Here is a 288,358-nt window from a genome sequence, read left to right as displayed (position 1 = left end):
GCTTAAATTTGCCCTGGCAGAGCTTGAGCCCGTGCCCCCTTGTCCTATTGCTGACTGTCTGAACAAATCTACCCTGTTAGTGACATAGATCTTCAAAGAAAAAATTCAAAGATGAGAACATTCTTAAAGCTATTTAACTCAGGAAGATGTCCCATCTATAAACACAACAACTGGTAGTAAAACTTAAGGGCAGATACACTGCATTCAGCAACTAGTAATCACAATGGTAATATTACAGGCAATTGCCATCTTAATACTGTTATGGTCCCTTTAAATATTAACAAACTCAATAGGGAGGGAGAGGGAAGGAGACACCTCTGGTCAAGGTGCTGGGTTACACCGCACATGCAGCACTGACAAAAGACATGGGAGCTCAGTGTCATTACCACAGAGCTCGTACCACTTTACCAATTGAGCCAGACTTTTAAGTATGCCAGCTTTTTATTAGAGCACCACTAACACTAGTTAAAAAACTGTGTATACACGGCCATCAGTTCAAAAGCAAATAGTGCATGGAGGTGTGATGCGAGGCAGGGTGATCCCGACGAGCAACTTCTTTAGAGAAGGGTCAGCCCTGTGGCAGTGTCTCCGCAGGAGTGGGAGATGTGCTGCGCCCACCCTGCAAAGGTATATTTGCATATCAGCTGAATTCTTCAGGTGTATGATCCTCTTAGGTATTCTTTAAAATGTTTAGTACAGAGAAAAGTTGTTACAGCTCTGGCAATCCCCAGGGATTTCTAGACTTTTATTACCATAAATGATTAGTATCTCTTGAACTTTATGGTGCTGTATCTTGTCTTATTTGCAAATCAATTCTGATCAGCAGGTATATTACCTATGTTTGCTTGAAGTATGGTTGCCATTTATGTGTATTTAAAATTAAAAATTATTATAGGGAAAGTTTTCTGACTGTTGCCTTAAGCGTGGAAAGACACTATGATAATTGCAATAATATCTTGACCAAGAAGAAAAGGTCAAAACTGCTTCTTGGATAAGAAAGGATTAATGATCCTGGAAGGATGAGTTTGCATTTGAGTAAATCACTAGAAATCATTATGCAAGGGTATAACTATACAAAAAGAACAAAGTGGTAATGCCTTTCCTGCTATGGTTTTCAGCCTAAAATTATCTCCTTTAAATGGAATCTGACATAGAGTATATTTTGAACATACACCAAACCTAAACTTTACCTCTTGCATCTTGCAAGCATGTAGAGTTTGTCAGCAAGGTACAAAGGAGAAAGAAAAATAAGATATTTTGAAATTAAGTCTTGATGTAAGCAGATCAAGGATAGTTAAGGGTAGTTTCCCTGCTCTTTTTTTAACCACTTTTTCCCCTACTGACATTGGCATGCAAAATGTTTTCAGGATAAGTAATTAAGAGACAAATTCAATGCTTTGGTGTGACATTCTTAAAGTTGAATGTAGGAACACTTTCCAAACAGTAACTATATAATTATTCTGAAGGAGTGTAAAAGGCAACAAGATAACACTCACCTTAGAGTCAGGGGCAAATGAGAGGCCACACCCGTAAGATGGGCTATGTGAGAAAGTACCTTTTCATCAGCTTTGGCCAGGAAAGTTTCTTAATAGAAAATAAAATGTTAAGTGCATGAATGCTAAAGGAATCTACAAAAAAAAAAAAAAAGTTGTTAGTACATTTTAGGCTTTTAAAAATAATTCAGTTTCTGTGATTATAAGAGCTAAATTAGGCAACATCAGTTTATTTCTAATGCATTTTTCTGATTTCAGTTTTAATCTTTATTCATGAAATATATTTTATATACCCCTGTGTCCTTGTATGCATATGCATATAGTCAGGAACATTAATGCATGTTATTTCTAACAAAAAGGCCAAATGTATATTTCACAAGTACATAGCAGTATGGAAATCCTCTTGAAGAATTTTTTCTACTAGAAATTAATTCTCTAGTTGCAAAAGATTCTAGAAACGTGATAGCACAACTGTAGTTTATTGCCTTCATTTTCTTCTCTCAAAAGCACATTTTTAACTCATGTTCTGTTTCTTTTGAAATACTCAACTACCTGAACAAAACAAAAAAAACCACAGTAGCCTTTGGATAAAAGTGACAAAATCACATTTTGATTGAAGAGTACAGCACTTAACTCATTATTAAATAGAAGATTTGATCTCCTTCTGTCTCTAATGTAATCCTGTTAGTCAGAGGAAAGTTAAAACTCTACTGATGAATTCATGTAGCTCTTAAAAATAGATAAGTTGCCTAGTAAAATATCATGCAGTAAAATTATCTTTAATATATTTTTAGTTTCAATAAATAGTGTCTCACTCAAGTTAGAAAAACAAGAGAACAAGTGGAAATAATTCCAAGGAAATGAAGAACAAAATTTTGCAAAAAAACTCAACCAAACAAAAAAGTCTGAGATTAGCATTTGGCAACAATTTTTAATTATATACTTGGTTTTGTGAATACAGCAGTGCATCAGCTGACTCTCAGTTAACTATTTTCCAAAAAGGAATTTCTACACCCAGATTAGTTTTCAAAATGTCCTGGACAATTCATGCAGTGAGCTGTGAGTCCTCACAAAGCTATTCATATTCAGAGTCAGTGCATTAAATGTCTAAATTATCTTATCTGGAAACAAGAACAGGTGTTAAGTAGAGGAGGCTTTCAATTTCATTTGCCTGTGGCTGACTTTATTGCCTTCCAAGACCTTAAAGGAGTTGTTAGATTAGCTCAGAATTCATATAGATTTATGGGGCTTTGTGTGATGAACTGAATGTTATTAATGTCTTAAACATTGTCAAAATCATAGAGTCAAACTGCAAGAAAACAACTGCCTGCTGTGACCACCAAAGCACCCTCCTTCCTCCTAATGCCTCCTGACTGGAATTTGGACGGTGACTGGGGACTTGAGATAGGACTATTGTCTAATCACCTCAGGTCTGAGCAGAAGTAAAGAAGACTCAGGGAAGAATGTGTCTGTGTTAAGAAACTGCCCCACCTGAGCTCAATGGGTAGCAGGGGTGTAGAGTTTTGGGGGTGTGATGGTGAAATGTCTCCTCGCCAAACCAAAGGAATAACCCCACTCCCTGTTGTGAAGGCCATGTACACATAGGACATTCACATAAGAGGCAGCTGAGAAGGGGTCATAAACCATCAAAGACACCCAAACTGCCAGCCTGACTCATTCCTGAGGCCTTCTATTACCAGAAGACTGCATGTGATCCAGGTGAGACATGAAATCCACAGTCTGTTACAAGAGACTGCAAAGCTTCCCCCTCCAAGCAGAGGTGCTGGCCATCTCCTGAACGTATATTAATCCATTGGACTCAATGTATTTTGGGATACCCTCACCACCAAGAAGATCAGAAGACAGAACTGGACAAATGGTATTCACCAGGTTCCACAGTGGTGATATATTTTCTATTTTAATCTGTCTCTGCTACTCACTTCCTTCTCCCCCTCCTTTTCCCATTTCTTTCTATCTCTCTTTCTCTGTCTCACATTTACCATTAAATAAAACCCATATTATTGACTTTGGCATCTGGTCTCATTTGCACATTCATTTGGGCAGAGGCATTTCTAATAATTTAATAACCAGATCATAACATTTTGTTGCCTAAAATTTAAGAAATAATTTTCTGGACAAGATTAGTATAGAAAGGTACCCAAACCAGATCTTTAATAAGACATCTTAGGTACACAAAAATGGCATATGCCTTCCCTCCCCCATCAAGTTTTACAAACTTACAGTATCATCTAATTATATTATCTAACTGTTACCTCATAGGGATATACCCAGGCTGAAAATTGTCCATTCCCCAGGTCCTCCCACAGTCACACCTCCCAGACTTGAGTTGGTGGTCCCAAGATGACATATTTTCATCTTCCTCAATATCTTCTGTCCTGCTTGGAATCATTGCAAGGATTCTGGGTCTTCTGAACAGTTTAGAGTCTCTTATAGCAAGTAATATGCCTGTTGTGCTTTATTCTAAGAACATTTTATACAGATAAAATATGCTTTACCTTGCTACAATCTTTGTCCACTGGAATTCATGACCAGGAACATTAAACAACTTTTCAGGACTCTAATACAAAGGTACTTAACTAAAGTGCTACTAAGAGTGCTAACAGAGTTATACTTAAAATCTATATAACCTAGATTTTAAGGCATCAGCTTGTTGTATACCTGTTCTTCCACAGGAAAACAGAAAGTCTATGTTTTCTTTTAAAGATTTTGAGGAATGGCAGTTTTGCAGAACTAGCTGGCCATTCTCAAACACACATTTCTTTATGTTAGAATGTTAAAAAAGTCTGTAATTTCCTAGGAGAACACCTAATGATCAGACTTCAGGTAATCGTCTCAAAGCTGTGCCACTGTGCAGAAATAATTTAAGACTCATCAGACTGTAACATTCTAGCTCAGTGAGTAGACCACTTACCTGAGGGAGGAACAGACTCAAATTTGGATTTCTTCCCCAAGCTGGTTTGTGCAGTTGCCAAATAAACATTCAGGAAAAGACTGGAATGTACTTGTTCAAAGGATGAAAAGCTAAGACTCTTACAATGGGGCCAAGAAGCCACTGCTAGACTAAAGCAGGCTAGCTAAGGTCCCTGCTGCTAAGGCATCCAGGCTGGGGAGATGGCAGCTGTTGATCTGTACTGTCTACGACTGAGAAAAGAGTGAATCTAGGTTTCCTACTCCATTACTTTACCAGGCACTGAAGTGAGCCTGAGAGGCCTGTAGCTTCGAGTGTTCTCCTTCTTTCCGTTCTCGAGAATTGAGACAATGTTTGCCAGAGGTTTGAGAGAGGTTTTGCAATGACATCAGCCAGCTCTATGAGGATTCTGGGATGAATCTCATCAGGGCCCATAGATTTGTAGGGATCCAGCTGTAGCAGCACGTCCTGTATAATTTCAGAGTTGGCTGGGAGTTGATCATTCTCACAGTCATGGTCCTCCAGCTCAGGGCACTGAGACCCCCTTGGTCTAATATCCATGCTGAAGACAAAGAAAGTGTTAAATACCTCTGCCTTGTCTCTGTCCCTGTTTGTAAGGTCTTATGATGGGCTGCCTTTTGCCATTAATGTTATTTCTGCACTGCCTTTTGCCATTAATGTTTTAAAAAAAAAAAACTTTTTATTTTCCCTCACATTTCTGCCCAACTTTAACTCCTGCTGAGTTTTGTCTGCACAAATTTTCTCCCTACAGCAGCAAGCAGCATTCTTCCCACCTGACCTTGTTTCCACTGGGCATACACGTTCCTTTTTCACCTTATTTCCAAGAGAGGATCTCTACTCAGCCAAAATGGCCTTCTGCTTTGCAGGCTTGACTTCTGACATTTAGGAATTGCCTGCTCCTGTGCCTTTATGAGGTGATGTTTGAAAAGTGACCAGCATTGATGGACCCCAGCACCTGCAAAAGGATTTTTCCAAGGGACCTTACTCACTAATTCCCCGAGCAGTTGGAATTCTGCTCTCCTCATGTCCAGAACTGAGGTTTTTCTGGCATTTTTCCTCTGTCAACAGAGTCTTTAAACTTAATCACCTTATGGTTTCTGTGGCCAAGACCAGTGAGAAACAGTACTAGTGATCTGCTAATAAATAGAAGATATCTTAGGGAAATACATCAAAATGGCCTTAAGATACAGATATCCCAGCACTTTTGTAACTGGAATATGGGAGCTGCCTTTCCTGGTGCTGACTTCTTGCAGAACCAGTTGAGAAATAATGGTCGGCTGGAAAAGTAACATTAACACTTTCTTTTAATTGTACCAGCACTACCCGTGAAAAAAGGCTGTCAGACAAAGGCTTTTAAATAAATAATCCTAGCAGCATTAACATTTGCATAGGTTAAATATTAATTGGATAAATAAAAACTAGAAAAGCATGCTACAGTACCAGCTCAAAAGTGAAGAATGTACACAAGTTTTTCAGACTTTCAATTTAAATTTTTTTTTCCACTTTATTGTATCTCCAGAAACATCAGCAGATCACTAGGGAACTGAATATCACCAAGGTCACTTGATCAGTTTAATTAATATTTGTTAGTATTCTCCTACTATCCTTTTATCACTCAATAGTGCTATCATAGATATTGAGATACTTGATACACAGGTAATGTGATTTTGAAAATTCTCGCATGTTTTAGTATATTGAGTGTTCCTATGAATCAAATAATTTAATGTGATCTGTAAGCTTAATGTGAATGCAAACCACAGTGTCCTGGCTTGTTTCTAATCAGCATTAGAGATGTGCCAAACTGTCAACAGATCATGAACAATATGAACACTACAGTTCTTCACACCCCTTTGAGTTCATATCAATCATTTGAAAACAACATTTTTTTTCCGGAATGAGCTGTCACTATCAATTTGAATAGTAGCTGTTCAACTGGAATTTGTCCAATTTTTCAGCAAGCCATTTGGTACATTGTATCATACTGCAAACAACTTGCAAAAGTAGATTCTTTTAATGATGTTTGTAGTAAAGTGTATCTAAGCATTTCAAGCTTCCTTTGCTAGGTAAGACTAAGCTTTAATCTGTAAAATCTAAAGATTATTTAAAGAATGGAGACTTCTGAGACTTTATCTAGTATAGTATGATGCATAGAACTTTAGACATTTTTCACTATATAGTTTTGATAAAAGTAACAAGGTAATAATCAACTAAGTACTCTGTGAAATGGTACGCATTTTTCTATCTAGTGCAAGACATAGTCTGTGTATTATAAATCAGTTTAGCAGATACTTATACTACTTCCCCTGAAGGAGAAAACCTCATAAAGTAATTACTGATCATTAAACTTCTATATTTTTGCATATATTGTATATATGAGAAAGTTAGATATGTTTTAATCAATTTAACACAAAATGGGACTTTTTTCTGCTTTTTGCTTAATGTCAGAGGCTTTTTCCTGTTTTAATTTTCCTGACGTTAGTGTATGGTAACAGTTACTGGCTGGTAACACAATTTGGGAAGAGTAAAAATATTTATCCTTGAAATATGTAAAGACAGATAATTTAATATATTTAGGAAAGAATATCAACAAAAATTATTAAATGAAGGCATTTTCTTGCAAAAATTGCATCACTTCCTTTTTCTATTTCCTAGAAAACAAGCTCCTAAATTTTACTAACAAAAGGTTTTCTTGACTTCTGTGACATTTCTGACATACCATAGAAATAAGTTGTAAGCATCACAATTTTTTCCTTCATTCTTAGCTGTGAAACAGGGATTTGGACAATATAACAAACCTTTTTAGGCTTTTTATCTGAACTAATTTAGTTTGTTGTTTTTTTTTTTCAGCTAACTAATCTAGTAGGCTCTGAGGACCTTGAATATATTTTAAGGACACGAAAACTTATGACTGGTTATTCTGTCGATACCTCATGAATATCTCAGCTAACTTCCAATTAGTTGATTTGATCTTTTTAACCAAATCTATTTCATCATAATTTGAGGAAAAATCAGCATTAATTATTATACCTTTTTCTATTATTCCTTTTAGAAAAGGAAGAGGGAATAGGGAAGGGAAGATATCCATTTGCCTACTAAAACTTCAATGAACTACAAAACCTGGTAGTATATTGCTTGATAATAGAAACTTACAAAAATTGGGTTATACTTGGGTACCATCTTTCAATAAGCAATCTAAGGTTTGATTATGCAGTACTTGTAAATGCCAATCTCTGATTTACCCTATAAGTGCAGCGTGAAACATAGAACTGAGCTTGAATTTTTATTGTGCCTATACCAATATTTAATTTTCTAGTCATATTGACCATATGTCAAGGTTTACTGTGCAGTTAATATGTTTATCTTTGAGTACACATAAAGGATGAATACATGAGAAATTATCCCATTAGAAACTTCTCCTAAACAGAACTATGAAGCACCAAGAGCTATTGAAATACAAACATAACCCCTATTGTTAATGCATTTCAGCAAGCTGTAATCCAGTTTTATCTGGTTTTGAAATTAGGAACTTCAAAAGAAATGTAGAAAAAAAGGTATGTGATAAAACACACTAATTAATTAGGCCTTCAAAAATAAGGATCATTAAGTGTATACATAATAAAGTACATTTTCTCCTCCCAGCTCTGTTCTCTTTGCTTATGAAAATGTCTTAATATATTCATGCCCATTTATTATTGATTTAATAGCATTTTGATATTTTTTCAATAAATATTATAGTGATTGCTGAGTGTGACACCTGAAGGCAAACCCCCCCTTGCATTCCAGCTATTAGACGTGATTTGTATATCATCTGTTATTGATTTACTGTTCCATGTAGATAGTGTAATAGTGGATTTGAAATCTAGCAACCATTACGAAATTTATTAGTGTCAAGAGTGTACAGTAAGTAATAGGAAACAGCTTAGTCAGATAAAAGAAATACAGTCTGCATTTCTTCAAGAAATGAAAATTCCTGTAACTGCTCTTAAGACAGTAGTGAATCATGAGAGTCAGTAAGGTCATACAAGATAGCACCATCTCAAATAGCTGAAGGGACATATGAATAATATAAAGCAAAAAATATCTGTGCTTGTTGTAGTGCCTGAATTTAAACATGAAGTGAATTTATAGGAAACTCTGCATACCTGTGACAAAAAACTGATAGCTATTTAAAATACTCTGAAACAAAGAGCATGTTGGCAAAAGCATCAGGGCAATTTAAGGTGAAACTGAGCCATTTAAGTACTCAAACAGGAAAACACTGACACTTTATTGAAGGTTGATGGCAAACCATTGAAATTTTCCACTGCTAGTCTGCATTTTTTTCCAAATAGTTCTGGGGATATTTTTGTGTGCCCTTCGGGTACTGGCAGCCTCTCAGAAGAGACATAAATAGGAAAATCCTAGGGTCAGAGATGTTTATCAGGGGATGCCTTATAGCATTTGAAAAAATAGAATTACCATGACCCAGCTTCTGTCCTGGTTCTTTCTTATGGGAAAATCCCTTTGTAGTAAAGTCATACACTCACACCTGTGTGGGGAAACTGTGACAGTCTTGCCTGATTGTTTCACTTCTGCCTTTTGTAATTCTGATGATGAGGCTAAATAACACTTTATTTTGAGAAATTAAATATTACAGTGAATTACTTGCTATAAATACTAATATTAATCTGACTCTTACACTCCTTGTGCAGAATTCCTTCTGAAATAATGGAAATCATTGTTCAGAATTGCACTCCAGAGGAGTATCTAAGAATTTCACAATGCCTCTGTAAGTCAGAATGGATCCTGGGAGTAAAAGTTAGTTGATCAGATTCCAAGGGAATATTTTGCTATCATATTTGGATGGTTTATCATTGTATGAGGGATGTGCCAGGTTGTTAATTTGAAGTATTTTAACACAGCTGATAGTCTTTAAAATAATACTGTTTTTTTCAGGGTTAAAAAGATATCTTTGTAAAATAAGAGACTAGATTTAAAAAAAAAAAAGCACTCTCTTTAGATTCTCTCTGTAGAATTACTAATTCTTTGTCTGCTGTTTTAAAGTAATTTATGAACTTGAACTCTGAATCACTGAGCATAACTGTATTTCTATAAAAGCCTGAGTCAGTGATCAACCGGAAAAGATCACTGTGAAATTTAAAGGAGTCCTTTGGGCCAAAGGATCTCTTCATGTGGTGGTAACTGACTCTGTTCATAGACCATTTCCATACCACAGTGATTAAACCTGCAAGCAGTATAGTTCTAATCTTAGAATAAAGAAATTAATCAATGGTACTAGAAAACAAGAGGACGGTGAGCTAACATACTTTCTACAGCTTCATAGAAAAGGGATAACAGGCTAAAAATACTGATAGATTGGTACTAATAGGACATAGCATACTTGGGTGTGTTATTCAGGTTTTATTGTATCCCTGAAATGTATGAGATTATCTTCAAATATACATGTGAACTTTTTTCTTAATGCTGATCAACAGCCCTCACACCTTAATTTTGGTGAGACTCTGCCTCAATAGTGCAAAAGTTTATAGACCTAGGTTGCAATTACTAGATTCAAGAAAGTTTTTGCTTTCAGTGCAGACACAGATTATGTCAAATACAATAATTTAGTATAATCAGATACCGTAGTGTAATAGGTGTTTTAAATATCATATTCACATAACAGTCCCCTCTTTTTCTTTCACACACTATTAAAAGCAATGTCTGATTACCTCATGTCTTTTTAATTCTTGTAACGCTGGCTTTCAACATTCTTTGTCTCAGGTTTTGTGGTTGCTTTTTCTTTTTTATTTTTCTTTTTAAGATTACTCATTTTCTTAACTCATTGACAGTTCTATTCCTACATATATGCCTGAATCAGTATTTTACATAATTATAGAAGACATGGTTTGGCCTGTTCTTGTCAGTCATCTAATTTTGCTGACTGTTTTCATCAACATTTCTGAACTGCTAATGATTTCTGCTCTAATCATGCCATGTTGACTCTTTCCAAACACTACAAAGAAGTGTCCAATTGTTCTCTCTGTGGCTCTTCTGCTGATGCTGATGTACTCTTGTTTTCTAAATTTCAATGTTATTTTTCAGATGCACCTACCTGTTTGCTCTTGCCTGGCCATTTTTTTCCCCCATTTGGCTTGGTATTTTCTATTTGTTCACCTGTTGTCTGCCTGTAGATGCAGTGCTGAAAGCCCAGATTTTAGCCTCAGATGATGAGACACAATTCCAACTACATGGCCCTGTAGTTTAATAGATAACAGAAATTAAATCTCCCTATCAGGGATTCTCATATTAATCAAAGAATGGTCATGAGCAGCTGTCTTTACCGGAGAAAGATAAACGACACAGCATCAACTGGTGGAAAATCTTTGCTGCTTTTGCTTAAAGTGGCACTAAAAATGTGTTGCATTTATTAAGTGGAATTTATAAAAGCATTTCATATATAAAAAGGAAAAGATAAATCTTTGTGCTACAAGACAGCTGATGAACACCCTGGAGGTGTTTAGTAACTTTCTGAATTGTGATATACACAGACTGGATTGAGAACTTGACATGAGTTGGAGAGTTACATTTTGATAAAAACAGCTCAACTATTAAAAATTGTCTTATGCTCAGAATCTGCAATTTACACAAATACAATAAATATTCATAATTCCACATTAAAACAAAAATACAGTATGACAGTTCCTTGCCCATGTTCACTGTTATATCTTGTATCTTGTGCAGTTTATATTTCATAATAAATTCCTGATATGCTGCAGGGCTACCAACACTGTCTTTAATGTAACATTTCTCTTTGAAGGACTGAAACCAAATAGTATCTCCAGGGCATCATAAATCTTAGGTATCACTCGGAATATGGAAACTATAAAAAGTATAAAACAATATTTAAGCTTCAGAGTAGACTAATTTACAATATAAAATTGGGATGTTATGGCAGTATATACATGGGTAGATAAGAGTAAAGATTCTCCAATTTACAAAACCTTCCCAGAAAGAGAAAGCAGGAAACACTTGAACCCCAGGGATACTACATGATAGAGCAGTGTCCAAAAAGCTGAAATGACCCATAAGGATTCATTCCACTTTCTAAGGTGCAAGCCCACACAAGCATAAATTGCTTCTGTTCAATTACTCCACTTAAAAGGCTAATGAAGAATATAAACAACATTTATTATGTGTTGAACTGCAGTGTGCTATGATTTTCAGAGATCAGAGGTAATTTTGTTAAAAATATATCTATCAGGCCCTTTTTCAGAATTACATTGGATTAGATTGTGTCCACAGATTACAGACATCATGGGGATAAATTTAAGCCATTAAAGCACAGCAGGAGTATTTTAAGACATTTTCTGTAAGGCTTCTGAACAACTTCAGTGTTTAAGGAGCTCTAGGAAAGTCAAGAAAAATAAAGGAAAACACGTCTTCAGATTGCTCAGGTTCTCCAAGTTCTGTCATGTTCTTTTTCAGAGACACTCCAGGGTTTTCAGCAGACAGCAAAAGCAGACAGGCTCACAATCATCTTTTTGATAAGAAATATGATTTTGTTTGTTGGAGGTATTAGTATATGACTTAGCACTGGGAATACTTCTAATAATAGTGTGTGAAAAAGCATGTGTGAGATGGGGAAGGTGTAATCATCATCATGGCTAGGCTTCATGAATGAAGATTTGGGAAGGGCACTAGCCATGCTTGCTGCAAGCGTGCTGGTGGCTAAAAAGGCCGATGTGGGATAGGCAAGTACGGTTGCAAAAGGCACAGTGGAAAGTCTCATTAGGTGATATTGGTGAGGAACAGTTCTTTCTGCATTGATGGGGAAGGTATAGCCTCTTGTGAAACACCATGACAAACCCCTCATATCTGGCCTCATTTTGTACTGCTACATTGCTTTTCTAAATTTTTAACACTGTAAAACAAACAAAACCTTGAAGAACTGAGGTGGCTTTATTTATGTTAACCATCTCTGGGTTTAAAAGTTTCATTAATAAAGTAGTATGCACAAGTCCAGTATTCAAGCCTGTCCAAAGATAATAGGAAGCCCTTGGCCAATATTATTTCAATCATTTTCTTTCTACCACACTGAATTACTTATTTGAATTGAAAAAAGCATTGAGAGTTCTAAAAGGTTCCAATAAATTGTCTTCAGGCCATATGGAAAGGTACTATTGATTCTATGTTCTAAATATTGTGAAGGGGAGAAACTCAAAGATTTTCCTTGACAATAAAAATTAAAGTGGTAATATTCTGTTTGTTTAAAGGCAAAAATTACCTCTGAAGTAATATAGAAAGGTATATTACCTCAGTGAAAATTTTTACTTTTTTTTTCCAATAAACTAAAGCAATGAACAAATGCAATGGCATCAACGAAACAGTGAAAATTAGAAATGGCTCAGCTGGGTTGGATGCTGGTTTTTTTAGATGAAACAAAATTTTTGAGACTACAGTTTTAAAATCAAACATATTTATTAGTCTTTAACTATAGGTTAAAAAGAAAAAAAAACAAAAACAACAACCCAACCCAACAAAACAGACAACAAACTGAATAAAGTGAAGAATGCAAAGGAAACAGCAACAGCTTTTGAGAAGTTATTTTTTACTCAAATGATTCAATTTGGGTTGGAATGTTACCCATATGATCTGCAGGGTGTCTGTAAGAAACAGAGCAACAGCTGACTAGGAGATGGCATCTGTAGCTCAGGGAAAGGCTTGGCAAGAAAACAAGCACACAGACAAACAGGTTAAAAAATGCTAAATGGTAATAAAACCGCAGTCTTCTGTGAAGCATAGGGGTAGTTTAATTTCTTAATTTTAATTTCTGCTTTTAAGTAAAGACTGCTAGATATAAAAAGATCCAAACTGTTATTTCCACAGAAAAATAAAATTGTAACATGTTTTCTGCAAACACTTCACAAGTTTTACTTTATGCCTGTGTAGAGTAAGTGCATCAATCAGAAACACACTTCCATAGCTACAAAACACTGACAAATCTGAATATTTAAATTGCAATGACAGTGGCACCAGATCATTGTGGATGTGTAAAAGAGAGGTGGGAAGGAAGGCCAAGTAAAATCAGGTAAATGGAGAAATGCAGCATTCATTATTCCTTCTTCAATTGTTAAAATCAGTGTCATGTAGGTAATTCCAAGATGACCCAAGGTCCTCTGATAAGAACACAGTATTTTTCAAATATCCTGAAAACTTGACATTAAAAAACCCAACAACAAAATCAAGAAACAAAAACTCTAGTAAACATCCCAGCACTGGCAAAAATTTAAAGGTGGTCATAAATCAGTGGCTGAGAAATGGCATTCTCTCATTTCTTTGAAGTTCAGCAATTTTAACCATGGAGGGTAGATAGCTGTCTTTACCCATTGCAGCAGCAATGCACTGAACAGAAGGTGAAGAGAGCATGCATTTGTTATAAAAGTCAGGCAGAAGTAAATTGCAATAGCAGCAGCATGATATAATGAAAGTTCTCACAAAGTCCTATGTATGGTGTGTATCTCACCTAAGTTCAGCCATGAACTTATGATGGGGGAGGGAGGAAGCACTTATTCAATCCACATATCAGAGACATCTATAGTGGCATTGTATTGAAATCTCTGGAGAGACCTATTGTTCTATAGTAATAAGAACAATTTTGTAGATTAAATAGGTAGTATTTTTTACTAGAATTCATAATACAATCAGTTTCTCTACTAATAAAAAATGGTCTGATTCTTAAAATATTATTTAGTTGCCTGCAGTATTATATAAACAATATAAACACAAATGGATACAGTACTGACAAAGCAGCACAGAGACCTTACTATGTTCACTGAGGGCATAAATGGATACACCTTTTATATACTTATTTTGCTTCTGATGAGTTGTAATGATAAGTACAAATACAAGAAAGACAATGTTTATGATCCAAGAGCAAGTGCATATCTGCATGATCCATGAGTGTGAAAACTTGGACAGAACCTAAAAAGAAAGGCTAATTGCATGATAAATGCAATGCTTCTACAAAACAAAAGGATTAAAAGACAAAGCTATTGTGTCAATAAATTGATGTAATACTGGCCAGTGCTGACAAATTGCTGTGTTTTATTGCCAACCAGCATCTGAGCACTGCACAGCCCCTTGATCACCTCCCTCTGGTGGAACAGGGGACAGAATGGGATTAGACAGAGCAAAGGCCATGCACACAAGCAAAACAAACCAGAATTTATTCAGCCCTTCTTTTCAGCTGGGTGGTGTTCAGTCATTCCCAGGAAAGCCAGGATTCATCACACATAACAGTTACCAGGAAAGGCAAACACCATCACTGTGGACAACCCTGATTTCTTCTTCTTTCTCTCAGTTTTACATGCTGAGCATGATGTCATCTGGCATATCACTTTCATCAGTTGAGTCAGATGCCCTGACTGTGTCCTCTCCCCTGTGCATCCCCAGCCTCCTTACTGGTGTGGTGGAGTAAGGAGCAGAAAAGTCCTGGACGCTGTATAAACACTGATCATTGCAAACAAAACCATCCCTAAATTACTAACACTAATTCTAGCACAAATTCAAAACACTGCCCCATACTAGCTACTATGAAGAAACTTAACTCTACCCCAGCTGAAAGCAGTACATGAGTGTGTGAGACTCTGGGTTATTATATTGGCTCAGAACAACTCAGGTATGTGCGTGTGTGAGGGGAGGGACAGGTCGAATTGCATGAGTTGAGATCATGCCTTGTCCCATATGTCAGCCTTTCAAGACTCACTGGGTGACCCTGGAGCAGCTGTCAGTCACAGACAGCCCAGGAGCACAGCCTATAGTACAATCTGGGGCCCCCAAACCAGTCTTGGATAGGCTGGCACAGTGAGAGCACTGCCCCTGTGAGAGTGGGGAGTGGGCCAGAAATTCTGCCTGGGAGGGGTGGCTTCAGGAGACTAGAGCAGATTAAACTAAATGCATGTGATCTCCACATGTCTGAACACAGTTTCTAGGCTCCTGTAGCTGGACCTACACTGGATGTGGGAATGGTAGCTATATCTCCCTTTTATCTCACTTTCCTTTTTTCTAATTTCCTTTCTTAATATTTTGGATAAAACTTGGAGTCTTACAGAATGTAGAGTAACTGGTTAAAGAAATGCTCTTTGTAGATACATGAAAAATGTTGCACATAACAAGTTTCTTATCAACATGGAAACTTAAACACTTAATGAGGCAAATGATATCCTGGCTAGACTATCTGAGTAAATATGTAAATAATTAATTCATAAGACTATATTACAGTTTTTTAACAAAAAACTATTACTTTATTCTTCAACTTGGACCAATAAAGCACCTAAAATTTGTAACCGACAGAAAATACTGAGAATAATGACAGGAAGTAAAACTTTCCTAAGTTCAGTGAGAGTTTTCAATGTGTCAAATTATGCTTAACATAGCATAGCAAGCTCCCAGTCCCCTGTTTGCTGGTGGTATGACAATCAAATAAATTAAGAAGGCTAGGAAAGCATAACCTGTGCATACAGCAATGGTTTAACTGTATGTGATGAATGACTGTGGAAAAATGTTGGTGATGGCACTAAAAATAAAGATTCCAGCTAATTTAATTCAGGAAGTTTGTAGGGGAAAAAAAGAAAAAGGCTGTAGGCTTCTAGCAGCTCCATTATAATCTTGTCCATGAAAGCATGTATTCATATTACTGGAAAAATGGAAACAAAAGCTGATGGCTGCCACATAAGTCATTCAAATCTTACAAAAAGAAATTATAAAAAAATGTTTCTTAGGAGAAAAATACAGAAGACATGTATAAACTATTATTTTCCTTCTAGCCTTCAGTTTCCAAACAAAAGCTAAATGTAAATGGCAAGCATACTAGGAAATCCCATCACCTGTGGTTTTAGGGGATTTTTACATTATTTCTATGTGTTTGGTTTTTCTGTATTAGAATCATCTCTTTATATTACCATCTTCTCATGAAAGAGTAAAGACTGCAGAATAGTTCTTTGGCATTTTGACCCACACTATAGTTATTTTTATACTTATAGTGGTATTCTGTCACTGTCATAACTAAGTCTTGTGTAGTAAGGAAGCTGTATTATCTTTATTTTAAAAACAAATAAGCAAACCAAAATTCAAAGATGGTGATTTACTTGAAGTTATGAACATTTGAATAAATTAATACAGCTGAGAGTTCAATAATCTATATGCAGAAATATATTCATATGTGTAATCCATCAAAGAATTTTAAACAACAAAATGCATTAATAAAATTCATGAGTGCTTGTTGACAATTTGCAACTACACTCAAAGGCCAAATTTAAAGATACATTGTTTTCAATGAATAATTCAATATATTCTCATTGTAAGCTTCTTAAGTGCTGCTTTATATTATGAACAGATTACTGCTTTGCAACAATTTTTATTTCATTTCTTATTTTTAGCTGCCTGTAAATACAAATTAATCAGTTTCATTTTGCAAAGCAGTCAGAAAGACAAAAGCAAGTAAGTTCCTATTTGTCACAAGATATTTATGAAAAAATTGGGAGTTTTTATCCAGTGTCTAATAAAATTTATTCCTTTGGGACAATAATTTACTCAACTGTTTTTATATTAAATATAAATTAATATTTGAGATATTTTTGGGAGATTAAATAAGAAAAAAGAAAAGCTCCTTTATGTTATTGGTATACATGAAAGAAGACTAGCCTGCTGAATTGTTTAATTACAGTTTCTTAGTTAGTTTGGTTTTGGTTTTCAGTTTTTGCTTTCTCATTTATGGAACAGTCCCATAAATTGTATTCTGTAATTGCTACATACATAACAATGAAATTAGAATGCTCAGTGTTCAAATGGAGGTAAGAAAACTGAAAACCACAAACTAACACAGAGAAATTACAAAATTTAATGTAAAAGAGCACACATTGTATCTAATTCATTTTAAATTTCACATTATAACTTTTAGTATCATATTCCTTAGCTTCTTGATAAGTCAGTATAATTTTACTCATTCCATTTGAAGAAGAAAAGATCCAAAGCAAATTATACATGAATTCATTCTCATTCTCTACTGCCCCTCTTGTAAAATTCTGCAGTTACAGAGAAATTATCATGTTTCCATAACATATTAAACAATTTACTGCAAAGTTTTTTGTGAAGTATGCATGGTGGGCATTCATTGGGGTTTTTTTCTCATTTAATTTAGTAAGAAAGGTGGGATGTGGTTTTAAACTAGAAAAAGTACCCCAAGCTCAAACATTCCTCAGTGTCTCAACCTATGATAGTGTCAGCTATCTCCATCCATAACAAAAACTACAGTAACATATATCACCTCTGATCAGAAAACTATTTAGGGATACTGTTTTGTGTTTTAGTTAATTTCTTAATTGGATGGCCAAATGTTTTCTGGAATGGAGGAGCTACTGAACAAAAGCCAAGAATTATCTTGTCATTATGCATGCGACTTTATAGACATTCCCCAGTGTAAGTCAGACTGCAGAAAAAAAAGCAAATTGGAATAGGATAAGCTGCAGAGGTGCAAAATAGATGCAGTTTCTCCTCTAAAAGGAAGATGCTCAATGTTAAAACCAATGAGTGAATATTCAAAAAAGCATAGGAGAGTAAGAAAACAAAACTGTTCAATGAGAAAGAATGTTTGTGGCCTTAGAAATGAAAACACTGTATTGGCAGTACTGTAAATCATGAGTCAGATGACTAGAACTGCTAGACATAACAACAGCACTGTGACAGTTGAGACACAACTCCATAGGCAAACTAAATGTGAACCGTTTTATTAACAATGAAAATCGTGCTTATAGGCCCGAAGGGAGGGGTGGTTACATGGCCGTGGATGCATGCTATCCTAGCCAATAGGTTTAAAGTCCACCTCCTGGGCGTGCACAGTTGGGTATCCTTTTCCTCTGCTTTTGCATAAACTACAACTCCCAGCAAGCCCCATGGTGTCCATCTTTCAAGGGGTTACCCAGTCCCTACACAGCACCAAAAGACTGTAGGATTGTTTCAAAGAAAGGTTCAAGTTTTATACAAAGACAATCTGACAAAAGTAACAGACCAAGGGAGCGCTAAATCAGTTAGGTTGAAACAAATCTTCTTGCAAGTCACAGACTAAGCACCAATAGCCCACTGGAAGATAAAAATATGAAGAAAACAGAAGTTCATCTCTATGGTTTTCAATCTGCTAGCCAATGGACTGATGTTAGTGTTAGGAAAGTTATATGTAGGAATAAAAGATAGCCAGCTCTAACATGAAAAAAAATCAAATTACATGACTTAAATGTTATCTCAGTACTAAGACAGGAGACGTGCAGTGCTGGTAAGTTTCCTGTTTCAGGAGAAGGGGAGACATTTGCAAGTAGAATTGTCAATAAAATTTTTTGAACAACATGTAGAAAATACCAGTTCTGATGTTGAGTTTTCAAAAATTACCACCATATCTACAAGAGAAAGGAAGCATCTGGAACTTCATAAATAAGATATACACTCTCAATGAAGCCTTTAATGGAAACCAGCTAGCACATAAAAAAATAAAAAAAACATTGAAGAAAACTACAAAAGTATTTTCAGATAACTAGGAGAGTACTTGCAGGAAGGGGGGAACAATCTACATCAACAAAATAGAGCATATATAAACACAGGAAAATGACATAATCGAGCAGAAAGACATGGGCAGCCATACTAACTTTGGAAGGATGAAATGTGGTAAACTACAAAGACATACTAGAGTGAATAAGGCAGGTCTTTAATCTGATAAAATTCTTTTGCACTGCCAGGAAAGGGTCAAAATCCAGTCCTAAACAACTAGAATAGTAATGTCTACTGGAACAGAATCTCTGCTGGCATTTTCAATGGGCTCTGTGCTACCCACTCGTTTAATGGCTATGTCTGAAGCACCACATTCTCAGTGGAGTCTCAAGAAGCAATGATTAGAGATTTCTAAAACTAGAGCAGCTTCAGGGGTTCTCCTGCTTTGTCCAGGAATGGCAGACTCTTTGTTAGCTTGGAGAACCTAGAAAGTTGTGTTATTTGTGCTGAACTACCTTTGCTGAATATATTTCAACAAGACTCAAAGATTATGACCTGTAATTTTTCATGATCATGAGATTTCTCAGGACATTGCAGAGCATGTTGTAAGGAATGAATAAAGTGCAGGGGGAAATTTAATTGTTTATGTTCTGTTCTCAAAGGCCATATATATTCATTAATATTTGAAATATATTAATTCAATGAACAAATGATTGCAAGATGTCAAAGAATTAATTTTAAATAATAATAAAAAACCCGAACAAGTGATAGATATACATAGCATTTCAATAATCTTTGAAAACTTAAACTGGAAAACTAGCTGCTCTCTTTCACTAGATATTCCTAATAATGCCTGTTTCATAAAGTATATGTCTTCTGTCTCATAGACTGTCTTTTGTAGCTATGGGCGAGACACCTCTCCAAGCTCATAGGAAGCAATGACATGCTCAATGTGTTTCTCTTTAATTCAGCTGATTCCACAGTCAGGAACTCACACGAATCTTAGATGCTAAAGAAGTTGGAGTAGCTGCTATTCTACCTCTTCTGAAGTACAGAAGATGAACTGAATTCAACTGTGACAATGTCAGGTCTGCTTGTTCACTGGGCTAGTTCTGTGTCAAAGTCAAGGATTATCTGATAGTGAAACAACCAAATAATCAGAGAAGTTGTCTTAAATTTCTAATCATTAAAAAATATCATTTAGGAAGTGAAAATGAAGAAATATGTTTGACTTTAAGCCTAGTGACATATCAAATTATGCAAAGAATTTCATTTATGTCCAACACAGATTTGTTTGTGTGCATTTATCATGCAAAAATATCTAAACATACAAGGTGAGAAAAATAGTGTATGATTTCAATTAAAACAGAACATTTTCAAGGAAATTACTATGTTTTCATTTTATAATAGTACAGTACTTATACAATTTCTTTTTGAAGCTCTAAATATACTTCTGGAAATACTGATGGGAAAAAAACAGATATTTTAAAAAATATAGATAAGTAATCAATCAATTCAATCTGGAAATATTCACAAATAATATATTTCTTTTATATGAGAATGTATAATATATTTATATATAAGTATTATATATAATACTTTGTCCTAGTTCAGCAGCTGGGACAAGTTTATCACTGTGTGTGTGTGTGATCAAAGCTATGTATTCCACACCCCCTATTCATTTCCCAAGAACAATGGACCATTTGCAGCAGCTGCCCAGGGCACACCTGACCACTCAGGTTGTGAGCTGGGTGTGAAAGACACCTCTAAGATAAGAGCTGTGATAACCCCCCTCCAGGGAGTCGTTAGCACCTTCACACCCAGCCTGAGGGAGCGTGCCTGCTAATGGGCCATCAACGGATCCAAAATACCCCATGACTCACAAGCGCTAGATCACCCACTGTGTGACTCCCCACCCTGGGGGAGGTACTGGGTGCTCCCACCTGGACCTGTGGGTACATATTTTGAGGTAAAAAGACCTCGGGGGTCACTTGTTGAATTGAGAGGAGGACCAAAACCTCAACAGGAGGAGACCACCACTTTCAGCCAGGCTGCAACCACCATTTTCAGCCAGGCTGCAACCACCACTCTCCACCAGACTGCAACTGTCAGCTGCACCAACAGGTTTTCCACTTTGGACTTTTACTTTGGACTTGAGGGAACCACATAGGGTTCAGCACAAGGGCTAACAAACCTCTTTGTGCTTGTGCCCCAGGGTGCTGGGTTATATTTCTGGGGTTTTGTTGGGTAAAGCCAATTTTTCTCTTTGTGCCATTGCATTTATTGTGATATTGTTATTAAATTCTAACTCTGATTTATAATCTCTTCTGTGTTGTGTTCATTTCTCCTGATGGTTTGCCTTTAAACCAACACATATTTATAAGCAAAACTTTTCATACAAGTTTAACTTATCTAATTATATTGATTGAAATAGTTTGAAATATAGCAAAGTGTAAGATGGCACCATGTTTTGACTTCTTCCTTGTTTTCATTGCTTCAGCATATGCTGTCCCTGCAATTAGATCCTAAACTAGTTCTAGTAACTTGCCAAAGGGTAAAGACTTATCTCACATTGTCTTGGAGACAATCTTGTACATGCTTATGAGAGTTTTATATATTCAGCGTATAAATAGCTATATGTTAATAGTTAAAATGGCCAAACATGAAGCACCTGACCAACAGAACTTCTTGCTGCAGTGCAATATATTTTGGTTTGGAATGTGACTTTTTACCTCTCTAGGACTTTTTTCCCTGGATAAGTAGCATCTGTTAAATCTGAATTTTGCTCATAGTCCCTACAGAATAGAAAATAACAATTAAGCATATGTCAAAAAGCTGGGAGGGGGGGGAAGTGAAATGGTACAGTAAGACTTGATTATAGGGCATACAGACACTTAAGAGATGGAGTGTATATTAAACCTTCAAGACAGCCAAAATGAGTTGTAATAGCCAAGCTGAGATGAATAGTTATAGAAACAGAATAAATTTAGAAAGGAAAAGGAAGAGAGAACACCAGAGTAACATATTTTAAACTGGAGAGAAAGAGATTTTTAAAAAGATGGTAAAGGTGATTTTGAGATTCACATTAATAAGCATAAATAAGTGAGAATAGTTTCAGATCTGGAAATGGAGGTGATACTAACAATGTAGCTGCAGATGGCCTACATATGACAGTTCCTTTACAAGATCCTTTCTCACTGAATTGCCTTGACAGCCATCTATCACTGAATCAGACTTAGGTGACAGGAATTGAATAGATTTTCAGAACATACCTCATTCTTTCAAAAAACCACAGGGCTGATGCTGCTCTATATAAATTGTCCATTTATAGCTGCCAATAAGTTAAATGCCCCTTCAACCAGTAACAATTATGGACCTCTCTAGTGGACACTGTGTGTGTACTTTGATGTTTACAGCACAGTTTGGCACAATATTTCTGTGTAAGGCAGTGAAAGTTGTTTGAATGTCTTGGATGACAACCAAATGTAAGTGAGCCAGTTAATATGTATCCCTTTGTGTCTTCTCACAGGCAGTGGCTAACAGAGATTTGCTGTATTTCTCTGATTGTTTTAAGCATCCAACTTCCACATAGGTCTCATAAATGAAAATAGACATGTCTGCCATGAAATGAACAGGCCAACTGCTGACCATCCTACGTGCATTAACAGTGCAATTTCAGCAGTGGATGGTGATAGGAATCTGCTCTGACAGGGTGTGCCTTATCTTAGAAAGGATTGCACCTCCAATTCAGCTTTGATCTTAGCCTGTTGTTGACTGACTGCCTTAAGGCTGACATTTTTTGATAGTTCTGCCGTGAGCATCAAGACCCTGCTTCCTTAATGACAAGTTCTCCCATTCCTCTGTTAAAAGCTCCTTGAAGTCTCCTGCTATACTAAAACCACATACATGAGCTTGACACCCATTGTGGGATGAAGGAGGTAATGGAGGACAGTTCTTCTCAAAGTCTGGTAGAGAATGTCCTATATAGATGAGGTGTTTTCCTTGAGGATGGTAAATGGGTAATTGTGATGGGGTCAGTGCCAAAACACAAACTGCTCAGCATGCACTATGAATAAAACAATATAAATAAAATGGAGTGCTTTAGCCCAAGTGCCTTTCACTGAAGCATCCTTTGATCTTTCAGGAGATGGATGTCCCTTTGTTTCTGCCCCCCACCCTGTGCTTCTTCAGTGTCCTGATAATTAGTTCTTCAGTAGTTACTTGTATTTTTTTCTCATATTTTCCTACCTTCTGTCCTTATCTTAGACCCTTTAAACTCTTCTATTCCTAAAATCTGGTTCTTCCCATATTCCTTTAGATGAGACATTCAGCTTCCTGATGTATCCCTTTAGCTCCTGTTGTTCAGCTAGACACATTTCATACATGTGGGCTTTACTCTTCACTTTTCTCTACAACAGGGACTAAGAAATCATCACTATTCTTCCTAAAAACATTAGAAAGTCAAAAGTGTCTTTCTCTGAACTACATTTATTTTTGTTCCACCAGTTATTGGAGGAGATGGTGACCTACTGACTTAGAGAAGGCTGCATGCAGTTTTGATTTGAAATAGGTTGCAAGAACATAGCATAAGAATAAAGAATTTAATCTGAAATGAATAAGAACTCATCGAATATGCAGGTATCAGAAAGACTGAACAAACCTGGTTTGTAAAATCAAGATTTATAAAAGTATCTACTTTTATGTCTCTGTCTTTCTAAGCCAGCAAATATATTTCTACTGCTTAGTACCTTGCATATTCATTCACACCCGTAAATGGAGTAGGCAAAATAATACAAAATATTATTTCACATCCATTTTGCATCATACACATGCAAATGGTTACCCAGTGTCATTAAAATATTTGCATATGGACATCTGCATGTTGCACAAAGATGTATTTACTTACAAACTGACAAAAAACTGCTAAAGACAAAACATTAGCATAAAGAAAGTGCTTTCATACCATATACTGAAGAGACAACAAAATGGGCATTTCCATAATTTTCTGAATAGAATATGTTCTTGGGATACTGATGCAATCCATGCAATTAGCACAATTTTAAGGCATGTCAAAGTTATTCCAAGATTGTTAGCAGAGTTAATAAGAACCTGGAAATACTATATTAATGAGTAAGGATCAATAATTAAGATGAAACCAGCACTTAATTGATCATAGACCACTCTCTTCTATTAAACAATAAAACCAATTAGTTTAATTTGATTAGTGAGAGAGTGCTGAAGAGAAACTATCCTGTTGGATATTTTGACTTTAGTACTGCATCTACTCAAAGGTCACACTGCTCTCAATCTGCGCACAATCCTTATACAATGTTGTGCACTGTGAAAATATATTTCAAATTCTCTATAGCAATTAATAAAAAGAGATCTTGCTCAATATTTCAAATCTAGTAACTTAAGCATAATTATACCCTTCTTTAAGCAAGGATGTTACCTCCCTCTTAGGAAGGTGCTTGGGTTCCTTAAGAGTCTTTAGCCAGTATATCTATCACTAAGAATTATCCTCATAATGATGTTCCTAACTGCATAGATTCATTATTTAATAATGTAGATATTTTTTATGATGAAAATGATGTGGACATGACTAATAAATTATTCAGCATCCTAAGTATATTGTCATTGTCACTAGGTGTGAGTTAAAATTTTTAAATGAGCCTGCTAGCATTTTTGACAGATAATGCATATGTTCTGTAAACTTTTTGCCTACTTTACTTGTTTTACCAATTCACTAGTTTCTGTTACCAAGATTCCTCATAGAATTGAAGAAACATTTAATAGCAGCTGTAATATTTGGCTAATTCCTTAATTACATTCTATTGATTTAAAAGAAGAACAACCAAAAAATATAATTCAGTAATCAAGAACTAGAAGCTAGAAAGTCTTCAAAGGGGACAGCAAAAAAACAAACAAACAAACAAAAACAACCAAAAATCCCCACCAACAAGTTTAATTGAAATTTTTCCCTAAAGAATTTTACCCATAAATGTTATTCTTTATGTTAGAGACTATCCGTTATATTGTATTTCCTGTATTTACTTACTTTTGCAATGAGAAAGAAATCACTTTTGTATTTATTGAGAGTAGTGAGATTAAAACCAATAAAGGACAAAGAGATTTGGCCTCATTGTCCTACTTCTACCAGTGGAACATAATCAAAGCTGAGATTTACAGTAAGACTGCTGGATCAGCTGCACTACACTTTTGGTTGTTCTTGCTGGTCTACTGCTATGTCAATATTGTCTTTGTGCACTGTATCTGAGAGAAACCTGAGGCAGACCTATCTCATTTGCCAACACTCCCTAGTGTAAACTGGCTGCCTGAAAATTTTATAAAAAGTAGACTTGAGGTTATTCTGTGTCCCAGCTGACTTGCCTTTGTCCCTGAGGCATAATTACTATGTCTTGAAGTTACTTAGAACAAAGAGCCAGCAGCAACAGTAAGGCAGTATGAGAAGTTCCACAGAAATGCTTTCAGGGTGACATCCCAGATATACGTAGAGAAGTATGGGGCACCCTATGAGGAGTTATGAAGGTGCTGGAGAGGTGAAAGATTTTCTGGGATTTTGGAGGATTGGAGGACCGAAATTCTCCCTCTTGGAATAGCAAAAATTGATGCTGGCAATATGTAGATGGCCCTCCCATCCACTGGACCAGTTTCCTCTTGGAGGGAAGAAATCCCATTGGAGATTGTGAGAGAACTAATATTCATACAGTGTGCACAAGGAAACTGCAGCCTTGACCAAAACTAGGAATGATTTATTGACAGTATTGACACCTCCACAGATGGAACTGTGAATTTCTGAAAGAGGAAAAAAAAGGGGAAGAGGAATAAGGAAGTAGTGGAAAAAACACTTGAGGAACCAATAAGATCACTGAAGGAAAGGGACAGTAACTTTACGAATGGTGTAATTGTCTTTTTTCTTGCCTATTTCACCGCCTATTTTTTGCCTGTGTTATTACAAAATATGTGTCCATGACTTGAAAAATGGCCAACTATGTGACATGGAGATTCCTATGTAACACATTTATCATTCTGCTACTGTGACAGCTGTAGGAGTGCCTGTTCATTAGTATTTAAATCAGTTCATAAATATTTCACTCTTAAGCCTGCTTTAAATAAGCCTTACATCTGGTCACTGTAATGCTGTAGTTTAACGTCTGTTGAAAGCCTTAATTCTAGCCTGGTACAATGCTATTGTATAGTCATGCAGTTTCATAAGGGCACTTATACAATAAAACAGGATTTAATGGAGCACTTTTATCTTTTTGCAATTTTTAGTTTCAGCTGACCATAGCAAGTAAAGCTAAAGGTTGTATAATATTGCACATCTCCCTCTGGCAGAATGACTTGTTCACATAGAAAAGTTCTCCATTTTAGGAAAAGGATGCTATATTCTGAAAAGTCTTGGTGAAGATTTTCCCTAAGAAATGGGAATGTATACCAAGCATTCCTCTCATTTTTTTCCAGTTTCCCCTCTTTCATTTATTTTTTAATGTTTTAAATTATATAGCTGTGAAGGTGTCAGGATTATGTAATGCCATTTTCAAAACAATATGAGTCTTAAAGACAAGCAGATACAAAGGATATTTTAAGTTAGTACAGAAATTTAGAAAATGAATATATAGTTTTCCTTATATTTCCACATTATTTTGTGTTAACCACCATTAGAACCTGTTCCACTCAAATACCCCAATCTCCATAATTTTCTCATTGTGTATGAACTTTGGGAAAATAATTAATTGGAGGACTCTGAATTTGTCAAATGAGGATTAGGAAAAGAGAATAGCAGAAATGTCGCCATTTTTCATTAGCACTCATATATATGCAACCAGTTACTACAAAAGAGCATAGTAGGAAAAAAACCCAGTGTATAGAAAGGTCAGCAGCCATTTCACTTTACAAAGGACAAATGTGCCTGCAGAAAGTTGTCAGGTATTTGACTTTTAGTTCTGTCTGTTATCACACAGTATCGTATCCCCACTTCAGTGTTTCTCTCTGGGCAATTCAGACCTGTTTGTTTTTTGTGTAACATGACATATAAAGCAAGACACTAATGTAAATTTAGTTCAATAGTAATAAGACTTTGTATTTAAATAAGGTCTTTCATGAAAGAATCTTAGGTCATTTTGAAACATTAATTCAGTAGACTCTGATATTTTTGCAAATGGGAAAGGAAAACAAAGCACAAAAAGGGTCAACCTGCCCACCAATGAATACAGTTTGTTTTCTCTGACAAAGTCCATCCAAAAATTAAATGTCTGATATAAGATCAGAGCCTAGAATTCTTCTATAATCAAGACAGGGAAAGAAATATTTTCAGCAATGGGTTCTGCCATCTATGTATTAGGTAGTTATTCTCTGGTGGATCTTCCTTCAACACTTATTGCTGAAGCTATAGATACCTTTAAGGTGGACAAAATAAAGTGATATGAATCTTTTCTTCAGTAACTATATGGCAAATTTTTAAGATCTTTATTTCCATTTTTTTTCTCCAACTACTAAAAAAAACCATTTAGCTTAACATGTTGTTTGTCTAGGCTTTTCACTGTCTGCCTCTACTGCACTATTACCCTAATTAGTAAAATGTAATGCTATAAGTCAGCACCAGGTATTTATAAATGGCTTCTGAAATAGTTGGAAAAGATTTCAAGTTGCTGGGAGTCATCTTCTGGTAAAATATTTTGAAATGATTCCATGTTACTATAGACCAGGTTTGTACAGTCTGACTTTTCAAAACTGATATATAACCAATCTGCTGAAATCTTCTCTAAACTTATACTAAGTACAGGACATGAATTCCAGGGAAATTCTGGCTAAGAATATTAATGTTGAGTTACTTTTAAAATGCTAGACTGAGAATGGTAAAAAGGATAATGTAGCTGAAAATATGCAGAACCATGAAAATCTAGTGTTTCCTACTTGTGAAACTACCCTTGTTGAAACACAAGGTCTCTTGTGATTTTTCTTACTTTCAAATAAACTCAACATGCCAAAGTTATAATTGTCCTTTCCAGTATAATTCTATTTTGCTTGTATAATAGCATAGTTTTGGTGCATTAACTTCCCAGCTGAATGGCTGTATTTTGGTTGTTTAATTGCCACTTGCTCCATGGTTTAGTAGATAAACTCAGCAGCTGTTGTTTTGTGTTGGCCGTGGTTTGGAGAATCTATGGATACTTCAGCTCTTATTTTAAAGCCAAAACATTTTGCCCCAGCTGCAGTATGAAAGTGAGCTGGCAAAATTTCTCTTCAAGCAAATATATCCAACTCATCCAAACTCTTCTTCCAATATGTTTGAGACTAGATGCTGAAACAGCAGGAACACATGATGAATAAGAGACAAGGATGAAATAAACTATGAGTAATACTGATTTTCTTAAAGTTGTTCAGAAAGCTACACTTTCTATCAAGACTTTGGCTATTTTTGATGTCTCGACTGGATCTATTCTATTGAGAGTGAATTCTCATATTAGACCTGTCTTGACAGATATCAGGAAAATACTTTTTATGTAAAGTAATTTTTAAAATTGAAAATAAACCCCTGAAAGAAGCACAATAGCTCCAGAAATCATGAGAGGAAATGTGCCTTTACTCCAGTTAGATGTGAACTTACAAGTATTTAAGGATGGCCTAGTATGCAGAGTGATAAACATTACATAAGTAGTCCTCTGCATCAAAGACATTTGTCACCTTTTCTGAAAACTACAGATATAGACAAGTTACATGAGGTGTGTAGTATTTCCAAATGTGTTATATGGCAAGCTTTTGGCTACCAGAATGCACTTCAGTTCCACAGTCAGTAGGTTCTAAAATATTTGACAAAACTGAAACTATTATTTTTTTACATAAGGTCCAGAATCTTACAAGGGATGTCCAGATTTTGAAAGTTGTTTCATTACAGACTGAGTAAAGATCCACTATCTGCTTGCTGAGGTGTTCCAGTGAAACATAAATAGAGGAATCTTACCATTACTTAGGACTCATGATGGATTTCTTTGTGCCCTGAAATACAGCCTTTACAAAATAAAAACTGACTGCCAGATTTACAAATTCGTATGGGGTTTCTGCTGAGTTACGGAATCATAACCTGAGATGTACATATGTACATTAAGATTTGGGTAGTAAGCAGCTTGAGCTCCTATAAAAATATTTTGGTAAGAGTAGAGGGCTTCAGAATAAGAGCTGACTATACACTTGATACATCCTTTGAAGTACACCTAAGGAGTCTTGAAAGGAACACTTTAGCCTTGTGTAAATTCCTATGACTCTAAATGAGTTTGAGGTTGGATCTTGAAAATACAGAAGGATGAAATATGTAGGGAAGTGGCAGCTGCATCTAGTGAGCTCTAGACCCACCTCTGCTGCTTGGCACAGATTAACCTTTGAGCTTGTCTCTCATACTCTGAACACTTTAATTTTGCCCATACTTCTGAACAAACCAGGCCCAGATGGTAAAACTACAGTTTCAATTAGAGCTGTGGCCTATCTCCAAAATTTGCATAGATAGAAAACACATTAGAATGCAGGTTAGTAAAATATACTCTTAAACCAAGGAACTGATAGGTGATCTGAGGTACTTCAGAACTTTATTATGTGCTGTTACATAAAGTTCCAGCATAAGTTTCAATGTTGTTTTGGGAATAAAAGCGTAAAAGGATTAATACAAACCTGAAGTACATTCAAATTCATAGCACAAAACTATTTAAGAACAGACTGCAAAGAATTTACATGAAGATGATGGATGTCAGAATAAAAAAGTATATCCAGTTTATTGCTTGAAAAACTGACTAAAAAAGAATCTCTGCATGAAACTGTAGCGACAAATCAAATGTTTTATTGTTTTGGAAAGGCATAAATTCCAACATTTGAGGTTCAGGACCTTAGAGATGGCATCTGTTACAGCTCTGCTGCCAAATGTGTAATACAAGTCCCCAAGTTCAAGTGAGAGCTGTACAGAAATAATGTTGATTTTTTTTCTTTATGAGGGACAGATTAGAGTAGCAATATTTCTTTTGATAAAGAAATGAGCAAAAGTATGTCCCAGAAATACAGTTCTGAACAGAAGGAAAGAATCAAGAAAGAAAAATGGAAAATAGTTAAACAAAAAGAAAGCATTCTAATAAAAATGCAGCTTTTTATGACTAGTTGCATGACTGAACTTCATTCAGGCTGCATATGTGTTTTAATACTGTTAAAACATAGAATGAAGTTTTCCCTACAGATCAAGAACACAGATATAAGTAACATTTTTATTGTGAGATATAATTCCAGAAAATGATGCCTGTATCTTGCCTTTAATGATTCCCAAGTATATGATTCTATTAAGATTTCTTTTGTTTACAAAATCATTAAATAAGCTTCTAGGTTGTTATTTGCCAAGAGGTTGTTTAACAGTGAATTCTCACTACCGACAGGTTTTTAATCTTCCCATGTAGTTGTACTACATGAAAAAAATTTCATCTGTTATATGTTTCATTCCTCACAGAAAAAAAAAGTATTATTCAGATTATAGACTTTATAGTCTGAAGCAATTAATTTGTCTGTTATGTGAAATGTCACATATATGCAGTGAAAATCTGGCCTCACTGAACTTAACAGGGATCATTTCTATTGGCCTTCAGTGCCAAGATTTTGTCTACAGTCATCAGTAAAGATGTCAGTATTTACTAACAGTTCTAAGACCTCTTATTCATTTATTTATAATGATAAATAACTTAATTACCTTTGATGACTGCAAAAAGTTTTGAGAAATGCTAACATTTTATTAGTGACTCCTACACTGATCATGTTAGAATGCTACATACATTGATTCTTCACTTAAATGTTTTATCCTTCTCAGCAATGATTGGGACAAGCTTCTGGTTGTGTTTTAATTTGGCATTTCAATTAAATTATTGACAATGGATACTTATAATGGATACTGAATAGTTTTAATGCCTGAAAAAGAATTTTTTTATTTTTACATTTTTCTTTGGTTATTACAAATTTTTCTGCTACACAGTAACATTTTTCTGCAATCATTTTTGAAACACTTGTGAATGGTTTGAAAAACAGTAGATGACATGCATTGACCTGACAATAGTTCAAATACTTTAATTATAAATATACATTATTATGTCATATTGAAATGACTAATCACATTGAAAAATGTTGATTAACTATCCCACATGAATTTTCCACTGTCATATTCTCACAAGGTGACATCTACAAATGCAGGCCTGAAAATCTGATGAGGGAAGTGGCTTGTAAGTGGAACCTCTAGCATCAAATAGTCACCCAGAACAAATCTGTGTGAAGATGTTTTGACTTTCTGTATCCTAATAAGACTTAGACTGTGCCATTTTACCTTCTTAAACCTTTTTTTTTGCATTCTTTTGAGTGGAGCACCTCATAAGTTCTTCCAAACTTAGGAAATGCAATATCTATTCCCACTAGTGCCCTGGAAAGCTTCCACCCACAAAAAAGAAGTAGCAAACATTTCTGTTTCAGGAAAAAGAATAAGCACACAATTAACCCTTGACATGGTTATGGTACTGTCAATTATGTGTTTACATCACTAAACTCAAGAACCTGATAAAGAATCTTCCTGTACAAATGTTTTAGAGTATAAAACACAGTTTGATGATCTAATCTTTACTAATGTTTTCATTGTATCATAGGATACCTTAACAGTCATTGTACTTTAAGATATTAATATTCAGTGGAGACACTTTTTAAAAAAATCTCAACTATTTTACCAATTTTGCAAAGACAGAAATAGCGAGTGCACTTTTTCTCACAAATAAATCCAAATTAATAAAGACGAGATTATAGCTTTAAACATCATATCCTAGTCTGTGTGTATTGTGCAAAACCTCTATTGATTAAATTAGCAACGTTTTGTGTAAATATAAGCAATTTAAAGAAAAAATATGTTATATTTAGTGAACTTGAAATTTTGTTCAAACCTAGTTAGTTGTATTATTGGCTTGAGATGTCAATGTTCATATCTTTGGTAGAGAAAAATTATTCTAATCCTCATAAAATCCATTTGGTCATTTACCAGATTAAAAAAAAAATCATCCAAACACCATAATAGGTAACATAAGATTGAAAGCTAAATTAAAAGAAGTAAGTTTCTATAGCTTACTAAAGCTATTTATAATAAAACCATATCTTTAATATAAATTCAGGTGGGAAGTAAAAGCTCAAGATCAGGAGAAAGTGAATGAAGAAGAAAAGAAAAACACGGATCAGGGTTATAGATGTTCTGTCCTGGACATTGATGAAACAGTCATTGCAGACAGAGATGGCATCCTGTGAAGAGATGAATAGCTGCTGCTGCTGCGACTTTACTGAAGGTGCTTTGAAATGGAAATATTAACAGGCTTGAATGTCCTGACCAAGCAAGGTTGTATGCAGAAATCAGAGCTCTACTTGGCAAATGATAAGAAAAATTGCAATCAAAGCTGAGTGGCAGAGGTGCAACATGCATTTCCACAAAAGAATTAGAATTAGGCAGTATGGCAAGGAACTAGAAATGAATTTGTTCAAAGGCACAGACGAATTGTCTTTGTTAGAAAGAGTTCAAACCTAATCTTCACTAGCACAGTAGTGCACATGAAAGGTATGTACTGACATAATCAAATTTGGATTTACACCAGCATCTGCAGTGGCAATATTTGGGCCAGCCTGCTTTCATTTGAAGAATATACTATAAAACTGGAGGAAAACTTTTTCATAGTACAGAGAAATGAATAGGGAAGTAGCAAAGGAGAGTGCTGATAAAATTCTCTAAGATAGTTGTATGATGCAATCATGGCATCTCTAGGGCTTACATTTCTTGGACAGCTTTTCCAAATGTGCAGTGTCAGGGGTCTGTATCAGATAAGCTATCAATTATATTGAGGTTCTGGGAATGAAAGAATCTCTAGGGGACTACAGAGCTTGCTTTGGAGTTGTGATGTCCCAAAAGCCCATCCTTGAGCTATAGAGATGGAAACCTGGTTGCCACATTTTCTTGCCTGTTCAAGCAGATGCTGTCAAAAATGAGAAATATGGGGTTCAATGAAGTGGTGTTTTACAGTGAAACCCTGCCTACAGTGCTAAAGCTCTGTTCAAACCTGAAAAACATTTATTAATCTTCTTCAGGCATTAAATAGCTGAAAGCACTGCAGACTCTGTTTTGGAAAAAACAAAACAAAACAAAATAAACAACCCTGAATTACAGCAAGGCACGTGTGGGGAAAATTAAAGCATCAGTACTTTTGGGGAAATCCTGTGGAACTGCAAATTGTGAATAGACTAAAGTTGAGGTGAAGATTGGGGACCAGGTATAACATGAGCAACCATGGGGAACATACTAAAAAAAGGTGAAGAAGAGATTTAGGCCAGATGGAGACTGAGTTTTTCCTAATAGGAAATGGATCTGTGAACAGAAAAAAAAAAATTTTTTTTATTCGTCCTTTGAGGAAGCTGCCAGGTTTTGAATGTTTTACTCCACATGGCCCCAAATTTTGGCTAATGATTCTATTCAGAATATAGAACAATACAGCATGCTCATTCTGTGGCAATTTTGTCAAAACATCTTTTAACGGAAACATTTAAAAAAGTATTCAGTGTAAATGCTGATGAAACAGATGTCACTTTGCTGGTATAGTATGTTTATAGTAAGGTTATGTCCTGAGCAGGTTTGTAATATTTCCTTTTTCAATTAAAATCCCTTTTGTTTAAAAAAAAAGAAATCTACTAGGTCTCAGTGCCCTATAATTCTTGTTTACAATTAATTTGAAATAGTGATTGCTTTGGAATTTCTTCTTTTTTAACAAAGTGCTAATATTGTGTCACTGACGTGCGGAATATGGAGACATACCACTATTCTGCAGTTTCCAGAGCAAATTTGAACCCTTTGAGAAATGCGAAATGAATCTTAAGAGAGTCAAAGAAATTCAGTCAAAGCTTTTGATTTCTTCCTTCCCCTTTTTCCTCTCTGTTTCCTTTTCCAATACCTCTGAAAGTTTGAGCTTCTTTAGCGGTTCAAAAGACACAATATTGGAAAGTTGTCTACCACCTTTTCAACAACTTCCCTTTTACTTGCAAAGCAAGCCAGGGTGTGCAAGGGTGGCCTATCAGGGTGGCTGCCTATTCCTTGTCTTTGTGGTGGTGTTAAGAACTGAGTTGTCCAAGCTAGGCCAGGGCAGATAAACAGGCCTAGGGCAGATGGGAGGCATCTGGGGGAATGGCACCACTCTGAGTCCATCCTGACAAAACAGAGAATGAGCAAGGACAGAGAGGAAGTCCTTGCTAAAAACCAGAGTTCATAAGTTTGCTTGGAGGGGTGTGTCTGGGTCCCATAAGGATCTGGGAAAAGTGTTTACCCTAAATTAGAGTTCTCTGTGTGTGTGTGTATGTCTGTGTATGTGTGTTTGTGTATGGGTTGCTTTTCTCTTTTTCGGATGGGGAAGGCAGAAGGGGATGTCATTAATTTATTATCTTCAAGTTTATGAGTTAGTTATGTAGACATTTAAAGTATCTAATGATTTCAGGGTGGCCAGAGAAAGGACAACTGGGTGCTATAATGCATTAGCAGAAAAAGTATTTTTTTCTTTCTCACCAAAAGCAAATGCAGGTGATGTTTCTGATAACTCAGTGAAGATATAGCTCTTTGGCAGAGAAAAATGCCAACATACATAAAGCTTCATAGATTTATCTGATGTATATCTATGCAAAATAGAGATAAATGTTAACATTTAGAAGGGTTGTGATAGCTTTTAATACAAAAAACTATTTTGTAAGTTTTTATGCTTTAAATTTTAAAATATTTCTGCTTAAAGGTAACTCTTTCAAATACTGACAAAACAGATACATAAAATTGAAGAAAGGAGCGTGTGGAGTGTAACAGAGGTAGGTAACAGACCTCGGGTATTTGCAGGGATCTTTGCTCTTACTCTTACGCCTTACAGCTACTTCTGTGTCTTCCCCAAATTTCTGTCCACTGTGTTTGTCTTCAAACTACAAAATCCCTTTTACCAGTCCAAAAATATGATGATGTGGAACAAATAAATTCAGTTCATTGTAGGTTTCTGAGGCATGCCATCCCTCCTCCCAATATAAAACAAGCAAGTAATTTTGTGCTATGCTTCTTAAAAAATGCAGACTAACAAGGTTTTGTACTGTAGCAATGAAATCTGAAATATTGTTTATTTTACAGTGTAATATATGAAAATATTGCTTAAAATTTTACTTTGATAACAAGAGTGTTAACAGTTGTATGGCCTCCTTTAGCACATGCTACTTTGACACCTTGATCATGACACAAAGAAAGAAGACAGCTTTGGTCACCCTAGTTTTATTGAGATTTATTTAGTTCATATAAAGATGTTTTCTGTAGCTTTTTGCCTTGAATTCTTCATGTGAAGAAAAATTTCATTGATTTCTTGTTTACAGCCTGCAGATCTGATCCCATTCTCAATAATCACTGTTCATGTTTGCAAGTTTGATAAAATTCTCCAGTGGTTGAACCCGCAGTCTGTGCAGCTGCACCAAAGAAGGAAGCAGCCGATATTCAGAAAGATTGTTTTGTAAAAATGATGACATTTCAATGACTATGTCTAACCTGTGGGATACAGACATGCTCTCTAGTCCTGGGTCTGTGATTTATTTCCTTATATATTTTAGACTGACCTCCTGCCCTGCATTCTTTTGCACTTTTCTCACTACGGAAAAAATCTGTGTGTTCCTCAAGGAAAGGAGGAAAAATGTATTCCAGTCCTGTGTTTGACCTGAATGATCAAAGGACCAGCATTATGGAGTGTTCTGCAAGACATTTTTTTTGAAAATTCATGGGATCTTATAATGTTCTTCCCTTTTATCCCTAAATATTTGGTATAGATGATGCAAATGACATTGGCACTTATTTGATAACTATACATTTATGTATATCTATACATCAGCATGTACATCAGCACTATTTGATTATCATGTGATTCACTTCATTGTCATTTCAACCTTAAACAAAGGAAAAGAGTTTTTCTAGTTATTACACATACTGGTAGGGAAAATAAAAGCTGGTATGTCACTTGCCTTTTTGTATGTTTTATTTTTCTGTCAGCTTTTCAGCAATAGACCAAAGATTGAAGATAAGATCATAGATACCAGTGTTTTTAACACAATTTGGAAACTCACATCAATGAAAATCAGCTGTAAGTTCAGATGCATTTGAGATACTGAGGCAAACAGCATCACAAGAATATTACCAGTTGTCTCTGACAGTTAATCTGGGAGAACAAACTATAAAAGCCTGAGACAGCCAGTTCCCAAAGTGATAGCAACCACTCCTGCACTAGAGAAGCCCCTTCAATTTACTCACCACTGTTTCCAATTACAAACTTCTTACCATCATTCTGCCTCAATACAGGGCAACAAATTGCAGCATGCATCATGTCATCCAAATCAATTATATCTGCTTCCACGCTGAATGGTTTGGGGTTTTTTTGTTTGTTTGTTTTGTTGGTTTTGGTTTGGTTGTTTGTTTTTTTTTCAGAGCAATGAACTTTGTTCTTTAACCTTTTAGGTATCTCTAAATCGCATGTGGGCTCTCAGAGCTGTTCCACTACAGTAGCACTTGAGTAACTGTTGTGATGAGCTCCTTTGGCACTTGTGTGAGCATTTTCCATTGCTATAAACTGAGCAAATGTACTGCTCCCAACAGCTATACAAAACAACAAATTTGCAAAAATTTATCTTCTGTTTTGGAAGACAAGGGTTTGTATGATGCATAGAAATCTAAACTAAACATCAGAGATCATGGAGTTGCAGCTGAATCAAAAAAAACACTGTGATCTACCAGTGAAAAAGCTATGAAAATTTTTATCCAAATTTTTCAGAGGGAGGAAAGTGGATACACAACCTGTTTACAGGCAAAGCATGAAGTTGTTGGTATGAAAATGGAGATGTAATGATCAGTAATAATTTGATAGACTACAACTTCTTTACATGGGAAAGTTTCAGTCAATAGAACATGCCAAAGGAATCCTAGTTTTACTCCTTTTAGAAGCTGATATTTTGACATACGTGATTTACTCATGTTAATTTGTCAATAACAATTCCTGAAGGGTCTGAACACTGTATTGGATTTATTTACTGGTATCAGGCAAGTGCTTCATCACTCAGGTGTGGGATATAAGAAATTTCATTAGAAACTATTTGGAAAGATTCTTACATATAAAATTAGGAAAGCCATGTGCACCTAACTAGATAGTCTGGAAAGCTGTTTACATTCCAGGCCAGATAGAGTAGCTATTTAAGTTAGTAAAAAGTTTCTCAGCATGATTAATTAGTAAATTGCTATTGTCATATCGTTACTGGTATATTATGTCTGCACAGTGCCAAAGTATCCAAATACCAGGAACTTGTGTTTTATAGCAACTCCAGATGACACTGATGGATGTAAATGCCTTTTTAAATGATATTATGCATCACACTCGAATGTGCTCTTAAAGTTCCTTTAATAAACATAGTCCCTTACAGCATTGACATAACATCTCTGCTGGTTCTTAACCATAATGAAAGGAAAAATGACAATGTGCCAAAATAATATGTCACTGCCAAGTTAAACCTCACAGTAACAACTAGGTACACTAGAATTTTTAAAATAAGTACTGCAGGTCCTTTTAGTTTCTTTCTGTGTAGTCATCTCATAATTTTTGTCTGGCAGGTAGGGATGTTTCTTTTTTTGCCCATGTGTCATTTTCTGTTTCATACCTCTTGTATGTATTTACTTCTCTACAAAATTTAACTCCTTCCTTCCTTCCTTCCTTCCTTCCTTCCTTCCTTCCTTCCTTCCTTCCTTCCTTCCTTCCTTCCTTCCTTCCTTCCTTCCTTCCTTCCTTCCTTCCTTCCTTCCTTCCTTCCTTCCTTCCTTCCTTCCTTCCTTCCTTCCTTCCTTCCTTCCTTCCTTCCTTCCTTCCTTCCTTCCTTCCTTCCTTCCTTCCTTCCTTCCTTCCTTCCTTCCTTCCTTCCTTCCTTCCCTCCTTCCCTCCTTCCCTCCTTCCCTCCTTCCCTCCTTCCCTCCTTCCCTCCTTCCCTCCTTCCCTCCTTCCATCCTTTGGTTTTCATGAGCAAACTAATACTGTGTCCTTACAATTGTTCACCTTCACATATGGGTTCTCATCAAAGATTTTCAGTACTGCTGTAGTGTTCTACAACTGCAGTTTAGAATAAATTCCTATTGTTTCATAGAATGTGTATCCTTAAATTACGTAAATGTTAGGCTTTTCAGGTCAGTTTGCAAAGGTACAAATATGTTTCATCTTTTGATATGTAGAGTCAGAATGCAAGGAAATAGGAAAAGCTAGTGGTGTAATTAATTTTTAATATGGTAGTTTGTAATTTCAAGTCCAGTTAATGTATTTAAATTTGTTACTTTTTTTTTTTTATAATATCAGCTGTGTTGCTAGGCTTAGTCTCCATACAATTACAGCATGTTTGCCAACAAAATTGGGAATTAGCACCTCAGCTGAGATACCAAAATATATCCATCCATCCTGACAGTTGAAAAATTCAAGGTAGTAGACAGAAAAAGAACAAATTAGAAGAAAATAATAAAGGTTGGAAAAATCAGGTTAGTGCTGACTAATAACTCATGGCAGCAGATCAAAATGAAATACTGTAGCTACAAAGAAGGGGTGATGTTTCTACAGCTATTTATGTTCTAGTCCATCTGTACTTCAGACGATAGAAGTCTGGATGCCAGCATCTTAACTCATATAATATTGTGCCTTTCTGTATCACTTTGCTTTTTTATGCTTCTTTCAGATCATCTGAACTCTACCAAGGTAGTATTTCCTCCACTGTGCTTTCTACTCAAAATCCTGCACCATAAATAAAGGTTTACACTACTAAGACTCACACTGCATTATTAATGCTTGTATCACGTCAGCTTAATGTTCAAGATATACATTCTAGAAAGAATGACAGTTTAAGGATAAGAAAAATTATTGAAAATACCAAATTATTCAGGATAATTAAACCTAAAATTGATTGGAAAGAGTTGTAGAATAAACTGATAATACTAAGTGGCAAATGGCAGACATAGACTAATGTACTTGGATCAAGGCAAGATGTTGTCAATCAAAGGTTTGATAGCTTGAGTCCTTTTGGATGTCTGAAGACAGGCATTCAAAGATGGAGTTTTCAAATAATCACTTTTGTTGGGAGTTTTTTACTGGCTTTGTTTGTCTGTTGATTTTTTCTGGGGGGGATGTTGCTTTTATTTCTTTCATCTGGTCTGCAAATCTGCTGCCTTCATCTGTAAAAGAAAATCTTGTATTTGACAGGCTTCTCTTAGGCAAAAATGTAGGGGATCAATCATTAAAGAAAATTTTAGTATATTAAATAAGGATAATTTTTTTTAAAAAGTTACATTATTAGCATTATTTTGTAATAATACTGGGGGTTTTTAGATATAACACTGTAGTTTTAAAACATCAGTTAACTAAAATTCTCTTCATCTACTGGTTTAGTCATACGAGTCCTAAAGTCTTGCAGTTTAAGACAATGCAGAAAAAGATCTGCAGATCCACAAACCATGTTCACAATTAATTTTGCTGCCCTCAATATTTTGCTGCTCTAGTTGGCAACCTATTCTGCTTTTATGGCAGAGTCAGCCCTGTTTGCATGCTTATGACCTGTCTATTATTAGTCCATTTCCTTAAGGAAAATAGTAACTTGTTTGAAATTAATCTTTAAACCAGCTGACCAAAAGCTGCAATATTTGCATTCTTGCAAATCTGATACACAAAGGCACATTAATTCTACTTTTTTACCAGCTGGCCAGATTTTTTGCTCTTGTTTTCTTTTTCTATAAGTGCACATTCTAATTGTATTCTTTGCTTAGCTTTCCTATTTATTATACAGGTTAATAAATATGTTCTTTGGGAGGCTAGGGAAAATGCATTTCAAAAGAATGGGCATTTTTTTTTCTTTTATTCTTCAGCAATTATTTTTCATAAATCACTTTCTTGATGCATAGATGATAAAAACTTTTAATCCTTCAGAAAACTGCTTCTCTGACTCCTCTGACTGACATTCATTATGGTGTGCTGAAACTCTTCTGTTTCATAAGTGATAACTCAAAAGACAGCAACATTTTTTTCATTCTTATCCACAACCTTGAAACTTTTTACTGATAAGGTACTTTAAATATATCCTTTAATCTGGCCTTTCTCTCCTGTAAATAATACACCAAATAATAAAAAGTGTTCAGGACAATCATATTTTATTAGTATACCTACTGCAAAGATACTGTGCAAAATATCTTTATATTTCAATATTTCTCTTAACTCTCACTCTTATTGTACTTTTTCTTATGCTTTGGGTATGAAACTGATTTTGTATGGATTGGTTTGTGAATCCACCTAGGACCCCACTGAAGTAGGAAAGAAATTTTAATAAATAAAGCTTTTTTAAAAAAAGATTATAGGTAGAATTCAGAGTGAGATTTCTTGTTTGGGCTAATAGCCATCAGAATAATGACTTTTTAAAGAATGAAAAAGTTAATATCAATTTTCTATCTTCTGCAACATTATACTTGAGGATTAGATAAAAAGAATTAAATGTAGACAATGACATAATCTATAACAAACTAGAGAAAATTTATTTGTGGCAAATTCTTCTGAAGTACTGGGCATAAAAGTAAAATATTAAAAAGGTAGCCACAAATGATATGTATAGTTCTTGTCCAAACCCCCTCAATCTTCTGAGATTTCTGCATTTCAGAATAGAGTATTTCCAAACAGCCTCTGAGGTCCCAAGTCCAAGGACTGAACAGAAATTTTCCTGACTCTGTTAAACACATAGAGCTAGGAAACGAATATTTAGGGAAGGTTTCCTGTTCAGATTCCATGGTAAATACCTTCCTGTTGATGTTTGGCCAAAGACATGACCCTGCCTTGTGGCAGAGGCTTCATTTTCATTCACTTCATGGATTTATTTTAGTTATTTGGTGTGACAGCTAGAGGCTGTGTTTTCAGAGAGAATATGGTTTAATCTGATCTCCAACAACATAAGAGGATCTAGTATCCTTTTTTTATGGAATTGTGTTGTATGTACAGGGTTTTATGGATGCTTTAGATGTGTTCTGTGTAGAAGATATTCAATTGTTTCTTGTCACTGTGGTATTTCCATTCACTCTCACTCTCTTGTTTGAGCTGCATTATCCAAATATTCTTTAAAAACAAGGTAAAAACTACTCACTTAAAGAAACATCTTCTGTGCACCTAATTTTTTTGGTCATTTGTTCATCAGAAAGTAGCAGAAAGAGCAGGTGGAAAAGTAAGAGTGAGTGACAGCTTCCAAGATTTTCTTTGATACGAAGATAATTGTTACAAGTAGAACTCTAGGAACTCTTGCATTTGTTTTAGTTTCTTACGTGCTGTACTTGTTACCTGATTTATCTTCAAGAATAAAAAAATACTCATCTCTATTGCTGCCAAATTTTTCTGCTTAAGTCCTTGGCACATTAGACCTCCCTAAAATAAATTCTACCTCTGCCCAGATTTCTATGACTGCCTCAACATCTAGATTTACTGTGTTGCCAGTAGAAATATGGGTGGTTACTCTTAAAAGAAAACAAAGCATTAAATGTTATTTTTAAAATCAGTATGTGTTGCTGTTATTTCCCAAACAATATTAAAAACTGAAGGTACTTTGTCCATAGTCTTAATGATGACAACATTCTTTCACCAATATTTATCCAATAACTATCACATTAAACATACAATCCAAGTGTATGACACCTACAAAATGTAAAGAAGTGAACCCATTTTTTGCCTCTTCCAGAAAGGAATGGAAAACATTTCTCTTTTACTTACTCTGAAAACGTTCAAACACTTAGTCTGGCCTTAAGTGTCTATATTTTTAGTAACCCACCTTTGATATCCATCTTGTGCTATGGATGCACGCGAAAAAGATTTCTCTGAGAAAGGACTCAGAATTGTCACTGTCCAAGAAAATTTAGAGTATATAAAAAAAAAGTGATGATCAGGCTAGATTTATCTTTGGACACCTGTATAGTCTGTAAATACAAGATATTTATTTCTTTTGATAATTTTGGGCTATTCTGGAAAGCATAAATAAGAATTTTAGACACCATAGCATTATGACTGTAGCCTAGCACCTGGATGGTAAATCAGAGAAGTCTGATACGTGTGTGTTTCAGTACCAAATCTCATGCAGTGATGGTGTTTCATAAGTCTAAAAGGAAAGCCTTCTCTTTCTTTCCTGGGTGTTTCACATTTTGATTTTTTTTTTTTTCAAAACTTGCAAGAGGCTGTGTGCTTGTTTTTTATAGAATTTGACAGTGAACACTAGAAATAGCTTAAAAATAATTTACTGCAAACTCATTGCTGTACCAGTCACTGAAATAACAAGGTTGTCATTAACCTTAAGAATCAATGATATTTTGCAAATATAGAGCTGAAGAAAATATTCACAATATGTTCTTCTTCTTTAACTTTTTTCCTAAATTTGATCACTCACTCACTCCATACTCATGCACTTCTGGATACACATTTCATCTCTGTTTAAGAAAAAATATGGTTAAATTGCTTGTTAAAATATTAGTCTGTAACTTGATTAGTTACCAGGAATAGTTACTTTATGACTAATGTGAGGAAAAAGCAGTAGAGGATCATGATCAATGGTTATGTTAACCACGAACAGAGAAAAATTATTCATGGTTGCAAGCTAAACCAGATTAATTTATCTTTCTTTTTTTTTTTTTTTTTTTAATGAGGCAGTCAAAGTTTACAGCAGAATATCCAAAATGTCTGAGGTGATGACAAGGAAAGCATGAAGCAGGCAAAGCCATCAGGTTAAATCAGATCGCCAGAAGGAAAAGCAGAAGAGCTGGGAGTGTTGTGTTTGCAAGGATGCTAGTGTTGAGGAGCCTAGAAGTGCAGCAATGTACACTACTTGACTTTCAGAAGCCAAAGTAATGATGAATTCTGGGAAACTTGGGGAAGAAAATCCAAATGGAGAAATGCAAGACCGAAAATGCAGTATTAGAGTAGTATTTGAATAGCATCTGGGAATACAAATGAAACTAAGCATGAAAGGTGTGTGAAAAGGCAGTTTGAGCTGAATTAAATGCAAACACTAGTCACAGAATAAAGAACATCTAGTTTTACATTTTAGTCATTCTTTTAAATTGTAATCCTTAGTAGAAAAGAATATGAACACCTATTTGCCTGGAATTAGGAAAAAAACATATGTAACTATTTGACAATAATACAAAACTAGTTTGAATTCTTAGATCCCTATGCAGAGTTTTAACAAGAGCAATGAAAATGAATGAGCAAAATTATAAATCACAACTTCCTTTCCTCCCCAAGAGTACTTTTGGACCAAGAAGAAATAAGCTGGGCTGCTATCACTCTAACATCTACTACCATACTTCAGAATATTATTTTCATCATTAAAAACTTCAAAAGTCTTCAGAATGTCTTTAACATGAGAGCAGCAGAAAGAAGTATTAACATGGGTGACAATTTGTTCTCCTGTGATTCTGAAGAGAACTCAATTTTAAAAAATCAAAATAAATTTCAAATGCAGAAAAAATTTTAGTTTGATCTCTTCTTCTCTACTTCCATGTCACTTTAATTTAATTATGTATTTTATATAACCTTTTCCTCTTCCTCTACTATTTTTGTGCTTTTTAATCTGATGATTACTTAGGTCAATATGAGTCTGATAACTTCTGTGCTTATTTGAAATCAAATCAGATTAATTTATGTACCTGTACTTACTTCTAGCCAAGATAAAAGTGTTTTTAAAAAGTAGCTGTTTATCAGCTGCTGATGGCAATAGTTCTGCACCTTTGGGGAGAATTTCACAGAGTTTACTCTGAACCCGACCTCGTATAATCTTGCACAAAAAGTTGGATACAAATTAAGGATGCTCACAATATTAGCAGGAGAAAAAAAATCAACAACAAATATAAATTGGCATACCTTCAGCACCTTTAGTGAAGCTATGTATTCATACTAGAGGTCTGACCCAGAGCTGTAGCATGGTTATGTACCTATCACTGTGGTGTCATGAACTACCTCTCCTTTCTCATGAGAGCTGTTCCACTGAAAAAAATTAATAGTCTCATGAAAAAGAAAATCTAGTTGTTACTTCTATCATGAATTCGCAGGAAGTTTTTGTGATACACAAGAGTTTTATTTATTGTGTAAAATATAAATGTATGCAGTCTGTGCATTTTATAGCAAATTACCAGATAAAGTTTGTTTGTATTACTGAGAATCATTCTGATGCCTCTTTGCTGAAGCTTTTAAACAGCTTGCCTATACTTAAGGGTTGGACTCGATGATCTTGGAGGTCTTTTCCAACCCAATCGATTCTATGATTCTATGATTCTCCTTAATAGAAGTTACAAAGCCACTCCAATATAAAAGAGTGTGCACCAAAGAAGTGAAAGTGTCAGCACTGCTAATTTTACATTGGAACTGAAATTCATAGGCAAGCCTTTGTATCATACAAATGAAACAAGTAAAACACACACATACATACACACACACAAATCCGACAAAATAAATGAGTGGCTTCTAAAAAATTTGCTGAATAATTGCCTTATGGTCTTCACATGTGTATTGGTAATAATGTAAAAAAACATAGAAATCTCTGAATGAAGCTCACTATATAATACAGAATGGTCATTGATTGAAGACTACCGGGAAACACAGCCCTCAAAATGGAGACATTAATTATATCTGCCCACATCTAACAGATATAAAGATCTGATAACCAAAAAAAGAAACAGATTAATTTCATTATGCTACTGCTTCTAGTGTCCAACTTCTTGTAACAAATATATAAACAAGTGGATAGCACTCTTTATGAGACTGGGGAAGGTGGAGAACACATAAGTGATTCTTCAACAACATGAAAAAGTTGGGCCCTGAGTGGAGTCAAGACCCACTGGGGCCAGGCCACCACATCAGCCCTGATATCTGGAGCAGTAGGCCTGTCTGGAGAGAGGGTCCCAGCCCCAATCTCCTGTCTGAGCTGGTGTCAAATGGCAGGGACTTTGTTCCTTGCAGAAGTGTGGTCTGTATGTCACAGATTAGAAATTGCAGAATAGCAATTGCAGTCACCCACCGATCACACCTTGTTTAGTGGGTGGATTTGAGATAATATGTCCCTGACTGATGTGGCTCTGTTCTTGTATACACCCAACACAATTCCCCTGAAAAAAAGAAGAAATGTGAAATACTGATGCTGTGTCCATGTTAATCAGCTATACCTGCACTATTTCCACATAAATTTTCAAACAAAAAACACTTGCTTTTCGTTTTGCTGATGTGGCAACATGCATTGCAAACAATTTGGGATAAAAATATTGTTAGTAAGGAGCCACGATAGTCATTGCCTCTCTTTGTCACTAGGTTTTAGGTCCCCTGCTTTTCAGAACACCCAGTAGATACGAGTTGAGTTTGATCTTACTTACTAGCTTCCTGATCTTACTTTTCAGATTTCTTCATATTGTTGAGTGATTTGTTTCCAGTTGGAGCAAAAAATTCTCTTTTGTCCACAGTTGTCATAAATGTCTTGCTGGCATTCATTTTTTATGTTGGTGACATGTAGCAATATTTATTCTACATTCTGATATTTTTATTTGTCTCCTAACTTCTTCACACTCCCTTTCAAATCTGAAGTTTATTGAACTTTTGCTCACTGTACATCATATTCCAGAGAGGGTAGATGACAATTTTGTAAGGTTGAGCATGGAGACTGGCACTATAAGGCTGTGTGGGGTGGTAGGCAAACATAATTTTCTTGTGAATGCATTGCATATCCAGAGTTGTCATGTAAGAATGTTTCTTTTCCTGTTCTTTATATGAAAAGGATCTGACATCAGTTTTCTTTTAGTATTTTTGAAACAAAGAAGTATTGTTTTCAAAAAATTCTGAAACTAAATTATCAGAGATAGTTTGAGTTAGCGGTATCTAGAATCACCTGCAGATGAGAACATATGAAGATGGCTAATGCTCAGCATATATATTCAGAGAGAGAGAAAAAAAGTGAAGGCTCTGTTTATGCCTCTTGAGTGATAAGCCAAATCCAGATATTTAAGAAATAACTACTAACTTTATGCACTGGGCTTTTGTTATTTGTTTTCCATCTGACCAAATCACTTCATGACTAGTGATGCAATATTGCTCTGAGGAATACAAAAGAAAATGGAGAGAGAGAGATTGGATGTGTAAGAAGATCTTTGAGAGAGAAAGAAAACTGTGATCATATTGCAATTAGCTTCTTTCACACAACACCTAAATGGATATAAGCAATATGGAAGAAAAAAAAACAAAGAAAAAGGAAACAAAAGTCATCTTCTCAAGTGTAGCTTTCAATAAAACTTATCAAAAATGAAAAGACACTTTTAAGATCAGAACTCTTGTCAGTCTCAACTAGGTTTCAAGTCCCCTGGAGACTCCATGCTTGTCAAGGTCTGCATTTTTAGGCCTGGATCCTGCAAGCATATGGATGTTCACACTCACATGACTATTACTGTGATACTCAGTGAATACTATGGATGATTCTTTATGAAAATTACGTAGTGAAATAATTTTCACACCTTCAAATCATTTTATATAACTTCCGTTTTTGTTCTGCCTCAGTCAGAGTCACGGTTAGGTACCAAGAGTATTAAAACTTGTGTATGATTTCCTATGTGACGGTAGCTTTTTGCAGGGTAGGTATATAGCTTGTGGTTGCTGGAGAATCTCTGAGCTTTCTTGATGCTAGGATGTTAAGGTTAATGAAAACACTGAATATTTGAATGTGTGCTTAGAATCTTGTGTATTTTCCTGAGTCTTTTATTTTTGTGATGAAGGGGAATCTCAGTTTGTGGAATAGGTAGTAATAGGAGAAATCCAAAGGCTCTTAGATCAGTGACAGCTGAAAGAGGGTTGAAGTCTATAACAGAGCAGTTTAGTTTTTGGATGTCCCTAACAGAGAAAGAGTGTGGAGGTGCTCTCCAGGTGGTTGCAGGGTACACTGGGATGCTCATCTCTCAGTGTGTGGAAAGTACTTGAGCTCTTTATAGGCTGATGTGAGTCAGGCAAGTGAGAAGGAAGTGAAAGCCAACTTTGGGACAGCCCTCTGCACTCAGTATCTCTGGTCCTTTGCTCATTTCTCTTATATTGGCTTCTGGTCTCCATTAAGTCATAAATTCTGCCTTCCTGTTGAGGATTTATTAAAAACACATTGAGAAAAAATTAAGTTTTCTTGGCCAGCAGACAGAAAGTGGCTTTATACTCTAAAAGGCCAAAATTAAAATGAAATTCCTTCTTCTTCCCATATTTTTCCTGGCTATGTAGTAGAATACATGGATAGAGAAGGAAGATGCAGTTTGGTAGATGGCTTTATGAATTATTAATATTTTTATCTAAGCACATTCATGATTCTGTTTCTGGAGTGATGCTTAAGTACTACTCAAGCTGGAGCTATCTTTATATTGACTAATGTAATGGGGCCTTCAGACCAGTTTTACTTGTAGACGCTAATATAATACAAATAATAAATATTGCTGCTAATATTCCACACTGCAGCACAAGAGTCATATAATTACATATATAAATTCCCGTTCAAGTGTACAGATTTGAAAGGTATGTTCGACAAGTGATACAACCATTGAATTTTAAGAATATAAAAGAGATGTTAAGCTACTAAAATCTGAAGTGCTACACAACTATAAAATCATTTAAATTCAGATGAATTTTTTTGACAGCATTTGGCTCTGGAGCACAATACATCTTGCAACTCATAAAGGAAACTGGAATAGGCTGGAAAAGAGATGATTTTCTATGTTTAGGTATAAGAAATAAAAGAATTTGATAGTAAAATGTTTACATAGTTTCGACAAAATATCCTGTAATACAGTTTGTGTTCACAAGTCACATGAGAGCAGTGGACGGTGAAGCCAGGAGGTGGCAGAACATGGCACTGCACAGGGACACAGTGGGAGGAAAACAAAAACAGAAGACGGGGTAAAGCTAGAAAAAGTGAGAATGGGTTCCAGTTTTTCATATTTGGCTTCCCACATCAAGTTTGTCTACTGGTATGTGATACTAGATACAAAGGATGTGGTAGAAATAAGGAGAGAAGCAGAGGTGTGAAAGCTTTGTTATAGAAGGGAGTGCAGGAGAGAAAGTCTGGAGAGATGGTACTTCTCTTAAACTTGACATGACTTTGAAAGGAAAAAAAAGAAAGTTTTTTTGGTATTCAGACCCTAAAGTCAAATGACATGGAAGTAATTGTAGATCTTCTTGGATCAAAAATTATTTCCTTTGTTGAGAAAATGTTCAACAAAACCTATGTAAGATGTTTCTATTTAAAATTTCATAAAGAGGTGGTTTTCTTATATACCTTAAATGTGTTTATCATAGAAAACTGTGTCCTTGATTGTGGGAGTTCATCTGCCACTACAGCGTAAGGTGATAGAAAATTGTCATGAGCTTACTCATATTTTTAATGTGTTTCTTCTATCAATTGGAAATGCAGTGAAAGGTAATGAAGTCAGGATGGTGGAAGTTTGTAAACAGAATCAGAGGTTATACTGTTCCAGGTGTTTCAAGTGCCACTCATGCCTGAGAGAGAAAGAAAGCCCCAGCCATTTGAAGCTGGGGACTGTTAGGTTTCACTGATTCTTTAATATCCCTTTTTAAATAAAGCAGATATGTTACTCTAGGTCATACTGAAAATTAGAGTCCAAGCCATGAAACAAAGAACATGTCTTTGTCTTGACACAGGAGGGTACATTTAAAATCCATTTCTCTGGATCCTGATCCAGCAGCCAGGGCCTGAGGAAAGACACTGGAGAGCCAGCAACTTGGGAATCATCAGGCTACCCTGGGGCCAGCATCCCTCTTTCTCAGACCTCTCCCTGTCAGTGCAGAGCTGGGCCTTAGGAGGAAGAAGAGAGACAGAAAAGGAGTTTCTTTTATGTACTGGACTAAGAGAAAAAATAAAATTATTTTTAGATTGAGGAAATACCTCTTGGTTTTTCTGCCTTCAATGTTTAAGGTAGCAAAACTCTTTTTACTCTTTGTTTGAATATAACTTCATCAAAGACATATTTTACTAACAGAATCAATTTTCCTAGCTAAGACAATCCATTAGATCAAAAATACTTAGTTTCTTGGGACAGGAAGCGATGAAACTGGTATTAGCAGTGAGATACATTTTTCCAGCCAAGCAGATTGTGTGTTCATACTGCTGTCGAATCAATATGCAATAAATAATGGAGATACGCATAGATATAAAAATAGCCAAGAGGAATTGATATAGAACCAAAAGGAATTAAAACAAGACTTAAAACTGAGCCTGGAGACTCCACAAAAATGAATTAAAGCAACATCTGGAAAATTCCCAAAAAGAATTGACAATGAACTATTATTAGAAATGATATCTTTGTCTGAGTACAAACTCAAAACTACAGAACTCTGTCTAGTTTGATAAAATGGAGGTAAGACAGGAACTGACTGCCTGACATCAACAGATTTTCCAGGAGCAGAGAAGGGAAACTTGTATAATTAACACAATGGGCACTCAGAGTGCTGGGTAGTTAAAAAATAGCCTTGAGAAGGAAATTATAGGGACTGTAGAAGACAACTGTCTGGTTGAAGGATTGGGGCAGATGAGGTGGTGACTGAGGCAGGGTGTTTGCATGTTTTCCATCTTGTTTTTATTCATATAAAGGCCTGGAGGGGAGAGGTTTGATTGGCTCAGCACAGATAATACAACTCTCATCCCCTGTATCTGCAGGAAAGCTCCCTGGGAAGCTTATTTGGCATAGTTCAACATCCTAGTCCAAATGAATGGTTGGGGAGATGAACAGATGAACACCATATGGTCGGAGGCATGGAGCAGTTGTGAGAGGCACTGTTTGGTCTGAACCCGTAGGCACATTTCTGTGTTATCGGCTGTCTGTCTTGTCTGCCCCCTTCATAAATTCCTTGTAAACACAGTTCTTAAATGTATTTGAATGATTTTGGCTAGTTAGAGAAGTAACTAACACCCTTAAAATATTGGCTATTTGAATTGTTTGCATATAGGGCATTGCAGCCTAGCAGCTGGGCTCCAGTCAAAATTTATGGTCCTGATCCTAAGCCCCATGAAACACCTTTTCTGCCTGCTGTAGTGCCCACTTTTCCTTCTCTTTATCAATTATGAGATCAGAGCAGGTGTAGAGTCTCACTCTACGTTGTTGAACATGGTTAAACATTTCTTCAAGCTACAATTGTCTCTCTGCACAGGTGCTGTGCAAATGCTTAATGCCCAAAGCTAATGTAAATGCTCTGCTTTTCCTTCAGCAGTGTGCTGTAGTTTACGGCATCAATCCTAAAGAGAATAAGAAATTTCTTCCCTGAAAAATTATGTTTCTTTAACCAGTGCTCAGAATGCTTCTGACATCTTTAATTGACCCCAGGATGATGAATGAGGTCATCTTGCTTAAGTTTATGTTACTTTATACTATGTTACTGCACTTCAATAACCACACTTAAAAGAGAATCTCATTTTCATAATAGAAAAAATGAAATGGCCTTCTGATACAGTTTGCACCATTTCAAGTCACCCTGTTCTTTCTGCTGTTTATTGAACTGCATTAGCATCACCTCCAGAGGAAGCAGGTCACCCTTCCTTTATATGCAGGTACAAAGTGGTGAAGTAAAAGGGTGGGTGAAGCAAAATTAAAAATTGCAATCAGTTTAAGTGCTGCTCTTAGAGCATTCTAGTCAAAACTGAAAACTGAAAGGAAGAAATAAGGGGGAGGATAAGAGAGCAGTTCCATTTAAATGATAAGTTTTTATTTAAATTTTAGTGCTGAAGAAAAAGATAAAGAAACTAGGATATCACTAGTGTGAAATTTTCTTATCCAATATACATTTTATTTAGAAATGGTCATATGTAAGTAGTCTATATGATTGAAATACAGGCTGATTTTTTTTCTTCCAGAAATATTAAATCTTCCTCCCTAAATGGAAAATATTAATTCATGAAATTGTGATTCTTTTCAACAGGGAATTTATCTATGATAAAAAAGGGCAAGATTATGTTCTATATGTTGTTTTTCCTATAAAATGACAATAATACTAAGAAAGATGACTAATGAGATCCTTGCATCCTTCCTTATGAATATGCTTCTTTTGAGAGGTCCTCCTCCTTCAAAGATACCATTGCTTTTAAAGTCCACATTTGAAAAAAAAGAAGAAGAAGAATAAAAGCCCTTTCAACTATATAGATTATAATTTTCCAAGACTCTGCTGGCTGTGTGAATGCACCTCAAGATATAACTTCATTACAAGAGTGAATATGTTTGTAAAAACCATTATGAAGGCATTATTTCTTGCAATGAGATTAATTTTCTTCTTTCTCCTATAATATATATTTATTTTTTTCTTAATTGTTCATTGCAGTGCCTCTAATCTATTTAAATCTATGAAAATGTTTGCTTAGAACAATATTTTTCTGTTCCAATATATGACATGTTATTTATACTTGGGAGTAATGTGTGAGATTTTTTTCTTTCAGAGAAAGTGTGTATAACAGTGATGGATTCATGTGACAAGAGCCGTATACGAATGAAGACCACAGGCTATGGATCCAGACAAGATAACACATTCAGTCTACAAGAAGCAGACAAATATGTATATTTACACATCTGCATTAGCATAGCAGATTTTTATCATTAAGATGTCTCTAGAACTTCACTTTCTTTCTTCTCTCCTTGTCTCTTCTCTCTGACAGTAAACATTACAGCCTGTTCTGTGAGACATAGATATGCATTGAGATTTGATAAAAGCATTTACACCACAAAGTCCTCCAAAAAGCTGGACTTAAAATGATTAGAAGGTTAGTCCCTTTCAGGAGGAAAGAAAATTTATATAGAGCTCTTTTTTTTTTTAAGAGTATACAAAAGACTGATTAGATTCTGAATTGACTACAAGAAGCACAATCTGAGACCTGATTGGTAGTCATGTTGCCACATGAGATTGATAATCAAGTATTTGCATATGCTATGGAAAAGTATGAAAGAAAAAATGAAAGGGCCCTTCAAAGAGGAAGAAAACACAGTGTATAGTGAGAAAAATAAAACTTCTACTTAAGTTCATATATTGGTTGATTTAAATATTCAGCTGCAGGATTGTATCATGCACACAAAAACAACAGTGGTTGTATACAGCCAGCCTGCTTGTTCATGCTGAATGAAATACATAAGTGAAACATGCTAAATATATTATGATCTTGACTGTATTTCTAATATATTTATATTTTGGACAGATATTTAATATTAGGAAAAATGTAAAGCTGCACTCATTCTTTCTTGGTACAAATTCCGCTTTGATTAGAATCATAAAATATCCTGAATCAGAAGGGACCCACGAGGATCATTAAGTCCAATTCCTGGCTTTGCACAGAAAAACACTGTCATGTGAAAAGGAAGGTGGAGTTTGGCCTGACCTCTAGAGAGGGGAGATCTTCTCAACCCTTAGTAATTTTTTTTGTCTATCAGTACCCCACGGAAGATGAAACCCTTATGTCTGACCAGTCTTTCGTTATCCCATTAGAGGGACCCTTCACCAAACACATTCACAAGATTGGAGGGTTATTTGACTGCCCTTTTTTGGGGGGACTAGGCCAACAGCAGGAAGACCCCTTAGTGGGCCTTCCCAAAGTGCTATCTGCCACCAGCAACTGCTAGCACCTGTAAAGGACTCACTCTTACAGTTTATGGAATAACAATCTTTAATAATACAAATTGTGACAGGTTAATAAAGTTCGAGGGACATCAGTGATAGTGTCTGACTGCAAACACATATTTAAAGCATGTACTGTACTACAAACCTAACAAAAAGACAAGCTCTAATACTATTAACACTATTTAGCTTGCATAGAATATGTTTCTTAGCCAATAAGCATCCCTATAGGGGGTGAAAGAGAGATTCAGCCCATTGACTGATGCCAGGCGTTTTAGTGGAGTCTTCCTCCAATGTCCCCTTATTCTTAACTTTTATACTATCTCTTTTGGTTTAGGTGGAGCTTGAGTGACTTTAGTCATAAGTACTTAGTAGGGTAGTCATCCTGGGCATCTCTCTCCCTTGGTTGACAGACAATGTATGGTCTTTGAACTACAAAGTATCAACTCATTCACATCCCTACAGGGATGTCTATGCAGGGAGACAGTGGCATCTTCATGTTATTCCCCTCTCCATTCCATCCTCTGTAGCAGGTGCTTATCATTGTTTAGGGAACCTCTGTGGAGCATGTTGACCATGTTCCATTCATGGAGCAGCAGCTGCATTTTACCCTGTAATTCTTAGCTTCTAAATTTTCACTTTTCTGTTCTTCCACAAACTCCAAAATTCACACCATGTGCCTGACAGCATTGTCGAAAAGCTCCTTGAACTCTCAAAAATTTGATGCTATGACATCTTCCCTGGGGGGGGCCTGTTCCAGCACTCAACCACCCTCTGGATGAAGAACCATTTCCTAATATCCAGCCTGAACCTTACCTGACACAGCTTCATGCCATTCCCTCAGGTTTTATAGGTGGTCAACAAAGAGAAGAGATTGATGCCTGCCCTTCCACTTCTCTTCATAAGGAAGATGTAGATCATGATGAGGTCTCCCCTCAGTCTCCTCTTCCCCAGACTGAACAGACCAAGTAACTTTAGCCACTCCACACACGGCTTCCCCTCTAGACCCCTTCCTATCTTCATAACCCGGTTTTGGACACTTTCTAGTAGCTTTACATCCTTATATTATGGTGCCCAAAACTGCACACAATATTTGAGGTGAGGCAGCACCATTGCAGAGCAGAGCTGGCCAATCCTCTCCCTTGACCAGCTGGTAATGCTTTGCCTGGTGAACCCTAAGACATGGTTGGCCCTTTTGGATGCCAGGGCACACTGTGGATTTATTTTGAACTTGCCATTGACCTGCACCTACAGAGCCCTTTCCATGGGGTTGCACTCCAGACTGATTCCCCAGCTGTGCGATTCTGAGAGAGTAGTTTGCTCTTGAAGGTCATATCTCAGGCATGTTTTTGTAGGAATTTCTAAGTTGGTATCCAGTTTGAGTTGTGTAAGGCAATAATTTACTTAAGTCTTTTGAAAATAAAGAAAAAAGTGTCTACATTACTCCATAATTTTCTTGTAACTGTTGGTTTGATACAATGATAAAAAAAATAAAGTTTGGTCCCATTAAAAAATGTAAGAAATATTTTTGCTTCAGAGATTAGAAAATGCAGTATATAGTCATTTAAGATATATTCCATGATGTATGAAATTTTCAATGAAAAATTTTAACTTATGAGACCTTTTTTCAGCCTTACTCTAGCTCTCTACCTTCCACTAGTTTGTAGTAAGCCTGTGGAAGATTCGGCTTTATACATACTTAACTGACATTATAATAGACTTTCTAACTATTACTTGCACCAGTTTCTAGCCCAGGATTTTTAGGATTTCAAAGCCTAAGAAATTTAAGAGTGCAGAAAGATGACAAGGGTAAGTGGCTAGACGGAGAGTCTGTTTTCCCATACTTAAACTAGTAATATGTTTTTGGATTGTTCAAAACTTACAGTTAATTTTTCTCCCAAATTAGTTCCGTACTAGACAGACATTTACAGATGGTACACTATCACGTCAGCTGCTCATATAAGGGCCTGAGAAGGCAACATGATTCTAAGAGAGTTCTGAATAGCATACTGTTAGATACGGAAAAACATATAATAATTTCCAGGAAATGCAAGCACCAAAGCACACATGGTACTGCTTTATTATGTACATCAAGACTTTGAAGAAAAAAATCTGGGCCCCCAATGTGGGGATTTCAGGTGTTTTTTTTTTTTTGTTTTTGAATCTATTAGTAATAGCAATATATGTTGAATGAACCCCCGTGTTCTGAAACAGAATATTTTGCTTTTCCTTTCTTTGTTAGCAGTAATTGTTATTCAGACTATGTCAGCTACCACAGATTTTCCTGAATTTCTCCTAACCTGTATTTCTAACAACAGGTTGTCAAGTAGCTTCTTTGACCAACCTACTTTTTAGACCTTATACTATGAAGATTAATATTGCCTTCAACATTTTCAGCAGTACAAAAAAAACCCCTGAAGAAGTCCAATGGTAAGTATAACTGAACAAACAGAAACTGTTTTTCTCAATCTCGATCTTGAAATTCAGAGTTGATGGATTCTCTTTCTGTTCCAGCTGACATCTTCCTGATGAAGACCCTTTCATTAGAGATGCTTGCCTCTCTGTCTACCTGATCAGGATTGTATTTGCTTTCACATTCATTGCTATCTCTGTCTAACTTGGCCAGGAACTTACAGAGAATTTGTTGTCTGTATCACCCTAGTAGATTCTTGTGTTTGTCTCTCCTTATGTATTGTTTCTTTTAATTACTGCTACGCCTGAAACAGGCTGTTTATTTTCTATAAAACAGTTAAACTAAGTTTTCTCACTGCATTGTTTACAAAGCTGCTAGACAAAAACTGAGACAGGGTTAATTTTTTATCTAAAAATATCAATTTAAAAGTATTCAGGAAAATATTAGACATCTGGGTCTGATTTGAATTTGATAATTAGATTCCTAAGGTAATAAACACTTGCAAGTTTCCAGTATGGAATTAAACATACGTATGCCACACAAGTCTGAAATAACTCAAGCAAATAACCACTGCTATCAACACACTGATAATATTATTTATCCCAGTACAATCACTTTAATTACCACTTTTCATTTCAATTAAGTCAACTGTGTTATTAATTTATTTGCTACAAAAAAATTCAAATTTTATCATTGCTACATGATGCTCTGTCAAACCTCATCTTATTTTGACCCTGAGAAATTTCATCTTCTTGACTCAAAGTTAAGTTTCCAACTGATAGTTCTCTGATAGGTTTGACAGTTGTGGTAATCTAACCATACTTAAATCAGATTTTGCTTTATGGACAGTTATGAATAATTAGTAATATATAGCTTTCTTTGAAGACTGTGCCAAGAGTACAGTACATGTAGGAAGGAGAGGGTAAAATGGAATACGGAAGAAATAATTTATTCATTTTTTTCCAGTAAAATTGCTTCCTATAACTGTAAATTTAAGTTAAGTTTACAATGGATAAACAAGCTTATGGTAATGCATTTGGTGAAAAAATTTATCTTGAGGTTCTGCAATGCATGTATGACTGTCAAAATATAGCACAGTGTCTATTTGAAGGTATAACTTATTTAAGCCAAGCTTCAGAAGATCTTGTAAAAGCATGGGAATTAGCTTGCCAGAAGTTTTTTCTGGCAAATAATGTCTGTAAAATCCCTGAGCTTAGGGCATACATTCCCAAAAGGTATCCTTCCATAGAGTGTTCAGCGAAACTGACTCCCCAGGTTAATCAAACTGAAGAACCTTGGATCACCTAAAGGATTTAATAGTACTTGTGACTGTCTGATTGCAAAGGTACTATGACATATCCAAATACTACTTAATAAGGTTACTCCTACTAAAAGAACAAGAAGCAGTGTAGTTCTGTCATTAGTATATGGTTTCTTTCAGCTTATTTTTAAACTATTGTTAAATTATATGCAACGATGATGTTTATTTCTATTTTATGTTTTAATCTTAAAACACAGGCTGCTGTTTTTGTAAACTGATCTTTTCTCAACTGAAACCAAACTACTGTTTTTCTAAACAGAACTTCATAACACAGTTTTACTATTCTGCTATTTTCATCAAGTACTTGAATTAATTAAGCCATCTTCCTTTCTAGAGGTTTTAACAGATTTCTTCCCAAGTCTCTTACTATTTTGTTTCAACATAATCAAGGATAGTATAAAGGGATTTAAACTTTCTCTGGTCATTACTTCTTCAGCTTGAGGTGAAGACATTTATTTTGTTTCCAAGACTGTTTCAAGGGTTTCCTGCAACCATTGCTAGGGACATCTCATGATTCATATTAATTTGCAGAAAATCTTTTCATTTCTATTTCCATGACATATTTAAAAGGTGAATTTTCTGAAAGAAATATGCTAAACTGCATGAGGAGCTTGTGTTTTTTTGTAATAGGTGTGAGATGAGGAAGTGATATGACAGAAATATGTTCGTCAGTATATTATACTGTAGGTAAGCTAAACAGAAGTCTATTTTAGACTTTGTCAAAAAGCAAATTTATTTTCTTGTCCAACACTGATGTTACTCTAGGCATTTTACAAGCCTCTTACTAGAGGGTGACTGTTCTAAACTTTTTCACATTCAGTTTTAAGCTCAATTAAAAGTTTCCACTGATATGCTTTGGAACAGATTAGGCAGGATATTACAACAGGTATGTTAAGTGTTTGGAAGTCCAGATGTTTGAGTTGGTGAGGGAGAGGACACTGTTCAGATTCCTCAGCTGCAGGAAAGTCAGGGATTTTCTGTACAGGGAAACCATCATTCTGCTATCTATATTCAACCATGTAGACACAATGTTTCCTTATGTAAATATTTTTGGAATTTGGCATGTGACTATGCCATGCATATTAATTGGGCCCTGAATGTCAACTGCAAATGTGGATTTAGAAGCTTGGAAGTGTAAATAGTAAGTGTCGGAGGAGACCCAGGGTTTATACAGTGGCAAAAAGACTACAAGAGATGGATAGACGAGGATGCCGAAGTCCAGGAACCCGGCTCCCCGAATATGGAAGCTCTGTGAGGACTCTAGTGTTCACACCCTATATTGATGTTTCCCCAGCTTGAATCTGCAGTGTTTTTTTACATATCGTTAATTTTTTTAATGTATAAGTTAATGCCTTATGTAATTTTATTTAAAACTGATTACTTTTTCAAGCCTACAATGATTTGTAAACCCAGTTTCATCCCCAGTTTATTTCAGTTAAGGACATTGCTTAATCGTTGCTGTATTTTTTCTTGTATGTTTAAGTCTTTTCAAAGTTTTAAAGCTTTTCAAGCTCTTCGTGCCTACTCGGCATTAAAAGATAAAAAAGGAGGAGATGTCGGAGGAGACCCAGGGTTTATACAGTGGCAAAAATGCTACAAGAGATGGATAGACGAGGACGCCGAAGTCCAGGAACCCGGCTCCCCGAATATGGAAGCTCTGCGAGAGATTTATAAGGACTCTAATAAGTTCACACCCTATATTGATGCTTCCCCAGCTTGAATATTATACACCCCAATATGTCTACCCTGGTTATTTTTCCCTTAGTTGTTCCTTATCCAAGTTTCCTCTTCCCACAAAATTCTCCGGGTCGCAGCCCCCTGTCCTGGCCCGACCCAGCCATGGGGGCGGTTGCCGGCGGGGCCGCCCACGTGGCGCCGCTGGAGCCTGGGCAGGGGCTGTCCCCACCTCGAAGTACCGGAAGCCCTAAGGTAGACTTTCCTCGCCCATCTCATTCTCCCATTGGTCCTTTTGCCGCTCCTCCCCTCCCTCCTTCCCTTCGTTTGCATGTACCCAATGAACTGCATTACTCCGCCCCGTCTCCGCCCCTCTTCCCCGCCTACATCCGGGGAATTCCCATGCTCTCCTCAAAAGCTAGCGCGCCGCAATAAACTTGCCTTTTCCTCATGAACTCCTGGCAAGTGCGGGCTTGTTCCGTTCGGGACGGTTGCCGGACCGGGGGCGGGAGGAGCCGACCCTCGCTTCTAAGGGGCCTGATCCTCGGGAGCCCTGCTTGTCACTCTCCTAGCCTGGCTCCTGGAAGCGGAAACCTCTCCACTGTATCGGTGGGCTATTTTTAATCCACTGATAAGTAAGAATTATCTCAGCATTCAAGAACTGTGTATTTATATACAGGAAGTAATTTCTTTTACTAGAGATACAAATCCAGGTTAGTTTCACCACCTAGGCCGTGTTATAGAAAAGTAGAGAGCGTCCGATTTTTACTTACCACTGTTGCATGTATTTATCAATATGAACAGTTGTTGCAAGGACTTTTAACAAGAAGGGTGAAGAACAAAGAAAGGGAAAAACCGTATTTCCATTTCTTAATATGAATAATAGAAAAATCCTTCCAGAATTTAGCAACATTTTTAAAATTCTGCTTCAGAAAGTGAAATCTAAGCTTCTTTGCATGGGCTGCCCAGTAGTCTGTATGAGAAAACTGGGTTGAAAATAGGAAAAAACAAACCCCAATCAGAATTTAACATATGTTCCATTATATTTTCAGCATTTTCTCTTCTTTAGACTATGCAATTTCTTCAAGGTAAATGCATAATTTGAAAAACAGTTTAGAATAACAGAAGAGTAAGAGAAGAAGCAAACTAAATCAAAGAGATGGAGAATGTATTCCCCTCACACTCTGTAAGACTGTATGTCATTAAGGAGCCAGTGCCTCCTACCACAAGATTTTGTGTTCAGGCACTTTAGCCTTTGCCAAGCTCACCAGTCAGGTTGAAATTGCTGAGTGTCTGTAACAAAGTGAAATTATTTGGATTTTCCAGCCAAGGTGGTTTAGCCCTTTCCAAGAATGATACCAATAAAAAATTTGTTGACTGGCCCACAGTAAAAAAAAAAAAAAAAAAGGTAACAAAAACCCCCTTAAAGTAAACTCATGGTTTGAACTTGAAAATTGGCAAACTATTATTGTCACAGCAAAATCTGTCTGAACTTGTATATGAGCTGTAAGAATAAATAGAAAAGCATAGTTTACAGGAATTTGATAGAGGAATCACAGTATTCAGAGGAATTCTTTTCTTCATGCTAAGTGGGCCTCAGACTAATGCTGGAAGAGGCACCAAGCTCAATAGTGAACGCCACTGGGTATTTGCTGACTGAGGAACCTGCATAGAATTTATGACATGAGAGTATCAAGAACATGAAGGATGCAAACACTGGGGTAACTGGAAACAGGCATTGGTAAGAGACACAAGTAGATTAACAAACAAGTCTGTAGATACAAAACAATTAGGCACAAGGGAAAAGAAGTACTGAGGCTACAGAAAGTGAAACGGAGAACCCATGAACATGGAGAGCAGGGAAAATGCTGGGGCAGGGACATATAGCTCTGAAGAAAGGAGCTGAGCTTCTGCTGGTGCTGGATGCAGGATGAACATCTTGGTTGGGGACCTAGAAATGCATAAATAGGAAGTGTTGTCATAATTCAAAGAAGCAGAAGTCATCAAAGGTGGTTAAAAAGAGGCAGAGTTAATTACATTTTAATTGGGAAAATTAGAGTGAAAAAGTGTCCCTACCTGTGGCGGGGGTTGGAATTAGATATCTTTAAGGTCCCTTCCAACCCAAAACATTCTATGGTTCTATGGCTCTGTGATGATTAGAGCCTACCTTCCTTACAAGAGCAGAAGAAAACTGTTTCTGAATCCCACCTTTACTTGTCAGTTGGAGCTATTATGAAAACCATTGGCAAAACAGCTCCTTTCTTTCTATATAGGACACTGGTGAAGATAGCAGGAAACAATTACTTCTGCCTGCTCAAAGGATAGGCAAGAATGGCAAAAATTGAGTAGATCTGTATTTAGTCTCCTAATGTAGTTCAGTAGCATTTTGGCAAGAATGTAAGGAGCACAAAAATTTAAAAAGATTTGGCTGCCATTACAGAGAAATTGGATGTTTTTAATTTCTAAGAATCTATGGGTTAAGAAAAAACCTAGGCTAGAGATTACAACTGGGCTTATTATTATTATTGACTTCTGGTAGATTTTGCTGTGATAAAAGTGAAAGCTAACATCATGCAACAAAGCGATTTTTCATGTCATGTTGTTCCCATTTTCTGAGAACCCTATAGCAATGTATACATGAATGTTAAGACTCCAAGGTACAGCAGCTGCAATCTGAACATAACATAGTATCTGTACTGGAAAATCAGGTTCTAATGACTGGGCACCAAGATACATTTTTCTGGCTCTACAACTCATTGCTGAATCTGTAAAATGGACATAAAAATACTTATGTCAGGGGAGCACTGCGAACATAAATTCAATAATTTAATAATTCTTGTAACGAGTTCTAGTAATACTTTCCAATTGAAACAAAGAAGTTCCCATAGAAATTAATACATCCATCTTCTGAGTGTGAATTGACTCCATTAAATAAGGACTAGAAGTAGACACTACAAAAAGAAACAAAGATAGCATTGAATATTATTAAATAAGAGCTATCCTTCTGTGCATGAAAAGCAAGAGGAATCTTACAACATTATTATGTGATCAGGAGCCTGAAGAGTGTACAGTGATGAATAGGAGAGGTATGCATGATCATGTAAGGTTGTATATAATTCTGGCATTGCCTAACTTCCAAACACCATATTCCCAGAACACCCAAAATGCTACAGTGCAGTTTATCTGTCTTCATGTTTTATTTGATACCTAGCATAGTCTGTCTGAGTCCTAAGATACAGGCAGAGAAGACAAAATTTTAAGAAAAATCCTAATGTTTCTGTGAAGCTTTAATAAAATGTGCCTTATATCACACAGACCCTTTAAATCTTCAAATGTATACAATGTTGAAGAGTCAGAGAAGTATTTAATTTCAAATACTACAAAAATGCTGAAACTAAGGAGCAGCTTTTTACAATTGCTTTCATACCCACACTCAGTTCAGTAATAAGCAATCAGACAAGTTGATTTTTATCTGTTTTTGTTGTATGAAGTGTTAGGAGAGGTCAGGGGAAAATTATTTAGGTTCATTTTAAAGAATTGCCTTCTTTCATCTCAGCATTGTGGTTATAAATTGAATTTGTATTTCCTGTTTATACACAGCTTACTTGGAAGGTCAGGGCAGGCACATTATATTCACTAAAGCTATGCAAAAGATTGATTTTTTGTTTTTTTTGGCCCAACAGTAAATAAATACATGTAATGGTTCCAAGGAAATAAAGCGTTTGATAGTATTGTTCTTTTTTAACATTTTAAATTAAATTGGAAAAGCTATACAAGCATAATGCAGTTTCAAAATGAAGCCTTTTCCCACATTGTAATATTATAACCCCTTAAAAAAAAGATATTTTTTATTTTGATTTGGCACTGAAATTTATTTTCTGTGGAATCCTTTACAATTTTGATGGAAGTCTCTGTTTCTGTTCTGATGTAAATCTGTTTTGTGTAGCAGTTACATTTTTATAATAACTTTACATGTGACTGAGCACACTCTACCTTTGTAGTTGTACATATGACATAATTTAGTACAATTTTATTTAGATACGTTTTAATCCAAAACTCAAGCAATAAAATATTTCTATCTTTTTCAACATGGTCTATCAGTAGCCAGTTTTACTTAATTTCTTGTAAATAGAGCAAGTTCTGAGCTTCCAGGCTCAGCCTTCCCTTAAAAATATGCCATGACAAAGATCCGCTACTCTCAAAAAGTGAAATATGAGTAACTTTTTGAAATCACATAGGCCTCAAACAGCTGCCTTAATGCATATCAAATATTTGCATATTCTTTTGCTCTTATCAGAGACCAATTATGCAAAATTGCAGGGAAGAAGAAGAATTATTTTTGGAATTGAGAGGATGAGTCACATGCAGGATTTGTTAGAAACTGAACTGGGGAGCAGCTCCAAGCTACACAGATTGCAGTAGATAAAATAGTCTCCTTAAAAGGACTTACGTAGAAAAGACAAAATTATGAAAAACATGGCTTTTTTGATTCTTGGTATTTTAGCTGTATTGCCTTTAAAATTCCTTTTGGCTTAGGAAGCATATTTTCTAACTGACTGAAAAGTGTAAGCATGATGCTTTTCTTCCTCGTTCATATTTAAAAAAGTAATAAAATTCTGTCTAAAATTCGAGCAAATAACCTGCATTTTACCAATGTTGTTATCAAGGTTTATTTCTGTAGTAGTGGATAGAAATCAAAGCGTAGTTTTGTAAATATGTTTATCACTGAACTTTTGTAGATAGAAATTGGTTACAGTATAGGGATATTTTTCTTTCTTAAAATGCCATTGACAAGAAGATATAAATAATCAGTTTTATAAGCAGCAATACACTTTCAAGCCATTATGAAGCAAGGTTATTCAGCTGGCACTAAAACACTTTGAATTTCAATAATTCTAAATATCAGTGCTGATTTTAAACTAAAATCTGCATTTAACAGAATTCTTACAAAAAACAAAGAATATTTGAAATTTCTACTGAAATGGAGTAAATTATACAGATCTTCATGAAGGTTAGTTTAGAGGTGAATTGCAGAGAAAAAGGGGCTTAACAAAATAGATGAAACAAAAGCTGATTGTGAGTACATTCCCATATATCTGAATATATTTTGTCTTCTTTTGTATTTGGAAATATGATTTTCAGATTCATTTTCTATTATGTTATTTTGAAATTTCTGTGAAAACTAAAAATAGTCATATTAGTTTTACATGGCAAGAGTTTGGTAGCAATGGAGGGCTGCAGAAGTGACATGGTTGAGAAGACACCATGGACTGTCCATGCTGGACACAGCCTGTTCCAGCCAGCTCCAAAACAAGTCCATAGCAGGGAACTGCTCAGGCTGCAAGCAACACTGGTGGCACCTCTGTGGCAGCATATTTTAGAAGGGGTGAAATACAGAAGGCAGCAGCTGTGTGTGTGAGAAAGAGAAATGGTAGAGAAATGACTAAGCAGACATCAAGGTCAAAGGAAGAAGGAGGGAGAGAATGCACTCCAGGTGCTGGAGCGGAGAATCCCCTGCAGCCTGTGGAGAAGATTGTGGAGAAGCAAGTCATTCTCCTGTAGCCCATGGATGGCACCAGTGGAGCAAATATCCACACGGCAGCCTGTGGATGACCCCATGATGGAACAGGTGGATGTGTCCTGAAGGAATCTGGAGCCCATGGAGAGCCCACACTGGAGCAGGTTCTTGGCAGGACCGGTGTCTTGTAGAGGACCCACGCTGGTGCGATTTATTCCTGATGGATTGTACTCAGTGGAAAGGACTTACATTGGAGCAGTTCTTGAAGTACAGCCCAGGGGAGGGACCTCAACAGAGCAGTTTGTGAAGGTTTGTACCCCATGTGAGAGACTATATTCTGTAACAAGGGAAAATTGTAAGGAAGAAAGGGCAATTAGAGCCAGAGTGTTATGAACTCACCACAAACCATGACTCCTCATTCTGCGTAAGCTACCTGGGAAGGGAGAAGATAGAAAGAATCACAAATGAAGAAATGAAGTTGAATTTTGGAAGACAGAAGAGGTTGGGGGATGATGTTTTCATTTTTGTTTTGGACTTTTATCATCCTACTCTGTTTTTAATTTTCAATCAATTAAATTAATTTTTCCCAAAACAAGTCTATTTTGCCTCTGATAGTAACTGGCAAGTAAACACACAAGCTTTTTCAGCCTGTCCTGGTGGGGGTGGAGGGTGATGAGAGACTAGCCATCCAAGGTCAACACACCACCATATTTTAAACCCATATCTTCCTTTAAGTCATACAGCAACATTAATTGAATTTTTTTTAAAAAAGGGGGGGGAGGGGGAACAAAACAAAACAAGAAACACCTCCTCACACAAAAACCCACAAAAAGCAAAAAATAGCCAGCAAAAACTAACCAACTGAAAAGTCCATGTTGTAGGGAAGGTGACTGTGTATGAACATTTCTAGGACTTATATTTTGTTAAGAATATAGGATTCCTTTAATTGCAATTGTACAGATGTCAGCAGATACATCAGTGAGACAGGCACATTGTACAGAGTAGTGTTCACAGATGGATAAGGAGTAAGTTCAGTACACCTATGTGCTCTTTCCCATTCCCCAGATTTGGTCCTTTATTTGCACTCTGTAAATGTTAAGCAGGTGGGATTGTAAATCTGTCACAGAAGTGACTACAGCATTTACTTCTGAGGAGAAAGAGCAATGTAAAAGGCAGTAGTCAGACTCTGGAGTCCATGATCTTCATGTCATCAATATTGTATTGTACACAAGAGATTGTTCTTCTGCATGAGTTACAGATTCATCTGCAGAGTTCAGGAAATTCTCCTCTGAAAGGAAATCTTACTACTTTTCTTATGAATGACTATCAGCAACCTCAGAGAACAGAGAATTCATGACCAAATCACTTAATGCAACCGAAATGTACAATTGTGCATAAACTTCTCTGGCATGAAACTTACCAATTTTTAGTATGAGAAACTGAAAGAGAAGAACTTCTACAGATGCTACAAGAAGTAGCTCAACAACAAACTAATGTAATCAAATGCCTTGTTAGAAAGGCTCCCAGGAATAATATCACCAGCTCTCCATATTGGTAGCAAGCTATTTCCATTTCTCCTGAAGATTTGGTTCCAGGCCAAGCAGCTTCAATGTGGATCATTGCACATGAGCACAGTTGCTCAGGAAGTTCAACCAGTTCAGCCAAGGCACTGCCAGAGCAAGTTGTGCACTCTGTTGGAGGCACTGACACAGCAGGAACCTGAACAGCAAGCTGAGTGTTGTGTTCCTTCTGGTGACTTTGAATTGATTATCTGGCTTTTAAAATTGCATCCTTAGAGAAAGCTTCCATATACTATTGCTACATTAAACCCTGAGCTTAATGATTAATCGACTCCTGCCGCTGCAAACTGTTTTCAACATGAATGCATGGGAAAAAAAGCAGGCTGTATCTCTGAAGATCAGCAAAGTAACACTAAATCTGTTTAGAAGCCAGCACTGTAATTATCTGTGAAAACATACTTAAAATTAACACTAAAATGGCAAAAGTCATTACTAAACGTGAACTTTAGACTGTTACTGAAAACTGATGACACTCTATTGATGAACATTTAAAAGTTAACCTCACAAGATTTACTGCTGCAGTGGAGTAGGATACTAGAATGAAAATACTGCTGCTAATGAGTCGGACAGTGACTAATCTGTCTCTCCAGATCAAAACCTTCTTTTACCAACATGATCTAAACTGTTTGGTTTCCTTGGAAATTAAGTTAATAAAAAATTATCTGAGTAAGGATTTTGCTAGTAATTTTTATGTTGCTGCTTAGAAAATTAACTTTGATGAAAAGGTCAAAGAAACCATAGAATCTCTCTTATAAGCAGGTAAATAATTGTGATGCCTAGGAATTTAAATAGATTTTCTCATCTGTATTTATTCCAGACCATTATGCTTCAGAAGCTCTTAGGTAAGTTAAGTGGACTGATTCCACTGTGTTTTGTAGCACTGGAAAGGTTGTATAGATTTATGAAACAGTCGTCAATATGGTATAAAAAAATACCCACCACACTGTTAGTACTACTTTCAATATATGTTTTTATGTTAGATTAATTTTTCATAATTTCCATGAGTATTTCAGAAAGCCAAGGACCTTTCTGAATTTAATTGCTCATTGTAGTAATTTTAAAACAAAACTTTCTATTTGATTGACATAGGAACTGGTCTCTCAGAACTATTTTTTAGAATTTATTTATAACATGTTCAGTCTTGAGAAGGAAGAAAACCAGAAACCTTAAACTATTCTTCAAACATAAGTTAAACATGAAATATTAATTAAGATTATGGGAAGGAACTCACAAGGGTTTCCAATATCTCTCAGATTACTTCAGTGAGCTAATTGAACCCAATTCTTTGGGATATAGTATGTGCTGATTCAAAATCCGACGTGTATGTTGTGTCTCAGTCAGGAATGAATACTAATTCAGTCTTATCTAGAGACCATAAAGCCTGCTGAAAGTGATCAGCCTTTGAAAAAGAGAAGAGAATTTAAAGTTTTCCCTTTCGAAGAGAGCAATGTAGAAAGTCCTGGTCAGAGGAAACACTAAGAATGCTAAGATATCAACTGTCCATCTTGCTTCAGCATTGAAACAACTCTAAAAGGGATGAACTTTTGGCTACCGGTCAGTAATAAAAACTGTCTAGGAAAGGGAAAAATATGAACTAGGCTGTCTTTCAAGAAAGTGAAGGAAAAAAGGCAGGGTGTATTTGATTACCACATAAGCTATTTACCAACTTGTGAAAGAGACAGTGCACCAAATTAAATGAGGTTTCAAGCAAAGTTATTCATCTTCCTTCAGAAGCACTGCATTGATCACTATATTTTTGTGAACTTCTGAGCTGTATTTTAATTTGTTTATAGACATAACATGTCTGTAGGGGAGAACTGGCTTTTTTCTTGGCTTGTGATTTGTTAGATGATTTCTTGGCTATGGTTATTGCCTGTGGCACATAAAGCACCCTTGCCTTTTCTATAGAGTAATTTTTATTTTTACTTCCTTTTTTTTTTTTTTTTTTACTATTACATTAATCTCAGGATGTAGTGGAAAAAAACCACAACTGAAAATGGCAGAGATTTAAAAAATAAAAAAAAATATGGGCAGGAACATTGAGATAGTATTAGTCAGTGCTATGAAAATAAAGTGGTAGACTCTACTACAATTCAAATTCATTCAAATCAGGGACTCTGCATGCAGGTTAGTGGCCACAGATACCCACTGGCCTAGAGTGTAGGTAATTTGGATGAGGAGCCATATTCATCCAGATTTGGCCAACTTTACTACAAATCAAGAAAATCTGAACTATAGCTAACACACTACTAACACAATTGTCATTATATATGTGCCTTAGTAATAGTTATACACAAATATTTTTAAAAGACTTGGCTGAAAAGGTATAACTGACAGTTGTCCCACATTACTGCTTTAGAATACATCATAATTTCACAACAGTCATATTATATATATGGCTCTGTGCCACCCAAAATTCATAGCTTTCCAATCTGTTCTCACTCAGATTCACCAGGTATTTTGAGTATGCCTAGATTTCAATTCTTCCCTTGCATCCTGATTATGAGATCCACTGAAAAGACTGTGACATAGAAGAGATCTAAAAGCAGATGTATATTACTCTTCAGTCATTATATTGGCTAGTTCCCCAAACTGCAGGCATAGGTGTATGTTAAAACTAATGTGTCTTGGGGCAATTGCTAGTTTAAGAACCATCCTGTGGAACTGGATGGTATTAGGGCTAATGTAATTATCAGTTCCTGTATACAGTCAAGGCATCAAAGAAGCATTTTACTTTCCATTGCTTTGATTCTATTAAACAAGATATTGAAAGAATAAGAACTACAGAATAAACAGTATATGTTATGCAAAGTGGGAATTTTCACTGTCTTTTGATGGTGGGACATGAAATTGCTTTGATTGAAATTAAGCATCTCTAAGTAGAACAATTATTTACTTTCTCTATCTGCCTAGTTGTGTCTTTTCAAATTTGTCTACACATATGAAATGGCTAAAATGGCATTTTTATTTTTTCATATGTGAGTTTGTTCTTGAAGTTACAGAAGCTACACATTTTGTGTGTCTGTGTGGTCTTTTCACTGGATCATACTGCTTCTACAATGCTATAATGTTTAGGTTGTTATTTTCATTTGGTGGAAGTACAAAGCACTTGATAAATGGCATGGTCAATATGAAGTGTCAAGGAACTGCATCATGAAAGTAGAAAACTACAAGAAGTCTTCTTGCAGGAGATTATTGGAGCATCTGTGCTCCAGAGGAAGGGTAGTTAAATTTTCCATGGCACAAAGAAATAGAGACTTCAGATTCTTGGAAGCTTTAGTTCATCTTCCTTTCTTTGAACACCATTTACTAGTTTTTTGATTCTGGGTGCTTTGTAAGTACCTTAAACTTTAAAAAAATATAAGAAATTATTGACTCTGCATTTTTAGTCTCTTCTTGTATCTCAGGTCACTGTGACTACTGACAACCACGTGACTGTCCATGTCAGTGAGGTCTTTAGGTGTATTTTCTGTTACTTTTCAATATTTTGACTCTGTTGGAGCCATTGGACATTCTAGTTATCTCCCAACTTATTAATTCTTCTTATTCCATCACATTCTAGATGTGCACAAGCCAGTAACATTTTCAACAAAGGCTTCATCAGTTCTAGCTTGGAAAACATAACTTCCTTGTACCTACCATGGTTAAAGTCTCTTCCAGATACAGCTGGTTCTTTTCTTTATTTTGTATCATGTCAGATGTCATCATCCAAAGTCACCGTCTTCTCTGTGCTAATAATGAGGTCACATTCATCCATATTTTTGCTGTGATGTCCAGCCATCAAGTAAGTCACTTCAAAGTAAAAAAAAAACAAACAAAAACCAAAAAATCAAATACTGCATTTTCTCTCTTTCCATGAACTCCAGTTGAGGAACTTATTCTAAATCATTCTTCCTGCTTTTGCTTCTGTGTGTGGGCTTAAGTGTTCTGTAGGACTAATGCTTAACATGGTGGTACTTCACTCTGACAAAGACGCCCATAAAATAGCACAAGCAAAAAAAAAAAAAAAGAGGATACAGAATTATTCTCTTTTCATCTCTTCCAATGCAATTTTGTTTGAAGGAAAATGAGTCTCATACATGTTTGCCTGTGGTTCATCTCGTTTCCTTGTTGATTCTATAAAGAAATAAACATCATAGAAAAGGAGAAAGGAAAAAAAAAATCTGAACATTTCAGACACACCGCATTTTGGATGAGAAAAGAGCAAATACGTACTTAAAGGGGAGGAGGTGCCTAAGTACATTTTAATTTGAATGTATGCTTTTATTATTTTATTTTATTTTATTTTATTTTATTTTATTTTATTTTATTTTATTTTATTTTATTTTATTTTTTATTATTTTATTTTTATTTTATTTTATTTTGTTTTATTTTAATCTGTTTTATTTTATCTTATTTTTCTCCATATTTTACCAAAGGACTGTAGTCTTTTTCTCAGTGATGAATACATGGTTTAAGCTATAAAATACTCCCTGAGTGTTTAGTTTGAAATATTAAACTCTTTGTGGGATTTATAGCCTTCTACAGAGATGTCATTGAAGTATTTATAAATGTAAAAAGGAAGATAAAGCAATTTTAAATTGAGTCCCCCTACAAATTAAAAATGTTTTTATTGCTGTAATATACAGCAAAATATTATCAGACATATGGTATTGTTATGTGAACCATATGCCTTCATCATTTGCCGAGCATAAGGTAAATTTAAAATAAGCAGCATTATAAAAATATGATGGGCTTTAAGAATTTATCATTTGTACCTAAAAAACTTTTGTGTTTTTTTTTCTTTTTGTAAAGCAGATATTTGCAAAACATGTCCGACAAAACCCTCCTACCAGCTATTGCAGCTGTGTAATACTAAGAGTGCCTCTTGTCTTTTTGGCTGCTTCCATCTCCACTGGAAGTGGTTGAAATTATTTCATGTCATAACCAGGGTGTAAGGAAATATGTGTTGCTGAAAAAAACCCTGATATTCTAAAAGACAACGAATAGGGTGCATAAGTACTGTTAGATGTGACTAAAACAGGATGGAAAGCATTTTGCTGTGAGTCATGGATTTCTGTTTTGAAACATGATTGTAAAAAAAAAATGGTTAAAAATATAAAGCAATCTACTATTGCTTCACCTTTAAACTCCTCTTGAAAAAAAATTGTTCCTTTAGAAGCTGGAAGATTATAAAGAAGCCAAAAAGGGACAAGTTCTAGTCTTCCCATCTTCTCTGCCAACAGGTTACTGCTGTGACAAAAAGCCTCATTCTGTACAGGCTCAAATAATGTTGCTATCACCATGGTGCCTTATGTTAGTTTTACTGCTTCTTGTATTCCCAGTTACATGTACTGATATAAAACATCTTTTTTGTCTGTGTGTGTTTATGTTAGTTCAGCTAAGATTTTATTAGCATTTTAAATCCACCTTTCCTCACAAAATAGATAATTAATATTGTGCAAAACAGGCAAAAAAAAATCTTTATTACTTAATTACATGATGGTTTTGACATATGTCAAAAATAAGAATTTTCAGCCTCAGTGCAACAATGCACCATTTGTTACTGCTATGTTCCTTTTATTATACAGTTTTCAGGATTTTCATTCTCTTTCAGTCTATCCTTCTTTCTTTATTTGCCTTTCTGTTTTTAGATTCTGTAGCATTACTACTGTAAAAGAGAAAAGTATTGATTAATGAGGCTTGTGATTAAGAGGAAGCAATTTGTAGCAGAGTGGGAAGTTATAGCAGTACTTTGAATTATTAGCAGGCAGGGATTCTTTTGAAATAGAACTATGTGCAATTTCATGAAAAAGTGCAAAATTATTTGGGTTTTCTGCCTTGCTTTATCTTTCTGTACTTCAGTGTTTAGAAATAACATTGTACAACTAAAAGCCTCTTCTGTTTGTTGGTCAAATAAAAAAGTGGAAAAGGATGTTCTGAATTAAGATATTTTGTTTGATTTTCATTCTTCTATTAAAATCACTGAAAATTTTTCTGATTTATCTAAATTGATAGATTTCTAAATGTAATATGTGGGGGTGACAGTGTGTGTGTGTATCTCTTAAGGTCTGAGGTGATTGATGAGTACATCCTTAAGGATCAGAGAACCATCTGCAGAATGTGAGATGCCTTGTAACCAGTAGAATCTTTCCATGTATGTTAGGTCAACTGCTGACCAATAGTGTGCTAGCATGTTATATGCAGGAGTGGATAAAAGTGAAGCTGTTTTGAAAAATAAAGTCCTTTGTCTTTGATGAGCTTTTTGATCACACTGCAGCCTGAGTTGTCTCTGTCTCCTCTGACCGCTGTAAAGCTAATCTACATTACCTCAACAAAGGGTGACCCCAAGAGTATTATTGCTTTTAAATTAAAAAAAGATATTTTTTCTTCAGAATCATACATTTTCTAAATTCACAGCTCAACAAATCAGTAGGAACTCAAAACTTTTTCTCTATTACTAAACTTTTATTTATTATTTTTTATGTTAAAAAGAGGTTATTCTAAACATTGCATTTACCTGTGTGTGAGAAATCATGTGGAATGTTATTAACATGTATTTCACTCCTAGCAGTTCTCAGTTTATTCAATCCATCCTTCTTCTCTTTAAAAGAAGTACCAGGGTAATTAGAAAGATTTTAAGGCACTGGCCCGATCACTTCATGGGACAGGAGCATAGGAAGTAATTGCCTCAGTTCCTGTGCTAGCTGGGATAAATGAGGAGAGGTTTAGGAAAGCCCAGCTTACCAATAAGTGGCTTAGGGACTGGTGCTACCATCAAAATTTTGAGTTTTTTGATCATGGCGCAAACTCTGTGTTGCCCAGTCTCCTCAAACCAGATGGGCTTCATCTTTCTAGTAAGGGCAAAAGAACTGTAGCCCATAAATTGGCAGGGTTGGTTAGGAGGTCTTTAAACTAGGTTTGAAGGGGGAAAGGACTGAAACTGGGCTCCCCAGAGATAATCCTAAGGGAGTAGAGCCTGAGCTGAGAGTAAAATCAATGGGCCAGCTGAAGTGCATGTACACCAATGCACGCAGTATGGGAAACAAACAAGAGGAGCTGGAAGTCATAGTGCAGCAGGAAAACTGTGACATAGTTGCTGTCACAGAAACATGGTGGGTTGACTCACATGACTGGAGTGCTGCTATGGGGGGGGTACAAGCTCTCCAGAAAGAACAGGCAGGGTAGGAGAGGTGGAGGGGTGGCTTTATATGTTAGAGAGTCTCTTGACTCTGTTGAAGTTGAGGTCAGCAGTGACAAGGTTGAGTGCCTGTGGGCCAGAATCAGGGGGAAGGCCAAGAAGGCTGACATCCTTGTGGGTGTCTGTTACAGACTGCCCAGCCAGAATGATGAAGGAGATGAATTATTCTAAAAGCAGCTGGCAGATGTCTCAAAATCTCCAGCCCTTGTTCTTGTGGGTGACTTTAACCTGCCAGATATCTGCTGGGAGCTTCATACTGCAGAGAAGAGGCAGTCTAGGAGGTTCCTGGAGTGTATAGAGGATAATTTCCTTCATCAACAGGTAAATGACCCTACCAGGGGTAAGGCCCCACTAGACCTACTGTTTACAAACAGAGAGGGGCTGGTGGATGAAGCAGTAGTTGGAGGCCGCCTAGGGCACAGCGACCATGAAATAATAGAATTTTCAATACTCAGAGATGCAAGGAGAGCCATCATTAAAACTTCTACACTGGACTTCCGCAAGGTAGATTTTGGCCTATTCAAAAGACTAATTCAGAGAATACCCGGGGAAACAACCCTTAAAAACATGGGGGTCCAGAAGGGATGGATATGTTTCAAGCAGGAAATTTTGAGTGCACAACAACAGGCTATACCAGTGTGCCAAAAGGCCATCCAGAGGGTAAGATGGCTGTCTTGGTTAAATAGGGAGATTCTGAAATCAGGGATAAAAAGAAAGTTTACAGACTGTGAAAAAAAAAGGGTTGGCTACATATGAAGAATTTACGAAGATAGCTAGGTCATGAAGAAAAAAATCAGGGAAAGAAAAGTGCAATTTGAAGTTAATTTGGCTAATTCTGTTAGGGATAACAAAAAGTCCTTCTATAAATTAATAATAAAAGGAGGGGCAAGGAAAACCTCCATTCTCTGTTGGACTTGGAGAGAAATATAGTTAAGGAAGATGAGGAGAAGGCTGAGGTACTTAACACCTACTTTGCCTCAGTTTTTACCAGTAAGACAGGTGGCCCTCAAGACAACTGACCTTTGGGGCTGGTAGACAGAAAGAGAGAGCTGAATAACCCTCCTGTATTCCAGGAGGATACAGTTAGTGACTTACTGAGCCAGCTGGATCCTCACAAGTCTATGGAACCAGACGGGATCCATCCCAGGGTGATGAAGGAGCTGGCAAAAGAGCTTGTCAAATCACTTTCCATTGTCTTCCAACAGTCCTGGCTCTCTGGGGAGGTCCCAGATGATTGGAAGTTGGCGAATGTCACCCCAATCCACAAAAAGGGCTGCAAGGCTGACTCTGGCAACTACAGGCCTGTCAGCCTGACCTCAGTGCCTGACGGGGTTATGGAGCAGTTCATCCTGAGGGCAATCACACAGCACCTTCAGGGTGGACAAGGGATTAGACCCAGCCAGCATGGGTTTAGGAGGGGCAGGTCCTGTCTGACCAACCTGATCTCTTTCTACGATCAGGTGACCCACCTGGTGGATGAGGGGAAGGCTGTGGATGTGGTCTATCTGGACTTCAGCAAGGCCTTTGACGCTGTCTCCATAATATACTCCTGGAAAAACTGTTAGCCCATGGCTTGGACAAGTGTACCCTCTCCTGGGTTAGGAGTTGGCTGGAGGGCCGAGCCCAGACAGTGCTGGTGAACGGAGCTGCATCCAGCTGGCGGCCAGTCACCAGTGGTGTTCCCCAGGGGTCTGTATTGGGTCCAGTCCTGTTTAACATCTTTATTGATGATTTAGATGAGGGGATTGAGTCCATCATCAGCAAATTTGCTGATGACACCAAGTTGGGAGGGAGTGTCGACCTGCTGGAAGGCAGGAGGGTTCTGCAAAGGGATCTGGATAGACCTGAGAGATAGGCAGATTCCAGTGGGATGAAGTTCAATAAGGCCAAGTGCCAGGTCCTGCACTTTGGCCACAACAACCCCCTGCAGCACTACAGGCTGGGCACAGAGTGGCTGGAGAGCAATCAGGCAGAAAGGGACCTTGGGGTACTATTTGACAGGAAGCTCAACATGAGCCAACAGTGTGCCCAGGTGGCCAAGAAGGCCAATGGGATCCTGTCCTGTATCAAAAATGGCGTGGCCAGCAGGACCAGGGAAGTGATCCTTCCCCTGTACTCTGCATTGGTGAGGCCACACCTTGAGTACTGTGTTCAGTTCTGGGTCCCTCAGTTCAGGAAAGATATTGAGGTGCTGGAGTGGGTCCAGAGAAGAGCAACAAGGCTTGTGAAAGGACTCGAGTATAAGTCCTATGGGGAGAAGCTGAGGGAGCTGGGGTTGTTTAGGCTGGAGAAGAGGAGGCTCAGAGGTGACCTCATCACTGTCTAGAACTACCTGAAGGGAAGTTATAGTCAGGTGGGGGTTGGTCTCTTCTCCCAGGCACTCAGCAATAGGACAAGGGGACACGGACTCAAGATCTGCCAGAGGAAATTTAAGTTGGAGATCAGAAAAAAATTCTTTCCAGAGAGAGTAATCAGGCATTGGAATGGGCTGCCCAGAGAGGTGGTGGATTCACCATCCCTGGAGATTTTTAAACTGAGATTGGACATGGCACTGAGTGCCATGATGTAGTAAACAGACTGGAGTTGGACCAAGGGTTGGACTTGATGATCTCAGAGGTCTTTTCCAAACCAATCGATTCTATGATTCTATGATTCTATGATTCAGACTCAAAGATTCTTTCAAGTTTAGTCCATTTTCATCCTACACCAGGACTCTTTACCTGTCTATTTTTTCTGGATTTTCCTTGCTTCAGAAGTTCTCTATTCCATCAAATTCCACAGCTCCTCTTCTTATAGCATAGCTTTGTAGTTAGGTTCCACTGCAAAGTCTTTAAAAAAAAAATCTTTTCCGGGCCTTTAATAGCCCTTGATAAAGGTCCTAGTCATATATACTTTGGGGAAAACATACAAATTATGCATGAAGTGGGTGCATAGATTTCATAAAAAAAGAAAAGCATGTTGGCTGCTTTCTCCACTCCCCACTTTTCTCTATTCCCCCTTTTACATTTACTAGAGAGTAGATGTAAAGACATAGGCCTTTCTGTGGAAAAGAGAAGAAATCTATGAGAATTAAAAGACATATTCTTATCAAAATCTTACCAGATATTAGGCATTGCCTCATAGTGTGTGGGTTATTTTTTTATATTTGTATCCCTGATCTATATAAATCAAAATGTAAAGTTATCAAAAATCCAATAAAAATTACGAAGTAAACTTCTTAATCCCCATTTCTAGACATCTGGTATTAATACATGTTTATAGAAAATGGTTTGACATTTTGGCATTTTTCCATTAACACTAATAGTATTAGGAGTAACAAAAGTGTCAGTTCAAAATTCTGGGAGAAGACAGAAGTGAGAATACACTCATTCCATATGCATATGTTAAACTGCAATGTCTGTTTGCTGTTTGGTCCAGTGACAATCACAGCATTAAAACTGCACTTGTAATTGCAAGCACAACATGGTCAGGATAAATATTGATGAATTAGAATGAATTATAGGAGGAAGACAGCTTAGGTGTCACCCAGAAAGGATATACATGTAAGGATGACTTTGTGGAAAGGACATTTCAGAAAAAAGATTTGTAACTTGCTTTTCAGAACAAGTTATGAAAAAGGAACATCACTTCCTCCTTGGATGCAGGGGTAAGTGAGTGCCTACCACATCAGCAGCTTCTGCCAACAAGATCATAAAAAAAAAAATAACCTTAAAACCTTGAGCCACTCAGCTGAGTAAGACACAGGTCTTCTCTTTCACTGCAGTTTTCCAGAAAAACAGCTTAGATTAAATTTTCAAGTGAAATGCATTGCCCTGTGCGGTGTTATGGCATATTGCTTATGATCAATCATACCAGACTATGCTTCACATCAAGGTGCATATATTATCATTCTAGTCACCTCACATTAGAAAATGACATATCATGCTGGAAATTTGATTCAAAAGGAGAACCATTTTTAGCAATTACATTTCTGGGAAGTGAGCTGTGAAATCAGACTACTTTTCCTAGGTGTGGTCTAACATAAGCATAGTGTCTTTAATCCTAAAGAGCTGCAGAATTACTTGTCTGTCAGGGGACTATCTTTATCAAATGAAGGTTGGGTTTTTTTGTTTTATTTTGGTTGGTTTGTATTTTTTTTTTTTTTTTTTTGTAAGTAATATTCTTTATATTCAAGTATTTAACGAACATCTTTACCAGAAAACTATTTTCTTTGTATCACTGCTTTTTTGCATGCCCCCACTTCAGAAAATACTATTGAAAATGTTACTGCGTCAGAAGCCTAGGTAATACCTTCAATATGTTTAGATACCTTTTTGCTTCTGCAAGAACAGGAACATTGTCTTCAAGTAGCATTTACCGTCCCCTTCCTGAATTTCTAATCCCAGTGGAGCAGAATCAAACTGGACCTGGAAAAACTACAGACAAGTTTTTCTGAGGGTCTTTGGTGACAAAGCAAATAATTAAGGTTAATGGAAACAGACACCTCCACTTGTCATCTATTTTTAAATCTTGCCATTCTCTATTTCAGGTTGTCTGTACTTCTTTCCTACTCAGAAGAAACTATGTTTGATGACGTATTTAACTCAAGTAAAATAAAATAAAAAAATGAACAGGACTTACATGAACATCCATACATTAGAGAAAGAAATAGTCTTACTGTGTGTGGTTCTCACCTCAGTGGATACATGTGATGGCGGGAAACATCAGTGTATCACATCTTTAATCCCATACTTACAGAACATGGCTTCCTTCTTTTCAATATCCTGGCCTGTTAAATGCATCTTAAGCAATAAGGAGTGTTACTGCTCTGTATGTCATTGGACCTTACTGCCGATTTGTTGTTACAGGAAACAGTAATATTTTACATAATTATGCAAATTATGTGGCACAGACCCACTGGTTACAACTCTCTTGCTAAAGAATAAGATGATCTTTTTGTTTTGGTCTACCTCCTTTACCCAGATAGCAATCTTATATACTTTTACCTATCCCTCTGTTGCTTTATAGTTAAAGTTTTCTGTCATTTTCAGAAAACTAGGAAGACTTCCTCCTGACCATGTGGGTGAGACTTGCCTTGCAGATTTTAAATAATTTATGAGATCATGTGGGGAGACACTGAATTCTGCAAAATCTTTCCCAAAATACTCTAATCTGAAATAACAGGAGAGGGGAGATAAACAGTTGCTGATTTCTTGTGCTGCTGGGTGCTGCTTTCTTCTGCACCTGGAGTTGCATGTCAGACCACAAAGTACTTTCTGCATTGATAATGAAGACAACTGTTGCAAGATGCTAGAAAGACAGTTAGTTTAAATGCTGCAAACTTTATTCTTTCCAAGCAGAATATTCTAATACAATTTAAATTCAATTGTTAGATATTCTTCTGTGGTTTCAAATATGCCTATTTCTTGACTGAAAAATGTAGATGATATAGCAATAGCTAGAGTCAGATCCAAGAGAAAATGAAAATGAATAATTTAGATAAGGCAGTTGTCAATGCTGCGTTAAAAAGCGCTTGAAAAATCCCAAACCGTGTAAAATACAGGTAGATCCTTTTCACTATGATTTCCAGAAAAAGGATAGTTTTGTTTTCTGACCATGATGCACTGCCCTTTGCAGTTTTATGGCAGGTTTCATCTGATCAGTCACACTGGATTACATTGCACATCAAAGCAAATGTTATCATTCCAGTCACATCAGATTAGAAGATGACATATCATGTTGGTAATTTGAATTCAAGTTTCCTGAAGGGTAATTTTTGAGTGTGGGATTAAAATATCCATTCCAGTCAAAGGTCAATAGGTACACTTTGGATATCAAATGTGTATTTGGCACATTTCCCTTCCTCTTTACGCTGGGTTAATGAAGCCAGATGCAACTCGGATGAAGCAGTGAGAAATAAGGCAAAAAGACATACTTTTAAAATATCAGTGTCTAAACTACAGCTGAAAAATATGGGCAGCCAATGGAGATAAAAACTGAATGTTCATTGCATGAATTTATGTGTGGAATATACGTGATGACAGAGAAACAAAAATAAAGCGACTAATTCGATTGTGCAATGATCTTTAAGAATTGTGTTGCAAAGCCTGTACCTAAACTGATATGCATATGTCCATATCCTATGTATTCTTATGTCAGAACTCACCTTGCAATTTTATGGTTTTTAAACACCTGCATTTGAAATAAATATTTGGCATATTGGTAGTTAAAGGAAGGACTTGCAATTCAGAGGTGGGGAAGCCAGAACAACCTTAATTGTCCTTTGCTCTCTTTAAATCCTGGTCTGCTCTGCCATCTCGTGTCACTTAGATATCCCGAAATCTGACCTAGAAAATGTTATCATCCCTAGCCTGCTGTTTTGTCCAGAATGCCTGGCAATCTCAAATTTGTAATGGCTTATCTTGCCTCCTGCATGTTCCTTAACTCTTTTTTCCCTAAAAGTATTTAAAGATTTTATTTCTTGTTTTAAGTAGTTCTGAAAACATACTGCAAATTAATGCAAGGCTTGGAGTCATGCTAACATCATCATAAAACCCTCAGTCCTCCCTGTTCCTGTATGGGTAGCCCTGTAGTGAGGTTTCATCCACCATGCAAAGGTCTTAAGAACCCTGTTTGAAAGGTTGTCCAAGTTCCATCACTGTGGGTGTCACCATCTTCCTGTCAAATTTTCCTTGTGTCATATATGTCAGCTCCATGTCCACAATGAAAACCACTAAAAGAAACCCTTCCTTTCTTCTCCAAACTGTTTTTCTTTTAGGTCTGTGTGGTATCTGAAAAAGCAGTTGCTGGGAAATTGGAGATGTAGCACATCTGTGTAGCTGGAGGCCAAGTGGGTTGCACAAACTGACTTCTAGTTTGTTCACTGATGCTCAATGAATGCTGTTTTTGCACCTTTCAATGGGACTGTCCTGTCTCTTGGCAGTACTGCTCCTAGGCATCCAGAAGTGATAAACCTTGTCTGAAAGTAGATAGGTGGAGTTTAACTCTAAATGACAGGGGGTTTACATGAGTCTGGGTATCTAAGTTGAAAGCAATGCTTAGTTAGGATTGTATTATGACTGAGAGCCTTCAGTGTGACAAGAAGTAAAATCCCATGGAAGGCTGGCTTTGAAGATGGTGTTGACCCCCTGCTCCCCTTAGACCAAAAGAAGCAATACAGCATTTTTAATACTTTTTTCTTCTAACACTCTCATCTCATACCTATTTATATAATGTAAGAAATTATAATAAAGTCAGATGCTGCATTTTGACATAGAATCATAGAACTGCTGCTAGCAAGGCACCACCAGAAACCATCAAGCTGTCTTCTACTTAATTCACAACCATCACCAACAGCAGATCAGAGCAACACGAGTTTTCCTTAAAAAACCCTCAGTCTTAAAATAGTTTCAAAAACCTTTAAGTCTGTAGTTTCTACAAGCCACCTGACAGTGTACTGCAGCCCTATACACCATAGCTTTCTAAACTCTAGATTGCTAAGACCATTTTCCCTAGACATAGATCAGTTCTGGTTTCCTTTTTCATTTCCAATGCTCTGTTAGCATTCCTTTCATGAAAAAGATGACAAGCAAGGCAGGGAGTGTTCCTGCATAAGGGATTAGAATTTACTTCTTTCTTATTTCTTTGCAATGTCCTATGGAAAATTATAATTTCTTCAATTATTGTTTCCTTTCCGGTTCAGAGAAAGAAGCACGAATATCTTGAACATGGAACCTTTTAACTGATTTTTTTTTTTTTATCACTAGTGTGATTCAATTCAGTCCATTGGTAATATATGCTGTTTTATTAATTGGTTCTTACAACTAGCCTGCTCATTCCCATTATAATGCCTTCTTTACCTAATAAGCATTTTGATAAAGCTAACATTACTTTAATAAGATCTCTTATCACAGGACTTCAACTTTAGACTGCTCTATTTCAAAGGGAGATTTTGAATATTTTCCCATCTTTTGTTATAGCTCTATGTAGGGGTAAATAGCTCTTTTCCAGAAGATATTGCTACTGAAGAGGCAGTTATTTTTACTAAGGAGGCTTTCCTGCTTGGTACAAGGCATCTTTCCCAGAGACAGTTTTGGGATGTTTCTCTGCATGCATTCCACAGAAGGTTACTGCCTGGGTACAAGAGAGATAACACTCACAGGCGTGCTACAGGGCCTTAGCAGTCAGTGGGAGAGTTGAGAGGGGAGAAGCGATGATAAAACCAGGGGACGAAAAGAAGTCTTGCCTTTTCTCGGGCCCAGTGCTGCTCACAGCACTGCTAGATTTTTCTTTGTAAGTTTTCAGCATGCTCACCTCTGAAATACACCTTTTTGAGCACTTTCTACTGTTTGACATTTCTTGGGGGAATACTTGCATATATTTTGCTTTACACTTCAGAAGTCCAGAGTAAAGAAGATCTGATGCTACTGTAAAGATCTGGAGCATGAAGTGATGTTATGTATGACTACAAGTATTTAGAGTTTCTCAGATTCACTGGATTTTACCTACTCTTAAACATGTAAAGGTTGACATGGTGATATAGTATCTGGTATTTGCCAAAATATTACAGAGACAAAATTCTCAAAGGCTTCTTTGGTGCAAACGCTCTTCACTAGTATAGAAACCCCCTCTATGATTCCTTGTCTGATTTTGTTTTTTTCCCCATGAGATCTAACAATTTTAAGTGCTTGGAATGTTTGCAGTTCCAAGCAAATTCAAATGTTGTTTTAATCATTTTGATGCTGTTCTCACTAAAAGATTCTGTGAGATTTTCCTTTCATTGTGGATTATTCTGCGTTTTCATCAGAACACAGAGCTATTTCTGAGAACAGAGATGCAATTTGGTTTAATCACTGCATTTCTCACTATGACTGTATGCAGACTATTTTGTATTTCAGGTTCAAAAGTTTGGGGGTTTTTTTGGTGATTAGTTTTAGTTTGATGGTACTTATCCTCTGACCTATGACTATGTCATTCCTAAGGTTTGTCAGAAGCACTGCTTGGTGTCACGCAAATACTCATTGGTTTCTACATATTCTCCAAGATTCTTTCTGTGGCAATATTTACTACTCTAATCCCAGATGAAAGACAACAGGTAGTCTTCAAGCTGACATGTGATTCCTTCAGTTTCATGTTTTCAGTAAGTGGGGAAGTTTTAAAAAGAGGAACAGAAGTATACTGTATCATTTTTTCTATGTTGATATTTGTTCACTTTGTATCCATCCAAGATCATTCTGATGCAATAATTCTAATTTTTTTAATCTGAAATTATTTAAAAATTTTATTTTAAAATAATACTATGGTAGGGATTATTTATATCTATAGCATTTAATAAAATAAGATATGGACAACTTGATCAACAGTGGTCCTATATTGAACATATGTTCTCTACAAAATACATAACATAGCAAGGATTAGCTATAGATACTTAAGAAAACACTTTTTTGTTATTTTATAAATATGTCATATATCTATATCTAATTTTCTTCCTATGTGATCCTATAATGTTTTAAGTTTTTAAATTTAGGCATTGTTGGAGGACATATTCTAAGACATATTGAGACAAGTGATGAGTTCCTAACTGAGTGAAAATATGCAGTCAGAAGTACAGTTAAGCTCTTTAGGGCAGAAACTAGGTCCCTGGATATTCGTCCAAAATTTCAAAAGCCTGTGCTTTGGGGATACTAAGGTTAACACTTTTTTTTTTTTCTGAAACAGGAGCAAAACACAATTCACGGAAAACAGTTTTCCAGCTCTGATTGTCATTCAAAAACTTCCATTTGAAGTTCCTTTAGACTTTAAGAAGTCATGAAAAATGATGCCAAGAAGTGCATATTCTCTGCTTTTCCCTTGCTTTCCCAGGCAGCATATGAGAATGCAGTACAATATATGCAGCAAGATTTTTTAAATTTTTTTTACTTTTAATTGGATGTCTCCTAGGTCTTTAAGTGCTAAGACAGAGGAGTAAAACAGAGTCAATGTAAATTACACATACAAATGTAAATGCAGAAGGAAGTAGCTGTAGACACTGCATATCTGTATATTTTGTACATTTATAAAACTTTGATTTTTAAAATTCTTTAAATGAACATCATAAACTGGGAAAGAAACAGCAAAGTTTGCAGTCTTGTTGGAATCTTGCCACAAATGTACTCTGGTGAATAGTGAGAGTAAGAGTAGTAGTGAATCTCTTTTATGGTGCTGTTATCAGGACATAATGTGCTGGGTTTATGGCATACCACCACAGCCAGTACCCAAACTGCCAATGGAAATATAATTTAGGATCTGATATGAGATCTTGCAGTGGATCGGTAATTTAATTGAATCTTTCATCATTCCCATATCTAACTGTCATTACCTGATAATTGCTTATCCTAAAAGAACTAGGGGATTTTGTACATATCTGACAGAGCTCAGCATATACTCAGCACTTAGCATTTAAACAGAACACAACCTACTACATGATCGCTAAGCTGGGGGGGAAAGAACTCTTTAGCCTCTTGATCTAAGGGTGAAGTGTTTTCCTAATCTTTATTAATGTTTGTGTAAAGTCACCATAGTTTTTGTAGGATTTTATAGAGTTTCTTTTTTTATTTTTTTTTAACAGCTAAGGTAATAGATGTGGTGTTCTAATAAAACATGTCCCTTACTAAGAAGACCCAGAGAGAGGCATATATCACATTAGATGTGTTTCAGCAGGCATTCCCTTGAATCTTGCAGGAGATGTTACTGTGAGGAATATAAGAAGAGAATCTGAATAGAGACAAATAGGGACATTTTAACTCTAAACATTTTATGTTTCTCTGTTTTCACAGCAGGTGGTTTGAGAGTTCTCCTAACCACTGCTGTTATGTACTATGCAGAAGGTCAGACTAGATGATCATAATGGTCCCTTGTAGCTTTACAATCCATGAATCTATACTCCTGGGGAACTGTAAGTGCTAAGAAATCTGGTTAAAAACACTGGTTACAGAGAAAGCAATCAAAAATGATTGGGAGAAGGCACCGTCCCATCACTTTTAATAAGGGTTCAGAGTACACAGATGGGGGGACTTTGTGGTTCAAATTATAGATGGAGGTTTTTTTTCAATTAAGAAAGAAAAGTTAAGCTGGGCAATTTCAAAACAACTCATACACATTACTGACAAAGGGAGTAGTAAGGGAAGCTTTGAAAATATTGTAACAGGCAATTTGATTGTAACAGATATATTTTGAGGAATGAAAATAGAGGTAAAGAATGCCTGATTGTTAATTATTTTGCTGTCAGATTCAGAGAGAGCTAGAAAATTCCTGAAATACTAGCAAAAAACATAAACAAGCAGTAGAATTGTGAATAATCCTGAACTTATCAGATCATAAGGTTAAATTTCCAGTTGAATTAAGAAAGGAATAAATGTCAGAAGAAAAATGTGCACTCAATAGCTAGAAGATAATGAAACCATAAGGAATGAGCAGCATGAACTTGTCAGGAAAAAAGAAATGGATTTGTTGTTGATGATAGAATTTTAATTTTAGTACAAAAAAAAAAGAGAGGAAAATAGATAAAATCTATTTTTGCCCTAATCCTGTCTGAGGCACCAAAAAGCCATCAGTTCTCATTATCTGTCAAAATCTCTCTTTCAAAATTAATTAAACGTTGTTAGCGATGAGGACACTGTCACTTGGACTGAAAAGTGATGGAAGACAGATTAACAAGGGATACTGATACACAACAATGCATCAAGTTGTGGAGAAGCTGTCTGGTAGCACTGACGGGACTAGTGTCCAGAGTTTTGTTGAATGTCCTCATTAATAATTTGAAAGTGGGAGTAAACACCAATTTAATGAAATTCATATATAATACTAAATTGGCAGGTGTTGCAACTCCATTGATGGCACAAAAACAATAGGAAAGGACAAAGCAATATTAGAAACAAGGACATAAGAGCAAAATGAGATTCAATTTGGAAAAAGGCTACCTAACAGCATATGAAGAAACGTAATACAAAACATAGCTATGAAGTAGGAGAGAAACCTGGAAAGCAGCAATGGTTAAAGAGCCATGGAGGCGGTAATGGGCAGAAAATTGGGCATGAATCTATAGAGTGATATGGTATTAAGGGAGGCCGATGTGTTCTTGGGTTTTATACACGGAGGTGTCAAAGAGCAAGGAAATAATAATAATTCACAGTATTCCTGCAACTAAGCCTGGAATATTGCATTCAGTTCTGGCCACCAGTTTACTAGGAGAGTAAATGAGCAAATTTAATACATTTCAAAGTGGAACAGCAAAAGTGAACAAAAGATGAGGAACAATATTTTAGAAAGAAGAAGTGTAAAAGCAAAATGCCACTCTGCATACCTTGGCCAAATAACAGAAAAGGGTTGTGAGAACCTTGTATCTTATAAAGATTGCAAACTCCAATGGCAAAAAAAAGGATTTAGGAAGAAGCAAAATGGTATCAATAAATTTAATCAGGTGAAATTAAAAAATAAATTTGTAAAAAAGCTTGAAAACTAGACACCAGAAAACAGTTCTTGGATTTAGTGGAGCTTCTACTTTATTTTATTTAGAAGAACTGTTTTATGAATATGGACATCCAGAAAAAAAAAAAGTGTTAAAATTGTATTAATTTTGCTGTCTGGATTCTCCTAGTGAAACATCCCTTTCGGTTATTCTCTTGATTGCTGACTACAACTGAATTGCAGTATAATTGGGAGGTAAAGTGGTGCACATTGCATTGTCTGGAACATTTTATAAAGAGCTAAATAAATCAACTCTCCATGTTTTAACAATCTGTGCAAGTATTAGCTAAAATCAATAGCTGGACAGATATATGAAGGACAAAAATAACAGAATGGATGAATAGAGCACTCAGTAACCAGAAATACAGGTAGAGAAAGGCCGCACTGGCTAGAGGCTAGTGAAGGAGAAACACTGTTTCCACTCTTTCACCGTAGTGGAGAAAATAGGTGAAGAAGCACAAAACACTCTTTTGAAAAGATAATTTTAGTCCCATCTCAGAATTTGGAATTTCCAAAGAACAGCACCCCCATATACTGGCATATACCATACATTTTGGAAAAAATGTGTGCTTTATTTGCTTTTTCCTTTCTGGAAAGGCATCGTATAAATGTAAGATTTAGTAAACAAAGAACTGCTTTTTGCCATTTTTGAAACTATCCTGGAAGTTTCTATACTGGAAATACACTTTGCTATCAAATTCTAACCTGGCCTAAGAAAAGAAATTGAAAAGAAATCATTAAAAAATTAAGGATTTCATTAAAATAAAATCTTAAGGGCACCCTATTCAGGGAAATTAAATTAAAAAATCAAGACTTTTGTAGATCTATGTGCTTCTGTACTGAGCTACAGAAGAAATTTTTGAAGAGAAAGCAGGTGAATAAGGGTGAGCAAAAAAATCCTAACTCCCTGTAAAACAGAGGGAGAGATGGGATGAAATAAGACTACGTGTGGATGCAAATATGTAACATCCTGATGTCAAATAGGGCATTATTGCCTATATTTTGCTGTCTGTTATGACATCCTTTACAAGACTCTGCTTAGGAGCATCTTTCACTGATGTCTGAGACATGCCCTAGCTCTTGCTGGTATTATTACTTTTGTTTGCTAGGAAACATTGCAAGCCATTTTGAACTCTTCACTCTGCTTGTGTGTTTTGAACATCTCCTTCAATTCTCATTTCCTGGAGACTCTCATCCCCTCTGTAGCAGCCCTGCAGTTATGTTGTTGTTTGCATATATTATTTTGGGGTCAATCAAAGTGAAATCATCTAATTTCTTATTTTTTTTTTGGCTTGCTAAACTAAATTTAATGTCATTTAAAACATAACAAATTTGTATACAAGGATCATACACGAAACCAAATCAAACCTGGGATATTGACAGAAACAATTTCTTCCCTGAGTATGTGGTGATATTTATGCAGTTTGACATCACCGATGCATCTTAATTAAAATAAAATCTGTTTAGCTCTTCTTTTTTAGTGTGCTAACATGTCTAGTAACAAATCTTTCCTGGAAATATGGCATAGTCCATGGTATAGTAATTTCCACATGTGAGAAAGGTTTCTATTTTGATAAAACCACACCATGACATTTAACCTTGCACAGAAGGTTACAATGACACTAGAAGATAGTGAAAAATGGATGAGGAGCAGGATGATGACACTGTGGCATGGTATGATTTATTTTTTCCACAGTATGCTTTTCAGCTCTTCCTCTCCTATTTCTCCTGAGACTAACACATTCACCTGAAATAGATTAGTTAAGATACAGTTTTACTTATGCAAAAACAAAGGGCTAATTGTAGGGGCTGTATGACAAGTTTAAATATTATGAAGAATGTTTTAGATTGTTTAAACCTCAAATATGTTGTGAGAAAAAGACTTTTTTTAAGCAGTAGAAGAAGCTACACAGGTACTTTTAGGCACAAATGTAATGAGAGCTGGAAGGAGATGTCTCTTCTGCAGCTGAGCACAGCTGTTAGAAATGGAAGTTTTGTTTGTTCATTGGTGATAAGACCAATAAAACATAACCACAGGCACTGCAGATTGCACATGCCTGACAATGGTCAGTTGTAAAGTTGAGTCTATGATTGCCCCAGAAAGCAATAGTGCTTTTCTGCCTCTTCTCTGCAGTAGGGGTTACACAGGAAACCCATACATGGGGACACAGAATCTCCATAGCCTGCACAGTGCTTCAATCACGCAAAAATCCCCTTTCTCTGTCCTCCTTTCCCTAGAGGTCATACATAGTACTCTTCTAGAAAGACCCAGAATATGGACAACGAACTACTCAGAGTATTTGCTGCTTACTGCTCTCTTCCAGATCTTTATGAAGACACAGCAACAGTAGCCTCTGGGTTTGATTGAACATATGCCACTTCTTAAATCAATAAAACTGCAGTGTAGGGGCTGGATTTTCAGAAATCTAATACCTAACAGTAATATAAGGAAATGTAAGGGGAACTCCTTCATGCCTGAATAAATGAAGTGTGTAGACATTCAACAAAAAATGTGGCTACTAGTCAGCAGGCTAGTCTACCCAGTAGCCTGCAGTCTTACAGAAAAATTTGCTGCTATTTAAATTATAGGATCATTAAATTTTGGTAAATCTTAATTTTTATAATAGACATTCATAAGACAAGAGCAAATAAAGGTAATACACAGAGCAATTACACTGAAAATACACAAGCTTATCAACAAATTTTTAACTATTAAAAGTTCAATGCATAACAACAACATAAATTTAACTTTGCTCTTACTAGCTTTCTGTCCCATGATCTGAGGAGCATTAATACTTTTTTCTTTCTTTAAAAAAAAGTTCAGTTATTCATATTGTTAAAAAAAGTCACTGTAAAAGAGGAAAAACTTTAGTTCTTATAGCCTCAAATTATTATAACTGCACAGAACAGAGGCTTTTATCAGGATTATGTCCTCAGACTGCTGCACAATAATGTAGATTTACTTCTTTATTGAAAAGCTTATAGCATAATAGGTAGATTTGCAGAGGCACAAATTGATTTCCCATTTTGTTTCTATATGTATTTGAAATGTTGTTCCTACAAAACACTCTTGTGATTATAGAAGTGTCAAAAGTGTAGTTGTTTGTATGGCAGTGGAATGGAGAACACAGAGTGTAGGTAAGGAAAGGCTGGGGAACTATGGGTCCATAGGCACAAAGGCATGTGGAAGAATGCCACTTCAGTTATTGCATCTTCATGGTAGACTTTGTCAGGAATCATAGCATCATAGAATCAGAGAATCAATTGGTTTGGAAAAGACCTCAGAGATCATCAAGTCCAACCCTTGGTCCAACTTCAGTCTGTTTACTATATCATGGCACTCAGTGCCATGTCCAATCTCAGTTTAATCTCCAGGGATGGTGAATCCACCACTTCTCTGGGCAGACCATTCCAATGCCTGATTACTCTCTCTGTAAAAAATTTTTTTCTGATATCCAACTTAAATTTCCCCTGGCAGAGCTTGAGCCCGTGCCCCCTTGTCCTTATTGCTGACTGCCTGGGAGAAGAGACCAACCCCCACCTGGCTAGAACTTCCCTTCAGGTAGTTCTAGACAGTGATGAGGTCACCTCTGAGCCTCCCCTTCTCCAGGCTAAACAACGCCAGCTCCTCAGCCTCTTCCCATAGGACTTATACTCGAGTCCTTTCACAAGCCTTGTTGCTCTTCTCTGGACCTCTGTGCCTGGCAGGGTTATGTAACAGATCATCCTGAGTGCAATCATGCAGCACCTTCAGGATGGACAAGGGATCAGACCCAGCCAGCATGGGTTTAGGAGGGGCAGGTCCTGTCTGACCAACATGATCTCCTTTTATGATCAAGTGACCCATCTGGTGGATGAGGGGAAGGTTGTGGATGTGGTCTATCTGGACTTCAGCAAGGCCTTTGACACTGTCTCCATAATATAGTGAAGGGATGATACCAAATATCAAGTAAGGACTGATAAGAGTCCAAATCATATCTTTAGCTTTTTTGTTAAACCCCCCTGCAATACCATCCTGAGATTAACTGAAATAAACTGAGTATTCACAAAATACCTCTGCAATAAAAATATGTTTCATAGAATTTCTGTGTAACTTTGTAATAAAACCGTAAGTGGGAGAGGAAAATTTATATACACTTGGAACAGCATCTGTAATAATTTTATTACTTTATTATTTGTCAGTCACCTATGTTAAATACATAAAATTACAATCTTAAATCAAAGTTCTTTCTTTCATGCTACAAAATGTAGCTTCTATTATTCAGAGTTAAATCACAGAAGGGTGACATTTCCATGGTGGTTGTTACTAATACAACAGGTTGAAGTATTTCTTCTGGATATTTCAGCATTACATAACCATTTGCACACTAAAAGAGGATTAAATTCTTGCAAAATAAAGCCAGCAATCACATTTTTAGTATGTTCAGGAGATCTAAAGCTTTTGGCTTGCAGGACAAACTTGAGTTATTTTGTGAATTCTCAAATTCTCTTGAGTTTTCAAGTGAAATGTGAAATACTGCATGAGGTATCTTTCCAATTATATATCTTAAGAAAACTGAACACCATCAATGTTTACTGTATCAAAGCTGCTAAAATATGACCTGTTTTGACCAAAGCATTCCAACATAATGTGGGAAAAAAAGTGATATTTGGTAATATTTGAAAAGTAAATATTTTTTAACTTGATGGGAAGAAAAACTAAAAAAATAACCATCAGTAGAGAAAATTTAGAAAGCCATTTTAGGAGGAGATAAAATATGTTTTGCTTTAATTTTTTTTTCATAATCAAGTTATGTCAAGTTCCTTGCCATATTCAGAAAAAACCTCACCCCAAACCACTGTATATACTGTTAACAAATCAGGTGAAGATATGCTTTTCAAATATACACTAAAGTTAAATGTTTCATGCTTTAAAGGCACTGATCAATTAATTAAAATTAAAATCTATTAATTTTGAATAGTGTAATTACCTGAAACACTCCCTCACTGCTGATATGTACTTGCATTATCACCTTAATTCTTTCAATTCATCTTTCCACTTATAAAAGTAGAAAAATATCTGTTTCTTTTAAAGCAAAATAAAGACTCAAATAATTGGTAAAAAAATATCTGTTGGTCCTAAAAGAACAGTAGGTAAAGGGTGGTGTGTCAGTATGGTTTAGTATTTAGTACCATCCCCAACTGGGGTTTTTAATAACAAGAGAAGGAAGATGCCTGATACTGCTGATGACCAAATTTCAGTAAGTGAAGTGTAATCTACATTTTTGTGATGGGTAGAGCATTTACAAGAGAAATACTCTGATTTACTTTCATTTTCCTGCTGAGACAAAATGCAGTGGCATACTCTAAAACAAACACAGAGCTGGAACTTCATGCAAAATATTTGCCAATCTTAGATGAAAGGTGCTAAATAAATATTATGGCTATTATTACTGTCTGTGGAGAGCAGCACTACAAGACCTTTTTGGAAGGCTGACATCATGGAAAATCTTAATTTCCATAAACAATATTATGCTAAAAATTGACATAGCTTGTATAAGTTTATGGGACTATAAAATGTGATGGTTCCAGTATTAAACTGCAGTGAAAAGTAATGTAAACAACATAAAAAGTATACAGGAAAAAAATCTACCTATTAATGAACCCAAAAGTATTTAGGGAAGAAATCTATATTAAAGATTGAAGAGTCCAGCAAGAGACTAAGCACCTTACAAATGTTGCTTTTAAATCTTTCTGGAGTTAAAAACAATTTGCAAATGTTTAATTGTGATGGATTTTCACTTAGTTTAAACTAACTGTTTGTGTGTCATAACTGCATTAAATATGCACTTCAGCAAGATAAGAGTTTTCAAGGGTGTATTGAAATTTTCAGGAAGGAGAATTAGCAGGTTACAGAGATGAACTAAGAGAATTAGGAGGTGGTTGACCATGCATTTATAGTCTCTTCCTCTTGTCAAACTTCATCCCACTCACCTGTCCTATTGCTTGCTGCTGCTCACAAAATGCCCTGGATTCCATGGTTTTCCCAGAACTAGGGATCAGGGCTAAAAATGAAAAAAGTAAATAAACTTTGAGGTTTATAGTATCTTTTAATTTTTAAAGACAAACACTCTGTAAGAGTTTAATAGATTGTTCCTACCCCAGCATATTCTAGGGACATTGGTCCATTGTATCAGCCACTATCACTGGACCCTTTTCTTTACAGAACATGAATTTAAAAGAAAAATCTGTGCATCTAAAATTCAATTTGTATCCCTTGTTTCACTGTAATAATGAAAAAAAAGAAACTTTTTGATCAGCCAAAAGAGCTGTTCATAATGCTATACTCAATTTCCTGTCACTAATATTCCGTTTTCTCCATGCACCACTGAAATACACTATGGCCTTGTTTCCTTAAGCGAAAACAGATACAGAATTAGAAACATTTGAAGTGATTTAGTCATGAACCACAAACAAATAGAAGAATTCTTCTTCAGCAGTTTTCCTAAAACTCTTTTTCATTTTTGCTTGTATATTTCTAAAATAAAGTTTTTTGGACTAAAAATATTTACTATTATAGGATGAGGTCTATTTTATGCTGTAAATCAGTTGAAAAAGACAAAAACGCATCTTATTTTTAAGTGCCAAAGTATCTGCAAAGTAGACTCCCTTACTTACAAGTCCAAATGCAATGTAGCAGGCCTCCCCAAATGTTTCAAATTAGTTGACTAAAACACTTATTGTAAGACTAAAGTTAACAATACTCAATTGTAAGAGTATAAGTATAAAACTTGTCAAATCGTTCTCTTTAATTCTTGACTGATCTACTGATGAAGTATTGAAAAACTGAGAAATGGTCAGATCATACAAGTAAGAAAACTTGAGCAGAACAGTGTGGCTGTCCAGATATATAAAATGGCTTTGCTGGTAACTGAACTTGCAAGTGAATTTGTTAACAATTCATTCATATGCTGAATAGCTCTTAACAATCGCATCTACTGCAAATACAGATAAGTCTGTGCAATTTACTTGACCTTTACTGTAAACAAGATAGAAGAAACAATAAAATAGTTAGGTTTTTTATAGATCGTACTAAAATTCTTTCGACGAGAGTTTGCCATGAATTTTGGCTTTAAAACCTGGTTTCATGCCAGTAATCATGTTTTAGATCACATGACTCTGAGATTAGCAACATTTAAGTATCCCTATTCCTAAATGTTGCATTCACACAAAAAAGAAGGGAACCTTTTTTTACATATAAGTAATAATATATGATATTTATTAATATCGCTACTTTTAACTTTCAAACCATAACTTCAACAAAATAATTATAATGCTCATTGTCAAATATATTATTTTTTAATGCTTATTTATTTGAAGTACCATATTATTATCTAGGCTTGGAGACTAATTTTACATTGTTCCAAAGATTGATACAATCATTCCTGTAATTCAGACATTCTTTTAATACTGTTTTGATCTTGATATATATTAAGGAAAAAAAGTACTGGGGTATGAAAATGTCACATCCATCTTCAGGTGTTCATTAAAATTCGAAAGATGAATAAAGGTGGGAAAATTAACTGGTAAAGTAGTAGACAAATTTGGATATTAAACATATTAAAATGTCCAGTGTGTTCAATTGCTGTGATATGATGCATCATAAACAAGTAAACAAATTTAGACTTGCTTCAGAGATTATTTTTCCACTCTCCCTATATTATTTAATATTGTAGTACATGTTACAATAACTGGTAAAAAAACTAGAGAAGAGTGTGTTTACAAGTTTATAAGAGGTTAGGCTGGTGTTATTTGCTATTCTGAGCAGAACCTGAAGACTTACCAGTTGTCATGCATACTTAATGGTAGGGTAGGGTAGAACAGCTCTGCAGCATGGGCTCTCGTTTTTGGGAGCTATTTTATTTATTTCTTCTACAAGAAGGAGAGAGGGAAAATAAAAAATGTCCTTTGGGATTCCCCTTGGTGCAGAATCAAAGTCTTTTGCAGAGATTGCAAACTTACTTTTAATCCATCTTTACAGAAGACCAGGGTGGAGGATAATAAACAAGGAAATACTGAGAAGGGAAGGACTTTTTCACCAGACTTGCTCTATCTGAGCTTCTTTTGACCTGTCCACAATTTCATTTTACTTTGCTTAGTTGTAACAGCAATTTCTTTTTGACCAGGTGTCAATTTTTAATTTTTTTTACTTTTGTTCAGATGTGTTTGAAACAGCCAGTTTTATATAGATAGAAGCAACTAAAGATTGTTATAGGTAAAATGAGAAGTTTACCACACAAAGTGGTGTAGTGAAGGGATGTATTGTCTTGGAAGCCTTGAAAAGACTGAGGATATGGCGTGTTCTAATAAAGGCATTGGATGATAGGAGATGGACATAGGTATGACACTGGAGATCACTGGACTCCCTAGACCATGAAGAAAACAAAAGAACAGCAGAACCAAATGGATCTGGACATAACTGGTTCTGGGGATGAGAAAGATGATGCCGTGAGAGAGACCAAAAACAGGACTCCGAGCCAAGTTAATGTGGGATAAGATAAAAAGGTACATTCTTTAATGTCCAGGCTTAGGGCTTTTAGGAATACATGATGACATCTCTGTGTAACCCCAAACACTGATTTCCATGTTTTTTATAATATTGCCCACCCAACTTTACACATTTTTCAGTCCAGCCCCAGTACCATCCCCAGGAATCTGGTCTGGGGCGTCATTGAGATCCTCTGTCTTCAGCAGCTCCTCTTCCATGGGCTTTTGGAGTTTTTCCAGTATTCTTAGACTCAAGGTTGTTGGCTTATGTTTGGTCTTGTTCTGCAGGCCTTTCTGATAGTCTTCAGCTTTTCTACCTTGAAGAGAGCCTAAGCATCTAAAAGAATTTGAGCTACTAATCTGTGGTAGGAGTTAAGATATATAAACAATGAACTTAGGCTGCCAGAATTCTAGCACATTAAATCTACATTTGCTACAGCTACTGTGTTCCTAAAATCTATACAAATGAAAAATCAAAACCCCCTTCGGCATCAAAGAGAACAAAGAAATAGTGTCTAACATACATAAAAGACACCATATTTAGTAAAATTGATTGTAATCTGAATCTGTGTACCAGTGAAGGAAGAGTAATACCTTTGCATGCTAGCAAATATATATAAATGACCCCAAGTTGAAAGAGAAAAAAATAAGAGAATAAGTAATTAGCAAGAACATCACATTCTTCCCAGCAAAGGTCTGCAGGTGCTGACTTGTCCTAAGACCACTTCACCAGCAACTCCAGCATGAAACCACTGACCTTCCTACCCAAGGGAGAAGTGGAAGGGCGACACAAGGATAAGGGAAACTAAGTGTATGTGTTACAATTTCAATTGTATTATTGAAAATATTGCAACCTTTTCTATACATAAATAGTCTAACTGCATTATCATTCTAACTGCATTATCATTGCTGTAATAATTAGATATAGACTAGTGATCATTTCTGAAGTATGCTGTTAAGATTTCTATTATGTTAACCATAAATTGTTGGTTTTATTTTTATACTTAAGACAGACTTCCCCTCCTCATAAACAGATTCTGAGTTTAACCAAGGATCTGAGAACTCCAACATACAAGAAAAATACAGAAATTTTGAAACACATGGTGAACACACAGTTCCTTAGATAGTGGGAATATTTCTCCAAAGTGGCAACATGCAGGAAATATTACCAGAGGCATATTGTCCTACAGGTATGCAGGGAATTGAGCTGTGGGGGAAGAGGGCCTTTAGTCAGTGGATTACAATGAACCTGTGGTTACAGGGACTATATTATCTGCTGTAAACGGCTAAGAGCAGACAGCAATGTGCTATCTAAGCATGAACCCAACTAACCAAAACCTTTAGCATCTCCTACTCAGCAAAACACAAATTAGGAGAATAGCAACAATCAGTTAAGATTCTGCTTGGGGCTAGTGACACTGCATTGACTATTTGCAGACATCTCCTTTTGACAGTGAAGAAAGTATTAAGAGGTTATATGTGTAGTGCAGGGGATAATGAGTCCTCCTAGAGGTTTCCAAACAATTTTGGCTAAGCCAAGGAGACAAATTAGAACTGAAATTATGGACATTCTGACCAAACGCTAATTTAGTTATTGAAATCTAAACAATCTTCAAATTATGTGTTATGAAGAGTCCTTGCTCAATAATCTACACCAAACCTAGACATTTTTAATGTGCTTGAAGATTATTCTTTCATTCAATTTCTGTTTTGTATATTTTTGGCAATGGTGTAAAATGTTTCTTTGTATCATAACATTGTTTCCTTGAGTCTTTATATTTGCATCTGCTAATGAGACCAGGGTTAAGAAGGTTGATACATTTCACCTGCAATTTATTTTTCAAAAAACTTTACTACCAGCCAAGAAAAAGAAACAACAATTTTATCTGCTAGCTATGTGAATGTAATAGAAAATATACAATATTTTTTTCTGTGTCTGATTAAAACAGATCCAGCATTGAATGTAAAACTGTGTTTAAGTTCTTACAAAGTAGCATTCACATAAGTATTGCTGCTGATTATGAAATAGTATTGAAAGTGTTGCTATATTACTGTAATGGCATGAAAAATTAATAAATGATAACAGATTGTTACTAAGTCCAATATATACAGATAGAAGTTTCTAAAATACTGTTATCTTTGTATTTTTTCTTTTTGTTTTCTTTAGAAAACTTCTTTACAATATAAAAGCTGAAAAGCAATCTTTTTGCGGCACATGGGTGCCCCACCAACTTTTGAAAAGCCTAAATGAGGAAAGTGTACAATATTATAACAATTTTATGCATTATCTCCTTCTAAGTTAGCTTCAATTCCAGATATCATACTATTTATTACTTGTATTAATTTTATTAGATGCTGCACAATATTTAGATATAAAGAATATTTTTTCCATTGATACTTTAGTTTATATAGCATCAATGCCTTGAGGTATTTTACAGAAATTACACAACAATTTCTTATTTCTTTAAAATGTAAGTAAATTCTATTAGAACCATGACGTGGCATAATTAAACCATTTAAGATTTCAGAAAATGTTTCTTTAAATCTCAGTTCCTCAATTGTGTCACAAGTGGTCCACACACCTTATTTTTAAAAAGAGTCCAATACAAATATTAAAATGTGTGAATATCTAATTAATTGATTCTGTCTTTATTAATACAGAGATAAGCTTTGGTAGTCTATTTTATTCACTGAAGAATTACTTAATAATCTTTCTCTCTACTATACTGAAGATGTACAGACATCTAAGCACAACACACTCCATCCTTGAGCAATTTAAATTTCCTTTCCATAACCAATTTTGTCCCAAAAGTTTTCATGGTTATAAGCCTTTATCTCCAATGGAAATAATAACTTAGGGGATTGCAGACTGTTTCATCCACTATACCTTGAGATTCTAAGACCTTCAAAATGAATCCTCCACTGTTCATGATACACGTGCACATTCATGCATAGTTGAAAATGAAGAAATATGTCTCATTTCAGACAGTACATCTTGCTACATTTTGCATAATGATCATGAACATAGTACATCACATAAATGAAAGAAAATAGCTTTTAGTGCAGTGTTCTGTCACAGGAAAATAATAAATCAACAACCTATGAACTCTAGGTCCATTTGAAGCATATTTAGAGCACTCATTAACCTATAGAGGCCAGTTTGAATAGAAGCCATTTAATGAAGACACAGGGGGGATTTTTAATAATTTATTATGATGGAAGAAATGGAAACAAGCTAGAAATGGGAGAGATTGCCCAAATGATAATGAGATCCAAAAGTGGCAATACAATCATCTGAATCATGCAACCAAGGCACAGATACTAAATGGCTACTTTGGGGATGTAGTCCAACAGCAGCAATTAATGATTTCCTATGCTCAGGCAGGATCCACTTATTTTCATTTTCTGTTTGCTTTTTGACACTATTAGTTTCCTGGAAAGCCTTCTCACAAGAGAGCATAGGATTGAAATGTGTCAATTCTATAGTAGAAACAGCTGCTATAGACTAGGTGCAACTCATTATATTTAAATTGACTGAAATACCTGAAAGACAAAGGTAATATGATTTTGTGTCTTCCTACCCCAGGGTTACACAAGAAGATGCAGTGTTTCTCCTTAGTGTATTTTAGTGTGTGAAAACATCAATACATTGAATGAGTAGTGAAGGAACTCTTGTAAAGCTCCATTTGGTTTTCATTATCCTGTTACATTAAAATGCAGTTTAAAAGTCTTTGCAGACAACAGGACTCTTTCCACCACAGAGACACCCCAGACCTCTATTCACATCCATGCAGAACAGACTTAAATGTACTCTGATATTGCCTTACAGTCACGGAAGGTGGAGTGGCTAGCTCAGGCCAACGTTGCACTGAGTCAGGAGTGATGTGTCCCTCTTTTTAGCCACCCTCAAACCACTAGAAGTAGTTTCATATTGGATAAGTAGCCACAAAGTTCACTGGAGAGACTGGGTTCCTTTCAATAGTATCCACCACAATGTGTAGCCATGGCTTCATATGAAAACAAGTAATTTCAAAGGCTAAATCTCTTCTGCCCCATTCAAGTGCCCTTACCAGTAAGTGGCATTTCTCCCCATTCATGATTGTCTTAGTGAAGACATAATTTGCTTTGCTGCATGGTGATAAAACTTCCACAAAAATGCTTTTGAGTGTCTTTTATTTCTGCATCTGGAACACCCCATAGTAGCTTCCGTATCATAGTCCTCTGGAAGGTAAAGATTTGAAGTTTGTGTTCCATGTGCCCAGTGAGGCAAGTGAGTATGACTTGTCTTCTTCCTAAGTGGTGTAATCACTTTGTGACAAGATGCCACCATGACCTGCTATATTTTGGAAGAGAATAAACTCTGCTCCATTTTTGAAAGCAAAGACAAAGATGCCTTCCATTCAGAGGGTCTTTAGATCAAGGACTGGAGCTGCTTTTGATGGAGTTTTCAGTAAGGTCAGTGAAAGAAAGGATTTAAGGCAGCCCTGCATTCATCCCTTTCTCATTACTACCTATCAGTTGAACACTACAGGCACTGATTTTACGTGACAATCAGCATACATTTTCCACTGTTATTCTCTATACACATGGAAAAATCAGACATCCAGAGTGGGATCTCCAGTTCTGTTTTGAAGGATGGAAGCTCATCTTCCAGCCTCACATTACTCAGCTTTTACTAGCAGAAAAGTGAACTCACTAATAAAGTTTTAATGCATGCTGTTTTGTAGAGAATTATTAAATATGAGTAACAATGTAATTAACGTAACATATATAGTTACATTTCAGTTTTCTAACCAGCTTTCATGAAGTTTCCAAGTTTGATTTTGGACTAATAAAAAGGTAAAACAGATATTTATTGTATGTTATATTAATACCTTGTCTTGGATTCTAAAAGAAACCCCCCCGATCTTTTAATAAAACAAACAAACAAACAAACAAAACCAAGGAATAATGGCATCCACTTCCCACAAGCCAAGATGCCTTTTCAGAGAATAGGAATGCTTGCCGCTGCTTAGCTGCCTTATGCACACAGAATTATTTGGTATATTTCAAGTATCCATGTACAACCAGCAGTGGTTATGCCCATCGTGGCCTCTGATCCTAAAAATGGAACCAATTCCATACTGCTGTCATGTGGTGTGCCATTTCCATAACCTGCACCAGTCCAGACCATAAGTTGCCTTACAGTGGCCATGGTCTGTGACACCTCTGCCACTATTCCTCCATGTAGTCATTGTGAGCCAGCTCCAGATTGCCATGACTACCCACCAGCGAACAAGACAACCACTCTGCCACTCTAGGTGGACATTACTGTAAAATCAGTTTTAGTACAACATTGTCAACAATAGAGGGGATTCACTAAAAAATCCTTTTATATTACACTGCAAGCAGTTCAGAAAATCTACTTTTTTTTGTTTGTCCTGAGTACTCATGGAAAGTGACCTCTTGTCCTACTATGTTCAAACCTTTTCTGTTCTCTTAGGAAGACTAATATATGGTATTATCAAAGGGAAAGCATCAGAATGACACCATGACCTTGGATTTAGTATGCTTACTTGGTAGAAGTCTTACATTCATGTGCCTATACAAGCACAGGAATGCAGAAAAACAGAGCTAAGAAAAATACCATTATTTTAAATGAGAAATTGAAAGTATCCCAGAACATGTTAAATTTCCAGAGATTGGTACTTATTCTGGGATGTGAAAAATGCTATAAAAATTCATGTGAAGGTTTAGAACTTTTTCTAATGCTGTGATTTTTTTTTCTAATTATGGTCTATTTAGTGGAAGAATACAAATTTTTGAAGCTTTGTAAGTCTAACTGTTTCATTTGTTGCCATTGTAAATTGTCCCAAAAGGTGTTTAGTTTCATGCCAGCAGCAGTGAGGGTTACATATGATTCATACCAGTTTGGTTTTAGTTTTTGATGAAACATGTCTAGCCAGGACTCCTTTTGGAGTTACCAGTCAATCAGAGAGAGATGCTGAGGTCATGGATTTAGTGTTTGTGCCATATTCAATTTGATTAGCATTTTTCTTGCGTGTTGAAATCACTGAAACTGACATATTCAAACATTATTTTTGCTAATTGATGGAATAAATGAACCAAAGATGCTAGAAAAGATCACTGATAACATTATAGTTCAGATGTAAATTGAGTTTCTTGATAATATTCAGCATGAAAAAGTTTTAGCGCATTCTTCCATATTTTTGTGAAACATTCAGCACTACAAAGACTCTGCAGGTCTGAGAAAATCCTCTGTCTCAGTGGCTGAATATTTATCATAAAGTTGGTGATATCAGTCTCAATCCTACCATCTCTTTAAATAGTTCAGTATTTTAAGCTGTAGCCAAAAATATGCATTGCCAATAAGCTGGACTATAGTCTTGAGTATTCAAATATAAATGATTTAAAATAAGAGAATTTAAACATCCATTGAAATAGGTGCTTGAATAGCTACTAAGTGTTGTTAATCAATACAATTCATTTGGTTGTGCAAATATGTATGAAATGGTCTAGTTATCGGTGCAAAACCTTTCTCATGGGAAAAAAACTCTGAAGTAGACATTTATCGAGTCACTCTGATTAAATCCTGGCTGTAGGAAATAGTACCATATGAGCTGGAGTTTAGTCATTCAGACTGAGATGAAATCCATATTACAACTTTCCAAACAATCATCTGGATGATAATGCAAAGTATTGCCTGAAGGAAGAAGTAAAAGAACAGGAAAATGTGATGACATATGGTATTTCCATGGATATTCATGCTCTAATGAGAAGAATGGCACCTGAACTACTTTTTATTTTTTATTAATACTGCACAATGAATTGACGTGACTCCACAATCACCACAAAAAAAAAAGTATTAAAAAATGTAGGTCAGATCCTGCTAATTTTTGGAATTCAGGCCTCTCTTTTGTGTAAAAAATCTCTATGTGTAAAAAATTATCCTATAGTAGAGGTTATTGTTGGCCTTTTTCTTGGCACATAATCAGGACTGGTCTGTAAATTTAAAATCACTTCTTGTTGTTTTTTGTTTTTTTGTTTTTCTGCAGAAGAGTGAAACCATCTTCTAAGATGTTAGATGTTAAATAGATTACCTCTGCCTTTAAGTGCTAGAAGTGTCTAGATTCCTGGTTTTCATAGTATGATGAAATGTTTGAAGTGAAACCCCAAGGAAAATGTTGACTAGCTAATAAATTTCCCCTTCTTGAAAAATTCTGTGAATGTTCAAAGCCAGTGCAACCTTTCATTTTAGAAAACAACCACCTGTTGCTCTTTTGATATAAAAGATCAAAAGTAATTAGTGTGAATTTTAGAAAGGCTAGAAACCCATTAGAATATTCCTATTTTCTGTGTTCCTTTTGAGACTTCGTCATCCTCTGGAAGTGACTGTAACTGGAAGTTACAGTAGTTTCTTCAGAACAGCATTTTTAGAGCTTGAACTGCTGACTTGATTCTAGCATTTACTGAGCAAATAAAAGGTTACTACAACATGTTATTCAGGTGATACTGTCTTTCAGACTGACTTTTACATGTTTTCCTTAGAAAAGTTCCTACAACTATTTTCTTATTGCAAGCATCTGAAGATCATTAGTAAATTCTCATCTTTTAATATCAAAGTGGTTTAATGGACTACAAGAGAGACCTTCCAGATTACACTAGCATATTCTTTACATCAGTATTTAATCTTACACAAGCACAAAGAAGGGTTCCTAACTGGAATGTGTGTAGAAAACATTGTTATATCTCAGCACCTCGTGACCACTCATAACTTACACATGGTAATGTTTTAAGGCAGATTTCACTCAAGTCAACTCAGTAACACAAAGAGATGTTAGTAAGAGAGTTAGTCTAAGACACTTAAATTTTTAACTTTGACTTCACACCTCTGATTAATTAAAAAATACCCTAACAAACAATACTTGGGAAGTCAATAGGACTGTATTATGTTCTGCAATAAACTTTCCATTTATTGTTACATGAAGATGGATATGTGACAAAAAGAAACATTTAATCAGAAAATATTTTTGATAACTTTGTGTAAAGATAGTTAGATTTATTTAATGATTATCATTAATCTGTCTGTAACCCTCATAACTGAGTATTGATAATCACTTTTGTAATGCTTCTGAGAAGTATCTTAAAAACCAAGTATGTAATGACTATTCCTTTTTTTCTCTTTCCTCTCCAGCAAGATGCTACTGGTGATACTACTGGTCACTAGCCCACAAAATAAAAAAGCCAGCATACAGTTGAATTGAATACTCTCAGAGCATGAAGAAACACACTAAATTAGCTGTAGTCGCATGTCTTCATTGCTTGTATTAAAACAGCTGGGGAGAGGGAAATGGGAAAACATCATATCTCTCAATATTGAATGATTCAAAAGTCTTCGTGGTGATGCCTACGCCCTGTGAACACAGACACTTTGGAAACAGATTAATGGAGAAAGATATACAGGTTACCTTTATTAGAAGCTTCTAAGGTGCAAACCACAGAGGTCTGACCTCGTGACCAGGAATGTTACAACTTTTATACAAGATATTAACATCCAATCATCATTCTCATTTCTCTTGTTGGCCCATCCATAGGGGCCTTCAGAACTGCCCCCTTCCAGGGGCTCTTAGGTCTTCTTCTTATGTTTTGTCTTCTGTTATCTGCAGGTGGTTTCTCACAAACACCATGGCCTTGGCAAAACCTGAGAAAGCACCCAATCTTGTGGGGAAGACATTTAATAACTGCATTTAGGATTTGAGCAGCCTAGAAGAACTTATGTGATTTTAAAATCTACGAAAATACATTACATCCTTAGACATCAGTGGAGTGATCCAATTTCTTCAGCTGGTACAGGAAGAAATACGTATTAGGGGTAAGGTTGGAACCAGTTCAATGCAAGTATGTTCCATTTAAGTACAAAGGGCTATTAGAGTTACTTTGTAGAAGTGGTCTCAGTAATAAATTGTTCTAGTAAAATTATATTTTAGACTGTTACAATACTTTTGGACATCCAAAGTGGGTTGAATTTTTTTTAGTCAAAACCCAAAATATCTTCAGTCATACTTAAACCCAATTGTTCTATTTAGAATAATTTGTAAAAGACACTAAATTATCATAACTGAAACATTTTAAGCCATACCAGCTATGTTTTGGGAGAACAGAAGAACAAAAGTACACTTGCTTTTATAAAGATGCCATGAATTTGGACAGCTTTTTCTTTTAGCTAATGTTCTATCAGTAACTATATTTTTTCCTTTATGTATTAATTTTGTATAAGCAGCAAAGAGACGACTTCATTGCTGTTTACACACAAGTGTATTTTAATCCACTGAGCACTTTTATATGTAAGAAAAATGTGATCTGAGACAAAAAAACATTTCGAAACCTCACTCTAAAGAAGAAAATACTTCAGAAATTACAAGTGGGTACATTTTTCTTTATTTCAAGTGCTGTTTTTTGTCTTGAATATTATGCAAAAGGTCTGTATGTTTTGAAGGCCCTTAGTTGAAATGTACTAAAAAATAAATTTTTATATAACACTGACCTTAATGAATAAATTAAGAACTATTTCTTCTAAGTGTGTTTAATAAAATATAAAGGTTTAGTGAAAAGGCTTGCTGATTTTAGTAGTAGCATTGTCAGTATTGGAAAAAAATATACAGTTTCCTATATAGTGATTTAATTTTTTTTTCAGATGTTTTAATGATTCTTTTTGGTTTATATCTGTGTATTCATATCTATAATAATGAGTTGCCATAGATAGAAATAGGAAGTGCTATCATTTTCCATATGTTCTGAGAAATGCATGATGCTGGTCATGATGCCCACTGAACATCCAGGGATTATTAATTGTTTTATGTGATAGTCAAGATATACATGAGCTCTGAAGGAGAGATACCTATGAAAATTACACTGGAAGCTAACAAAGAGAAGAGGCAGCTGAACTGATATCTTCTATAGAGCAAGATTTCTTCTAACTTGCCTTCAAACTACCAAACTTTGATACAAACTAGTTTAAAATAATTTGCCAGCCTGCAAAGAAGTAGTAATGTTTAACGTGCTCTAATACACTGACTTTGCAGAAGAATAAATTTGAAGCAAAATTCTGCTGTGCATTGAAAAGAAATGGCAACTGATATGATCAGGTAAGATGGGACAGAACACCCAGGATGCAAGTAAATTCCAAATCCCTATTACAATCATAAAATCATAAGGCAAACTTGAGAGATTCTGTATTTTTTTACAGTATTTTGGGTTGTTAAGTAGATATTTTGATAGCCATACTCTCATCACAGACAGTCCTTTTACATCCCATTTGCTGTCATTATAGATGACATGAAGGACAAATCTTCTTACAGTTTGTAGTCTCATAAATTGCCCTATAATCTCTCTTTAGTAGGATTTATGTAATTAATCTTGCTCATAATGATGGCTATAATTAGTAGGGAAAGAAATTGAACATGACTATTTTTTTTTATAAAAGATTAGAATATGGACAATTTCAAGCACCAGAAAACCTATCCTGTTTGTGTCTCTGTATCTCTCTCTCCACACCCCAACTCCATCCAGGGTCTTAGTTTGCAGTGCTTTTGACAAAGAAACTGAGTGCTGCAAAAAGGGGCTTGGCCTTCCACGAGAGGGGGCAATGACACAGCAACAAATTCTGCTTTTTAACTGGACTAAGAAGGTTTTCTTAATTATTTCATATCCTTTTCTTCTGAAATACGGAAATAAAATTTTTGACTTTTTGCTCTATCATTTTCTTGTTAGAGATTGATTCAATCAGATGTAGCAATAGCTTTCATAAATTATAAAACTTAAGTTGCTTCAGAATTTCTTTTACTCATAGGAAAATAAGTTTATTTTCAGAAATTCTTCAGAATTTGTACTGCTGAAACTAATTCTTCAATGTTCCTAGACCCCAAAGTGCAATTACAGTCTTATATTTTAAAGTATAACTATCCCCCACATTCAGTAATTGAGATAGCTTGCACTCTGTTTTATTCAAGAAAATCTGCTTTGGACTATAGGTGTTTGCAGAACACCTCTGTATGTCTAAAGAGAAAAATGATGCTTAAATTAGTTATTCAAAAATACTTTGTAAAAATTAACTAACCAATAAAAGTCTTTAAATTTTTGACTACAGTGGAATAAACACAGCAATTTCGTGTTTGTTTCAAATGTGGCCAACAGAGCCCACAAGAATCTAAATAGTCATACACTTTTTTTATTCTGCAAAATTCAAGATTTACTTTTATCTGACTTAAACTTGGCACTCAGGAAATTAGATAAAGAGAAAAAATATATTGCTATCATTCAGTGATATAATTCCGCTTTTACATACATATATATCTAAACTACTAAGAAAATTGTTAATAACAGCATCCAAATTTTTAAAGAAATATTACATTAAAACTAGTTTCCAGTACAAATCAATTACTGTGACTAGCACTGTCAATCAAGTTATTCCATATATATGATTATTTTGACCTCACACAACTGTTATTTTCCCAAATGTGAATTGGAGCATCCAGTTATGATTCTAATTTTCCTCACTTTGTTAGTGGGTGGGAAGAGGTATAAACATACAGACAGAGACAAAGACAGACAGAGAGAAAGAGAGAGAAAGAGAGAGAGAATGAAATAAAGACAGAGACATGGGAACCACTAAAGACATTTTTATTTATACCATACAAAGTTATTTTGATTCCATTTGCTTTCATGACAGTTGGGATTAAAATTAATAAGGGTGATGGAAATCTTTGACAAGTCCTAAAATATCATATCCCTCTTAACTTCACTGTATCATCTTTAATGCAGGCATTGTGATTTGGGCTGTCTATTACCATACACTTAAATTTTGCAATCTGTTCTCACAAATCGATTTTACAGAGCTTGAGAATATGGGCAAGTTTGTATTTGTGCTATAAAGGTATTTCAGAGGGAAAAAGAATGAAAACGGTATTGTAGCTGCAAACAAATCAATTGGACTGTATTAAAACTAAACTTGTGATGTAAAAGATGAATGTAGAAACAGAAACGGGGACAGAGATTACCATGGGGTCTAGACACATACAGTGATTAATCATCACGTATATCTGGAAAAGAAAAGCACAAGAAGAAACAGTTTATTCTTCTTGGTCTAGACAGTTCAGGAAGAAAAAAGTTATATCATATCCTCCATGGGTGAAGAAAAAGATGAAATGGATATTAACTGTCCTCCATTTGCACCAAACTGAAAATCTGTCTTTCAGCCTTATTTTTTATTATTTGACAACAATACCATAACTCATATCCATCTCTTTTTCAAGTATTCATTTCAATTTTAAAGTCATATTAAAGAGTTATATTGAGTTTAATTTAGAAAAAAAAATAATTTAATTCAACAAATTTGAATACAGGAAAGAGATTCTATACAGGGCACTATTTTGTATTGTTTTTCTTTTTCCATGGATTTTGCAATTACGATCTAAAACTTATTCAGATGTAAGTATCACTGAATGCAGTTCTAATTACTGGGAACAAGACTGTTTTTGGTTATGCCGGAGAAGATAAAAGGAAAACAGTCTATTTAGATTTTTTTTCCACATGCACAGAATACTGAGGCAGCACTATAGTGCTCAAAAACGAGTTGATGAATTTTCCAGCTTTAGAGACAAATTTTGCCTTCACATAGAGGCTGATAAAACAAATGTGTTCATCGTGCCTCATGATAAATAGAACCTATTAGTATGAAAAAAATAGTTCTGCAGAAATAGCTGTGAGGATTAGGTCATAGAAATCTCTGCATATCAGCTGAGGACAATACAACATATTTGTTTAGGATTACTTGTTAATTACTAGGTTAACGGAGGGAGGGTGGTGGGGAAGATATTTACCAATTATTTTATTTCCCTTTAAATTTGGATGCTGTATAAACTCCTAAAATACTCATTTTACTCTGGTTTTGCCACAACAGGTGGAAACAGAGGCCTCACTCCTTTCTGGTGCATGGTTAATCAAACTTTCTGTACTATGCACAGTATGTGCCAACAGCATAAAGTTTTTGCAGTCTATCCCTACTGCACTTCTGTATGTGTCAAATATTTGCTCCTGAAACAAGCTTTTCCCAGTTAGATGGTTTTTGGAAGTGGACATCACCTTCAGGACTTGTGTCTGAGTTGACTGCTTAGAAAAACTGCCTTTCAGTCTGCTTTTTAACCTCAGAAAACTAAAGGAGCCATCAATGTTTTGCTGTATTTCCAGAGAGAGGGGAGTAAAGCAGTATATGCGTGGAAGTATGTTGAAGTTCATCTCATATTTGTAGGTATCTATGAGAGGTCTTCAGTGTTTTCCTTAGCTGAGTTCAGGACAGGATATTTGTAGGGGCTGGTATAGGGTTGTTGATATTTTTTTCTTATGAAAGCATAATAAAATTTTGTGATTATTTACACCATTTTTTTCACTTTCTTCCACCCTGCTCATGTAGCTTATATCCTGTTAAAGGAAAACATGATTTAAGAGTAATTTTAAAATGTCTCCAGAAATGACACAGTAATTAGAAAAAAGAAAAAAACAGTGTAAGCCAGGTAGAAAAAATAGGATGGAAGAATGAAATACCTCTGAGGACAGTTTTGTTGTACAACATTTCACCTTAAATAAATGTATGGGCCTGCTTCTGAAAATATATTACATATGTCAACGGAACAGTAATTAAACTGCTCCCTCTAAGCCTTTTTGATAGGCCATTTTCAGAATGAATGGTTAAGGCTGAAAAAGGGCACTTGGCATTTAAGAACCCTACCTTTAGGATATTATTCTCCTCACTTTCTCATGCTCACATAATTTTACTTTTTTCCTCCCATCTTAGAGCAATGCCAATATCCACTATTTTTTTTAGAGAACACCTGTAAAATACGAATTAAGTATTATGTAAATGCAATAGGTATTGACATTAAAAGATCAGTTAGTCACACGGTGAAAATGGTAAATTTTGAATTTTGTCATAACTTAATAGAAACTGACAGAAGCCACAGTCACTTATACTAGATCACTCCAAATAATTATTACCTGCTTCTACTGGTGCCATGGTGAGTAAATAATCATTAAAAAAGACAGTGTCTGACCAAGATCCATAATACATTTCTTCAAATGAGATAAATAAAATGACACCTGATGGAGTGAAGCTCTAACTCATTGCTAAGGAAAATGGTTGGTTCTAGAAACTTTTTCCAAAAAATGATGCAACATCATTAATGTTAAAAGAATTATTTTGACCAATATTACTGTTTTACATGACCTGTATCTGAGACCAAGATTCCTACATCATAGTAATGATTACACTCATAATAACATATTTTTATAAAGACAAAAATTGAATAAGTGTAAAGAATTTTTATTTCCCTTAATGCAGAAATTTCAAGAAAATAAATTGTAACACAATGAAATACATAAAATTCTGTGTTATCGCTAGGAATTATTCAAGAGCTAACAATCCAAGTGACATAAAAGTCTTTACTTTCTATTTTCTGCTACAGCATATATTTTACATTCATTCAAAGAATCACATTCTTATTGAAACAATTTTACACCTTTATGCCATCTCTTTTCTGATTTGTGTATACCACATGGTAGTTCACTTCCCTGGACCATAAATGTGTACTTCCAGACTGCCAAAATGGATACTTATGTATCATATATTTACTGCATTAAGATAATTTTTTATTCCCCTCCCCTCCCCCCCCCCCCCAGTTTTCAGAATCTCTGTTGGGAGATTACAGAGATGCAAGAATTTTTTCTGCTATGAAGGTGAAAAGAAAATCTTTATATATTTTTTAATCTCTGATTTTAACATAAGATTCTCAGGGTAACTTTTATTTTTTGTGGTAGCAATAGCTATTATATTTTCTATGTTTTAACTGTGAGAGTAACAGAATGCCAGCACTCCTGCACAGAGTCTGTCTTAGAAACTTCTGAGTTTCTTTCATTTTTCTTTTGCTTTTGGATTATTTTTCTTGAAAACTCTGTGAAGTTTAGAAAATAGAAACTGTAAATGCTGTCCATATGCAGTCCTTAAGGATACACCATAATAGAAGTTAAAGCCATCTTTATTTTTCAGTCAGAAAAACAAAGGATATCTGAAGAAAACACAGAATGTAATGACTTGGCAATTACAGGCCTGATCGGGAAAAAAAAAAACCAACAACAACAAAAACAACCCCCAAAAACCAAAACAACAGAATGAAATTACTTGTAAAAGAGAACATTTACTGGAACTCAAAGACAATGAAATTAAAATACCAGAAATACTAATAATCCATGTTTTGTTTTGTTTTTTATCCCCCCTTCTGTAAGGATACAAATGTTCTTCCAGTTGAAATCAAATAACACAGAGTTTTGATTTCCCTTTTGACAAATTGATTCATAATCATAATGTTTTAAGTGCAATAAATGGAATTTATGAGAATTTTTTTGTTACTCACAAAAAATGTGATTATAAAGGGAAAAATATAACAATTCTTAAGAAATAAATTATTTTGGTCATGAAAAGGAAGATTTTTAGAAATGCAAATGTGCACCATATGTAAAGCTATCTAGTTATATGTGTCTATTGTTATGTCTTCATACAAGTTATTAGGTTTCTTTCACTTCTTACTGTGTAAAATAATACCAGCTTCTTATAGTAAATGGATAAAAAAATAAAAAATATGCATTTGTCAATTTAAAGCTCTTTGTCTATGGTTAAGTATCTTTCTCTTAAGGTGTTCACTTGCAGTCTAGTTAAATATGCTTAAGGCAAATGCTTTAATCTTTCGTTCCATTCAAGTTAAAAGTAACATGCAATTTGATGTCTTAGTGAAATGGTGACAGACATACCTGTTTACTGAGAGTTTGCTGAGAGTTTCCATCTTTGTAAGACCAAAAATAGCTATGGCTTTAAAAGCCAATGTTTATTGCCAGACTTTGATATGGAGAGAGAGAGAAAACTGAGCTAAAATGCAGGTATCTACTGAAATCAAAATATCCTCAATGATATTTCCATGTGAGCTGGCAGACACAATTATCTGTGAAGTATTGTTAGCCATTAAGCTTGGTTTGCATTATATTAAGAAATTAAGAATGCACAGGCTATTGACCATCATTTTGGTGAAGCGAAAGGAAGCAAGTTCTGAATATGATCATATTAAATCTGCAACTTTGTAGGCACAGAATTAAACCTACATTGTGTGATCTGGGCTCAGACACATTTTTCACTGCTCCACAGATTTTTCAGAAAAGATCTGGTTTTCATCATCCCTCCTTAGTACTGCCATCCACTGGAATATGAATATGACCAATTTATATAAAAACTATTTGAGCAATAGTTATCTTTTCTTCATTTTCAAATGAAATACACTACATAGCACATCATACCTTCTAAAGTTATTAATATTTTGCTTCAGTTAAAAGTAGGAACTAAATATTGGTAAATTTTATTAATTTATTAGTAAATATTGCTAGTGAATAGACAATTACATAATTACCTAACTGAAAATGATATTCAAGTTTTCAATAACTTTAGTGAAGCCCAAATATTTAGATGCACTTTTTCTTCTAAATGATACTAACGTCAGCCTTTATTAAATGGAAATCTGCTGAATTCTGTTACAAAACCTACCTGAAATCAAGTTGATTTTAATATCTTTGTGAAAAAGTGAAGGTTCAAAGGGGTGACTTCTACAGATTCTTGTTTAGTTTCTATAAAACTATAGCAGAAAACAGTATCAAATCTTTCTTTGATGTATGTTTGCAGCCTAGCTTAAAAAAAGTTCACTGCATCTTCTGTCCAACAGCTAGATTTTAAATGTAAATATCATGTCAATTTTGTTAATATTTTAAAAATATTTACACATCTGAAACATTTCTGATCATAATGACAGGCATTAAAAGATATTTAGTCTTCCAGAATTGTGTGAGTCTATATTACTTCTATTTCCTTTTCTTTATCACAGGGGACAAAGAGGATTGGCTGATATAAATCTTTGGACTATGCAATCCTGATAATACCTTTGTTAACATTCCTGGTATAAGGTAGAGCTAATTTTCTTCATAGTTGCTGGTATGGAGTTATATTTTGTATTTGTGCTGAAAACAATGTTTACAACAGAGATGTTCTGGTACCAATGAGGAGCACTTTCACAGCGTCAAGCTCTCTTCTGCTTCTTGAACTGCCCTGCAGTGAGGGGACTGGGGTGGAGCACGAGCTATTGGGAAGGGACACAGCAGAGTTGGCTGTCCCCCACTGACTGTAGGGATAGTCCATACCATATGACATCATGATCAGTATATGAAGTGGGGGGAAAGAAGAAGGAAGCAGGGGGACAATTGGAGTGATGATGTCTGCCAAAGTCACCACTACCCATGATGGAGCCTGGTTTTCCTGGGAATGGTTCAACATCTGCCTGCCCATAGAAGTGGTGAATTAATTCCTTGTTTTGCTTTGCTTTCATGAATGGCTTTTGCTTTACCTATGGAGCTACCTTTTTTTCAGCCTATGTGTTTTCTCTCCTTTACCCTTCCAGTTCTCTCCCTGAGCCCACTGGTGAGGGAGCGAACAAATGGCTGAGTGGTGCTTAACTGCTTTCAGGGTGTAAACCATAACACCTTGTTATAACAATCTCAGAAATAAATACATAAGAAACTCAGAGAGAAGAAAGAGTCTCAATGAGACACAGCAAAGGAAGTGAGAGATACCTTCCATCTTCTTTAGCACCACAGCAGGATATAAATTCCATCAAACAAACACACATGAAAACAAAAAACCAAACCAAACAAACAAAAAAAACCACGAAAACCAAACCAACAGAAAGCAAGTATTAGAAAATGTCCTGGATGGAAAAATAGTGATGATAATACATTTGTCTTTTTCACTTTTTTGGCTTATGAACTTTAGGGCTCTGTAGACATGTGTAAGCATAGACATGTACAAAAAAGGGTAAGCAATTACTGTACAAGTCTCAAATGCCTGTCTCATCTGCAAGCCTTGTAAGGAAGTTGTTTTGCTAGTCAATATTTAGTGCTTCTTGAAACTACAGCACAAGACTGTGATTCTGGCAAAATGTTTTTAGTAAGCTTCACTACTGAGTGAAAAATTCAGTATGGATGGAAATGTTCTCAAATGTATTTGCTGCGTAAATACACTTTTTAACCTGTTTCTTTACCTCATAGCTTTTATATTGTTGAATTATCCTATCACAAATCTTTCCTATAGTCCACCTTACCAGGTAGAACTCCTTTACCTGGAGTCATCTACCACTGACTAAATGACAGAGCACCTAATAAATGAGACTGAACTATTTTTCCCTTCTCAAGGTAAAGAGATTGATGAGCACACTGAGCAGAGCTTGCTGCCATCAAAAGAGATGCATAAAAATATGAATCATTGAGAAGATTTTCTCTCTTGATCCATGCTTGTGATTAATTCTTATTAGTGTTAAGCAAAAGCAAGTTAAACTGTCTGCTCTTGTAAGTCTAATTATATATGTGGTGGGCAAAACATTATCCTTTGCCTTGGCATGCCACATACTCTGAACCACTGGTAGTCACATGATGCCTCAAGGGTAGAATTTAGCAGTTGGGATCTGGAGCGGGTGGTCATTTTATTAATTGTGTTAGATCCTCAATTTAAAGTGACAGGGCATATCTCATGATTAAAGCAATAGTATTCCCATCAAAATCAATGGGGATTTCATGAATATACCCTCACAAAGTGCTTCAAAAGTCTGCCTTTAGCTTTCCAAAGCAGGAATGGGTATGTTTATTCAAATAATGTTAATTAATAAGAAGTCAAATTACTAACTTACAATAAAATCAGTGCTAAGACTTTTGACTTTGAAGAATTGGTTGAAAGTATTTGAGGCCCAGAATATTAAAGACAAAGAGTAGAATAATGTGAATCAGGAAGAGATGATAGAGGAACAGTAAATAATGAAGAGATTGCAACTAGATAGAAAATATAAAGAACATTTAAAAGACTAATAAATGACAAAGCCAGTTCAATGCAGATCAATGTAGAACAGTGGTGACTTTGATGAGTCTTTATAACACAACAGTGCATGCATTATAAAATAGGAAGAACAAAAAGTATTCAAGAGTCAAAAGAAAACTGTCATTGATGTAAAAAAAGAAAGCTCGCAGACAAGTCTTAACACATGGATGAATGATGACTTTGAGAGAGTCCTTATGACAAAAGTCTGTTTTCCATAAAGTAGAATGTTAAAGAGTAGAAGCTAAAAAAAAATAAGAGAGGGGAAAAAAAAGATAAATTCTACATGGAGTCTAAAGTATGAAAGAACCACAGCAACGTTTTGTAGAGGTGAAAAAATTATGTAGATGAATTGTTCTTACTACATTTCTAACACTGATCTGGCTGGGACCATTACACAATAGTACTTACAGGAAGGATTGCCTTCTATTTAGCCACTGCCCAGTGATTATTTCTCAAGTGTTTATTTTTCCTGAGCAGTAAAAATGCAGTGACAACATAATAAAGTTCACACACAAAAGACAGAGATGGGGAAGAAAATAGTTATAAATATATTAAAAGGTATGAAAGAAAGAGGAGAAAATAATCAGAAAGCTAATAGGGTGAAGAGACAAAGAGATGGAAGAGAAATTGAAGCAAAATTGGTATTACCTATTAGTATAAATTCAGGAGGTGAAAAAGTTCAAAAATACATCTTTGGCACAGATTTCCTTAGCCAGCTCTTAACAAAGAGATATTTTGGGTTTACTGCAGTACATATGCTTTCTAGAACATATCCATACCATGCAGTTGAAATCAAGGACTGCTTATTTCAGTGTCTCCTAACTGACCATTGAGACAAGCCACTGTTCCTTGCTGTACAGTGATTTCTTATCCTCCCTCCCTCCTGGGCTGTTGCTCCCTTTCTTCAAGACATTTAGTGCAATAAGGAGCAAGAGCAGCCAAACTGTGCATCTAACCCATGAGACTCCTGATGCCCTTTCCATCTCATCTAGTGAATCTCCAGCTTTACACAACAACATGCAAAAACTTCAGTCAGGAATTTCCCCTTCACTTCAACCCTTCTCATCACTGTGAAGGTAAGGTATATGACTGAAGACCATGAAGATCATTGAACCCAATCTCAGTTGTTTGTTTTTTTAGTAGTTAAGCTAATGTGTAAACTGGCACTATGTAAGTGGGATTTTGGTGCCAGACTGGTGTCAGACAAGATAGAAAAGTTCAGAATACAATTTCCAGATTAACAGCTTCAGACCTTTCAGTACAGCAATTCCATATCATCCCTAGCAAAGTCAGAAACTGCTTGGCCTTAAAAAAAGTAGTGTATACAGAACTCCACCTCAAGCATTTTGAAACTTAAAATAAGATGCTAGTGTTTCTAGAAGTGCAATTTTTTGAGGCATCTAGGTAGACATATAAGTCAGGTTAATTTCTGTCATAGGCATCTCAGTTCTAAGAACATCTCATGCTAGTCTCTTGAATAATTCTAAGAAAGTCACAATGAAAGGGGCATATCTATATTATATATATACTTATATTAGGTATATTAGGTATATTATATTTGTCTTGGTTTGAGATAAGCAACTGCCAACCCCCCCAAGCACAGAGAGAAAAGCCTCCCTCCTAACACCAGGGAAAGGGAGGAAAAGAGAGGGGAAAGAAAAAAAAAACACTTCAAACTGCATTTATACTAAATCTACATATATTTTTCACAGAAAGAAAGAGACAATTAGAAGAGAGTACAAATATACACTCAAACAAGTCTACAACAACAAGTTCCCCACCTCAACTTCTGAACGAACACACAAATTCTACTGTCCTAACTACACATTACTTAAGAAGAAGCTTATTACCCAGGGAGACAAACCCAAGCAGAAAGGAGAGACCCAGAACAACACATTTTACTTTCCTGAGGTACCCTGTGAGCCAGTGGTGGGCCTGGTCCTCTCCATCCCCCCTGGGACAGCATCGTGCGTCCTCCCAAGAGGAGGGCTGAGAAGCGACTGCCTTAACCACTCCCACACTGGTTCCTGCTTCCCTGGAGATGATGTCATAATGTGGTATGGAATACAAAGTTACTGGCTAGAAGAGGTCAGCTGTTAGCTCAGCCCAGCTCAAGTCAGCTGACAGCTTCGGCCTAGTCCACACTTCAGGGCCCAAATCTAGGCCCACCTAGGTGAACCCATAACAATATTATACTATATTAGTCACACAGCTATTACAAAAATGTTTCTATTCCAGTTCATACTTTCAAACAATTTTCCTAACAGTTATGATAGACAAAAATATTGGAAATGAAAATTGGAAGTTTAACATCATTGCATGATACTGAGGCAAACATGTCTTTCTCCTACTGCAGTCTAATTCTATTTAAGAGTCAAGAAAATCACCTTACCAAACATGTGTCAACAAGACTGCACTATAGTTCCATTTTGGCAGAGATAACTTTCTGTTAAGTCAAGCAGTGGTGTTAAAAAAACCTGTGTGACTTGAGCATGTACTACCTTGGGTACTAAAGTGTTTACTAGAGGTTCTGTATGCTTAACTTACCCTGTAGTATCACTGGTGTGCTTTAGTTCCAATTTTTTAATGATACTACTACTTCTGCCAGTAATTTTTATACCAATTTTTATACTAATTATGTATTTTTCTCAAATGTCTATTTTTGAACTAATTGTGGCCTTTGAGCCCATGATAGACAGCAAGATTTGGGTAGAGAGGAGCAAAAAATGTTCCATTTGAGCAGAAAGGATAAAAAAGGTTGTTGCATTCTCATTTTGAATGCACAAACCTGTACACCACATCAAGGTGCCTATCTAATAAAAAAAGGTTTTTTATGTCCACATTGGTTTTGTTGAGTTTCTAGATTTTAAAAAAAATTTGTTTCTCATTAACTGAATTTTGCAATGCTTCTTTGAGTCAAAGGAAATAAATATTAGCACTGCTAACTGTACAGTGTAGGATCATTACTGATGCTTTACGGCCAGAATTTTCGCTTTTCTAATCTCCCTTACTAACTTGAAATTGATGAAGAACTAAGGCTTGGACCCATGCATACTACAAGGTCACCTCAAACACAGTGTAAGGCTATCTGCAGCTTGAAAATTATTTGTGAACAGTCTGCTTAGTTTGTGACTTGTGTTATTTTATAGAAAAAAAAGCCAAATATGAAAAATTATTATGTTTGTAAAGGTTTATTCTGGGGCATGTGCAGGGGTACATTTCAGAGCTTTGAGCTGGTCCAAGTCACATGATTTTTTAAAGTTAATGAGAAAGTCACAGCTAGAATGGCATGTGATAATCTGAAAATTTGCCCCTTACTGCCACTTAAGATTTTCCTGTCATATGTTATGGTCATAAATGGTTCTCAGCATGAGGTTGATTGAAAGGGGTATAGCTGCATGAAGCATAGAACTTGTCTGTTCTTCATGATCTCTGAATAATGTTATTAGCATATGCAGGATCAGCTCTGAACATAAGCAGCCTTTGTGTCCAGGGAGCCTGGAATTACATCAGTGTGAGTGAACTTAAATGTGCTTTCATAATTTGCCATCTGAAGTTATGTCCCTGAAAAGGAGCGGAACAAATATAGGGTCTTTTTTTTCTGCATTATTGTTGACTCCCCTTAAATGTGGCTCTGCTGTAATAAGTTTCGAGGCCTATGCTTTTCAGATTATTATAAGAAGTCCTCAGTGTTGAAAACCTCCAAGGAGTATATCAAACTGAATAGAACAGCATCTAGAAGACTCTACTTAGAAAGTTTTGTTGTATATGATTGTATATGATGCACGTTATTAATTTTGAACAGTTATTTTCAACACTAATAGTTATAATCTAAGTAGGGAGGACCCAGGATTCAGTCATGTGTAGGGAAAAACGGTGCAGCTGAGAAGGTTCTTGATTTTACTACCTACTTCAAAATGTGTAAGAAAACCCAAAGTCACCATTCTCCAAAATAATATTGCTATTCATGGGTTAGTTTTCTTGTTCTGCCAAACTCGTGGTAAATAGATAAAAGAACAGGTAAATTAATGAAGAAATAGTTCAAACAATTCTTTCTTGTGCCACCTAGGAAGTATCTAACAACTTTATGAACACGGAGAGGGAGTAATTTAATAAGAGAAATTCTGGGTTTGGAACTAGATAGACCTATTCCAAATTTAGCTGCAGGGATTTTCAAATGATTATTCTAGAAAATCTGATTAGTGATACTCCATATAAGAAGCAATATCCACCACTCTAGTTCTGTGAGGTCTTTTTATCTTACTGTAGTCTTGTTATTACAATTGAAATATGTAAATATTACAAGATCTGATTGGGAGGAATGTTCTCAGCATCCTGTTTAAAATTTCAATTTGAACAGTGGGGATTTGTTTTCCTGAAATCTACAGCTGCCTAAATCTGAAGCTGGCGCTGGCCCAAAATTTACTGGTGGACCCTAAGTTTGGTTTTGACATTAAAATTGGGCTTGCACCAACTGGTGAGGCACTGAAATAGGTTGTCCAGGGAGGTAGTAGAGTCATCATCCCTGAAAGTTTAAGAGGTGACTAGATCTAGTGTTGAGTGACAGAGTTTTGGGGATTAGGGATTCCAGCTACAGTGCTGCATTGATGGTTTAACTAGATAATCTTAATGCTCTCTTCCAACCTTGAAATTTCTATGATTCTATAATTTGTTGGTGTTTCAATTCAACTTTTCTTTCAAAACTTCAAAATATTCTTAAAACGCCCCCCAACATTATGGAAAATGAAGAAGTAGGTAAAGAAGTTTTTAACCTAAGTGTATAAATTTACTATTGCAATAAAAGCCACTTAGAAATCATAGCCAGTTATGTATTATCTAACTATAAGAACCAGAAATTTGCTATGAGCTGCTAAGATTATTAATATTCACTTTTAAGAAAAGTACTAAGCCTAAAATTCTAAAACACAGAGGAACTAAACTATTAGTAGAATTTTCATTTTTCTATCTAATAGAATCCTGCACCCCATAAAAAGAAATGAAAATAAATAAAAAAATAATTTTTGGGGTCCTTTTGCTAACAAATTAATGGTGTCACACCTGTAACTTACTCATCTGAGTTCCCTTCCAGAACGTTCCCTCTTTACATATATGCTACAACTTTGAGAATGTAAAAAATGGTCAAATATGTTGCACTTTTCTCTCTCAGATTCAGAGACTGTCGATATTCATCCTGAATAATATAGACCAGTGAAGAATTCTGGCCTTGGTAACTTCATTATTTTTATAGTTTCATCTAGTTGTTGTAGTACACTTGAATGAACAATGAGAAAACTGTCAGCTGAATTCTTGTAAAACAATTAAAATACCACAATCCTGCAATATAGTCTTCTATGTTCAATCTGCCTCACCAGAGATCTCAACAAAAGATAGGGTTTTTTTGCATAGACCTGTTATTCTATTTTAGTTTGTTAGGTATGACCATATTACTCAAAGCACTCCAAAAGCAGTAAGTCAGACATGTGATCCTGTCTCTTTAGGTAACTCATAGTGGGTCACACACAAGGTCACAGGTTATAATGACATTGGTCTGTCCCACATCATGAATAGTATGGGCTTTACCTTAGGTTTCCTTTCCTGTTGTAGTTCGCCTAAAGCAAATAGAAAAATACTTTTAGAATCTATGTATGATTTCAGTGACTACACATGGTGTAACTTTCTTACTTCAGAAGGAAAAGAATTTGTTTTTATTCAAAAATGCTATAATTAAAAATTAGGATGTAGTTACAAATCCAGACAGGCAATTATAAATGCACACATCAGTTTTGGTATGAAAGCTATCTTGCCAAGGTAGCCCAGGTCTGTTCTTAGATTAGCAAGTGCACTCATGGGAATATATAAATTATACTGAAATTTATCTGCTCTCACTTTTATCTACAATTTTAGCCATCGGGAAACACCCTCATACTGAAGACGAGCTAGAAGGCTGGAGATGTGCAACATAATTCTTTATAGAGTTTGCTAGCCTAGAATCTACTTGTTTCTGTGACCTCCAGTTTGCATGGAAAAGAAGTAAATGGAGCTTTCATCTCATGACACAAATAAAGTCAACACATTTCTAAACAATCAAATTAATTGTTTTCACAACTACTTACCTGAAGAAATACATTTTAGTAAATGAATTAATTTGACTAAAATCTTCTCAGAATTTACTGTTGTTAAGTGTTGTATGTGTTCCAAAGAAAATTAGAAAAGTTTTGAATATTTCACCAGGCCCAACTGAAGTTGTTACAATATACGTTCAGTTCTGATGAAATATCATATGTCAGTGTAGCTGAATATGACAGCAATTTGGCAGGGCCTCATTTACCCTTCACCTGAAGTTTATTGTGCTCGGGTAGACCTTTAAGCTGCAGACTTGACAATCTGCTTTATAAATCACTTATTTACTTCAGACCAATACTAATAACTATGATTTACCATATCCATTCTAGACAATGAAAATTTAATAAGATTTTTCAGTAGTAGATTTTAGTGAGTTTTCTTGAATACTAAATTAGAATGTCAAATTGCAGGAGATTAAAAATTTCCAAAAAAGTGCTGCTTAACCAATAAATTCAGTCTCGTTAATACTGAAGGTAATAATCCAGAGTGCTTTATTAAAATATATATATGTACCGAACTAATGAATGTAGTATTGCTGTCTATCAAATTGACTGCACCACTTCAAGAGTACTGTCCTCCTGTGTATCTCAGAAACTTATGGAGACATAATTACCATCCTGATGATGAATTTTTCTCTCACTTTCTTTTTATTCTTTTATCTATTTTTTCAACTAAAGACTTCTATTCTAAAAATTAATGCATAAATACATTAATTCTGAAACACAAATTCATTATAATGAACATTCCTGCTCTTGAATTCATATGGCTAATAACCTAACCCACAAACCTCAGATTTTTGTTCTTCCAATCTTCAAGCTTTTTTGTTTGAAACTGTTTGATCTTGGTTGTGTTATTGCATATAGAAGTGTGTTATATACAGTAGTATATAATAACCAATGCAGTAAGAGGCAAGATGAAATACTGACAAGAAGGTTCAAGTCATTTATTTATTTGTTTTTTGTCATCCATTTGTTTGACTTGAGACAAACAGAATAAAGTTTACTTTAAAACATCAGTTTATTTCAGGATGGAAATCAAATTGCATTTACTGTTCCTATTTTCATATTGACTTCAACTCAATGCAAACATGTTAAAATACATAGCGTAGTTCCCTGTGAACAAGCTGAATAATTTCATGGCCAATTTTTTTCTCTGCTGGGCTCTTTTGTATCCTTTATTTAACATGAAAACCTAAGGAAAACCTGAATGAATGTTTTCTTTCTACTTATGTTAGTGTTACTGTCTCCTGTCTGTCTTCTCATCTGTGAAATCACCAGCAAACAGATTTTCAGCTAATTTTCCTTAATACATTGAACAACCTCTCCTACTCTGCAAAGTCCATGAAATTCCCTTTTTTCAGTTGCAAGTCCTCTGTCCTCTTGTATTTTCACTCACTCCCTGTTTTATTGAATTTAGAAAAGACTTATGCCAAACCACTTTGTGGTGAAATGTGATTATCACAAGAATATTCCCTTTGGTTTTCAGGGCTTTAGTGGATATGGGACAGCTACTATCACAACTTTAATAAACTTGTCTTTGAAACTATTGAGTTATATCGTGTGAACATTCCCTTGGGTCTTCAGAGTTTTAGCAGAAATAGAAGAGATACTATCACATCTTTAATAAGCCTGCATTTGAAACTACTGAATTATCTCCTTTTCCAGGATGTAATGGTGCTTATATGTGAAAATAAATGTCTAGGTTGATGGGTTATCCTGAAGAATGGATTTAATGCATAAACTAGTCAGCATGTACTCCCTTGGGTTTAGTGTCTGATAGTTTTCCTGGCTCTATGTTTGCTAGACCAGTTTGTGTTCACTTGCTTTACTTGAAGAACTGGTGATAGGATTACACAAAGACAATTTTTAGTTTTCACACTTTGCTGGATCTGATTTAGATTTGATTTATGCTCAATAAAATTTATTGAGTCAGAGTATTTCTGTCCTTATATTTTAGCAATTCCACTGTTTCTTGTATTCAGACTAATCCATAATTTTTTTCAATTCAGTAAAATTTCTCTGATACTCAAATATCACTGTCATTTTATTTTTAACCATTTGTCTTTGCTCACAAGGTTTCTGTTCTAAAGTTACATGAATGGAGAAGAAGAGTGGGGTTTTTTTCTTGGCTCTTGTATAATCTTTTAATTTGATATGGTAAACATATCCAACCACTCTCCTTCATTACCAGGAGCCATATTCCCAAGTCATATGTTAAAGGCAAGTTCATTTAATTTTCATATTGTATTTTTATGCTCAACACCGTATTTTTATATGTCATGATACACTAATTTTTTACTTACATACTTCATTTCAAATCAACTGATCTTATACCTTACTGTTTTATTGCATTACCAGAATCTCTGGGAAGATTTTTGTTTAGTAAAAATTATCAGAGTTTCAATATAGTAAGAACTATCAAGTTAAAGATATATTTGATCAACATAAATTTAGCTACTCAATAACCATTTTATTCTCCTCTCAGACTGTTTACTACTATAAAATTATCTTATTTTCATAATACTTGTAGCTGTTTAGCACTTACATAAATGCACCCTTCTTGGCTCTCTCTCAGACTGCATAACTTTCCAGACTTCTCCCTCATACTGTGTAAGTGCTGGCATAATCACCACACTGCCAATGATTGATAGGGATTACTGTATTTTTGAAAATGCAAATTGTTCAATTTGGTGTGCTTTTTTATTTTCCAAGGTAGAAACTGCATTCATGACTAACGGATTTTGAAATGACATTTGAAAGAGTAAATTAATAAGGTAGGAATCCATACTTAACATGCACTGGTGATTAATAAAATATAAGGAAAAATAGTAGTGTTCTAAGTAGAATTAGCTCATGTGAGTTTCACACAAAGTGCTATTAATAACTGGAGATTATTATTTTGAGACCAGTACCTAGTTCTTTAGAGATGGAGCTTTTACTGTGCAGATACTGCTGTGCACTACCATGCAGATTCACTGTTGAATTATAAAAGTTATATGGACAATATAAATTCCATAGATTTTTTTTCCTCCTTCAAGAATGAGTATACAAAGCTTCTTGATCAACACAATCAAACAGAAGAATGTAAATCTAAAAAAACCAAACCCACAAAAACTTAGTCTTACTGTTTCAACATTTCTTCAAGCTGAGTATTAATGCAATTCCAAAGAACTTAAAAATAAAAAAAATAGTATGAAAAAATAATACTTCAGGCTCCAAGAATTCTGCTAATGCTGTCAATACAAAGATATATAAACATTTACTGCACATTTTTCATGGTACATACTCTATAATTTATAAATCGGAGAACATTGTAGATATAGCTGATTCAGTTTCTACTCTCTATGAAGTTCTGATCTGCAGTCCCAATCACAACAAAATTCAAAAAACACACCTACTCACATCATTCGAGGTCAATTTATACTATAGTCAAAGGTTTGAGTGCTAGTTATAACAATGCTTCAATTGAAATTACTAGATAGCCTATTTATAACAGTGGGACCAAGTGGCAGTACATACAGTAACAGTATGGCTGTTCAGGCTTCAGTGAGAAGTATCCTCACTATTTCTATAATTTTACAGATGACTTTGGAACAGTTTACAAACTAGCCAGTTCAGCTATTTCTAAATTAATTACAGCCACAAATGGAGTAAATGAATATGAATCAGTACTATACAGACAGTTAGAGAAGTGTCCTGTGTGGTATTTTGAAAGTATAATTAACAGATGTATATAGTTAGAGAGAATTATAAAATTTTTACTGTAGTCTTTGAAATGATTGATAGCCCTAGAGAAAAGTCAATACGAGAAAAATCTAGAAAACAGTGAATAGAAGAAAAGGCTTTGATTCTTTATTCCAGAGCAGATGGGTAGGAAAGATGATAAGGAAATGAATATGAAAGAAAGGACAACAACACGATAAAACAAAAGTGAGCAAAAGTTGATTAAAGGCGATGAAGACAGAACAAATAGAACTTGAAGAATCTGCACCATCCTGAAAAATGAAAAAGTCCCAGTCAGCACAGTTAACACATTTACTTTGTTGAGAAACACTGAGGAAACCAGGTCAGGGAAGGTTTTAGGCTGCCTCAGAAGCCTATGGAACTCAAACAGACGTTTCCTTTGTTCTGCATTTTGGACCTAGATCTAACAATGATGCTTAAGAACCACTTTCATCTAAAATTTGGATCAACATAAATTGTAGAGAGAAGTGCGTGCATCCTCTCTTCCCATTGATGTCCAGTTGTCCCTGCCCCTCCTCAAGACTCTTTTATGTCTTTTATGAATTTTCTGTGGTAGCGCTGATAGATTACTTTTGAACTTGTTCAACATGCCATTTGCTGTGAGATCTACAGACAAGTGTGAGAGGGAAGTAAGACTACTGACTCTTTTGGAAGTCAATATTTGTTTATACTGCCCTAAAACAACTGTCAAACTATGGGGAATTCTCATATTGAATTATTAGTTTGAATTTACTATAAAAAGTATAATTTTAAACTATGATCAAATAAATTAAAAGTTCTAGCATGCATATATAGCAGTTGTTAGAACAATATAATTATAGAAAAATTAAGGTATTTGTACAAGCAACAAAAAAGGGACATTTCTATATCCAGCACCATCTTCAGCTGAACAGTAGTGCATCCACAAAGAAAAATAGAACTTCCAGTTAACCTTCAAGCTTGTAGTCCTAAACAAAATCCATCTCATTAATTCAATCCAAATGGCAGTAGAAGTACAGTTTTCATACTGAATCCTTTATACATATATTAAAAAAAATGTGTTGTACTTAGAGTCTAAGGATGACAGAGAGAAAATGCAACATCTAGGAGGAAAGATGACATGCAATTGGAACAGTTTTCTCAGCTACATCTGTGCCCATTAAGGAACTGCACAGCAGTCTGTAAAGCCTCAGCTCTAGCAACACAGTTACCCAAATGGTTTACTTACATTTAAGGCACCAAGAGTTCCCAGACAAAACTTTTGCAGAGCCTTTAAGTTCTTTAATATCTTGAGTTCATGTAAAGAGAAAAAGCCACAGACTTTAAAGAGAAAATAAGCATTTTGGCAAAAAGATTTTACAGGACTAACAAACAACCAAGGAGAGGATTCCACAAAAGTAACCAGCACATGACAATCCCAACTTAAGTAAAATATTACCTGTTCATTTTAGGTTGCACACAAGAGATTAAAGAAAGAGTAAAGAAAGAAAGATTAAGAGAAGAAAGAAGGAATAAAGAAAGAGGCTAGAAAAAAACTTGTATGGCTACCACCGGAGGTCACATCATGGCAGGTCCCTGGAGAGAAGGCAGGACAAGATGGAGGCCCTGTGTGCCTTTATTTATGTGTTCTGGCCACTGTGGCCATCCCTCCCAGGGAGGACATTCAGCTCACTGATCACTCAATGTCCTCCAGGCAAGACAGAGAGGGGGTGCAGCCAGTCAGAGGCTCCAGGGGGTGTGGTGTGGTTGGGTACCAGGCGGCCTTTATGATTGACTGCTGTTGCTACGTGGCTTCTGTGCACTCAGCCATGTGCGTTCTGGACCACCATATTGGCTGCAGACCATGTGTCTTTTAAATTTCCATGAGACTGCAGGCCTAACCATGGCCCCTCTCCCGACACACACAGACATATTGGTTGATCCAACACAATAACCAGTAAGGTATTGTCACGTGAAAGGAAGGAGAGACAGAAATGCAAAGATTTCTATTCTTACCTGTGTTAAATAAAAGTTATTAGCTATAAACGTCCTCGAAGTAATCAAGGCTTTATGAACCCAGCACTGCCTGCTGAAATCGGGACAGAACACAGGCTGGAAAGAATTTTGACCCCCCTATGAGGACCACACTTAAGCCAAGGAAAACTTATTAACAATAAGCACCTCCATACAATCAGATCCTTCTTTTTCCCAACACTGCCTACCAAACAGGGGTAGCACACAGGTTGGAAGGGTTTCTGACCCCTGATATGAGACTACACTTAAGCCAGGGAGGAACTTATAGCTATATATGTGTCTCCAGAAAATTAGAGCCTTATATTTCCCAACACTGCCTATTGACTACGGACAGCACACAGGTTGGAAGGGTTTCTAATCTCTGCTATGAGACCACACTTAATAGCAAGAAAAGAACGTTCCCCACAACAGCTCCTGAAATAACATTTATTAACACAAGTATGTGACAGTTATTGTGGGTTTTGCATTGCCAGTGATAACATTTAGCTGCAAGATTGTTTTTAATTGATAATAAAAGACCCCAAATTAAATCACCGCAAAACACATTTTACAGAGACAAGCACACCAAACTTAAGTTTCAACACAGCAATGTATCCCATTCTCACGACAGAGAGAAACTAGCAACAAAAAACTACTAACTAGAAACACAGCCACCTAAAACACTTATCTAGACACCTTTTCAATAACATAGGACAATAAAATAGCTTGCACACCACTCTCTCTGTATCACAAAGGAAAAGGAAGGAACAGAGCTGCTTCTCATCAACACACATGTTGAAACAGAAACTGCACACTGAAAGTAGCAAAGTGAAAAGCAAGTTACTGTTGTTAGTATTAAAGTAGCAAAATACAGTTAGTAAAGAAGGTGCTTATAGAGTAAGAATCAAAGTAGCTGTAAGCATAAGATGTGAGATAGAATGTATAAAGAATAAGCTTTGTAAGAAAGTAAAGATCTAGAGTATAGAAAGCACATGGTTTCCTCCTCCCTACATTGTTCAAAGAAGTGGGAGGAGGCAGGACAAGCTACTAGCAGTTACCCCAGCAGAGATGATGGCATTTCTCTCCAGTTTTAGTTTAAACTCCACTTCTTTTTATATCTTTTTTTGTTCTTCAGGTGGTTTTGTGTGACTAAAGTCAATGCTGAGGGGTTGATATGGATGCCTGAGGGGGTGGGCTCCTTGAATAGTCATAGAAGATATCGCAAAGGAGGGCCGTGTCATTTTTTTACAACACTCCATCCTTTGTTAATCTTATCAGTTTGAAAGCTCTTGGTCTTCTGCTGGGACCATCCCTCCAGAGTGGCTGAGGCATTTCCCTCAATTCATCAAGCTTAATCAGGCCATCACCCCACAGGTATGAATCCAGTTTCTGACATAGACTACTTGCTTCCTGCCACATCCAGTGTTCACCCCCCTCCCTGGCAGGGGTCACACTGTTCTTTTCCCACCACCTTTCTCTGTCCTTCTTTGGACTCACTGCTGTGCTCTTGTACCTCGTCCCACTTACACCCTGTCCTCCCAGCACACATCTTCCCCTAAGACCAAAGAAGACTCTGTCTGCCTACCTGCTTCTAGCCAATAAAGAAAGGCAGCAAGAAAATTTGCAGACAGGATGAATAGTTAGGGTAGGGTTACTCTGATTGTACCAGAGAGCTGAGCCCATTCCAGGCATTTGAATTCCTAGAGTCTTGCGGCCAGGGTAAGAGCAGAAAGGAAAATGGCTGGTAGTGTCACAATACTTCTTATGGTTCTGACTGTATGGAAAGAAAAAACAAAACAACCTATTATTGAAATAGATTCTTGAAAGCAATCTACACTTAATGCAACTAGCAGGCAAAGCAGAATAACTGTGTTTTTCAAGGCAGTTTTCATTTTAGGGAGACTTTTGAAACAGTTAACGAGTAAAAAACCAAACAGCATAGCTAAATGTTACTCCAGGAGAACCAGAAATAAACAAAATTCTGCCTTATCATATGTAGTTTGGGTTAAAATTATAAATAAGAGAGAAAATTGCTGGGGATTTTTCTGTTCTGTTATTAAGCCAGTATTTTAATTGCAATTCCATAGAACTTGTTTCTTTTCTCTTTTATTTATTGTCAGACAAAGGAAACTTGCTACCACAAAACAACATATAAGAACCCACATTATTAGTGACTTTTTAAAATAATGCTTGGGAATATATCACTGGTTTCATATAAAATGTAACTGATGTAGAGAGACCTTTTCCTGTGTTTTCCTTAAAGTTTTAGAGTCTGTCTTAATGTATTTATTACTTAATGATTGGCATAAAGGCACTTATTTGCACAGCTGGGGTAATGCCTGTTCACAGGGAACCAGAGTGATATATTCTGCAATTGCAACTAATCTATTTTGTCTAAGTGTTTGTTCTCAGAGGCCAATGTCTGTCTGGAAAGTTCTTGTGTGTTAGAATGAACGTTATTTCTTTCAGTGGTTTCTATTTATCACTGTGCTGTGAGACACTACTGGCAATTTAGAAAAGAATAATGCCCTCCAGGTTAGAGACCAACAGCAGGAGCTGCGCCCATAAAGACAAATGTACTAAAGATTTATCTGTTTACCTATGTAATTTTTCCCTCTTTAAGATACCAAGGGAATTTTGTGCATCATTTGCTACTGATTTGTAAGAGGTTGTTGTCTAAAGTAAAGAAACATAGCACCTTAGCCTTTTCTTACCAAAAATTCTTCATCTTTTAGACAGTTTGAAGAGAACAGAAATTATTTTATAGTGAAATATATTTGCAGAGTTCTTAATGAACCTACCAAAACATATAATTACTTTAGTGATCCTGAGTACATTAATGGTTTGATTATCAGTAGAATTGGGGAGGCAAGAAAAGGGAAGCAGCTGTCATGTTTCCAGGAGCTATTCCCAAGTACTAAAGATAGGCTGTGCATTTAAAACTTCCACTTACAGAAGGTAATGATAAAATTCTAAGAATTAGTGCTGTGTTGAATTAATAAGTTAATTATAGACTCAGTTTTGGTTTTGTATACTGAGCTTGCGTATGGAATCCTCATTAAATCTAATGATAGGCCATTTTCAGCATATTTGCTAATAAACCCCACAATGATTAATGATTTTAAGAAACATTGAAATGCATTTTTAAATTTAAAAACATCAGCAATTGTAGATTTTAATTTGTGGGCACTGGCAGAAATTTTGCATGTAAAGAAACTGTTAAAAACTTACCTTACGTATAATATTTTACATCAGTAATTTTATATAGAGAGACTTCTACATGTGGGGGGCAGTATATTTACAAGCTAAAAGCAAATAGATGCTACCAGAATAATTAAAGGTATCATAGATATCTGCTTAACTGCTGGCTTAGGTATTTTTTATGGGAGACATTTTTCTGGGTGATGATTCTCAGTCTCAGATTATGATATATAGCAAAAGTGCCTGGTCAGTGCCATATGAGAAATTGCTGGTAAGCAAAATGAAATACTTATGAAGTAAACCTGAACACTTGACTTCTAGATCAGTCCTGATCAACATGTTAAGGTCTTTCTGAAAGAGATCTGGATTGTTTAAAAGTTCATAGAATGACAAAATGTGCCAAGTTGGAAGGGACCCACAAGGATCATTGAGTCCAACTCCTGGCCCTGCACAGGACCCTCCCCAAGAGTCACACCACGTGCCTGAGAGTGTTGTCCAAATGCTTCTTAAACTTTGTCAGGCTTGGTGCTGTGACCACTTCCTTGGGCAGCCTGTTCCAGTGCCCAACCACACTCAGGGTTGAGAAGCTCTTTCTAATATCTAACCTAAATGTCCCCTGACAGAACTTCCCTCAGTCCTATCACTGGTCACCACAGAGAAAAGATCAGTGTCTGCCCCTCCTCTTTCCCTCATGAGAAAGCTGCAGACTGTGATGAGGTCTCCCCTCAGTCTCCTCTTCTCCAGTCTGAATAGACTAAGTGCCCTCAGCCGCTCCTCATACAGCTTCCCCCAAAGGCCCTTCACCATGTCCGTTGCCCTCCTTAGACAGTCTCTAACAGCTGTATATCATTCTTATATTGTGGTACTAAAAACTGCACATTCAAGGTGAGGCCACCCCATGAAGAGCAGAGCAGGACAATCCCCTCCCTCGACCACCTGGCAGTGCTTTGCTTGATGCCCTCAGGACGAGGTTGCCCCTCCTGGCTGCCAAGGCCCATATTCAACTTCCCATTGACCAAGATCCCCAGGTCCCTTTCCATGGCACTGCTTTCCAGCATCTTATTCCCCAGTCTGCACGAACATCTGGGGTTGACCCATTCCAGGTGCTGAATCCAGCACTTCCCCTTGTTGAACTTCCTTTGGTTGGTAATTGCCCAGCCCTCTGATTTGTCGAAGTCTCTCTCCAGGGCCTCACTGGATTCCCAAGACCACTCAAAAATTGAGAGAGGTTTTACAATTACATCAGCCAGCTATTTCAGGATTCTGGGATTAATCCCATCAGGACCCATAGATTTGTAAGGATCCAGCTGGAGCAGCAGATCTCACAGAATTTTGGTGTCAGCTGGGAGCTGATCATTCTACAGTCATGGTCCTCCATTTTAGAGCTTTGAGACTCCCTTGGTCCATCATCCATGTTGAAGACAGAGGGAAAGACTGCGTTAAACACCTCTGCCTGGTCTCTGTCCCTGGTTGTGAGGTGATCATCCTCATCCTGTAATGGGCTGATGTTATTTCTATATTGTCTATTGCTATGAATGTATTTGAAAAAGTCTTTTTATTATTCCCCACCTTTCTGGCCACCTCTGTATTCTTCCCATGTTGTCTCCACTGGGCATACACCTTCCTTTTTTGCCTTATTTCCAAGACAAGATTCCTGTTCAGACAGGCTGGCCTTCTGCCTGGCTCATCAGTGTTTCTCTAGTGACTGAGTAAAGAATATGGGTCTGTCCCTCTTTCTAAAAGTCTTCTTCTAGAAAGGAGTTCACCCAGTTTCTCATATCCAAAAACTTGCTTAAAATAAAAAAAGAAAAAGAAAAACTATTTGAAGTAATGTTTGGAAGAGCGAAATGAATATGCTAACACAGGACAGAGTAAATGGGGAACTTTGTCAGAACATACCTAACATCAAGGTGAATGTGAAACAGCCAACTTACATCAATTGCAGAAATCTTGCCTATTCTCAGGTCTTGCACAGCAACCAAATTTAGACTGCTTCTAAAATGAGTCTGCAAATTAATTTCATGGATTGTCTCTCTGCATAAGTGAGAGGGAAATGAGAGCTTATGCCTTCAAAAGCTAGGTTCTTCTTTCTATTGCACCTTTTGCATCTATGCCATCTGATGAAAATTACCATAGTTATGCATCTGTTAATTAGTTCTGAATTTGGTCCTCAACTCATGTAACTATGATGGTCAATGGTTGCTTGATTATTTGACCCTAGTAGCTGATGTTAGAAGTGGTTTTTTTCTGATTCACAATCAAAGACCTGAACCCAATCAAATCTTCTAAACTCTGTGTGAATAACTGTATTGAGCAACAAATAACAATTGCTTTATGAAAATTAATGTTCTTTTTCATAATGTTCCCTAATGTAGAGCACTTAATATTTTTTGCAGTGCAATAACTTAATTGATTTTATATTGCTGAATTTTGTTGAATGATTTATGTTTAATTTCTTGCTGTCCAATTAACAGAATAATAGATTGCAGTTCATCAGGGATACTATGTCTTGAGTAGTTATCTCTTCTGAAGGTGAAAGTCAGTCTTCATCAAGCCATCACTTTAAACTGATTCAATCTTCAGCATTTGACATCCCAGTTGTAAGCCTCCAAACTCCCTTTACAATTTTTTGTTTTAGTCCAAGTGGTCCAAATACTCTATCAATCTTTATTTCAATTATAACATTCAAGAAAGTTAAAATACAATAGATGGCAGAGGTAGGCACATCTATTGATGAAATTAAAAACTATATCAAATCAATTTGGCTTTTGAAAGTAAAATGATGAAAGCATAAGGCGATGCAAAGGGGGCACTGCATGCTATGGCTTCCCAAAGGCTTCCTACCACCATTAAACACAACACCCACCCCCCTCCTCCTCCCCCCCCCCCCCCCCCCAAATAGTGTGAAGATAACGAACCAGGAGGCTAAACTGGTACTGCAGTGACCTACAGGAACTATAAGAGAAGAAGGGAAGATATTTTATTTTGAATGAAAAGAATTTCATGTGAGGTTTGGTGAGATAAGATTTTAGACACTATCTTCAGAATTCTGTTGGTCTTCAAATTGAAATTGCATTCCAAACTTGAATATTCTTCCAGGGAAATGATTTGAAACTGCAATTAAGGGGAAAATCTGGAAAATAAGAATATTTCAGACAAGGGAGAGAAAATAATTAAATGAAGAGTAATAGACAATGGAGAGGCCTTGGGAACTTTTCTGTGACAGTGTAATGCAACTATCATTTGCTTTAAATAATAAATAGTTCCACAAACAATGGAACTAATAGAGTTGTGTTTCCAAATGATTTGTTTCATCAAATGGCTTTTTAAATGAAGTAAACTAAGCCTGCAGCATGTTTCCTGTCCTTATTAAACACTAGAGAACTCATATGAGAAGGAAAGAAGAGAAGCAAAATGAAAGTTAGATGCTGCCTAATAAAGTTCAAACTTTGATTGAAGCTTTTTCAATAATTAAAACATTTATAACCTCTCTTTCCTATCTACACTCTTTTACAGGAGAAATGTGTGTATTCAGTAATAGTGCAGTTCATAGTCAGGTCTTTCCCTCAGTGTAGGTATCACTGTGCCTTCTTTCTTGCCCCTAGCTAACAATTTTCACAAAACTTGTAAGAGTGTAACATCTGAAAACTCTATCTTTCTGTCAGATTTGATAGAAATGGGCTAGCCAGTTCAAAAATGATGGAGTAGCAGGAACAGCCATGATTTCACAACAGCACTGGCTCATGAACATCCTGACTAGCATGAACTTTTTATAGGAAAGAAGGGGAAAATAAAATAAACAGAAATCACCTTTTGGAAAAGTTTCCCAGGTTTGTTCATTTTTTTGTTTGATTTTTTTTGTTATGAAGACTGAAAGAAAAATCTTAGTTTTGTATTGCTTAGTCCTGGTTTATAAAGCTTCCTTCTGGTGTGCTAGGCACAGAGCTTTATTTGGAATCTTTTTAGTAAAGTATTAAGTTGCATCCCCAGCCAGCCAGTTATCTGGTTCAGGTAGTTCTTCCATTCTTTCCTACTGGGTTACATTTCTATGAGTTAAAATAATTCCTGTACTGAACCCATCATGTATCAAGGCATTATTTTGACAAAAATTTCTGCACATCTCAGTGGTCAGAATTTTCTGAGTGCATCTTGTGTATATTATACTAGCCAGAAATGTTGCTCCTTGGAGGAGAGGGAGTTTCCTATTTTGAAGAAGTAGCTCTCATCACATAATATACCCCAAGAAGAAAATAAAATGTAATGTTTGAGATCAGTTCAGTTTATTCAAAAGATAGCAGATGCAGAGGTGCTTGGCAATGAAAAGAGTTTTTCTTAGAAGAGTTATGTGCTCTCAGGCAGTGAACAAAGGTAGATGTAAGTTCTTCAGCTTAACTGGGTGCAGGAGGACAGGGCACCACTGCAGCATTCTGCCAGCCAGATGATGACTGTGGAAGTGACCCCAACAAATCTGACTCCCAAAAAAAGGAAAAGGATGTGCACAAGGTCTCTCAGGGCATTTCAGTCATCATGGGCATAGATGTGTTTCTTCTTGACCTTGACCCATAACTTCATTCTCTTCCCATTTGCAAGCACCTACTCCCTTGCTTTCCTTGAGAAACCATTTTCTTTTCTGCCCTACCATTCCCTCTCTTTCCTCTCTGGAATAGAAGATTCTCCTTCTGTTGCCATAACAACAGACAGCAACTTGGCCCTGGCTGGGCACTCCTGCCCTTTTTCTTAAAAATTCAACCTCATGTAAAAGCACTTGTGTCTCATTGTCTCTGAGGAATCCCATTCTCTCTGACTTTAATAGGAGAAAGACTGACTCTGCTCTGCGTGTGGCCACTGTCCTCTCTTACACTGCCGGCAACCACTGTTTTCACACCTCAAAGAAACACAGATTTGATGTTTAATTATCCCCTACTGAGCTTCCTATGCAATGTACTCAGAAGGGCATGCCACTTTGCAAGTTCCACTGTGCAAATACGTTTATCTTTGCTATCCTGGTGCTCCTCTGTGCAATCACAGTGCTGCAGCCGCACCACCTGGGCCAGAAGGGGATTGATAGAGAAACATAGCTTTGGCTGGACAGAAGGATAAGAAAATGTGGAAAGCTGTGCCACAAAGTTATTATATCAGATAGTAGCAACAAAAACCTCCTCACATCTCAACTAAAGTAGCAACTATTTACCCCACTACAGTGCCACGTTAATCATGAATCCCAATGAATTATTGAAGAACCAATGGCCATAGGAGTCTGGTACAAAAAGACAATGTGGTGATGTAGCTCAGAATGTGTGTCTAGGAACTGAGAAATGGAAATATGAGTTTCTTGTTACCCTAACTTTAAATAAGGGTTGGATTCAAACAAAAATCATATGAAGGAAGGAGGCATGCATGAGTGATGTTGATATCTAACCGACAAAAAAAAATATGCAGACAATTATAATCCTTTATTCTCCTGGTGGAATACCCGGGTTGTTTTCAGGGATTATAGAGACTTAGAAGACAGAAGAAAATAGTTTGTTGAAGAGCCCTTTATGCCACTAAATAGAAGCAACATTTTTTTTTCATTTGTGTCCATCCTTTCTGCTGAGCATTTCACAATCATAGCCCTCTTACTCATCTAGCCAGTTCGAGTTTTTGTAAAATTAGAAATATTAATTTATAAAGCTCTGGAATCAACTGAATTGATGGAATAGCATCAGATAGTGATAGAAAAGGTAAAAATCTCAGTGATATCACAGATTAGTAGAGGACATGTTATGAAATCTTTAGAGGGTTTAGCTTGGAAACCTCAGAGTGACTTCTGTGCTACTCAGGGTTATATAAAAAGGAAAGAACCCTCAATTAAAACACTTCTGACCCCCAAAATGGATCTGACTGTCCTGCTTCATTCAGGATCAAGTCCTAAAAACAGTTAACATGAACTTCTATTGCTGATAATTATGTTTAACAGGGTTTCCTTCAGGGCTTCTCTAAATCTATCATGTCTGGTTCTCACTGAATCACCATTGACTACTCCTACTATCTCAAGGTCTCCAACTTCAGTTTTAGAAAAATGAAATGAGATTGTTGCACATATTTTACTTCACATCAGGAAAGTGAAAGTTGATTTGATATTTCAGTACATTAATAAGGGAGAACTGGTAGCAAGGGGCAGAAAAGAAGACACAAAAGCTTAGTCTCAGCAGACTCAGGTAAAATATAAATAAAACTGGATATTGATTGAATGCACAAACAAAAATCTGGGAAGAAATTGCATGGGTTCAACCAAAGCACTTTTTTTTTGTCCTCCCTAAAGCTAATAATAATAGAAACAGCAACAGTAATAGTAATGTTTCCAGTGCAAAAGGTCTTCCAAACTGCCATATTCTATGTTTATGATAAATAAAAATTTCCATTTAAAGAAAGGAGCTTTTGAAGCAGATTATAACAGCTTTCATTAAATCACAAAACAAAATTTTCTCACATCTTTTCATTTAAAAATGAACTGTGGTGATTTGTTAATCACTTGTTACCAACACTGAAAAAGGAAATTTAAAAACCTATACTTGGGCAAAATGATATAAAATGCACTGTTCTAATAGTAAGGGCAGCAAGAAAGGAGAAGCAGGGAAAAGGGTTATGAACAGCTCCAGCCTGCATTAGTAGTCTGTGTTTGATTTGAATTTTCAGTCATGGGTGACATAAATATTCCACTTGCTGTTAATATATACCGTGTCTCATGCCACACTCATCAACAGTTCACTGAACTGACTGGCCTACTACATACCTGTCAGCCATCACAATTAACTACAGTCACTGTCACAAACAATTTAGCAGATGCACATCTGTGTTCAGTCAGTCATTCCCAGCAGTGATGTGTGTATGTTTCATTTGATGAAACCAGCTCAATAACAGGGTTCTTGAAAAAGTGTTAAATACAGTGACCTGAACCAAATACAACAACATTTAATCTGTTTATGAGTGCATTGAATTTACATGCCTTCTGCTCTCTTACAGGCTTCAGTGATATACTGTAGTGCTACCATGTAGTTCCCTTTCATTACAAGCTGTCCCTTGTTTAGAAAAGAAAGGAAAAAACCAAACCAAACCAACTATAAAGAATTACCTAGAATGCAGTAAAATAAACAATAGATCTGCTAATTATTACCATTGGCATGTTAGACTTTACACGGTTGCTGAGAATGCTGAAATATACACATCTGCAAACACTAGACTGTATAGATTGTTGCTGTATTTATTGTTTGTGCTGAGTGTAAGACCTTCAGAGCTTGATTCTAGCAGGAATTAATATTTTAAATAAAGTGTGTTGGCCCATAAATTTGAACTAATCGATATGTCAAATAACTAGAAATCCATGTTCATTCAGTAGCTGGCATAAAATAGATTCTAAACTATTGCCAATATACCAATACCTGATTTGGGAAATATTTTTATTTCTCAAAAAAAGAAGGGCCTTGAAACCTTATATGATGTATTAGTAGATCACGATTCTGAGGTCACACAGATTTGAAGAGCACAGAGGGAAATAAGTCAGACCTGGAAAATGTATACATGTGTTTAAAAAGTATTTTCCTTAAAGTACCCCTAAAGAATTGTTCCTACCATAGACAATTCACTCAGAGGCTGTTCTTTTATTTTATAAGCATGCTTGACATTTCAATGCCTTTTTTATGTTATGCTGTCATATATAGCTGTGCAAAAATTGCCAAATGAAAATGTCAGTATTTCATAATTTATTTATTCAAGTAAAAGCAATTACACAAGTCACAGGACAATGAGCAGTTAGAGTCTATAAATGCCTGCCTGAAATGAAAAGCACAGTGTGATACTCAAAGAGATTACATTTACTCTTACTGAAATGTTCAAAACAGTTTTTTATAGGACAGAAACAATTGTCATCAGATTCTCTAGTTGTACTGGTCAGTAAATCAAACACACTTGATCAGCCTGTTTTGGGGCCAGACATTGCTTACCTTACTTTAAATCACATCCAGTAAAATCTGATGTTTTCTTTAGCTTCAAATATTTACTCTCCACAGTTTCAAATGCTTCACTTGTGGAAATAAAAGCTAGTGCCACATTTAACTCTTTCCAACTTTCATGAATAAAGTAAATGAGAGTTGAGAGACAGCAGAGAGGTTGCTATGTGCCATGAGCCGGGCTGATGTTAGTTCTGGGGAACTGTTTCACCAAAATTTTCTAGTCCATGGGAATACACCAATCCGACATGACTTTTCAAATATGATGGCTAGTGGCTTAGCCACTTCCTCCACCAGTTCCCACAGGACCCATGGATGCATCTCATCAGGTCCCAGGGACTTGTGTATCTCCAGGTCCCTTAGATGGTCTCAGACCTGATCTTCTCCTACTCTATGTGTTTTTTATTCTGCCAGTGCCTCCCTTTGCCCCGTGCAGTTTGAGTGGTTTGGTTGGAGCACTAGTCAGTGAAGATTGAGTTAAAAAAGTCATTGAGTACCTCATTCTTCTCTGTGTAACCAGGGCTCCCATTTCCTTCCAGGGAGCGCATACCAGACTAGTTCCCTAGCTTTCCTTTTATCACTGACATATCTACAGCAGCTCTGTTTTTGCCCTTGACATCCCTGGCCAGATTTAATTCTATCAGGGCTCTAGCTTTCCTAACTTGATCTCTGTCTGTTTAGACAATTTTGATGTATTCCTCCAAGCTGCCTGTCCTTCTTTCCAGCCTCTGTTTGAGTAGGATTTCCTTGTTCAGAAAAATGAGACATCAACAGATTTAGTAAAGATCTTGTCAGCAAGTATGTGAGGAAATGAGGTTAGTGTAGTTATTCTTCTCCTGCTGAGTACTTCTTCTTGGTTCAGACTCATCAGTGACACAGAGACTCAGCTTCCTGAGCCTGAAGTCACTGAATTGTCCAGAACAAGCATATGTATAACTAATGGTGCCACCCTGGGGCTACAGAAGTTAAGGAATAGTGATTTTTCTGTCTCGTGTAAGAGATGGGTGGATTTTGGTCTCCCAGTGAGCAAGGGCTGTGTGTATGTTGAGAAGATGAGGAGTAGGTGTGGGGGATCAGTACACAGAGGTGCCTCTCTTCCACAGAGTCTGAGTGCTCATCTGCTATAGTCTGCCTCTAATAAGGTGTACAGGTTTGATGCGTCTCCCTGAACAGACAGAAAACATGTTTCCTCCCACTGCAAAAGTGGACTTAAAGTTCACAGGTGGAAAGTTCTAATAAATAAATAAATAAATAAATAAATAAATAAATAAATAAATAAATAAATAAATAAATAAATAAATATAGGGAAAAGGTAAATAAAAGGCATTCTCATTCTTTATGAATCCAGTGAAGAGTTCTGCATAAGCTGTCTCTCAGCCTTATCTCTACTGACCTGTTAATGGAAGGAGCAATATATAAGCCTTGTTAAAGCTTTTATGGATTGCAAAGATATTTACTTCATGTTTTCATTTTCCAGATCCTCAAAAGCATTGCACATTTCCTAAGAGATTCAGTATACAAACAATTTCTTGGTTTATGGATCTTCCCTCTTAAAGCATGCAACTAGAGAATAAAAAATTCACTATGTGAAATAAATGATTGCTCATATTATTCAAATAGTATATTCCAAAAATAACAATCCCTGTTAACTAGATAACCACTTGATAGAAACACCTTAAACTCTTTATGGGAATTTTCCAACAGAAAAAGAGGTTATAACTCTTATCTCTTTGTCAACATTAGATACTGCATCAAATTTTTTTTACAAAATAGTAGGAAAAAAGTATAAAAAAAATAAATCATGGGAATACAAGCGGAGAAACAAATATAATTAATTGTATAACACCTTTTACTCTTTTTTTTTTTTTTTTTTTTTTTTTTTAATCTAGGGAGATTGTCCAAGTAGTAAATTATGATTAGGTGGAACTACCAAGCACTTCATGAATTGTTAAAAAATCCTTAGCCATCCACTAATTTGTTTATAACCTGACCTCGAGTCATGGCCTTAAAATTTATAAATTTGTCAGTCCTCTGTGCTATGTATGTAGAGAACATTACTAGGCAGTGGTACTGAGAGAGAATTTAATACAAAACAATGTGCATTTTCACCAAGTGTAGAATAGTACAAGATTTTCTGAACTCCAGCTAGTAAGTGCTGAGAGGATAGTTGCACATCTCAACCCTTTCTTCTGCTGCATTTTCCTTCCCACTCCACCCCACCTCTATTTATCACCTTAATTTGATTTAGTTCTCTCTGAATGTGATTCAAAAAAATACAGTTTCATCAAAATGGGATATTTGGTACTAAAGATTTGCCTGCTGTTAATGATCTCATTTAAAAGATGGTGCTTATGTTGGCACTATGTCGATGAAGCAGGAGTCACTGTGGTGATTTGATTTTTAAATCTTCAAAAACTCAGCATTGAATAGAAGCCTATGGAAAACCTAAGATTTTCAGTTCCTCTTTTTCTTTTCTAAATTAAGTATATGAAATTCTTTAGGAGTATCTTCAAGAAATTCAGATTAACTTAAAAACACAGAGCTTTGCAATTTTTTCCTATTTAAGTTACAACTATTACTTCAAAATTAGAACTGGTAAAAAGAAGAGAATAAAGTTACAGTTAAATTTTCTTAATTGATCACATTTAGTACAAACTGAGATATATAAAATGCAAATGCCGTCATAGATCAGGCTAAAGTTCTATGATCTGACATTCTATCTACTGTATTTATTTCTACTGCATGCCTGTATAGAATGTATATTGTTTTCACTCTTTCAGATTACTTCATTCTCTCAATGCAAATGCATATTTTCCATTGAAAAAAAAAAGTACAGCAGTATTACTGAGACATTTTCATTGTAAAATGGCACTATTTGAAAGACCCAACATAAACTGAGGACAGAATTAAAAAAAAAAAAAAAACAACAAACCAACGTTTTAGTTGCCATCCAGATGTACATAACTCCTGAGGCATCTATAACCACTAAGCCTGAGTTGCAAGATATTGAATATCACAAAGGAATTCTGCTGGTCACAACTCGCCTGCCAATAGTAAAGAGCTGTCACATCTAATACATGAGAAGTATATTTTTGTATTAGTTTAGTTTAATTTAAATTCAAAGAAGTTTGATAAAATGAGAGACATAAAATTGCCCCATCTGTTCCACAAAGGACAGGGAATATTCTGTTGATTTTACAGCGTAAATACAGCCTATGAGAATGAGTGTGGTGTCACTATTATTGAGGCCATATAATGGACAGGGCATTTCTTGGAATGGCAAACTATACTTGAATTCTGAGGTTAAGTTTGAAGATCTCAGGACTTCAGTTACACGAGACCTACAATATATATTCAAAAATTCATACAAAATAGAAATTATATTATAAATTAGAATAAGAGTTCATACCCCAACCTCTATTATTAGCATAAATCCATTTTACAGTATATTACGCTTTTAACTCATTTTGCGCAACATTCTATCAGTTTTGCGCAACATTCTATCAGATGTGATGAAAAGTAAGTATCAGAAAGGAAGGGTGTGCTATCTAGCTGCAATAGCTCTGTGAGGGTTGAAAGTTGCTGCAAAACTGCAAAGATCTATTTATTAATTAAAAGCAAAGACTGGAAGACAATTTCCTTCAACAATAACAGCACCTGGATATAATTAGAGTAATCATTATAAGATACTTTAACAAAGTAATTTATTAAAATTGAACTGTCATAAAACCCATTTTTCTAAAACAAATCAATGCAGTAAAAATAATCAAAAAGTGTTCTTGGCAGAAAGGGTTTCATTACTTGTTCTTAAAGGAAAACAAATGCCACTGCATTCATTTTGCATCCTTAAAAAAACAAAAACAAACAAACAAAGGTATGATATTTGAATGAGGAGTAACTTGAACATTTACTTGTGAAAATTATTAGGTCACCTGGTCCTTGTGAAATTTTGCTCTTATGTTCTCTCAGCTATAAAGGCTCAACATCTGAAGATTTACAAAATTAGACAGAAATAATCTAAAACCAGAAATAGTTTCAGGAAAAGAACTGTCCTTTTAAATGTTAGTATCTTTCCTCAAAAATTTCAAGAAATTTTACTTGAGGGAGATATTGACTGAGACAAGCAGGCAATTCTGACTCAATGCTTTTGTAAAAGGATGGGTCAGGAGAGGGGAAGAAATCCCTTTAAAGGTTTTTGTCAGGAGATAAGAGATCAGAACTCATTCTCAGGGCTAAATTGAGAAGAACAGTATAAATATTCAGCTCTTGAGGCACCAGGTTATAGATTATTTCCATTTCTGCACAGCTTTGCTTACTACTATTATATAAGAAACACAAATCCAATAAATTTATTGTGTGGCTATTTATACAATAGTTAGTTGATTAATTTCTAATGATACAGAGCTTTCAGTGACCCCATTTCAAACAGAAAAGAAATAAAAAAGTATTTTTAGTTTTGTATGTGGGCTCTGGACCAATTAAGAAAGACTATATCTACATATTGCTGCAATATTGTATTTATGATACATTTAGGGCAAGTATTGTATGGATAGCAGACATACAGCTAGGTCCTCACTGATATACTCCTCAATAACATTCTTATATTGTGTTCAATGTGTGTTTCTTTTGGGGTGAAGGATGTTGGATATTTTTTGGGGGTAGTTTTCGTATCAGAACATTACACTCTGAAAAATGTCTGCATATTTTTGGGGGCTTAACATATAGTTATACACTAACAAGTTCAACTTCTGCTTTTCTTGAGCAAAGTCTTCAGGGGATGTATGTTGCAGCATGAAACGATTTATTCTATTTGTGATTCTCAATCTTTCAGGAAATTTGTATTGAAAATGAACAGGGAATACCTTTTTTCTTCTTTCAGGGACACCCTAAGGAATAAAAATTTGTTACACTACCTCTTGATTTCAGTTCTGTTTCTCACTTGGTTTATCCAGTGTTTCTGACAATATTGGATGCAAATGCTTTCAAAATAAAGTTAAGCTATTGTTCTTTAGAATTCTTTGATGCATTAAAGAAAGAACAGGTTCAGGGATAGATGACAGAAGTTTAATAGAACTATATTATAGGCTAAACTGGTGGAAATAACTGTGCAAACTCTACAATTATCAAACAATTAACTTTTTGGACTCCATTGTGATCTACCCTTAGGGTAAAATAGACAAAAACACCTGTTAAATAGCATAAAATCTAATTTTACTTAACAGCCTTTATTTCTCAAATTTGCTTAGTTCTTGGGAAAATGCACAACCAGGAAAAATGTTTTATTCCCACTGTGGAATGAAGTGCCAATTTGTTCCTGTTCCATTAATCGTGTATATTGTACTTACATACAAAGTGAAATACATTTGCAGATGAACTGTATAGCTTCAGGAAGTTGTTACAGGAACTATGATGCAAAAAAAAAAAAGCTTTAGACTGTGTGTATGTATGGTCCTGGAAAGCACATTTTACTTTTATTGGAATGGATTCTAATGACTTAGGCCAATAAAACTACAATGGATTATATTAAAATCATAGAAATTATTATTTGAATGTGCTTGAGTCCTTATCAGTTCAGAAATGCCTAAAATGAATGGCAGTCTTCTGTACACAAAATGCAAAGTGTATGAAAGAGTATTTCAATTTTCTTCATAGATTTAATTTAGGTTGTAATGTACTAGAAACAAACTCTTCCAGTATGCTTGGCCCTGCTGCTTCTCTGCAAGAAGTTAAATGAACTTCCATAAGTAAATCTTAAATATCTTAGCAACTCAAATGCTGATTTCTATTAAACCTGAAGTACGTCAGCAAGCCCAAATGTTACCACTTAAAAGTAAGGTAATGTTAAGAAATGCTATGAAAAATCAGGATTTAATAATTTTTCTAGGAATTATTCTTTACTGTCCATTTCCAAATCCTAGAGAAAAGGTGAAAAAGGGACCTTTATCATTCAAAGGAAAATTAGTGGATTAAAAAGCCAGGGCTTTATATCTATTAAATCTGTACATAAAAGAAATACACATTAAAAACTTCCTATAAAAGCACAATTCTGGGTAGAATTTCCAAAAGACAAAAGAGAAGTATATAAAAAATGAGTAATTTAATATTCACCTAGTTCTTTGTCTAGAACTTGCTACTTACATGGGTATTTGATAACACTCTATTTAATCACAATACAGATGGTGTGGGCAACATGAAAATTAAGTCATAACACCTGAGCTCTAATGTATAATGCAGGGTAAGACATAACTAACAGAAGAAAACAAATCACATACAAATGACTCCCAAATCATTCATCTGTAATAACAATTAAGTTAAATTCAGGTTTTATATTTCCCCACCCACCAACAAAGCTGGCTTGAATTATTTTTCTCCTTTTTTTTTCAAAACAATTGCAATCTATATTAGTTGAATTATACTATCACATAGAAATAAACACTTATACTCCCTAATGATGACAATCATTTTGTAGAGAACAAAAGGCTTAGTTTCTTTTGCTTTTGTTATATAAAATGTATCTTTGTCTATAATAATCAGCCATTATTTCTGGCAACATCCCTGTGGCTCCCCTGCCAGATGGAAGCAAAAACAATTATGAATTTGGCATTTCTTTTAGGACAGCAGCTTCAGAGTCACTGTACAAGCAACTATTTTCATCAGTGTTATTTAGATGCTTAAGTATTACCTTTCCCAATGTTTCAAGAAATCATTTTCATCCTTTGTGATTCAAACCAAAACTGAAAGATGTTTCCATCTGAAAGTTTAAAAAGAGTTTCAGAATGCTTTATGAGATTTACCAGTGATTTCTAGTTGAGTATAGAAGAGAGTGATGGAAGAACTTCCAGGCCTGAGAAAAATTCATCTGGGTAAGGATGAGTTATACCTGAATGCCAGTCTCTCTTTCTACAGTGTGTTTTAACTAATACCAGCTTTTGTTAAGTTGCATTTTCTAGACATATGGTAAAAAGTAACAGATATAAAGGAAAAGTCATTATGAACACCCAGACCACTCCCAAAAATTTAATGGGGTGAGAATTAAAAGGAAAAAAAAGAAATAAAAAAAGAAGAAAACAAACACTAGCCCTGTAGAAAATTGTAACTACTGTCATAGTTAGCTGGCTGATTTCTTTTTGACATTACAGTAAATCCTCAGGAAGAACTATGGCATGAAAATGCAGTATGATCTCTGGTATGAAAAGAGGTAAAAATGTGATAGGTGAAAATGAGGTGCACTCTAAGAACAAATCAGACATTGCTATCTGGACTGAGGAGCTGGTACACAACAAGGTTACAGTACGGCACAAGGTTTACAGGGGTTTGGGAAAACTTCTGAGAAAAAGTTTGAAAAGCATTATGGAGAAAGGAATGATGAGATAGATTAAAATGTATGACTATTAGACAAAATTACAATGTATTTAGTCAGGAACAGCACTTTTAATGAAAGGCAGTAAATACAACAGCCATATTTAATACTGAATGGAAACGATAGTGTTTCTGGGTGAAGCTGAAAAGTAACTCAAGCGCATGCATAAGGTGAAGATGGAAGGAAGAGGACTAACAATGGCCCACAAAATTTAATGTACTATTGCCCCTGGAGACAGCATTTTATCCTGTATGAACAGCATCTACATAGACAGGTATAACACAATGTCGGAGAATTTTAAGATGTCAGGTTGTAATATAGGATACAGTGGGAGAGAAAGAGATTAAAAAAATAAATATTAAAGACAACAGTAGAGGAGCTAAATCACTTGAAGTAATCTGATCAGTGTATTGGGAGCAGGAGCTGACCTAAAGAATTATACACCCTAGTAGTATAGACAATTCTGTATGCTTATATTTATTTGGTGATCTTTCCCTTCCTGATGGCAACTGCAGTTCCATTGGCAGTTCACAGAGATTACTCTGCAGTTTCATATCTTCAAGCTTTTCCTTCTATCCAGAGGCATGAAACTTTCAGTGTTTGAGTAACTCAGGAACTTAAAAAAAGACAAGGTCGGGAAATAGGCACCTACACATCTTTACAAATCTGGCCCTTAAAAACAGAAACCCTAGTTACTTTGATTGTGCATGGCATTTTGGATTCTAAGACACATATGTATTTATGAAAGTTTGGCCCACAGGTATACAATGTGACACATATCCAAAAAAGTAATTATGCATGAGCTGTGGTCATCTACCTATTCTTTAAGATGAGAGGTTGTAAGTGAACTTTGATCCACTGTCCTTAAGCTGTAACAACACAACTGTCTGTATAAATGCCTAGATATAAATTATCTCAGACATAGCATTTACACAGGTGGCTAAATGGCCTTCATAATGGAACTTAAAACCTAAGAGCAAGGTCTGCTTCAACTTTGCAACAACTCATACACATAAATATAAAAATTCAGAATGGAGCATTTATTAAATTCTTAAGTGAAAATGGCTGAATATGAGCCAATAAAAACCATAGAGAAACTGCTCATACAAGTTAACATCTTATGCATGCTCTCATCTTGCTTAATCCTCAGCTAAAAACTGTTCACCAATTCATATTTTTACACTGGCCAGATCCTCAAATTAAAGCCTGGCTTGTTGGCAGGCACTGCATGGCTTTAAAACAGATGTTCCAAGAATTACAGAGCCAGTCTTGCATTTGTTTTTCCTCTCTCTGCTCCCCACACCCCCCCACTTTTCTCAGTCAAGTGTGTAATGCCTCAGTGACTGATGATGTTTCGACAAGGGCAAAGCTTCTCTGGGTTTCTCTGGGTTTCTCTGGGAGTTATATGCACGGAATATATCTCGACACATAACATTTACTTAAGTCCCTGGTGCAAGATATTCAGAATAGGGGAAAAAAAGAGAGCAAACCATTACTAGGTTCATCGTGTTCTGTATATGGACCTGTTCCATACCTTGTGCTGTAGGTGAAGGTTTTTGCTTTGAAACCAACATTCTGCTTTTTGCTTTAGATAGGCCCTTCACTGTAAAGAAGTATATTATTAATAAAGCCAGCAATACTATGCCAGACAGAATTAGCAACATAGTAAACCAATTTAATTTGCTTCAAAAAATAATTAAATGTCCAGATGTGTAGCCACAGTTAATTAATATAGTTGTTTTTGTTTTGGAGAAATGGCCAGAGAGTTGTTTTGGAAAATCTGGAAAGCATTTCTTAAACTTCCATTTCAAGTCTTGGCTACAACTGAGAAGCATTTATTCCTTTGTGGCAAGCAGGTTGAGAGAGGTGATTCTGCCTCTCGCCTCTGCCCTGATGAGACCCCACCTGGTGTGCTCCATCCATTTCTGGGACCCCCAACATAATACGGACATGGAACAAGTCTAGAGGAGAGCCATGAAGATGATCAGAGGAATAGAACACCTCTCACGTGAAGACAGACTGAGTGGGTTGAGATTGTTTAGTCTGGAAAAGGCCCTGGAGAGACCTTATTGCAGCCTCTCAATACTTAAAAGTGATTTACAAAAAAGATGGAAACTAACTTTTTAATAGGGCCTGTTGGCTTAGAGCAAGGGGTAATTATTTCAGGCTAAAAGAGAGAAGATAAAAGGAAGAAAGTTTCTATGATGAGGGTATTGAAACACTAGAACAGTTTGCCCAGAGAGGTGGTAGATGGCCCATGCCTAGAAATATCTAAGGTCATGTTGGCTGGGGCTCTGAGCAACCTGGTCTAGTTGAAGATCTCCCTGCTCATTGAAAAGGAGTTAGACTAAATGACCACCAAAAGTCCCTTCCAACTCAAACCACTCTATGATTCTGACCCATGGTGACTCTGAATTCCCATCATTCTCGTTTCTGGACTTTTTGTTTCTTTCAGAAAAACTCTGCATTATTAAACTCTGCACTAATATTTTCTCTGTATTATACCTTAGTCTACATTTTCTTTCCACCTTATTTTCTATCTGATTTTCACTTCTGTATCCATTTAATAGTGACTTGCTCTTCCAAGAAGTCACCAACATTCATATAAATTTTTGCTTCCTTTTCTTGTCATTCCTGATTTCTTTGGGTCCCGACAACAGTAGGTGTGTATTTAAGTTTTACAGTGTATACTAGACAGAAAAAAAAAAAATTCATAGTTAAAATACTAAATCAAAGAATATTTAGATTACCAAATATTATTTAAAAACCGTTTCCCTTTTTCAACTGCTAAAATTTTTATTGATTTTTTAAAACCAACAAAAGGTGAAAGAGAATAAAACTTTAACTCAAAAAATAATTTCAATATACTTTTAAGGATTATTAATTTTACATAGATCAACACAAATTAGCAATACTTATTTCACATCCACTACAAATCTGATATACAATAGAAAAAGGAAGTAGACTAATACTGTACAGAAAACAGTAGTATTCTCTTTTTGTGGGCATAGTTTTTAAATGGTATCCAGTAGTACAAGTCTAGCACAATAAATAAAAGTATTATCTTAAACACCGTTGTCTTTTTTTAAAAGTTCGGTAAGACTATATCTCAACAATGATGTGAATTATAAAAGTTTAGGGATTTGCCTTGGTAGATTATGTAGTTAACTTTTAATTAGGAGCTTATATACAAGTGTTCTTGCAAACTTGTACCACAGGGTGTCTAAAAAATTACAGAACCTCCACAAACATTAAAATCACTGAACACTTAGAGCAATTTTATGGAGTTTAGAAGGGACTAAAGCAAAGTATTAAAAGTAAATATTAACTAGTAGGTATCTTAGAAAAAGGAGTGAAAGAAACAAAAAAAAATCCCAAACTTTTGGGAGTGTACTTTGTAGGCATGAGAAGCAGTGTTCTAATTCTTTTTTAATAACTCAAGAGAGGATACATTTTTCTTCTAACAAAGTATTGGCTGTACACTCTCATGAATAAATTTGACACCTGGCAGCAAAAGCATCTGCTAGGATCTACTTAAGGTTTTATAAATCTATCTTGTGGTACAACTTTGCTATACCAGACTAGCATAATAAACCAAAAAACTAGACTTCTGGCATTAAAACTAATTAGTAAGTAGAGTGAGGTTTGGGAAAGAGGCCCAGATGAGGTCAGCCACATGGTAAAAGTTTCTAAATATGTAAAGGATCTAAAAAATAAGTATGCAATGTCAACAGCTGTTTCAAGTTTTAGCAAAAATACCCAAAACCCAAAACCAAAAAACCCCTCCCAATCAAATAAGCTTTATATCTTTTGAAAGGAAATAAAACTAGCAACTTTTCTCAAGTTTATCTAAAATAGCAGTCCCTGCTGAGACTCTAGTAACCACAGTGACTGCTTTAAGAATCTTCTAGCCTTTGATCTCATCTCATCCTGGACAGCAATATAGAACGCTTCGATTCAACTAATGATTACTTTTCCCCAAAAAATTTAAAGGAGCATCTCGATGTTCTTGAAATAGAATGGAGTGGAGGAAGATGCAGGAACGCGAAAGACATACTAGAACACACAAAGACTTGAATTATTAAAGAATAAAATCTGTCTTCAGAAATATGAGGGAAGAAAATACTGTATTGTTTTCACCTTCAAAATCTCCCCTGAATTGTATATCCATGTTGCCACCAGGTTCTGAAGGCAATTATTCCCTAGTACAGCCTTCCTGGCTCACCTGAGAAGGTAAAACTTTTGGCTTATGCTCAGAAGTCTCAGACATTGTTGTATATTTTGTTAATAGCAATATTCACTGTGAAATATCATAAATTAGCCTCTCATATTTTCTGAAAAAGAAAGAAGTGCCCTAGACTTATTTTCATAGGAATGGTCTGGAATTGTTCTTAGGCCAGAATTAAACTGTGATTACAGCTTATGCTGACTGATTGCTAAAATAAAAGTAAATTCAGGCCTGAGAGCAGACTCAGCAATGTACATAATTATTTAAATTTAAATCTGATGGTCAAGGTCTCAGGCTTGTTACAACGTACTGGGGAGTTTAATGTTGGAATAAAAGCCTGTTCCATAGTTGCATCTCGCATCTGCAATGATAAAACTTGAGTTGACAGCCGGAAGAGAAGCAGACTTCAAGCTCTATGGGTCAGCCACAAGAGAGAAAGGTATGCTGACACACAGAAAGCATTAGCACTTAGGGAAAAACCTATTCATTGTATAAGTACTAATATATTAAGTTAGAGTAGAAGCTCTTATACTGGTAAGCACAAGCTCTCATGAGTCATTTGTTGGAAGGAGTATGAGGAAATGTTCGACACTGCAAGAACAGTTCTGTCTGTAGCAATGAGAAAGAAGAAGAATGACTAAATAATCATCTCTAAGAACAAAGCAAAACTAAAGAAGGAATATTAACTGCATATCTTGCTCATTAATTTCCAAAATTACTGCTCCTCAAGGAGATATATTTTAGAAAGCTGTGTTCAGAAACTTCAACAATATTTTCTCCTGTGCTAATCTACAGAGATTTTATCCAAAACATGAAAAAAAAAAACCAAAAAATCAGATCAAAATCTAGAATGTATCTTTCACATCAACTTCACTATATTGGTTCAAAACAATAAATCTTTTCTCACCATATATTTATTCTCAGTCTTTCTCTCTAATCTCTACAGAAGGACTAGGATTTCAGAAGCTGATAGGAACATTAATGCCTTTAGAAATAGACTTGTAAAAAGCTTTAGTAAGGAAAAAAGAATAGAAAAATAAACAGTCCAAAATTATTTTATGTTGGCTGCAGGTATTATTAAATGAAAGATGATGGAGGGTCTTCTATTTACAACAGATTTTTTATTTTTTTTCAATAGGCACATGCATTTCTCTAGACACTGAGTTCTGGTCTTTGTTTGTTTGTTCTTTTGTTTATTTATTTTCACAGATGGTATTTATTATTGATTAGAAAGATAACATTTTTAATGACAAACAAACCAATGCAATCCTAAAGTCAACAACTGACTGAAATGAACAAGTACAGCACAATGAATATATAAATAATAATTGAAGTTCTGATATAGGGCTAGATTCTCTTGCCCTCTCAGGCTCAGGGAATGTGCAATTACATCTCCCTCAGAACAGCCTGGCAACCCCAGCAGCAGTTTCTAGAACTATTTCTAGGTAATAAGTTAATGTGAAATAAGTATGCATGCACTTTTACATATCTTTTTCTAGCTCTGCAGTACTTGATTATTTCACAGTATGTATATGTTTATATATAATAGCATAGGAGGAGTGAGACAGAAATATATTTGCGTCATAATTTTTCAGACTTCCTGTTTCCTATGTTGCCAACTCATTTAGAAATACTAATAGGACTATTGCTGGGTGTGTTACTGCTCAAAAGTGAGAAATTATTGCTAACTTTTCAGTCTGTATTTGTCAGGATAGACTTTAAATTCCAAATTATGCAAAGACTTTTCTTCAAATTATTAATTTTGGAATTGGACAAGGAAGAGAAAAACAGTGAAAGAAAAACAGTTACTACACCACTTTCAGTGTACTGAGGTAGATTTCATTAGGTTATATCAAAAAAGGAATCTGGAGTTACTCCACATATTGCCAGTAATTGCTCTCTTAGTACTGTCTCACAATGTGCTGTGCTTTGAATGTTGTGAAAAAAGCAATTGGGAGCATTGCAAGGGGAAAAAATTATGCATGTATGTATATATGTGTATAAAATTAACTGCAATATTTAAAGTGTATCCTTTAGGCAAAATACTTCAGTTAGAATATAATCCTAAAATTCTTGGTAATGGACTGAAATGCAAAAATGGGTGTCCTTAGACAAAATTCAAACTGATTTTAAGCAGAGGTTTGATTCACAAAACATTTCTTTTGCTACTCCTATGAATTTCTATGGCGCTTAAAACCCAGCCAACCAGTCAACCAACCAAACAACCAATTCAAAAAGAAAGGGGTATAGCTGGCTTTTCTGACCTCAGTCTTGCCAAAGATTTCCCAAAGTAAATGAAAAATATTAAAATGGTGTATCTACAAGTCATGTCTGCACATCTAAGCTGCCTGTTAATTCCAGTAAGTGCTTATGGCAGATCGCTTACAGCTTCCAGGTGAAACTAGTTCTAGAAACATTGATTTTGGTACCAGCAAACCTAATTTACAAGTTTTTCAATCACTATAAATAATTTTTTGAAAATCTATATCTACAATGATCAATTCAAATAGAATTCCACTTTGCTTTTTCTGGTTTTTGTTTGTTTGTTGTTTTTTTTTCCTTCCCATAATTTTGGACATGCTGCAGTATTGATTAGGGAACAAAAGCTTACTTTTGAATTGTATATAACCAATTGGCAATAGTTTATCTTTAATTCAGCAATATTATTTGATGAATCAAGAATGTTTAGAAAAGATGTAACCAAAAATCAAGAGATTTTAATGTACTGGCTTCTGATGATGTGTAGAACATTTTGGGTTACAAAGAAATACATAACTGGAATTAGTACATTGAATAAACTGTTCATTCACAGAATAATTCTGTGTTCCTACACAGATAAAGAGTAATTTCCCATTTGTAATTTTTGCTATCCATTTAGTATTTGAATGTATGATTTGTTAGTTTTCATTAGAACAAAGTACTCAAGTCAGATAAAAACTTCAGAGATGTCTTTAATAGAAGTATATTCCCCTAATGTGATGGAATATGAAACAGGATTCTCTAAATCATTTAAATAATGATTTGGTCATTTTTTGAAGTTGAAAAAAAGAAAAAAAATATGGCATTTTAAAAGCAAAAATTTAAAACATATTTTTTACATCTACACAATATATTATCCATTGAATCTACATTAATATTGTATGTGCCATAGAGGACTTAAGGTAATTTAGGGCCATTTTTTTCCATTTACTCAGTGGAAAAATCAACTCACTTTCATAACATCCAGATGATACTGAAGTTTTATTTTAAAAGGAGGTGATACTTAAGTTTTAAAATAAAAGATTTTTCTGCACTTTCAGTGGACTTTATCATCAGAAATTGAGAATGATACCAGGTAACATTTTCAACAAAGGGCTACTGCATCCTCCTAGTTGCACTGGACTGCTGAGTAAAGTAGTCCCCTACTTAAGCTTCCAGGTGATTAGGAAAAAAATGAAATAGTTCCTATAGGAGAAAATATAAGCCAAACTTAGTATTTGGAAATCTAAAGTCACGGACATTACTAATACAGCTCAGGCTTCTAGTTAAAGAGGTAACAATGACAAACTAAGAATAAAGCAATATTTTTGTCACAATAGTGTTATAACCTGAAAGAAATTGGCATACCATTTTTTGATCTTTCGCTGTGATAAAGTGCCACAGTAACTATGATATTCATATGCATCTGAACATATAATTTACTTCCTATGATGCCTGAGATTCTTTGCTCTAGAAACTGCATCTGGAAATTGTAAAGAAGTACGTACCACGCACTCTGAAAATAAAACATGAGTGGCCTGAATGTTTTCCCCTTGTGAATTGTGTTCCAATAATACTAAATTACAGCAGGAGTTTATTTCACTTTATGAAACTATATTATGCTTTCTGAAAAGATAGGATCAAACATTCAGAGTTGAAAAATGTAATTCCCAAATATATTGCCAAAGAAACTTATTGCAAAAACTCTTCTTAAAGTTGTTAATAATGTTACAGAGAGAGAAAAAAATCTTATGTTTTAGAGCTATTCTTAATGAAAATTAGTTTAACTTTGAACTTTTTGTTAATTTATTTTCAATTTGGTTATTTTAAAAACTTGCTTCGTTCACTGATTCCCCAACAGAAAATCAATTCTATTTTCTTTTTTTCTGCCATCTCACACTAGCTTGTAATTTGTTGTCATCAGGAAACAGGATTCTTTCCTTTCTAAGTCTCAAAAAAAGCATTTCATGGAAGGTAAATTAGTATTTTATCTAGCAAGTGGGAATCCTTGAAGGCTGGCCTTTCTGAGCTAGGCTAACTCACTGTTGCACAAAATTTAGTGTAACTGTTGTGACAAAATTATGACTCAACTGAAGGTTATCAATGCTTGTTTTCACATAATTGTACAGCTCAAATACAGGAAAATGTGTGGCATATCTTATTCACTTCTGCTCACTTCCTATTATTCTCAGTGTTTGATGAATAAAGTAAAACAAAGCACAAGAATATAAAACAGGACATCAGAGGGTAGCATACATTTCCATTTCTTCTTTGGACAAACTGATGTGAAGCTAATGAGCAAGCAAAACACTCATGTTTCACAAGAAGCAAGGTTAAAAAAAGATTTGGACGATGATAGTACATAGTTCCTTTTATTTTCAGCTCTATGTTTTTCTAGTGTCATCTATGTGATTTTTGACTTATCTTCCATCTGAATTGTGCAGGTTATTCCCCATAAAAAACTGATATTATAATTTACTCTCATCTCTCTATTCATTTGTAAAGTGCCTATAAAAATGGCTTCTAAATGGAAGGCTCTAAGAACAGTGTTAATAAGCAGAATAAACCATATTTCAATAAATCTTTTCTACAGGAAGATGTTTTTTGCCTCACTGTACACTGGAAAAGTCTAATTATTACTTCAGTACTTTAAAATGCTACTTTTTTAGTATGTGTTCAAAGTGTTTTTATTGTGTATCACAGTGCAACAACACCACATTATTAACCAAATAATGTTACACAAGAAATTAGAAAAATAATATGAAATCTACATTTGATTATACATACACACACATGCATGCTCTCATACCCCAATATGGACACACAATAATTTCCAGTATATTTAATATACCAAAGAGGAGCTTAGTTACTTGTAATTACCTAAAAATGATTATTTATGCATTTAGAGGAAGATATATATATATATATATATATATATATATATATATATATATATATATATATGAGAGAGAGAGAGAGAAAGAAAAAATGTCAGAATTTCATACCCAACACTGATTTTGAAAGCAAAACATTTTTCTACATATTTCTCACTTTGAATATTCCTGATTTACTACACAATATTGCATTTTGTTGTTTTGGGTTTTTTTATTGTGTACAAATGATGAAAAAATATGTTCGTATTTGAATTTTTGAAATATTTTAGTCATTAAGTTGTTATCAACTAAGTTAATGTGTTGGTTGTATATTGAGTATTTACTACAAATATAATTGGACATATTCTCCATCAGCATTATGTTGGTTGGCCAGCTGAGTCAGACAGCATGATTTCTAGAGTTGCTCTGTATGACTTTCAAGCAGCAGAGGTTTCAGAACAACTGTTTATGCTTCAAGGGTAACTGCTGTGCAGGCACAGGTGCATGTCCAAGTGTGCATTCACAGGGTGGAAACGTTCCTTTTTCAGTCATGTTTGTGGTCAAAATATGATTCATATATTACCTTTTTAAAAAGAAAAGTTATTAGAATAAGTTGTTGCTGTTTAACAAATGGTAATGTTTTAATATCTTCATAATAAGATATGTATGTAACTTTCTCAATAAACATTGAAGTACAATTCTCAGTTTTCCTTCCCTACCTACTCTGGTTATCCAAACCATGCTGTGAGCAGAGCCCTTCCCAAAATACATCCTATTACATTTTTGGGTTGTTGCTAAATTGTTAAAAGACAGAATTAAATTCTATTTTCACAAAGAGAAAGAAGTTCTTTAAATTGAAATTAAAAATCAGATATGGACACAAATATCTTCTTCACAAACCTGTGCCTTTTCCACCGAGTTTGACAATGCTTTTGGTATCATTCAGTTATTCTCCCAGGCATGAAGAAAGACACATTGTTTTCATTTAGTATGAAATTCACACCTGCAGGAAATCACAGACCTTGCAAAGCAGGATTTAAGTGGGTGGTAATTAATATATCTGGATAGGGTTAATCTCTATGTAACAGGAAATTATTTTTTAATGGATACAAAAATATGACTGTACCTACCTTGACAGTCATGGTGGGGGTTTAGGTGACCTTTATCTCAAGCTGGAATTCTGTAAATGCATTCTCATGCTAACTGCTCTGTCTCTCAGCATTGGAGAGCATTCATCCATCCAGAAAAATGCATGCATACAGCTCTTCAAGTTGATGCCGTGAATGACCCTCCCCAAAAACAGAACTCCAAGCCACAGTAGTGTAGGGTAAGATAAAAAGTAAAGGTCCTTTAATATCACAGGGCCTACAGCCCACAGGAATACATTGTGACATGCATGTGCCCCAGTTCTTGTTTCCATGACTTTTATAATAAGATCCCTCCAATCATTGCTTTACATATTTCTCAGTCCAGCCCCAGTCCCACCCCTGGTCCAACCTCTGGAATTGGGTCTGGGGTCGTCAAGACCCTCTGTCTTCATCAGCTCCTCTTCCTAGGGCACACAAAGGTCTCTTGGAGTTCATCCGGTTCTGACTTCTGGGTCACTCTGACCTGTGTTTATGTTTCGTTCTGTAGGCCTTCTGATATCCTTCAGCTCTACCTTGGAAAGGAGTCTAAACAAGATTAATTAACTAAAGGAATTTGAGCTCCCTGTTCTGGGACAGGGGTAGTGATAGAAAGGCATTAAACTGTTAGAAATATTAACCCTCTAAAAATCCACAACTACTGTGTTCCTAAAATCTACAAAATGTGAAAATCAGAGCAATAACCCCTTCGGCATCAAAGTTAAGAGGCCAGAACTGCTGAGCAAAGCTAGTGACAGTGACTGTGTATTAGGGACAGGCATTAGTGTGTAGAAGGACACAGTGAGGGCAAGCATAAGACTGAGACACTGCTCTGAGGTGCTCAAGGGCTGAAAAATATGAATTTAGGATATCTGCAGGTTATCTACAGGATTCTGCAAAGTGCTTAGTAGTGCTTTGAATGTATCTATAGGGTCTTTGAAAGCTGAATCTTGAAATAAGACTCAGGTTCAGAAAGTCAAGTGGCTTAATCTAATTCTGCTACCCTGTGTAACAAAACCTCACTATGAGCAAGTTATTGACATTATGTCGTCAACCTGGATTGGTTATAAGTACCTCACTCCTTAATAAGATAAATGGGAAGGGCAACAGGTAGGTATTTTAGAGAACTCTTTAGTACTCAAGTATTATCTTTTCTCTGAAGATTACTGAGTATGTAAACTCATAATTTTTAGTACTTTCTTTCAACACAGAACTCACATGAAATGGGGAACCAAATCTACATGACAAAAGTCATAAGAGACTGCAGTTCATAATGTTGCAGCTGATATTCTATCTTATCTTCTTTTGTGGAGGTAGCAAAATTCAGCTTTTTTGTGAGTCATCTATTCAAGATGAGAAAATGATGATTCAGCTAGACATTTCTCTCTTGCTGAAATCCTCTTTACAATTCAAGTTTTGATTTCCTGAACACAACAGAAATCAATCAATAAAGCAAAGTATTATTGTTTACTGGTCTGAGATCTTTTTAAGTAGTATGCACCTGAAAAACACTTTAGCTTCCTTTTTAGGTCACATTAAAGTTATCTTTTTGTCATTGTTAAATATGTGTGTAATGGTTTGACCCATGGCTTCCCCAGTAACCATTGTATCTAAGGAAGTTACAAGTATTCCACACGTGTCTTCCACATAGCAGTGGGGGAGTGGTTGTTCCTGCTTCCGGTCCTTGGCTGAGGAGCTGGAGGGAGGTGGTGGAGGTCTGGTCCCTCCGGTCCCTGGTGTTTCTCCTGTCCTGGGTGAGATTGTTTCATTCTTGTTCCCCTTACTTGAGGTTTTTAATTGTGGTTGTTTTGATTCATTCGGTTTCTTTGGGTTGGGTTGGTGTCTTCCCTATTTTCCAGCTAATCAATCCCCTTTTCTCCCTTCCCCTCTCCCCTGGGGGGTGGGATCCTACGTATTGTGTATACAGTGTGATTTGTAAATGTTAGTAAATATAATTTATTCTTTTTATTCAGTTCAGTTTCTCTAGAGTGCGTTTCTTTTCAGTTTTTTTTTCCTTTTCCTTTGCTGGGAAAGTTTTGGGAGGGAGAAGGGGGGCCAGTCCAGGGTTGGCAACAGTTAGGCCAAACCTGCGACATTATTGGAGGTCCCACCGAGATACTGACCTTGAATTGTTTTTAAACAGTTCTCTGAAAGCTGCACACACTAGGCTTGTAATCTTCCCATTCCTGTTTTTCAGGTTGTTTGCTTTGTGTCCTGGCATGAATTTTTAAGAAAAAATTATTACTTTTATAATTATTGTGATTTGATTTAGCACACGGTGCCACAAGCATTACTAAGGAGGGCAATGAGCCATGTCATATGGGGCAGAAAAATATTTATTTGACTTTGCTATTTAACCAGCACTTACTGATTTTATGCCTTCAGGCCAAGAAAAAGCACCTCAGTTCCTTAGGTAAGCTTGTCTTTGGGCAGAGCTGTACTCTTAGGATGGAGTTTTTAGTTTAACCATGTTCTTATCCTGTCTTAGATGAAAAGTAGTGATTACAGCTGTCAAGCTGAATGAGGTCTAATCTAAACATAGCAGGGATGAACAATGATTTGACAGCAGATAGCTCATTAACACTGATCAACATTTGTTTTTATACAAGCTGGAGCTGAGTTTATCTATGCGAGGTACTATTCTTGCATGTCCAAACTATGACACCTGAGGATTGTTAGAGCACTGATACCCATTATTTAAATTTGAGATTTGATATTTATTTCAGTGTGACAATTTTCACTTTTATTTTCTCTTTATAAATGTTTATAAATGGTATTTGTTTTCCTTTTAAAAGTTTCAGCTCATTTAACTCTAGGAAAAGAGCTAACATCTTCTGTAACAATAGAAGATAGCCTTCAAAAACTGTTTCTGTGACTGTCAGATACTTCAGCTTCCCTTCAGTATTCAGTCATTTACAAAAGCAATCTTCATTGAGTACTACATGTCCTTGAACATTAGTAGTTCAAATTATAATTTCCTTTGAAGGAAACCACTCACTTTCAATTCTGATAGCAGGTTTGACCGCTGATAAAAATTAGAAAATAAATTAAAAAAACCCAACCGGGTAAAATCATAAACAGACTAAAAATAGAAGTGCACTTAAAACAGTAAAGCAAACCACAAGTTTACTATTCTTAGTAAACAGACATCTTATTTTTTCAAGAGTACCTTAAAGAGCAGAAGCGTCAGGTCTAATAGAATAATATAAATTAATGAACCAGAGAAACTGAACCTTAACAGCTTGCTTATTCAGAGGTCTGTTGTAAACACAAAACCTTAAAGATCAACACAATCATCTATCTAAAGTGATTCCAATCACTGTAACTGGTAAATTGTATTATTCAAATTCTTAAAAAGATGTTGTGGCAATGCTACACTTTCCTATCATGTCCCACTACCCATGACACATGGCATGGGTCTCAAAACTCCATGATTCCCTATGACTCTAATGCCTTTCCTGGATTTGTTGAAACCCAGTTCCTTACTACCAGAGCTCTACTTATCCGTTTATTGCTCCTTATTTATATTCAAATTCCCTATCTCTACTCTTCCATTCTGCCTCTCCATATAACTCACTTCTATAAAGAATTTTTTCTTTTTGAAAGGGTCTATCAAGTTTCCCCCTTATGAAAGGGCCTGTGTTCAGCACTATTTTTTCTTATCTTGTCATTGCAAGCTTTTTTGATTTTTTTGTCTTATAAATACTTTACTATATCAAATTCTTTACTATATCAAATACAACTGTACTTGCCTTTTATCTGCTATCTTGCCAGTAGCTGAAAATGCCTTCAATTTCAGCATGTTTTATTGCTGTAACACAGTGTTTTCGTATTCTTGCTAATGCTTATAATGCCGCATTCTTCACTTTCCCCTCTATTGTCTCCTTCTTACCTCTTGTCTCCAATAGGGTTATTCTTTTTTGTTCTCTTGCTAAGATCCCTGCTTTCTCTCCACATTTTCAAACAGGTACTTTTCTGTTCTCTGTTATTATTTTCCTGTTATGTCTGGGAAAAGTATTCATGGTGTTTTCATTTTGACCTGTAATAGGAGGAGAGGCTGTAATAAGATAAAGGAAAGTAAGGTAATGACTAATGCCATTAACAAAGCAGCAGAAAATTCAGAGTTGTGGAATATTTGCATTCATCAGATTATTTGTACATATTATTTTCTTAGCACAAAATTAATCAATTATATGTTCCCACACTATAGGCATTGAGCCAATAGGCAGATAGATAAATTGGTCTGCTGCAGTTTGTGGGTGTTCTACTTCTTATGCTAAATAGCAAAAAATAAGAAATTGTGTGTTGAGCTTTCAGTATGCAATTTTCTTCTATTTCATACTCAGGCAATATAGCTTTCCTATATAGATACAGCAATGGTTCCTAAAATGCCATTGAAGCAAAAAACACACAGATGTCATTAAAAGGCAACCAATCCATGCAGAGCCAATAAAGTAGCAATTAGATAACTTACATCTGCATAAGTTAAAATAGGCAAGAGGAGTTAATTAGAAAATTGTACATCTGCCTGTTTTCTTAAGGAAATTACCTTAGAAGATTCTTCTTCCCTATTGCCAGAATACCTCAAGGAGAACATACATGGAGCAGAAGAAAAGAGCTAAATTAACTTGTAAGTATTTTTAAATTCCTAGAAATTTACCTGGTGACTAAGCATCCTTAAAAAAAATCTGATCAGGCTAAATCAAGCTGCTGCTCAAGGAATCCTAAATAAATGCTAAAAAGCCATCATAAAATATGTTATGTCTGCACAAAGTATTCTCTAATATACTTTGTTTTTTGACTAGAAAGACAGACAAAGAACTATACATCACTTTCCAGTGTCCCTGTTTCTTTTACAAAAGGCTAAATGCAGCTTAGTCATAAATTTATGAATGCTTTCTCCCTTTCCCTGTTCAAAAAGCAAAGGAATCTGAATTGGACTTTGAAAATTATACACTGTGGAGTTATGAAGTTTTTTTTTGGGAGGGGGCAGTTTACCAGTGCTCTTAGTAGAGCACTCTGTATTTCTTTTATTTTAAACTTAATTCTCAAATGAGGATGATCTCATGACTTTAAGTCTACGTAATTAGAGAATTCTTGGCCAAAGTTTGGCTATCTGACAAATTATGTCCTTCTTTTCTTTTTCCTCTTCCATTCTTTTGAACAGTGGTTTATCATGAATTACCTCTTGTGTGGAAAAAATATAATTTTACATAGTATGTAGTTTTAGCTTTATGTAGTACTTAGCTTTAGTTTCCTCTCACTAGACATAGAATTTATTTTCCTAAATTTTCCTAAGAAGAATTAAAGTCACATTTGGATCATGTTAATAATATATATAGAAATATCAGTTCTGACTCTTTCCTTGTATGTCTTCGCTTGAGGAAATATTTAATGTTCTTCTTGAAGAAAAATATGAAAAAAACCCCATAAATAAACTCTCCTCCCCAAAATTCAGACACACAAGCAAAAAATAATGGTAGAAATACTTTCAAGTAAGTGAATATATGATTATTTTCAGATCAAATAATATATGGATATGAAAAGGATACCAAAAGGCATCTAAATAGAATTTTGTATCTGGAAAACTATGAAGAATCAAAATGTTCAGGTGATTTTTTTCAGAGTTTTTGTCTATTCAAAGTATAGAAGCTGTTATGGGTTAACACAGTCTATGAAAACGATGACTTTGTATTTCTGTCTCCACAACTTCATTTATTGATCAAGTTGATTTATGCCTTTGCCTCTGCAATTGTCGTAAAAGATAGAAATGTGGAAAAGTTAAGAACTCCGTTTTTTACAAAGCCTTGCTAAATGCATTTTAGTTTTCCAAACCAAAATAAGTGACATTACAGATAGAATTCTAATAGTATGTGAATACCACTCATTCACTAAAATGAAGGGAAAATAATAATTAACCATTTTTTAATATATGATTATTCTCTTGGGATTTTTTAAATTTTGGTAGAATACCCTCATATTATTTATTTGTTACTTAATATTCCTTGGTTTTGGTTTCTTTTTTTTTTATTTTCTCTTTTTAATACTTTTATTTGCTTTTGATTCCTTTCCATTCTCTTTTGTCTCTTTTTTTCTTTCCTCTGCCATTTGTCTATTTCCCAGAATTATAGTGTTTTCTTTGTTATTTTTTTTCCCTCCTGAACTTCTGGCAGCCAAGAAACAATGAAAACACTGTAGTAAAAAAAACATAGAGTGATATTTTTCCTTAAATATGTTTTATATATCTAACTGTGTTGTTTGTTTTTGTCTTCCGTTCGGTCCATTTTTTCATGTCGTTTATTCAGGAATCTGAAAAAAAAAAACCAAAACAAAACAAAAACAAAGTAATAACCTTCTTTAGTCCACTGCTATCTAGTCACATGTTTAGTCTTAGACTAAAATTTCTGATTGTGGTGTTCTAATGTGGATGACAGTACTTTCTAAAAAATGTGGTTTGAGAGTCCACAATCTTATCTTTACAAAGTTAGTCAGAAAAGCTTAAAATACTTTAAAAATTTGAAAATAGATAATCTGCATATAGGATTTTTTGCTTTATTTAGCTGTTATCTGTGGTAAAATTTCTTCTTAACAGCTATTGTTTTCCATCAATTTTTATCAAAACATTTATGCTTAATTTCTTTTTTTGGCTTATGTCTACTGAAATTTATACCATAGATGAATCACAAGACACCCATCTCAAAAACCTATAACCCTAATATTGACTGGGTCATGTTTTTGATAAAGTTGTCAAAATTTCAAGCATATTTCAAACATCATCCTATGTCATAAAAGCTTTGTGAGCTGAAAATATTTAATTTCATTTTGTCCAGGTTTAATCAGCCTTTTTTTTTTCCATGTGAGCCTCTTCCAGAAAACAGAAATCTACTACTTAAAAAAGAATAAGACTTGATTATGGGAATAAAACAAACCCCCTTCTTTCTCTTCATTTAGTTCAAGCTGTGAGGACGAAACTCCATCTGTTTATTTTTAATTTTTTTCTAATGTATTCTTTTGTGTCAGGCAACACTGTTTCTGTGGAGAGGACCATCTTCTCTTTAGATGGAGCCCCTAGCCTTTGAAACAAGTCAGATTCAAAGGTATTTCCACAGAAGCCCAGACCCAGTTCCCTGATGCCACTTGCTGCCATATTACTACTTGACAGCTCGTCTCCCTGAGGGGACAGTGAATATTTTGCCAACAGCAATCCCAGCCATTGTCTCCAGACAAAAGAAAGTGAGGTCTTTGATACATACAGCATAAATTCAAATCTTTGGGATTTCTCAGGAGATAGGTACCAAAGGGGTTTGATGAAGCCCAGGTTTGGGGGGGAAAAAAGTTACCTTTAGCTTTTTGTTACAGGTACTGAATCCTTTGTTATTTATTTTATCATTAAGAGGTCAAATATTTGGCAAGTGGGAAAAAAAAAAGACAGGAGCTCTGGCTTTGTCCTGGTACAGTGGAACATGTGGTCTTGCCTTTCAAATATCTTAAACATCTGATAATATACCCTTTCTCTTCTGAAACAAAGATTTTCAAGCTTACCTTGCTTCCTAGTGTCTCCACCATATTTTATATGGTTTTGCAATAGTATTGTAACTTAAATTATTTAACTATTCTTGCATTAATTGGCAATTTTCCCTGGTTAGAATAATGTACTTAAACACTGTGTTATGTTTGTACTGAGACAAAATACAGCAAATTTTATAGTGGCAATGAAGCAAACTCAGCAGGTGTGATTATCATGATAACTACAGCCATGGGTGCTTAGAAGCACATGGCTGCATCTGGTCCATAGTTATCTCTCCAGGGGTGAGATTATTTCATGATAACCACACCGCCCTAATGGCCCATTGCTTAAGTAGTGTTCATGACCCTTATTTAGAATGTTGCCTGTACCGAACAGCCTGATTTCTCCTCTGTCCCAGCTGTCTCTATGTTTTTGTCTTTATTGTATTTCTTTGTTAATTTCTATTCATTAAAGAAGACAATTTAATATAATGCATTTTCTTTAATACCTGAATGGAAGATGAATAAAATGTGTGGTTTGGATCAAAAGAACAGTTTGTCTGGATTCTAGGTATAGCCTAACTGATTTTGTGTCGCACATCTGGTGGAACCTCAATGGAATTATTTGCTACAAAAATATCAATTCCAGAATAAGGACTTTTCCAATGCTCTGAACAAAGAATAATGATTTCTATCTTGTCACTGTACTGTTGCTAGAGAAAGTGTAAATAATGAAACAAGAGCAGGAGCAAGAGTTTCCCATCCTTCCTCACCTTAGTCATTGACAAACAGTGTGACTAGCAATTACACTAAGGATACTCTAAAATGTTGCAGAGGAAAAACTCCAGAATCCAGATAATCCAGGGCTGGGAAATACAGATATAAGTGTAATGCCACCCTTGCAATCCTATCATCCTTTGATTCCTGGTATATATCTTCAGCTGTGGCAGGGCTCTGTTAATATCTTTCTATGTCCTATGTCTCCTAATTAAATCGTACAACAGTAAACAGCGCCTAAACACTTAGCGTGTACAGAAAGAAAATAAGTACTATAGCTTGAAGGAAATATTTTTATACTTCATATAATAGATTATTTTGCCAGTTCCCTTTAAAGGTTAATGTATTTGCCAGCAATTTAGGTTGAGCACAAAGGCTTAGAAAGAGAGAAAATGACAGGAAAGTGAGTGTTACCAAGTAAAAACCAAAGGGTTTCTTCGTCTTAATGGGACTCAAGATACCACTAATCTCATCTGGTTTAGCTGATAAGGGTAGGCAAGACTGTGATATGGATTCAAAAGAAAAAAACATTTCTTTATTTGGCACATTCAACTTTCATTTTCTTTCTAGGTTTTGTTTTTTTCCCTTCATAGTAATAAAAAGCTAACATGATTACTTTTCACAAGGTAGTAATCATTCAATGGGTTAGATCAATATTTTATTTTTTAAATTGAGGGGATGCCACAAGATATTTCTTAATTAATTTCATAATTCCTAAGAGTAATTAAAAGGATTATTGTGAGAATGACTGTTGTAATTTAAATCAATTTTAGTACATAGAGTCATTTTACCACTGTATCCTCTCTCCCTAGCAACAGTGGATCAGAACATGACAGAGAAGTGAAATATGCCCACTGCATTGAGATTGGACAAGCAACAATTAGAATATGTGATTTCCTGAGTCTCACGACTTCATTGACTCTGAAAAATCCTTTCAGGCTTTTCTGTTCTAGGATTTTCATGTTTTTAAAACTTCCTGTATTTTACAAATAGGATCTAAAGCAAAAATACTTTCAAGTAAAATATAGAAACTTAGAGTCATATCATATCCTGAGCTGAAAGAGACCCACAAGGATTAATGAGTCAAGCTCCTGGCTCTGCACAGGACCCCCACAAGAATCCCATAGTTTTGCCTGAGTGTTGTTCAAATCTTTCTTGAATATTTGGCAGGCTTGGTGCCATGTCCACTTCTCTGGGGTGCCTATGCCAGTGCCTAACTGTCCTCTGGATGAAGAACCTCTTCCTAATAATTTAATCCAAATCTTTCCTAACATGGTTATGCCATTCCCTCGAGTTCTATTGCTGGTCACCAAAGGGAAGACATTAGTGCCTGCCTATATTTTGCCTCGTGAGGAAGCTTTAGGCTGAGATGAGGTCTCCCCTCAGTCTCCACTTTTCCAGGCTGAAAAAACCAAATAGCCTTAGCTGCTCCTCATGACTTCATCTCTAGACCCTTCATCATCTTCAGAACCCTCTTTTAGATGCTCTCTAACAGCAGTATATTCTTGTATTGTGGCAATCACCTTCTTAAATTGCCATGACCAAAACCACACATGGGATTCATGGTGAGGCTGCCCCAGGATGGAGCAGAGTGAGACAATTGCATCCCTTGACCAGCTGGCGGTGCTTTGCCTGATGCCCCCCAGGGTATGGTTGGCCCTCCTGGCTGCCAGGACACTGCTGACTCCCCAGAATCCCCAGGTCCCTTTGCATGGTACTACTTCCCAGAATCTCATTCCCCATTTTTTACATACATCTGAGGCTGGCACATCCCATGCACTTGCCTTTGTTAAATTTAATTCATTTGGTGATTGCCCAGCCCTCTGATTGGTTGAGGTCTCTCTGCAGGGCTTCTCTGCCTTTGAGGGACTCAATAGTTCCTCCAGGTTTAGTCTCAGTGGCAAACTTAGTATACCTTCAAGTTCTGTGTCACATTTATGGAAACATTGAAGAGCACTGGCCCGAAAATGGAGCCCTTTGGAACTAGTTGCTGGAACATGAAATTTGCATTTTCTGTTGCTTTTCTTACAAAACATTTTGCACAATGTAGTTTTGACTCAAAAATCTAGGAGGAATGGAATATATCTATGATATAGATGAAAGACACTGGACAGAAATGTCTGCTGTATTTGTTTTTTAATATTAATTTAATCAGTAATGCAAAACTCGGAAACAGAGAAGCAATGAGCTTTTAAGCAACTTACTTCTATATCTAAATTTTGGATGTACAAATCTATTCAAGAAGCAGGCAATAGCACAGCACAGTACTTTGTTTTCTCTTGTCACTTTGGGAGTCTCAGCTCAGCAGACCCTAGAGAGCTCAGTGAATAATTTAAAACTCCTTTTAAAAGCAAAAAATGTCAAAATCCAAGACTTCTCCTCTTAAAACATCTAAACAAAATTGTCTTCCCATGCAAGTCATAGTTTTGCTTCTCAGACAGCTGCTCAAGCACCTAACATAGGTCTGTGTCACAAAGTATACAAATAGAGCCTCAACTTCAGATATTCCATGTAACTTTTTGAGCATTTTCTTTAAAAAAAGTCCTGTGGAAGAAGGGAAAAACTGCATTTATCTCTTATAATTTTTTCTTCAGTTTTATTAGTAAATCATTTCCATAAAGAGCTCAAATTAGTGAGATATTAGGGAACAAAAATTGACATTTAAATAAATAAATTAATTAAGCTCCTTTATTCTCTAGCTGAATATTTAAGCAATTCTTCGTGATCAAGAGAGAATGAGGTACATCTGAAAAAAAAAATGGTCTCCCATTCATGACATGGAATGCAAAGTATAAAATGAAATTTTTCATTCTTAATTTGTAAAATAAATTGAAAAGGATTTCTCCTGCGTAACATAATAGTCTATCTATTTTACACATGCCATCTGCAAAGCATCTGCTTTTCTGGACTATATTCTGTGCAGGAAAACGTAGTCTTGTGCAGAATTTTCATTATGAGAACTGTGCCATAGGAGACGAAATGATTTTAAAAGATTATTCAAATCCTTAAAGCTAAGCTTGTTTTAATTGTTATCTTGTATTAAGTTCATGTTGTTATCAATTGTAAAATACTGGGTATCAGGGTTTTTGTCTGTCATTGAATTCACCTATGAAAACACTTTTATAACTAAAAGTAAGAATTTTACATAGGAACTGAGTTCCTTTGCGCTTTCTTTTGTAATTGCCTAAGAAATGCTAACTAATCTAGAGTTATAGTATGGAAATCAGCCAGTGTTGTCAATGGGATATGCAGCTACAAATTTTATTGTGCAAAAAAAATCCTAGGGTCAGTTTTTCAGTTCAAGATATCATTCATTCTTCTTTGTAGGTGTGTTAATGGAAATTTGCTTTCTTATGACTGAAGAAATAAACTTCTGTAGTAAATATTTTAACCTTTGAAGGAACATTAGAATAAATCTGATTATTGTATTTTCAGTCTCTCAAGTAAATCTCATGTGTTGCTTCTTTTCAAATATGGAAAAATATTCTGGTTTGAATGCAAAGAAATATTTTCAAAGAACAGAAAGCACTGAGAGCTGTGTGGGTTTTTTACATCTCATTTGGCAATACCAAATTAAACAAGGAGAAAATTATTATCTTTGCCTGTTAAGTACATAGCTGTTTCGTATCATAGCAAGTATAGTGCAATTAGACAGAAAATAAGCCATGGGAAAATAAGATGGAAAGCCACTCACAGGTCTGAAGAACTGAACCCTTTTTCTAAATATCACACAGTAAAACTTCGTAAGTAGACAAAGGGAAAACAGCTTCAATATTAATTAATATTTATTTTGAGTAGGACCATTAGGAGTCTCTCTTTTAATATCAGTCCATTGCTGAACTTTAAATAATGCTTACTGTGATTTATATTCATGATTGAAATATATAGTAATCAATTCACATACATTCTGTTATCTATTTTGTCTCACTAAATAGGTAATCTCATTAAAAAAATAAATTTCAATAACTTTGTACATTCTGTAAATTAAGAAAAAGGCTTCTTAACCAGTGGCAATAATATTACTGACAATAAAACACAGATGTTACAATGTCTTGCTTTAACTGTCTCGCATCTAATTCTAGCTGTTAAAAAAATAAAAGCCAAACACTTATTTTTAAGGTTTATATTTTTTTCTGGTGAGTCTGTGACATATTTTAAGTATATCATGCATATCAGATTGCAAAGTTTTCAATCCCTTGGTTAAAAACTAATTGAGCAGTAAGACTGCCTTCTTAAAAAGCAGATTCTCCTTCATAAGACACATTGTAAACCTATTTAAAAATGTTTATTAAAAAGAAACTAATCAAAATTTAAAACATTACACTTGTGATTTCAGGTCTATTATTTTAAGTCAGAGATGTGAAAAGAGATGATTTTAGTCCTCCCCCCCCAAAAAAAAAATGGAAAAAAGTCTTACGTTTCTTTTAAAGCAGTAACATTTTTTCTAATTTAAGTAAAATATTTAAGAAGAAAACACTGAACTCTGTGTACTATTTTAAGTTCTGCCCTGTGTAGACATTGATTGTGGAGAGAAATCCCATCACTGCACTTTCAATGGGGAATTGCCTTGGCATTAGCAATACTTACAAATAACATCTCCTTCTAAATAGTGCACGTTTTTTGTTCCTCATGTACTTGAGATGACAAACTTCATGAAATGATAGGTTATAACTGCCTGATACTCTTACTATGCAGTAATGAAACAATTTTTGTATTATAAAGCAAGACCATTTAAGCAGCCAAACAGAAAAATCCATATAAGCATAAACCCCCTATATAGTAACAAAGTAATTCATTTTTTTGACAATGGTTAAGAAACTTCTTTTACATATGTATCCAATAGTCAACAGCCTCTATGCTCAAGAATGTTGAGAAGAAGTGGTATAATTGTTCTCAATAAGACATAACCTTCTAACTATTAAAAAGAAAAATAATTTTAAAAATTGGGGCAAAAAAATTTAAGATCTGAAAAGTTTTTATATGTAATGTAGTGTTTGGATTTATTGGAACAAGCATTTCATCTCTTTTTATAACTGATCAAACTATCTAGCTATGATATGAATACTATCTACCTATCATGTTGATAGAAGATTATTATTTCACTGCAGTTAAAGTAGGAGATTGGTTATTCATGAACCAAAACATGCAGTGGAAGATCTCATGAAGGAATGGAGCCAAACAGAAAATGACAATAGTTCATTATGAACCCAGAAAACAATGAATGAGAATGTCCTCCCTCTTCCATTCACGTAGAGATAAGGGATATTTTAAAAGCCTTTGGAGCTGATCCAGTTTATTTCTCACCTAATTCTCAACCCAAGATCACCATTCCCAGATAGGTCTCCTTGTTCTAAGAAAGCAGAAGCTAAGGACAACTCTCTCCTTCCTCCTCCTGGCACCTGCCTGAATACATGGCAAGCATTCAGGTCAGCATGCCTCCAACATGTGATTTCACAGAGACAATCAAAAGAAGTGAGATGGAATTGCAAGAGGTTACTTATTAGTAGTTTTCTCTCAAGGAATGGGCTATTCAGTTAAGCACTAAAAATTTCTTTACTTAAACACTAACTCATCTAGACCACTTATTTTTGGAAAGGATGTCTAAGCCAAGCCAATTCACATTCCATTCATTTTTCACTCTCATGTCAATAACATAAATGGTTTCTTTGGAAAACTGGCTTGATTATTTGTGGATTTATTAAAATTAAGGAAATATTTTTTTTTTTCAAATTATGAAAGTAATTTACATAACCTAGCCAAAGTGGACAATCTTGTCAATGAAAACATTTTGCCCATTTGTAAATATTTAAAAGTCAGAAATACAGTAAATAGATATGTACAACTTATGGAAATATTATGTGCTGGTTTTGGCTAAGATAATTTTCTGCCTAGTAGTTTGTATGGTGCTATGCTTGGATTTGTGACCAAAATAGTGTTGACAACACTGGGATGTTTTAGCCGTTGAGAGCAGGGTTTACGCAGAGTCAAGGTGTTTTCTATTTCTCACACCGTCCCACCAGTTAGTAGTGTAGGGGTGCACAAGGAGTAGGGAAGGGACACAGCTGAGACAACTCACTCCAACCATTCCACACCATCTGTCATCATGCTCAGCAGTAACAGCTGGGGGGGAAGAAGGATGAAGAGGAGCCAGTTTCGAGTTATGTCATTTGTCTTCACAAGTAACTCTTACCTGTGATCTGTCCCTGCTTTCCTGGAAATGGCTTTGAGATACAGTAAATTAATTCCTTATTTTTCAGTGCAGGTTTTGCTTTCCCTGTGTGAGGAACTGGGTTATGTTATTGAGTCGAAACCAACTTAAATGTGTGTATGTGTGTGGGGAAGGTCCAGGCTGCATCCCACATGCCAGCCCCTGCAGCCTCATGGGGAGATGCTGGAGCAGGTGTCAATCCATAGGGCAGCTGGTACCACATCCATGCCGCACTCCCTGGAGCCCCTGACCCAGCCTCTGATTGGCTACACCACCCCTTGCTCTGGATTGGAGCCCCAGAGTGGCCACCGGGCCAGGGGGGGCACAGGGGACCACAGCAAATGAAACCAGTGGCACATGGTCTCCATGTTGCTCTCTCTCGGGACTGCGCCCGAGATGTGAAACATGTGAAAGCTGAGCTTCCATGGGACTTTCTGTCAGGAGTTATCTTAATCTCTTTCCTCTCTTTTTCTTTGCTCCTTTTCCTTCTCCTAATATATTTTCTTAATATTTTGGGTAACTTAAAACTGGCAGGCTGAATTTTGCTAAGCTGTGTGGTTTGGCATCTGCTGGGTCAGTGCTTTGTGGAATGTTTTGTTTTAATTGTATGTTACCCTTTTAAACATTTGCCAAGATCTCCAATTTTCTCCCTTATTATATCTGTAAAAGTATCTCCTGAAAATTAATGTGTAGTTTTTCTTCTTTGCGCTATCTCAAGATATTAAAGAGAACAAAAATTCAGAATTCTTGGAGCCTAGTATATTTTTAATAGTTCTCCCAGTTGAACTTGTGGCTCCAGGGCTGGAGACTTACACACTATTAGACTGTCTTTATGTAAGCTCATGAGTCTTCTCATTTTTACCCTTGCAGTTGTCTCCCCTATTCCACTGGAGGGGGAGTGAGTGAGTGGTTGTCCTATGCTTAGCTGCCTACCAGGGTTGACCACAACATGAGGTGGCAAAGTTTTGTCTAGAGGTAAAACTATAAGCAAAACTGTGGGTTTTGTTATGTTTTGGTTTGGTTTCTTTCTTTTGTTTGTTTGTTTGATTATTGATTTATTTTTAGAATTTAAGTAAAGTAAATAATTGCTGGTGTAATCCTTTCTTACTTAGTTGGGTTTTGAATTGCCCTTTCCTTGATCTAGTTTTAAAATTGTCATAATAGTCACTATCATTTTCCTGTTCTTTATTGTTGAGTCATAAGTGAATGCAGATAACTACAGGAAGCTAAAATTGTGCTGGTGTGAAGTTAAACCTGGTATAAGGAAGAACCATTAATGGCTGAATTGTATTTTCTATAGAAAGTATCCAGACTTAATTTGAACAGTTTTAGTATTGTAAGATGAAATATTTTATGAATTGTATGACTGATTTTAACATTATGAAGCATTATCACTGTTTCTATGTTTACAACTGTTTTGTCTAAGGTCTCTGCAAGGCTGAAGATCCCATCACCAGCTTTTTTTACAACAGTCAAGTATGATCAAGCCAAGGATTTTCTTTTTTTGAACTCATGGATTTTTTCATTATAAAACATATATTTTTAATCTCACAGTGACTTTTATTCCTATTCTCTTACAAATCTAAAAAAGCTTGATCATTTGCCTCTTAAAAACTGAAAACAGAACCTATTCATTGTTCACATAACAAGAGTATGGCTATAAATGTATGAAAAGGGATAATTTTTGCCATTATTATTCCTGAAATTATGAGCTAAGTTTGGCAGCTAAAGTTTTCTATAGAAAACTCCCAAATCATTTCTGTCTCCTTTCTCGAAATGTGAAGGCAGTGCTAGAATAAGAAAATCATTAACTAACTTAGGTAGCAGTCTTGAACTCTCATAAGAGATTTCTTTACCATTCTAAAAATGTATCATCCTTCTCTTTACCCTCTTTTCCATCCTCAGTAGGGCATAGAAATATCTGTTTAATATGTCTATATTTTGTGAATGTTAGTAGCCATAGAGAAAGGACTAGTCAGCACCTTTCTGGTCTTTATTTTTCAGGTGGTTTTAATACTGAAATAATTAGTTGTGTGAGTCTTTAGGGATTTTTCTTCCCTAAACATATTAAAAACAATTTGCTATTATAAATCTGGGTATTTTAAAGTTCAGTTAGTTTGACAAAGGTTTTATGAGATTAGATGTTTGAAATGAGATCTGGCCTTGTGTTCTGTGAACCTATGACAGAAAATATATTTTTAAAAACTCACATATCCAAACACTTGCAATAAAACCTTGTGTAGATTTTGCTTGGTTTTGACCAAAAGAGATACAGAGCAAAGCTGTAAAAAACAAAAAACAAAAATGAAAACCACAAAACCAACCAACCAAAAAAAAAAAACCAAACCAGAAACGTACTCTTATTTCAGTGATTATTACCACAGCTAGTTCATTTTATGTGATCTTTCAAGTCTGTTTGATACAGACAAGTTTCAATTTAACCCACACCTATACAAAAAATACAAAAATAAGACTTTTTAAAGGTGCATATTTAAATATAAAGAACTTGGAATATAGTAGCAATGTTATAGTTTCAGGATCACTTCTTGACCTAATAAAAAAGTTAGGTGGAAAGGGTCCTTATAAGCTGAGAAGTACTGGATGTTCTCCCTGGAAAATTTCTTCAAGTCTCATGCTTTAATTATTTTAAATGCATAGTAAGTCATTACCTCTAATCCCATGCCCTCATTTCATAGACTTGTGTTAAACACTGAACATACATGCCTTTTTGAACTTAACCACCCTTACAAGGGTCCACATAGTTGTAGAAGGGAAAAGACCAGACGTATTGAATTTTGCAATTAATTAGAGAAAGGTAAGGGATAGAATGCAGTCATGTTCTCTGAATGGTAGCATTGCCTTCTAAACTGTGTATTCCACAAAAGGACTGTTGTAACTGATCCAAATTGCAGAGATTTCACCATATGTGATCATAAACTACTTATAATTGTACTTATGTATTGTCTTCTGACATCTGAGGTTAATATATCTTTTCCTAAAAACAATTTTCTTATGGATATGAATGCCACACTTCAAATTAGGATAGGAATAAAACATTTTTGTCAATTTTCCATAATTTTTCAACTACAGTCTTATTCCTTGTGAAAAAGTTATAGGATGTTTGTAAACATTACATTAACAGTAAAAGCATTTTTTCAAGGTCAAGTATGAAATTCTGTATACATGGGAACTGTCTTCAAATGCATTTGACATAGCCAGTGTTCCTGAATTAAACAAAAGGGATGCCTGGAGTAAGGCATTCAAGAAAGCAATTTTCTTTAAGTGATTGTTGCAAAATTAACATAATCCTAACGCGAATTTTAGACTGCTAAATCCATATTCATAATTTTTGCAGTAATTTGTGAGTTGTGCTCATCACTGGGACAAGTCACACACGTTTCTTTTAGAGTCTACTTCTTATAGCTACCAGTATACTATAAAGCATGTGCTTTAAAGTGTTCATCTGAAACACTCTTATTTTCTACCTTTAAGGCTGAGGAAGTCCTAGGTTAAATCTGCTTTATTCTTGTTACTTTAATTTGCTAATATTTTCCAGAACATCACAATTTTCAAAACAAACTGACTTAGTTGCCTTACTCCATCTGCTGTGGGCAGAAAGGTTTAAGATCCAACCAGATTTTCACTCCTTTAAGTCCTTTTTCATGTAGGTATAGAAAAGAATTAACATCTAAACGTCACAGAACACTTGGAGCAAAAAAGGTTTAGTGCAAATTCCTCTCTAAAATGAACGGGATAATTTAATTCTGCTTTAGTATGGTCACTGGAAACTAGTGGCAATTTATCTCCTTGGAATTTTCCAAATCTGTTAGAGATATCAGTAAAGGCTTAGTATATCGAGGAATTTCCTCAGTGCCTTTGGTGTCATTTGTCAGATGCAGGGGGTTTGGCACCTCTTCTGAAGCTGTGATTATTTTGGCAGTTTGTCATTGCCCACCTTGCTCCATCTGTTCTTGAGATATATAAAATATGTTTACTGTTAGAAAGGAATTTCATTTCTCTGATTGCTTTGCATAATTAAAAAAGCGAATTAAGAAAGTACAGATTACCAGATTCAGTTTACAGTTGGGGTTTTAAGAGGACAGTCTTCAACACAATCAAATCTGGAAACCTATCTACCTGACACAGCTAGACAGACACATTGCAGTAGTTCTATAACCCAAAAAGATGTAAAAAGTAGCACAGAGAGAAATCGCTTTTTCCACAAAATACTCACTTTCTGAGATTCCTGAATGTTCATAAAGATATAGAATTCTTTATAAAGTAGATCACCATTGGTACATACTAGTGCTTCTCAGTTTAAATCTGATACCTATGTCAGGATCTTCATTTTTCATGTGAGTTAAACTAGCCAAAGCATTTTCTGATTAAAATAAGATTTTATTACTTATTTGCATGGTCAGTGCAGGAGTCAACAAAGTTTATTCACACTATTTGAGTACACTGAACTACTATTGCTTTGATGATAAATGAACTGTTACTGAATTTGGCTGAGATTTTAGTTATTTTGGATGTTTCTTTTTTTGCGACTGTGAACTTTTTTCTTGATTTCCTAATGAATGGCAATTTCAACTCTACTGACAACAGCAGCAACTCTTTAGAACATACAATTAAATATCTACTGTGTGCCTATGAATATTTTCATCATTCTTCTATTGTGAAAACTGAAAGATTGACCTTTGAGTGCTATAGTGCCTTTTCATCAATACTGAGATTGCAACATAATTGCATACAGTACATGAAAAAAATTTCTATCAAGAAAATGAACATTGAGCCATTGCAGAGAAACTGAAATTCTAAGCAACAAATCAATTTCTGTTAGGAAGAAAGAAGCAAGGTTCAATTTCCTATGTAGACTACTTTTACTTGACAACTGAAATCTTTGCAGTTCAAAATGGTCTGGAGATTTGTAGGCAAGAAAAGTCTTCTTTTCCATGTGTTGTATCTACTAATGAGAAGAGGATCAAAAATTTCCAGTAATAAAGGTTTTAAATGTTTGGGGTTTTTTAATATAAATGAATAGCACCTGAATAGCTGTGCAAAGCTTGAAAACCATGAAAGCAACCAGTATAGAAACTACAACATGTTAGTTAATATTCCAGATCTCTTTTTTTCAACCAGCATATCTTCACCTTTTGCAAGGATCAAAAGAAACAAACAATCCAATAACAAGATTCATTTCGGGTGACGTTCATGTCTATTTATCAAAGGGTGAAAAACATTTCATTTAAAAATGTGTATAATATTGCAGCTATTTCAGATGAATCAGAAGTGCCTAAAAGGATAGGGATACAAACTGGGGCTCAATAGTGAAGAAAGACAAATTGGCTCAAGAGAACTGAAGAGAACAGTAGGTGATGAAATGTGTATGCTCAACTTGAAAAAGAGCAAAAAGAAGCACAAAAGTTCTACATATGCTTAGTTTTACCATGATTTTGTTGCTTTTTATGTTCATTTTCACATTTCTCAGCTTTGACATTTGAAATTATAAGTTCTTTAAGACCAAAAGAGTTTTGTATGTGTTTAGAGAGCATCCAATATTTCCTAATACTACCAAACTCTGTTCAATAAATATATATTTTTTTTTCATTTGCAATATGCTTACCAGAAGCAGAGGTCAGTATATTTATAGACAGTAATTGGGCAGGAGGTCAAAAACATTATCTAATGTAACTTTTTTCATCTTTAATTAAATTTCTTTAGCATGTACTGCAGAAATAGCATCAAAATTAAGTTAAATAGTTCTGTATTTTAATGTTTATTAGTAGAAGGTCATGATGACAACAGCCCCCTTTTGCAAGATTAGCAATTTTTGTCCAGCAACCAGTTCATAGAGGATTTTGGTTAGTTTCAGTTCTTATGTGTCCAAAGGTTTAATTTTTATTAAAGCACTATAGTGGTGGTTGAGAAGAAAATTAGGCAGCAGCCTTTTGCTCTTTCTTCATGAGATTATACAATCCTTTATCATCACAAACAGATACAATGACACACTGTAGGTCAAGAATAAGAAAATTAATTGTAACACTTTATCATATGTTTTATTAGGCAAGAAGATTAAGAATTCAGACCTCAAGATTTTCACCAGTGTCTATCATTGTGACAAATTACTCCTAAAGTCAAAACAGGCAAAATGAAGGGCTAAGTCAAGCTTCAATACAGTAAACTGGAAATTTTCTTATTTCAGAATAGAAAGTATGCCTTTACCAGTACTGTATATGTTCTAAATCTAAGAATGAAAACATTTCATATTCTGATTTCTAAGTGCCCCACAATACAAGGGGATTTTTTGTTTCTCCTCTTGTAGGTTTTTCTAGAAGCATGGAGTGTGCTCTCCCCTAGCAACAGAATTTACAATATTAGTGGCAACAATACCAGTACGCTTGGATAATTTATATTGTTCTTGCTTCATAGGAAATAAGTCTTGAAGGACCTGTGAGAAGTTGCCTAATTCATTTCCTGCCCCAGGGTATTGAAACCATTCCTGTCAGGCATTTGTCTAATTTGCTTTTGAGAATCCTCAGTTTTGGAGAGTCTGCAATCTTCTTGCTTAAACTAACATTTAACTATCCTACAATCTTCTCATCTAAACTAGTACTGAACTATCCTTACTGCTGACAATTCATTTGTCTAATGTTGAACAGTAAACCTTCCTTGATTTACCTGTTGTTCCTTGCCTTAATCTCATAACAGGAGATTTATGCCTGGCTCATTTTCAGTAGTCTGATCTTGGTACCCTTCCCTTCCTCAGACTAATCAGTCCCAAATACTGTCTTTGTAGATCACCTATCATTATTATCATTCTGCAATGATCTCTCGCTAGTTATTCTATTTCATCTTTCCCAAAAGAACAATGGCTACAGGGGGATAAAAGCCTGTAGTATATATCATCCTAGAGGACACACTTCAGGTGTCTTTCATGTGGTTCTGACCAGTTTTTTTCTTCAACAGTGTTATGTTGAGCCACACCTCAAGGTTTACTCTGATTTTTACATTCGGACATTTTCTTCTGGGGTCTCTTAATTTAACTATTGGCACTGTACTCATAAGGGATGATTGTCAGGATCCCCTTTGCTTTAAGCTATCCAAACCTTTCTCCATATAAATGTAGTTGACTAAGCTGGGAACTGCTTCTGTATAACTCACAGAATCACAGAATGGTTTGGGTTGAAAAGGACCTTAAAGATCATTTCATTCCAATTGCCTTGCCATGGGAAGGGACACCTAGACCAGGTCACTAGTCAGTCATCCAGCCTGTTCTTGAACTTGAGGCTTTCACTTCTCTGGGCAAAAATATGCATTGCTCTGCATTGTCTCACTCCTTCCATACTCCCAAATGTGTGTTCACAATATGCCAGCAGCCCTTACTTATCACGAAATCTAGCCTGGAACTACTAGATTATGTTTCATGATAAGAAATAGTCTAATAAAAAGGATGAATGAGAAAACTGTTGACTGGAGTAGATAACTGATCTAGAAAGGCCTACAGACTGAGAAACTGAAAATATTCAAGAGTCATGTAAGAGATACTAGACTAAAACCATGTCAAGTGTTACTGAGTGATATACTCCAGACTGTTAAGGAAAGGGTGAGGCACAGATGGTGACTGTGAACCTCTTGCCCAGACATGAAGAAATCACTTTGGAGTGAGAATAAAGATGTTACAGATTGCTAGACATTTTCTACTCATGTTGCTTGAAAAAAACCCATAGCTGACCTGATATGGTGCTGACAATAGCCTGTACAAGCTGTGCTTGGTGCCTCCCAGAAGTCCTTACCACCAGCATTATGACAGCATGATTCTGAGAATCTATAAAAGCTCAGCTAAGCCCAGGTCATACCTGCAGAGCCGCTGCTTGGCCTGTCCTCCCTCAGCTGATTTTTCTGCAGCTGTTTACTTCTCACTGTTATTTTGAACTTGTCCTTCTTGGTGGGCATCTTATTTATTTCAGTGATGCATACTAACTCCCCACAGTAATTTTGCGTTCTAGCCTTGCCCTTCAGAAGTGAATCCTTTCCAGCCTGCCAATGTATGCAAACTTATCAAGGTGTATGGAAAACTCCATTACTCAAGTAATTAAAAATGAAGTACTGCCAAAACAGGAAAAAAAACTGCAATAAATCCTCCAATCTGATAAAATCCCCTTTTGAGGGAATAATTTGTTAAATATGCCTTCAATATTGGTGTGCTTTTTGTGCACGTGGCTGATGGGAATGTATCTTCAGCCTTGCCACTAGTTGAACTTTGGGCACAGAGCTGCAGCAGCGTAGCTTTTCTTGGAATGTCAGATCTGGCCTGATATATTAGCCTAGAAATAGGTACCTGAGGACATTTGCAACACATAAACATGTCCAGCAGTGGCTGAATGTGCTTTCTATCTATAGAAACTTTCAAATTTACCCATTCACCGACTGAATTGTGCTGTTAGAAATGACCAAATATGAAATGAAATAAAAATTTCCTGCAATTTAATAATGCATCTGATACTGCTTATTTATATGACATCACGTTAGATAAATTAAATAGAACTATGGCATCTCTACAATTTTCTTTCCTCTTTGTGTAAAGTCAGTTAATATACCACAACATCTAATAATCAAGATTGTAAGGAAAGCCAGAGCTATAGTACATTGTGTTCAAGAACTGGTTTGTCTAACCCTTCACTCCCTGACTGTCAAATCATATAGGATATGTAGCTGAGAATATGTAATGCTTGGTTTGTTCCAGCTAAATCCTAGCAATATTATTTAATTACTTATTTCAGGACTAATTTTTTTCATGATACAGCATGACTTTTCCAATTGTATCTTAGATGTATTTGCACAGCTCTCATTGTCTGTACTGTCTGAAGAAAGCTGACACTCAGCTGCACTTCTGTTTTCATTTTAATTGGGATATTATTACTGCTTTTTTCTTTCTTTCCTTTTTCCTCACTATTGTTCTGGCTGACATGTTACTTGATTTTTTTTTTTTTTTAATCTGGCAGATGTCTTCATCATCACCATCCAATTAGAGGACAGTCACTGAGGATGTATGGAGACTGCACACTAAGCATGAATTATGTTTGAACTCTGAAATGCTTTCTGCAGCACTCACAAAATATCTCTTTGGTGCTTATATGATCAAAATACTAGGGCCTCATACACAGACAAAATAAAGCTCTAAAAATTTTAGGCATTTCTTTGAGGTTCTAAAGTCATGGAGTTCACACCTAATATTTAAAAACAGGCTTTGAATATACAGGACATTATATAACAACTTTTCTTTTAACTAAAATTCCTGTATTTTTTAATATCTCTAACATTTAACATCCTCTCTTGCAATACTTCCAGTGATTTTTAGGTGTTTTTCCCTCTAAGAACACTTGTCTGATACCTTTTTCCCCTGCACTGAATCAACAAGTCTTTTCACAGTTTCATTTCAATTTTGCACTTTATGATTCTAATCAATAAAAACAGCTTTATGAAAAAGTCTTCCAACTTCTCTTGTTCCTTGTGGTAAATAAATATTCCAAATATATTCACTACTCTGCCAGAGCAAGAAGTGAAGCTAGCATCTTAAACCACACCACACTGGGGAAGATATGCGCTATTTGTGGGGTTTCCTAATTCTACTAAATCACATAAAAATATTTAAATGACATTATATAGGGAAAAAAATAACCTTTAAATCAACTATTCAGGCTAATAACTATGGTTTTGTAGACACAAGCATTTAATAGATACATAGTGTTAATTCTCACTGTAGAAACTGTATTTGAAGACAATATAATTACTACATATATAAAGAACTGGAAAAGCACAAAAGTGAAAGAAAAATGTGCTTATCTCATGCCATGGCAAGCTTACTGAGGCTTTAAATGAATATATATATTTATGAAATTGCCTTTGACAATCACAAGATATGATTATGTGGCAGGATGCTCTGACAAAGAATTTGATTATATGGTGCACTGAGCTGTGGCTAGTAAATAATAACCTTCACTGTTCATGTTTCTACTTGTTATTGTTAGAAAAGTGGCACAATATTGAAAATTAGTAAGTGCCATAAGCAAATCATTTACTGAGGCAGGACAGCACATACCATTCGGAAAAGGTAAATAGGATAAGCCATTTTGCTTTCACTCCATCAAGGAATTTTATAAGTGGCTGCAAGTGAAAAGTAGATCGTTATGCATGAGCCATAAACGAGCCAAAGAGAATAACTCAGGAAAACTTGTATATTTATTTAAAAACAAACAAACAAACAAGAAACCCCCACCAACAAAACAGACAAAAAACCCCACTCAAGTCTAAGAACTTTCTTACCACTGTCCTAAACAGCAAACTTTTAGTGACAATGTCTACAAGAATGGCATAGTCAATGCCTCAGGCTTGAGACAGCCTTACTGTCCCTTTTCCCCCTTCTTGCTGGCCTTTTTCCTCCTTCTTCCTGGCCATGGCCCAGGACCACATTTTAACTGAGCCCAAGGTGCTCAGTCCCTCACCATGGACTGCTCTGGCAGTGGGAGAGGGGTTGCTCAGGGAGTTGCAAGATTTGAACAGATGCTAATTATGCTCACAACATCATATTGCAATCTCCTTGTTTAGCAGATACACAGATATGGTCCTCCAGATTGCCCAAGGCATGGGGTCGTGCAAAACCTGTTGAATGCAGTGGACCAAAATCCTTCAACTATAAAGAAATTTCTACATAAATGGAAATCTTCTGCCATCATGTCTCTGCATGCTTTGCTTCATGCTTGCCAGCACTTACTCATTAGGAACTCAAGTAGTGTTTTATTTATACTACAGAATATAGCAAAGACACCAGTCAGGAATTATCATGTGTACTACTAGATACCACAAAGACACTGAATTTTTTCTATTCAAAAGAATTTTCCTTCTGTCCTCCAGAGAATTTTCCTTTTCTGTAAAAAAATACAACATATGAAATGTTGAGATTGGCAAAATTTGTTATTGAATCATAACAAAATTGACTAAAATTCTAAAGGAAAAAAGTGTATTGAAGATAGGTTTAAGGTTTCTTGCATCATACAGAAGAAACAGATTTTTTTTCCCCTCAAAACTAGCTCACAGTGACCTGTCATGTCTTATCAGTTATCATGTTAACCTGAATAATTTAAAAAAAATATGTTACCCTTACAGAGCCATAGAAACATGGAATAGGCCAGAGTGAAAGGGACTTCAGAATATCATCTCATCCAGTCTCTTGTGGTAAAGGGAGCCTAGATGACATTATATAGCATCCTGCCCATTCAAATCTTATATAGCTGAAATATTTGGAGTTCTTAGTGCTCAAAGGCCCAATTGTTTCCTTATGCATACATTAGGTACAGTGCAGATTGATGATAGCACCATATTGTTCTACTTCCGTTGTTACTAGTACTCTGATAAAATGTCAGAATATTCAGTTTCCAATTTCAAAGTATCAAATTGTACCTTACTGGAGTAACAGAAAACACTTGAACCTACAGCTACATTAACCCAAACTGAGTAGAAATTACCAGCCCATGTAAAACCACTTTAAATAAAATTACAAATATTTTTTCTTAGGCTAGTACATATCAACACTTAGTAGTCTGTAAGACATCATTCCAAACAATACAGTTTAGTGCAATTTAATGCCAGATAATACTGTGAAATTATTACTAAACACTCATACAATAAAATAGAAACTATGAAAACTTTGATTGGAAACTAATAGCAATATTTCTCCAAATATTTGTCTCACTGAAGATTTATTAAAAATTTAATGTCGTGAGATTGAAAATAAAAATGGTAAAGTTTATAATCTGAAAAACAACAATAGAATCTAAAATTGAGCTTTAATTTTAAATTATGTTCATTAATTAGTTAATGAAGAAGAAAAATAATGCAACTCCAACAACCTGAGAGTTCATCACCCAACTTCAAAGTACTACAGCACTGCCTTTTAAAATTAGAGAGGATTTCAAAATGTATTGAAGAACAAGAGTTGTTGAAATTTCTGATTTAAAAATTTGTTTCAAAATATAAAGATCGCCCCCATGTTAAAAAGAACCACCCAAAATTATAGGTGTTGTGCTGGTTTTTTTTATTTAAACTGGGAATGAGATGGAAACTATTTTAGATAAATTCAGCTAAATAAGTATGGCTTCATTTTCAAATTTTTCAAGGACATATTTTTAAAAAAACAGTGGAAGTATACATATTGAAATAAAAATAAATATTTGAAATCTCAAGTGTTTAAAAAGTATTTTAAAGAATAATGTAATTTCTGTGTTTATAATCGATTTTTTTTTCATGGCATAATTCACTAAAAGACATTAAATATTTTGGCTGACACAATTATATTCTGAATAAAATAAAAGCAATTTAACTGACTAGCCAGATGCACAAAATTTTGAAATGTATCTGCTGTCCCATTCCTGTCCAATCAACAAGTAAGATCCCAGGCTTGCACTACAAGCTCATTGAAGGGGTTTTACCTAAAAAAATATACAAGCCTCCAAAAATCCATCCAGTGGATTTATGAAAAGGCCTACAGTCCTTTTTACACCTTGGGAGAGTGCACAGAAAAGACACTGCACATGTTTTTCAGCAGGTCAAATAACACACTTTTACTGGCAAACTTTAGAAAATAATGGAACTTGGCAAAAGTTTACAGGACAACATTCAACCAAAATAAAGCTTTTCACAAAATATCAAGAAAGATTAGCAGGAAAAAAAATAAAGAAAGAAAAAGAGAGATTTATAGCTACTATCTTGAGTCCTGTGCAATTCCAGCTTCCACATGTTCAGACAGTAGAGCCATGACAATATGGAGGCCTCAGATGTTGGTTTTATTTTCTCTGTACTCTTGTGCCATCTCTGCCAGGTGGGGCTTCCAGTGTGTCAGCCATTCTGAGGCTGGGTTAGGGGCTCCAGGGAGTGTAGTCTGTGCCAATGGCATACAGCTGCTCCAGGACTGGCCAAGAAGATTTCAAGGGGCTGGAACATGGAGAAGGGCACCACTCCACCATTGTGAAATTCAATCCATCCCTTCTCCCCACACACACACTTGATTAGCCCCAGCCAATAATTAATATAGTAATCTAGTGTCTCACAACAAGTTTGATTGTTTCTTCATGTTTCAGAGAGATTGCAGCAGCCTTTTGAACATTACCTAATGTTAAGTTTATATTTCCAAAGATAACACACAAAAAAGTGCGTAAAGTAATTGTACTAAAGCAAAGAATACTTTGTGAAGTATTTTCCATTTGTGGACTGAGTACAAGTTCACATCTCTGTAAGACATTAATACAGTATGATTTATGACTCTAAAAGATTATTTCAACTGATTTATTGGATTTAAAATTAAGAATGCATGACCTACAACTCACTCTTAACCAAGGCAAGGCAAAGGATGGCACAGCTCAGTTTTACCCTGGTGTAGAAAAATATGTGGATCACTCCACAGGGAAAACAGGATTATAAATGATACAAGCAATGCAAATATAAATAATCCTTAAGGACATTACAAAGATTTTAGTGAAAGATATAGGCTATAAGAAATGCTACATGCATCAACATGTTCAACAGAGTGGAGACTTCCAAAACCTTCCAAGTTCACTACCATTTTTACAGTAGGTAGACTATAAAAGGGAATTCTTAAATATGTCAACTAAGTATTTGTTCAGTTGAAGTGTTTGTTTTCTGTTAGAGTGAAACCAGTCATTTATTAGACTTGAAGAAAAATGCATTTTAAAGCAATTTTTTTATAGTCTTGGCAAATTCACCAATTACTCTAACTGATCTCTCTATATCTCTATTACCATACCCTAAAAATTATTCAGAATACAGATAGGAATATTGCAGGGAAGGTAGAGGATTTTTTCAAGGGTTTCATGGTAGTATTGGGAATTAATTTACATTAAAACAGTAGGTGAAAGAAATATGCAGACTATGAGTTGCGTTGAATAAGGGGATTTTATTGTCTTCAAAACCAAATGCCTCAAATAAGGAAAGCATTTTGATATTTCTGCTTTGTCTATAATTTCAAGTGGACTTCCAATACTATAAACCACATAAAAATAGTGGTCAGAAGAATATTTTAGTTTAAAAAAATCCAAACAAAGACAACAGTCTAAAAATTCATGAAAGAGCAGAATGTTATAGCCAGGAAAGAAAGACAGTGGAGGAGACAATGAAGTTAAGTAAAGTGAGAGGAAACAAGAAAAAAAAAAAAACAACAAACAAATCAAGCAAGAGAAACATTAAGGCAATTATAAGCTTGATTACCTAGCCAAGAAGTTAGAAGTATAAAAACAACAAATAATAAGTAATCAGTGAGAACAGAAAAGTTGGAGGGATTAATTTAACATACAAAAAAGCAGCAATGTGTAATTATTATGTATGTGTTCCCAGCTCTATGTGGCCATGAGAGATATCTACATAATTTTGTGTAGTGTCATCTTCCAAAGAGGTTGTCAAGAATTTCTTTGGAGGCTTTAAACCCAATGTGAGTAAAAACACCTCAACCCTCACTTCACTGTTGTCTAGCTTTGAACATAGTTATAAAATCCGCATTTTAAAAAAAGGCAGAACCACTTCCTCCTATTTCATAATGCAATAATGACTGTCTAATAAAACAAACTTGAAACTGGTTTTATGGGGTTTACATGTCTCTATATCATCTGACTCTTTCATTGCAGCAGTGATGCTGTGGCTGCATCCATGATAATGTGATATCCATAACTTATGAAACAATAATGCTTCATGCACAAAAATGGTTCCTGAAAGTTTTTGCCTCTCATACTTTGAGAACCAGCTGCTATATACATGCCTACAACTACTTTATGAAACCTCCTTGTAGGTTTATTCATGTTTCAATGAAAGCAGGTTCTAATCTGAAACTGCTAACCTACTTATCTTTTTCATGCTTACATATCCAGGTAGCAGATGTTGGGGAAACACATGAAAGGGAAAAAGCTTTCCATTTTTAACTAAGTGACTTTCAGGAGAGAGCAAGCAACACATGAGCTTTTAATGATAATGTTTGCCTACAGCAAACAGGGCAACTTGGTAAGTTCTGTTTTTATTTGGGCTGCATATATATAATTTCTAAATTATATTTCACAAAGTGAAGAAAATTCAAGTGAATTACACTTGTGATTGATTAAACAGTGCAAAGGATCAGGGAACAGATTAAAAAAATAGGTGGGAGGTTTTTTGGGTTTTGGTTGGGGTTTTTTTGTTTGTTTGTTTTTAACTCTGGAAAATAGGATTTTAGGGCTAAAGCCAAAGCATGAAGGGATTTTCAGTATAGTGATTCATCCATAATTCTCCTAGTATTCAACTTAGTAGAGAAGCTCTAGAATGCCAAATATTCCCAGAACCTGAAGGGCAACAAAGTGACACCTATATATATATATATATATATATATATATATATATAAAAGAATAAAAGAATTTTTAAAAAAGTATTAATAAACAATATAACTCAGATTTTGAAAGCATTTAATAGACCCAAAGCTGAATGGAAGCTGGAGAAGTAAGCATAATTTATCCATTCAGGCTCAAAAGTCTTTTAAACCTACTTTAATGGATCTACGCAACCAAAAGGAATGCAGGGAATTCTCTGAAATGGTTGGATATATTGTCCCACCAGGAAATGTTCCAAGTAGAACAAGTAATGAGAATAAGAACACATTCCACCTCAGTGTAACCTGGTTCTCAAGTGATTGTCCTCTGATGTAAGACCCTGTCTCTAGTCTAAAATGATTTTAATTAGAACATACTATAAAATGCAGTTACCTGATTACTTTGGAGTAGTTGTGTCCTTCTAACAAGAACTACCTTAACCAAAGAAATTTCTTCTCTATTATAAAAATCGTAATTTTAGTTGAGAGAAGCAAGAATGCTCTTCACAGCAAAATACCTCAATTTGAAGTCAGCTGTTAGTGCACCATTTAGTTTTATTCCAATTCTCCATAATTTTGGGCTTGAAACAAAATATAAGTGAAGGATGCATTGTTTTAATCTTTAAATCTTGGCACAGGAGTTGAACTCGATGATCTTTGTGGGTCCCTTCCAACTGTTCTGTGTGATTCTACATGTGAAAATTATCCTTCTCTTAAAAGGAAAAAAAAATAAAAACAGAGCACAACAAAAACCTCCTCAAACTATACCGTTTACATTAAAAGCAATAAAATTGTTGTTCTCACTTTTCGTGATGATTTCTGAGAAACTTCCATCAAACAAACCAGATTTTGAGGACAATTAAATTTTACTATCCACTGATGCCCTTTCAAATCTGACCCCAAGTTGCTTGTGTGTTTGTAAATATGCCAGGATCAGAGAAGAATTGCATTCATGCTTTTTCTCCTCTGTGTATTGCTTTGGTACTTCAAAGAAATTCTTTATATCCTAGAGACTGCAATGATTTCTTTAATTAAGAAGAATTATTCCTTGATGACCCTGTATATAGAAAGTAATCTTAAGACAATCCATCTGCTTTTAGTAGAAGGCCCCAAATTTCAGTCCAGGCTGATGTCTTCTTGAATGAGTATCCTTCAGCAACTGTCCTCATAGCACTGAAAAATGCTTTAGCAAGTCTGATTATTTCCATTCTAAAAATCCAGATGTGAAGAAAAGAGCTTCATAATGGTACTGTTATCAAAGTATCTACTCAGAGGAAAAAATGTGTTATTTACTAATGCTTTCCCTAGGAACTATAACTTTCTGAGTAAAAAATTAATACATATTTGCACCTCATATTGAAATTGATGTTATATTAGTTATGCCTCATATTAGTTGATGTAATTTGTTCACATACAGCAGAAAATTCCAGAAATTAAGCATGATGTTTGTCTGGGAATTTCCTCACACTTAAAGCAGTTGATATTGCATCTTTTACCAGCCACAGTATAATCAGAGCTTGCTCAGAATTTCTACTTCTTTCTGAATAGGGTACAAATCACTAACATTGTCACCATTGATGGATGATAGTGTATTTTTCTAGCAGCAGGGATGCAATAAAATGTTTGGAAGATAATGACCACAAACTATTATTGAAGACACTTACATAATCTTCTAGGTTTAAACTCATCATTTTTATCAGACTATGAGAAGACCACCCTGCTAACATGCCATTCAGCAGGTGATGCAATTCAACATAGAGAAGTCACTCCAGAGTTTAAAAGTCATAATAAGTAATAAACTACTGATTATTGACAATAAGAAGATCTTCACCATTGAGCTTTTTGTTTGGTTGCCTACTTTTGTTGACATTATCAATTTTGTTCGTAGTCTCTATTTCACAACTTCAATTGCTTGAGCTGCCCAAAGAGTGACCATTAAAATTATTAGATTTGTGACTTTAAAATTACTTCGCTTCCTCCTCTTTTTCCTAATTCAAAAATTTTACATGTTGTTTGTGCTGCCTAATAAAATATGGAATAAGACTGAAGGAAATCAAGGAAACCATTTTAATCAGGAAATCTTGATAATCTTATTCTGCAAGAACGGTTCTAACTTCCACTTTTTGTCTGGTTAGAGTCAGCTTCCCAGGCAACCAGATGAAGGTTTTCTTATAAATGTGGTCTTGATTGTAAGGTCCCTAGATTGAGTCTTTTTGTATATGAAAATATTGGGCAGTTTGTGAGAAAAAACATAAACCAACTTAGTGTTTACATTCATCTCAGTTTTTGAGAAAACTTAAGCCTTTTGACTGATAAGAGACAATCTGAACTTTACATTTTTGGACTAGGACTGAATGTTAAGGAATATAAGTTAAATAAAATAAGTTTACTTTTATAAATCAGTCTGGGGTTAAATTAATTTTAAGATTTAACAATCTAGAGCACCATGCATTTATTCTTTTTTTTGGAAACAAGGTTTGTACTTGTAGTTTTTAAATACTAGGATATGATTCTCCTATCTGTCAGGAAAAAAGTGTCCCTTCTATTGGTGAATGACATTAACATGCAAAAAAGAGTTTGTTATGTTTGGAAATGCCTGCAGATTTGATTCTAATGGAAAGTAGCAGAGAGGAACCTATACCAATAGGTATTTTTTCCCTCTTCCAGAAATATGGTAAAAATGGTAGTTTTGCTTTCCGTGGTTTTTATTATTTTTTTTACCTTGTTTGTAGATCTTTGCTTTCAAGAAAAGCATTTGTATAGGGCATATTAATCATATGAATGTCAAATGCTTAGCTTACATAGCTAGTCAGAATTGCTATCCCATGTTACACTTATTGCTATCTGTTCTTTATTACTGTTGGAACAGGTGGAGAGCACAGTAAATTTCAGCCCTGATTTGATAAAAACAGCCCATATTACCATATTTTTAAGCATATGAAGGCTGAAATAATGACATGCCAATTTCTTGATTGCCTGCCATGGTGCTATCCATTGCTCTGATCCTACACATTACTCCATATTGTAGTTGCATAGACATATGCAGACTTTGGGAAAAATAAAATGCATGATCCAGAACAGCTTGGAATACTTTCCAATTGAAAATGGCAGAAATATGTATAATATACTTTTCTTCCAAAAATATTTAAAATGGCATTCCAACATACATTGTCCATAAAGTGAGAATTCAATTTCCATTTTTAAAATTTTATCTTTTATAAGGTTACATTTTAAAAATAGAACCACTTTGAACTCAAAAAATAAGAGCTTCAATACTGGCAAAAACATTTCATTACTTTCAAAATTTTTTTCAAATATTTTTAAGTGAAAGTATTTCTACATGACAGGTTGAAGTACAAACATGACTGTACCTTCGCTGTGGTAGTATTTTGTAATTTGGGGAACAAAAGCAGAGGCTGAAATTATAGCATATTATTTGGCCACTTTTGTGGAAGGAATAGATTGCATTTCTGCTCTACACAGAAGAGCAAAGTTTGAAACTGCATTTCTTTATCAAGGATAGGTAACCACTGAGTTACCATTATATGAGATGCATAACCAGAATTCTCTTACCTATGAAGGTGAGAAGAAAATGTTAAAGTGCAAGACTCACTTCTGTACATGAGTTGCCTAAAAGGTGAAGTGTTAATAATTGAAGAAAAGCTTGTTGATACACAAGCAGTAGAGTTAAGCATGTTTGGTTACTGATGACAAGCACACTTCATTCTTTAATGCTCTCTGAGCATTTGCCAGTGTCTGTTGTGAGAACTTTGGACAGCACATGGTCTCACTGTTGTATTTGAGCTAATCATCCAACTACACACGAGTTGGTCAGCTGCCTACATACATATGCTGTATGCGCTGGCTACTGTTGGCCAATGAACAGTGGATAATTCTACATGCCTTCTTTTTGACATCTCTAAATCATATTCTTGATGTAACTGGGATGAAAGAGATTTCTAATACCCAAATTTAGTTAAAAGTCAGCAAGCTGTTCAGCTGTTATTAGACAGGGACTGAGGAATAGACCAATTAACCATAAATACAATCACATTAGCCTCATCTTCTTAGCCTAAATGCCAAAAGCTATCTAATCTGAAAATTGTGCAAATTGGCCAAGCTTGAAAACCTAGAAATAGGCATGGATTTTTGACCACTATCTTGAATCTCTTTTTCAGGTGTTCTAGGATCAGTTAATGAACTGCCAATATTATAGTATATAAACCAAATTCCCTAAAGGAATAATTTACTCTTCATTTCTTCTCAAGTATTATTTTGAATATTTTGAAGCAAATTGTTATTGAATTCATACCATAAATAGTATGAAAATGAAGTCTCACAGCTTATGAATCATGCTGTGAGCACATAAAAATCCATTTGAAATCAAGGAGAAAGATAAGTACTTAACATTAGAAATTCAGACATAAAACGTGCAGCATTATATTTCAGTTTTGGAGAAAGAAACATTTGCTATTCAAAGACAGGCTGTAATCAAGTTTCAGTTGTTTTCATTGGGGGCTAGGGAATATCTAAGCATTTATTGAATCTGCAGTTGATCAGAAACAAACATTTAAGACATTGTATTAAATGCATTGGGCATTTGCAATGCAGTATTTTCATTTACATATTTTTGTTAGAAGTGAAAAACTGAGATATCTTGACAGGCTGGAGAGAGTAGAATAGGGACATTCGTATTAAGCAGCAGGGATTTGCCTACCTTTTGTACTTTTATGTGAATGTTTCTTAAACTCCTATCTGTTCTTGCAAGCTGCCAGGAAAAATTCCACATATGCAAGGATGAAAAAAGTCACAGTATATTCTCTTTAGCATCAGCAATCTTTTTTGATTGTAGGCTTTTAAATATTTTCTTTCTTTTTTTACTTTTCAGGTCATGATGGCACTTCTGGTTAACATTTTACTTTTTGATATGGTTTTATACTGGCATTTAACACAGCTTAAGAGCTATGCACTTGTCAAAACAATAAAAATCTGCAGCATATATATTTTTTAAGAAATGTTTAAGTATTGTCAGCATCAACAGGAAAGAGAGGGGAAGTGAAGTATAAAACAATAGTTTTTTTCTTATGGGGCGTCTTAATTTAATACAGTAATAAAAATGAAATGACAATATTTTACTTGAAATGAGGAAATGTATGTCCTAATAGGTGATGGGCCAAAGCAGTAATAATTTTAATCACAAAAGACACTTAAACAGCATGATTCTAGACAAATGCATCAGAATCTTTTACTATGTTACTGGCTAAGCTTTTTAGGTAGATTATTGTAATGAGAGCAGATGGTCTCAGTTTATGCCTTTTGTTCTGCACAATTATTGATGTGGATGCTAATATGAGACAATAAGTAGGCTATTTTTTGTTTATAATTGACACTAAATGGGTAATACTGAGGAAGCATTATGACTAACTGACAGATTCAAATCCATGTAGTCCTTACTAAAAATCGTGCAAGTTCAAAATGCTGTAGCCAAATTACCACCATAATTATCCACACACAAAAGAGAAACAGAACAAAGAATCAGTAGGGAGAAAAAACTTTAAAGGGTATTTATGGTCTTCAAAGTACCATAGACAAGACAATTTCAGAGAGAAAGAGGTGACATTCAACCATCTATCCGTCTTCATGTACTCGTAGTTGTATATGCACACTGCCATGAGCATGTGCTCTTCCCATGCAGGTGCTTTCGTTCTCCTATGTACAGATACCTGCTGGTGTACACAGAATCTCTGTGAGCACCAGTTTTCACACAGGAAGACCATGTTTTTGCCCTATTAGGGCTACACCCTCTTTATCTAATAAATAGTAAAATGAAATCAGTCCAGCCTTATTAATAGTCAGCAATGTTATTTACTCTCCTGTTTTGGTGTTAGTGGTGAGCAAATGGAATCAGGCAGCTTAAAGGTTCTTCTCTAGTTTGTTTTTTCAGTACAGTGGAAGTTTGCTTGTTTTTGTTGTTTCATTTTTGTTTGTTTTTTGTTTTTTTTTTTATAGCAATGGTTAATCTGTACATCACTATAATTAGGAGTGAGAATACCTTCCTTACAGATATAAGGAATATAGTTTTGGAAGGTTTTAGGACTAGATTTAACAAACATCTGCCAGAAATGTCATTGGGAGAGCTCATACTGCCTCAGGCATGAAAGATGGACAAGAGAATCTCTTGAGGTTCCTTTCATGCCCATTTTCTGTGATAATGTAATGTAGCAGGTTTTGAGCAAGTTAAAAAAATCATTTAATTTAACTTGGTGGTTGATGGTTTTAGTACATAACTGAAATCTGTAATACATTCAAGATCCATACAAGTTTGTGCTAGATCAAACTTACTGAGACACAGATATTAAGTAGGCATATACATTTGTTACATGCATCCTAACTTTCTCCTTAACATTAGCTTTCAGATAGCTACAAACTGCTTGAACTGGATCTGCCCTGGTTTTAGCAGTCTGCCATGAATAAAAAAGAGTTTTTTAAAGCAAAACTAATGTGAAATCCTGATTGTGTTCATATGAGGAGAGGCTTGCTATTGCTATCGGATTTTTTTTCACAGATGTGTTTTCTTACTGATGACAGGAATGGTACTATTCTGCATGTTATAATGCAGATGGGCAATAAAGGTTGTACAAATTTTTAAAATATGCATATAATCATTCAGATAAGTTTTTTTCTTCAGGAAATATACTCTTTTTTGCCAATTTATTTCAAACTGAGAGAGTCAATGTACTGCCTGAGAAGAAAGCAGCTCAAGTTTTAGCACTAGGATGTTGCAAGATATTTGGATTCCACAACCATGCACGAGTTCTAGACTTACGAAAGTCATTATAACAACAATATTTTCACACGATCCCTCTGTCAGTTTAGAAAATTACTGAACACATTTCAGTATTCTGTATTTTTGTTAAGGTGGATTTTTAACCTTGTTTAGACATAAGTTTGCAAAATTTTATTTAAGAGTGTTTTTGGAAGAAGTTCTCATGAAACTGTGAGATACATTATTTAATAGCTATATAGACCCCTCTAATTTCAAATATCTGTTAAAAGTAAGTAACCTTTACTATAACACATCTGGGGTAGGTACTGTGGAATGTCACATAAACACTTCATAGGCTCCTGATATTCATACTTTCTGGCAGCTGAACACATTTAGCCTTCATAGTCTTAAGACAGCTGTATATTTTACTAATTCTACCATTCTTATATGGAATTATTTCTTAATGATAATGTGCATTTACATTTAAAATCTCATCTTAGGTTATTATACACTTCTGTGTTATTCTGAGGGCATGTAAATAGGCAGAGCTTGGTTGAGTTCACTGGATGTTTGTCAACGTGCATCTGCTTGGTTGCTGGTTGCTTATTTTTGAAGCAATATGTAATTTAGGAAGATCAAGACTGCGTTTTGTAAATAAATACTATGACATTTGCTTTTTCCTCAGATGACAGCTAAAATATACACAAAACATGAGAATGTTTATTTGTTATGATGAGACATTATGCACTGGATTCTAGACAGAATTCAACTAAAATTGAAATGACATTGTTTTGCTCTGCTGCATTCAGTTTCTGAACAATCCATCTCTAAGGTGACAATTTTCCATCAAGGGGATTGTTATTTGGCTTTGTAGTGAATGTGCTCTGATTTCTCTTTTCCATATCTCAGTCTATTATTCCACTGACCTTTGCATGAAAGCTACTGGTAGGGGAAGAAGGTGGGACAATTTTCATTGTCTGCTGTCACTGATTTCTGTAGGGTCTTTATCCTTGTACTTGTAATCAGATCTCTATATTTTGTTCAATTAAAAATTCCATCCTTTTCATGTCTTCGATTATTATTTTTCTGCAAAATCTCCAGTGGACAGCAGTTAGCAATCCTTTGAAAGGAAAATAAACTCAAGTCTACAGCAGAGTTTTTTGCTGTTCTAGTCTGCAAGTTCTGCAAGTTCTTACTTGATCAGCTTCTTTAATTTTTTGATATAGAAGTGAGTCTCTTGAAGCATGTATTTCTGAGCACTGTATATGGATCTTCAACTACATTTTTGCTTTTCCGAGTAGAAGCTTGGAGGTGGACAAGCTGGTTATGAGCCAGCAATGTGTCATTGTGGCAAAAAGGCCAACAGCCTCCTGGACCACATTAGGACGGATGTTGCTGGTAAGTTGAGGCAGGTGATCATTTGTTTCTACTCAGCATGACTGAGGCTGCATCTCCAGTGCTGCATTCTGTTCTGGGCTCCCCAGTACAAGAAAGTTATGTGCTTACTGGAATAAGTCAGATGAAAGATCACTAAGATTAAGGCACTGTGGGATCTTTTCTATGAGCAGAGGCTGAGAGAGCTGGGACTGCTCAGCTTGAAGAGAAAGCTCAAGGGAATCTTATCAATGGGATGATGGTAGGGAATGAAGAGAAGTGAGTCACTGCTTCTCAATAGTGCCCACTAACAGTATAAGAGAAAATGGACATACGAAATTACATGCAAAAATAAGAAAACATTTTTTTTTACTGTAAGGGTCACCAAACAAGTCGCCAGGAGCAGCTGTGTAGTCTGTACCTGTGTAGATATTGATAACCCAACAGACTATAGCTCTGGAAAACCTGCCCTAGCTAGTCTTGCTTGAGCATGCAGCTTGAACTAGGTGATCTCAGGAGAACCCTTCCAAATTCAGTATTCCTGTGAACCAATGATCCTGTTTGCTGTGTTCTTTACATTGTCCTTCAGTCTGTCACTACCTGACATTTCCTTGGCAGAAGGGCATGTTTTACTGTTTTAGAGACAAATTTAGCCCTTCATGGTTTGCAAGTGTTTCTGCAAGTGAGAATTCAAATAAACATTTCATATCACATAAGGATTTTGAAAATAAAAAGTTTCTAGCACAAGTAAAAGACTCTGTGGAATTATTTTGGGGTAAAAAAAACAAAAAAAAAGTACAAAAGGAGCAACTCCAGGGCTCACCAAAGTGTATCTGTCCTAGTCAAAATATATCTGAGGCAGCCTAATACCCTTTCCTTTTTTTTCTTCACTATTCTGAAAAACTCAGTTATTTAACAAAACAAGTCAGTAATTAATTTTTCAACAGCTGAAAAAGCTGCACTTTGTTTTGGAAAATAGAAGGTTTCTGAATTAGTCTCAGAATTGTATATCTTATACCTTATTTTGCATTTTATCTGACAAAAATTAAGAACCACAAAATGAAAGTAGTTTTTCTATACTAATTTTGAAGACTTATGAATCAAGGCAATTTTTTTCCTTACATAGCCCACATTTAGTGATTCTGCCACAGATCTAACATGGTGCAGTTTATCTGAAATGAATTAACTCAATATACAGTCATAAAATATATTCATTTGCTTTTGAAAGAACTCTGTTGGATCAAAGTCCAAGACACCCTAGAACATCTTCAAAGTGAGATACAGATACTATGAATTCCTAATATGTGTGTGACAAATCTTTGTACTCTACTATAAAATCTGGGCACTAACAGGAATAAAAGAAAGCCATCAACCCCAGAGAAACAACACTTCTGCCTTATGAAGGCTTTCTAGCCAAACATCAAGCAGCTCTAGATGTGGATCAAAGTGTGTTAATAAAATCTATTGCCTTTTTGTCTGTGTTTTAGCATCCTAACACCTTATTCAGATATTCCCTATGCTATGAAGGCAAACATCTCTGTTTCAGAGATCCCTTCTTTTATTTTTCTAATACAGTTATGAAATAATTACCATTATGTATTACATTGAAAACTACAAAAAACGTGTGACCATATGCTATATATTGCATCACATATACACTTGAAAACCTGTAAATGTTTTCTGTTGGTTTTAAATCTCCACATATGGTCATGGAGGCCTCTGGCCATTATCAGAGAACCTGTGCACTTTTAATTTTAGTTATTACCATTAACACCATGAGCCCACTGATGCAGTCAGAGAGATTCTCTGGAGGGGAAGCAAGAGGCATCATTCTTTACACACAGGACAGCATTGCTTGTCTTTTAAAGCATTGCTAAGACCTAGATCTGCATGGAGAAGGAAGATAGCAGATACAGCTTCTCTTTGCCTTTGTTTCTTCCCCTAGAGCTGCAATTTTTCTCTTGTTTCTGTCAGTCATCTTTTTCAATGCTGCACATGTTGCAGATGTGCACAGTCCCCTGGCATACCTAAGCAGGGATTACTAAGGTGGTGTGGCAGAGTGCAGACACCTCAGATAACACCTCAAAAGGCATTTGAATTAGTGTTGCCTTTCAGCGGACATGTGATTAATGGGGATTAATTAAGTAGTTAAATTACATCTTATATGCCAAAACACTACTCGGGATCCAAGAAGGCAGTTCGTAATATCTTCCAGAAACCCAAAGGATGTTGCTTTTCCTCCTCTCTGTACTTTAAAAGCTTTCTCAAAATGCTGTGTTACCAGCACACAAAGATCAAACCTAGTTCTTTCCTTTGAGACCTGTGGCACATTTTCCAAAGATGAGCAAGCCAGCCTACCAGCCTACCACCACCAAAGAAGGGGTCTTGTTTCCCCTACTAACTGTCTCCATCACTGCTGTCAACCACATACTTCCCTTATCTATTTTACATTACTCCAGTCCTCACCAAACCTATTTTTGAGCCTGTTCAATTTAATGACTCAGGGGAAATAAAGAGGACAAAATGGATTAATTAGGTTAATTGCTTTGAGGATGTCATAATATCATAGAATGGATAGAGTTGGAAAGGGTCTTAAAGATCACCTAGTTCCAAGCCCCTTGCCATGGGCAGGGACATCTTTTACTAGAGTAGGTTACTTAGAGCCGTATCCAGCCTGGCCTTGAATACTTCCAGGGATGGGGAGTCCACAAGCCCTCTGGGCAACTTCTTCCAATGCTTCAACTCACTTATAGTGTGGGATTTCTTCTGAATAGCTAATCTAAACCTATCCTTCAGGAAGTTCATCAGGCACTAGGGGTCAATTTCCAATGTCCAGAAGGCATTGGGGTGGGTCAGCACGATACACATGGGAGCATGGAAAGTCAAGTGAGAACTGTGAGACTTCAGATGCTTTGGAAACCTCAGCCTAAATTGCCTCTTCAAATAAGATAGAAGACAGCAAGAAGGAAGAGGAGGGCCAGTTCCAGACTTGCAGACAATTTTGCAGTTTATACAGCAAAAGTATCCACAATCTCACATCACTTCCCTCAAGCAGATGAAGTCAAGTGATTGAACAATAAGTAAGTAGACTTTATTAGTAACTAAGGTAATAATTTTTTATTTATTAATAGTTATAATCGGACTCTCTCTTAAAATAGAACACATGTAACATTACATCAGATTTACATGAGTTAGTATGTGATAAGACAAAATTTGTATTCCTCGAAGCCTGAAAATCAAATCAGTTGCTTGTAAGACTTTTTTAGTTGCTTTAGTTTTTCCCCTTCTACCTAGTTAACCTATTTGCCCTGCCTGGCAAAACAGTTTACCACAGGCCGAGGGCTAACAACAAAGTCTATACATTGAAAAATATGCTTAATACAGCTTCAATGTGAGTAAGAGACTAATAGGATGTGGTACAATTCTGTCTTCATTCCCAGATCAGGTACAGGTAGTGCCCAGCAACAGGGAAAGAGTGTGGCAAATGATGCTATATCACCATTTCAGAACAGGATCACCCAGTATTTCACCAAGGTGTCATCACACCTAAACAAAGTCAGGAATGCTTGTGACCTTAGAGATTTAGATTTTAACTCAGCTTTTACTTTGATTGATTTAAATTGTGTTTCCAACTCTCCATTACTGAGAAAAAAAATCTATTTTCCTGAAAAGTTATTACATCAGGTTGCTAAAAGTATTTCTTAGATAGTGACAGTGAACCTTTTATTTAATTTGATTGTGTAGAAGTGATTTGTCTTTTAGTGTTTTGCTTACAATACCAGCCAAATGAAAAGATTTTGAAAACATGTCAGCTTTGATGCAACATTTATGCCAGATGTATGGTGATTTTGGGCAACAGCTAATCTATTACTCTAACTTCTTTTGGATTCCTGGTGCCCCAGGGGTGTTCATATAGTGTCTTATAGAAGAAAAAATAATCATAAAACAGAGTATTTGATGAAATGTGCAGTCTCCAGATCTCTGACATTAGTGTTTTATAATGTCCTTTTCCCCCCCCTTCCCTATTACTGGTCTAGCTTATTTTATTAGCATAAATTAAATAAAATTTTGAATGAACATATTTGCAGCAGTTCTCCAGAGCAAACAAAATGAAATCTGCCAATTCATTTTGTAAATAGGCCTTGGATACATTTTGCACTTACTCCATATTCATACTCATTTAAGAGGCTTTGCAGATGGCAAACTACATACAGATTGTTGAGAACACTCTGGAATTATCATCTGAAAATATTCTTATAGTCACACATTCTCATTGATACCTCTGCATATTTATAAGCTTTTGAGAATTTGCACTTAGCACTTAATGCATCTCATCTACCTCTTCTCCCTTCTACCCCAACCTGTGCAGAGGCTGGATTGTCATTAATTCCCATTATTACAAGTACTCTCGTGCCTGAAGAATATACTATATCTTCAGTAATCATATGTTGTCACACTAAATACTTTACACAAATATTTAGGTAGAGAACACAAAACTTCCATGATTATTTCTTCTTGTCTAAAGATGAAAATTTAACTATTTGAGAAAACTAAATATATACATAATTGACACAGCTTGAATGCTTAAGTAGAATAAAAGGCTGTGTTGAAGAGACAAAAACCAAAATCCTTCCTCCCTAATTGTAATTAGTAATATTCTATTGAAAATCAGTTATTTTAAAAAAAACCAAAAAACAATGCTCTGGGAAGTTGTAGAAATACTTGTCTATTCAGAAACCTATTCTGCTCTAATATTTTCACAGATGTTAGTGTCCTAGCTATCCCTTCTGTCTATGAGAAGTCCAATACATGAAATGTGACTGCTATTTCTGGATCATCACTTTACTATGTGCAAACAATGACACACTTACAAAAAAGAGTCAGAGAACTACATTATACATTTCCAACCAATTTGTATCTTCCTGTACTGGGGGGAAGGGAAAACATGTATCTGCATGGTGAAAGTTTTGTCCCTTGTTTAAAGTGAAATGTAACTTGCTTTACACTTTGCTACTTTACTTCATTAGTTATTGTGTTCTTTTGCAGTGTGAAGTTCTTTTTCAACATGTGTGTTGATGAGAAGCAGCTCTGCTCTTTTCTTTTGCTTTGTTCTACAAAGAAGGTGTGTGCAAGCTGGGTGTTACTGAGGGAGTGTATAAGTGTTTTGGGTGGTTGTGTTTCTAGTTAGTAGTTTTTTGTTGCTAGTTTCTGTCTGTCATGAGAGTGGGATATACTGCTGTATTGAAACTTCAGTGTGCTGTTTTCTGTAAAATGTGTTTTGTGCTGTTTTTTTGGGGGTCTTTTGTTATGAATTAAATACAATCTTGCAGCTAAATGTTATCACTGGCAATGCACAACCCACAATAACTGTCACATACTTGTCTTAATAAATGTTATTTCGAGAGCTGTTGTGGGGAATGTTCTTTTCTTGCTATTAAGTGTGGTCTCATAGCAGAGGATAGAAACCCTTCTAACCTGTGTGCTGTCCATAGTTGACAGGCAGTGTTGGGAAATATAAGGCTCTAATTTTTCTGGAGACGCGCTTAAGTATGGTCTCATACCAGGGGTCAGAAACCCTTCCAACCTGTGTGCTATCCCTGTTTGGTAGGCAGTGTTGGGTGCATAAGTATCTGGTTGTCTGGAGGCGCTTGGTGCTAATAAGTTCTCCCTGGCTTAAGTGTGGTTCTCACAGGAGAGTCAAAAATCTTTCCAGCCTGTGTTCTGTCCAGAGTTGACAGGCAGTGCTGGGTTTATAAAGCTTTGACTGTTCCGAGGACACTTATGGCTAGTAACTTTATATTAATACAAGTGGGACTAGAAGTCTTTGCATTTCTGTTCCCCCCCTCCCACCCCCCCCCCACCCCCCCCCCCCCTTCTTGTGACAATGGTGTATTTTTAAGAAACAAACAAAAAACTCAAACAAACAAATGAAGAAAACCAGCAACTTGGAAACCAATATTTTCTGCTGCTGTCTCCAAAGACATGTGATTTTCAGAGTAAGGGGCAATTCTGTTCTATGTCTTTCCTCATGGAAGCAACCAGATGAACCATGTTGTTATTTCTCTGTTGTCCAGGTGGGAAAAATAGATCTCCATACAACATATATTCCTCAGCTACATCCTTCAACAGAGACATAGTTAATAACCAACCCCAGCTATAGTACTCAACAGTGAACTAGAGTGATTTTGTCCTACTGCCATGCAAATACCAGAATGGAAAAAGGAATACTTCTAGCAACCTTGGAGAAAATGATAGTTTAAAAATGCAGTATTATAGTTACAGGGTTTCAGGAAAGGAGGAAGTTTTAAGAGCAATTAAAATACCCACTAAGTATTTCAAAGAAATATTATGGTTATACTATCACATTTAAATGCACGTTGGTAGTAATAGTAGCTCAGTAAAATATTTTAGGCAGTTAAATGCCACCCTGATGCCCAATCTCGTCAGATTTCGGAAGCTAAGCAGGGTCAGCCCTGGTTAGTACTTGGATGGGAGACCTTCTGGGAATACCAGCAGCTGTAGTCCTGAGGACTTCACTGTCACCATCCAAGCTCACTTGGCCGTGGCAGATGAACCTTAGGAGGGAAAGGGTGAGGTCAATTCTGTGCACACTGTGCCTCACCTTAAAAATCCACTGCGCAGGCTCGAAGGACACACCCACATGGGTAGATCCCTTCCCAAATCTTCGTTTGCAAAGCCTAGCCATCATCATCAAAACATTTTAATGGCAAGCATGGTCAGTTTGAGAGGAATGTTAAGACAACCCACAAGTTATTAAAAATGAGGCATTGTTTTCTGTTTGGATTTTTTTTTTTTGAGGGATAACACCTTTTCCCAGCACCAGCCTATACAGACAGCTTCAGACATATAATCAACAGAAAGGAAAAAGTTACTGTCCTAGCTGTAACTTCTATCACTTTACAGACTTAGTTACTGTTAGTAAAATTTATGTTCCTACCAATATAGAAACATCAAAGGTCTGAAATGCTTTCAAATAGAAGTATGTGAATTTAAGATTTTTAACAAGCTAAATTATAGGTATGAAGCAGCTTTTAATCCCTATTGAAATCCATTTTTGTGCTTTCCATTTGCAGTATTCATTTATCATGGACTGTCATAGTGGACAAAATCAGAAGTTTTCAGAACAAACCCTGTAGATTCAACCCACTGCTCTTTATTATGAAAATAATTACTTTAGGTTGGCAGCCTATAGGTTTTTGGCATCATTGCCAGTACATGGAATATGAATTTCAGTTTCTATGGGAAACTGGTCAAAGACAGAGAGATGAAAAGTAATTTTTATCACAGAGCAAGTTCATATATACAGCTTAGCGAAGTTTCAGTTTTCTAAGAATATTCATAATGAGAATAATTCTATGGTTTTTGTTGTTTGGTTGGTTTTTTTCCCCCTGAAATACATCAGTATCTGTGTGAACAGATTTTTTTTCTGGCAAAAGTAAATAAAAATACATCTCCTTATTTCCTCTCTTTCTCTCACTATATCTCACAGTAGGAAAAATAAAATAATGAGAATTTAGTTATTGTTGTTGTGCCAATGATCTATTACCTCCTCAAACAATGCCTTTCAAATATCTATTTGAATGTGTTTGCAAATCTTGTCCTCTGATGGAGTTCAAATGCCCAAAGTTGTGGTAATAACAGAAGTTTCTCTTCTTGTTTCATTACCCAAATAAATCCATATATTTAATGAGAATGTCGTTCACAGGAAGATGCCAAAGGCCTGTTAGAGAGTAACTAAACTGATAAAATGGTGCTATGGTTACAGAAACACTTTAGCATCTGTTTGCAATCAGTCCCCAATGTGCTTTGCTTGGCTTCCCTGATCCTTCTCTTTTGGATAAAACTGCAAAAGAACATGCTCCTCAGGAAGCACTGAATATTCTCCAAATAGTAATGGTCATTTGGACAACAGGGCCCAGCTACAGCATGTAGGAAATGCAGAGAATGAATGTAAGCTCCTCCCCATAGTTTATTTCATTCTGTAGGTCTCATCTTCTCTATGTTGTGATGTTATTGCTGTCTTAGTCTCTCTATTTTGCAGTACATGGCCAAAAAACTGAATCCTTACCAGATTTTTAGAGTCCACCATACTACAATGCCACTATCCTTATGGGGTTTTTTTTGGCAATGTCTGCCATCTGCACATGAGAGTATTGTAAAAGAAGGGTGTATTTGAAATGTGCTACTATGAATATTCAGGGCACATAGCTATAAGGAAATAAGACTTGTTTTCTTGTTTACTCAACGCTCTGAAAATCCTTCTCTCTGAAAAAAAAGTATCTTGCATGTATATAGGCAATCTACAGATAATAAGATTTCATTGAATATTGACCTTATGCCAAAGCATTCTGCTTAAAATATTGTGTGGACATGCATTTTATATAGGAAAAGTAAAAAGTGAAATTGCTACTACTCTCTGACTATTGTATATGGGAAACTTGACTGCATGATATTCAGGTTATGCTTCTCTAAAATAGTATAAAACAGCATAAAAACTATAAAATTATTTTACTTAAAATTATATTGAAAATAAACACTCATAAGCTCCACATGGAATAGTCATTTCTGATTTTTTTTCGTTAAGTTAGACTTTGGTTTGTTTATCTTTAATTACCTGTGCTATGACCTGAGATCATTAATTATTTCTCTGCAAAACAAGGTAGACCTCAGTGATTTTTCTTCTGACTTAATAAATACGCATAAGAATGTTAACTAATACTTAAAAATTTCCATAAGAACCTCTGCCAAAGCTAGCCATTTCCTATGGGCCACGAGAGTTGGAAGGAGTGCTGCCATGCATGTGGTTCCTTGAGATCTCCTTTAGGGTGTGTTCTAGTGGACTTATCTCCCTTTCAAAAATATAGAAACAGGACCACTTAAATAATTGCTCCTTAGGTACTCACCTGATCAGATAAGTGGGGAAAGGAAGTTTCTGACTGACAATGTCTTGTTCACTGAGCAAATGACAGTCAGGCTTTTTTTTCCTTTTTCTGTGTCTATATAAATACATTACTCAGTTTTGTGTGAAATATTTCAATCCATATACACAAATAACAAAGAAACTCCTAAAAGTAATAAAATTCAAAAGGCCAGTTAGAGCTTCCTTCATTGCTCTAAAGGTTATTCAGATTTTCCTGAAGAAAAGTCCAACCTGCTTTATCAAATCTGCTGTGATAAATTACTCTGGATAACTTATAGTGATGTTCTCTGTCTTCATGTGAATTATTAAAATATATTCTGAAACAGGAACCAGAAAACAGGCAAATGGCTTTGCAAAGACTACAGGGTCACATACATTTTTATTTTGGCTCAATGAATATTTGAATATTTTATAAGCATTTGAAAAGTTCCACATACGAAGACTGCAATTACAAAGTGGAACATCCATATTCTAATATTAAATTTATTTATACCAAGTGGAGCAATAATCAACATAAGATTGAGATTCTTTTTCCTCAGAATAAGTTAATATATTTCAATCAAGTCCTTTCTTACATGTGAGAAATACATACTCAAATACAGTACTTTCACCTGGGCAAAGGGTCTGGCCACAGTAATAGAAAGGAGTTGCTCATGTTTCCTTGGCAATTAGAATCTATAAAATGATTTCAAACCAATACACTTCAGTGAACTTGAGAGGAAGTCACAATTAGCTCTGAACAACTTAAAGGATAGGTAAATAGACAACAGGAAGCTAAGAAGAGAATGGAAATTATGCTAGTCACTTCAATGGAAGCAAAAATAAACCATAAACTTTTACTACAATAATAAAAAAAAATTAAAATTGCTTCCATAACTTTATTCTGCTTTGACTGTTATGACTCATCTTTAAATCCTTTCCTTCAAAGTCTAGCATATTTTGAAGCACTAAATTCATGGACTAAGCCCACAGAGTGGTACCTAGGAACTCATTCCATTAGAAATAAATTTTCATAAAATGTGCTCTCAGATCATTGTGTATGCAGTAAAAACATAATCTTACTTCCATACTGTCTTCAACTGTGTCATATATCAATTTTCTTTCTTCTAGTGAAATCTTTCTTCTAATATTGAATTACAACAAAGTTTTGGTGAGGGAGATTTTTCAGTATAAGATTTTATTCTGATAAAACATCAAGCTTACTGACAAGGGCTTCTTAGTTGTTAGCTCTTTTAGGAGTATGTTTTGTAAATAAGAACTGCTGTATTGCAGTCACTCTCTACTTGCAAGGTGAACTGACAGTCACTCTCTACTTACAAGGTAAACTAAATTTGGCATTTAGTTTAATTTCTAAATGCCAAATTCTCTCAAGAAACCCAATATTCTTCTGTACAAGTGTTGAACTGATTTTCCTAATCCCTTAGGGAAGGCAACAATAATTCCACCTTTCCCGGTGTCATGGAGGACTGCTTAGTCCAAAATAGCGTTACCAGTGACCTCAGTGTATGTTAACACTTCTAGAAATACAAGTTGCACAGGTTAAGATCTACTCTTCGCTACAAAAATATCAGTAATATCTACCTATGACCTGATGAAAATATCCTTGCTACATGTCACTAGGTAAGGTTGTAATCCTCATTGCAGTTAAAATATGCATGAACTTGAGTTGCAAATGAAATATGTTAATACTTGGAAACACATTTTAAAAGCCAATGTTAAGCAAAAAAATATTGCCAACTCCCTGTTTAAATGTAAAGAAATACACTAATATTTAATTTGAAAATTTTCACAAATGCAAAAAGAAATTTGTGTACAGAAGTTTTTCATAGACTTCAGGAGGCTGATAATATTTTTGAAAAGAATCTTTCACGTTTACCTCCAAGAGCAAGGGCAAGCTTCTTGAAAGAACACACTGCTTGTATCTTCAAAATGCAAGTCCGACTTCTGTCTACATGTCTTCCTGTAGAGCTGATCTCTTCTTTTGTGTCTTCTTAAGGTAATGTGACACACAGCATGGGTAAGAATGATATAAGAAGGGCTGACTTCAAACTTCACAGAAGTGACATTAGGAGTCTGGAGAAAGCCAGGACAAACCATATCAAGTACTATGATTGATAGGATATGTGCTGCTTCTGGAAATGACATTTCCTGGCTTTGGAACCCTCTTTGTTCCTACACAATCAGTTTTGTCCCTCTATAAGTAACAGGACAGGAAGGGGCTCCCCTGTTGAAGATTATTTATTTATCTATTTATCTATTTATTTATTTAAATAAGAAATACTCCGAATTTGGTGATACACAGCATGCTTTTTTAGGTTTTCAGTTTGTATAATTTGTACTAAAAAATGGCTGAGATATTGTAAGTTATCTTGAATTTTCAGATTCTTCACTCATGAATGTGTTTTCATCTAGGCTATTTATTAGCAGCAGATGAACTAATTTAACCTCATAGCTTTAACATAGACAGTGTTCCTTTAAAAGGCTGATGGTTAAAAGGAAAGAAGAGCTGGAGCTGTACAGTTTACTGATGGAATGCCATAACTCTTCCTGTATTACAGGGTATATAATGTTGCAGAAAATTGCTTCTGCTTTATAAGGACTCATCTTCCTCAGAAAAAAATATAAATTACTGCAACTAAAATGACAGACACTTTTTCTTTTTTTCAGAGGAGACAAAAGTGATATGCCTACTGTGTGCACCATATAGCACTGGATCAGGGAAAGGTATCAGATTACCTCAGAACAATCAGTGTTTATGTCATCCATTGGTTTACAAAAAACATATAAACAATAATACAGTTGTCCCTCAAAAGACCAAAAGGATGTGATTCCACAGTAGATATATCTTTACTTATTACAGCACACATAAAATATCTACAAATATTACAGATGTCTCTATATACTTTGCAGAAATTTATTGTATATATGTGAATGACCTAGCTTGCTCACTCACCCTTCTTAGAGTGGCATACCGACTCTGGCTCCAGTCTTAGGTCTTAGGCACTGCCAGGCCTGTCCAATTGTGCACAGAATAAATATTGTAAGCCTTGAAACCTCTGAAATTTTGAGTTAATGAAAATATTGAAAGAAGCTGAATTAAAACATCTTAAACAGGTTGCTATAACATTAATTCTGCTTTCTTCCAGAGGGAGAAATAAAGAATTAGGCATCATTAGAATGGCTTTTTTTTTTTTTTTACTGACAGGAGAACTGTTATAATTAACAGTGAGAAAATAGGGTTTAGTGACAGTAAATGTGCAGAGAATTCTTTAAAATATCACACAAAGCATTTGTTCTCCTGGACTGAAAGTTGAGAGGCAAGGGGCAAGAAGAAGTCAAGTAGAATGATATGAAATAGCCTGAGCCTGCCTGTCTCTTTGTTGTCATGGCATTCTAAAGCATTTCTGTATGCTAATTCACTTTTTTTTTCCTCTGTTCTGATTTTAGCTACTCATACTTCACAGCTGCATTTGTCTAACTTATTCTTAATATTTTCAATTTTTAATGTGACGTTTCCTTTTGTGAAGGTGTCACATACCTATCATTTGAATCCTGTCTAACTTGTGAAGCTGAGACAATAAGTGATACCACCCTGTTGCCCTGGAAGAGTGATGTGTCAAAAGAATAATTTCATTTCCATACTCAGGTACTCTTCAGTCTTTCTGAAATGGTTCCTAAGAAGTCCAAATAATTATGGAGAATTTTATGTCATCTATCCAAGTGGAATTTTATCCTCACAACTATTTTTATTTAACAAGAAGAAATAACAACTGTCTTTTAACTTATAATTTAAATTAAATGGAAGCCTGTTTAGCAAAGTGTAGTCCTTTTTTTCATTAATAACTGCTTATTTTATTTTCTTTTTTCTTTTCATTCTCTTCTATTTTTCAGTCACATACAAAAATCCCCCCAAAACAAAACAAAAAGCACCAAAAAAACAAGCCTCTCCAGCTATTTTGATTCCTCATGTTGAATATTTTTTTCAAGTACATTATCCCACTGCAACTCTGTGACTGTTAGCCCTGTACAGTACTAAGTCTTTTGGACTATGCAGTACAGTACATTTCTAAGATAACTTTCATTCTGACTGAATGCATAATCAGAATGAGCAGTGCTCTTATTGTAGCTTTTTGACCAAAGCCATTCTGTGAATTCTGTTTTCAAACAAGAATAGCAAATTTGTATTCTAACAGACACATTTTAAATTAGATTAAGGCAAAAATGACAAACAAAATTAAGTCTACATGAAAAATTGCAGTGTTAGCTTTTTGCTTCTATGAAGTTGCAACAATTCTAAAAACAAAACAGTGGATTCTATAGATATGGTCTTGGATAATTGCATGCATAGTTCACAGAGAAATCAACCTGAAACTTCACAACACAGCACTTTAACAGTGTAGAAAAAATGAGTGAAGCATATTCAGTCTACTACTGAATTGTTGGGCAGCAGGAAATAATAAAATTAAAGGAAGCATATGAGATTTGTAACAAAATATTGCAGTTCAATTGGGTACAGTTCAATTAAGGAGAATATGTTATAAAGACAATTTTTTTAATGAGCCATAGACAGTTAGGAACTTGCTTTCTAAGTCAATGAAGAGGTGATCTCCAACCTATATAAGGACACTGGCTCAGGATCAGCAGAGAAGTGTACAGAGAATGTACATACCATTATGAAAAAGCTGGAGTCTTTTTCAGTCTCTTAGCAAAGTAAGCAATGAGTGACCCATCCAGGTCACTACACACCATCAACAACTTTTGGACTACTACTGCTGTTCCAACATAGGGTATAGAAATTCTTGTGCTCTAGGGCATGTCAGTCATTAAGCCTGAAAACAAAGCTGGTTTCACCAGTTTTGATGGGACCAGTTTTCACTGAAATATGAAATCTTGCCAAAATCAACATGTTTAAAGAGTCAGGTCAATTAACTGGAATTTTTCAAAAGAAAACTGGAAATTAGTCCATTACTTTTTATACAAGTCACAGTCATGCATTCAGAATATTATTTTTCCTACAACCATCCTTCTGGGATTTGTGCATTCAAATTCTCTTTTCCTCATCAATTCAAACTCTTGTCATTGTATTCATGTATTTTAGGTGGGCATAAGCATAGCAGAAACAACAAAATTTTTTGTGTATATTTCTGCTGAAAATTTTATGCATTCTCTTAAAAATCATTTGCAACTACCTTGAAGTGGAAACAATTGCATCAGAAATATCCTGTCACCATGTAATCCTCTGTCTTGTATTAAAAAAAGGACCCAGTGACTTTATTTCTGTATTTCCTTGTTTCCTATTGTATTAAGTGGCACAAACCAGCAGATTTTTCCATTTACTTCCAGTTCCAATCCAGTTATGACTGAAGTTGTATTATTTTTCTCTTTGATTAATGTTCATAACACTTGATTAGCTGGTCAGTGCTAGAAAATGCAATTTCAAAGAATAGAAAATATTAAATAACAATGGACCAATCTTCCTTCAGGATATTTTTTTCCCTCCTTTTCCACCTTTACATGCTCTCAGTTTCCTCACAGTGCTATAGCTTCTTTCCATTGCTCTTGATCTAAAAAATGGGGTTGAAGATGTGCTAAGTTGCAGCACTGTGCTGTCATGGAGTGCTAGTGGCACAAACTCTTCAGCAAACAGGTAATGAGGGTCAGGAGGAGAAAAGAGGTGTAAGACCCCAGGCTCTCCCCACAAGCTCATCTTAGGGGTTTTATGTTAAAAGATACATGGCTCCAAAAAAGTCCTGGAGTTCTTTTTATGCCTTGAAAGAGCACTCAGGAGAAGATGCTACACGTTTCTTCGGGGGTCAAAATAGCACACTTTTGCTGGAAAACTTTACAAAATAAGGGAACCTGGCAAAAGTTTGCAGGGCAACCTTCAACGAAAATAAAGCATTTCACAAAGCATCGACTCTGCAAAAAGGGCCTTAGCTCTTTTATACCTCAGGGTCCTGCATGGGAGAAACGCTATGATGCTTTTTGAGGAGTCAAAATAACACACTTCTCCTGGGAAACTTTCAAAAATAAGAGAACTAGCCCAAAGTTTAAAGCAATCAACATAAAAAATTTCACAAAACATTGGGTTAGCAGAATTTATCCCATCCAGGTTTAAGTTACCCACTATCAATAAAAGGAAATTAGGAGAAGAAATAAATAAATAAAGAGAGAGAGAGAGAGAAATAGAATTATAGCACAGCTACTGCCTTAGATCCAGTGTAGACTTGGCTATGTCAAGCCCAAGAATAGTAGGGTCATGTGGTGGTTTTATTGGCTCTGGACTCTTGTGGTCATCCCCCACAGGTGGAGCTTCTGGTGTGCCATCTTGGGGCTGGGTTAAGGGCTCCAGAGGGTGTAGTGTGGTGTTTCAAATGTGCCAGTGACTGACGGCTGCACTATGGGCTCACAAGGGAGTGGGGTTATGGGGGCAATAAGGCACAATTACACCTTGGCAGAACCTGATCAGCCCCCTCTGCCCACACAAAGACTTTTTTTGAGCCAGTAATAACTTTAATAACTTTTTTCAGTCACCACTGTGTGGAATTTAGTTATTGTTGTGTTTGTTTTTTTGTTTTTTTTTTTTTCCAAAAGTTCAAATTTTATCTTGGATTCAGCATAAATAAATTCAAGCACTATTTTATGTCTTTTTTTTAATCTAATAATTTCTCATTCCTTCTTCTTTTAAAAAACTGGAATTTTTATGTCCCAGACATCTTTTCTTTTTAGTCATTTATGGACAAGAGATGAAAAGCCAAACTGGAGTTAGCACTCTAAAAAAAATCTCTGAAACTGGATGTAGGTTTCATTATTGCTAGCATATAATCTGGTTTTCAACTTCAGTCAATGTTATAGGCATTAGAATGATTTCAGAATTAACTGACTAAAAGTAACAAAAAGCTAAAATAAAACATTAGTTCAAGTTTATATATCTTGTCAAGTAACACATTTTAATCAGTATGGTTTTTTTTCTGTAAGTAGGTGGTTATGGTCCTTTTACCTGCTGCCAACACCACCTGCAAAATTGTAAGCCTCCTCTGTGTACTATTTATTGTGAATCACAGCCAAACTGTGTCTTGTTTACTAAAGCAATCAGTTTCACCAAATGGAAAAAAATACTTTTGTTTGTTCACATCTTACAATCAGTCTGTTGAAATGACCTTGTAAAAGGGCATATGAAAAGGTAGTTATAATACTCAAAGAGGCTAGAGAGCTCCTATTTTCTGAGGGTTTTTTTCATTTGTCATTGGGGAAAAAGAAAGAAAAAAAAGGTGTTTCTTTTCTGTAGAGCAGCTTCTCAGTAAAAGTGGTCTTACGACTTTCTTGAGAGACCAGTGAATCACTTGAGCCACAAGGTGTTGTGCTTAATATGTAGAGCGGTACTCTTTTTCCCTTTCCTCTTATGAAACGTCAGGCTTTGCAATTGTTATCCAATTTGATGTTAATAAAAAAGAAACCATTCAATACTCTTATTTTCCAAGTATTTTAAAGTCTTTACTTACTGAGAAATCTGTAGTTACCTGCAGTTTTAGTGTGTTTCCATAGAGGATTTTTTATGCTTTTGCCCTAAGAAATTGGTGAACTTGAATATTGTATAGGAGGCCTGAGTGGATTTAGAGGAATGGACAGTTTTGTTCACAGTGTTAATGCCAAACATCTTGTCCATTAATAGCACACTGGAAAATATGCCAGGAGCCTTCCAGCCATGCTTTTACATGACTCGCTGGAGAACAGTAGTGTTTCGTGACACTTGTCCAGAAGCAAGAGCTGTTTCACAAGGATCAAAGTGAGGATGACATGTACATTGGTCTTCTGCTTAAAGGAATTGTTGCTGACATCACTGCCAACTAATGGTATTCATATGTTAAATACTGTACCTCAAGAGGTAAATTTGCATTTTCTAATAAAGTCACGGGTATGCTTGACGAGTTCATTAGCTGCAAATCTATGTACCCTACTGTCAGTAAGAGGAAAAAAACACTAAAGCCTTCACTAAGCCTATTTCTTTATTTACAGTAAGTTCTATGCTGTGACCATTTAATTTTATTATTGTTAACTGTACTAAGCCATTGATTAATGCTATTATAAGCTGATTTTACACTGATTTCATTAAAAGTCGATGTCATGGTTTAACTCCAGCCAGCAGCCAAGCACCACACAGCCACTTGCTCACTCCCCCACCTGAAGAATCGGTGGGAGAGATTTGGAAGGAAAAAAGGCTAGAAAACTTGTGGGTTGAGATAAAGACAATTTAATAGGAAAAGAAAAATCCAAGCATGAAAGCAAAGCAAACCAAGGAATTAATTCACTGCTTCCCTTGGGCAGGCATGTGTTCAGCCATCGCCAGATCAGAGCCTCATCACAAGCAACAGTCAGTTGGGAAGACAAACATCATCACTCCAAACATCCCCCCCTTCCATCACCTTCCAGGTTTATAAGCTGAGCATGATGTCATGTGGTATGGAATATTCCTTTGGTCAGTTATGTTCACCTGTCCTGGTTGTGTTTCCTACCATGCACCTCCAACTTCCTCACTGAGGTGGCAGCACAAAGAGCAGAAAAGGCCTTGGCTCTGCTTAAGCACTGCTCAATAGCAAAAACAAACAAACAAACAAAAAAACCCAAATCAAAAACAACAAAAAAACCCTCTTTATTATCATCATTGTTCAGCACAAACCCTAAACATAGTCCTATACTAGCTACTGTGCAAAAAATTAGCTCTACTCCTGTCTAAACCTCTGCCCCTTCATGATTTGTAAATCCCTGGCTGAGATTCTTAGGGGAGTGCTCAGATGCAAACTTAGTGACACAACTGAGATCTAACAGCCTTATTTCTAAAGCTACCTGAACTTTCAGATGATATTATTTCTTTATATGGTGCGTTCATAGTAACACAAGACATGATTTGGGGAAAGTGGTACGCAGGCTACCCGAGGAATTGTAATGTGATGAAATGAAGTTTCTAGAAATTTAGTCTCCATCTCTTTACAAATTCTGTGTTCAAAACAAACATATGTTGTATTTACATGATGGACTGTCTGGCTATCTGTTCCAGCTGCCATTCCATTTTGTCTCAAAACCTTTAGACACTTACGATTCCTTCCTCAACTCAACTTTCTGGCTATTCTTTTCAAGAAAGTTTAAGGCAAACTTTCACCTCTGTGGAGATGTGATGAGGTCTGGGTGTGTCATCAGCCTGAAATTAGGGAATAGGATTTTGGGAAGCGCTGAAGACTGTCTCCCTCCACAATTCAGCTGTAGTCTCATGTTCTCAAGTACCCAAATCTGCTTTACATTTTCTCTTAGATTAGTCTTATAAATGCCAGTAGAGCTGCAGAACGTAGAGAAGCAAGCAAAAAATTCTAGAGTGGGTTCTGAAAGAAATATGATTATGTTATCATTGTATTGCCTTGGAGTAATTAGCAGGGACTATCAGTGGCAATAGTATCTTGGGTGAAGGGACATGCTGGTGTAGGTGTACTGCCTCTGATCTCTGACCTTCTGTAGAAACTAGGTGCAATTGTAGAGCAGATTCCAGAAACTAGTATATTTAAGACTATTATCTTCAATTTTACTTTGATAGTCACTGCACCCCAATACTTTATCTTTTTATTCTTTCTGCCCTAGTATCTTTTCATGACAGTATTATTCATGTGTTGCTAGGACACTGGCATGTTGGACAAAAGAGGGAGAAATGTCACAGCTTTCTCTTCCTTATGCCAAGACCTTTAAGGCAGAATATGAGTCGCCAAACTCAGATATATTTACTAAATTGGGACCAAGAGGATATGTTCAAGATGTCCTGAAATAGAAACTTTGACCCCTTGGAAAGACAAACAGCTTTTTAAATGCAAAGGTCCTCAGTTAGCAGAAAGTTTAAAGGAAGCAAGAGAAGGCAGAAACGTCTGAACATTGTTAGGGGGTATTAAGTTTATTTAACTCCTCAATCATTAAAAATCTTCCCTTTTCAGCTCAGCTTTGGACAAACAGTCTTGAGAATACTTTGCCCTCTGTTTCACTGAAAGGTTTTATACAAAAATAGAACTCATTTACTGCCTAAATTTAAACATCTACCTCTGAAATACACAAGCCACAGATAGCAGAGGAAGATGTGTGAACAAGCCTGGAAGGTGATTAGAAAAAAAAGACCCATAAATTGTTGCATGTCTGTAGACCATAGACACATGTCATACAGAGAAGCAATAGAGATGAAAACACACATATGCACAGAAATTTGCCATATTTTATGACATATAAAGTTAAAATATGTCTCATTTCTGCTGTATGCAGGACAAAGTCCTGCTAGTATCAAAGACAATGGTGGATTTGTTAGTGCTTTGGATAGCAGAAATTTTTGAAGGGTTGAAGAACAATCTTAGTTCTAAAATGAATGGTGGGAACTCTGGACAAATTCATCTAAAAGAGAAAAGGATGGGATATAGGATTTCCTAATGGATTATTATTTAAGAAAGAATTTTAAAACACAAGGGTCATGGTAGAGATCCTTGAGAATCAAAGAGATTTTTGTCTTAAAATTCACTAAACTGAAATAAGCAGTAGATATAAAATATTTAAAATGTAACTAAATACATTTACCATTTTTTACAAAAATCCTACCAGAAAATGACATATAATCTAATTAAATTTTCATAAAAATACATTGTGTGAATTGCAACTAGTATAATTCACACAAAATGTGAAATTTCAAACAAAGGCAATAAAGTTGCCAAATAAACCAATGAATGTCATAAATAAACTGCATTACAAAATTTGTGCAACGCAACAAGTCAATATATTTCATTAGTCAACAAACACCTAAGAACTTCAAACAATTCATTATGTTCTAAATTCAGTATGGGCCCCATAAATATATTAGTTTATGCTATTTTCCTTGCATTTTTGCATTTGCTTGGTATCTGAAATGGAATTGTTTGTACTATTTTAAAAACAGGGAAAAAAATCCCTCCAAATAAGAAAAGGCTATATTTAACTATTCTAATATGATTTGAAACATGTATACTCTTAAAATATCTGGTTTGTACTCTGGGTGTATCCAATTTGCAACAACTCTTTCACATAAAGAGGAAATTAAAGAGCAGATTGCTAAATGGGATTATAATATGATTTCACTCAGGCTTGCTAATACATCAGGCTGGAAGCCGACACTCCCTTGCTTAAAATTGTTCTAAACAGTGCATGTCAAATATTTTAGACATTATTGAAAATGGCTGTCATAGAAAATATAAAAGGACTCTGCATACATTCAGCATGGCCTTATTGTCTGAATGTGTGAATCTCTACACTGACACAAAATTGCTACCCTGTCAGCATGCAAAAGGACGGATCATTTAATCTCTTTAGTGATGAAGTTTCAAATCCACAAAGCACAAGCTATCAGTCCTTAGAGATGATTATGATGCCTCGAACCTGACAGCTTGTGATGACAGCTTTCACAAATTCTGGAAATCAAATTGTTCCTGCATCTAACAGAAGAAGGCAGGTGTGTACATAACAAAAATGAATGAGGTTAAACATGCGGATAGTGTGATCTTATGTTCAGTGTAATTGTTAAAAGTTATACCAGGGAAAATTATAGATTTTGGTTTTGAACCTCTTCATGATATACACAGATGAGGGCACCAATAACACATATGGGTAAAAGGTTTGCCAGGAAAGGCATATCAAGACAAACAGATGGCTGTACCATGCCATATGGCTCCTTGGAAATTGGACAACACTATGGCATTTTGCCACAAGATAGATCTAGTGTTATTTCTGTGCCAATATTTTAAGAAATGCAAGGAAAGAATACATAGCTATCTGCAATTAGCTGTGTTATGTAAATATACAAAAACCTAACTGGTTTGTGGGAATTTTATAGACTGATACGTTTCTGAAATACAGATAGCAATTCACTGGAAAACTATTCACTTCAGCTTTCCTTTTTTTGTACTTGTTACTCAGAAAAATGTGTTAAATTAAGTTGCTGTGCTGATGAGGCTTAATTTCACAGTTTATCTCTCTGTACAGAACAAAGAAATTGTCTCTGAAACACAGTGTTAGCAGTGCTAAAAAAGCAGAGGAAAGCAGAAGTAAACTACAGGCCATTCAAAATAAGGTCAGTAATTCTAAAACTCAGCTCAGCTGGATATCTGCATGCATAACCAAATTATTCAGATATGACCTTGTATACAAGGTCAAAGGTTTGCTGTTATCATAGAGTATGTACTTAGTAGGACTTTCTGATGGTTCAACCACTATTGGCAGACATAGCAGGTGTGTTGCGTCATTTTCAGGTATGTTGTGCTTAATCAGGTTTTTGCACTAGCACAGACATCCCTTTAGTTCTGGTTAAGACTGGTATTCATTTAAAGAATAAGCAAAAACTTAGCATGAAGCACAGAAATGCAGTAGAGGATAACACAGAGGGCATTTCCACTTCATGGAGGTGTAACTTGGCTTCGCATTTTATAATAGCAATATCAGGGCTTTCAAAGAAAATTTTAGGGAAGAGCATGTGAATGTAGCTATTACATTATTTGTATATTTAAATCCAAAACACCAAGCTCACATTTTTATTAAGAAATTGCACTCTCTGGGCAGAGCAGGGTAAAACCTCGACTTACATGGACTCTAATGACTCAGAAAACTTTTGATTAAATAGTTGTTGCAGTTTCAAGAAAGATCCTTCTAGGAATTTTTCCTCTCCCTACCAGCACAGAGGTTTTAGGAACTTAAGGGCCAGGAACAAGAACAAAGGGGTGGTTGATGGCTCTAAATTGCAGCTGGATAGCTGGGAGGAGGAGAAGGGAGAGGGAGAGAGGTTTCTTCCGGTGTTCTGGACTCGGTTTATTGGCAGCTGATCTGAGTGGAAGCCACCATTTTGCTGGGCTCATGGAGGCGTTAGGAGGGAGCTGAGCTGCCCTGGTTTGGCCCCCAAGATCTGCGTGCTCTGTGCTGCCCATCAGAGAAAGCAGTTGCTGCTGCCTTGGATTTGTTGCGGATTTTCCTGAGGGACAGGGTTTTTTTTTTATCTGCAGAGGAATGGCTGAAGATCACCACCACCAGCCCCTATCCTCAGCACTTTGACTTTGGACAAAAGAGGAGGAGAAGTCTCTACATTGCTCATGGAAAAGGTTCCACCCCGTCCCTTTGCAGCTGCCATTCTCACGCAAGTCACCAGAGAGGGAGCCAATGTCTCTCTCAGCCCTTTGCCTTGGCTTTGCTGGGAAAACCCACTACTGCAGCCAGCCGAGGCATGGCATCACCCCCTGCTGTCCGTAAATATAATTGCACCGAAAGGAGCAAAGATAAAACTCAATACATTTAAAGGTTTTGGTTACGGTGTTGCTGGTTGTTCTGTTCCTTTTTTTGGTTATATATATATATATATATATATATATGTTTATAGTTAGAACTTTTATCCTTTTTCTATATTTTTTTCTGATTAAAGTGTATTAATTTCAAAGGTTGTGGTCTTTTTTGGGAGAGAGGCTCCCTGACTAGTCCAGACAGACATCTAGTTTTCTTCTAAACTAGGACAATAGGGTCTAATAATCAAAAATATCAGCATATGTTTATAGCAAAAAACAGAAAGCAAGAGGACACAGAAATAAACCCAAGTTATAAAGAAATAAAAGAAAAAATCCCAACAAAAACCTCTCCACATAATTTTTCACAGATATTTCCTCCAGCATTTCAGTTATGAGCTATTCTTTCCAAGAACTACACTTTACTGTTTGAATTCCCCAGCTCTAGAATTACTCAAAGCATGTAGCAACTTTTCTAGTATTTCTTTTAGCTAAAATTAGCACTCAGACTGATTCTCTTTTATTTCAAATCTTTGCCTGTAACCTATAAACATAAAATCACATAGCAAGAGGAATAACCAGAAGACAGGTTCCACAATTAACTTGTGGGATGCTAGACATGTTTGCTTGCTTGGTTGGTTGGTTAGTTGGTTGGTTTGTTGTGTTTCGGTTTGGGGGATTTTTTTTTCCCCAAGGGAAGAAATAGGGGGGTGGGGGGAGGGGTGGGGTGGGGGGGTGGTGGTGCAACACATAATCGAAAAAAAAAACCAAAATGACAAAACACTAAGAAGTGACAGTATCGTAGAAAAGATTATTGCTGACATTAAAAGGTAACTAGCACTTTTACATAACTTCTGTTACTCTGAGAAACCTATACTGACACAAGCTGCCTTCACTGAATTTTTGGAGAACCCCTTGAGACAGTTCCTTGAGGTTTTCAGAGGATCCATGCATACTTCAAAGTTTTGATCACTGCAGCTTCTCAGTGACCACAGAACTCTACAGCCTGCAGTACAGGCATTTTTTGACTCTTCATTTCCCTGCAGTATTGTAGGCTTTAGGGGAAATTTCAGCCATAGCTTTGAAGCGCAGAGATGGTTGAACTCTGTGTGGTTTTTTCACTCAGAAAAATGTTTCTTCATGCACTGGCAATCTTCTCTTTAACAGATCTCACATCCCTACCCACATTCCATTAGAAAACTGGTCCTGTTGCAGAATATTCATGAGTATGACCAAAGTACATTAATATTTCACTTTTTTTATTGCCAGCCACATTGAAATACCAAGGATTTTGACAGAGAAATAGTAAGTTGACCACATCTTTTGGCATGAATGACAACAGGTCTTCAAAACCAGCTTGTTCTCCCCCCTAATTATTATTACTGTGACTCATTTCTATAATACAATATTCAGCTATATTCAGCAGATTTGTTCCACTAGGCTGGCTCAACAACAGCTCTTGGTCACAGTCTTTTAACACTGCGTTCAAGGGAGGAGAAGTAGGAGGAAAAAGAAAGAAGGCAGAAAATGAGAAGAGGATTGAAAAAAGGAGTAAACTTGTAGGGAACTTAATTTAGTTGATTATCATGGCTTGTGTATTCAGTACAATGAGAATAGTGCGCTCTTAAATGAAAATATCCCAGGCATTATAAAAGTCATCTTTTAAAAATCAGATGCTGCATTTAGTGGCCAATACATAAAGATCTCTAAGAATCTAATTTTATTTTTTTCCCAGAATTCTTTCCACTTTAGACACAGGAGAAGGAAAAAATCAATTATCAAAATAGTATGTTAATTTTATGTGATTTTGACAACCCTTTTCCATATGCATTTTCTTTCATAATGATTTTATTCAAATGATACATTTCCTTGAGATATTTTACTTCTAGTGAACTAACAATGTCCTACTTTTGGCTGGAAAAGATTTCACTGGTGTCCCTGGTATATTTGTGGGCCATTTGTTCTGTAGTGCTGTTCTCTGCAAACTGGATTTTGGTTGCACAAAATTCAGATGTTATTTTGCAACTTAATCAGCACTCATCTCAAGGATGACCTTACCTAGACAGAAGACTGAGTATTGCTTCTACTCCCTATTTGAAGTAACTATTAGACTGGACAAAAGAATAGATATTAATAGTAATCTTAGAGAATAGAGAGGTATTTTTTTCTGGAATAAGTAAATTGAGTTATTTATCATAGCAAAATGAAGGCTACAAGGAAACAAAATTACCTTCTGTAACTATACTGAAAGTAAAGTAAGGGAAAAACTGTTTGACTAAAGGAGAATGCTAGCACAATAATTGGTTATAAATTGACTGTTGCATGCTTTCTATCTGACAGTAAGAGCCATTGTTCTCTAAAATAGATTGCATAAGATGCTTAGGGAAACTTATCGCAACTTTAAAGAACAACCCAGACAAATGTTTTTGAGCACTGTGATCCACTCATGATGGGGAAAGACTAGATAACTGGACAATCTCTAAAACTTCCTTCCAGACTCATTTCTAGAATATGATATCATACAAGAACAGAGGATTGGACCAAATTTATTTAACAAGCTATTGCTTCCAGAATTTTTCTTGTTAAGACAAGCTACTTTTTAGCTGTCTGAGGGCTATACCTTTTGAAATTATTTTCAGTCCTGCTACCCAGAATGGATATTTTCACATACATTACTAATGGGACACTTTTTTCAGAAAGTTTCCAGTTCCCAAAAGGAATCTGCTGGAAGAACGGGGCAGCTTTTAAAAGAAAGAAAGAAAAAATGTCTAATCACATGAAATGTTGAAAAAGACACAAAAACCAGTTTTAGAAGGCTTTGTCCATCTCCAGACAAGAATCTTTTTGCACATTGCTTCAGGATTTTATAGAATTAAAACTTAATTCTTGGGTAGATTATCTTAGATGTCTATTTAATGGCAATGGATATCTGTGTTAATTTCTAGATGCTAATGTTTAAACTATTAAGATATATTCTCATGACAATACGATTTGTATTGTTACAGTTTTTCTAAGTGACTTTTTTATATTTATGTTCTGCTACTACCATAAACTTAATCGAACCCAAAATCTGGCTTCAAAACCTACTGAAAGGCAAAATTATGATTCCAAAGAGTGTAGATAGTAAATTCAGTTAAGTAGTAGAAGTTAAGTAGTACCTAGTTGATGTAACAGCCACAACCATGACTATTCCCTTCAAATCAGTACTTAGAAAATTATTGGGGACAGCAAGTGTAATACAGTTTGGTTTGTGCATCTAGGATCTTTATTGTGTGGGAACTTGTGAGCTCACCTTCAGGATTCTGATCACTAAACTGTAGGCTAACCTCCCAAAGCCCAGATCTCCAAAAGCTGACTTTTGCTTTGTATGAGGACGTAATAATTGCTATAACACAGACACGGATCATTTGAATTTTCTGTGTATAATAACCACTCACCATGCAGAAAGAAAGTATTACAGAAATTTAAAATGGTCTTTGGAATGCTTTCTTTTCATCAGTTTCTTGATTTCTGTGGAACAGGGACTTGCTCTCTGTGGTTGAACCTGGGGAAAATGCCTGTAATGCCCTAGCAGCACATAACAAGCTATGTAGAAATTAAATCCTCAATTGCAGCAGCTCTCAGTTAGCTAATCCAGAAGAAGCATGAAGATTCTTGAGATGCAGATAGCTTTGTTACAGGTGCCTAAGGAGAGAGTGCTAGAATACCTAGGGTTTTCAAAGACAGCATGCTGTATGGTTTTTTGTTTGGTTTTCAGCTTAGGCTACAAAACTTTCTGGATATTTAAATGCATGCTTTTCATGAATCTGGTGGGTTTGTGTTTTTTTTTTGTTGTTGTGTTTGTTTGTTTGTTTTGTTTTCCTTTCTGAAAAATGTTTAAAAATTAGTTAAGCATCTGTTTTCTTCTTTGAAGCAACTTTTTAAACAGCTGTTTAGCCTATTATAATTGTCTACCTCCTGGGAAAGCAAGAGTTTCCAATACCTTTAAAATGGGTTGTCTTAAATCACTAAATGAATAACTTCTGCTTAGTTTTCTACTACATATTTGTGCCTGTGTAACTGTTTCTTACTCTCTGGCACAATGCTTCTTGTTATGTTTAAGTTGTTAAACACATGTTAGAGCTATACCATGGACTGACCTATTGCTTGGAGGAAGTTAAGAAGATATGAGAGGAGTGGTGAAGATCATTCTCTTTTCTTCTTTTTCCTGTTCACCTGTGTGATACCTGCTGCATTGTTTCTTGTGTTCTTCTAGTAAAAGAAAAGTCATGGTCTATTATTATATAAAAAAAAATTCAGAAGACTAGTCTTCCTCAGCTATTACTAAAGGATGAGATGGAGAGACTTTCAAAGCCTTGTGAGTCAAACATGAACTTCTCCAGAGCCTGAGAGAAAACACTGTAATGAAAGAAGCAGTAATTACTGAATTTACAGTGCTCTTATTGCTTTCGTATTACTTAGTTTTTTGGTTTGATGTAAATTATATTTTTCTAAGCAGCTTTAACAATTCTTAATGAGAACAAATGATGCAAGCTAACCTTGAGATTCTGCTTTATTACTACTACCCTGAAATGTAATCCACAGGTCCTGGAAAAATGTTTCTCTCTCATTTTTTTAGGAAAATGCCATTTATGGGAACAGATGTTTTAGCACAAAGATTCAAGAAGATGCCAAAACCTTCCTCCTACTACAAGACAGCAAATAACAAGAACTTAAACAAGTTTTATGCAAAGGCTAGGAGATCTGTTCCCCCTTTTTTTTTTTTCCCATTAAGGGTTAAGACAGCTTGGGATCTTCAAACCTTTCCTTGCTACCCCACTAATTTTCATAAAAAATAGTAAAATACCTGGAGCTCTGAATCAGCATAGTAATTTCTGGTAGTTGCTTTTTTTTATTATTAAAACAATATCAATTTGTTGATTATCTCTGTTTCTGAACATCTGTCTACAGCGTGTCCCGAAAAAGACTACTTTAGCAACAGTTATGGGAACAAAAAATTGCAACTAGAAAATTAAAATGTGTAACCATCTTTTTGAATGTGGTGAAGAAACACTATGCAGGGCGACAATCCTAGGTTCAAGTTTCAACTCTGTTTTGTAACAGCTTCTATTCTCCTAATTTCTCCCACTGTGAAAATTGTCTGTCTTGAGTTATTCATGTTCTCTGTTTTTGTGATCTTAATCGCATCACAGGACAAATAAGAAATTCTCTGTTTTTGCAATTGTAATTTCCTTTTTGTATAAGAAACCACAGTGCTGCATCATAGGGTATATAAGCAATAACTTCCTAAGAAAACAGGGATATCACATGCATTAAAGTCAAGACTTTTTTTGCCTATGACACTACAGAAGTTATTTATTGGTGAGGACTAAAAGATGTCTGTTTCACTTTACATCCTCTCTCACTAATTTTTTTTCAGCTATGCAGTCACAGTGATTGAGACTTTGTGGATGAGACTTTCAGGAATGTCCAGCATTAGTGTTCTGTTGTTTTGTGGAAGGAATGGCCTTTTACAGCAGAGCTAGTGTGACAGCAACACTTGTAGTCCTTTGTATGAACTCCAGTTCACACAAAACCAGTATGTAAGAATCCAATCTCCTAACACAAACTCCCTGTTCTGCAGCACCTTGGAAGGTCCTGAAGGCATCCTGCAGCCTCATTTCGATGAAGGCATGTGAGAACTAGACTTCACTGACTATGTTCAAAAAGTTGGGTTTTACTCAGCACTAGGGAAGCATTTCTACATCTACATTGACTTTTCAAGGACACTTGTTAAACTCTTTAAAAAGGACAGATTTTGTCACAAAATTACAAAAAAGTCAGCCTTAGCTTCCATGACTAAAAGGAGGCTGATATGCTTTTGAAAGGTCACAGGTAGCAGAACAAACCTTAGTTGACATGTACTCTGGGAAGCCATCTGGTTGTGCAATTGCTGAAAAGTTCATGTTCTAATATCACATGCCATAGGCTGTTCTCAGAAGTTAGCTAGGTCTTTTTATATTCCTCTTGGTTACTTTTGGTGAGTGGGTTAATATTTGCCTAAAAGATTGGGTGAACCTAACGTGTAATTCCTCTACCTCCCTCCTAATCAGCAGGGGGAAAAAAGAAAAGGAAATAAAATGTAATAATATTCCAGCTCGGAACTTCAAGACTGAGATCTGGAAGACATAGATCTTATTTCTGGCTTTTTTAGATACTCAATAAATGTAAATCATATTTATTTTTAGTCATTTTTACTAAAGCAGTATTATAGCAATATTTAAGAGCTAGTTTAAACAAGCCTCCACAGTGTTGGACAGTATACAAAGCACATATCAGTAGGTGTTCCTCTCTCAAACTTCAATGCATAGAGAAAGGAAAAGGGAGTTGACACACAGAGGGAATCACAGGGAGGCAATAAATACTATTTTAGTATCTTCCTCATACCTCTTTCTTTAGTGATTTATTTCAGAGACTATAAACACAGGAAAAAAGAAAAGCAAACAGAGTAACAGTGGAGAGAGAGTGCAAAATGGAATTAAACAGGTATGAAAGAGGCAGTGAGGAAAATAAATTACTGGAGTAGTTAGTGAGACAGCGAGTTGACTAAAACTACAGATTTAGTCAATGTTCACATGACCATGCCTTGAGTGATTCTGTGTCTATGACCAGGTATTTTTCCCTTCAGCTGTGGTTTTGAAGAACATCTGCAACTGCAAGTCATTGTACTTTGCTGAAAAATATGGACGGGAGAAACCTTTTTGTTCCCTTCTCATGGAATTTCTGCTCTTCTCATTTGGAGTCCTCTCTAATTAACAGAAACAATTCCATCTTTGAAACTACAATGCTAAGCTAGAGATTGAATATGAAAATTCCAATCAAAACCCAATGTAAATGCAAAAGTGTTTATTATGAAGACAACAGGGATAGGTAATCAACAATAATCTTGAATGTCCTGCTTGATTTCAGTACAATCTTTTGCCGCAATAACTGATGCTCCCAAAAACGCTGTATTAGCAATGATATTATAAAGGTGCGAACTACAGAGTTTTAAAATCTGTTTCTTTTGTTAGCATCATTTCTTCTCTAAGTTACATCTAGGTTTAAATCATAAGATATGCTGCCTATATGTATTCATGTATCCTGTATACAAAGTGTATATCAATGACAAGAGGTAATAAAAGTAAATGTGACAAGCCTCTATTGTGCATTTATCCCTTAGGCCTTGCAACTTCTGTATCAAAGGGAGATATGATATTATTGCTGATATTATCTCTACTGGTATTCCCTTTATCACGATATATGTCAGTCTATAAGCAAGGTTACTAGGGTACTGTCTAGCAAAATTTCACCTGTAAAGCTGAAGTGGCTCCTCTCATGGGGCAGAAAGATTAAGTATCTAGCAACTCTTATGAACAAAAATTATTTAAACTGTTCCTGACTTTCTCCCAGAAAATGTCATCCATTAAAGTCAATTCATCTTTACAACAACAGAGGAAATGGAGCTTTTATGCTCCAAAGTTAGTAAACATTGTGGAAAAGCTTCTTTAATGTTATAGAGGCACAACCTGACTCAGCTTTTTTTGCCACCACCTATGCCTCATGTGTAATGGCTCAGCTGTCTGGTTATCAGATGTTTTGTCTTAAATAATCACACCATGCTTGTTATTTCATCACATTACCTATTTACTTTGGGTGCTCAGCTTACCATATGAATCCACACATTCCACACGTGTATGACATTTATCGGACAATTATTACAATGAAAAAGAATAAATTTTGCATATCATGCTACTTTGCAAAGAGGAAGGGATGCATTAGTCAATGTGCAGTATTCCAGCTTGAAAGAGATTGTGCCATTCTGCTAGCTATGCTCTCCTCTTTTAAATGTAAAAGAGTCTGTCTATTGTAGACAGTAGAAAAGCGAGAGTTATTTTAAATTCCTGTTCAAATTTTTCACAGATGAGAGTGATTCACTATATTTTATTTTACAGATAAATTCTATATATTGTTTTAAATAGCCTTAAATACATTATTCAGGTGGAGAGGGTTGTTCTTTTTGCACGTAAAAATAACTATTTGTACTGTACTATTGTTTGTTATTCGTATATTGGTTGCTAAAGACATTTTGGAATGTTGAGATGCATTTTCCCCAGTGAAATGTAGTAAATTGTGGACTGGAAATATGTGAAGCCTGAGCATTTTAATTATTTTCCCAAAGAAGAATAAGCATAATGTCACGCATGGTTGCTGAATCTGCAGTGAGCTTCCCACAGCTGGAAAACTGCAGCAGCAATTTTTGCAGCCAGCTGAGGTTTGTCTCACTTGTTTCACCTGAGAAACTTCCTGATTTTTCATGAACTTGCAGTAGTGAAAATGTTTGCGGCATTAAAATACAAAAGTTCTGTGCATTTTTACTGTGTACCCTTGGAAAAATTCTTTCTTCTGACTTCAAAATCTGGTGACATTTAAGACAGACACTCTGAAATGGCTCAAAAACAGAGTTGAAGAGAAATGAGGGATTTTCTGACACTAAGAATCTTCCTCTCTGATTATCTGTGGGAATTTGTTATTGAATATAGATTCTTAGATATGTAGATCAGATATTTGATATGCTATTGGTGTGTTTTATCTATGGTAGAATTATTTGCAATAAATTGGAACAACGCAATTTTCTTGTTCATCATAATTTCTTTATTTTAATTTGTGCTTTGCCTGCAAGAAACTACTTGATTAATTGAAAGCACCAGGTCAGACACTCCTGTAAAGGTAGCACAGGTGTAATGTGGGTTTCAATTCAAAGTTATGACTTGCAACTTGACATGTGCTGTAACCAGACATAACCGATATCAGCTTCTTGGGTGCAGGGTAGGCACTAAAAATTCCAGTTAGGGCATACAAAAGTCTTTTATATAATTTATATTTACAGGCTGTTTGATAAACTCATAAGAGATCCAGCCTGCTGGGCTTGCATATAACTGCTCCTTTATAAAGATTAAAGTACAGACCTTAATAATAATCAATCTTCAACTGAATCTTTGAGTCCAGAGCTGTTTTGTTTTTCTCCTGAAATTAGAGCAATATGTGTCTAAATAGCTTCATTTTCTTCCAGATTTAAGACAGAGTGATAAAAACCTTGCCCTGCCTGGTCTTCCAGAAAAATTCCCATTTGGCTTCTTTTTCCACAGTCACAGGTTTATTCCATAGTTCTATTTTGGGGCCCTTATGTAGGCAGTGGCTTGTTGCCAAAAGCTCTGGTGTTTGTAATTATGCAAGTTTCCTCTTAGTTGAATTGGGACATCACCTGGCCTGTCATTTTCCCACTAGGTCTCCCAGGATGGAGGAAATGTTGCAGGGAGTCACTCACAAATACCTCAGTATTCTTTTCTGGACTAGCTAAATTTTTTTCTGGCCAATCTCTTAGAGAAGAGTAAGAAAACTTATTTCTTGCTATAGTGCTAAAGAAGCCCATTATAAAGTTCAATTGAGATAAAAAGGAATCCAGGATAAATCACATTTTTAAAAGTATGGAATTAAGCATAGAAGATAGATCCATGAAGTCTTTTAGACTAGATGTGCTTTGCATACAACTTCTTCTAATGTAATTACACTTTTAAAAATCCATTATAACAATTTTCCAAAAATATTTTAAAAGGAGAATAGCAATAAATTCTGCTACCCCTTTCATGGACTCTGCTAATTCTTACAAGCACTTATTTTTTTTAAATATTCTTGTGTGGGGCTCCTATTTTGCAAATATTCACATAGAATCTGTGCAATCCACTTCCACCAGACTAGAATATTTTGCTACAGTACACTAATTTTGAAAACCCACAGTTTTCTTAAAAACAGTTGATGTTTGGAAACAAAGACAGAATTTTATTCTTATGAAGGTTTTATTCTCTGTAAATGTCAAGAAAACTGTGAAAGTAAGGGAATTTTTCAACCACTTTGCAGCTTTTCTCACAGTTTGTTACTTTCCTTTCAAAATAGGTTTGTTCACATCTCACAATTAGCACTTTTTCTCTTCATTAAAATAATTTCCCAGATGCTTCTCAGACTAAAGTATGCAATCATGTTCCACTCTCCTAAGAACAGAAACTCTTTTTTTCTTCAGGCATCTTTTAATGTTAGTCACACACATGTAATGACTCAATGGTGACTGAGAGACAGAGTTTGGAGTTCTGAGGCTTGTTCAAGAATATTGTCTTATGTCACATACAGTCTCCTCCCACTACTGAAATACCTATCACGTAGGTAAAAGAAACTCTGAAATTTAATCTTTTTCTTTGACCATGTGTCTGATTGAAAAAGGCTGGTATCTACAAAAACATCATTTCAGGTAGACCTAGACACAGGAGCAGAGAATTAAACTTGTGTGTTTGAGGCACCCATGGCAGAAAAGCCTTCTCTTTATATATTTTTCCTCAGAGACAAGAAATTTGCATACAAAACCTGATTTGCAGCTCTGTCCTCACTGGTCACTTTTGTTTTAGCATTTTTGGCAGAACTATATGAATTTATATGGTATACAACAAGTATTTACTGATATACCATGTCAATATTTAAGATTAATATTCTAACAATAAAAGTACAAATATACTTCCCACCAGCTCAGCAGGCACTTGACGTGCCTGGGGAGGTGGTCCCTGGTCAATTGCAGATGCATCACCTATACTTTGCTAGGTTTTTTGGCAGAAGTTCATCTGGATATCTACAAAAGAGAACAAAGAGACAATATCGGGTGTGGAGCCCCTCAAACAAACCCTCACCCCTCTCCTCCCAAGCCCATCACAGAAGCCATCAGTCCATCCAAGATTCATGTACACAAACTCAGAGGCGCACAGAGGCTCAAGGGCATTCAGCACACCAAACTAAGGACTCAGAGGAAGTGATGTCCCATCCAGGCCCTCCTATGACTGTCCCAAAAAAGCCTCAGTCCTAGACCTCATTTGTGAAACACACCAAAGTCAGTCAATGCAGAAGGAGCATCTTTAGGGAGGGGGGTCTGTGCCTAAGGCAGTCAGACACATTGTGGGATGCAGCAGAAAAGTTTTTCAGGATTGCACAAGCATTCTTATGGGTATCTTAATAGGAGGGATCTAAGTGATTTGGGGACTAATAAGTGTAAGAAAGTAGAGACATATGGGGTTAAAAAGACCTGTCATGTGTAAACACTTTTTTGGTTGTTTGGTTATCAGTTCAAGCCAAGTCAGTACAGTCTGTCTTATATATTAAATTTCTTCCTAACTCTTTCCCATAGGTGAGATCACAGAAGTAACTGGCTATCAAGGGGATCTGTGTAGTCCTGGACAGCAGCTGGTGACATCATGAGGTTTGGGAGTCTCTAGAGACAAGACCCACTGGTGCACATTTGTGTGTCTAAGGGGAAGAGCACAGAGGTGCTGTCTACAAAGGGGGTTATATGTGTGTGTGGAACAATCAGTGCCAGGAACTGAAGCAGGGCTACAACCTCAGAGATTTGTATGTCCAGGTGACAGTAATTAGTAAGAAGTGGCCCTATCCAGCATAATATATATTTTGCTCTAAAACCAACTGATCCTCAAAATGTGTTGATCTTTTATTTCAGTCATTAGTTGTCTTCCAAATCTGACCACATGCTATAGGTTTTTATGTTTTTCATAATGCTTTGAATTACTATTTGCAATTTTAAAAACTAAGTTCTGTTTTTATTTTCACTTTTCTTGTCTTATACGGCTTTGACTTTGTGTACTTGCACAACTCGGTAAGTTTTGTTCATTAGAGCTGACTCAAAAGTCATACAGTTGTGCTTCACAAAGCACAAACTTGCAGACAGCTGAACCTTTGAGCTGTGAATTGCATATCCAGATTTTGTTTACAGCAATTTTCAATAATTCTTTTTTAGATTTTGCTCCATGCTGTTTTAAGCAAAGATGTATCTATGTACTTTTCCAGCTCTTACAGTGTATTCTTCTAAAATATTACCTACACCCACTAATTCAACCTTTAGCTTCCACCAGTCTCTAATACGGTCATTCTTCAGATATTCGAAAGAATACAGAAGTGAAATATTTTCATTATAGATATTGCAAAACCACTTCACTTTTCATGTGACAATTAGGGCTGCACAAGTGTTGAAATATATGTTGGAGGATGCACATATTTGCTATTTAAAAACCAGAAAGAGAAAGGAGAGAGCTAAAGCTACATATGAAAAAAAACAAACCAAAACACCCTTTTTCTACAGAGAGGGAGCTCTAAAAGCAGCCCACACAGTTTGAGCATTAGTGATTAGATAGTACTTTCAAGACTATTTGTTTTGAAAAATCTGTCCTTCCTACACAGTACCCTTCAGGATGCAATGTAAATTGAACTGCGGGGCACTCTATAGCAAATCTACAGTCATTATCTCTTAGTTGATTCTGCCTTGTGCCTCATAACTTTTCAGAGGTATGTATGAAGCTCCTCTCATAAAAGCTATTACTTTGTCTCCATGATACCTGTTGATATAAGATGATGAAATAAAGATGATTACTCATCCCAGCAGGCACCTGCTTTGACCTTGTTGTGTGTAGTTTATCACAAACATTGCTGTGTGGTATTTCAAGTTGAAAATTAGGCAGATGCAAGAACATAACATATGCCACTGGGCCATTTTATGTCTTCTGGCAGTACACATGAGAAGTTTATAATGCCACAAAAGCAACATTATACAGATGATACAGCAAATTTAAACTAAACCCACTGCTAAAAATGGTCCACATGAAAATGAGACCTAACTACTTACTTTCTCAGTTTGTGAGCAGAAATTTTGCAGAGATCACAGTTAAAAAAATCTGTAGAAGAGAAAATAGAAAAGATTATATTTATGAAATAAATCCAAATGCCTAAGATAAATTCATTAAAATTAATGTATGCTTACAATTTATATTATTTTCCAAAATAAATTTTGGTAACTTGAGGAGAAATAATGAGTGAAAAATGTTAGTTCCTTCATATTGAGACTATTTCCCCTTTTTTATGTAAAAGGCACACATAGATATAAAGATATCAAAAAGGTGCAACTACTATAGTGAATACTGCTTTAAATACATGTGTGTGTATATCTATATCTATATCTATATCTAATCTATATCATATATATATATATACACATCTATATATATGTGTATATATATATATATATATGTATATGTATGTATGTATTTGTTTAAATATAATATTATCTCCAGACTAGTGCAGGAACATATGTCCTAAGGATATCACCCACCCAACAAAAACAAGTAGGTTACAAACCCTTCCTTTTTTACTAGAGTTTTCTGATGTCACCTTTCTACAGCAACAATGGTTTCCTCCCTTGAGTTTTAACTTTTGACACTGCTCTTTAGAACAGGTAAGCAAATTCAACAGAGGAAACAAAGGCAATAGGACTGGCAAAATAAAAGCCTCATAACTTCTGTTTTACTTCAAAAAACACCTTTATTTCATGAGATCACTCAACTCCTGAACTCTGGGCCCATGAATGAAATTCTTGGTTTGTTTCTTTTCTTTTTGACACTAACTGAAGAACTGATAATTCAGTAAAAGTACAATATTATGTCCATCAAAATCTATGCTTATTATGAATCTGGGTAAGGCTCCAGCTAATGTATGTAAAACACCTCATATATGAGGTTTCCTAAACTTGAACTCTGTTTTACCTTAAAAAAAAAAAAAAAAAAAAAAAAAAGAAAAAGGGAGCTAACTGAAAGAGCTAGAGTTGGGATTTTATTTAGTTCTTTGGGAAGGGAAGTTGTAGATTAAAACTGCTTCATCCCTGTTTGTGTTGCATGAGAATAAAAGAAAGTCATATTTTAATTGAGCCAATTATTTCAAATTTAGTTATTTCAGCTTAGAAAAATCTTTTAAAAACAATGCTTTACACTTTTGATAAAAGCTGTAGAGTTGACTCAAACTGAGGCATTGAATCTACACAGGGAGATGCAATCTTGCAGGGATTCCAGCAAGAATCCTTTTGGATTTCATTTTTTCAACATAAGGAAAAGTTTTTATCAGGAATTTTATGATGAAACTGCAATTTACTTGTTTTAAAATCATGAAACTGAGACATACCATAGTGGCCTGGAAATACATGTAAAATTATTTGTAAAAAAGAGAGGATATTACTTTCTCTAACATATTTTTACATTATGATCTATTCCCCATAGCAATTTCTAGCATCCTTTTTACAACAAAGGTAAATCCTCTACTTCTTGTTCTGATATATAATTACTTTTATTTAATCTTTAAATATATTTTTTTGTTTAAAAAATTAAATTATAAAAAACTGGCTCCAAACCAAGATTTGCTTAAAAGAAAAAAAACAAAACAAAACAAAAAACCAAACAACAAAATCCCTCACAAACAAAATAAACAAATAAATCAAAGGTAAGACATTTTCTTCTCACTAAAGTAAATTATGACACATGCTTTATGTAACATGTTAGGAAGAGATAATTTGCATTTGATAATTTTCTCTTTTGTTAGAAGTGACACACAATGGAACTAAGCAAGTGTGAAAGAATTAGAAAGTGCAACACTTGGTGAAAAAAAGTGAAATTGAATTATTTCTACTAGCTTTAATAGAAATTATGTCAGGATGCAAAGCAGCTTTTAATGCCATCCTACTAGCAGATAGGAAAGAAGGAGATATATCCTGAAAGTATTTGTGTCTGTTTTAGATTTCATTTTTTCAAAAGTAACACTGAAGAGAAAGGTGCATGTCTACACCATTAGATAACAGAATTTCCTACAAAATAGGCCACGATTATTCCTTGTCTGAAGCCTATGGAAGCAACAGAAAAGGTGTAAATTAATTGAGATATATAAATGTTCATATGAATGTCTAAAAATGTTACATAAACAGAGAAAATTATTTTAGTATAAGATTTTAATCTTCACATTTTGATGATGACTAAAAATACTATAATGAGTCTTTGAGTTTCCTTTCAACAAATGTATTTTTCAACTAGACAAACATCTGACTAATAACAAACCATATTTATGTTCATTGTAAGGTATCCACATAAATCAAAGTGATCTGAAAAAATATTCGCAAGTGTTTGCTAAAGTGTAACAAAAATAAAACCTAGATTTGAATTAACATAAAAATGTGAAATGCTCCTTGCCCCATTAATTAGCAGAATAAAATTGTTATTCTTTAACATCCTTCAGCCCCCCTCTCCCCCACCAGTCTGTAATTCTAAATAGTGCATGTGGATTTCATGAATAATAACTTTGCACTTTAAAATTGTAGTCTAAGCAATTTAAGATTACACATTTTATTGACTTTTAGTGACACTCTTCTTAGATCAGTCATGTACGTGTAGAATCTCATCCCAAATCCTGAGATTGAGTAGAAGCTGGACATAGAGGTCTATAAATACCTTGTCTTCAAATTAACTTGAAAATTTTCAAAGCACACATTAAGAGTAGTTTTATGAAACCCAGTTTGCTCTTACCCAGGCTAAACTGTTCACTTCTCTACAGTCTCTCTGCATAAAAGCTGGAGAGACAGAATACTTTTAAAGGACAGCTCATACTATCCTAAATATTTCTGAAACAATAAGATCAAATTCTATTCCTATTTACTCCTAATATACTCCACAAATAGTACCGTGAGATCCTGGTTTGATATAGGTCTGACTCCAGATAAAAGGGCCCTGTGTGCAGCATGGCATTGCATTATATGATACCCTTAGACCTGGTCCAGTTTCCATTTGAATAAAGAGAGGCTTAATAGATACTTAAACCAATAAGCACTGGATAGCTATCACTTTTACTCCAATTTATGCTGTGGACAATCCTACCTTCTTAACAATCAACATTAATAGCAATTTACTTGTTTACAAAGAAGACTCTCTGCTAATCCAATGCTCATCATACTTACTCCATGTATTAGTTTTGCTAGAAGAATTTACTTTCCAGACTTTCCACAGGTATTTATATTGCCAAACATTTTCTTAACTGGGTCTTCAAAGAAAGAAGAGTTATCAAAGAGAAGAAATTTCTACACACCTTGACCAGATTACTATCTAAAATCAAGTTAAAGAATAAGAGTATGACAGTGAGACAGGATGAGAGCTTATATTCATGTCTTAGCAGATGCCATTACTTAACTGTGTTTATTCACTGGACAATATTCAAGAAACAATGCATCCTGCTTGTATGAAAATAAAAAGATGGAATAGAGAGAGAATAAGGTTTAAATCTTCTAAAAATATTTCAATTAGACCCTGTCTTCTATTTTCATACCTCATACTTCCTTATTCCATGAAAAATCATGTCATCATTCTTAAATTTAACATAAATCCATGAAATTAAATGGCAGCAGACCTAGTCATTGATGAACTATATTATTAAAGCCAAATTTTGTTAATCCTTATATAAACTACAATAGAAATCTTCCATTCCAAGTGAAGTGCAGGTAGAAATAGTGATAATCTTATATATCACCCTGTGATAGCAAAGGCAGATTTTCTAGTTGCAACTGAAGAGCATATAGTGGAATGTTATAAACAAAAGAACTAACTTGCAATAATTGTATTGTGTATTCAGCAACCAGGAACACTGTGTGAACATTTTATTAATGTTGCCAGAATAATCATAAAGCACAGATGGCTTTTCCCCTAGACTAGCACACAAGACAATAATGTAGAAGGGTAGTTAACATGGGAAAGATTGTGCCTCATGTCTTTTTTTTTTTTTCTTGAGGAAATAATTTAGTTCATCTCTAGGGGAAATAACACTTAAAAATAAAAAGAAAAGAAATAAAAAGAAAATAATTCACCTGGAGAAAAATATTGAAGTCAAGAAAGGTATTCCTTTTTTTATTAGTCTGTGATCCATCCCAATACTTTTTTGTTGAAAACAAAAAGCTGCTTTAGGGAGCAGAGTATCTGAAATAAGTTTTTATCTGTTTATGGAGTTGATACACCACCCATTTAAGTCACACTCCCTTTCTCCCTTCACTTTTCAGATAAATTTTAAGTATTCTTTACCTGGAAATACCATGTCACATTTCACATTTGACAAAAAAAAATTAGAAAATATTTGGAAAAGTAGTAACCTTTATTTTAGAGACTGCTCTTATGTGCATTCACGCATGCTCTATATTCCCAGATGGTTCAATCCAAATACCTTGAACATTAGAGTTATCATGAGGAAAACAGAGCCACAATGGATATCGAGAAAAGAGAGGCGGTTTTAATTCAGAGATGTGTCCCAACATTTAAGTGCTGTTCTTTGACCTACACATCAAGGCTCTGCTTTCACAATGTGCACAAGCATATTATTAAATCAGGCTTCATTCAAAAGGTGGTTCACAGCCCCTGTACTATTGTAATAGCTTGTTCTCAGATCACACTTGAGCCCCAATCCCTGGCTGCCCAAAATAGTAGTGTGTCTGCAAATGCATTAGCATGCATGAAGTGCCCCTCTTTCTGAGGCAACCTGAACTTGAGGTAAGACAAAAAAAAGTGAAAACTAAATTTCTTTTATTTCCATCCTTTTAGTACATGTGTGGAACGTTGTAAGGCAGGGCTGGATAAAATTGACTCAGACCTAGTTTCTTTCAACAATATTCTTAACAGGATTGCCACCCCTCCATATCTCCACACCGCACCCTTAATTGCCCTTAAATTCATGCTGTCAAAGAAATCATGCTATTTAATGCCTTCCAATTTTTTAGAAATGTTTTTTCCATCATGTCCCCATCTGATGGGGAACTCTGGATCATGTGGTTCTTTCACTTGTTGGCATGTAAAATGAGTCCGTGGGTTCATTTTTCTTAAAAGATTCTGTCCCCACTTAAACCTAACAGTGGTTTATTTTGTAGTTCACTGGAGGAGCACCATCCAGTTAAACTTGTGTGCTCTTTTCCATCTAGAGGGTTTGCTGAAAACCTTAATGTTATAGTTGCCCTTGGACAGCCAGCCTCCCAAAGAAAAGGATTCAGTCCCAGCTGAGGGTTCAAAGCAGGCAAAGTACACACGGGACATAAAAGACATTGCAGCAAAGTGGCAATAGAGCCTCCCTGTGAATATTTTTCTACTGTGTTCAGGAATGGGTAGGTAAATCCAAAATCCATATTCTTCATGACTGTACTACTTGATATATTGCTAGATTATGGGGATCAGGACACGGACACTCCTTTGTTGTGGGAAGAGAAAAGGGAGTGAAAGCATATCTTCTGAGAGAATCCTCCCATGTGGTATGTAAGCACCTAGAAAAGTGCCCTGCCACGTGTCAAACCTCTCCACAACAACAAACCTTATATTTGACTTCAGATATAAGATGGTTAAAAAGATAAGCTCTTATTAGATTCATAAATTCATGCAATTGTTTAGTTTGAGAAAAGACTTCTAAATTGAGTCCAACAGTTAACCCAGCACTGCCATGTTCATCACTAAACCATGCACCTAAGCACCACATCTACACATCTTTTAATTACCTCCAGAGATGGTAACTCAACCACTTCCCTAAGCATCTATTTCAGTGTTCGACTACACTTTTGGTGAAAAGTTTTTCCCAATATGTAATCTGAACTTCCCTTAGTGTAAAGTGAGGTCATTTCCTCTTGTCCTGTTGCTCATTACTTGGGAGAAGATGCCAAATTCCACCTCACTACAGCCTCCATTCAGGTAGTCATAAGACCTTGCCAGCAGTTAACAAAAGAAGTAGTTAACTGCTGATCACTTGGATGGGGGCAGGTTTGTCTCTTTTGTTTTGGGGGACATCTTTCCATTCTTAGCTCGGCACTCGGGAGGGTGGCTGCCGAGGAGGGAAGCTGCTCTGCTGGCACTGCTGGGGCTTCTGGCTGAAACGCTGTTTTCCTCCTCACCGTGACTGTTTCTCCTGGTTTCTGCATCTGGGATCCTGGGCCTCTGTTCCAGCCTCACCACCGCCTGCACCGTCACGGCCTGCCCGCCCCGGCTGGGGCAGTGACCTGGGAGAGAGAGGTGTGCAGCTGCTTTTGCAGGACACGTGGTGGTTCCCCACTTTCAACTTTCTTTTTCCTTCATCTGGGACAAGAGACACAGAGTTCATCTGGGAGCTCACCACTCGTCTGTCTCGCTGGAGAGGGACTGGGAACTACTGGGAACTCACTCCGCAGCCAGACGGACTGTGACATTTGACACTGCTTAAGTATAACTTTCCTCCTGGAGGAAAACCTGCTGGGTTTTGTTGTTGGGTTTTTTTTTTCTCTCTCTTGTGGTGGTGGGGAAGCAGTTTACACTAGTCTGTTTATATATAGCAGTTAAGAACAGTTATCCTTCTTGTATTAAATTCCTTTTTTTTTCCTTAAATTTGATAAAGAGTGGCGTGATTATTGTGGAGAAGGCCCCCTCCCCCGCTTGTGGGTAAACATTTTGGGTTTTTTCCCCTCAAACCAAGACAGTACCGACCAAACAAGAAAGCAAAGAATATTATTTGAGAAATTTAATGCAATGAAAGCATAAACAATGAATCAGTGAAATAATTTTAATGTTACTGTATTATATTAGACCACATGAAAAAAGTAATTTTGGCATTTTATTAAGTCCATCTACTCAGAAATATTCTAAGATTCCGAAGGAAAAAGTAAAACCAAACCAAACCAAACCAAACCAATATAAAAAACAAACAACCAAAGCAAACCAAACAAAAATACCCAAAAATAAAACCAAAAAAACCCCAAAAAACACCCAGCAGCACATTAAAAAATATAAAAGTCTTGCATAAAAAAGGTATTTAAAAGAATATTTTAGAAAAATAACATGCAGTAAAGTGTCCATCAGTGAGAACATTTGTTCATGAAAGACAAATTGAAGTCCACGCAGAAGTAGATCCATGTTTCCAAAACTTTGAAAAGTGAGAGGTCTTAGGACAGAAAGAACAGAGAGAGATGGGTCAAAAAGGGAGAGTAGAAAAAGAATGAACAAACCCCATTATTTAGGTCTATGAGACAGGGCACAATCTTTTATTAACATATAGTAATCATGTTATTATCATTGCTTTTCAGTATGAAGATTATTTAAAGACAGGAAAGTAGTGGAAAAATAAGCAAAGGGATGTCTATACTTCAATTCACTTAAAGTATGCACTACAGCAACAAAAGCACACATGCTATTAATACCTATCCTTTTATCAGGAAAAAATCTGTATATATAATTAATCTGCTTTTACATGTGATGAAGAACGCAATAAAAATATGCAAAAATCAGAATTTTCAGAGGTGAAAAATAATATAAAAAGCTAAAATAAATAAAAATTCATTCGGTCTCCAAACACTCAGCTAGAAAAGAAAGCTTCAAGCCTATTTTTTTTAAGTCAAGCCATGGATTTTATATTCAATAACACTGATTTATGTGTCCTATTTGATGACTAGCAGAAACCCTTTCCCACAAGTAGTTACACTGCAGGAGGGGCACTCTGTTCTTTCTCTATTAAGCAAGAAAATATTTACAAAGCAATGATGAAATCAATATATACCACAGCCTCAAGATCACTTCCACTTCAGACAAGTTTGAAAAACTGGTGCTCTAGACATCAAAACACTCATCTAATAAATCACATAAAGGCTGCCAAGTAACTAGCAAGCCATCTATATAGCAAAGAAGAATAATGACCCATACAGAGTTTTATAAAAATGTTCTTAGAAATGTCCTTAAATAAAAGTCATAGCAAACATAAATGAAGTCTGTATAAAACAACTCTGAGAGCACACTGCTGAATGTGGCTATGAATGATATACTCATGGTAGTGAAAATGAAAATGAAATATTAGAGAAAAAGCGTGATGAAAGAATGTATTTTCTGTATGTCTCAATATTGTTTGAAAAAATATACCTGCAGTTGCTTCTTAAATTGACTTTTGCTCAATACTGTACCTGTTATGAAATGTTACGTCTTGTCTTTGTCTACATATATGATGACCAGAATAGTATGTCCTTTTGATAGGACTATCTAGTCCTCTTAATAATAGAAACACAAGTAGAATTTGTATTTCTTGTCAATCCAAACGTCCACATCTGCTTTCACTTATGTCAGTGTTAGTCTTGACATTCCTGCTGCCTTTAGAAGAGTTAATTGTTATGATGCTACTGGAACAAAGAACAAAAATTAAATTGCATCAGAGAGGAAAATACTTTAAAGAAGATAATAAAAGGAACAATTCCAAAGAGTTAATCAGTTAGATACCTCAGACTGCAAAGAGAGATGGAAATTGAAAGCAAGCATGTGTGTAGCATGGTCATATTTGCACTGGTTTCCCATTTTTCTCCTCTTATAATTTATAATCCTGTGAAGTCTGTATTCATTCCTATTTGGATCACAAAAAGGTGTTGTGTGAATCTGCCAGTTGATATTTATGAACTACCATCAAAACGTATTGAGTATCACACTGGACACATTTAAGGCATGCTTCTAAAATGTCACAGTGAAAATCATTTTAGAACAACATACTTTAAGAGTAACTTCTATTGTGAGCAATGAAATGGGAGATCACCAGAGCAGGAGTGATTTAGAGCAATACTAAATAGAAAAACAAAAAAACAAAGGTTAATGAATCAAGCTAACACTCAAAAGCCTTTATAAGACTGAAATAATGAGTGGAATTACTGGATCTGCTTCATATCTGAAGGGGTGGGAGAATGATGAGAGGCATACTGAAGATAAGAAGTTCCATATATTATTATTAATTCTTCTTCTTATTGTTGTTTTTATTGTTGTTGTTGCTATTATTATTGTTGTCATTATTACTGTTATTATTATTGTTATTATATAGATTTATTTTCCTGAGGTTCAGTTCTATAACAGGCCCCAAATTAGTTCAAAAAATTGAAACTATAGAAAAAGTAAGCCCAAATGTCGTAACAAAAATAAATTGATTATGTTGTATATGCAGCTAATATCCAAGTGTCAAGTCAACTTTGTTATTCCTGATTGCTAGAATATAAATCACTACTTTATTTCCTTCCCACTGTAAAACATTTCTTCCTAAATTTCAAAAAGCTATTTTCATCTTAAAAGGCAGTATGTGTGTCGTTACTCTTCTGAGTAGGCTCATTTTTATTATTTTTATCTTCTCAGTGACTACTGAATTTCTGTAATCCTGTTCTCTGTAACACTGTTAAATGACAGAATGCTTCTTGGAATTCTGTGTGTGAGTCAGGTTCTGTGATATACAAGATCAAGGAAAGAAACACATGGTTCCTGGTATCATCATGTCTTATATCTCACTCAAAGACTGCATTTTTTTTGGTTGTATGTCTAGATTTTTTCTTTATTTTCTCATTTGTAATGAATGATACTTTCTGAGAAAACAAATTATTCCACCTATCTAAGGAAGATATACTAATTTTTAATCTTGTTTTCCAAGAATGGTGCTAAAGTATACCAGGATATTTTTTTATGTATCAGAAAAGATATTCTGGGGTTTTTTTCAGTACTCACATTGATTCTATTCTAGTTCAAGGCACTTACATCACACCCATCACAGTGACAGTATGAAGTGGAAAAGGAACAGTATTTTCTACTGTCTGATTATAGCTGAAGATATACACACTGTTTTATTTTTTGTGAGTTACATTTAATAGTAGGTCTGATACTAAAATAAACATCCACAGAGTGGATGATTTCAACATGAGTAGTGACAAAACAAAGCCACAGCTAAAAGTTGGGTTCATCAGTGTCTGCTTAAACTACATGTTTAAATACCACTTTCAAGTGATCTGAATTTTCTTTTCTATCCACCTACAGTACCAATAAGAACAGCTTGGGGGGCGGGGGGGGGGGGGGGAGGCAGGAAAGTGCAGAACTGCCTTATCACAGGGCTGGAATTTCTATTGATGCTATTTTTGTAGAGAGAAATATGAAAAGTTGAAAAAACCTAGGTAAGTTTCTTCTATCAGTATAGGAAAGGTTATATTAACTTCTCTATCTAGAAACAAGAATGGTAAATTTCATCCTCTACCGATATATCACTCATTAAATTCTTTGTCATGTCTTCTATTGAAAATATTAATTGCTATAGTAGGTGCAAAATATATTTTGTAAGAAAAGCTTTACAATATTTCTAGCTTGTATGCTGGAAAGTATTACCTTTTAACCCATTATTAATTATGGAAAAAAGATTTTGTCTAGTATGGAAAAATTAACAGCTTTTTCATACATCTCACTTCTTCACAAGGTGACCGATGATTTTTCGGGTTATATGGATGTCTGTATATGTGCTTCACAGTCAAATATTAGAATTTGGTCCCCTTCTCAGGCTTGTGGAAAGATAGCTTTCACTATTATTTTTTTAATTAGCAGTTATTTGTTGTGCTCTATAATCTAAAATTGAAATAATGAAGTTCAATAAAACATTGTTACATTTGCACACCTAAAGAGTTGACAAAGATGTATGTCTTCCTACAGAAGGATTGTTGTTATTGGAAAAAATCAATTATTTATAACAAATTTACTACTGGCTCTGTTTATGACAAAAATATGCATTAGCATCTTTTATCCTATTTAGCAGAAGCAAAAAGATCCCAAAAAGTTACTTAATCTCACTAATCTGTTTCCTAAAAGTCTCATTTCAACATGTCCTCTCAGGACTTAAATCATGACTTGTTCCCTAGACCTGCTTTCATCTCATACCATGTGTCCTTTCCAATATTTACTACTGATCTGCCATATCTCCAAAATCCTAGCTGTTTCCTTCTCTGTTTTAACAGACACTTGCACTGTGCCTGAAACATAGTATCTGGAACACCTGATGGCATTAATGGAGCAAGTGATGGATTTTGGATCAAATATTTTCTTGGTACTAGCCACCTTCCGCTCTCAATAAGCTGCCTTTTTATAGCAAAGATTTTCAAATAAGCCTTCTAATCCATGCATAAAATTTACAGAGCTGCTTCTTTTTGATTAAAAAACATTTGCATGATGGACCTATCTTGCTATCCATATGGCTTTAATTTCTGGTATTACTAGAGTTCCATTCAATATTCCTCTCATCACATCTCGTGAGGTAGTAGAGTATTATGCTTAATTCAGAGATGGGGAAATGAAAAAGGGAAACATGAAGTCTAGAAGACATCTTCTAATTCAGGCATATAAAATTGTTTTAGGAAGCTAGTAATCTATGAATGAGTCATCTCAACGTATTTTCTGTAATGTCTAGCATCTGTTTAACTGCCTTAAAAATCTAGGATACATGGCTCTTGTGCAGGACAACTTGAAATTACAGGTGTTTATTCCACTACCCATCCAGTTATCTGTCTCAATGTGTATCCCACTGTTTCTCTGCTCCCCACACTCACAAACACGCACACTGAGGATTATTTCCCTCACCCACAAATGCCTACTCACCTTTGAATCAATTTACAACCTTGTAGGTTTTCCAGCAAAAAAATACAAAACTTATTTGCAATCTTTCTTTTCTTGTTAAATTGTAAACTCTCAACAGGGTGCTTTTAGAAGAGGTATCACTGCTTATTTATAAGGATTTTCTAGAGATACTAGATGCTCATTACCTTATGAGTTCCTTTTAAATTGCTGCATATATCTAAGAAGCAGATTTCACCCCTTCCCCCGTATCCATTTTATCCTACCCATACCTAGGCATTGTAATTCTTCTACAAATACTATTCTATTGCATATGTAACATTACATGACATTAGTTTTGTAGCAAAGTTTCTGTCATTATTCAGAATGCAGAAGAAACTTTAAGTTTCTTTGATGCATTACAGCTCACATCACATCATATCACTTTGAGCCACACAAAGCCATACGCTGGCAGAATCAGACATAACAAGACACAATGCATCAAATCTCTTTAGTCTTATACTCAAGACGCAAAGACAAATGCTATCACAGAGGCTTGTAAGGCTGCTTTATAAAACTCATCACTGGAAAACGGTGCATCTTGCAGTAGTGCTACACTTTAAGTGCTTCAGTAGAGCGCTAATATGATGTTTGATAGCATAATGGCAGTACAAACTTACTGATGTGGTGAAATGAACTGTTGCTAAACATAAAAAGGCAACACACTAAATAAATCCAGTGGCACAAGTTTTCTATAAGAAGCAGTATCAGTGAAATACAGTATTTTCTTCACACCTTACCTTCCTACTGATTCTTCTGTTTACATCCCTGTTAATTAGCATTCCATTTAGAGTACATGTTATTTTTACAGCATTCCCTAAGCTAGGCACATCCAGGATCAGACCATCTGTTCACATTTGAAAACTGAGTATCGGAGTATGATTTTTGCTCTCCCAAAGTTTCAGACTCCTTCCTAAGGATCTTTAAATCCTGAAATCTGTCCCTCTCATTATCTATTAGGAAAACATTATGGCACTTTAGCAGGATTAGCTCTCCCCACTGGAGCACTCTCAAGTCTTTGAAAGATGAAAGACAACATTAAATAAGTGGGCATTTTGATGGAATATACTAGTCGGTTATTGTGCATTATCTGCAATAGTACAATTAAAGGACAGGTTTCTTGTATGATTCTTTCAGTATGGTTTGCTAGCTGACTGCTTATTGGAAATAATATTCAGATTAACAGTGATCCAATTACAGTAAAATCTGTTAAAATATTACTGAATTTTACAAAGCTACTGTGAAATGGCACATTTAAATGCTGAGCATGAAATAGGTATTTTCTCTAGAACATGATGTGTAATTTGCACCATCTTAAAACATCATTCAAAATGTTTATGGGCAAATGTTTCTTTTATAAGAATAGAAATTTTATGGCAGTTGAACAGTTCATTTGATCAAAGAAGGGAAGCAGCAAAACTGAATTATGAATGACATAGGAGGGCTTCTCTTTAAAGAAAAAGGTAAAGAATCAAATGAGAAGAGTTGAGAACAATTAGGAAGATGTCAGGATGATGACATATACTTGAAATGATGGAAGCAGCTTTCTAGTCTTGAATTGTTATCACTTCATTTACCTGTATTTCCTTATCTGGTGATACAAAACATAAAAAGAAAAAAAATTATCCATCTTTAATTAGCAAGTAAGTAATTAGAAAATATCATTAAAATGCAACTATCTCAGTGCTAAGAGCTTCTAGAAATAGAATATTAGTTTGATTTCAACTTTGCTTGTCACAGTACACAGAATTAAAGTACTAATTGGGGAAAAAACTGTCTTGATTCTCCAAGAACAAAAAAATCGAGCTTTGCTAGTATCCAACTGGTGTAGTGAGAACCATATAGAACGGCTTTCTCTTGTGCTTTGGCACAGCTAATGTCATATTTTAACATTAAAAAGTCAATTGTGTGAGTTTTGTGTAAGCACCTATTATGCAAGTGTTAAAAGGTAAGGATTTATCTTTCACTCAGGTTTTAGAACTGGGCTTCTCTTCTTAAAATATAACAATGCAAGTAAAGAGTAAACACTTCTCCCTTTGTAGGATGCTGATTGAAAAGAGGGCCCTTTAAATAGCTTTCAGCTAAAAGCAAGTTCAAAAAGTGTATATTGATTCAAAAGCCCTCAACAGCAGTTGAAAACAAGAGTCTTAGAAAGATGTGGCACTTTTAAGAACTAAGCTTTATTTTTGTCATCTTCTGCAATTGTACTTTTTACAGGGCCCTTTCTGCATGAATAAAAAATCTCTCTTCAAAGCTTTAATTCCTTGTATATTTCCAGTGCCTTCTCATAAATAAAAACTAAGAGAGAAAATATAAAAAAAGGGAAAAGCTTGAATGATTCTCAGTTCATTTCTGGCATTTTGGGAAATAAAGACCACGGAAGAGCAGAGGTAGTGACTGGACACGAATATCTCTTGTTGGCTGGTTTAAAAGAATCTTGTTTATGCAGCAGTGTGTCACTCAGAATGAGGATTAGTGAAAAAATGACATCTTTGATAATGACATATTTGCTCAAAAGTAAAGGATTATTGAGTATTTATACTCCAGAATGGGATTAAGGAGACTCAAGAGAAGGAAAATAAACCTTTGTTACTGCTGCAGACCTGCAGTGCTGTGAAGATCTTGTGGTTTAAGTACTCAGCATGAAGCTATCCCTCTGTAAACAAAAATGATATCTGAACTACAGAATTTGGATCCATATGCCAATGTCACAACAAGAAGTACACAACAAAAGACAAGGACCTGTATTTTTATGTCTATATGCTTTTGTCTGTTCCTATTTTGTAGTCCTTTTTGATATTAAATGAAGTAAACTGCTGTATGATATCAAAAGTACAATATACTAAAGCATAGTAGTTAAATGGAAACATTTTTAATAAATTGCCACAAACAATGAAGAGATTAAGAACTTGAGTCCTCAGAATGTACTTGAAAGCTAAAAAACCAGTTCATGAACTACTGGTCCAGTGACCTATATCCATAGATTCTTACCATTAGCAAGCCACATCATTCTTCTGGAGATATGGAGTTTCTGAAATCTTATGATATCAATTCATAATAAATATTTCCTTTCTGAAACGATGCATGCAAGGAGAGGTAAATAAGGACTGCTCAGCAATGGAAATAATTTGGAGGAAAGAAGCAGCTCCTCAGCCTTGAAATAATTAAGAAAAATTAATTTTACTTTTTACCTGGAACAAGAAGAAACTACAACCCCCTCAGAAGTTTCAGTTATAAAAACAAACAAAAAAGAAGACATTCTAAATGACCTATGAAAATGTCAGAATCTTTTTAAGATTTTTTTACTGATTAGATTTATTCAATAGCTGAGATCCTCTATTTTAAGATTGAAGAGATTTAGACCAACCAAATTGCCGTTTAGTGATATATTTCTTAAACATTGAATTATGCTTTATTTTCCATAAATCTCAAGATTCCAACTTTAAAAGTGAGTCATTCATCCTTAATTATTTGATAAGATTAGAAATAAATTATTAATCTGAATCTCAAAGAAATCTCTATTTCTTTACGTATTAAAAAAAATCTTTTTACTGTGTCTGTGGAAGGAAAGAAGTGGCAGGCTAACAAACTACTACACATCTTCAGTAACAAGGAAAATCCATTTCCTACATCCTTCATGTTTGAGGTATTTCTCCATAAATTTTGTTGGATTTCTTTTCCTCTCACTCTAGCTCCCACATAAAATCAGCTTTTTATGACCAAGAAAGCACATGGACAAGAGAAAAGCTAATTATCATTGTTCCTTAGGTTAGTACATAAAAAAGTTACGATATTGGTCAGAGATCAGTATCACGCACCACCTTTTCCTCTCTCACCAGACCTCCTGCTGACCAGTTCCAGTGTTAGTTTAGTCCCTGTTGCATGTGGGACTTTTAACAAAAGGCAAGTGCTGGCACCAAAGGAATTGTCATGTTCTCTGCCTGCACAGCGAAGCTGAAAGGAATACATAAAAAGAGGTACAAGCCACAGCTCATGAAAAGCAAACCAAAGTGAACAAACTTGAACACACAGCAAAGAGGTAGACTTCAACAAAATACTTGTGTGAATATTTATAAGCCTCTATTAGGAATGCATGGCTAGGAGAGTGTGTCCAAGAACCAAAGCACATTGATGATCAAGAAGAGGAACAGGCGGCTTGCTGGGTCTGGCTAAAAAATCAGTAAGAAAATTTCTCTGCATGATACTCACCAGCATTGATGAGGTGAGATGGTGTTCATTCAGCTCTGTTGCTCACTTCAGACTCAGTAAGGTGACACCTTTTGCTACACTGTTTGAGAATAAATGTTGCATCTTCTCAAAGAGAGTGAGATTCAGATGAATGAGATGTTCAGAGAGAAGAGTTCATAATGGATATATTTTTGACAGAAAGAAATGGATGTAAATGTAGAAAATAAGAGTAAAGAAGCGCCAGAGAACATGAAATAAGCTTCAAATCCCATATAATATATGTGAACAAATGGAAAGGCACTTGTCTTTCTGAATAGCACAGATCAATAGCTGCGCTGCTGAAATACATTAGTTTCTGTCCCTGGCACTGACTTTCAGAAATAGGCTGAAATTTGTATTTCCATTTTAATAAACCTCACAAAACAGATGATTCTAAAGTAAGTAACAGAGTTTTTCTCTGTGCATTTATTTGGAGTTTTAGTTTTATTTGTCAACACAACTCTCAGAAAATCCCAAATTAAGAGATCTTGTATTTGACAAAGAAGAAAGAGCAGTTGTTTAGATACAGATCTATCAGTTCAGAACACCTAGCAATTTTTCAAGAAGAGTTCCATTAGTGAACACTTGTGTGAGATTATTGCTATAGAATTACAGAGGTGTGCAACATACTGTCATCAGTGGCTTCTTTCACAAGTGACTATCTAATGATACGGTCTTGTTTATTATTGACATGAGAGAAATTTCAACCAAGTTAAAAGTTCAAAAGTTCTATTTAATCTTTGGAAACTCTTAGAAGTTCAGCTCCCTGGTTCTTAGATATTAACCAGCCCTACAAAAAAAAAGACTTTTCATTATCAATACAAGGCTTGGTGTGCTGTTTATAGACAGAATGTGTATTACAGCTAAAGAAACACAGGAGCTGCACAAAGAGAGGAATTTAACCCCTAAACAGTAGATGTTTGTATGATTGCCATCCCACTACACTAGGATGCAGTCTTGAAAGTGAAATTATATCTTTATGGGTCAAGGACTCAGCAACGTGTTGGGTTTTTTGTTGCGATGGGCTTTCACCTTGGCAGTCAGTCCTGGTTACCTAGTGGTGAAGAATAGTAAGGGAAGGGCATAACACTCTTTTGCCTTCCACATCTTTACTTTTTGATTTGTGAAATTTTCTGAAAAAATAATGAATGAAGTTGCTTTTTGGTTTGTTTTTTTCATAGAAGAAAAGTAATGTGCACGTCTTGAAAGAGTAATAATTAAAAAATGATAGTTTAAAAAAAAAATTCTATCTATAAAAGGACATATAGTCCATCCACATTTTGAACACCCTAAAAAGTGTTTAAACTACTTCTAAAGGCCATAATTTAATTTTTAAATTATATTTAAACATGGTTCTAATCAAGTTTCTGTTGTGGAAATACATCAATTCCAAAACTGCACAGCAGTTTGGTTATAATGCTAACAGGAGCATAGTGTAGCACTGCAAGTATGACCTTTTCTTAAACACAGGTTGTTCATGGACTATGAGGGTTTATTTCATATGATAGAGTAAGATAATAAAAATGCTCCTCATTTTCCTATCTGCATATCAGGACCGCTGAAAGCCATCTCTGACGCTTTTTACAAATATTGTACTTGGCGATGAACAGGTACCTGTAGGTTACAAAAGCACTCAAAATTAGCTTTGACAGTTTAAAAATATGTGAATACACTGATTACCACATTTAATTTAAGTAGAAAATATATTGTGTTTCTTGTCAAACTTAATATTTTCTGTTAATTGATACAGCTGCTTCTTACATTTTCTTTAATTAAAGAAACTAAATATTTTATTTATTTTTATTGTATTTGTATCACTTTAAGATGCAATTCTAATCCAATGACTGAAAATGAATGACTATAGGTAATTTGTTAATTTACTTTGTGAAGTCAATTTTAAATAATCTTGGGAATTTGTTAAGGTTCCATTAAAATTACTGTAAGCTCTGATTTGGACAAGTTTTGGAAAAAATGCCTTAAAATATGTGTGTTATTAAACTGTGTTTAGAAGGTTCATAAACATTCTTAAAACTCTTAAGAGAAATGTTGTACCATGAAAACCTTAAGTTAAATATATATCTTCTAAAACCCTTTCATTATTTTAAAAAAAATTTAAGGAGTAGAGTTTAGAAAACAAAAAAATGTGACAAATAAGAGAGAGACATGCTAAAAAATGAGCACTACTCTTCACTCAAAACTTACAGTATAGAAGAAGCAGTGGACACTCATCTGTTTCTTTCAAAGTCTTATCTTTTTTTCCTGGCTAAAAATTACTTGGCCACTTTGTTCACTTCTGGATTTTTACCTCCTGAAACCTGATTGTTATCAGATATGGCTGAAGTTATCTGGAAGTTTGGGACAAATAACTGAGAACCAATATTTCAATTTGCATTCTGGATGCAGTTAAATTTGCTATGCATGTGGCACAAAAGCAATCCAGACATATCTTTCAAATATGATATATTCTGAATGAATAAATTTTTGAGCATTTGCAATTCAGTTGTAGAGAAGAAACAGAGAAGACAAAAATCAGGAAAGCTTTGACTTTTGTCACATAGGCTTGTTAGCCTTTCTGTTCATACCTTCTGTTAATCCTATACATGATTTTGCTGAGTTTATGGTCATTACTAACTTTAAATGTTTGTGTAATGATTGGTTAATTTTCCAGTTTTCTATTTTCCTCATTACATTCCCTGATGCTCTCTCTCTCTCACAGATGAATTGCATCCATCTCAGAAGTAACTCCCATAATCCACTGATTCCTCTTGGATGGATTCAAACTTTTCTCTTTGTTATAAATACATTCATTTCTTTTTGGCAATCAGTCTTTTGTCACTCTGAAATTCTCTAGTGGTTTTAATTCATTTTTATTATGTCTATGTGAAATTTTAAGCCATTGAGCAACTTAAGTCAGGCTTTATTTTGAGGCTTATCCAGCCCTTTGCTTATATGTAATTGAATGAAAGAAATTACTAAGCAGGATGAACAGGAATATTTTATCTTACTGTTCTCTGTTGTACCTTAAAAGATAATCAGATACATATTTTAGCTTTGAGATGAATGAAGACTCTTTAACATTCCCATTTTTATCATGGTTATTCAGGTATTGCTTTTTTTTTTTTTAGCTTATAACAAAACGGGTGATGACTCTCATACTCTAGGCTGGATTCAAAGAATTTTTAAAAAAAAGTGGGACAAGGGGAATATTGCAAGAACGAAATGTAATCTGGAATATGAGAAACAAATAGAGAGAAATGAGGGGGAAATGAAGAAATGTGCAACTTGTGAAATCATAAGTCAGGAAGAAACCTGTAACAAATTTCCTTTAATATCATACTTGATGCCAAGTGCTGCAGTAACCCATAGGAACTAGTAGGAAAAAAGATGCTTGGCAAATTTAATGCAAATGATAGAATGAAGAAATGGAAAGGATTTCAAATTAATTGGCACTGGGCCTTGAATATCTCAAGTGAATTACAGTTGGGCCCACAGCTCTAAAGGTGAATGTATGAGCAGAGTAACTTTAGGGATAAAGGTATCCTCACAAAGATAAGAAGTCAACTCACTTGTTAGCAAGTGCTTCCTTACTTCAGTGAGAATATCAGCGCTCTGATCTCAAAGGGTACTGGATTAACCCATGTTATTTAGCTTAGTTATCACAAGGATTGAATTATTAATAACAAAGCTCTGTTGAAAATGAAAGCAAATTTCTGCCAAAAACTCCACAGGATGCTTTTCAGTTTTCTGACAAAACCTGAACATTTTTTTTTCTAGCATTTAATAAGTAAACACTTGTGGTTGCAGTGACAGGAATTTCACAGTAAACACTACATATATTTCTGCAGTTTTGATGCAAGAGTGCCAAGGTATTCTGTTGAGCTCTAGGAATTTCTTGGTAGCTTCTGTATTAATGTAAACTAGCTGTTAAGACCATTTCCTCAGTTGTGCATGATGTATTAACATGACATCATAACATAGTTTGTTCATGGTGATAGAGATTAGTAATTTTGATGGACACTGACACAACTCTGCTTCTGATTTTTCTGCCATAGACCTGCAGTAATGACAGTGATAGCTACAAAGGAATCGACTCTCTTTCTAATCTAATTAATAGAATATTAATTCCTAATATTTATTTCTAATAGGAACAAGTGTATTCCTGCAGAGTACCTGACTGAGTACATCTAGAAGAATTTTATTTAATCATTTCAAAACCTTTGAAGAAATAATGTGCAGCAAGCAATTATTTTTGGATTTACTTGGCTTTGGTGGTAGCTCCTAAATTGCTTTCCTCCATGCCTGGTACTAGAAGAAAGAAAAGCCACAGGGTCACATAATTTATCCATCCTGTACTACAAATCTGTGCAGTCAGAAGCATCAGAAAAGAAAACCTTTTCTCACTTTTGTTTCTGAAATCTCTGCCTATATTACAGAATCACACGCTATTCTGAGTTGGAAGGGACCCACAAGGATCATCAATTCCAAAATTGAAAGGATTTAGTTTCAGTGGTTTCACTGAAGTAATTTTGAGAATAGATATCATGATATGACTCGGGAATGTAAAATCATCACATACCTGTAATGTAATGAATATGCCTTTAAGCAGTGCAATACTGATTACCCAAAGGAATAAAAAAACCTATACACGCATATAGAAACTATTTAGTCTCTTTTTAATGGCAATAACTTAGGTCAATGGAACAGCAATTTGAATGTCCAAAGCCAGAGCTACCAAATAATAATTTTGGAGTAACTTCCAAGTCTGCCTTCATTCTTTCCTCTCAGCTAAGCTCTGGTCTCTGTTTTCTTTCTATTGAATATGAGTTTGAATGAATTTTCTTTATGGTGTCAGACAAGAGTTCTTAACTCTTCTTAAAGCCCTGAAAATATGAATGTATTGCACTTCAGTAAGTCATGAAACTGAACAAATACTACCATGGAAAAAATAATTTTGTGAGTTTAAATATTAATGCTCTGTATGCCTTATTAAAATTCTAAGAATTAAATAAAAGTGAGTGATATTTCCCTAACAGTGTTTGCAGAAGAGAGCTTAAAAGCTAACAATCTTTTTTATGCAAGAGGAAAATAAAACATACTTGATCCAAAAAGAAAAAAAAATGGTTTGCTACACAGAAGATCATATAGAATCATAGAATCCTTGAGACTGGAAAAGATTTGTAAGATCACTCAGTCCAGGCATTAACCTACAATCTGGAATTCATGTTCTGCTTATTTTTGGGAAGGTTGCTATGGTATAAGCCTCATGGCCAGGTACTCCAGGAGAAAAATAGCTCTTTTGACTCTCTTTTTAAAAGAGAAAAAGGTTTCCAGAGAAAATTTAATTTTCATAAATCAGTTATTTCTGCAGAATTCCTCTTCTGGGACCTGGCATGTCACTACCATTATATCTGAAATGTGACTTTGGAATGTCTTGAATAAACAGCTCCTCAGACAAACAGTTTATTTCTCAACAGTGAAAGCTTTAATTTACCTTAAATTCTTTTATCTATTCATCTCTGTGAGAATATTACTGACAGAGAAACAGAGTTGAGGACAGTGGAGTTGAATTGTGTCCACTGAGGTCTTACATTCTCAGTATCTCAGTAAAGTTGAAATCTTAGTCATTTAAGTGATCAATGTAATGAGAGATCCTATGTAAGAGAGCTAGGCAGCAGCTTTAAGAATTTTCACCTTGAAATTAACAGTCATGGATATAGTCCCTGTAGTTACTTGCATGAAGACTGATTTAGATGGCAAAACAGTAGAACATAAGGGAGAAGGGCAATTACATTAATATGTTGTATGTACAGAGAAAGGTGTTCAACTGTGTGATTGAAGAGCAATCATGATAAATACAAAGATTTTTGGAAGAACCCTAATAACATCATAGGTGAAAATGTCACTCACTAAACTGGCAATCCTAAAGCTACCAAAGGAGGACAGTTAGATCATTGTCGCTGATGGGAAACACCAAGAGTCACAGATTCACAGAATGCATATGATTGGAAGGGACTGCATGAGGATTACCTGGTCCAACCTCCCCACTCAATCAGGGTCATCTTAGAGCAAACTGCACAAGATTGTGTCCAGAAAGTTCTTGAATATCTGCACTGAGGGAGACTCTATAATGTCTGTGGTCAATTTGTTCCAGTGCTCAGTCACATGTACAGTAAAGAAGTTCTTCCTCATATTCATTGTCTCTTGCCCTATTGCTTGGTCTAGAAAAGTCTGGCTCCATCCTCTTGAAACCTTTTCTTCAATGTCAAAGAAACAAAAACTCTCATGAAAGTCATATTAAGTAGGTGATGTGGTTGGCTGCAGAAGTGACTTGTTATAACATTCAGAAGAAGAGCATTTGGTTATGTCTTGGGTTGAGCTGGCAAAATGCCAACTGTCCAGGACACAGTGAAAAGCGTTCCTCCTCCCCCCAGCCAGCTAAGGGAAAAAAGAAGAGGGAGAGGAAAAAAACCTGTCCAAACTAGATTTATGCTGAAACTAACTACATATATTTATACAGAAAACAGAAAATTAAGAGAAAACTACAATATAGCACACACTTACACAAATTATGTATATATAACAAGAAATAACTTCCCACTCCCCAATTAATACAAAGTCTATTACACTAGATCTGTAAGTACTCTAAGAGACACATAGCAAGAAATAGAGTAACAACAAAATGTTTCTACTTCCCTCAATTCAAACAAAATGCAAGCAGCAGCAGGGGCAGAGGCAAGGCCTATTCTAGCAAGACAGGAGCTGCACTACGTCCTGTCTGTACCTCAGCTATGGTGGAACTGAGCAAGCCACTACCACACACTGGATTTTACCCCTTTTGAGATGATGTAATATGGTATGGATACAATATTATTGGCTAGAAGAAGTCAGCTGTTAGCTAGCTCAGCCCAGCTCAAGTCAGCTGACAATCCCAGGCCTGGTCTGAACTTTAAAGCCTAAATTTAGGCCTACTTTGCTAACCCATAACACTCCACCCCTTATTCCATACTATATTACGGCACTCATATCTTAAATCTATCTATTCCTGCACTTAAACAGTCTTTGTTCTTTCCAGGGCCATCTTCCACCCCTCCATATTGTAGGCAATAGTCCATTAGGATGGGGTAGGTACTTCAGGCAGGAAAAAACCAATTCATCATTGGACACCAACACCAGTTCAGCTCAGGTTGTCTTCATCTGATGGTTTATGTCCTGCAACACAGAACTCAAAATGCAAGTTACCTTTTCCCCCAGGGTTAAATGTCCTTGAGACACACATTGGGATTATCCCATCTGCTTCTAAGGGGTCTCTATTCCCTTCTCAGGGGTTTTCATCCCCACACTGGGATCACTATCCCCTTCTCAGGGGTTCCACAATAACCTGGGAAATAATGTCCATGGTTAAATCCACCCCTCGGCCTCGTCCACCTACAGGTGGCCTGAGGCATCATGGGCCCATTGAGCCAGGAACAACTCTCCCTTATGCTAGTGCAGGTATGATGTTCCTCATTAGCTCAGCTTTGGGCACATGAGCATCCACATGATGAATCTCCACAGATTCTACTCAAGTAGCAGTGTCCTGCCACACACCAACAGCCCACATAGGCCTCTCTATGCTTTGATTAGTCTTCTTTTATCGGTCCAGCCACCCTCAGAGGGGCACAGGCTGTCATCTACCAGTCAGTGTAGAGGTACAGTCTTGGCTAGTCTTCTGGTTCAGCAATGTCCAGTAGACTTGGTTGTTCTCCTCCTCTTTTCGGCTGGAGGCAGGGCGGCTTAATTTCTGTTCTTGGCTCTGTTCTGGGATCTCTGCTTCAACATGTGGACAGTTTTTTTACCAGCTTTCTTACATTTTGATTTCCATACCTGGACTTCAAACACAGAAGTAGATGCACTGTCCCACCTGCTCATGTCTTTCCCCTGGTCACACAGGAAAGACCACTGTTCACCACGTGACTCACACTTGGGGTTTGCTCTCTGTTGAGGTGGGGCAGGAGAGAAAAACTGGTCTTTTGGGCTGTAACCTGTAAGATCAACAATGGGCAACAGTCCTTGTTAATTGGCAGTTGAAGGTCTTCCCTTGTTTACGTAGAATGCCAGTGCTGGTTCCTTCCAATATCTACAGATGGTTTATTCCATCTCATAAGAAGTGCCTTAGCAGTCAAGCTCTTTATCTTCACATTTGGTGTTTTTTATTGCTACCAGGAAGGTAAGAAATGCCAGATGTGTCTGAGCATTCTCAGAGGAAGGAATCCAAGGATTATGCTGCTATACCATTAAATCATATACAGCTGAACTCAGATTAACACATGATCTGAACAATTTATCATCTCTTTGTTTACCGCAGTTTAACAGACCAAATGCGTGTTTCTTACTGAAGCCTTAGTTTGACCGGTAGTTCATTACCTGCCACCTAAAACTCCAGGATGGGTTACAGAAGTATAAATCTTCTGTGACACACTCTACATAAACAAGCATTCAGCAGAACAGGCAAAGAAAACATGATGTCCTTCTTTCTACATATGAACTTTAGAAGAGCAAAATTCCAGCTTTTAAAGAATTAGTAGATGTGATCCCCTGGAAAACGATCCTTATGGACAGAGGAACTGGATGAGGCTTTGAGAAACCTGATCTAGTGGGTGACAGACCTGCCCGCAGTGAGGGAGTTAGAACTAGATAAACCTAAGGTCTCTTCCAACTGAAGCCGTTCTATGCCTCTCTGATCATATGATTTCTGATCCAGTGCCAAGGAAACCAAATTATCTCTAAGCTGACTGTGGCTTATGAACTCTGAAAAAACTAAATGAAATTGTTTACTTTCTAAAGCCACAGTCACTGAATCCGTGGTGTTCAATCACCACATGGCTGCCCCAATCCTCATGCAGCTCTCTCAGTCTCCTCCTCAGTATAACTGATAAGGTATCAGGCAGGATGATTCAGGGTTTTGAACAGTTTACCAAACCTTGAACAGTGAAAAATTTTTGTATTAAGCAGCAGACTTGACAAACACCACTTCATTAGATGACTTTCAGACACTGTTTAGTATATATTAAATCTTGACATTATAAAGAAGTTCATAACATGATTAAGTGCCATTTACATACATTGGCATCGATGTGCAAGGTAGCAGAATCTCCATGTTCAGCCCAAGATTAACCTCCAACTGAGATCACACATGATGAAGCACCAGGAGTTTTAGTCTCTTTGTCAGTCTGGTGGAAGGAACCCATTTGGCAAGAAGTCACTCTTCGATTTACAGTGGCATTTCATCTGCACTGTTTGTGCTGCCATCTCCTTTCTTCTCAGGGAAGAGATTCACTCCCTATCTGTCTTCAATGAGGCAGAACCAACTGACAACTTCATTGTCTGTGGACACGATGGAAGGACTCTCAGATCCAGGCAGCTGGCAGCAGGTAGTAGCCTGTTATCAAAATATTTCTTCATAACAATTACACCTAAACTATTTACACTTCAATTCAAATAATAGATTAACTAAATTTTATTTTATTTTTTTCTCTAAGTTTCTCTGTTCTTGGAACATGGCTCCTTAGACTTTTCAGGCATTTTAATTGTTTTACATTGAGAATTTTCATAGGATATATGGGAAGAACTTTTCAATTACTGAAGTGGTTTATGCCTTCCCTATGTGCTGGAGTTTTTTTTAACAGCTGGAAACACAAAGCTCTTTCCCTTAGCATAGTTTACCACACCCTTAAATTTCACATACTTGATGCTTTGACACTAAAGTATTTCAATACACTTAGACTATTGTGGATTCTGTTAAGACTCTGTTAAAGAACACCAAAGAATTTATTTCAAGTCAGAAGACAATCAAAAGAGTTAAATTCACCAAATCCAGTAAAAGATGCTGTATGTTGTATTTTCATATGACAGAACTGAACCCCTGGAATTCTGCAGAAAAATTCACTTCATCAGAGTACAGGCAATGTTACAGTCACCCTCCTTCTCTTTGTGTTTCTGCCAAGAAGGAATAACTTTTATTAATGCAGGTCTCATACTCTGCACAGGATTTTCATTCCAGACAGAGAAGGACTTTTAGTGACAATATTGGTTCCAATCCTCTGACAAGGACAGGACTGACATTACTTTCCAAAACACTTTCTTCTGCTGAGGACCAATATCAGACTTACCAGAAAAGGTATTGTAATCTGGTACTGCACTTACCAGAAAAGGTATTGTAATCTGGTACTGCATGAGTCTGACCAAAAAAATTTAGAATATTTAAACACATACATATAGAGAAGAAAACTATAATTTTCAAAACTTGGTGTTGCCTCCTGTCCATATAATTTTATTGTGACTCAACAGAAATAAAGATATTTTTGGAGCTGAGCATATTATCCATGATTTTTATTGAGTTGATATCATATCATCCATGTACTTATGCCATTAAATTCTACTATGCCATATAAATCTTCACAGCTATGATTACTCTATGATAACTGTGTGCTCTCTTGAGCCTTATTGTCTAATTGGTAGTTTACAAGGAAATATCTATGTTGATTTTGAGATTAGCATCCTCTTTCCCCCATAAAAAAGCAAAGTTTGCTTGACATGCTCAAAGTAATTAATATTGGTGTGTCTACTTACATTAACTGTAAGTGTAAAAATATCCTGTTCAGATGGGTAGCGAAAATCATAAAAACTATTAGTTTGCAAGGTGAATATTTTCTGTGATATTAGAGAATATCTTGAATCCTGGTTTGGTGTTTCTTTGCAGCAGTGCAAATCAGGTGAATCTCTGAATCTAAAAGTCAGCACAGAATCTGGACCACCAAGTACTGCAGCAGTCATCTTTAGGCTTCATATAGGTGCCAAGTATAAGAAGTATCTGAGGATTTGTCTCTGCCAGCTTTGTTAGAAACTGGATATTCTGTACTAAATCTTTTCATGACTAGAGAGAAAGGAGTATCCTGGGTGTCTAACACCACATGCAAACAACAAATGGGTGGAACTAATCTCCCCTAAAACTGCTGGCCAGAATGCATTTAGATGATTTGCAAATTCTGATATTTTTGCAGGGTTTTTTCATGATTCTCCATGCATCAAGCTGAAATCTTTCATTCTTCACAGTCCTGCAATTCTTGAAGCAGCTTTTTGTTTAGCTGTCAGTCTTTCCTCTATCCACACCCCAGAGAAGAAAATATACTTCAGAAAATCTCAGTAATATTTCAAATTAAACCAAGATCTCCCTTCAAGAGTTCCCAACCACAGAACATCACAGGTTTTTGTTCTGAAAACATGTAACAACTTAACTACCTCTTTGTAAGGGAAATATTTTATCACAGGAAGAAGCATAATTCTCCCACGGTCAGAAATTTAGATTATGGAACAGCTGCTTTCTGGAAAAGGGCTCAAACCAATGCTGAAAGACATCTGCCATTATGGACAGACATCTACATTTGCACAGAATTTTTCAGAGTACACTGTTCTTTTCTTTAGCTTCTCTATAAATCTTTCCTTGCCCCTCAGTCCCATTTCTTCTAGTCTTGAGTTCTTTAATGGTAGCATCACTGTCTGGACCCCTGCCAGCAAGTAACTTTCTGCCAGTCAAAAAATACCACTTCTATTACTTAAGAATAACAGGCTAGATTAGAGTTTATGCAGTTCACATAACTGAAGGTAGTTGCTCCCTATCTAATTAGAAAGGAAATGCTGAATTCTGAGGTGCAAGTGAGAATGTCATGGACCAGACACAGCAACAGGTACACAAGGTACAGTATTTGAGTGTTATAAAGAACAAAGTTGAGCTGGACAGAGATATGTCCTAAAACTGAGGCTTCCAAAAATAACTTCTGTGTTGGCTAGAGAAAGACATCCCTTTTTCAGTGAAATGTGGGGGGGGGGGAAACGATTTTAAAAATAAATAAACCATGACACAGTAACTGCTGGAAATTACAGATAAATGAAAGGAAAAGCAGACAAGAAAACCTGAAGGGAGAGATGAACTTTCCCCAAATCTTATGGCTTTCTGACCACTATTTGAAACATAAAGTACTGTTGGTCCACATAATCCTTGTGCACCGCACATCTAGAGCATTAAATAAAATGAGTGAAACACAGTCTTTTGCTTTTCTTGTGCTTTATACCTGAGTTTCTCTTCATCAACTACTTCAACGTTTTTATTGACTGCATATGTTTGGGAGTTCAGTATGGACACCAATTCATATAATTCTGACAATTTTGTGTAATATAGAGATCGGGTGTAGGAATAGTGGCAGTTTCTCCTGCCTTCCTCCAGGGCACAAATCATCCCAGCAATCATTTATGTAAAATGATGAAAAATGGTCCTAAGGGATAATGCCTCTCCTAAAATTCAAAGAAAAACTTATGTAGACATCAGAATTGTCTTAAATTTTCTTCTCTCGAGGTGTCTCTGCAGGTGTCTATATTTTTTTCCTGTTCTTCTGCTCTATACCACTGGTTTTTTCTGCAGCTATTAGGTTTCCTATCATCTTATTCCCCTTAGATGAAATGGCTGCCAATGTGCTCTAGTCCTTCACATGTCCTCTCTCCAAGAATACCCAAGAACCCCAAGTCTAAATGATTATTGCCATTAGCATCAGGCACATAAGTCATCAGCCCATGTCTTTCCAAAGCATGAGCCTCCATAGGGATTAGCACACCACACCAGAGAAAACACGCCCAGCCACCATGACACACAAAAATGAAGATACTCTGAAAGTTTTAATACATTATTGCCTACCACCCATGAAGCAAAGTGGTTCATGCATCTGAAAAGTGGAGATGAATGTGCCCCCACATTATGATGTGCATTAGCTGCCTGTCAATTGCAGGGTATGTGGCAAGTGAGTGAGACATGAAAGAGTATCTCCAAACCCACTCTCCATTTGCATTCTCTTTTTCTGTGTAAATTCTCCATGCTTTGCCTCACTCCTCAGAGATATTACAGCTGTCTATACATGAAAAGAGTTATTTGGGTCTTTTTTTTGATCCTGTTCATTCCTTCTTTTTTTAACATAAGTTTTTAAAATGTTACCTTTCTTACTCCTAAAACATCCGTAAAGGAAAATGTTGTCTCCCCACCCTACAAAATGTTTGCTCTCTCATTCTCCTCTGGATCTACTGGACCATTTCTTGTAAAGTATTCTTTCTTATCTGCTTAAGTTACCTTTCCTTTTCAGGTGGGTTCTCAGAGCCAGATTTAAAAAGTGAGTTCTTGCTGTTTAAATTATGCTACTGCTCTCAATGTCTCAGAAGTCATTCCCACTATTTTCAATATCATCATTCAGTGCACATGTGCCATTCACAGGCACTCCTTTCCTCCACCATTTCTCATGCTCACACAGTTGGACTGTTTCTGGACAAATAAGCATACTGTTTTTTGTCATCTGACTTCTGTGTGACCCTATTAAGAATGGAAATTTCATAGCCAGTAATAGCATTCTTAGTTTTTGATGTAATGCATTTTATAATCCATATAAACAAGAGTTCCTGAGATAAGGCAAAGCATGAAAAATTCAGTTGAATTCTACAAGAAACATGCCAGTTATGTCTCAAGAAAGTTCTATTTCTTTTAAAGTTTTCTCTCACAGAAAAACTTTTCTTAATTCTGCTAGATTAAGTTCACAAAACCACTAGCCATTTCCAGTAACAAAAGAATCATACTAGCTTCCGCGTACAGGAAGATTTATTTTGAGACAGTCTGTTTTGTCCACATCACTTTATTTTAATCTTGTTCATTTGTCTCTGACAGCATCACCTGCTGAGCTAAAATGTTTTTCAGACTGAAACTGGAGGATGGTCAGCTGAGATTAATGGCCCCAAATCACATGTTAGGAAGTAATCTTCTTTGACCAGCACTGAATCCTCATTTATGCTGTTGTTGGATGGCACTAGGAAACTGTAGCTGGAAAACAGTGCCCATTTTCCCTTTATAATATTTCATTTTCAGTCAACTAACCCCCAAAAGTTGCCAGATTCATCAGTTAAAGACACCATCTGCTGACCTGTCATGGAGGGTGGTCAGAGATGTCTCAATGGAGCACTTTTTCTCCCAAATTTTTGTCTAAAAGCAGCCATAGGAGAAAAGGGTTTATTTAAAATACAAACATACACTTAATAATTTTGTTTGGAGGATTCTCCACATGACTAAAATTTGCCAAAGCAGCAAAGAAATTGATGCAGCAGCAAACTAAAAGCTGTGTGTTCTATGGGAGAAGGCTCTTGAATCAAATGTGAACTTGAAGGGTTTTTCTGTTCAGCTAAAGTATCTGATTTGCCAGCTCTGCTAGACATACACATCTCATCTCTGTTTCACTGGGATTTTATTGAACCACTTCATGCAATATTAGTGCAGGCAGACAGTGAAGCTAAGGAATATCATCAGTGCAATTCTTATTCTTTTTTCATGCCATACATTCAAAAATTCTGGTTTGCTGACTGTGTATATGTTGCAGGAAATCTGACTTTGAAGCAGGGAAAAGGCAAAGAGCAATAATCTTAATATGCACATAGACATTTCCGGCACAATGGTTTTCAGTCATAGCAGCACAGACCCACATGATTTCTTACAAGGTTTCTTATATTTTAGATATTCCAGAGATGTGTCCTGCAAATACTACTCCTTCTGCTATCTACTCCAGCAGCTAACATCCAGGCTCCTTATTAAAGTAAGAAATGTTTTTCTGAAACCCCATACAGATTTGCTTAGATCCCTAATTATTTTGCACTGTAACCACTAAATTTTTCCAATTTTTTTTCTTATGCATTAGAGTTATATATAGAAACCCTCTGTTAAAGGCATAAGGACCCCATCTACAACTGGAAATTACAACCCTGTTTTAATTATACATGAGTGGTAAACACAAACATAATTTTAGCAGTAGTTGTTATCATGATATCGTCATCATGTAACCAATGGACAAATATCTTTGTTCCATAGAAGATCTTTCCCCCACCTATGAAACTATGTTCATCCTGTTTCCAATAAATGCTAACTGTCCTCAGGCAAAGCTGCCTTTCATCCCATTAGGATGTGTTTGCCATTCCTGTGCTCAGGACATATCACATAATGAGAACTGGCAATTTAAGATTTATTTACTAGCTACATAAGAGCCTCAGGGACCAGGAGGCTCTGCTGTTTCACTCTGTGAGTCAGTAGAGTCTTCTTTCTCCAATTTAGTCCATAGGAAAAAAGACTACCACTACCAATGACTACAAAAAATCCTCAAGGTGAAGCACCTTTGTGTCGTTTTCCACCAAAAAGTATGCTCTTCTGAATAACTTGGGATCTACATGGATGAGAATGGGACTTATAATAGCATTTAAAAGTTCTTTCCTAAAGAATACATTTTCTTGTTTGACAAATCTGTCAGATGAACAATTCTAAGTTTATAGAAAATTATGACTCCCAATTTTAACTAGAGACCATTAGGCAGACAGTTCTTTTGTGTCTGAATACTCTTTGTTCATCAATGGATGGGAGCAAAGGTGTCCTTTCCTTCTGTTGTGGCTATTCATCTGAAGTTCTAAATAAAGAACATAGGGAAATACAGTGGGTCTGTTTAGGTTTTGGGGGTTTTGCCTCTTTTCATCAAGGAGCAAAACTCTTTATGATCCATAGAGGCAGGTCACAAGAAAAAAGTATATATCAAACAAAGGCTCATTAACCTAGAAGTAGTAAATACTGTATTGTCTTTCCAGTGAAACATAAATGATTGCTGTACATTGAGTCTGACCTTCTGAATAGTTCCATCTCTACCTTGATCAACTCAGCAAGAAGAAATAGAATGAGGAGGAAGAAATTTACACCATCAAGCTTAACACTAAATAACTGGAGTCTCCAGGAAGGGACAAGGAAAGACTTAAAACTGGCATTTTCTCCTGTCTTCTCCTACACTTTTAACAGGTATTATGCACCATGACTTTGGGGCAGTGACCACATAAGTAGTCATTAAATCACATTTTTATAAACTTTCTAGGACAGAAGGAGGACCAGACCTTTGAAATATCTGGTTGCACACACTTCCTGTGCAGCTCTGCTAGGCAGCTAGACCAAGGAGCAAATTTAGGACAGGGGCTTAGACCCTTACCCTGCTCTTGCTCCTCACCATACTCCCTTTAACTGATAAACTTCTTACATCACACCTTGCTTTTTTGTCGCCATGTTGGTACCAAAGTTTCTTACATCTCTTAAATGGACAGGCACGTCAAACTTGCAGTAATCCCTAAAGTGATAAAGGTTAAGGCATGGACTCTTTCCAGAAATAATGAATTAATATCCTGATTGCCATAATTTTTCTCAGATACATTTCAAATAGAATACTGTTATTGCTCAATTCTGTATTTGTTTTCACTTGAGCATGATAACTATTCCTGTTTCATCACTAACAGACAGATGGTAAACAAAAAACTGTTTAAAGAAATCTAACTAACATTCCGGCATGATTCACTGAGTGAAAGTGAGAACACTGCCTTCCCACTGCTGATGTACATCATCCTTTCAATAATTACCTACAGATTTCTTTTCATGTTCAATAATGCTAATTGTGTGAGTACGCTTATAGCTGAAATACTGCATTTGTATTAAAATGAGAGAGAGGAAATACCACATTGTGCTTTACTATGGCAGAGTTTTTTTGTTTGCTAGAAAAGACTTGGTTTTGTAATAGTTCACTATTGTGCATTTTTAAAAAAATATGTATATTTATTTATTAATATTTCTTTCCTCTGTAGTTCATGGTTGGCATCTTTTTTTCTTACTGGATTGCACCGGTTACTTACTGAAGCATATTTTCTTATCTGTTACTAAGAGGATGTGCTTTGCTCTCCTGGACATCAAATGGGACCTGTTATTCATGTTTCTGTACTTGAATAATGCAGTGGCATCTCATAATACTCCTACATGTGAGGATTTTCAGCAATGACTCAGTGCCATGTGAGATGGTTTCTCTGGCTTTTGAAATTGGCCTTCACATGTGTGCATGTTACTTGAATAGCTCTTTTATTCAGAGGTTTTTTTAGTTTAATACCCACATGTTTCTTCTTAAGCATAAGCCCATGTACCTGTGTAATTCAAAATGCAAAGGCTTCTCTGAAATAGTGAGATATATATAAACTACTTACTAGGCACCATATATTTTTTTTGTTATGAAAAGTGCATTTGCAGCCTTAGTGCCACCATAAAAGTCTGAAGAAAAGTTGTTAGGACTATTTATTCTCTAGGTTTGAGTATCAGCAGAATTCCAGTCACTGGAATTTTTAACTCTTTTTAGCTTGTTTAAAGTGATAATATATCCATCCCAATATTTTGATATGTAGCAGAGGCCTTCTTGCCATAGTTACAGCTGCAGAAAAGCAGCTGAAAAATACTTTGCAGCAATGTTTTGTGATTCAGGTCTCAAATTTGCCTCTGGGTTGGACATTTTTGTGACTTTCACAACTCGCCAAGCATGCCATTCAGTGATGTACAGGAATGGAAATTCCTGCTACAGTACTTCAAGTTTTCAATTGCTATGTAAGAAATGTGCTGGTGCACAACCTGCTCCTGAGGTGCTCAAAGCCATCCATGAGAAAGCCTGTTGCAAAATCAGTTTAATGTCTATCTGAATTTAGAAACATATAAATATCAGGATTGAGCATGCAACAGCTTCCAAATGTATTCTTAATTACTACTGTATACTGTAATGTGTTCAAAGGTGTTCCCCAAAGACATGTGGCTATTAAAGAGTTTATTATGGGTCATTGAGCAAAGAGAAAAAAACAAATACAGACAAGCATAAACTTGGGATTGGGAAATGACTACTTACAATTAACAGTTGAGTAAAAGTAGCAAAAATACTCACCCATCCTTCAACCATGTGGGAAAAATTCAGTTGATACATAGTCTGCCTAGAAGGAGCAAGTGGCAAAAGAATTTAAATTTGCCCATGAGAGGTAGTTCTGCCTGAGTTTAAAGTAAAATATAGGAATAATCAGTCAAAAGAGATACAATTCTGGTTTATAGTGAGATTCTTGCAATCAAGGAAAACCACACAGAGGTTATGTTGATTCCCACAGCTGTTAGCAGTTCTAATCTGCCCTTCTGTAAATCTGTTTAAGAGAACTACTTGCTTGCAAATAAAGAAAATGAGTGTGTTGCTAAGATGCCTGATGCCTGATGGTACTGATATCTCCATTTCCCTACTGAGTAAAAAAGCCTTTGTGGAACACTCTCGGCTCCTTGGTTCTCTTTTCAAAGATTTGTGAGTGCTGAAATCCAAGGCAAGGTGTTACACTGATAACACTGTGTTAAACAGACTTTGGCTATGTGCATAGTATAGGATTTTATAATCTTCCTTATAACATGCACTCATATTTCCATTATTTTATATTTCTCTTTGGTACTGGCAAGACCACCATAATGTATCTGCCTAATGCAAGAGAATTAGGCTCTCTGAAAAAAATGCATGAACTTCCAAGTCTCCTTCATTTTTTCTCTCCTCCACACCTCCCCTCCTGCCCAAATTAGGCATAGTTAGATGTTTCTTATTTTAAACTAACTTTTGATTACCTTTATTAAAGTCAGTTGGTCTGGATAGAATATCCCTTAATCAAGACAAAGCCTGCAACCAAATCAATGAACCAAATGTCCCATTCTTTGCACACAAATCACACAGTGCATACAACTTTATGGATTGTCTTAAATCTACGACAGCATCGATAAACTTTGCATCATGGAGATAACATTATGGGAACAATACCAGCCAAGTGGTAGACCCAGCTGTAAAAATATAATTGGCAGTTATTTAATTTAATATGTCCACTGTGTGTTGAAGAATTTTGTGAATAAACTCTTGTTTAGACACTGTGAATTCTTCTAGAACATGATAAAATAAACTTTTCAACTTATATTTTTGTCTTTTTTATCTTTTTTACATAGCCCCACCACTCACAGCCACCTACGCACCCCGTCCCCACACCCTGGTTTTAAGCATTCTGCTCATGTGGCACACAAAAGTAGTATATTGATGGGTAAACACCAGAATCAGCATCCATATTTCATAGTGGTTACAGATGTACTTAACATAAAAGGCTAGGGTTTGTTATTTTCTTTGGGATTTTCAGTACACAATTTCAAAACACTGCTTGACTGTTCTAAACCTAGTGATATGTTGAAATTGTATGTTTAACTGATTATCACCACGAACTTATGAAAATCTTTTATGTCACTGAGTTCTGCTCCTGTAGTCCTTACCTGAAATGTGGCAAACACATCAATCCTTCTTCTGAATTAGTTAACCAAGAAAAATCTTCCCCATATGTTTGGGCAGAATAGTAGAAATAGCCCCCTCACACTGTTTCTTGGGAAGACAAATGCCATCCCTCCAAATGACCCCTTTTTCTTCTCCCCCATCCCCCCACTTTACATATTGAGCATGACACCATATGGTAAGGAATATTTCTTTGGTCAGTTGGGTTCAACAGTCCCATTTGTATCTTCTTTCATTTTCCCATGGACCCCCAGTTTCCTCAGCAGCATGGCAGTACAAAAGCAGTAAATACTTTGGCTCTGTTTAAGCACAGCTCAGCAATAACAAAAACATCTCTACATTATCATCATTGTGTTCAGCACAAATCCAAAATAGCCCTATACTACCCTCTGTGAAGATAATGAACTCTACCCCAGCCAAAACCAGCACACATTTGTACCATGCTAAGAACAGAAAAAAATACATTCTGAAAAGTGTCATGAAACAGACTACTTTTGCGCAAAATTTACTGACAAACCTCACACATCACACAAGTAACAATTATATTGAGTCTTCTGTTCACAGTATTTCTTAATATTATGGTCTAAGGCCAAATTTTCTTCTTTGCTCTCAGGACTCAGATCTCAGATGATCTCAAAGGCTGGACCCTTAATTCTGAAGAAAAAAAAAAAAAGAAAAAAGAAAAAAATTAAGAAAAAGCCAAACAGCTGTTTACTGGTTCTAAGACCAGTTTCATGGCACAGTTTGCATGCCAAAGTCCACGGAATCAGGTACTTTCATCTTTACTGGGAATACTCCCTAGAACAAGCTACTCTACCAAACCTTATTTGGACACTGAATGGAAAAGTAGTCATACATTTAGGCAAAATAATATGTAAGTGATGCCGTGAATGACCCTCCCCAAAGCAGAACTCCGAGCCACAGTAGTGTAGGGTAAGATACAAAGTAAAGGTCCTTTAATATCACAGGGCCTACAGCCCACAGGAATACAGGATGACATGCATGTGTTCCAGTTCTTGTTTCCATGGCTTTTATAATAAGATCCCTCCAATCATTGCTTTACACATTTCTCAGTCCAGCCCCAGTTCCACCCCTGGCCCAACCCCTGGAATTGGGTCTGGGGTCGTCAAGACCCTCTGTCTTCATCAGCTCCTCTTCCTCGGCCACATAAAGGTCTCTGGGAGCTCATCCAGTTCTGACTTCTGGGTCACTCTGACCTGTGTTTATGTTTCGTTCTGTAGGCCTTCTGATATCCTTCAGCTCTACCTTGGAAAGGAGTCTAAACAAGATTAATTAACTAAAGGAATTTGAGCTCCCTGTTCTGGGACAGGGGTAGTGATAGAAAGGCATTAAACTTGAACTGTTAGAAATATTAACCTTCTAAAAATCTACAACTACTGTGTTCCTAAAATCTACAAAATGTGAAAATCAGAACAAAACCCATTCGGCTACATAAGGAATGGGACCTACTGTTAAACAGTATGGGTTATCATATGTGTATTGGGTTTGTGTGGCAAGGTTTTGGTAGCAGGGCTATAGGGGTGCCTTCATTGAAAAGCTGCTAAAAGCTTCCCCTATGTCCAACAAAGCCAATGCCAGATGGCTTCAAGTTGCATCTGCCACTGGCCAGGACTGAGCCCATCAGTGACACTAGTAATGCATCTCTGATAACATATTTAAGAAGGAAAAAATTTATTGCACAAAAAGCAAACTGCAGTCAGGGAAGAGAGGAATGAGAACATATAAGTGCAACAGCCCTGCAGACAGCGAGATTCAATGAAGAAGGAGGGAGAGGAAGTGCTCCAGGCACTGAAGCAGGGATTCCTCTGCAGCCTCTGATGAAGACCATGGTGAGGCAAGCTATTCCCCTGCAGCCTATGGAAGTCCATGGTGGAGCTGGTATCCACCTGCAGCCCATGGAGGACCCTACAGAACAGGTGAATGCCCAAAGGAGCCTTTGACCCCATGGGAAGTCTATGCTGGAGCAGGATCCTGGAAGGACCTGTGGCTCTGTGGAAACAGAAGCCCATTCTGGAGCAGGTTTGCTGGTAGGACTTGTGACACTTTGGGGGACTGACACTGGAGCAGTCTCCTTCTGAAGGACTGTAACCCTTGGAAGGGACCCACACTGAAGCAATTTGTGAATAACTATATCCCATGGGAAGGACTGTGCAGTGGAGCAGGGAAAGAGTATGAGGAATCCTCTCCAAGAAGGATGCAGAGACCGAAACAACATAAGGTTGACCAGAAACCTCATTTCCCTGTCCCCCTGCACCACTGTGGGGAAGAGGTAGAGAATGAGGAATAAAAGTCAGCCAACGAAGAGACAAGGGGAAAAGTGTTTCCAAGATTTGCTTTTACTTTGCTTTACTATTATGACTTGACTGGGAATAAATTAAATTAATTTCCCAAACTGAGTCTGTTTTGTCCATGATTGTAATGGATGAGTGAGCTCTCCCCTGCCCTTATCTCAAAGTATGAGCCTTTTGTTATAAATTCTCTCCTCTATTCAATTCAGGAGGGGAAGGACAGGCTTTGTTGGGCACCTGGCATCCAGCCAGGGTCATCCCACCACAGTATGATGCTATCTTAGTGTGAACTTGGCATTGTCCTTTTTACCAGTAGAGACAGAGCAGGAGGGCCATGACTCCCTTGGAGAACCAGTAGTCAGTACAAGGGTTTTACAGGATGTCCTATTTGGAAGGTGACTGGCAGTTCTTTCTATGTCGCATTTATCTGTAAATAAAATTAATTTATTTCTGTAGGGTAGCTTAATTTGGGGCTTTTGTGACTTTACCTGGAAAACCCTTAGATAATTTCTGACACCAAAGAAATTAAAATTAAACTTACACCTCCCCATGCATTTTGCTTTCAGGATACTGAGTTATTTATTGTAACCCTGACTTTAGAAATCAATAGAATATAGTGGACAACAGCACTACTGATGCATTACTCCTTTTCAGCTTAAAAAGTGAATGTGAAGTTACCAAATTTTTAGATGGAATCAACTTCAGTTATAGCCCAAAGTATAAACTGAGTACTAGACACTTTAACAATATTATAAAAATCTGTGCTTTGTGAAAGAAGGAGATGGATGCATCATAGGAATCTGAAAGAAAACCTTTGGGAGATGAGCTAATGGTAGCAATTATACAATATGTAGCAGGATAAAAGTTCAACAGCATAAATATTGATGGCAATTAGCTAAGAATTAAATGCACAGTTAAAAAGGTAAGTGCTGTATGAGAACTGAATACTTCAGCAGAAATCTTGTTTGGAAAATGCAATGGGAGATTATTTCACAAAGTTGTGCTGTATCATAAACACCATTACCAAAGGTTTTTGATTAAATGGAAGAGATCACATTTGTTTCTCTTAGCTTAAAAGCCTTGCACAGGCATACAAAATGAGAAGTGGTTTAAGATTGGACTGTGGCAAAGGAGACTTGGTTTTATTCCTCTAACAAAACTACAGTAAGTCACCCCAAAACTTACTGCAACCCAAGCTGATAATGACTGTGTCTTGTCTCAGTAATATATGTACATATCCTAGATGCTTCCTTGTTAGTTAATATAAGGATTGATATAAGATGTATCTCAGCTAATTAAGTTTGTATCAATATCTGCACACCAGCACCACAGTGTCACAGTCAGTTCAGGCAGGCTGCTGAATAAGCACTGCTGCTGAACCAGCCATCCCAACCTCTCCTTTCTCTGGCTGCACCACCCCTATTCTTCTAGCATTGCCTCTTCCATTTTGGCACAATTTACTGTAATTTCAGTCTTTGGTTTGATTGCCTGATTCAGACCAGATCTGTGTAAGCAGAGATGAAGGGTAGTGCCAAGGTGAGGATGGGCAGACATAAGGAGGGGTTGCTGTTAAGTTCCAGCAGCGTATTCTGGTCTGTGCTATTTGGGGAACCATGCCACCATTAAGGGGAGAATTAAGGTGAGATAAAGACGTATCTGTCAAATTCAGGAGACAACAGCTGGTCTAAAAAGGCAACAGCTGTTTTTCTAAGGAACAGCAGCAAAAATTATTTTATTAACTCACTCCTGAAGTAGAAAGGCATTCTAGACAGGAAAATAGTAGGAAGATTTACGGTATATGGCTCTTCTCAGTGAATCAACTGTTCCTCTGCACCTTCTGGTGGAAAAAAAGGTTCCAGTAACTCAAGAAGGGGGAGTATCTTTGTAAAGCTGGGCTTTTATTTACCCTTTAGAACCATATGACATAGACGGATATTAATCCACTGGTGACAAGGAAATTTGACAAGGCTTATGCTGCAGAGAACCCTGGGTAATTCATATACTCAAGAAACCAAGAAGAAGTTTTAGGAGGAGTAGCAGAATCATCCAGTTATTGCTCAAGTTGGGATTTTCTTCATAGCACTAGTAGGTAAAAAACCACAGCTAATACAACTAAAAACTAATACAACTTTCATTTGGTGGTCCCCCTGGAGCTAGACATCTAGAGCCTAGCACTCAGACATAAAAGATATGAAAACAGGCTCCTAGATCCTAAGCTATGGCTACAGCTCAGACACAGTCAAAATGCTTTGTATGGATTGTGGATGTTACCTTCACATAGAAAAAGATCATTCAAGACCCTGATGAACCAAGGACATGGGGATTTGTGGCTGGAACATATTTCCCCAGTGCTAAGTGTGCCTGGATACTTCCCGTGCCAAATGTCTATGCTGTCCTTTACCAGGTATAAACTCCAGTTTAGAACCCTTGAAAATCTGTGTAAAAGGGTAATTGAAAGGCTAGTCTGCTACTTTAGGAAGATCTTTTATCTGAGGAATACAATATAATGCAAACACAGTCAGTGAGACAGAATCGTTGACAAATGGTGACCTTCTACAGCTGGATGGAGATCTTACTTTTTCAAACTCAGCACAATTTTTTTTTGTACTTGCATCTCTTATAAATATTTTCTAACTTGTATGCTGAAAATAAGTACTTCTATTTGCATTCATTCCAACCTTGCTGGAGAGAATTTTAAGAGGAACTGATTCCCATGACCTTGCTTAAGATAAATAACTTGATACTTGAAACTAGATAATGCTTAACATCATCAGTTTCATAGTAGAATTAGATAATATCCTTGGTAATCTACTCATGAATGTTCATATTTATTCACATTATTCAAATTTGTATCACTGTAGCTTGCAATGCTACACTTTGCTTTCAGGTATCTCAAAAGACCCTGACTTGTCTCACCACTTTTATTCTCAGCTTCAGCAAGTCTTGCTTCATGTCTTGGTTCAAATGATAAGGCCTTTAACCTTTCTCCCAGTGCAAGCATTTTACCCTCTTCAGACGATGCCAGAATACCATAAGCCTTTATTATCAGCCTTTGCTATAAGACTTGCCAGTTTTCTATCTGAGCCAGGTTTCTCCACTGCTTTGCACAGTCCAGAATCACTCACTCCTGAGCAATGTAAGCGTTAGGCTACTACTGATCAGTTTTAATCAGGAAAAGTATTTGACAACTATTTAGCACTTACTTTGTATGGGTATAAATAATAGAATATTCAAGACAGTAGAAGAGTCTAAGTTGCCTTAATTGCTCTTTATAAAAGGCAGTTTTCACTTGAGAAACATTCCCTTTGTTGATTTTGGTGCTTTTAAAAAGCAAGGCTATATGAAGGAATGATGGCATGGAAAGAAAAATAGTGCTTGCCAATGTATTGTGTAAGTACCAAAATTACCTCTGTTTTTAAAGACCTCTGTGGAGAGAAAATGAAGAGAGGGTAGTTGTACAAATAATGAGAATTTTTTTTTCCATGACAGCTGGAATACTTCTCATTATACCTAGCAATTTACAATGGAGTATGCAAAGATGAAGTAGAATATATGTATTAATTTAAAAATATATAAGTATATATAATAAAAATTAAATAAATAGGGATATATATGAATATGTTTAAAGATTAATAATCCTGTGGAGTTACATCTTTCAGAACACTGAATGACAATCATACCTGGATATCCCTGAAGACTGAGTGCTCTGAAGTGAATACTGACTAGCTATAGTATGTGAAAATGCAAAGAACATAAAAAAAAAACTACTATCATCTTCATCTGCATATATATCATAATAGCTATTACTTAATATAATATATATAATAACTAGAAATTAATAAGATGACAACTATTGAAATTATATTACAAATAATGGACTGCAAAATCTCCAAAGTGTGTTATTCAAACTTTGAAGGAAAACTTTCTTCTAGCTAGTAGTTCTAGAACCCTTTACTGCTTTCTTAGGTCCCTGCTTTGACAACACCTTAAATAGTCCTATGAAAATAAGTGGAACAATTTCATGTGCATAAATAAAAAAGTACATATGTGTTTGAAGAGCTGAAGCCTGGGAAACCAAAGTATTTGATTTGTGGGTGCTCTCAGGCAGCTAGAGATCTTAATGGACAATAATATGCATGAACCCACTGAAGATAAAAATATCACAGCTTTCAAGAGATGTGTTAGAAATGTGAAGCACCAAATAAATTACCATCTACAGATTTACATAAATGGAAATATGAAAGTATCATTCTTCAGAAATTCTGAACACCACTAGAGCAAGCAATGATTTACTTGAGGCCTAAAATGGGTTGTTACTGGATTCAGAGAACCACTTTGCCTTGGTAGATCAATACCATATAATGGTCTGTAATCCCAGCACTGTCCTGAAAGTTTACCAAAAAGATTTTGAATGACTAACAGTGATATTCAAAGACTGCTTAAAGTATTTGTCTGCTAATAAATATAGCAAAATGATTTTGTTCTGTGATGAAAGGGAAATGCAAAATCAAATAGTGTTTAAAGTTTATTTAATTACAACAGCAAGCTATCTAAAGTATCTAACAATAGAAGAGATACTTCACTTAATTAACTCGGACCTAGATTCTCACTGAGATTAAGCAAATGTGACTAATTTTAAAAGTAGTATTCTTTGAGAATGGTACTTGATAAATTTTGATACTGTATTAATATCCTCTCATGAAAGTCAAAGGGATTAATAAAAGTCTCATCCAAAATTATCATCCATTTCACTGCATAAAGCTATTACCTTCTAGTAAAGTTTCACTTTCCAACAATGGATCTGCTGGGAATAAAATGTGACAGTGCAATAGACTTCTTATTAGTATTGCTGGATGTCATTGGGGTCTTCCAGATAGCAACATCACATAGGAAAGATGTTTCAGCTTCTCAAGAGTCTTTAGCCTTTTCTGCTTGTTTTGACACTGTAACCAAGAGGACTGTAGAATCAGTGAAGGGAGTTGAGCCTTTTTGTATTTCAGACAGTAAAAGCAGTGGATATAGGATGTATGTGGATTATAAAGTATTACCAGACTTAGCAGTTTAAACAGTTGTGTGTTAAAAAAGTGAAATAGAAAGAGAAATAAAAATATCATGATTAACCAACAAATCAAAGTGATCATTGAAGCCAGGAAGACACTGGAATTCAGTCTTGGTAAAGAAGAAAGAAAAATAATATTATATTAGATAGAACATAAGTGACTCAAAGGCAATCTGAAGTGCAAATGATGAAAGCTTACATAGAAAGTAGAAAAATAGTCTTAATGATATAAAGGGAAATATCTAGTTGGAAAAAACCCCACCTTTATATTCATCATTTTTCCAGCTAGTTCAAATTAATACATCATAGAAGAAATTTATAATGATTCCCAGGTTTCTGGTTTCCTTCCATATCATACAATTACTTCCTATAGCTTACCTGATGGGTGGCTTTTTGTCACAGCCCACTCTGTCATATAAATACAAGGTCTCAGAAAGTTAGGTTGCTTGGAGAAACACATGACTTAGGTGCCAGATTTTGTTAATGAGCTCAAAACTTCACTCTTAATATCACAGAGAATTCTTAAAAAGTTGGAATGAATTAATATTACCATTTCCTTCACAGCACACTAAGCCATCCACTAAAGGGATGTCAGAGTACCGGTTTGGTGAGCTGCACAAGGGCTTAAGACTTGGATTTTACCAGACAACCTGAATTAGTTCTTCTTAGATTAACAAGGAACATAACACAACTGGTAGGCCACTTGGTGCTGAGGGCTGGCAACTGCCTTACATATGTTTTGTGTGGTTTTCAAACCAGACTATCTCTGCTCTGCATCCTAAGAACAGAATGCCGATTTTGACTTAGAATGCATACTAGTTACCCAGACCATATTTACGAGTTTAGTTTCATCTGGGAGGAACTTTTTTTTGTGCTTTGACACCACTTTTTGAAGCAAGCTAAAAGAACCCCATAAAATGAAGGCTATTGAGAGGTTTATTTTTTAAAATAATCTACCTTTAATCTGGAGTAAAATGCTGGTGCAGAGACTCACTGATGATTACCTTGAAGAGAAGCATCTGGTCAGATTGCTTTTGTGGGCAGAGAAGAAACTGGATTTATGGAATTTTGAAAACATGGAGGAAAAATATGAGCTTGTGAAGGTATCTGTGCTTTTTTGCCTGATCAGTTGTTAATTAAGGAGTCAATTTTAAACCAGATTGCCAGAGAGTAAGAAAACCAATCTTTTCTCCTCAATACTACAGTAAAAGTAGATGAGTTCTTTCCATCCTTCTTTACCAGACTTGACAGATATACACCTGCCCTAGAGCTACTCTTTGCTAGTAATGAAAATGAGGCACTGTCAAAAAGTTAGAAAACAAAAAACCAGTATGCTTTATTCAGTGATGGGCCAAGACATAGAAACTGCTGAAGGACAAGGTGAATTAAGTCAGTTTGCTGAGGTGAAAGTCATCCAGCTGGCTTTAGATATTGTTGAATGAGAAAAGTGACCGATGCATTATCTCTGTATTCACACATGGAGGGTGAAAAATGCTCACTGGTGGTGGCTATAGCAATGGAAGCAGACCAACCTGCAGCCTACAGGTAAATCCATCTGGACTATCTGGTAAGACATTGCTGCTCAGGTAGAGAACCTGATTGTAGAAGTACATTACAAGATGCTAATGTACCCAAGAGTTAGGGCACTGAAAAACATCAAAACAACCAACAAGTGGATTGGGCTGCTAGGATTGAAGTGGATCAGGTGGATCTTGGCTGGCAACATAAGGATTAATTGGATGGCCTCATGACACATCAGGCCATCTAGGAAGTGATGAAACATGAGATGGGCTCATGATCAAAGTGTGGATTCAACCATGAACACTACTGCACAGGTTATCCACAAATATGAAGCGTGAGTTGCAATCAAACAAACCAAGTGGTCAAAACCTTGCTGGTATGGAGGATAGTGGCTGAAATATAAATATGGGGAGGCCTGGCAGATCAATTATATCACACTGGGCAAGTGCAATATGCTTACGATGGTGGAAGCAAACACCAGATGGCTGGAAACATATCCCATGCCTCATGCCCCTGCCTGGAATACTATCCTGGACTTTGAAAAGGAAGTCTTATGGCAACATGAGTTATACAACAGGATTAATTTCTGAAACAACCTCAAGACACCTGGGCCAAAAAGCATGGCACTGAGTGGGTATATCACAACCCCTATGATGCACCTTCCTCTGGGAAAATCAAATGTTACAGAGGCCCATTAAAGGCTACACTGAAAGCAATGGGTGCTGGGACATTCAAACATTAGGATACACATATAGCAAAAGCCACCTGGTTACTGGCCCCACCAATCAAAACATTTATGTATTATAGGAGGAAATAAAGTCTCAGTGGTGCCCATAGAAAGCAAGTTGAGGAAGACATCGTGGGTTATTCCTGTTTCAGGCAAAGACAAATTGGCTGCTTTTGTTCAAGGACCTGGGTGCACTTGGTGGGTAGCATGCAAATCCAGTTTATGCCTCAAGGGAATTTGTCTCTGGGTAAGAATAGCCAATTATTTGATTGCATGATGTTAATTACTATGTAATGCTTTATGTTGTCACTACTATGGCTACTATATATCATATCAAGGGTATTGCAGTAGAAATTGCTGAGCTTAATGAAGAATGAATTTTGATTCAACTGGGCCAAGTACAGTAATGATAGAACCAGACAACCAGAGCAGCTATGGAACCAGAACTGGCTTCATTATGCAACAATACAACATCCCAAACCATCTGCCTCAAAGGAGTACTATGACATGTGGCATTCAAAGCCGATGTAAAAATGAAGTCAACACACATTTTTGAAGAATGGCCTATAGATTTAGGGAATTAAATCTGTGTGTCAATATCGAGAGACTGAAAAGGATGTATTGAAAAATGTGGGACCTGGTCATATCGATAGTGGATAGGGGGTGGATATTTTCCTGATTTTGACTGGGAAAGTGTTAGTTTTCTTCCTAGTAGCTGGTACAGTGTTGTGGTTTGGGTTTAGAATAACGTTGATAACACACTGATGTTTTAAGTAGTGTTTGCACTAAGTCAAGGACTTTTCAGCTTTTCACACCATTCCACCAGCAAGCAGCCTGAAAGGCACAGCAAGTTGGGAATAGACACAGGCAGGATAGGTGACCACAAATGGCCCAAGGGTTATTTCATACCCTTGTGGCATCAAGCTCAGTATATAAACCAGGAGAAAGCTGGTCAAGGGGCACTGCTAGGGAACTCCCTGGGCGTTGGTTGGCAAATAGTGAACAATTGCATTGTGTATCAATTGCTTTGCGTAATCTAGTTATAATTATTATCATTATTTATTTTTATTTTTCCTTCTATTTCTGTCTTATTAAACCATCTGTATCCCAATCAAGTTATTTTTTTTTCCCAACTCTCTCCCCAATCCCACTGAGGGAGAGAGAGGAGCAAGCAACTCTATGGTATTTAGCTACCTACTGGGTTAAACCAAGACACCACTGAATGTAAACTGTCAAAATATGTAATAGGATAGAGCTTTTCTGCTCTTTTTTCTCAAATCAGATTAGCAACTTCCTCATAATATTTTTTAATTTCTAGTTTTGGGCATCCTTAATTTTGTGCTTGTGCAATTTTTATAAGCACATCATTTCTGCTAAAGTAGCTGTCATAAAATAAAATTGAGACAGAGAACTGTAGGATTCAGAAAAGAATAGAAATGTTTTGCAAACAATAAGAAACACAATTGCCTTGCCAGGAATTAAAAAAACCCATTCTTGTGATGTCATTCTTCATGTTTCATAACACAAGTACTCATGGTGATTGCCTGGGGTTAGGAAGAGGTGGCCCTTTCATTACAGGGATCTCACATCCAACTCTGAACTCTTTCATTTGGTACTGCTCAGTATCACACATCAGTATCACAACACCATGTTTGACCCTTAGTCTGATTCAGTATGTCCAGCTTGTGTATTCGCTGCCTCTGTGTCATTTACCTGAGGCAGAAACTCTGCTTTATTACCTAGTGATAATGACATTCTTAACTCCAATAGCTGTGCCTTAAAGAAAACCAGCCACAAAGAGCATGCCAACTCTTGATGAGAAACACATGCAATTCCCTTCCAGGCCTCTAAGCAGAGGATTTGGCAGGTGTATATAGTTGTTACAACAAGAGAAACACATATGATGTATTAGGAAACTACACAGGAATAAGACGTGAAAACTCGGGTAGAACTGGAGCATTATCACAGAATCTATTGAAAAAGGAGTTTGTACAATCATAGAAGTTATATTCAGGAGATAACAAGGTAAATGAAGAAATCCACATGTTACAATATAAAAGACAAGCAAACAAATAAAGAACTGAGTTTGTTGAATCAACTTACAGAGAAATCAATAAAGATTTGCCAGAGTCAATCTCCAGAGAAGCAAGGTCAGTTATTAGAAGAAATTAGCTCTTTGAGTCAAATAGCCAAAATATTTTACTCTCTATTTTTTTTTGGCATGAACAGATAATGAAGATTTTATCTTGCAACATGACATAAATGTTCTAAAAGTAAAACCATTTTAATATTCAAAATGTCACAACTTTTAAAAATACATTTGACTCTATAGCTAAAATATTGTTCAGACTGGTGTTCTTACTATGTGCGAAATCTTCAGAATGTTATGTTCTAAATATTCATAAATAGTGATCAATATGAGAATACTTTCTCTAACATGGAAATGTTTTAGCATTTTTAACAGCCATATACTCTTCTACAAGATACGCCACCCCGTTTCAAGGGCACAGTAGGCAGATATTCCTATCTGCTCACCATTTTGCTATTCTGTATGGGCACAAAAAGGCAGGTGGATCATCCTTTACAGCTCTAAGTGTGTATCTTCCTACAAATTTTAGATATCCAAACCTGATTTGGAGTCCCCTCCAGAGCCTGCCACCTAAAAGACATAGTACTAAGTTTTAGATTTAAATTTCTAACTTTAAGCTCAGAAATTCTTGCCTTTTGAGTTCCCCAGATGAGATTTTTTTTTTTTTTTGGATTTTCTCTTTTCCCTGGTACTGGGTCATCTCTACCCAATCAAGATCCAAAATTGGTAAATCTTCCAAATATAGATAGTGCTTTGTGACTATCCGTTCAAGAGCTGGATACAACTAAGCCATTTTTGTGTATGTTTTCTTAAAATGCAGCTGGTAATTCCAATCACACTCCAGTTATGTGACAAATCTACTTCATGAATTGTGCACTTCAAACCCCGAGAAACTTAACCCATTTTTCTAGCTGCAAAAAGAAGGAAAAAGTCTCTGTCGCATAACAGGCTTTTTGGTTCCCTGGTAAGATTTTGGCTTTCCCCAAAAGGAGGATTCAAGGGTCATGCATTGCACTATTTTACCTATGCTTGTGCTAATGGATACTGAGTTACTAGCATAAATTTTCCAATAGTACATAGCTGTCACTATGTATTTGCTGAGAGACACCAGCAAATACATAATAAAACAGTAGTTCTTGGATATAGTGCAGCTACATACAAAACATATTAATATGAGTGGAATCTCACCTTCTTAAAATGACGCTTTTCTCTGCAGAAAAAATTAATAAAATGATGCAGTTTTCCTTTAGTAGAACATGTAAGAAGATAATTTTTCACACTGATGAGCACCTACAGTCTAGAAATCAGGACATTTCCTGTTGGAAATTTAAAATGACTAGCAAATTATGAAAAATTATCTTCCTTCCCAGCATGAGGTGAGTTGCAAAAAATGAAACAGTTGCTGTCATAGTTACCATTATAGGATGGTGGCTGTGTAAAACATTAAAAGAGAGTTTGATCATACTTTTGGTTTTCAATTTGTCATAGGACTCTTAACCTTCTGTAACACATTGTGCTTGAGGTTTAAAGCCATTAGTCTAATAACTATAATTAGTCATAATTATCCTAATAGGGGATATTAGTTAATGAAATCTCATTTCAATGTTCCTAATAGATTTAATTAATGCAATATTTATGTCAGCTTGAAAAACAGAGGCATGTTGCAATGCTTTTAATTATTTATGACTTATGAAGAAGTATTAATTTAATGGAAGTTGTCAAAATATATTCGTATATGAACTCTCAATGTGCCATAAATTTACCTTACACCAGTCACAGTAACATGAGGCAGTATCAAGACCTTTACACCTCTTTCCCTTACTTTTTCTGAAAGGAATTTTTAAACAATTCTGGTTGACACTTTTTTAATGGTTTATCAATCTTCCAAACTTCTTGGTTTTATTACTGCCCTGCCAATAATTCAAATACTATTCAGTCTCTAATGTACTTTCCTTACCTATGGGCCTTCCCTCCCTTTCTGGGAGATGGCCAGAAAACTCAAAAAAGTCGAAAATTTCCTATACCAGCAATAGATCACAATGAGGAAAAGATCCCTAAATCACTGTTGCTTCTCAACAGCTCTGGGCTAAGGGAATTCACGCTTACATTTTTGAAATACACCCTTAAAACAAAATCTAATTCCCCACCTGTGCTCACTGTGATGATGCCCAACCATACAAGCACCAAGTCTGTCACCACAGAATGTTAGAATACCTTCCTAGCCTTTGTATCTGCCCTCAAGTGTTTATCACCAGCAGCTAAAAGACCTTAAAGTGCTATGTTTAACCATATTCTGTCTAAAGAAGATGAAGTTTAAAAAAACTTGATAGACTCTCCAGGAAAATAAAATATTTCTGAGAAAAAGGATTTTTTCACTGTTTGGAGTACTAGACTGAAGACTCTTGTGAGGATTGTTTCCTCCCTGAAGACAAACAAAAATTGATAGGAGTCTTTCATCCTTTCAGTCTCACTGCCAAAAAGCCACGGATGCTTAGTCTGCCTGTCCCTGCTGAAAGCAGCAAATGGTCCAAGAGCATGGACCATTCAGGTAAAAATTGAAACTGATAGCAGTCTTCTAGGTGAGTAAGCAAGGACCTATCATTTTCAATCTTTCCACCAAAAGAATAAACTTCCTTAAGAAAAAATAATATAAAAAAGATATTTCCTAACAGAAATTGATTTTATCACAAAACTATCAAGTACCTCTAAGCTTATTACACTTGTGCTCTGTACTAAGTAAATTTCATCTCCAAGTTAAATGTTAGCATACCATCCAGCACAGAATTTTTAAAACCATGTAAGTAGGTTAGAAGGCAAATTTTCCTTTCAGCAATGACTTAAACATTTGTGATTTAGATAGTCTGGAAATTTTTAGTCCAGGTTTTTCAAATGTTCATCACTAAAGCTAAAATGTAAAAGCATAAGAAAAAAAAGGGGTGGAAAGCAAGTAAGGAAATGAGAATTGAGGCATTAAAACCCTCTACAAAGATAATTATGTCAAAAAAGTGACACTTTGGGATTCTGACTTTTCTTCCAACAGTCCTGGTTCTCTGGGGAGGTCCCAGATGATTGGAGGTTGGCGAATGTCACCCCAATCCACAAAAAGGGCTGCAAACAGGACCCTGGCAACTACAGGCCTGTCAGCCTGACCTCCGTGCCTGGCAGGGTTATGGAGCAGTTCATCCTGAGTGCAATCACAGAGCACCTTCAGGGTGGACAAGGGATTAGACCCAGCCAGCATGGGTTTAGGAGGGGCAGGTCCTGTCTGACCAACCTGATCTCTTTCTACGATCAGGTGACCCGCCTGGTGGATGAGGGGAAGGCTGTGGATGTGGTCTATCTAGACTTCAGCAAGGCCTTTGACACTGTCTCCATAATATACTCCTGAAAAAGCTGTTAGCCCATGGCTTGGACAAGTGTACCCTCTCCTGGGTTAGGAGCTGGCTGGAAGGCTGAGCCCAGAGAGTGCTGGTGAACGGAGCCGCATCCAGCTGGCGGCCAGTCACCAGTGGTGTTCCCCAGGGGTCTGTGTTGGGTCCAGTCCTGTTTAACATCTTTATAGATGATTTAGATGAGGGGATTGAGTCCATCATCAGCAAATTTGCTGATGATACCAAGCTGGGAGGGAGTGTCGATCTGCTGGAAGGCAGGAGGGCTCTGCAGAGGGATCTGGATAGACTTGAGAGATGGGCTGATTCCAATGGGATGAAGTTCAATAAGGCCAAGTGCCGGGTCCTGCACTTTGGCCACAACAACCCCCTGCAGCGCTACAGGCTGGGCACAGAGTGGCTAGAGAGCAGCCAGGCAGAAAGGGACCTTGGAGTACTAATTGACAGGAAGCTCAACATGAGCCAACAGTGTGCCCAGGTGGCCAAGAAGGCCAATGGGATCCTGGCCTGTATCAAAAATAGTGTGGCCAGCAGGACCAGGGAAGTGATCCTTCCCCTGTACTCTGCGTTGGTGAGGCCACACCTTGCGTACTGTGTTCAGTTCTGGGCCCCTCAGTTCAGAAAGGATATTGAGGTGCTGGAGCAGGTCCAGAGAAGAGCAACAAGGCTGGTGAAGAGACTGGAGCACAAACCCTATGGGGAGAGGCTGAGGGAGCTGGGGTTGTTTAGCCTGGAGAAGAGGAGGCTCAGAGGTGACCTCATCACTGTCTATAACTACCTGAAGGGAAGTTCTAGCCAGGTGGGGGCTGGTCTCTTCTCCCAGGCACTCAGCAATAGGACAATGGGGCACGGACTTAAGCTCTGCCAGGGGAAATTTAAGTTGGAGATCAGAAAAAAATTCTTTACAGAGAGAGTAATCAGGCATTGGAATGGGCTGCCCAGAGAGGTGGTGGATTCACCATCCCTAGAGATTTTTAAACGCAGATTGGACGTGGCGCTGAGTGCCATAATCTAATAAATGGACTGGAGTTGGACCAAGGGTTGGACTCGATGATCTTGGAGGTCTTTTCCAACCCAATCGATTCTATGATTCTATGATTCTATGGGAATGGACTGATATGGATTAATAATTTTCATAACTCTTAGCTCCCCCTTCTCAGCCATACATTCCCTCCCAATCCCTTATGCCAGTCGTTGAGGTACCAAGTAGGGAGGGATCTGATGTACTGAGAGTTGATAATTTATTGGGGTTTTTTGGTTTGATTAGTTTTAAGCTGTGTCAGTTCATTAAGGACATGAGAATAGATCCATGAACTTCACCGGGTGCCGTATTTTATGCAATGGAAATAAGATGGGTAAGGGAAAGAAGTCTAAAGCTACTGAATCTCAGACTAAAATTGCACAACTAACTTCTTTTTCTAGTCTCTGCCTTTGCAGAGTTGCGTATTTTAAAAATTGAAAGATTTGGACTGTCCAAAAAAGCACATTAATCTTGTTGTGCACCATGCTTACAAAACTGTCTCTTCTATGCCTATTATATGATTTTGTTACCCTGTGTGGCTGAAATTCACTGTGAGAGAAAAAATCAGGAGTAATATCTGTAAGCCTTATCTCTGCTAAGCAATGCTTGTCTAAAATCAAAGGTGATGTATAAGATAAAATAAATAGTTGAAAGGCAGCCCATGTTGCCAGCATTAACATACTAAAGAGCCATAATTTGAATTTTTTATGCCTTTCAAAAGTGTTCCCCCAAGAGGATTAAGTATGATAGTATTTTACACCTCATTATTATGAAAAATTAAAAATTCCAATGGGTTTTCAGCTGAAAGGATTCTCTGCTATAGAGTCTGACTTTTTTTTTTTTAATTACTGAACAAGTAAACATACTTACATAGAATTCACTAAGGCGTGCTTGAGCTTTTTTCACCTATCACAAACCTAACAACAACATACCCAAAAGAATTATACTAGCTACCATTGAGAGATTCAGGAAAAATGAAGTTTGTCTGGAATGCTTATTTCTTTGGGCTTCTAACTTATATCAAGTCTAGTGTTGAAATTTACCCTATGGGGAAAGCAATTTCACAGCTAATGTATGTGCAAAGCATCCTAATTCCATTTTTGAAGATTTCAGAGGGACTTCAGAAGCATTTAGCTTTGGGCTATCCCTCCACTGGGAAGAGAACCCTGCCCCAAGAAAAGCTTTACAGTAATTATTGTCATCCTGGAATTTTACAAACAATGCACGTGATAATGAAGAATGCTTTAAAATATCACTCTCATCACTATTAACTCCTTTGGTATTTATAGTAATAAAGGTAATTGTGAAGAACTCATTTTGCATTACTGTGAGTGCTTCTAGAACTCCACAGTAATTTGTAACACTCTATTGAAGTGTTATTCAAGAAGGGTATTACACAATTTATTTTTTAAATGTTTGCAAACTCTTTAAAATCAAAGACCTCCTGAAAAAAGCACTTTTTTTTCAACTGAAGAGATTATTTTTGTTTGATTGAACCCATGGTTTCTGATGAGATTTAACGGTGATGAAAACTGACAAGGTTAAAGGAAAAAACCTGAGGCTTATGTCATAGGGAATACATATAGAGGGAATACATATAGAAAGAGAAGAAAAATCTTGTACTTTCCAAAGGCATTTGCCTAAATTGGTTTTACTTTCATTTTACACCTAGTGACAACTGTCAGATTTATGGCACTGAAAATTAAAAATTATAAGTTTATTCAGTATATAAAGAATGCTTGGCTTCTGCTAATGTTGACTGTATCTGATTGAAAGGCTGATTTATAATGAGACTCATCTGACTCAGTTTTCATAGTTGTTCCAGTGTACCATCATCACTGTAGTATCTTTATTAATGAGTGAGGTGTTACAGATGTCTTAGTCCACTGTGTTCACAGTATGTAATTTTTGTAAATTAATAATTTAAACTGTAATTCTTCAAACTCGATTTGAGCTACCTATGTGGTTTATTTTTCCACTTGAACTGCCTGTTGCATTTAGGCCTGAGCATCTTCCACACAGGTGAAATGCCAGATCTTAAGTAGATATATGGTTTGTTCTGTGTTTTCCAAAGCTTCTTTCAAAATCTTAGCAGGTGTTGATATCTGCTTTTCCCACATCAGCAGCACAGGACTATTGCTCCACATTATTTCCCCTGGCAGGAAGGCTGATAAAAGTGGCCTCAGTATCCTGTCACTCCTCCCTTCAGAACTTCGTGGTGATTTGATATTATTTAAAGCACCTCTTTTATTTTTGCAGTGTTATATTCAGTGCAGCTGATGGGAAGTCACAAGGGTGGAAATCATTGGCAAGGGGAGAAAAATCTGCTTAAGTCAACTTTGCTGCCCAGGGAAAATGGGAGACTGGCCTTAGGTTTCTATATCAGCAAAATTCACTGAGGGCTTAAATAAAATGTCATTGAAGTAGTGCATAGGCTGCTGTGTACAAGTGTTTGTTCCCTGCTAGAGAAAAACTGCTGAGAATTCATTCAGATTCAAGAACAATGTCACAACTTCCACCACCTATTTATTTTCACTTTTTGAAAACATTGGAGTTTGTGAACTTTTTTAATGCTAAAACACACATGAAAATCAATGAGCAAAATCAAACGAGTTTTACTAAACTCAAACTCTCTGTTATTCTAGGCAGAATACAGCTGGAAATCCTTTGAGCTTTGCTGGCTATTCCTCTGGAATACAGAACGGATAACTCTTTCATTCTCATGGATGTTGCTATGTGCCTCTGATTCCTGGATACTAGCATCTCTCTGAGCAAGAGGCAAACAGGCGGATCTCAATGTAGACTAAATCCTGCCAGCATCACACTGCTGTAAAAGGTACATTCATGCTCCCTTTTTTTCCCAAGCCTTTCTTCATACCCTGCTTACTTCACCACAAGCAGCTGAGTATACCCTAAAGGAATTGTGTGAGGAAGAGAAGACATGAGATGCAGGGGATTAAAAAGAAAAAAAAAAGAGAGAGAGAGAGATGGAAGATTTCCTGTGGAAAGATATATTCCTTCACACCTTTCATGTGCTCAATGGTGCTAGAATGCTTCCCTGTAGAGGAAACCTTTGCATTGACCAGTAAGTATATATCTGGGAAAAAAACCAAAAAACCAAAAAACAACAACAACAAAAAAGGCAACAGAAATTCTTTAGCCTGAATTAGACAGCTGCCCTGAAACAGGATGTAAAAAAGACCTTCACAAAACTGAGAGTGAGAAAAAGATGGTAGGCATTTCTCTAAGAACAGCTCTCCTGAATTGTCCATTTTCCTAAAAGTTTATGTCTTCAGCTCTCTAGCAAAACTTCTGCGCAGAAGCCTTTCCACGAGCTGATGAATAGCAATGGTTTGAAACCTCTGATGTTGTTGATTCTCACGTCTACCAAAGTGGCAAAAGAATACATTTTACAGAAACTGAATACACATCAGTTTGTTCATTTTTTGATACTGAGAAGAAATCAAAAGATTCCTGATCTTGATATCCTCACTATCTGAGGGCATTTTCCAAAAAGCCAAGTGCATTTCCCCAAATAATTGCATCCAATTAAAATGAGTTGAGAATATACTTTTTAATAGCTTTAAAAATTGAATACATGGTATGAAATTATAGATATGACTACATGAAACTATGTTTTTTCATATAAATACATGCAAATCCCATGGCAAAAAAAATGACAGAGAACAAAACTGACTCATGCAGAAAATTTATATATAAACAAAAAGAAGCTCAAACCCTCAATTAATAAAGATATATGGGGTTTCAGATCATTCTAAATTTGTAGGTTTTCTACAAATATATGATTTACCTCTCAGTAAAAGGAAAATGTCTTCAGATTACATTCTAATCCAAAGAAATGTTGAATATACAGTAAGAAAAGAAGTTAGCAATTAAAAAAGGCAAAAAGTACTAATTGCTAATATTTTGCTATATTGTGGTATAAAAGCCTTCCAAAGCGGATGTGATTATTGCTTTTTGCAAAACATGGTTTCTGTCCTGCAATGTTAGTGAGATTTTTGATTCCCATATTCCTTTCATGCTTCCCCATCAATGCTTTAAGTTGACGTTATCTCTATTATTTCTCTTTCCATCAGTTTTTTGCACTTAGCAGAGTTTTATAAGTTTTACATTTCAGCATCTTTTGCATTTGTATTGCCATTTTTTGTTTATAAACAAAATGGATTTTACAGTACCTTGCATTTTAATTTAAAATACCATGACAGCCTATCAAACATTTAAAATCTGCTTTGAAAGTATGTTGAAATTAGCATTTGTATTTACCACTTCACTGTGTTGGTAATAATAAGTGGAACGAAATTTTAAACCACAGAAATTCATCTTTTATGGCTGGATAATCCCATCAAGGAGGAACAAGGATAGGCCGTTCTCTTCTTTAATCGGCTTTGAGATGGATCCGTCTTACAATAGACATCAAACCACATCTGTCATATGAAAAAGTATTTATATTGTCATGATTTAGTTAATTGAAAATATGATTTTTAAAGACAGGAAACTTACTTATTGTTTTTGCTCAGTAAATTTTACTCAAAGGACTGCACAGAAATACAATTTAAATATCAGAAATTCAAAGAGAAATATGTAATAATTGTTCTCTTTAAATCATAGAAATGCTGTAACCATAAGATTAGAAGCAAGGTAGTAGAGACAATGTCATAAAAAATAATGAAGTAGAGCAAATAAGTTAAATCATTTATGTTTTCCTAAACCAAAGCACAGAGAAAGGAGTTTTTAGGTCCATATTACACCTTATAATAACAGGCGCATTACTGTAATGAATGGACTTTTTTAAAGCAGCACATTATCTGTTACTAAGATTGGGTTTTGTCTTGATCTGAAGTATTTTCATCCCAGAACTGCAATCTTTCAAATATATAAAGTTAGCACTTTGTGCTAGCATCTTTAGTACGTACGTCAGCATAATGACTGCTGCTCTACATCCCAGGTTTGAAATGAGTGCTTGATAGAAGGCTATCAGTGAAGTTAGAGGTCAGAAGTGCATCCTCTCTGGCATTTTTCATTAAAAAAGTAGCAAATGAAAAGGAAAAGGTGAATGACAGGAACAGAGGGCAGAAACAAGACTTTTACACCTACATAAAATACATGGGGGGTGAAACTTGGATGAAGAGGTATTGAATAGTCCCACCCAGATCCTCACTGAAATCTGTGTCACAACACTAGACTGAGATAGAGATTGAAAGAAACTCTCCAAAGTGATCTGCCCAATGTACCTTAGTGATTTTTCATATCCAGTTTCAAACTCTGCCGCTAGCTTGTGATCCAAGCAATGTATGCTTATGTAAAGAATTATATTAGGAACATGGTAAAAAACTTGGCATTGAAGTTCATAGCCTGCCAAACCTGGACTTTGAGGAGGCAATTTAGCTAAGGAAGGAGAAAAGGGACCACTTTCTCAGGATGGTCATAGCTTTACCCTCGTCATTATCTACCCACAGCTTTAGCACCTCTCCCAGCTGTTGAAGAACTGGTAATGAATATCCCTGCTGATCCAGGATGAGTGGGGATCATCTGAGGATCTGGCCATATCGCAGGTATGACAGAACACAGGTTGGTGGCAGCACAGTGTTGTGCTGCAGTACATCTGCTTCCTTTTTTATTGCCCTTTTCCTCAGATACCCTGTTCTCAAACAGTTTATAGAACATGCCAGCTGATCTTGTTCAGTGATCCTTCAAATTCAGTTTGTCTGATAAGTTCTTTGCAAATATATTCCAGGCACTTGGCTGATGACAGTGGGTGTTGACTGTGGAGTGGTTTAATCTCACTGTAACCCCTCTAGAAATGCTGGGTTTGGAAATGAAAAGATTTTTAGTACATTACTGGGGTAGATATGAGCCCTTTTATGCTAAGATCTCCTTAATTACATATATCATAAATATTTGTTATAAACAGTTAGTAAATGTTACATCTGATGCCAAGTTCTCTGTGACATTTCATTGCTGCTGTTCAAGAGAAGTACTGCTTTAGCCAAAAATCAAATGGAAGCATGTGTAATATATGTAATACCTGTCATTTATTTGAAAAATAAAAAATAAAATATTTGACTCCAAAGCAAACTGATCCACTTCTCAGATTTTTGGATATATTTTGTCCTTGAAAGGCAAGGAAACACAGTATGTAAAAGCCAATAGTAGCTTCCTTGGAGATCACTACCTTTCAGATACAAAAGACTGAATGGTTTTTAAACGCAATAATTCATAACTTTCTAAGGACCAGCCAACAACACAGAGTGGAGATGATACCTCCAGGAAGCCATTTTAGAGGAAATATCAAAGCCTAAGTCTGAGAGTAGGCAATGTATGTTTTAGAGGAGAATCTACATTAATTTTTTAGACATAAGTGGGCAGCCAAGAGCTCAGCTACAGTTTTGGGGCCATTTCTAATAATCAATTCATGGCTCTACAAGGTATATTCTCTTATGTATTTTGATTATGTTAAAACATAGTGCATGGCAGAGGGATAGTTTGTTTTGGACACATGAATAATTGCATATGTCATATGAGATGCCAAGTGGTTATATGAGGCATATGAGCTTTTTAATACCATTGAGATGTATGCTCAATCAGCTATAAGACTTTTTAAAAATTGCTAGCAATTTATTTCATACCTTGTCTGAGGTCCTTAAGAAAAATTAATCTCTTTAAAGGGAAGTATCCATTTCCTTGTTCCCAGAAAATTAAATCCTTATAAAAACACCCTAATTTAGAAAAAGACAATTATTTCTCAAACTAAAATGATTATTTTACAAGGCCATTTTTTACTTATGTACTTTTTAAATTTAGTGATACTCAGATATAAAGATATTTAAAAAACAACGAAGAATGTACATTTGCCATCATAAAAAATACTGTTTGAGATCACAGTTACTGCCTTTGCATGGAAGCAAAACAAAGACAATGCCTTACATGAGAAGCCATAGCTTCTGCCAGTATCAGCTATTTTCCTAACTAATGCAATATTTCATATTGAAAAGTTTTTCTTTTTTTTTTTTTTTTGAAAGTTACTATTTCTTTATTTTCTAGGATCTCTTTGCTGTAGTTTGCTGCACTTTACTGCTACTGTCAAGGGACATGGCTAGCCAATAGGAAAAAACTGCACATCTTGTGAGCTTTGCCATGCATCAATATTCTATTGGCTCAGAAATTAAACATGACTTTGGATTTCTGTTTCTAAAACTCCTTCGCCTCTTTTGACCAGTGTAAATAAATTCATGGGAAATTTATTTCTTAAGAGATAACTGCAGTGTGGGTTTGATTCATAATATGAAATGCTAACATTTCTCATAAAAATAAGTGGAAAACATTTGTTGTATTTAATTTAGCATTTTGCAGTGTGTTCCAACTGCTGTTACTGGTTTAAATTGACTTCAGCTAATGACATTAGTAAACTGCTTAATTCTGATTAAAAAATGAGACACTTTACAGTTTAATGAATTTTTAATAAAGGCTCTGTGCATCGTTGTATGGGTCTACTCTTTAATGCAAGAGATGGATATGGCATTCCTCATATTCCATTTGTTTCTCTATTTCAGGGAAATTATAATAAATCGTATGAATATTTGCAGTTCCACCTTATTCTTCTAAGAATAATCTCTTTTGAACACACAGAACTAAATTCTTTCCTTAGTTAGGACTCTAAATTTGAAAAACTGATGCATGACAACTCAATTTGTTCTTCAAAAAAACCATGTTCTTTTCTTAAATCACACACACAGAATACCACAAAGTGCTAAACATGTAGACTCAGATTATCTCAACACTCTTTGTCTTAGATACAGGCATGCACTTTGATTTAATTGACTCAATTATTTGCATCATCAATAAAAAGATATAAACTATTGCAAAGAACAATTATCTGTTGAATATCTTTATATATATGACATCTGTCATATACCACTTCTAACTCTGGTTATGTTTTGAATGACACTAAATAAAGCAGGGTATCTTTTCCTAGATATTGAAAGTAGCAGGGATGAGTTAATTTGACCTATGGAAAAGGAAAATACATAAAGTTTCATATCTTATCCTTACTCAAGCACCGATGGGGAAACCAGGCATAATATGATGTTTTATTTGGGACTTTTTAGATGAGTAGAGGAAAGGAGAGTTGGCATTTGACTTAATTATTTTTTTCATACCTTTTTCAGAAGATAAACACTAGGACTGCTCTTGCTGAAAGCACTAGCATTCACAAGTCTTGAGTCAAAGCTGTAGCTCAATTATATTGTTATGTGGGAGATGTTTATTTAATACCTGATCCTGTTGTTTGTTATAACCACAAGAATACCATGAGGTCTGCTTCATATTTACTTAAAGAGTGTAAATTCATATGAAGGGGTGGCTTTGCCCTTGCTTGATGATTGTGACCCCTTGCATAACTAATCCAAAGCCATTTTACATATGAATGTACTCAAGGAGTAGAAAAGAAAATCAGTTAAGGGGGACATCATTATACCTGGTGTTTCTTCCTTCTTTTTACTAAATTGCCATAGTGAATTATTGTCCTATTTGTGTTTCAAGATGCTGACAATGTTTGTGAACTATGTTGTGTGATGCCCAGAGATTTCAGTTTGATGTTATGGAGTTATTTTATGAATCCTTTTTGTTTGGTTGGTTTTGGTTTTTTGTTTGTTTGTTTTTCTTGTTAATGTCAATGTAGTAAAAATATCTTTAATGTAATAAAATTATGCAAAACCTCTTTTTCTGCTGCTGAAGGAATATAATAGGAGAAAGCAACAGCTGAATGCTGTTTTTTCCCTATGCCTGCCTGTAAAGGAGATTACAATAACGAAAAATTGCTTAAGTCATTATTAGAAAGTGGGCATTAGAGTAGGGTTGGAAAGACGCAGAGGAAGGTTTGGTAAGAAAACAAGAAAAATCCAAGAAGACTTGCCTAACAATAGAAATCAGAATCATTCAAAATCATAAAAAATAAATCAAGAGTTATTCAAAATATGCTCAATGGAAAATGTGGGGGAAGACTCTTGCATAACTGAAAATAACCCAGGACTCATCCCTGGAAAAAGAAAACTGCCATAAGACCGTGTTGCAGTTACTAAATTTCTTATACTACAAAGAAGGAAGATTTTAAATTTGCTGTTTATGATCCTGCCTATATTAGACACTGTCCCTTTCAAACACCCCTTAAAAGCTAGTTTTATACCTGGATCTGGGAATCTGACAAAATGAGTCCTAAGATCACTTAACATTCATCATTAATTCTGGCTGCAAGGGGTTGCATCTCCAATAAAGAGGCAACAGACAGAGTATCCATTTGGAAACACGTTGGAGAACACAACTGAATCATTTCCAAAACCTGCTGATTATGGTGTTGCAGGCGGGGCTCTCAGCCAGAGAGCATCGGTATGGACTTGAAATCAACTGACTATTTGTCAAACTCATAGAAACAGAATGGAGAAGTCAGTGCAAAAATAAATAGGAAAACCCCCTCTCTCTTCTGTTTTATCTTGAGCAACAGTATCATTCAATCTTTCTGGAGACATCAGTTCTCAAAATTTAGGCAAGTATTTTGAGGAATTTATTCTCTTAGGTGTTCTCTATCCCTCAAAAGAGAAAGAAGATCTTAAGCAAAAAAGGTTTCCAATCCACCTTTTTTGAATATAACAGTACTTAGGTCTTTCAGCAGGAATCAGGTACTGTTTGTGGAAGTCCTAAAAGAGGCAGTATGGCCACTTATCATCAAAACAGCAGTACAGCCAGATATGTAATCAGTAATAAGTGTTGCCCAGCTTGAACCTGAAGTTGGTCAGCCTGCTTTAATTCATAGCAAAACTTGTAGAAGTAGAAAATGTATTTTATTACAGGGCTGAGACATTTGATGAAAAAAACAGAATACTTCAGTGCATGCATGCTAGTGTTTCAGATTTGGAATAGAAATATCAAACTTCTACATAGCAGATAATCATAGAAACAGAGTTTGAGAACAAAAGATCAGAATTAAATTTGAACATGTTAGTCAGAGCTAATATGAAAATAAAGTCCTGCTAGACTACTAGGAAGAAACAATAAAATGGTTAACTCTTGTGCAATCTGGAGAGATTTTCCCTCAGTTGTGGAAAAAAAACCCAAAAAACCAAAACCCCCCAAACATTATAAAACTGGCATTTCCATGGAAGTCTATGATTTTCAATGCACAGTGAGTGATGAATATTAGTTCCCAGGCTTCTCTTTTGAACTTATTCTGCAGATATTTCTTGAGACAACCTGGACTGATAGGCCAAATATAAACAATTTTTTATGAAATATGTTCTTTCAGCTATTACTGGGTGATCCTTGTACTCTTGAATTTAGGAGGAGAAATAGATGCTGCAAAAACACTCAATCTACTATTTAACTTATCTTGAGGCATAGCTGCTTTAAAGACTGGTACTGTATTTTGAATGTGCACACTAATGGAAAATAATAGTTCAAAAATTGAGATACATTATTTTTTGCTAAAAGCATCAGAAATTTCAAGAAAACTAAACTTTGATATCTGAGATGTGGTGATCCAAAGACAGTAGTTTTGACTTTGTTTTTTAAGACTGTGACTGCATGAGCTTTCTTGATTTTTGTCATATAATGTCGTATCTCTGAAATTTTAGTTTTCTTACTTGCATTCAGAAAGTGCATGTGAATTGTAATATGTCTTATTTATTTTATAAGTAAGGTTTAGATTGCTTCTTAGGGTGTCACCCATTTTCTCTTTTAATGCACTTCCAGGAAAAAAAAAGTTACATGCTGTCTATGGTGACTGTGTGAACTGAATGCAGTATTTTAGTGGAGGTTGCTACAGTGCTAGGAATTTTTTTTTACCAAAATTTATACTTTCAAATTTCAGCTAA

The sequence above is a fragment of the Pithys albifrons genome, chromosome 5, assembly GCF_047495875.1.
Source record: "Pithys albifrons albifrons isolate INPA30051 chromosome 5, PitAlb_v1, whole genome shotgun sequence".
NCBI classification, from domain to species: domain Eukaryota; kingdom Metazoa; phylum Chordata; class Aves; order Passeriformes; family Thamnophilidae; genus Pithys; species Pithys albifrons.
Note: the sequence above shows the minus strand (reverse complement) of the source record.